Here is a 288358-nt window from a genome sequence, read left to right as displayed (position 1 = left end):
TGAGTGACTACCTATTGCATTAAGTCCCTATGGTAGGGGTTTTTAAGTCCTTATGCTAGGATTCCAGTCTTCACTGAGTTTATAATCTCAGGAATGTTAGTTGCTGAAAGATAGTCATTCAAAAACTAATTATTCAATTACAGTTTGAATTAAAACTACCAAAACTAAGTAACATGTTCTCTATAGCAAATATATTCCTAACTTCAACATCTGATTTCTCCCAAAGAAAATTATGTCCTATATTACTCATGAAAAAGTAAGGTTGAAATGACCATCTTAACAGCTAAATATTAAATATTTTTCCAAAAGTAAATATGATTTATTATACTCTATTTAACTCAAAACTACTTGCTTATAAAATTAATCATTATATCTTAAAGTTCATTTTTTTACTAAAAAATAAGTCAAATGAAAAATTTTTGGCAAACTAATTCTTTATAGCTTTAAGAAATTTTAGCTAATCTCTAAGTAAGAATGTCTCCTTCCTTCAAATTAAGTTGCTATGGTAAAATCTAATCATTCATGTCATCACTTGTATTGCTTCAACACATTAAAACTATAGCTCTCTGACATTGACATCAAGAATCATATGCCTTTCCTTAACACCACATCGTCTCTTTTTGAAGCTGTTACAACATTACTAGAAATGAGTTAGCTTGTCTATGTGACACATTTTCATTAAAAATATCACATCTGGAATAAATCATGATTCAACTGAGGTCTGCAAAAGACAATAACACACACAGTCAATGAGTATTAATATTTTTAATACGTGGTGTTTGACTTTGCAGATAAAATGATTCTGTATATATTAAAGAAAAGGTGCACTGTTATTGGGTTGACCAAAAAGTTCATTCAGGTTTTTCTATAACCTCTTATGGAAAAACCCCAACAAACTTTTTGGCCAACCCAATATTATTTAGTGTTACAAAAATTTTTCATACTTCAAGATGTTAAACATATTTTCATTTTAAAGGAACAAAGAAATTGGCTTCTGTAAGTTTCTTGAATGTTCAAAATAAAATTCTTCTGACTTCAGAAAGAAATGTTTCTACCATTTCTATTTGACAGCATAGCCATATTTGAACATTAATTTAAGATTCAGCAAGTTACAAGAGAGCAGTTTGAGCTTTATAAGGGCATGTGAGGAAAGTACTTTTTCTGTTGTGATGTCACACAAAAATCATACACAATTATTTAATTTCTGCAACAGATACTGAAGATAAACATTTAAAAGAGCTTTCTGTTGTAGTGATTATTAATATGAAATCTTTATCTGCTTAGCAATGAGTTTGTCCAATTAGTTTTTTGGACTCTCAAATTCTGTGCAAATATGATAAAATTTGCTTGTTTCCACCGTGATTTTTTCTGAAGCTCTCTTTCCTGGGCTAATCTCCAGATTGGCAAGCTCCAGCAGATTTTAAAATATCCTTTCCATATACCACCCACTCTTGTCCTGCTTGTGGATAGATTGACGTCTAAGCTCAGAGGGTTGTAACTAAGCTGCTTTTCTAGGCAGAAAAGTTCATTTTCCTTCAGCTGTTGCAGAAATCCCCCTTACCTCCCACTAATGCAGTGTTTTTCAATTGTTCAGCCTGCTTCCAATTGCTCTGGCACACTGTTTGAGGATCACAGTGAAGAATGCCAAGTAAAGGCATCTTTTCCAGAGGGCAGGGCCAAAGTTATTCTTCTCTCTTGACACATTACATAACTTGTCTACATGGATAAGGTATGATAATGTATTTTATTTGTCATCCCAGTTCAGACAGGGAATAGTTGATAGACCGATTTAAGGTTTGTTTTTTAAAATTTAGACACTTAACTTATTATTAAATCCTTTTAATTTAGCTTGTTAAATAATTTAAAAATACTCAAAGAACTATCTCTTCACTGTGTATATATATATATATATTTTTTTTTTTTCTTTTTTCCCTAAGAGCACAGGTTTCTGAAAGAGCATACAGCAGAAAGAAGGGGATATCAAAATGGAAATTAGAAATGGGAATCTCCAATCCAACAGTATCTGTTGCATACAATAAACAACCTAATGAAAGTGAAAGTGTTAGTTGCTTAGTTGTGTCTGACTCTTTGTGAAATCATGGTTTGTAGCCCACCAAGCTCCTCTGTTCATCGAGTTCTCCAGGCAAGAATGCCGGAGTTGGTAGTCATTCCCTTCTCCAGGAGGGTTTTCCCAACCCAAGGATCAAACCTGGGCCTCCTGCATTACAAGCAGATTCTTTACCATATGAGTCACCAGGGAAGCCCTAAGATATTTCATTTGGGCCTAATTTGAATTATTAGCACAGCACTAATGAAGTCTAGGTCACAGAATGTTAGAGTAAACCTAGAGGGAACCTTCAAGTTGATCTAGGTCAAAACTTGAACCTCCTTCCTTTAAAAGAGAGAAAAATGATTCACTACGAGGTAAGTGACTTGGCTAAAGCCAAATGGCAACTTACAAAGCAGAAGTTAAAACCTAGGCCCATTGACTTCTGTGCCATTGTACTTTCTTCTAAGAATGATTATTACAGCTTACACAATCCCTCATTCATTGTAAAATCAACCCCAGGAATATGCCCTTTGAGAGTGGATCAGGATCAGCCTCTTCATTTTCATATTGCAAACTGCATTAGTCAAAAACTGGTCAAGAGTTGTGCTGAAGCACATGATCTTCCATTTGATCACTAAATTACATCCAACAACTGTCCACTGTAATGTTCACAAACAAAACAAAAACAATGAAACAATATCCATAAGTTCAGGGACTTCCCTGGGGGTCCAGTGACACTCCCAATGCAGGGGACCTGGGTTCTATCCCTAGTCAGGGAACTAGATCCCATGTGCCACAGCTAAGATCTAGTGCAGCCAAATATGTGTGTGTGTGTGTGTGTATGTGTATTCATAAGCTTCAGAAAAATGTGTATGAAAATAGTTTAAATGTGTATTCAGATGCTTTAAATAGTAGCTAGGTGTTCAGAGTATATTTGTTCTAAAGAAGAGTAGGATGGTTGAGAAGACAATTTTGTAAGCCAGAATAACTGTGGTCAGATTCCACCATTTTCACATAATGAAGATAGAGGTAATAAAATTTCTGACCTCATGGGACTGTTTGGGGATTAAATATGTTAAGATGCTTGCGCTGTTGATATAGTTGTTGTCACTGCCATCACTATTACTATGTTCTTGAAAGACATGTAACAATAACATATTTTAAAATTCACATCTCTATCTAATTCATAATTATCTATTCTTTATAAAGGATACAGTCTTTTTAATAAAACATTTACTGGAAAATTGCATCTGAGGCATTTTTGAGTTGAATTTAGAGACATGAGCAATAAGATTTCAACATTAAAAATGAATTGTATATAAATGATTTTATACTGAGCTTCAGCTAAAAATAATTGCTGATCAAGGTGTTAAAAATGTAAAGTAAAAAATTATTTTATATATATTATATATATATTCTCTTCTTCAGTTTACTTTTAAGAAGAGAAAGTATGTTGCACAAGAGGATCTCTATGAGATTTCCAGCCTAAAGCTTTATAATTGTAAACTTTGATTCTATCATTTCCAAAAAGGGAGCTGTTGCACTCTCACTACTAAGTAGCCAAGTACCCCAATGTTTGCTAAAAAGTACTTTTTTTTTAGCTTCAAATAATAGATTGATTAGCTTTTGGTCTGTGTATGGTATTTTTGTGTCTTTCAGAATTTGGGGGGAACCTAAGTATTTAAAAGGAATGTTAATTTGGCATTTGAATAGTTTTGTTGAGAGCAAAAGTTAGAGAACCTACATAAAACTTAAGTAAATTTAAAATCCTAAAATTTATCTTAGGATAGACTATGAGCAAAACATAGGAATAAACAAATAGAAAACAGTATTTACTATCAGATAAGTTGAAAGAGTCAAGATTTTTGTTCAAGGGTGTGCTCAAAACTTCACAAGGATTGGCTGGAATACTGGTTAGGAGAGAAAGGCTGGATGGAGATGCTATTTGTATGCAGGTGGTTTCCTAGAAGGGCTTCCAAGGTGGCACTAGTGGTAAAGAATCCACCTACCAAATCAGGAGATTTGAGAGACACAGTTTCGATCCCTGGATCAGGAAGATCCTCTGGAGTAGGGCATGGCAACCCACTCCAGTATTCTTGCCTGGAGAATCCCATGGACAGAGGAATCTGATAGGCCCATGGAGTCCCAGAGTCAGAATGACCGAAGCAACTTAGCATGCATTCATGGTTTCCTAGAATATATAGAGGAGAGCCTATTTGACACAGACACTTAACAAAAACAGGATACCTACTTGTGGAAAATGCTGTTGGTGCTCTCTTAAAATCCCTTGGAGTTACTTTTACTACTTTCTTGGGTGCTTCTGTCAATGTCTCACATTGACTGATAATTTCTGGAGGATTTCATTTATCCTATGGAATTCATCTCTCACTGTATTATGGTTCTCCAGAGAAATGGAATCACTAGTATCTGTCTAATTACATATATCTAGAGAAAATTTTTGTTAAGAATTGGCTTGCCCAATTATGGAGGCTAAAGTCCCAAGAGCTGCAGTTCGCAAGCTGAAGACCCAAATGTGCTGATGACATAGTTCCAGTCTGAGTCTGAAGGGCTGGGAACCAGGAAAGCTGAGTATAGTTCCAGGCCAAAGACTGGCAGGCTTGAGATCCAGGAAGAGTTTATGTTTTATTTCAAGTCTAAAGGGAGGAAAAAAACAATATATCTCTGCTGGAAGGCAGTCATATATAAGAGAAAGCTCCTTCTTACTTGGGAGAGGGTGAGCCTTTTTGTTACTTTCAGGCCAATGGATTGGGTCAGGCCCACCCACATTGGCAAGAACAATCTGCTTTACTCTACTGATTCAAATATTGATCTCATCCATAAACACCTTCACAGACATGCCCAGAAGAATGTTTGACCAAATGGACACCCTAAGGCTCAGTCACAGTGACATTAAGTTAACTACCACACACATTTTCCTAAAAATACTTCAGAATTACTGGAGCACTCTCTGCCTCCAATCACCCTGAATAGTCAATGAAAAAGATCCTGCTTCCTGACCCCAAGTCCTAGCAAGCCATATTGCCATTTATTCTCCAGAGCTCCCAGAGTATTAGAGAGAACCTAGAGTTTATCTAAACCTAAAACTTATGCAGCTCCTTCTTCTTGCTTCCCTCATCTCCTTATTGGTTTATCTTAAACACCCGCTTAATCAATCATTAACATGAAATTTCTCATTGCAGCTCTGCTTCTAGAGAACTAGACACAAATGATAGCCTTAGGGAAACCTTGGGGAAAGCCTAGAAAGTAGATAAAATGTTTATACTTTCCTAAATCTCTTCTCATCTAATCTTCACCTCCCAATTTTTATATTATAAACCTTAATTATATATAGGTATTATCTATAAACAAATTAATGTATATGTAAGTAAATAATGATTACTCATATAACTTAATATCTAGTATTTATGTACTAATTTGCACTTATATATCTCTTCTATGCCTTATTTATAGACTATAAATAACAAACACTAAACATCATTTAAAATTCAAAACCATGTGAACAATATTCAATGTAGAATTAAGTTATGGTATTGGATCTATAGGGAAAGAAATATAATCTGACATTCTTCAAACATTACCACCAAGAATCATCTAAATCTAAAGTCAGCATACCTTTTTTGTGATCTCCTATCTTCTGCTATGTCATAATTAACTCATGCTGCCTCTTATAGCTGATGTCATCTGCTTTGTTTCTTTTTCTCATTTTGCTGAAGTAACTTTTTATTTTCAAATAATATTCTTTATTAGTAAACATTACACAAACATCTCCTTCAACGAATAAAAGGAACACTTTTAGGCTAGCATTACCCTCATACCAAAGCTAGACAAAGGCAACTATAATAAACCTATAGGCTAATACCCTTGATGGACACAGATAGAAAAATTCCCAACAAAATACTAGCAAACTGCATTTGACAGTATATTAAAATGGTCAGAAATCATAACTAAGTGAGATATATCCCTAGGATTCAATGATGTTATAACATATTAAAATCAATTAATATGGTACACCATGTTAATGGAGTGAATGATAAAAACATATGGCCATCTCAAAGAATTCATTTTGATATTTGGCAAAACTAATACAATTATGTAGAATTTAAAAATAAAATAAAATTAGAAAAAAAAAAAGAAAAAGCATTTGACAAAACTCAATACTCTTTTATAACCATAAGTAAAAGGAAATTATCTCTACATAATAAAGGGAATATATTAAAAAACTGATAGCTAATATCATGTAAAATGGTAGAAAACTAAAAACTTTTCTTTTAAGATCAGGATCCAGGCAAGGATGTCCCATTCTGCTACTTTTGCTCAACATAGTGCTGGAAATCCAGCCAGAACAATTAGGCAAGTAAAAGAAGTAAAAAGCATCCAAATCAGAAGGGAAGAAGTGAAATTTCCTTCTTTCTTTATGACATAGAGTTATATAAAGAAAATCCTAAATATTCCACACAAAAAAATTATTAGATATCACAGTAAGAAATCTCAATATAAAATTATGCAACTCAAAATCAAGATGTAAAAGACAGTTGCATTTCTATACACTAAACATGAACTATCTGAAAAGGAAATTAAGGAAATCATCTTGTAATACCTCTAAAAATAATAAAATACTTAGGAACAAATAGAACTAAAGAAGGGAAAGATTTGTACACAAAAACTAAAAACACGGGTAAAAGAAAGGAAAGAATATAAAAAGAAATGGAAAACATTCTGTGTTCATAGATTGGAAGATAATATTGTTAAAATGTCCATGCTACCCAAAGTGATTTACAGATTCAGCCCAATTCAGTTCAGTTCAGTTGTGCAGTTGTGTCCAACTCTTTGCAATCCCAAGGACTGAAGCAGGCCAGGCCTCCCTGTCCATCACCAACTCCCGGAGTCCACACAAACTCATGTCCATCGAGTTGGTGATGCCATCCAGCCATCTCATTCTCTGTCATCCCCTTTTCCTCCTGCCCCCAATCCCTCCCAGCATCAGAGTCTTTTCCAATGAGTCAACTCTTAGCATGAGGTGGCCAAAGTATTGGAGTTTCAGCTTAAGCATCAGTCCTTCCAATGAACACCCAGGATTTATCTCCTTTAGAATGGACTGGCTGGATCTCCTTGCAGTCCAAGGGACTCTAAAGAATCTTCTCCAACACCACAGTTCAAAAGCATCAATTCTTGGGCACTCAGCCTTCTTCACAGTCCAACTCTCACATCCATACATGACCACTGGAAAAACCATAGCCTTGACTAGATGGAGCTTTGTTGACATAGTAATGTCTCTGCTTTTGAATATGCTATCTAGGTTGGTCATAACTTTCCTTCCAAGGAGTAAACGTCTTTTGATTTCATGGCTGTAATCACCATCTGCAGTGATTTTGGAGCCCCCCAAAATAAAGTCTGACACTGTTTCCACTGTTTCCCCATCTATTTCCCATGAAGTGATGGGACCAGATGTCATGATCTTAGTTTTCTGAATGTGGAGCTTTAAGCCAACTTTTTCACTCTCCTCTTTCACATTCATCAAGAGGCTTTTTAGTTCTTCTTCACTTTCTACCATAAGGGTGGTGTCATCTGCATATCTGAGGTTATTGATATTTCTCCCAGCAATCTTGATTCCAGCTTGTGTTTTTCCAGCCCAGCATTTCTCATGATGTGCTCTGCATATCAGTTAAATAAGCAGGGTGACAATATACAGCCTTGACGTACTCCTTTTCCTATTTGGAACCAGTCTGTTGTCCCATGTCCAGTTCTAACTGTTGCTTCCTGACCTGCATATAGGTTTCTCAAGAGGCAGGTCAGGTAGTCTGTTAGTCTCATCTCTTTCAGAATTTTCCAAAATTTATTGTGATCCTCACAGTCAAAGGCTTTGGCATAGTCAATAAAGCAGAAATAGATGTTTTTCTGGAACACTCTTGTTTTTTCGATAATTCAAAGGATGTTGGCCATTTGATGTCTGGTTTCTCTGCCTTTTCTAAAACCGGCTTGAACATCTGGAAGTTCACAGTTCACGTATGCTGAAGACTGGCTTGGAGAATTTTGAGCATTACTTTACTAGTGTGTGAGATGAGTGCAATTGTGTAGTAGTTTGAGTATTCTTTGGAACTGCCTTTCTTTGGGATTGGAATGAAAACTGACCTTTTCCAGTTCTGTGGCTCAATCCCTATTAAAACCCCAATGGTAGTTTTTATAGAAAATAAAACCTATATTACAATTCATATAAGAGCATAGGAGACCCAGAATAGCTAAAATAATCTTGAAAAAGAAGAATAAAAGCTGGAGGTATAATACTTTCTTGTTTTAAAATATATTACAAAGCTACAGTAACTAAAACATTGTAGCTGGGACTTCCTTGATGATGCAGTGGCTAAACTCAGCGTTCCCAAAAGCAGAGGGCCTGAATTTGATCTCTAGTCAGGGAACTAGATTACACATGTCACAACAAAGGACAAAGATTTCAAGTGCCACAACTAAGACCCAACTATTAATAAGACCCAGTGCAGTCAAATAAATAAATAATTAAAAAAAAAAAAAAGACAGTGTAGTACTGGTCTAAAAACAAACATATAAACCAGTGGGACAGAACAGAAAACCTAGAAATAAATCCACTTATGTAAGGTCAACTGTTCTTCAATAAGGATATCAAGAACACATATAGGGAAAGGATATTCTTTTCAACAGATGGTGCTGGAAAAACTGGATATCCAATTGCAAAAGAAGGAGCTTATACCCTATGTTACACCATATGCAAAAATAAATTCAAAACAGATTAAAGACAATGTAAGGACTTCCTGACATCGGTTTAGGCAATAAGCTCATTGGTGAAGCCAAAACCACACACTGCAAAAGCAAAAATAGACAAGCAAGACTTCATCAAACTAAAATGTTTTGCTCAACAAAGGAAAAAATCAACAAAGTGAAAAGGCAATGTACAGAATCGGAGAAAATATTTGCAAACCATACACCAGAATGTGGTTAATATCCAAAATATATGAGAAACTTCTATAATTTAATAGAAAAAAAATAGAAATGCAGGCAAAATAACAAAAACAAACAAAATCCTTGTCTTAAAATGGTCTAATGATTTGAATACAGATTTAATCAGAGACACATAAATGGCCAATAAGTACATAAAAAAATACTCAATGTCACTAACATCAGGGAGATATAAAATCAAATTCACCTCATACCTGTTAGAATTGTTATTACTTAACAAAGCAAACAAACAAAAACACATGTTAGATATAACGTGGAGAAATTATAATCCACAGTGTACTTTTGCTCAAAATGCAAAATGGTACAGCTGCTTTAGAAAACAGTATAGTGATTCTTAAAAAAATAAAAATAGAATTACCATAAAATTCAGTAATTCAGTTTCTGGATATTAATTGCAAAGAATTGAAATCAGGAACTCAAAGAGATACTAGCATATCAATGTTCATTGAAGTACTATTCACAGTAGTCAAGAGATGAAATTACACACTCCCCTTACAGTAAATTCATTGAGCCATAAATTTTCTACTTTCAGTTCATACTTACCACAAAGAATTGGGTATTTCATACAATATATACTGTTTATACATTTTCACAAATGAGCAGTATTTGTGACTCTTAGATAATTATTTAAAATCATAAAAATTTCTCAAATGATAGTAAAATCTGTTGCCTTTAAAAGCCCCGTTTTATTAAAATGTAGGAAGATCAATATGTAATCACAGTTTTTCAGTGATGTCGTACTCATCAGTTTATCAATTTATTTCTGTTATTTATTTCAGTTATCAATTTATTTGACCTTGGACAATTCAGAAAATACATTTATTAAAAGATAACTATCACACTTGATTTATGCATCTTCAGAGTTATTGTTAGGATCATAAAATATAGAAAGACTACTGAAAACTATTTAAAAACATGGCATAAAGAAAAACACATAAAATACTATAGTTTTCACTGTGAAGTATCTTGCTTGCTTAGTTGCTTCAGTGGTGTAGGATGCTTTGCAACCCCATGGACTGTAGCCCACCAAGCTCCTCTGTCCATGAGATTTCCCAGGCAAGAATACTGAAGTGGGTTGTCATTTTGTTAATTTATCATTCACTTTGAAGATAAAATTCACTTACTCAACAAATATTTATAGCTTAGTGCCAATTGTGTGCTAGTTTCTATTCTAGGGGTTTAAGCTAAATCATGGATCAAAACAAATATCCTTGTGAGATTATTATCTTGCTAGATACCTGAGTATAATACCTTCAATGATTCTGGCCAGTCATGAATTTTACCATACTTTTTGCCAACTCCAGAATAAGAAAGGAGTTGCCAGAGAGTTCCTAGTTGGTAAATATATTATTATTATATCAGCTAATTGCTGTATAACTGGTATTATGGAACAAATAAGAGAAAGCACTAGCACGCATGGAAACTATTGCATCAGGCTTATAAATTATGAGATATTAAAAAGTTAAATTTTATTTCTGTGGATAGTTAAAGCCACTCATTAATTCAGCTAATACTTATTGAGTATCCACTATGCTCCTACCATTGTTCTACCTTCTTCAAATCTGTCATTGAAAAAGCAGACAACACTCTATCCCTACTGAAGTTTATAGTCCGATGCAAGATAGATATATATGTGGATCCTATCTCCCTGAGGGGCTTTTGAGAAAGAAATAGGAAAATGAAACTACAGAAACTAATTAACACTTGGCATGAAGTTGATGTTCACTAAATGGTAGACAAAAAATAATCTTCATGTAAATTAAATACGTATTATTATCGAGGAAAATTTATTTACTACAACTACTTGTGTACTGTCAAGATTAATAGTTTTATTGGTCATGAGTTTAAGATAATATTTATTTAAATTTTATTAATGGTATCGGTGCAAAGCAGGGAGATAGCAGGTGAATTCATAAAAAAAACAGATTTCAACATTTTGAAGTTATATGAAACTAAAGTACTTCACCAATTGGGAACCTTGTGAATGGCAGCCTTTTTCTCATTATGCAGTTGGCAGGTGATGACTGAGCAGAATGCATGGTGAGATTGCCAATCAGTAACAATGCAGGCAATGTAACACTATATCCAGTAAGATACCAATTCTGCAAAGCAAATCATTAAGAGAATGTGCTTCTGGTAGAAATTGTGTTTATATTGTCCAGGAGATTGAAAAAGACCACTACACAATTGTAGGCTGCTTAACACCAGCTCTCCATAGGTGAAAGAAAAGCTCTGAATTATAGTATTTGCAAATTCCTTCAGAGCTCTGATTTCATACTGCTAAAATATTATAATGATTTATTTATTCAGCATCGCTAGAAAATAAAGCAAGATTACTGTTGAATCATAGATACACTTAAAATATTTCACATATGAAGAAAGATACAGAATACATAATACAATGAACCAATTCGTGTATTTATATCCCCAAAAGAAAAATGTTAACTTTTTGTCATATTTCCTTCAGATAAGGTTTTAAAAACTGTGTTCTCATAAAATAAATATAAAAATTAGTTAAAGAACATTCAGAATAAACATTAACTGCCCCTGAAAAATTTCTGAAAAGGACAAAAATTTTAAGATTTTTTAATGTAAAAATAATTCAAAACTTTAAAAGAATGAAGCAACACCAGATGATGTTTATCTTTACTTTTGAGTCAAAAGTATTAGAAAAAAGCTACTTTTCACTTTCTACATATATGTGTGTGTGTGTGTGTGTGTGTTGAAATATATCTATAAAATAACTTCTGACATTAGCTGCTTAGAGACTGGCCAAACTTCAAAGTTAAGGACACACTCCTCCAAAAGATGCCCTTGCAAGTGCAGAGATCCCCAAGCCACACTTCTCACTTGCAGGCTGCAATGTCACAAGTTTCCAATATCAGCTCAGATTTGATAATTAACTGGGATGACTCATAGAACTCATGAAAGTGATATGATTACAGGCATCCTCATTCCATGATGCCTCCCTTTATTGCTTGTAAAAGACATTCTTCGTTTTTACAAATTGAGGTTTCAGGCAATCCTGCATCCTGTGTTTACTGGCACCATTTTCCCAGCATTTGCTCACCTCATGTCTCTATGTCATATTTTGGTAATTCTCATAATATTTCATGCTTTTCCATTATTATTGTTAGGGAAACACAATGGCTGAAACCACTCACCCTGGCCAAGCACCACAGTAATCATTCATGTGATTTATTTCATGACAGGAGATCCTGGTAAGGCACACAGAACTAACAAACCACCACCACCTGAAGAATTCTGGAAAGGTCAAAAGGAGATGCTGCATGTCCTACTGACTTCCCAGAATCTGCCTCGTTGGAATTCATTTTGGCTGAGCAATGCATGAGCCACCCAGAGTCAGAATGATTGGCCAGGGACAACCCAGAAACTAATCCAATTGCCGTAAAACCTGAGACTGCCCTGAGACTGCAAGCCACAAGCTAGAAAAGTTCCCTTGGGTTCCCTTACCCTCCTGCTCTCTACCCAGGGGCCCCTTCCCATTAAAATCTCTTGCTTTGTCAACATGTGTGTTGACAAATTCATTTCTGAATGTTAGATAAGAGCCCAATCTTAGGCCCCAGAAGGGGTCCCCTTTCCTGCAACATTATTATATTTGTTATGGTGATATGTGATGAGTGATTTTTGATGTTACTGTTACAACTCACTGAAGGCTCAGATGATGGTCAGCATTTTTTAGAATAAAATATTTTTAATCAAGGTATGTACATTTTTTAGACATAATGCTATTGCTCATTTAATAGACTACAGTATAGTATAAATGCACCTTTTTATATGCACTGGGGAACCAAATAATTTGTGACTCACTTTACTAGGATATTCACTTTATTGCATTGGTCTGAAACTGAACCTACAGTTTTTCTTAGGTAAGCCTGTACAAGAGTATTATAGCAAAAGGATAAATAGCAATATATTGAAAGATCCCAAAAAGGAAACTTCCATTGTCCTCTGCCTGTGGAGTCAGGACTTACTACCTTCCTGGCATGTCCATGCACAACAATATACAGATTATTGCCAACTAGTAAAGCTCACTCAAGCTTTGCTTCTTAGAATTTTTATTGGGGTTTCATTACATAGGCATGATTGATTTAATCATTTTCTGTAAAACTAGGCTCAATCTCTGGCTATCCTCTCCTACCTGGAGAATGGGCTGATATGGTTTGGTTCTTACCTCTGACCTTTTAATATTGTGACTGGTCTTTCTGGCTTGGCTAGTCTCTATCTTGAGTCATCTCATTAGCTCACACCAACTAGGGACCTCCTATTAGTTACTTCCTTAGCATAAGCTTATCATCAGGGCCCACTGTGAATAACAAAAATATTCATATTACTAAAGGAATTCCAAGGCTTTAGAGGTTACCTCTCAGGAATTGGTAACAAAGGGCAGATAAGTTCTTTATCATGTAGGGATTTACTATGATTTTTTTCTTCAGTCAACAAACTGGAGTTCAATACCATGTTAACTATTGTTATTGTGGATTGAGTATTGAGAAAATTAGAAAGACTCTCTTCTACAAAGGCTATTTATAGTATAAAAGCTCTGACTAGGAAGTCTATGGCACCCAATCTGTGCTTCAAGGTGATGGAAAAGAAAGAATGTGATATTCAAGTCAGAGGCTATTGGTTCAAGACTAATTCTGCTCTATACAAATAGGATGAGCACTGTGCTAAGTCCCTTCAGTCATGTCTGACTCTTTGAAAACCTATGAACTATAGCCTGTCAGGCTCCTCTGTCCATGGGGATTCTCCAGGCAAGAACATAGGAGTGGGTTGCCATGCCCTCCTCGAGGGGATCTTCTTGACCCAGAGATCAAACCCATGTCTTTTAAATCTCCTGTATTTGCAGGTGGGTTTTTTTTTTTTTTTTTTTTTTAACCACTAGTGCCACCTGAATAGGGTGGTAACAGGATGGCTTTTCTGGATCTCAACTGACTATAATGAAATAGATATAATAATAATTCCTGCTTTGCTTAAACAACAGATCAGATCAGTCACTCAGTAGAGTCCGACTCTTTGTGACCCCATGAATCGCAGCACGCCAGGCCTCCCTGTCCATCACCGACTCCCAGAGTTCACTCAGACTCATGTCCATCAAGTCAGTGATGCCATCCAGCCATCTCATCCTCTGTTGTCCCCTTCTCCTCTTGCCCCCAATCCCTCCCAGCATCAGAGTCTTTTCCAACAAGTCAACTCTTCACATGAGGTGGCCAAAGTACTGGAGTTTCAGCTTTAGCATCGTTCCTTCCAAAGAAATCCCAGGGCTGATCTCCTTTAGAGTGGACTGGTTGGATCTCCTTGCAGTCCAAGGGACTCTCAAGAGTCTTCTCCAACATCACAGTTCAAAAGCATCAATTCTTTGGCACTCAGCCTTCTTCACAGTCCAACTCTCACATCCATACATGACCACTGGAAAAACCATAGCCTTGACTAGACGGACCTTTGTTGGCAAAGTAATGTCTCTGCTTTTGAATATGCTATCTAAGTTGGTCATAAGTTTCCTTCCAAGGAGTAAGTGTCTTTTAATTTCATGGCTGCAGTCACCATCTGTAGTGATTTTGGAGCCCAGAAAAATAAAGTCTGACACTGTTTCCACTGTTTCCCCATCTATTTCCCATGAAGTGATGGGACCGGATGCCATAAGTTTACATAAAATTGTTCTTTGCCTGGAAAATCCCATAGACAGAGGAGCCTGGTAGGCTGCAGTCCATGGGGTCTCGAAGAGTCAGACACCACTGAGTGACTTCACTTTCACTTTTCACTTTCATGTGTTGGAGAAGGAAAAGGTAACCCACTCTCTTAGGGGAAGCACACTGATTGAAACCGCCCACCCTGGCCAGGCATCACAGTAATCATTTCCATGAGTTGTTTTATGACAGGAAATACTGATAAGGAATACGGAACTAATAAGCCACCACCAACCAGAAGAGTTGGGGAAAGGTCGAAAGGAAAAACACCGCGTGTCTGTCCACTTCCCAGAATCCCTCTCGCTAGCACCCGTCTTGGCTGAGCTATGTGTGCACCACCAGGAAAGACTCTGAATTAGAATGATTGGCCAAAGACCACCCGCAAACTAATCCCATCACCATAAAACCCGAGACTTCAAGCTATGTGGCAGAGCACATTTCCTGGGTTCCCTTACCCTACTGCTGTCCACCTGGGTGCCCTTTCCCAATAAAATCTCTTGCTTTGTCAGCACATTTGTCTCTTTGGACAATTCATTTCCAAGAGTTAGGCAAGAGCCCAGTTTCGGGCCCTGGAAGGGGTGTTCTCCAGTGTTCGGGCCCTGGAAGGGGTGTTCTCCAGTGTTCTTGCCTGGAGAATCCCAGGGATGGCAGAACCTGGTGGGCTGCCATCTATGGGGTCGCACAGAGTCAAACACGACTGAAGCAACTTAGCATCAGCAGCAGCAGCTAATAGAAGTGGAAATAAAATTATAAAACTCTTCATACATGTTATTTCTAAGTCATAGCTCTACTGTGTTTTACCTGTAACTGGATGAAACTTTTAAGGAGTTTAGGAATATGTAGATGCCCTGGCTGTGACAGCACGCAGAGCGTGGACGAGGGGAGCTACTCCACATCCGAGGTCAGGGGTGGCGGCCAAAAGGAGTTACCCCACGTCCAAGGAGCGGTGGCTGCGCTGGCGCCGGAGGGCCTAGAGGAGCTATTCCACATTCAAGGTCACGAGGGGCGGCTGTGAGGAGATACCCCTCGTCCAAGGTAAGGAACAGTAGCTGTGCTTTGCTGGGGCAGCCGTGAAGAGATACCCCACATCCAAGGTAAGAGAAACCCAGGTAAGACGGTAGGTGTTGCAAGAGGGCATCAGTGGGCAGACACACTGAAACCATAATCACAGAAAACTAGTCAATCTAATCACACTAGGACCACAGCCTTGTCTAACTCAGTGAAAATAAGCCATGCCCTGTGGGGCCACCCAAGATGGGCAGGCATGATGGAGAGGTCGGACACAATGTGGTCCACTGGAGAAGGGAATGGCAAACCACTTCAGTATACTTGCCTTGAGAACCCCATGAACAGTATGAAAAGGCAAAATGATAGGATACTGAAAAAGGAACTTCCCAGGTCAGTTGGTTCCCAATATGCTACTGGAGATCAGTGGAGAAATAACTCCACAAAGAAGGAAGGGATGGAGCCAAAGCAAAAACAACACTCAGTTGTGGATGTGACTGGTGATAGAAGCAAGGTCCGATGCTGTAAAGAGCAATAATGCATAGGAATCTGGAATGTCAGGTCCATGAATCAAGGCAAATTGGAACTGCTCAAAGAGGAGATGCCAAGAGTGAATGTCGACATTCTAGGAATCAGTGAACTCAAATGGACTGGAATGGGTGAATTTAAATCAGATAACCATTATATCTACTACTGTGGGCAGGAATCCCTTAGAAAAAATGGAGTAGCCATCATGGTCAACAAAAGAGTCCAAAATGCAGTACTTGGATGCAATCTCAAAAATGACAGAATGATCTCTGTTCATTTCCAAGGCAAACCATTCAATATCACAGTAATCCAAGTCTATGCCCCAACCAGTAATGCAGAAGAAGCTGAAGTTGAATGGTTCTATGAAGACCTACAAGGCCTTTTAGAACTAACACCCAAAAAAGATGTCCTTTTCATTATAGGTGACTGGAATGCAAAAGTAGGAAGTCAAGAAACACCTGGAGTAACAGACAAATTTGGCCTTGGAATATGGAATGAAGCAGGAAAAAGACTAATAGAGTTTTGCCAAGAAAATGCACTGCTCATAGCAAACACCCTCTTCCAACAATACAAGAGAAGACTTTACACATGGACATCACCAGATGGTCAACTCTGAAATCAGATTGCTTATATTTTTGCTGCCAAAGATGGAGAAGCTCTACATAGTCAACAAAAACAAGACCGGGAGCTGACTGTGGCTCAGATCATGAACTCCATATTGCCAAATTCAGACTTAAATTGAAGAAAGTACGGAAAACCACTGGACCATTCAGGTATGACCTAAATCAAATCCCTTATGATTATACAGTGGAAGTGAGAAATAGATTTAAGGGACTAGATCTGACAGAGTGCCTGATGAACTATGGATGGAGGTTTGTGACATTATATAGGAGACAGGGATCAAGATCATCCCCATGGAAAAGAAATGCAAAAAAGCAAAATGGCTGTCTGGGGAGGCCTTACAAATAGCTGTGAAAAGAAGAGAAGTGAAAAGCAAAGGAGAAAAGGAAAGATATAAGCATCTGAATGCAGAGTTCCAAAGAATAGCAAGGAGAGATAAGAAAGCCTTCCTCAGCAATCAGTGCAAAGAAATAGAGGAAAACAACAGAATGGGAAAGACTAGAAATCTCTTCAAGAAAGTTAAAGATACCAAGGGAACACTTCATTCAAAGATGGGCTCGATAAAGGACAGAAATGGTATGGACCTAACAGAAGCAGAAGATATTAAGAAGAGGTGGCAAGAATACAGAGGAACTTTTTGTACAGAGGAACTGTACAAAAAGATCTTCATGACCAAGGTAATCACGATGGTGTGATCACTGACCTAGAGCCAGACATCCTGGAATGTGAAGTCAAGTGGGCTATAGAAGTGTCACTATGAACAAAGCTAGTGGAGGTGATAGAATTCCAGTTGAGCTATTTCAAATCCTGAAAGATGATGCTGTGAAAGTGCTGCACTCAATATGCCAGCAAATTTGGAAAACTCAGCAGTGGCCACAGGACTGGAAAAGGTCAGTTTTCATTCCAATCCCAAAGAAAGGCAATGCCAAAGAATGCTCAAGCTACCACACAATTGCACTCATCTCACATGCTAGTAAAGTAATGCTCAAAATTCTCCAAGCCAGGCTTCAGCAATACATGAACTATGAAATTCCAGATGTTCAAGCTGGTTTTAGAAAAGGCAGAGGAACCAGAGACCAAATTGGCAACATCCAATGGATCATCGAAAAAGCAAGAGAGTTCCAGAAAAATAATCTATTTCTGCTTTATTGACTATGCCAAAGCCTTTGACTGTGTGTATCACAATAAACTGTGGATAATTCTGAAAGAGATGGGCATACCAGACCACCTGACGTGCCTCTTGAGAAAACTGTATGCAGGTCAGGAAGCAACAGTTAGAAATGGACGTGGAACAACAGGCTGGTTCCAAATAGGAAAAGGAGTACGTCAAGACTGTATATTGTCGCCCTGCTTATTTAACTTCTATGCAGAGTATATGAGAAACGCTGGGCTGGAAGAAACACAAGCTGGAATCAAGATTGCCAGGAGAAATATCAATAACCTCAGATATGCAGATGACACCACCCTTATGGCAGAAAGTGAAGAGGAACTCAAAAGCCTCTTGATGAAAGTGAAAGTGGAGAGTGAAAAAGTTGGCTTAAAGCTCAACATTCAGAAAACGAAGATCATGGCATCTGGTCCCATCACTTCATGGGAATTAGATGGGAAAACAGTGGAAACAGTGTCAGACTTTATTTATTTATTTATTTTTTTGTGCTCCAAAATCACTGCAGATGGTGACTGCAGCCATGAAATTAAAAGACGCTTACTCCTTGGTAGGAAACTTATGACCAACCTAGATAGCATATTCAAAAGCAGAGACATTACTTTGCCAACAAAGGTCTGTCTAGTCAAGGCTATGGTTTTCCTGTGGTCATGTATGGATGTGAGAGTTGGACTGTGAAGAAAGCTGAGCGCCGAAGAATTGATGCTTTTGAACTGTGGTGTTGGAGAAGACTCTTGAGAGTCCCTTGGGCTGCAAGGAGATCCAACCAGTCCATTCTGAAGGAGATCAGCCCTGGGATTTCTTTGGAAGGAACGATGCTAAAGCTGAAACTCCAGTACTTTGGTCTCCTCATGCGAAGAATTGATTTGTTGGAAAAGACTCTGATGCTGGGAGGGATAGGGGACAGGAGGAGAAGGGGACGACGGAGGATGAGATGGCTGGATGGCATCAGTGACTCGATGGACGTGAGTCTGGGTGAACTCCGGGAGTTGCTGATGGACAGGGTTGCCTGGCTTGGGATTCATGGGGTCGCAAGGAGTCGGACACGACTGAGCGACTGAACTGAACTGAACTGAACTGAACTGAGATGCCCTGTGACCACAATGTCTGACAGATTTACTTAAATTTACACATTCTTTTAAACAAACCTGACAGGAAATTGTCAGGAAAGATATCTGCATTTTTCCAGTTAAGAAAAGTCAAGAAAGAAAGATTAAGTACTTTATTTGAGTTCACATAAGTGATTATCAGAGCCTATTTAGGTTGTGCTTTTCCAAATGACCTGTCTAAATTGTGGAGTCGAACTATATAATACCTAAAAATCTTTCCAGCGCTACAATTCCATGACTTTTTTTTCGTCATAAGTGGGTTACAGACTGTGTGATCAAAACATACTAGTGGCCAGCTGACCTAAGCAGAATAGAGGGACAATGTGCTGGGAGGATTGGGAAATGATATACTGGTCTGAAAGCAAATAATGTAGTTGCTTTTCATAGGAAGTTGAGAGTACTATTTAAGAAAGTTATTTTAGCTATTAATGGAGGCTGTGTTATGTATGGTTGTTGTTGTTTAGTTGTTCAGTCATGTCCAACTCTTGCAACCCCAGGGACTATAGCCTGCCAGGCTCCTCTGTTCATGGGAATTCCCAGGTAAGAATATTGCAGTGAGTAGCTGTTTTCTTCTCCAGGGGATCCTCCCAATCCAGAAATTTAACCCAAGTCTCCTGCATTTGCAGGCAGATTCTACTTCGGAGCCAGCAGGAAAGATATGTTATGGTAAAAAGGTATATTACAATCTCAATTATTTAACATAACAAAAAATTCATTTTTCATTCATGCTACAAACAGAACAGCAGAAGTCCCACTCATATTTGATACTCAGGAGCACAGATTTTACAGAAGCTTAACCTTGATTCAAGTTTTCATGGAAAGGGAAGGCAGAAAATCGTGAAGTTGCTTGTAAAATTTCTGCTTTGACCATTAGTTTAGTTTCAGAGGAGCAACAACAAATTCTATTGTATGTCCAGAAAAAGGAAACCTGAACATATTTAACTGGACATAAACAGCTGCAATGACTACTACGGTCACCTTCTTTTTGTCTGTATGATACTTTAATCACTTGGTTACACATTACTCTCTTAATAATGACAATAAAAATCTACACTGGTGATGGCTCAGAAATAAGCAGACAACCTAAATATAATTTTCATATAGTGCTTTAAAACCTACCTATTTCCATTTCACTAGTGTCCTCCTAGAACATAAATTAGTTTATCTGATGACATACTCCAAACAGAGACAGACATTTGATGCCTTGACTCAAATAAATTAGCGATATGAGAATTTTGACATTAGGTTTTTACAACCAAAGTAATATTTTGAGACAAAAACTGGTCATATCCATATAGAAGAACCATTTCATTTAAGGTCTAGGAAAGATATGAAAACAGTAAAGAAAAACCATTTCTCTATTCTCTTTCACATACGCACTTATATAAATACAAGTACTAGAAGAGCCATATACTTTATTGCCCAAACCAGGGCTTTTGAAGAGTGAAAGGAAATACAATAAGTTACAATAGGACAACAAGTATAAAGTAGGACTGTTCTATATAAAGTGGAATGTATTATCACCCTAAAAGAAGTTCAGAGAGAAACTATGTCTATCATTGAAAAATGCGTTAGTTTTTCCTTTTCCTTCTAGGCCATAAATATATACATACAGTAGTTCCAGCTGACAATGCACTTGTTCATTTGTTTATTCATTTGTTGATCATTTATGTATATACTTCATGCCAGGCTTTTTTCTACTACTGAAGATATAAGAATTAATTTGGTTTAAATCAAAATTGCAAAATAGAATTACAGGCTCACAAACAATTAACAGTTAAGAAGAATTCACCTGATATGTTTTTGTGATGCCTAAATGTACCAGGTGAAGATGTCATAATTTTGTAGGCAGCTCTAAAAAAATTTCCCAAACCTTGAGGTTAAATTATTTACTTCAGTTTAAAATTTCATTTTCTGTATAGATTTGAATTTAAATATATATGTACATATAATATAAATTTTATGCTTAAAGCTAATATAAATAAGTTAAATTTTCATCTACAACTTTTACTTAGTGATCCAAGTTTCATCAAATGACTTTTCCTCAGAGCTATCTGAGAGGCTGTCTCCAGGGCTCTAGACCTCAGTTGATGTCTGATTATTTTGTGACCCACATAGACTATAGCCCGCTAGACTTCTCTGTTCTTAGAATTTCCAAGGCAAGACTACTGAAGTGGTTGTCGTTGCCTTCTCCAGGAGATCTCAAGCCAGGGATAGAATCTGTTTCTCCTGTGTGGCAGGTGGATTCTTTACCACTGAGCCAACTTGGAAGCCTGAAGATCTCAGTAGGACAAGAATAAAACTCAACTTACAACTCTTAAATTGCACATTTTTATGTGTGTGTTTGTTTGTTGTTTTTGTTACAGTTGACAAAATGTATCACATTTGGACTTGAAATGTAATAACATGAAGTCTTTAAGGTCAACTTTTCCAGCTCTAACAGTCTTAAGTCTATGATATATTTTTGTTTTGTCTTTTTTTCTTTTAGAGAAAATGTAACATTTCTTTTTAAAATATTTCTAATTATTTCTGGACAAATCAGTAAGACCTGGTATTATTTGAGGTAATGAATATTTAAAGCAATATTACTCTTTTAAAAATAAGAAAATCAATTTTTGAAAAAAATTGTGAGATTAAAAAGTTATGTGATTTTAAATTCTAAAATGACATGGTAATTTGGTATACAGAGTTTAGTGTGTTCTGATGGATAAAATATTTTAATCACAAATCAATTTCATTTATGAAGATAATTTAAAAATTATATAAAATATAGTAAAGATAAATCCAAACACAATAACTATATTCTGTGACTCCCTAAAAAATAAATAATATGTATGTTAATAGCTAATCTAAATGACAATGATAGCTTAATTACTCATCCAGGACTTTCTGCACTTAAGAAACTTGAAACCAAGGGACCCAGCAAGTATGTACAAAATTTCTAGCATAAGAGATTCCCACAAATACAGCTTACAGTGCAAGCTAAATGTTAAATAGCACATGAGGAAACACCTCATGAGAGCAGACACAACAGATAATTTTAACTTTTATCTCAAACTATCATTTAATATAAACCTGAGATGTTACAAATATATTTTCTGATAGTCACTAAGGTGCTTTGCAGAGATAAGTAACAGGAGAGATGGTATTTTTTTCCAGCAACAAAGCATTCAAAAAGCTTGACAAGGAACAGAGACACAGGTAAGTCAGAAGTATCTGTGGCATGTTGTCCTTTAGTCACTAAGCCATGTCTGACTCTTTTGTGACCCCATGGACTGAAGCCCACCAGACTCCTCTGTCCATGGGATTTTCCAGTCAAGAATACTGGAGTGGTAGCCATTTCCTTCTTCAAGGGATCTTACAACTCAGGGATCAAACTCTTGTCTCCTGCATTGGCAGGCAAGTTTTTTTTTTACCATCGAGCCACCAGGGAAGCCCATCTATGACACAGAACTGCATAAAATGTCAGACCAAGTAGAGGTCAATGAAATGAGAAAGAAAACAAAGGGACAAAGGGAAGGAAAAAAGATGGTGTTCTGTTCCTTACTGCAAAGAGAAAACAAAAGGAAACTACAGATGTAGAGACTATGAATTCTAAAAAGTACCAAAAGGATATGATAAGAAAGACAGTGGTATGTCTGTCAAAGACAACAAATGCTGCCTCTGAAAGTACTAACACAGATGCAGAGAAGAGTGAATGGGAAAGTGATAAAGACCAAATTCTCTTAAAAAATGCAAGACAAGGTAGGCCACAGAGAAAATTCCAGATGAAGATGAATAGAAACAGAAAAAAGTCACATTTCCTTTATCATTAAAACTTTTTCGGATTGCATCGAACTATCAAATGTTTGCAATTCCTCTTCTTCCTTTATCCCACTTTCACTTTCACAAGCTCTTGAGTCAAATGAGCATTTTATTTTCCCTGGCATCACGTCATCTTCCTTATCCTTTCCTTCTCCTTTCCTTACAACTGTTATTTCTTAAAGAGATTCAGGGCCAGTCAGCATTGCTTTAATGCAGTAAATCTTCAATTTTCTGAGTAAAAATCTGAGAGATATTAAAATGAAAGTGTAAGTTGAAGTATAATATACTAACAGGGAGGCTGTCTTCCATATTTTAACATTAAAGTGAAAGTTGCTCAGTCATATCTGACTCTTTGTGACCCCATGGACTATAAAGTCCATGGAATTTTCTAGGGCAGAATACTGGAGCGGGTAGCTTATCCCTTCTCCAGGGGATTTACTAACCCAGGGACTGAACCCAGATCTCCTGCATTGAAGATGGATTCTTTACCAGCTGAGCCACAAGGGAAGCCCAAGAAGACTGGAGTGGGTAGCCTATCCCTTCTCCAGCAGATCTTCCTGATGCAGGAATTGAACCGGGGTCTCCTGCTTTGCAGGTGGATTCTTTACCAACTGACATGAATACAATCACAAAACAAGCAGAGGCAGACCATTCCAATAGTGTGGCTATTATGACAGATTATGACTGTTTTCTTAGTATTAGAAACAAAATTCAGCTGGTACACATGGATTTGAGCATCATTACATTACATTTGGTGACCTGTCTTATGTAACACTCAAGAGGACATACTCTAACACTTTCTGTGCTCTTAGACTCTGATAAACTGAGAAAAGGAGTATTGGAGGAAATCTACCTAGAATATGTGTGCATATTTTTAAAAATTTACTGAGCTTCCCTGGTGGCTTAGATGGTAGAGTTATTGTAATCATACATAATGGCCTACCTCAGGGAGGCCTGGTCCTCTGCTTGAAGAGATTAACACATCCTTTCCCTGAGGTTGGCCATTCCAGAAGATACGGCCTTTACACACTCAACTTCTCCCCTTCTCTGCTGTATATAAGAATCTGGTATCCATCAGACTTCCCTGAAGGCTCAGATGGTAAAGAATCTCCTGCATTGCAGGAGACCTGGGTTTGATTCCTGGGTTGGGAAGATATCCTGGACATGGAAATGGCAACCCACTCCACTATTCTTGTCTGGAGAGTTCCATGGACAGAGGAGCCTTGTGGGCTATAGTCCACGGGGCGACAGAGTCAGACATAGCTGAGAGTCTTTCACATCCAGACCCCAACAAGTTGGTTATTTTAAAATTATCAGTTTGCCATCTTCTTGCTCATCTGGCTTTCCCAATAAAGTTGTATTCTTTGCCTCAACAAATCGTCTCTTCATTAACTGGCCTGTTGTGCAGCAAGCCGACTGAGCTTGGACTCGGTAACATTTTTTTTTTTTTTTAACAGATAAACATTTATATTTTGTTAATCCTTAGCAAGGATTGTGTTTAGCTCATAGGTGTCTCATTTCAGTGAGCTTAGCCTGTTCCCCTGGAGGCCTGGGGTCTTCTACTGTTGCCTAGAAGTTGCTTTGTAAGAGTTGTTCCATATTTGATGTATTTTTGATGTATTTGTGGGGAGGCTGGTGATCTCTCTGTCTTATTTCTCCACCATCTTCTTCCCCCCTGGACTCAGTAACATTTTTAATAGATTCCTAAATCTCTGCTCAGGGTCTTGTTAAAAGGACAGTAGAGCCTTTTTGTTTTCACTAAAGGTTATCTTCAAAATTTAGATTTACAGAAAACTAATTAGAATTAGTTGTTGGATATTGTGGCTCTTAATATATATCACTATGTGTCCTGTTTCTCTCTGTCTTTTGTGTTGTATTGTACTATATCAAGGACAGAAATCTCAGGGTAGAACACAGGTATAAGTCTTATATATCTGTGAAGGGGTTCAGAGCAAGCTACCCCAAAATGTGACATGTTGGATTACAGGTGAAGATGTTGAAGGCCCAAAAGATACAGGAAGAGCTTTGTATCCCCCCTTCAACTGCCTGAAAGAATTGTGATAGGTGGTCTGGTTCATAAAAAGTTATTGCTAAAGATAACTTTCATCTGAATGACCTATCTGTATGCCAGGGTTAACATCTAATTCCCAAACATGTGTTTATTTCACTGTCTTGTGAATTAGCCTTCCTCCCCTTTGTAGCCCCACAGCCTTATCCCACTCCTTAGCTCAAGAGAGCACATAGGCTCCAACTGCCTGACTTCCATTGTGTCTCATATTTTAATGGGACCTCATATGCAAGTATCTAATTATTTTTCTCCTGTTAATCTGTTTTATGATAAATTGACTATTAGACCACCCAAAGAACCAAGAAGGGCAGAGGAAACACTTTCCTCCCTGAACACCTATTTTTTGAACCTACTCCATAAGTTGATGAGTTTGTGGGTCACCAATAATACTGGCAGAAAGTGAAGAGGAACTAAAAAGTCTCTTGATGAAAGTGAAAGAGGAGAGTGAAAAAGCTGGCTTAAAGCTCAACATTCAGAAATCTAAGATCATGGCATCTGGTCCCATTACTTCATGGGAAATAGATGGGGAAAGAGTGGAAACAGTGTCAGACTTTATTTTTTGGGACTCCAAAATCTCTGCAGATGGTGATTGCAGCCATGAAATTAAAAGATGGTTGCTCCTTGGAAGGAAAGTTATGACCAACCTAGATAGCATATTGAAAAGTAGAGATATTACTTTGCCAACAAAGGTCCATGTAGTCAAGGCTATGGTTTTTCCAGTGGTCATGTATAAATGTGAGAGTTGGACTGTGAAGAAAGCTGAGCGCCGAAGAATTGATGCTTTTGAACTGTGGTGTTGGAGAAGACTCTTGAGAGTCCCTTGGACTGCAAGGAGATCCAACCAGTCCATTCTGAAGGAGATCAGCCCTGGGATTTCTTTGGAAGGACTGATGCCAAAGCTGAAACTCCAGTACTTTGGCCACTTCATGTGAAGAGTTGACTCATTGGAAAAGACTGTGATGCTGGGAGCAATTGGGGGCAGGAGGAGAAGGGGACAACAGAGGATGAGATGGCTGGATGGCATCACCAACTCGATGGACATGAGTTTGAGTGAACTCTGGGAGTTGGTGATGGACAGGGAGGCCTGGTATGCTGCGATTCATGAGGTTGCAAAGAGCCGGACATGACTGAGTGACTGAACTGACTGACTAGTAATACTGGATAACAGCAACAAAGGTCTCCTTCTGGCTCAATTTTGTATTCCAAAAGTTTGGCTTGGATCCAGAAAGAGTGTTCTTTTCAGTTTTTTGTATGCCTGGAGTGGGTTGGAGGGAGACTGTCAGATCTGTGGTTGGAGGTTAGGTTGGGGCCAACAATTTGTAGACAGCTGGGAAGAAATGTGGGAAGCCTGGAAACTCCATTTGTGGCTGTTATCTTACTGATTATTGTCAGCTCTCTGGGATTTCTTTTGAGTAAAAATAAAGGGTCTCAGCCTATAAAGACTCTTATTTCACTTCTGTTGCCTTTGCTTACTTCCTATAGCAGTGTTCTTGTTTTTTTTTTTTTTTTTCCCTTGGCTATTTTTGGGTACAGTGGCTGCATTTTTGGTGTGATTTTGGGAAAAAGTATTAAGTCCAAAAATAATTACTATGTTTTCCATGAACAACTGTGAAATATTGCCTGGTTCTTTAGTGTTCTATTTATCAGGTTTAAGAAATTCTTTTGGGGGGAATTTCCTGATTATCTAATGGCTGGGCCTCCAAGAATGTTCAATCCTAGGTTGGAGAACTAAGATCACACAAGTCATGTGGTGCAGGCAAAAATACTTATTAAAAAAAGGAAACTCCTTTATTCTTTTTCTTGTTACCTATAACTTACAAAAATTTAGTAGATTATAATTTTGTAAACAGAAATGAAACATTTTCTTTTCTTTCTGCCTGATCACTCTAGAATTCAGAAACTCTCATTAAGTATTCTTACATGGCAATATAGTTATTTGCATAAATTCAGTGAGAATCTGTTCTTGTAACAGAACATAATTGGGGAAATGGATCATATTATCAAGGCTTTAACTGCAATGCCATATTTGAGAATGATGTGCATAGAATCAGATGTGACTAGACAGTCTTAAGCAACTCAGATGGATTTTATGAGCCAATGTTTACAAAGACCTCTTGGGGAAAAACTCATCTGATACTTAGCATATAAGGATTCCAGACTTGCAAGTGACCATGGTAACTTCCTGACAGATTCAGGAAACTTAGGATATTTGGAAGTACATTGAGAAGAGAATAACTTATCCAAATCGCTAATTACTGCATGCAAAGTATGATGATGAGTTCTTGGCATGGCTTCTAGAAGTCCAATCTAAGGCTCTCTATAAAAAGTTGCAGTAAAGAAAACTTAAACAGAAGCCTGTTTTCAGTTACAATTCTTGCTCAAAGATGATGATGTGCTCTTGGAGCCTGTGCTCAGTCGTGTTCGACTCCTTCTGACCTGGTGAATCAGAGGTGGCCAGTTTGTCTTTCCATAGGATTCTCCAGGCAAGAATACTGGAGTGAGTTGCCATTTCCTTCTCCAGGGGATCCTTCTGACTCAGGGATCAAACCCTCATCTCTTGCATCTTCTGCATTGGCAAATGGAATCTTTACTGCTGAGCCATTGCACTTACTTAAATATTTAGGACAAATTTAGTAAGACTAGACTTTGTAATAAAAACTTTGTAACAAAAATCATCTTACTTTGATTATCTTTGAATAAATGAGAGTTATAGTAGAGAGAAATTTTGTTTCAATGAAACTATAATCCACCATGTGGCTTATCAGATTTTAGTCCTGTGCACTGTCTTTGAGCTATTTTTCAACTCTTTGTAAATTGGATCCTGCTATTTTGAGCATTTTCCCCAGTAATTTGTCAATAACTCATGTTTCCAGTTTTTCTCCCCCCCTTCCTGTCTTGGTGTCACTGAAAACTAAAAACTGTTCAGATCTTTATGGAGACTCTACATTGTGCAGTCACTGTTACTTTTCCAAAGCCCTGCAAGCTGGACAACTTGACATAATTTCAAAGAACATACATCACAATAGTTTGGAGCAGTTGGTAAGTTCACCAGAATCCCTAAAGTTTTCATTCTTTGTGCCTGAAAATAACTATGATGATGACACTGAGATCTATGCTGTAATGGAGAGCACTCAGACTACAAACTGGGGAATCCACCAGATTGCCATTGCTGTCCTCTCTCCACCATCTACAAACACATTGACCCTACTCTTCTCAACTCTACACTCTGGACTCTGAAACTAGCCTTTATCAACTGCTCCAACCACTGTTCTTTCTTAAAAATCTTTTGTTTCCATAGAAATTCCATTCACTGGTGTTTGACTGCTTCCACCATTTAGAAGCAAAATTTGATGTGTGCTGTGTCTCAACCTGCATCAATGCTTCCTTAAATGAGACACAATCATTTAACTAGATTAATTTACCCATGTCCTGGACTGGTCTATTGGGATATGGATTAGTATCCTTCAGTTCAGTTCAGTCACTCAGTTGTGTCTGACTCCTTGCGACCTCATGGACTGCAGCATGCCAGGCCTCCCTGTCCATCACCAACTCTTGGAGCTTACTCAAACATATGTCCTTTGAGTTGGTGATGCCATACAACCATCTCCTCTTCTGTCGTCCCTTTCTCCTCCTGCCTTCAATCTGTCCCACATCAGGGTCTTTTCAAATGAGTCTGTTCTTCACATCAGGTGGCCAAAGTATTGGCATTTCAGCTTCAGCATCAGTCCTTCCAATGAATATTCAGGACTGATTTCCTTTAGCATGGACTGGTTGGATCTCCTTGTTGTCCAAGAGACTCTCAAGAGTCTTCTCCAACACCACAGTTCAAAAGCATCAATTCTTCAGCACTCAGCTTTCTTTATAGTCCAACTCTCACATCCATATGTGACTACTGGAAAAACCAAAGCTTTGACTAGACAGACCTCTGTTGGCAAAGTAATGTCTCTGCTTTTTAATATGCTGTCTAGATTGGTCATAACTTTTCTCCCAAGGAGCAAGTGTCTTTTAATTTCATGGCTGCAGTCACCATCTGCAGTGATTTTGAAGCTCAAGAAAATGAAGTTTGTCACTGCTTCCATTGTTTCCCCATCTATTTGCCATGAAGTGATGGGACCAGATGTCATGATCTTAGTTTTCTGAATATTGTGTTTTAAGCCAGCTTTTTCATTCTCCTCTTTCACTTTCATCAAGAGACTCTTTAGTTCTTCTTCACTCTCTGCCATAAAGGTGATGTCATCTGCATATCTGAGGTTACTAATATTTCTCCGGCAATATTGATTCCAGCTTATGCTTCTTCCAGCTCAACATTTCTCATGATGTACTCTGCATATAAGTTAAATAAGCAGGGTGGTAATATAGAGCCTTGGTGAACTCCTTTCCCAATTTGGAACCAGTCTGTTCCTTGTCCAGTTCTAAATGTTGCTTCCTGACCTGCATACTGATTTCTAAAGTAGCATCCTTAGGTTTGTTCTTTTCTGCTTATTCATTCTTGTTTTAATCAATGCTCTTTCCCCTTTGGTACATTTCTAACCTCACAGTTTCTAATTGAAATCTCTCTCTACTCCAACCAATATAGATTTTTTCAAAAAATAAAAGTTCTAGGGAAGTTTCAAGTGGGGGAAATGTCAGGACCCATCTGTATTCTAGGAGTTGGAAAGATGATTGTAAAGTGAAAACATCTGAGCTGCAGAAGAGGCAGAAGAATCTTATGTGAACTTCCTTTATCTGACTAAATCAGGGCCTCCTGAAAATGAAGCTGTCATGAACTTCCCTTAGAAGAAATTTCCTGTGAATTTAGCTATCCAGGAAACAGACTGTCCATTGCTATCCACATTAAAATAATAAAGTTTATGAGAACCTTCCGTAATTTCCCATGGAAGTCCTAAATTCCCCCTCTCCAGTTTTTGTTAATTCTTGAATACAAATCTTTATTTCTGGCTATTCAGCGAGTTGCTCATCTCCTGCATGTAAAATGTATAAACATAATTTTCACTTCTGTTAATCTGCTTATTGTCAATTAAGTTGCAAATTCCCAAACACTGGACCCAAGTAGGAATAGGTAAAATTCCCAACACATCTACATATATTTCAATGACCTCTCTTGAAGTGAAAATATTATTACAACAAATGTGTTTGTTAATCAATTGTACCTTTAATAACTTCATTGCAATATAATTTATACAGTCTGCAAGCAAAATAAGTGTTAGGTTATGACAGATTAAATTCAGTTTGAAAATGGAAGACTAATCACAAATGTTTTCTTACCTATCATTCTAAGTTTTGAATTTTAATGGCAAAGTTATTATAAAAATTACACTAATTTAAAACATAATGAAACCAGATAGCAGTGGGGAGAGGAGAAATCCCATTAGATACCTTGAAAGTTTAAAGGCATACATAATTGAATAGAGGAGAAATCATGACAGCAAAATCTAAGAAAAACAAGCTATGTACTGTCCTTTTCAAGAGAACTTAGGTAAACTATAGCCTCAGAATCAGCAAATACACAGCAGGAAGCCGAGGAATAACAGCATTCAGAATAGCTGTTCATTGGGCCTTTCCCCCTTTTCCATTCTTAAACCAACCATCAGGAAGGAATGGACTTTTCCTTAAGGTCTCACACTCTGTAGAAGAAAAGACTCCTGGTTAAAGCTCTGAGACTTGAGAGAAAAGCAAAGCAGAACTAAGCTACTTCATCAACTTGCAGTAAATCCTAACATAAAGGGAAAGCAAAAGGGTCCAGAGAAGAATGATATCAAAGGATACCATCTCACAAATCCATTTTAATTTGGAAATGATGGATGTCACCGATTTAATTGCCCCTTGTTGTCCATGCACTCTACAGGAAGCCCTGAACTTCAAAATGCACAATCCACTTACACAAAATATACAGTCACCACCTGATGCAAAAGTGAAGCTTATAAAGGAGATAACCTCTAATGACACATTAGAGGAACATTGCTAGTTCCTTGTACAAATCAACATATTTTGCCCATTGAATGAAGAATTAAGGATCATAGGACCCTGAAGGTTAAAAATCAATATAATGCATGTGAAGGACAAAAATGAAAAATGGAGTAAGTGACACTAAGGGACACAGAAACACCTCAGGATACAAAGGTAAAATGAAAGTGTTAGTTGCTCAGTCGTGTCTGACTTTTTGTGACCCTGTGTCACCCTTTGTGACCCTACTGTAGCCCACCAGGTTTCTCTGTCCATGGAATTCTCCAGGCAAGAATACTGGAGTGGGTAGCCATTCCCTTCTCCAGGGGATCTTCTTAACCCAGGGATTGAACCTGGGTTTCCTTCATTGCAGGCAGATTCTTTATCATCTGAGCCACCAGGGAAGCCCCAAAGGAAACATAAAGATTTCTAATTATTACCACTCAATAAGATTTAAGATAAATTCATAAAACAAGGAAATGAATAATGGGAAAGGAAAATAAGAAAAATCCTGGTGAAGAAAATGATATAAAACATGGAAATAGACAAGCCAGGTAATACATGGAGAAAGCAATGTGTTCTTCAGTACAGTGCTGGGCTTCATTTTCTAAACTTTCTATACACTAGTCTCCTATAACTCTTAAGGGGTCTGAGATTAATGTGTGGATTTTTGACTAGAAGAAATGCAAGTGATTTTTTTTCTGTTAAAAAGTCTCCCTCAAACTTACAAGTTATGGACAGTTTGGATCTAACTCAGCAATCTAATGTTATCATTGCCCCTAAATCTTAACTTTTTAAATGTTCCTTGATATGGTTTTATTATGGTATTGCTTCCCTCATTAACTACTGGGTAAATAAAATCTTCAACACATGTTTATTTTTATTTGCATGAGAATCATGTTTCTTAAACCTTTAACTGTTGTGGAGGTCACTTACTTTGATGCCCAAGTGGATTTAACCAATGACGTTAAAAAAAAACAAAACGCATTTCCACAAAAGTGTACCTCGTGGGTTGCCTGAATACACGGGCAAGTCTTTTTTGACTCAGAGTAAAGCACAGAACTTTACATTTCCTGACTCTCTAGTTGTGCTTTTACTTTTTTCCTGGTGATTTTGTGTTTTGCTTTTGTGTCTAATTTGTGAGCTGATAAGTTTTTTCCATTGAGACCTGCGGTAATTGGGAATGTGGGTTTATGGTTTGCCCATTTGAAACTCTCTGTCAGATGTATGATGGTGATCTATTTATGTTGGGTGATAGAGGCCAAACATGTTTTGAGAGTTTCCTTATTTGTTTGTTATCTACTTATGAACCCAATCTCTTAAGAATGTTGCACCCCACTGGGAAGGGAAATAGGTTTTTGATATCTACCTGGTGGGTTTTGTGTTTATGGTTTACTTCTGACCTGTGACGGATGTTACAGAACTAAAACTGTAAGTTCTTTAGGAGACTGTAATTCAGAAAAGACTTTACATTTTCTGATGTAAGAGTGACATATTTTCCTATCACCAAAGGGTATTAAAATAAATTAGATGATTAGGTTTCTTAAAGTACCTCTACTCTACTTGTTTAAATAAAGATAAATTTAATGTTCCTAAAACTCACAGAAAATAAGGAAAGTGAGCTTCTAATACCTTAAGGATTCTAGACATCTTAAGAAAAGAATTCTTATGGAAACTGCAATATGAGAAGCATTTAATCATCCAAATGTTAAAACTTTGCCGAAGATCACTGTTTTATAATAATATATATAATATATATATAATATTTATAATAAGATAGTCCATATTATTCAATACCATGTATTGTATTTGACTTTATTTCTGCTAAAATGGTAAATTGTATTAAAGTTACTAACATAATGATTAATGTTACTCTTCACCTTTTCTGTAATTTGTCCACATAGTCATGAGGTTTCATGAGTCTCCAGGATGATTTTCTCTATTTTGTGTTAACTTTTATCATATCTTTGAGTACTTAAAATAATGATAACAATATACAAAAACACAAAAAAACAAACTTTCCCCTTTGTGAAAGACTGCTGCTGCTACTGCTGCTAATTCGCTTCAGTCATGTTTGACTCTGTGCATCCCCATAAAAGGCAGCCCACCAGGCTCCCTCGTCCCTGGGATTCTCCAAGCAAGAACACTGGAGTGGGTTGCCATTTCCTTCTCTAATACATGAAAGCAAAAAGTGAAAGTGAAGTCTCTCAGTCGTGTCCAACTCCTAGCGATCCCATGGACTGCAGCCTACCAGGCTCCTCCGTCCATGGGATTTTCCAGGCAAGAGTACTGGAGTGGGGTGCCATTGCCTTCTCCATTGTGAAAGACTAGAGTTCCTTATAATATTGTATGTAATACTATAAACATTCCATCACTTTGATTAAATAAGTGAATAAATAAAAATTTTTAAGCACTTGTTTCTAACTTTATTAAATGATCAAATTTTTAAAAATAATTTTGATTTTGCCTTCCCAAAATCAGATCCTAAGCTAAAAACTAAAATAAAATAACATTTTCAGGATATATTTCACAGCTAGAACTATCTTTGAGTATTCCTAGTGGACCCAGGAAAAATCACAAAGATTTGTTATTTCTTCTTATAAAATGAGGGTGAGTTCTAGGATGATGATTAGGTTTGTTTAGTAGCCTCCATGAAACATTCATCTTTCCTAGGCTAAGCTTGCTCCTTGGAAGAAAAGTTATGACCAACCTAGACAGCATATTAAAAAGCAGAGATTTTACTTTGCCAATAAAGGTCCATCTAGTCAAAGCTATGGTTTTTTCAGTAGTCATGTATGGATGTGAGAGTTGTACCATAAAGGACTGAGGGCCAAAGAATTGATGCTTCTGAACTTTGATGTTGGAGAAGACTCTTGAGAGTCTCTTGGGCAGCAAGGAGAGCCAACCAGTCCATCCCAAAGTAAATCAGTCCTGAATATTCTTTGGAAGGACTGATACTGAAGCTGAAATTCCAATACTTTGACCACCTGATGTGAAGAACTGAATCATTTGAAAAGACCCTGATGCTGGGAAAGATTGAAGGCAGAAGGAGAAGGAGGACAGAGAATGAGATGGTTGGATGGCATCACCAACTCAAAGGACATGAGCCTGAGTAAACACCAGGAATTGGTGATGGACACGGAAACCTGGCATGCTGCAGTCCTTGGGGTCGCAGAGTCAGACACAACTGAGCACCTGAACTGAACTGAACTATTAAAAAAGGAACCATGCTGATAATTATATAAAGGATTTTTCAATTTTATTCCTTTCATACAATTTCAAGTTAAGTAAAATTAAAAGCAAGCTAATAGGTCAAACAAACTCTTAAAATGTCTTGCATAGGAAGGTGGCACCTTTGGAATGAGGGGCCACTTGCACCTATTATATTATATTTGACCTTAGGAATCTCTGCCTAAACTGAGACAACAGAAAAATGACAGTTAACATGCTGCTACCCTAATACACATTAGAGCTTATCACAAACCAAACATTCCTATGAATACTTTATATGTACAAACTCATTTAATCCTCAAACTACTACTAAATTTAGCTCATTTTATCCTCAATCTTACTTTAAGTTCATTTAGTATTCCTATGTAAATGGAATCAGGTCTTTTTGAATGAAAATAACTGCCATACCATCCCCAGGAAAACTGTGACTGTTAGAAACATGACCAAGTAGCACAACTCCACATGTTTAAGAACACAGAGTGAAGTAAGTCAGAAAGAAAAACACCAATACAGTGTGCTGCTGCTGCTGCTGCTAAGTCACTTCAGTCGTGTCCGACTTTGTGCGACCCCATAGAAGGCTCCCCCATCCCTGGGATTCTCCAGGCAAGAACACTGGAGTGGGTTGCCATTTCCTTCTCCAGTGCATGAAAGTGAAAAGTGAAAGTGAAGTCACTCAATTGTGTCCGACTCTTAGCGATCCCATGGACTGCAGCCTACCAGGCTCCTCCATCCATGGGATTTTCCAGGCAAGAGTACTGGAATGGGGTGTCATTGCTTTCTCTGCCAATACAGTATATTAATGCATATATATGGAATTTAGAAAGATGGTAATGATGACCCTATATGCCAGACAGCAAAAGAGACACAGATGTAAAGAATAGACTTTTGGACTTTGTGGGAGAAGGTGAAGGTGGGATGATTTGAGAGAATAGCATTGAAGCATGTATATTACTATATATGAAATAGATTGCCAGTCCAGGTTGGATGCATGAGACAGGGCATTCAGGGCTGCCGTACTGGGACAACCCTGAAGGATGGGATGGGAAGGGATATAGGAGGGGGGTTCAAGATGGGGGCCACGTGTACACCCACAGCTGATTCATGTCAATATATGGCAAAAATGACTACAATATTGTAATGTAATTAGAATAATTAAAATAAATTAAAATAAATAAAGAATTAAATAAAATAAACAATTAAAATAAATAAATTTAAATAAATAAATTTTAAAAAGAAGAAGAATTTCTTCACATTGAGAGAAATCCCCAGTGATCTTTATGGCACAGTGAAAATACCTGCTGCCCAATATCTGGGAATCTGGCCTGCACTCTAGCCCACTTGGCCAGTCACAGTGTAAGTGGGAATGGTCAAAACCCTGAGAAATCCTGTTTTAAGAAAGAGGTTTCACTTTCTGTACCAAATGTGGAATTTAAAAACTATCACATAATATACTAAAAAATAAAAATGAAAAAATAATAATCAAACTGTGATACAGAGACATAAATTAACATGTCTAAAGTAATGGCAGGGTTTAATTAAAAAGTTTCCCTATACTGAACCTAAGGACAAGGAGGTCATCATATGATTAAAAAAAGAAAAAAACAAGATGAAACTTTCATGATTTCCTGTGGCCTAATAAAATAATCTTAAACACATGTAACACTAAAAAGTAGAAATGTATAGTCCAAAAACATAGTGCAAAATATTTTAATGCATACCTTAGAAACTAATAGACTAGATATATTAAAAATTAGGAGGGATATAAAATATTTGAGACAAATTACATATTATAGTCAATCCAAAGCATGTCTGTTTTTCTTCCTTAACTGTGGTCCAGAAAAATATACTCCAATTACTGGAAAGAACATATATGTGAGAAGAGAGGACAAAGAATGAGATGGAGAGAGCCAGGCTTTAGATATATTTGTAACATTTTATTAAAAAAAAAAAAAAAACAGTCAGAAGTAAATATGATAAAAATCTTAACATATTAAACCTAAGTGATTGATACATTAGTGACTACAACCTTATGCTTTTTCATATTTTTGGCCTTACTATATATTTAAAATATCCATAATTCTGAAAACACGAACAACAAAAAATCTCTTGAGACAGACAGATTATCTTCAGTGTTTCTGACAACTAAGAGAAGTTTCAGTTCTAAAACATACGCTTTTCTTTGACAAAGTGCATCCTATTTTCCTGTTCAGGAGAGTAATTTGCATCAGTTTCTTGCAGTTGTTGCCTCTGCAGTGGTCTCCTCAAGGAGACTAAGTCTTTTACTTTTTTATGCCTAGCCACACAATTCAATTTCAGTGTTTAAGGTCCCAGACTGGCTTCTCAATTTGTTGTCCTTTTTGAAAATACAATGTGTATGCAAGTGTGTCTGTGTGTCTGTGTATGTGTTAGATAGGGAGAGCAGGTGTGCAGGGATAGAAAATAAAATTAATAATTTTTGTGTGATTTTTACGTTATACATATAGTGATATAATAACTAATTTAAAGTAATTGTGGTAAGTTAAAGATGTATGTTTTTAACCCATAGAAATATATGGAAGTCAAATAGATATCAATATCTCAAAAGTTATTGGAGTAGATAGAATGGAATACTAAAGATACTCACTTAGCTCAATTAAGTCCATAAAACAAGGCAAAAGAAATAAATAGAAATGAGAAAAACTTGTGAGTGTTCAGTCATGTTTGACTCTTTCAACCCCATGGACTGTCCCCGCCAGGCTCCTGTATCCATGGAATTTCCCAGGCAAGAGTACTGGAGTGAGTTGCCATTACCTTCTCCAAAATGGAAAGCCATGGTAAGTTTAAACTCATCCATGTCAATAATTACATTAAATTTAAGTGGCCTAAACCTCTGAAAAGCAGAGCTTGACAACTGAATAAAGAGCTAGACCTAACTAAATATTGTTTAGAATATTTAATATTTATTATTAGTATTTAGTATTTATTATATTTAGTATTCTATATCTACATTCAGATAGGTATAGAATAAAAGGATAAAAAAATGTATATTATGCAAGCACTAAGCATAAGAATCCTGCTGCTGCTAAGTCCCATCAGTCGTGTCCGACTCTGTGTGACCCCATAGATGGCAGCCCACCAGGCTCCCCCGTCCCTGGGATTCTCCAGGCAAGAACACTGGAGTGGGTTGCCATTTCCTTCTCCAATGCATGAAAGTGAAAAGTGAAAGTGAAGTCACTCAGTCGTGTCAGACTCTTATCGACCCCATGGACTGCAGCCTACCAGGCTCCTCCACCCAGGGGATTTTCCAGGCAAGAGGACTGGAGTGGGTTGCCATTGCCTTCTCCAATAAGAATCCTAGTGTGGTTAAAATAATATAAAACAAAGGAAAATATTGTTAATGGAGATAGAGTCGTTTTTATAATAATAAAATTTCAATTCACCAAAAATAAATAGCAATTCTGAATGTTTAGTACTTAATTGCAGAACTTTATTTTTTTTAATTGCATAACTTTAAAATACATACAACAAAATTGAACTAAACAGAATTGAAGACAGAAAGAAACAAATTCATAATCTTAGATATTTTTAACAATTTTCTCTCAGTAGATAACACACAAAAAATAAGTAAGGATATTAAAAGTGAAAGTGAAAGTCACTCAGTTGCGTCTGACTCTTTGTGACCCCCATGGACTGTATTCTATGGAATTCTCCAGGCCAGAATACTGGAATGGGTAGTCTTTCCCTTCTCTAGTGGATCTTCCCAACCCAGGGATTGAACCCAGGTCTCTTGCATTGCAGGAAGATTCTTTACCAGCTGAGCCACAAGGGAAGGATATTTAAAATGCAATCAAAACTATCAAATCACTTGACCAAAGTGTTGGAATGATAGTATATAGAATGTTACATCCAATAGCAGAAGAACACATATTCTCTTCAAGTGCAAACAGAATATGCAAAAGAGTGACCATATTGCTAATTTTTTGCTAAGTCACTTCAGTCCTGTCCGACTCTGTGTGACCAGGCTTCCCCGTCTCTGAGATCCTCCAGGCAAGAACACTGGAGTGGGTTGCCATTTCCTTCTCCAATGCATGAAAGTGAAAAGTGAAAGTGAAGTCACTCAGTCGTGTCCAACCCTCAGCGACCCCATGGACTGCAGCCTTCTAGGCTCCTCCATCCATGGGATTTTTGGACCATAAAGTAAGTCTCAATAAATTTCACAGTACTGAAGAATATAGTGTATATTTTCTGATCACAACTGAATTAATAAGAAATCAACAACAATATGATAGGAAATACTTAGTTGTAATTTTGCAATACACTTCTAAATAAAAATAAATCAGAAAGATCAGAAGTAAATTAGAATTTATATTGAACTGAATGATAATGAAAAGGAACATGACAGGAAATATAAAGGCCAGAGTAAAGAAGTAGTAAGTGTGATAGAAAACAAACAGAAAATTAACACATCAAAATGTGGTCTATAAGATTAATAAAACTGGTATATTCATAGAAAAATGAACAAGAAAAGAGAGAAGGAGAGAGGAGAATGAAAAGAGAGACAGTTACTAATATTGAAAGGAAAAAAGAGACTCACCCACATATATTGAAAAAAAAATTTGAGATATCATTTAAAGTTCTTCTAATAAATTCAGGAACTTAGATAAAATGAACAAATACTTTGGAAAATACAGTTGAAAACCAATACAAGGAAAAAAATTGAGATCCCTGTATATGTTGAGGATATTAAAATTGTAATTCAAAACCTTTCTAAAAACAAAACCCTAACCCAGATGGCTTGAGTGATGAATTTTATCAAATGCATAGAGAAATTAGTATCAGTAGTACCCAAATTTTTTTCAGGAAATAGAGGAGGGATTATTTCTTAACTCATTTGTTGAGTCCAGAGTAACTTAGATTTAAATTTATCAAGGATATTTCCACAAAAAGACATTTCATGTCAGTATTTCTCATAAACAAAAATGCAAAAATCCTCAAAAATGTTAATAAATCAAATCCAGCAATACATAAAATAGATAATACACCATGAGAATTTAGGGCTTAATGAAGGGATCAAAGATTGGTTTGAAACTCAGAAAACTAGTGTAACATCACATTATCAGAATAATAATTAAAACAGAAATATGATGATCTAAATAGAAGCAGAAATCTCTTTGACAAAATTCATTCACAATTTTAAGAAATCTTTAGCAATTTAGGAATAGAAACAAACTTCTTCAGCCTAAGGACAGCATTGACAAACCTATAGCCAACATCATTTTTTCTGATAAAATATTTTATACTGTCTCAGAAGATTGGAAAAAAGATAAAATATTCATTCCCACCACTTCTATTCAATATTCAAATGGAGTTCCTAGTCAATGCAACAAGCAAGGAAAGAAAGTGATAACATTTAGAAAGGTAAAAGTAAAACTTTTTATTCAGAGATGATGACATATACGTAGGAAATCCTAGGATAGGTAAAATAAAGTGAATTGAGCAAGGTCTAAGAAGTCAACGTTAATATTAGAAAAACAATTGTATTATTACATATTAACAACACAAAATCGGAATATAAGCATTTAAAAATACTACTTATTAACATCAAAACTATTAAAAAGAAACAAGACTCAATGCAATGATAGTTGGTCAAAGATTCACAATGAAAGCTATAAAACTTTGCTGAGCAAAATTAAGAAAGACTTAAATACATGAACAGATATACCATGCTCATAGATTTCAAGATTTAGTATTGCTAAGATATTAATTATTCCATGGAATAAATGAAATCTCACACCTTAAATCCTAATAGGCTTTTTTATTTTCTTTTTTGGTAAATAATTACTAGCTAATTCTAAAATTTATATGAAGATGCAAAGGCTCTAGAATAGCTGAAACAATCTTGGGAAAACAGAAAAAAGTTGAAGGACTCACATTATCTGACTTCAAAAGCTACATTAAACAGTAAAGAAGATATTTTCATACCAGTGTGGGAATAGACAAATTGACCAATGGAGCAGAATATATATATAGGCAATTTTACAAGGGCTCCAAGATAATTCCATGTTGCAAAAATATTAGTTTCGTTCAATGGAACTCGGACAATTTGATATTTGTTCAGAAAATAAAATGAATATCAGCTTAAAAGAAAAACTCAGCCTGACCTCCTGTTGTGAAGAAAAACCTCCATGTTTCTGTTACCATTCACACAAAACACCTCACTTCTGACACTTCCAGTCACCAAATATGTGGGGTGTTTCCCTTACAACAAGTAAGACTCCAACACTAGCTAGATGTCCAACAATTTAACTTGGTTCTGACACTAATTACCCACCCACAGGTAAGGGCTCAGTCCCACAAGATTATTCCCCTTCTTCTAGTCCCATTCAGATACCAGTCACAAGCCCATGTTGTCACCTGTCCTGACCAACAGACAATAGATCAGAGTTTCCAACAACCCTCCACCTCATATTTGATTAGTTTTCTAGAGAATCTCACAGAACTCAGAGAAACACTTACTTAGGTTACTAGTTTACTGGGGATATGATAAAAGATACAGATGAATATCCAGGTGAAGATATACATAGGACAAGGTTTGGGAGATTCCAGAACACAGGAACTTCTGTCCTCATGGAGTCGGTTGTGTTCAACCCCCTAGTGTGGTTGTATTCACCAGCATGCATGCTCTCCAAAGCTCCTTACTATTGGGATTTTTTTAATTTATGTTTTTAAACTTTTAATCTTATATTGAAGAATAGCTGATTAACAATGTTGTGTTAGTTTCAGATATATAGCAAAGTGATTCAGTTATATATATATATATTCTTTTTCAAAAATGTGTTTCATATTTAGGTGGTTATATAATATTGATCTGAGCTCCCTGTGCTAAACAGTATGTCCCTGTTGGTTATCCAGTCTAAATAGAGCAGTGTACACAGGTGGAGAAAGGATAATTAGGGAGTTTGGGTTTGACATATACAATTGGGATTTTTAAGCCCTCATGTGGGCTTCAGTTCAGTTCAATTTGGTCACTCAGTCGTGTTCGACTCTTTGGGACCCCATGAATCACAGCACGCCAGGCCACCATGTCCATCACCATCTCCCGGAGTTCAGTCAAACTCACGTCCATTGAGTCGGTGATGCCATTCAGACATCTCATCCTCTGTCGTCCCCTTTTCCTCCTGCCCGCAATCCCTCCCAGCATCAGAGTCTTTTCCAATGAGTCAGCTCTTCGTATGAGGTAGCCAAAGTACTGGAGTTTCAGCTTTAGCATCATTCCTTCCAAAGAACACTCAGGGCTGATCTCCTTTAGAACATGTGGGCTTAATCCATTATTAACTCAATTTCTAGCCCTTCTGCCTTTTCTGGAGGATGAGAGCTGAAAATTCCAAGCTCCTAATCATGGTTTGGTCTTTCTAGTTTCCAGCCCCAGTCTGTGAGCCAACCAACAGATAAGGGGACAACAGAGGATGACATGGTTGGATGGCATCACCAACTCGATGGATATGCGTTCGAGCAAGGTCTGGAAGTTGGTGACGGACAGGTAAGCCTGGCGTGCCAAAGTCCATGGAGTTGCAAAGAATTGGACAAGACTGAGTGACTTAACTGTCCTGAAGTGAACTGAATATTTGGTATAATGTAATTTTGTTACGCACTTGTCAAAACTCATCACAGTTTAATGTACAAAGGTAAAACTTACTGAATATACAAAAAAAAAAAAAAAAAACCTCATTTAGGAATTTGGGGATCCCAGAAAGGAAGGCAGAAAGAACCTAACTGTATTTTCTATAAATACATGAAACAACCTCACTAAAGGAGTTGAGGAGAAAATATGCTGGTCTCTGAAAATAATATAAGTCTGTAAAACTAAAGGCATAAAGACTACACCTAAGCCCTGCACTTTAGTTTTCATACAGGTCCTAGTTAATTTTGATACTTTTAAACATATATTTCAATTGAATAATTGAGTGGATAGCAGATTGGAAACCAGGTTTTTCACCTTTGGGTGAGAATTTATAGCTAATCAAGGGAGGGGCTTTCTTGATAGCTTCCCTGATAGCTCAGTTGTAAAAGAATATGCCTGCAATGAGGAGACTCTGGTTGGATTCCTAGGTCAGGAAGATTTGCTGGAGAAGGTATAGTCTACCCACCCCAGTATTCTGGGGCTTCCCTGGTGGCTCAGATGGTAAAGAATCCGCCTGCAATGTGGGATCCCTGGGTTCAATCCATGGGTTGGGAAGATCCCCTGGAGAAAGGAAAGGCTACACACTCCAGTATTTTTGCCTGGAGAAATCCATAGACTGTATAGTCCATGGGGTTGTAAAAAGTCAGACATGAATGAGCAACTTTCACTCACTAAAAGGAGGGGATAGAACATCCTTTTAGTGATGGATTAGAGTTGAAGACATCCATATGAACTCATGTTTAATCAATACAGATACACATGGCAATTTATAAAAATTACATATCATACAGGAGGTAATACATACACATGTATTTTCTCCTTTGTCAGCTGAGAAGGCCTGAAGGCAATAACAGTACCCAAGCAAGAAACACACATACTGCCCAGGTTTTGGTTTCTAATATCATTCCACAATAACAGGAATCAAGACTCTGAAGAAATGGCTGATTCTAGGACTGAAGCTTTAAATATACAAGATGAGGGTAGAGTGTGTTGCAGTGCTAAAAAACCAAGCATTAATGGGGCTATGTCAAAAAGTCACAGGAACCAACTGAAAGAGCTCCCAAATGGCAACGTTTTTCTGAACAATGAAATACAAAAAGTAGTATTGAATTTTCACCCAAAGTACAAAAAAAAAAAAAAGATTCCATACTGATATAAAAGAGTGAATGAATATTTCAAGGGAGAATAATAAATGCATCTCATGTGAACAATTCCAAGTTATTAGTGTAGAAATGACCCCATTGAGAAGGAGGAGCATAATTCTCCATGCTTATGTTTTGGCTGAGCATAGTGGCTTTCCCCCAAAGGCCACAGAAGGGAAAGAGAGTGGGATGGAGGGTGATTTTACAATAGAGAAACCCACAAACTCTACTGTTGATAGGTGATAAACATCAACACTGATAAATGATGCAGGAGCATGTACTCTTGACATGATATGATGAAAATGGTACATTAGATCTAAGGTAGAACAAAGGAAATCTGAAGAAAGCATCACCTTTAAGTAATAATAATATATCAATATTAGTTCATTAATTTTAATAAATGTGCCATAGTAATGTGAGATATTGAAGTGACTTAGCAGCAGTAGGATCCCCTGGAGAAGGAAATGGCAACCCACTCCAGTGTCCTTGCCTGGAGGATCTCATGGACAGAGGAGCCTGGTGGACTGCAGTCCATGGGGTCGCAAAGAGTCAGGCACAACTGAGCGACTAACACTAACACTAATGTGAGATATGAAAATGGAAATCTGGGTACAAGCTATTCAAGAACTAGCTGTACTATCCTTTTAATTTTTCTGTAAATCTAAAACTGTTCCAAAAAATAAAATCCCTTTATAGAAGTGAAAACCTGAAAAAAAAAAATGTCAACTCACATTGCATCCAAAGAGTCAATCTCCTGAATACATAGAAAGAATTCCTGGACATTTATTCTTTTTTAGAAAAAGACCAACAGTCCAATTTCTAAAAATAGACAAAGGTTATGAACAGAAAATACAGGAAATACAAATTGGTCTTGAAAAAGTGAAAAGATGCTCAACCTAATTCTTAGTAAGAAAAATGAATATTAGCACTACAGTGAGTTAGCATTTTTTTTTCCTATTTGGGGATACAATCTTAATGTTTGGCAACATTTCCCCATAGCAGGGCTTTGGGGAAATAAAGACTCTCCTACATTACTGATGAAACTACACATTAAAAATCACTAAAGAGGGTAATTTGGCAGCATCTATCAAAGTTACAAATGTATTTACATTTTACAAAGGCAGATTACATTTTCAGTAATCTGACTTCTAGGAATTTATCCTATAGATATCCTTGCAAATATTTTTTCTGTCCAAGATTATTTACTGCAGAATTGGTTGTTAAAAAAAAAAAGTTTGGAAGCAACATAATTTTGCATTAGTAGAGTACTGGATAAATAAATTACATTAATCTATTGGTAAATCATACGTTGAAAGGCATTACAATATAGAATTTAAGAGCACAAATTGTTGCGGGAGTATCAGGTTCAAATCCATACTTTAGACCTCAATATTGTGAGATTAGAGCAAGATTCATAAATCTTGGCTTCTTCATCCATAAATGGGGATGAAATAAATATATGTTTCCTAGTGTGCTTTTGAAGTATATGCCATCATATAACAGCTAAAACATTTAACATAGTCCCTTGTGCATGCTAATTGCCATAAAATTGTTGACTACTATTATGATTCTGCTGCAAAAAAAAAAAAAAACAAAACAAAACTGAAGACAGTCTCTGTACTTTGACATGGTGTGACATCTAAGATATAATGATGTTAAAAAAATATGTGTAAGACAGTCTGCAGCCATCATTAAAGCATGAAGAGAAAAGGGAATATATGTTAATTTGCACTTGTTGGTATTTACATGAAGAAAATCTAGAAGCAGGCACACACATACACAAATGTGGCTATCTATAGGTAAATGGAAGAAGACTTGTAGAGGCAAAGTGAGAGCATTTTTACTGTATAGCTTTTCATAGGTTTGATTAAAAAAAAAACCAATTTGAATGCATTACCCTATTGAAAATATATTAAATTAAAAATATGCTTGTGTGCTCAGTCCTGTCCAACTCTTTGCAACCCCACAGAATGTAACTTGCCAGGCTCTCTGTCCATGGGATTATTCCATTAAGAACATTGGAGTGGTTTTCCATTTCCTCCTCCAGGGGCTCTTCCCCACCCAGGATCCAACTGCACATCTCCTGTATTGACAGGCAGATGCTTTACCACTGAGCCACCTGGAAATCCCTCAAAATGCAAAATAAAGTGGTTATAAACAAGTCATTATTTATATATAGGTATAACCATTATGGAGAAGGCAATGGCACCCCACTCCAGTACTCCTGCCTAGAAAAATCCCATGGATGGAGGAGCCTGGTAGGCTGCAGTCCATGGGGTCGCTGAGGGTCGGACATGACTGAGCGACTGCACTTTCACTTTTCACTTTCATGCATTGGAGAAGGAAATGGCAACCCACTCCAGTGTTCTTGCCTGGAGAATCCCATGGACGGAGAAGCCTGGTGGGCTGCCGTCTATGGGGTCGCATAGAGTCAGACACGACTGAAGCGACTTAGTATTATTAGTAGTAGTAGCTATCCTCAATACACTGAAAAATCGAGACACAGAGACTTAAGAAATTTTCTAGCTTTACAAAAATAGGTTAGTGTTCAAGTTTAAATCTTTCTGACTTCAAAGTATATGTTCTTAACCACTGTTTTGAAAGGCACATGTATAGCAAATCAGAATGATATGTCAGTCAGTTAGTTTAGACGCTCAGTCGTGTCCAGCTCTTTGCAACCCTAGGGACTGCAGCACGCCAGGCTTCCCTGTCCTTCACCAACTCCTGGAGTTTACTCAAACTCATGTCCATTGAGTCGGTGATGCCATCCAACCATCTCATCCTCTGTTGTCCCCTTATCCTCCCCCCTTCAATCCTTCCCAGCATCAGGGTCTTTCCAATGAGTCAGTTCTTCAGATCAGGTGTCCAAAGTATTGGCGTTTCAGCTTTAACATCAGTCCTTCCAATGAATATTCAGGACTGATTTCCTTTAGGATGGACTGGTTGGATCTCCTTACAGTCAAAGGGACTCACAAGAGTCTTATCCAACACCACAGTTCAAAAGCATCAATTCATTGGCACTCAGCTTTCTTTATAGACTAACTCTCACATCTATACATGACTACTGGAGAAACCATAGCTTTGGCTACAAGGGCCGTAGTTGGCAAAGTAATCTCTGCTTTTTAATATGCTGTCTAGGTTGGTCATAACTTTTCTTCCAAGGAGCAAGCATCTTTTAATTTCATGGCTGTAGTCACCATCTGCAGTGATTTTGGAGCCCTCCAAAAAATAAGTCTCTCACTTTTTCCATCGTTTCCCCATCTATTTGCCATGAAGTGATGGGACTGGATGCCATGATCTTAGTTTTCTGAATGTTGACCTTTAAGCCAGCTTTTTCACTCTCCTCTTTCACTTTCATCAAGAAGCTCTTTGGTTCTTCTTCACTTTCTGCCATAAGGGTGGTATCATCTGTGTATCTGAGCTTATTGATATTTCTTCTGGCAATCTTGATTCCAGCTTGTGCTTCATCCAGCAGGGAATTTCGCATGATGTACTCTGCATATAGGTTAAATAAGCGGGGTGACAGTATACAGCCTTGACATACTCCTGTCCCAATTTGGAACCAGTCTGTTGTTCCATGTCCAGTTCTAACTGTTGCTTCTTGACCTGCATACAGATTTCTCAGGAGACAGGTCAGGTGGCCTGGTATTCCCATCTCTTGAAGAATTTTCCACATTTTGCTGTGATCCACATAGTCAAAGGCTTTGGCATAGTCAGTAAAGCAAAAGTAGATGTTTTTCTGGAACTCTCTTGCTTTTTTGATGATCCAGCAGATGTTGGCAATTTGATCACTGGGTCCACTGCCTTTCCTACATCCTGCTTGAACATCTGGAAGCTCATGGTTCATGTAACTGTTGAAGTCTGACTTGTAGAATTTTGAGCATTATTTTGCTAGTGTGTGAGATGAGTGCAATTGTGCAGTATTTTGAACACTCTTTGGCATTTCCTTTCTTTGGGGTTTGAATGAAAACTGACCTTTTCCAGTCCTGTGGCCACTGCTGAGCCAGATTTGCTGGCATATTGAGTGCAACACTTTCACATCATTATCTTTTATGATTTGAAATACTTCAACTGGAATTCCATCACCTCCATTAGCTTTGTTCATAGTGATGCTTCCCAAGGTCCACTTGACTTTGCATTCCAAGATGTCTGGCTCTAGGTGAGTGATCACAGCAATGTGGTTTTCTGGATCATGATGATCTTTTTTATATAGTTCTTCTGTGTATTCTTGCCACCTCTTCTTAATATCTTCTGCTCGGTTAGGTCCATGCCATTTCTGTTCTTTATGGTGCTCATTTTTGCATGAAATGTTCCCTTGGTATCTCTAATTTTCTTAAAGAGATCTCTAGTCTTTCCCATTCTATTATTTTTCTCTATTTGTTTTCATTGATCACTGAGGAAGGCTTTCTTATCTCTCCTTGTTATTCTTTGGAACTCGGCATACAATTGGGTAAATCTTTCCTTTTATCCCTTGTCTTTAGCTTCTTTTCATTTCTCAGCTATTTGTAAGGCCTCCTCAGATAACCATTTTGCCTTTTTTCATTTATTTTTCCTGGGATGATCTTGATCCCTGCCTCCGGTACAATGTTATGAACCTCTGTCTGTATTTCTTCAGGCACTCTATCAGATCTAATCCCTTGAATCTATTTCTCACTTTCACTGTACAATTGTAAGGGATTTGATTTAGGTCATACCTGAATGGTCTAGTGTTTTTCCCAACTTTCTTCAGTTTAAGTATGAATTTGGGAATAAGAAGTTCATGATCTGAGCCACAGTCAGTTCCCGGTCCTATTTTTGCTGACCTTATAGAGCTTCTTCATCTTTGGCTGCAAAGAATTTATCAATCTGATTTCGGTGTTGAACATCTGGTGATGTCCGTGTGTAGAGTCTACTCTTGTGTTGTTGGAAGAGGGTGCTTGATATGACCAGTGTATACTCTTGGCAAAACTCCTGTTAACCTTTGCCCTGCTTTATTTTGTACTCAAAGGCCAAATTTACCTGTTATTTCAGTTATCTCTTGACTTCCTTCTTTTGCATTCAAGTCCCCTATAAGGAAAAGGACATCTTTTTTGGGTGTTAGTTCTAGAAGGTCTTGTAGGTCTTCATAGAACCATTCAACTTCAGCTTCTACAGCATTACTGGTTGGGGCATAGACTTGGATTACTGTGATATTGAATGGTTTGCCTTGGAAAGGAACAGAGATCATTCTGTCATTTTTGAGATTGCATCCAAGTACTGCATTTTGGACTCTTTTGTTGACTATGATGGCCACTCCATTTCTTCTAAGGGATTCTTGCCCACAGTAGTAGATATAGGGCCATCTGAGTTAAATTCACCCATTTCAGTCCATTTTAGTTCATTGATTTCTAAGATGTTGAAGTTCACTCTTGCCATCTCCTGTTTGACCACTTCCAATTTTCCTTGATTCATGGACCTAACATTCCAGTAGTGTACACAAAAAATTTCCTGGGGTGACATATACTTTCTTAGCTCTGCCCTCCCCCCAGCTTCTCTTTTCTCATCATGATAGTGGAAGTTTTGGAGTAGTGGATCCTTAAGCCGCCTTCTACCCATAATATCTTATAAACTCTGCTATTTTCTTTAAAATAAATTCTTTGGCACAAGTGTTCTTAGGTAGAGTACATGAAACACTAAACTATTTTGGAATATATAATGTCATGATAATGTTAAATATTATTAAATATTAAAATTTAATATTACATTTTATATAATTCTTAATTTTTACTAATTAGATTCTCAATTATCGTTACACAATTAAACTTTTAGTCCATATTTATAAACTGATATGAAAATAGTTACATTTCTTAAAATGATATAATTATCTCAAATTGAATTAAACTTATAATTTCAATTCTAATTAAGATTAATTGCAAATTATCAGTTATTATTAATTGCAACATTCTTGGTAGTTAATTCCAGTTGCTTTCAACTTTCTGTGAAAGTATTTATCTGTAGAATTTATTTATTTTTACTTCTACTTTCTGTAGACTATGAATTTATTCTGAAACATAGGTCACTGTTTCTCATTCAAGATGTACTTTTTAAAAATGTAGGTTCTGAGTTATAACTCTTGAAGATTTTTGTCAATAGGATTGGGGGCAGTATTGAGGAATTTCCTTTAACAAATGACTGATGCTTGTAGTCCTCAGAACAGATTTTGAGAAACACTGCCATAGAATGCCTCAGAAGAGGAATCAAAATCCTTCCCTCAAGCCCAACAAACAATTGATGTAATCTTACTTCAATATATAGATTTACGATTGTAATACATGACATTTTTGCTGATATTGAGGTGTCACAACTAAAAAAACAAAGTATTAATATTAAACTAGACATTAATATTTATCAAACTAATACCCTGGAACATGATTGTCCCTGGCTAGGCTAATATTTGTTTAAAGAAAAGGCTTTCTATTTTTTTTTCTTTTATGAGACGGGAGGCTATATCTGGTTCATTTTTTTTAAGTAACGGTCATTGATTTTTGTTTGGTTGTTATTTTTAAATTGAAAGACATATGAGGAATCATACTGGATTGAGTGCAGTTTCTGTATTCAATAGTGTAATAAATCAGATGAAAAAGACAGAATAAAGATTTCCATTTCTCAGCAGAGATACATATAACTGAGTATTTGAAGGACCATAGTATATCATGTCAAATATAATCCATGAACAATAGTGATCTCCATTCATATTTTCTATCTTGTCTACTATTTACTGTAGCTGGTAGATGGTAAAATGTATCTAATAATGCCAACAACTACTGAGACATTAAAAAGAAAACTTTGTAAAACTGAAATATATCTAGATTCACATGGCTGTCTGCTTTTCTGCTTTAAGATTAGAGTCTTAATCTTTTCCAAGAGTTGCTGAATACCACTGTATACTAACTTTAAACTTTGAATTGTATTCCTAAGAAGAAAAAATGAAATGACTCATATTTTAAAAATGTATTTTCAAGAACTAAATTTAGCTTCCTTGATTTTATACCTACACTCTATTTAGATTTACTAGTATTCTAAATCCTTCCTTTGCCAGCAACTTCAAAATGTGAGTTGAGATTCAGAGTTGTATTAAAGAGCAATCTTAGGTGTTACATAAGGTCCATCTAGTCAAGGCTATGGTTTTTTCAGTGGTCATGTATGAATGTGAGAGTTGGACTGTGAAGAAAGCTGAGTGCTGAAGAATTGATGCTTTTGAACTGTGGTGTTGGAGAAGACTCTTGAGAGACCCTTGGGCTGCAAGGAGATCCAACCAATCCATCCTAAAGGAGATCAGTCCTGGGTGTTCATTGGAAGGACTGATGCTAAAGCTGAAACTCCAATCCTTTGGCCACCTGATGTGAAGAGTTGACTCACTGGAAAAGATCCTGATGCTGGGAGGGACTGGGGGCAGGAGGAGAAGGGAACAACAGAGGATGAGATGGCTGGATGGCATCACCAACTCGATGGACATGAGTTTGAGTAGACTCTGGGAGTTGGTGATGGACAGGGTGGCCTGGCTTGCTGCAATTCATGGGGTCACAAAGAGTCTGACACGACTGAGTGACTGAACTGAACTGAACTGAATGTTGTAAAAAATAACTATGTGAGACATTAGCACTATTAATTTTCAGTTTTTATTTAACTCCTATCAGTTTGTAGATAACTCCTGGCACATAGCATTCTTGAAATAATCATGATGATTTTAGTATTATTTATGATAATAATATTAGGAGTACTACTGTTACAACAAAAATAACACTGCAACAACACAAAGAATTTCAACTAAAATATGACTGAGAGCAACTAAACTCTTTAATGCATTTCCAGAAAAAGCACCAATGGAGTCGTTTTTTAAACTGTACAGCAACACACTATAAAATTCCTTTCTTTTTTTCTTACCCTCATAAGCAGGATGGACTTCCCAGGTGGTGTCATTGGTAAAGAGCCCACCTCCCAATGCAGGAGGTACAAGAGATGCAGGTTCGATCCCTGGGTCGGGAAGATCCTTTGGAGGAGGACATCACAACACACTCTAATATTCCTGCCTGGAGAATCCCATGGACCGAGGAGCCTGGGGGATCACAGTCCATAGGGTCACAAAGAGTCGGACATGACTAAAGAAACTTAGCACTTATAAGCAGGATACTCTCCTAAAATTCTCTTTTCCTCTCAAAAAAAACTCATTAGAGCATTATCCCAACCCACCTTGTTCAGACTCATTTCTCTAGCGCCTTACCCCTTTCTCTGTCTGACTATGGTAAATGGGTTATGATTTTATCTCACTAGTCCAGCTATTACTCTGATGTAGATATGCCCTGGAGCTAATCAAGTAAAGATGCAACTCCCCAGCTCCCCCAGACCAGTCCTTTGTATGGTGGGGCAAGCTAACAGGAGTTCCTAGTGGTAGAGAAATGAAATGATAAAGAAGCCAGATATTCTCCTTTGTGATCATGGGAAGGACTAAAGTATTGAGTACACTTGTAGAAAAATTTTCCTCTGCTTCTTTTCACCAAGTCAAATCTCTGCAGTAGTCCACAAAAAGGGATAAAATGTCAGTGACAGTCAGTGATCCAGATATCCTTAGTCCAACAGCAATTATTTTCCTATTTTTCTTTGTGTAGGGTAGGATTCCGTTCTGATAACCCAGAGGATGATGTGTGACTTTCTTTGGCTGCATGGATCCTCATGAACTTTTCTGTCTAACCTAATCAATTCCCAGGAAGCAAGCACTTGGAAGTTAGTATTCAGTAACTGTCAGTCGTTAAGGTTATGCCTCTAGACAAAGACAAAAGATGGAATATTTGCTACATCCTGTTCTTCATGTGTGAGTTCAACCATAAGGTGTCCCTTAGCTGAAGTCAACCCTTAAATATCCAGCCTGTCAGAAGATTTTTAATTAGTTTAATCTATCCATTTTGGGATCTGCAGTATACCAAAGAACAGCAATTATTTGTGTGACTAACCTTAACAGAATCTCTTCCAGATGATATTTTGTAAATTGGAGTTGTGGGGAAAAGTCATTTAACTGAATCTTGTCCAGCATATTTTAATAAAAGAGGAAATAAAATAGTACAGTGCATGTATTAAGTGTAGAGTTGTTTTGTTGTTTAGTTGGTAAGTCATGTCCAACTCTTCTGCAACCCCGTGTACTATAGCCCACCAGGCTCCTCTGTCCATGGGATTTCCCAGGCAAGAATACTGGAGAGGGTTGCCATTTCCTTCTCCAGGGGATCTTTCAAACCCAGGGATTGAACCCATGTCTTCTATGTCTCCTGCATTAGCATGCAGATTCTTTACCACTGAGCCACCAGGGAAGATGTAGAATTTTTGAGTGAATGTTTTCTTTCAACTGTTTGGTATATGTATAATGAGTGTATATGTACAGTGGATCCCAACAGAAAATGTATTTCTTATGTGGATCATAAGCTAAACAGTATGAAAAAGGTGTAAAGGGTTTCATGACAGGTTTTGAATAATTCATATTTTCCAGTTCAATAGAAATGTATGGCTAACCAATGGGACTTAAAAAAGCTATGACAAAATTTTTCATTTCTGGTTCCCTTGGTCTATTTAGACTTTTTTTTTTTTTTCTTCTGCACTTCAATGGTTGGTTGCTCTCTCTCTCTCACCCTCCTCTCTGCCTCCTTCTCCCTGTCTTCCTCTCTCTTTTTCCATAGACTTTATTTTTTAGAATAGTTTTAGATTCACTGCAAAATTGAGTAGAAAATACAGAAAGTTCCTTTACACCCCTATTCCACACATGCAGAACTTCTCTCACTATCAACATCCCCCACCAGAGTGAAGTTTTTGTTTCAATCAATGAACCTACATTGATACATCATTATCACCCAAAACTCATAGTTTACATTAGCATATACTCTTGGACATTTTATAAGTTTTGACAAATTTATAATGACAGGGATCCTCATTATATTATCATACAGATTAGTTTCATTGACTCAAAAATTCCCTATTCTTTTCTTATTTGAGTTTCTCAGGTGGCACAAGTGGTACATTTTCGCCTGGAGAATCCCATGGGGCAGGGTAAGCAGTGGGGCAGGCTAAGGCCCATAGGGTCGCAAAGAGCCAGATACGACTGAAGCAACTTAGTACACCCGTACTCTCCTTATTCATCCTTTCTTCCCTTACATCCTTGGAAATCACCAGTACTTATACCATCTCCATAGTTTTGGCTTTTCCAGAATTGTATAATTGGATTCACATAGTGTGCACCTGTTCAGATTGACTTCTTCTACTTAGTAATATGCATTTAAGATTCCTCAATGCGTTTACATGAATTTATGGCACTGTGGGACAAGTAGACAATGAAATATTTTGTCCATTCATCTACTGAAGGACATCCTGGTTGCTTCAAAGTTTGGATTTGAATTTGAAATTATGCATAATGCTTCTGTACACATCTGTGTACAGGATTTTGTGTGAACGTGAGTTTTCAACTTATTCAACTCCTTGGTAAATGTCAGGACACACAGCTGTTGGATCATTTGGTAGGTGTATGTTTATTTTGTAAGAAACTTCCAAACTCTCTTTCAAAACGGCTCTACAATTTTGATTCCTGTAGCAATGAATGAGAGTTTCTGTGGCTCTACAGCCTCACCAACATTTGCTGTTGTCAGTATTCTATGTTTTGGCCATTCTTATAGGTGTGTAGTGATATCTCATTTTTTTAAAATTTTATTTTATTATTTAACTTTACAATATTGTATTGGTTTTGCCATGATATCTCATTTTAAGTTGCATTTCCCTGATGGCATATGCTTTGGACTGTCTTTTCATATGCTTACCTGCCATATGTTTATCTTCTTTAGTAAGGTGTCTGTTTAGGTCCATTTCCCAGTTTAAAAATTAGGTTTTTCATTTTCTTTTGTTGAATTTTAAGACTTCTTTGTATATTTCTGATAACAGACCTTTGGCAGATGTGTGTTTTGCATGTTTTCTCCCAGTATGCGAGTTGCCTTATACTCTTGATAGACATCTCTTCCACTTCCCAGCAAAAATGAGTTTCTTATAGAGTAACTTTTCCAGAAACTTCCTAAGTTCTTGAAGTAGCCTAAGGGATTTTTTTCTTTTCCATTTTTTAAAAATTTGTGACTGTAAGTTGTTCAGCATTGGTGTCATTGATGTGCAAATGTTTGTAATTCTTCTAGCTATGCTCTAACCATCTGTCCCTCTCTTGCCAGGTCCTGCACATGCATAGGCCACTATAGAAGGCACTCCTTTCACATTGAATACATATACGAACACTTTCCGTCTTTCTGTTGATGCCTGGTTATGAATTAACATATATACTTCAGGTACTCATCACTGTATTGAGTGACCTTAAGTTAAGAGTCATTAAGCCTCTTCAGTGCTGTTCTTTTGATCATGAACTCCCAGTGAGAGAAAACAAGGAGTAACAATGGGCAGTGAGAAATGAATATATGAAAATTTTATTTCTTGAAAAAGAGGCTTGGGAATTCTGTATGAATTTCATCACATATATTTATTATAACTTAATCTACAGGGAGAAATTTGAATACTTTATCCCATCTGTTCTCAAATTATCCCAGTATATTAAAGGTTTAAACAATATGTCTAAAGTATCTGTTATATTTTTTTCTACTTTAAAAAATTGAGTCAAAATTATCTTTATATATATGTTTTAAAATTATGTCATCTTAAAAGTTTTTTGATAGTAGGCATAGAACAAATATAAAATATATGATGTATTACAAACTAAAGAGGTATTTTTCATTTGATCATTTTTGTTACATATTGGATACTTTTAATTATTTTGGCAAATAGGGTTAACTTTATAATGAAATAATTATGATCAAAATGAATTAACCAATTCCATTAAAAAATATATCCTAAGTAAAGTTATTACTCTCATTGTAACTGATTTGGTCATGTGCAACCTGCATTCAATCATATTTTAACCAATAAAATTAATAAAATATTATTTATAAATTATAATTAATGATGTTTTGAACATATTTAAATACAATGAAAAGTTATGGCAAGTGTGTTTAGAAAAGATAATGGTATGTCAGGATAACATTAATTCACCTATGAATTTATATTTAAACTTTGCTGATTTTTAAATAAGGATATATCATGATAAAAATAAAATGTACTAATAAACACTATAGCCATTGAATGTGCAATAGTTTAAGTAATGTATCCACAATCAGTAATAAAGAGGAAATAATAAACCTAAGACACATTTTCTCAAATGTATTTTCTACCATAGTTGTTTAAAATAATACTGAAAAAGGAACCCAAAGACACAGAAGTGTACTGAAATTGTTTTTATTTCCCATAAAACTGGCATTCTTTAACTGTGATCAGGGAAAGTAAATCCCAGTCTTGTAATGTGCTATATTGATTAAAGTTCTTCCACATTTTGGTCTGGCTCAATTTAACTATTTAGCTGTTAGGAGATAAAAACTTCTGTTCACTTTATATGTTCCTAAGAAATAAAGTTTACTACTTGCTACTGCATAAATAGCAAAAAAGAGATTTACCATGTACTGCACAAGGAATTAGACAGGTTCCATATGTTGGGTACAGTTAGGTATAGTTAACCATACTATACACATGTTAATCAATGCCCTGAAATGTTATTCTGGAGGGTCAAGACTTAAACCAGCATGTAGAATATTTCAATGTATCTTCTAAAACAAATATCCCAGATTTTAATCCTTTAGCTAGTGATTGATTTTATGTCACACAGTGATAGGGGCCATTAAATCAACCAAGAGGAAAGGAGAAATTAAAAAACAAAAACATCTATTTAAAAACTCTTATATAATGACTACCTTGCTTTTTTTCAAATTAAACATAATGACTTTATGCTATCAGTAAATATCTACTTTTTCCTACAATATCAGAGTTATAATGCCAAGACTAACCTGAGAATATCAAGAATTATGTGAAATTTTGATGCTTTTTTCCCATAATTTCAGCTGAATTAAATAAGCTTCTCTTAAAACATCTTAGATGTTTCAGTTATCACTTAAGTGTTTTTTTTCTTTTTTAAAAACATTTATTTATTTTTAATTGATTGATGATAAGTTTACAATATTGGTTCAATTTCTTTCATACATCATCATAAATTAACCATAGGTGTACATATGTCCTATCCCTCTTGAATCTCCCTCTCACCTCCTGGCCATTCCCACCCCTCTAGGTTAGTACAGAGACCCAGTTTGAGCTCCCTGAGTCCTACAGCAAATTCCCATTGGCTGTCAGTTTACATATGGTGGTGTATATGCATTCATGCTACTCTCCATTTGTCTCACCCTCTTCCTCTTCTCCCCTACCCTTGTCCATAAATCTGAACTACAGGAAAGGAGATTCTATTAAACATAATATCTTCCTTTGAGACAAGGATGATAATTTGATGTAAATGCCAAAAGTGATTAGGAAATTGGTGAATAATGATCAATAATGGAATGCTCCTTTTAAAAATATGAATATGACTTCATGGTAGTTAATAACATAATAAATAATAGGCTACAAGACTTGTTACCAATAAAAAGCCTCAAAATAAATAACTGAACTTAAGAAAATATTACAACAAAACAATAAATTAGAGAAATGGGAATAAAAGATAAAAAGATTACTTTATACATGTCATATTCTTTACACATTTATAAAGTGATTTTCTAAATCCACAAATATTAATCAAGGAAAAGCAAAGGGTATCGTGGATACAAATATTTAGGCTACACATTGTGCTATCAGAGAGAATAAAAAGTAAAATATCTGATATTTTTCATTTTCCAGATAAAGAAATGGAGAGCCTAAGAAGGTGATTATCTTCAGAATGATAGTGCATGTGTTTAATAAGGTAGCTTCTATAGTCAAATACGGAGAAGGCAATGGCACCCCACTCCAGTACTCTTGCCTGGAAAATCCCATGGACAGAGGAGCCTGGTGGGCTGCAGTCCATAGGGTTGCTGGGAGTCGGACACGACTGAGCGATTTCACTTTCACTTTTCACTTTCATGCATTGGAGAAGGAAATGGCAACCCACTCCAGTGTTCTTGCCTGGAGAATCCCAGGGACAGGGGAGCCTGGTGCGCTGTCGTCCATGGGGTCGCACAGAGTCGGACACGACTAAAACAGCTTAGCAGCAGCAGCAGCATAGTCAAATAAGCTGCTTTTAAATCCAAGATCCTCAGTTTAGGAGCTGAGAAACTATTGGTAGATTTTTTTTTTAATTTCTTTAAGTTTATTTCCTCATCTGTAAAATGATAGGTAATAATACTATTTTTTTACATTGGAATGCAAAATAAAATAAAATTATTAAGGCCAAATACTTAAGACGATGTCTGGCCAATTTTACTTGTTTAGAAAATGTTAGCTATAGTAATAGTAATTAATATTAAAAATTAATTTATCACTATTATCACTATCAGTACAAGAGTCAAGTTCTCTTTATGCCAAAGCTGTTAAATTGGTAACTCCATTTTAACTTTGGAATTAATCTCAGTGGATACATCCCATGGTTAAAAAAATCAGGGAAGCCTGGTATGCTGCCAGTCCATGGTGTCACAAAGAGTTGGACATGACTGAACAACAGAACTGACTGAACTGATAGTCTCTTCGTATGTTAATAAAATTGCTAAATATTTTTTCACCTTTCTCTGATTCTGGTAAACTGGTTATTTCAAGGGCTCATATTTTAACAATTGTAGCCTCCATTTGAAATGTTGATGCAGTCAACCTGCCTATTTTTATTAGAAAGATCAAGTTGTTTCAATTAAGTAACCCATGCAATAATAACACAACCCAGGATAATCAATGGAGTTCTTCTTCAAGCAAGTTCAAATGTACTTTATTATATTCATATAAAATTCAAGTATATATTATTCTTAAAGAAAAGAATACATCTAATACAGAGAGATGATAGATAAATATATAGGGAGAAAGGGATGGATGGATGGGTATGGATAGATGGACAGATAAGCAGATATTAGATGAATGGATAAAGAAATATAGATGGTCTCCATCCAAATTATGATTTATCCATGTTTACAAGGACAAAGCCACAAATGTTGTTGAAGCTTTCATACCTTCACTAGTGCCACTAAGAGATCATATATATATACAGAAATATCTTAATGGAAGATACTTTTTGAAAGAACCATTATTGTAAACAATAGGGTGTAGAAGAATTTATTTTTAAATAGATAATATAATGGATATTTTTGAATTCTACAATTTATGAGCATGCTGCTGCTAAGTCACTTCAGTCATGTCCAACTCTGTGCGACACCATAGACGGCAGCCCACCAGGCTCCCCCGTCCCTGGGATTCTCCAGGCAAGAACACTGGAGTGGGCTGCCATTTCCTTCTCCAATGCATGAAAGTGAAAAGTGAGAGTGAAGTTGCTCAGTCGTGTTTGACTCTGTGCGACCCCATGGACTGCAGCCTACCAGGCTCCTCCATCCATGGGATTTTCCAGGCAAGAGTACTGGAGTGGGGTGCCATTGCCTTCTCCAATTTATGAGCATAGAGTCTTTTCCAACACCACAATTCAAAAGCATCAATTCTTCTTCACTCAGCTCTCTTTATAGTCCAACTCTAGAAATACCAAAATTTAATAGTAAATGTGTCTAATTTAAATATGTGAAATAAAAGACTGTAATCACAAAATTTAGTCTTTCTTGTTAGAAATTAGGATTTTAAAAAAACCTTTTGTCTAAAATTTTAACATTTATGAGCATAAGGATGTTAAAATTTTAGACAAAAGATTTTTTAAAATCCTAATTTCTAACAAGAAAGACTAAATTTTGTGATTACAGTCTTTTATTTCACATATTTAAATTAGACACATTTACTATTAAATTTTGGTATTTCTAGAGTTGGACTATAAAGAAAGCTGAGTGAAGAAGATTTGATGCTTTTGAATTGTGGTGTTGGAAAAGACTCTTGAGAGTCCCTTGGACTACAAGGAGATCCAACCAGTCCATTCTGAAGGAGATCAGCCCTGGGATTTCGTTGGAAGGAATGATGCTAAAGCTGAAACTCCAGTACTTTGGCCACCTCATGCGAAGAGTTGACTCATTGGAAAAGACTCTGATGCTGGGAAAGATTGAGGGCAGGAGGAGAAGGGGATGGCAGAGGATGAGATGGTTGGATGGCATCACCGACTCAATGGACATGGGTTTGGGTGGACTCCGGGAGTTGGTGATGGACAGGGAGGCCTGGGGTGCTGTGGTTCATGGGGTCACAAAGAGTCAGACACAACTGAGAGACTGAACTGAACTGAAACTCTCAAATTTTAATACAGAATGTAAAGATTCATATATCATTTATATGATGTATTTGAAATTTATATCAACAATTATACAAATGCCTTTTACATGTATATTATGCAACTTTATGCATGCAGTATGATATTTATGGAATATAATAACAATTGATATTTAATCTAAAGATTCATTTATGATAGTCAATAAGGAAGTTATATTTATAGACAATAAATTTATATTGGCTTTTGAATTTCTTAGGAGTAAATTTATATACATTTTTTAGTTAGCAAGTTTTATTGGTACCTTAAAATTTTGTCTGTACACACAAATGTGTGTGTTAGTCACTCAGTTGTGTTCAACTCCCCGCAACCCCATGGATTTTGCCCATCAGGCTCATATGTCCATGGGATTCTCCAGGCAAGAATACTGGAATACTGGAATAAGTTGCCATTCCCTTCTGTAGTATACACATATACATATGTCTATAAATGTTGTGTATATATATATATATATGTATGTACATGTTTATGTGTATATATGTATATGTGTCTGTTTGTATATATCTCCATTAACTTTAATGGGAAAAAGAAGATATTTTCCATCTCAAATAAACAATAATTTTTCAGTAATAAAAATATATCAATTGAACAGTGGAAACATATTTAGCATGAGTAGTAAATAATAGTTTGAAAACAAATAATATAGTTTGTACATAAAATACAATTTACTGAGGAAGGAGAAAAGATTTTATAGGGGGTGGTGGCTGGTGAAGAAGGGTTATAAAGGACTCATCTTTAAAAGGTGATGGAGAGTCAGATGATCGACTTCTAACTATCATTTATTGTCAGAATCAGACGTAATTTATAATAATAGAGATTAAAAACAACATCACTTGTTTCTTCTACTTGTGAAAAATTTATTCATAGTTAAATTTTCAGTTCTCAGCTTCCTGTTAATAGACATTACAGAAAAGCAATGTAAAATATAATTCTAAATAATCACAAAGGCAAACATCTGTCAGGCATGTAAACGACACATTCACCAACATTACTGTGACTGTGTATCAACAATATGCTGGCTATACATTTTGCTTCATTTCTACTATTGTCTTGGGAATAATAGAATAAACCTGATTGTGAATTCAATGCAAAATTTTCCCAAGTAAAGATTATGAAAGAAAAAAGAAAATACAAAGAAAAACTACTGAAACAAAACAAAATATTCATAGCTCCAGGGAGTTTCTGATTCAATACAGATTTCTCGTGGGGAATGGATCACCCAGTGCTTTGCAGTAATAGTTTGACATATGTTCTGGGCAGACTGGTATACAATTTTTAAAATTTTTCATACTGCTATTACACCAATATTGACAGACAAAAGAAAGAAATTTAAATATGTGGTAGTTTAGTATAAAGAATATACTCCATGTGTGGTAATGATACTGAAAGACAAAGGAGGTTTTTGCTGTTTGACATCCTTTCTCTGACCTTAGCAGTACACATAATGAGATGGTTAGCTAGGGGATAATAAAAGGTCTGGAAGAGATAAAGAATCTGCTCCAGGAATAAAGCTCACTTTACTCAAGCAATTTCTTCAACTGGCCAGTATAGGAAAGAAGATGGGTGATGCATAAAACAAAAAAGAATTAAGTAGCTTATTCAAGGTTATATAGCTAATGGAGAGTAAATCTGAAACCTGAAGCCTCCCTTCAGTAAGTTTTCTCCTTTAGAAAAAAAAAAAAAAGGCTGTGGTGTTACGAGGTGGCTCCACTGGTAAAGAATCCACCTGTGATGCAGGAGATTGGGGTTCAATTCCTGGGTCAGGAAAATCCTCTGAAGTAGGAAATGGCAACCAACTTAAGTATTCTTGCCTGGGAAATTCCATGGCAGGCTACAGACCATGGCATGGCAAAAGTCAGATATAACTCAGCAACTAAATCCTACACAAATACACACACCTCAGCTGAACAGTGAAACATATTAACATAAATAGTAAAAAAGTTTAGAAGTAAATTTATATAAATTTTCATCCTACTATTTTACATATTCCTGAGACTAATTAGCAGACACACATCTGAATACAGCTATTTCTAATTCCAAAGCCAATGGCTCATATCGTCCTATATTTCTTTAGACCACAAAAATATAAACAATTGGTGAGCTTATACCTTAAAATCATATTCCTTCATCTAATCAACTATTTTAATATACAAAACTGGAGGTCAGAAGAGTTGTTTTGCTATTCTAAACTTTGTTGATATGTACTTTTCTACTAGTTAGAGTGTCCTTGGAGGCTACAGAGAATTTGACAAGAAAAAGAAGCTGAAAATCAGAAGGAGAGAGATTATTAAATTTATGGAGAAAGCCTCATTCCGCTTCTCCCTATTGATATTCCTTTTCATATCTCAGTGAAAGCATGAACAACTCTAGTTAAGTTTCCCTTCCTCTAACAAAGCTAAAGAATGACATTACAGAAAAGTTAAGAGTTCAAAGTTTATAACAGTGCTAAATCACTTAAATTATTCCTGCTGTGCATAGCACCAAAATCTTTAGAAATTTATTATTTTCATATCCATTTTTTTCCTCCTCATTAAGAGAATTTTAAAACTCAATAGCTTAGAGATGTTTTTCAATTGATTTTATAAACTGCAAAAAGAGAATACAAGGTCATCCACTTACATTTATATTTTTAATGAGTGATTGTTGGAAAAAGATAAAATATTATCTATTTTTTTCCATATGGTTCAAAAGCAAACTTATAAATGTATACCAGTAGATACTGTACAAACTTCATAAGAGGCAATTTATTTGTTTCATAAAAAGTTATAAAAAGAAAGAAAGAGAGCAAGAGGGAAAGTATTTAGCCTAGTGATTTTTCTTACAAGAATTTACCTTCAGGAAGTAATCAGAGAAATTCACAAGAATTTCTAATGATATTTATCACAGTGATATATAATAGTAAAAAGAGAGGAAATTTAGAAATAGTATAAATAACTCAAAATAAGCAAATAGCAAGTTATTGCATATTCATAAAAAGATATACTAATAATGAATGATGCTAAACATAACAGTATATATAATACAAACTATATTTTTGTATAAATAATAAAATAATTGCAGACATGGGATAAAGAAAAAGACATAAAAAAACAGTACTAGAAAATATATGCAAGATGAGGGTCTTTAAAATAAATAAGACACAACAGAGAAAGATTTGCAATTATAATTAAGAAAAATGAGAAAATTAAATAAATGGAATAAAATAGAAAGCCCAGAGATAAATCCACGCACATATGGACACCTTATCTTCGACAAAGGAGGCAAGAATATACAATGGATTAAAGACAATCTCTTTAACAAGTGGTGCTGGGAAATCTGGTCAACCACTTGTAAAAGAATGAAACTGGACCACTTTCTAACACCATACACAAAAATAAACTCAAAATGGATTAAAGATCAAAACGTAAGACCAGAAACTATAAAACTCCTAGAGGAGAACATAGGCAAAACACTCTCCGACATACATCACAGCAGGATCCTCTATGACCCACCTCCCAGAATATTGGAAATAAAAGCAAAAATAAACAGATGGGACCTAATTAACCTTAAAAGCTTCTGCACATCAAAGGAAACTATTAGCAAGGTGAAAAGACAGCCTTCAGAATGGGAGAAAATAATAGCAAATGAAGCAACCGACAACTAATCTCAAAAATATACAAGCAACTCCTACAGCTCAACTCCAGAAAAATAAACGACCCAATCAAAAAATGGGCCAAAGAACTAAATAGACATTTCTCCAAAGAAGACATACAGATGGCTAACAAACACATGAAAAGATGCTCAACATCACTCATTATCAGAGAAATGCAAATCAAAACCACTATGAGGTACCATTTCACACCAGTCAGAATGGCTGCGATCCAAAAGTCTACAAATAATAAATGCTGGAGAGGGTGTGGAGAAAAGGGAACCCTCTTACACTGTTGGTGGGAATGCAAACTAGTACAGCCACTATGGAGAACAGTGTGGAGATTCCTTAAAAAACTGGAAATAGAACTGCCTTATGATCCAGCAACCCCACTGCTGGGCATACACACTGAGGAAACCAGAAGGGAAAGAGACACATGTACCCCAATGTTCATCGCAGCACTGTTTATAATAGCCAAGACATGGAAGCAACCTAGATGTCCATCAGCAGATGAATGGATAAGAAAGCTGTGGTACATATACACAATGGAGTATTACTCAGCCATTAAAAAGAATACATTTGAATCAGTTCTAATGAGGTGGATGAAACTGGAGCCTATTATACAGAGTGAAGTAAGCCAGAAGGAAAAACATAAATACAGTATACTAACGCACATATAGAAAGATGGTAACAATAATCCGGTGTACGAGACAGCAAAAGAGACACTGATGTATAGAACAGTCTTATGGACTCTGTGGGAGAGGGAGAAGGTGGGAAGATTTGGGAGAATGGCAATGAAACATGTAAAATATCATGTAGGAAACGAGTTGCCAGTCCAGGTTCGATGCATGATGCTGGATGCTTGGGGCTGGTGCACTGGGACGGCCCAGAGGGAGGGTATGGGGAGGGAGGAGGGAGGAGGGTTCGGGATGGGGAACATATGTATACCTGTGGCGGATTCATTTTGATATTTGGCAAAACTAATACAATTATGTAAAGTTTAAAAATAAAATAAAATTGGAAGAATAAAAAAAAAAAAGAAATAGACATAGGATCATGAAATATATAAAGGATACTTTTAAGTTATGAAAATACACAATTATAGTAATTTTGAAAATTCAGATGCTACTTAAACTTTTCATGGTATAGAATGCATGAAAACCAGCTCAATCCATTACCAAACATTACAAATACAGGTTTTTTTAAAAAACATTTATGACTCTGCAACAGATTTAAAAAATAGCAAATAGAAAGCTATCAACTGAATTATACATGCATGCTCAGTTGCTCAGTCTTATCCAACTATTTGTGACCATACGGAATATAGCCTGCCAGACTCCTCTGTTCATGGAATTTTCCAGGCAAGAATACTGGAGTGGGTTGTCATTTCCTTCTCTAAGGGATCTTCCCAACCCAAGGATCAAACCCTTGTCTCCTGCATCTCCTGCACTGGCAGGCAGATTCTTTACCACTGAGCTACCTGGGAAGCCCATCAACTGAATTATATAATACTTTAAAAGAGTATTATACACATAAGACTCACAAAATTCATTTTAGAATTAGAAAATATAAAAGAATCTCTTAAGCATGATAATGTCATCATCTCAGTGCTGAATAAGCATTTGAAAAATTTAATACTCATTTCAACTATGCAGTGTTTAAAAATGGTGATTATCAGTAGGTATATAATTATATAACTAGAGAATAGAATTTCACTTTGTTTATAAAGTTTATTCAAAAATCTTATTTAAAATAAATGTAAAAGTATTATGCTTTTTGCATTTTATTTATAGATTATATAATGAGGGGATTATCATTCATGCTAAAAAAAAACACCATAATATAGACAATCATAATAAAAAAAAATTGTTGAAGTTTTAGGTCTCTTGTAGCTACTACATATGTTTAGAAACCCATCTTAAATGGGCTTATCCAGTAAGGAAATGTACTAGCACAAATAACCAGCTGTACAAATGAGAACAGATTTTGAATCAGTTGATTCAGCCTACAGTGGGTTCGCCAATAATCCAGTTAGCTTCTGACTCTGCCTCCTCAGTGTTGCCTTTATCTTCCCTTAATCTTCATGATAATTGCATGCTTTGACAACTCAGTGTACATCAAACACACGGAGAAGATATTTTGTGTAGGTAAAACAGATCTAGACTCTAAGTTCAGTCAGTTAGCATTTGGTACAGCTGTTTATTGTTGGGCACTTGCTTAGGCATTGTAAGAATGTTTAGCACCACTGAACTCCTACACTAACAAAATGACAACAGCTCCCCCACCACGACTGTGACCACTAAAATACATACTTCTCCCACATATCTGTAAAATGATGGATAGAATACTACTGATAGAATACTACTGACACACTGATATAAACAATTTGGATAGCAAAGTTAATAAACTTGATCTAAAGGATGTACTTAGTACATTTTACAGAATAGGTAGAAAGTACATATTTTTAAAAAATAAATATATATTATGCATTCTCAAAACTATTCATGTGAAGAAATGGTTTTAGAAAATTTGAAGAATTTTTTCACTGTTTTGTGTGGTTATGCCTTAGCATTTCCATTAATACAATTTTTGTTAAAATGGTTTGGTTCAAAAAGGAAAGTGTGAGACAAGGGTTTACAAAATAGTTTATTTTGGAAAATGATTTTCAAAGGATTTGAGTAGGGCACTGGGAAAAGTAAAAAGAAAAAGAAGGAAACCCAACCCCAGGATGGTCATTGAGAAAACACCTGGGCTCAGTTCAAATGGGGACTTCTTGAGGAGTCACCTAGGAACTGAATAAGTGTTTACTTACTAGCTGTCCTCTTATCCTTATTGGTCAAGACCCCTTTTTATCCCGAGGAGTGTTAACTCTCTTGTACTTCGAAGTTTGTGCATGCGTTAGAATGGCTGAGCGAGTTTTAGCATCTGACATTCCCCAAATACATTTTGTGTGTTTACATTTGTATGCAGATCCTCAGAGGCTCCTGAGGCCAGCCCCGTAACCTAACGCTTGGGGTGCCTGTGCTTGACCTTGACTCTTCCCACATTCATGCCCAGGGGGCTGAGGGGTCTAGAGGACAGCAGCCATCACTGGGCAGGGCCAAGAAGTGGACAGCCAAGAACTTCTCCAAAGAAGGCAGATGCACATGTCAGTCAAGGCTTTAAGCACCTAGGTCATGCTCCATTGTCCTGTCAGACTTTACACAACACCTGTTCAAAAATAAAATTATTCACGAATTTCAAAATGACAACTGAGCATGAGCACACCTCTGAATATGGTGCTTAGAGTGACTGCACTGGCTGTAACCTCATGGAACAGACTAATCAGTTCTTACACAATTGTGGAAGATGAAGACAACATATATGGAAAAAGGGGGAGGATATACATGAGTGGCAGTAAGGGATATATGGAACATCTCTGTAACCTCTACTCAATTTTGCTGTGAACCTAAATCTTCTCTAAAAAGAATTAACATCTTTTGAAGTATAAAAAAAAAGGTCCATGGAAAGCTGTTACCTTTGCAAATTGCAATGGGATTGAAGTCACTGTACATCTACATGGGTGGCAAATGGAAAGATAATAGGTGGACATGAAGGAGGAGAAAGAGGCTCATCTAGAACTAGGTGGATAAACAGGAACACACAAGGACAATATGGAACCCATCTCTGCCTCTCACCAGTTTCAATCTTGTATAGCAGATATTAGTGCCCTTAGCTGCATGCACCTGGCTCAGGAGTCAGAGAAACTGGAGGAGGATGAAGTACAGACAGTTAAAGAGCAGAGAGCCCAATAAAGTGAGCAAGTTAATCAAGAAAACTACATGCAGGCAGCAATGGTGCTTGCTACTTAATGCTGACCTTGAGCATAATGGTAGATACCAAATCTTCTCTTTTAAAGTCCACACAAATTTTTCCCATGGCCTTCTCTTACATGGAACCAGAAAGGGAAGGGAGTTCTGGGAAATGTAGTTATAGCTTAAATTGACACTATAAAGTTACCACACAACATTATATTAACACTCTCAGAGAACTGGCCAAGAGAGAACACTCCTTGACTTGTTTTCAAACTTAAACAGACATAGTAGAAGAAAAAAAGAATTACAAATGAATCTTACCCATGAATATTGAAGCTTAGTAATATTTTGTGTAGTTTGTACACAAAATATTACTAAGCCAAAGGACAATATATAAAAGATATCATGTTGAATTTGTATCATGAATATAGTCTTGTTTCAATATTAGGAAAGTAGTCAACCATTTAAGCATGGTAAAACAGAAAAAAATACATTTTCCAAAGAATATTTACTCAAAAAAAAAGAAAAAAAGCTTATAACTAAAATGATATATAAATTTATTTAGCCTCAAGTGTATATATTTCTTAAGTGAAATATCAAATGCTTCTGAGTTTTTTGGAATGCTCTATTTTTACTTTGGGAGATTAGTACAAGAATATTCATTTTATTATTATGGCTTAAACTGTAAGTGCAGATATTTTAATCTTCCATATGTATTATAGCAAAAAGAAAAATAAATAAGAGAAAAGAGAAAACTAAAGATGAGGGCCTAGAAGATTGATATAGGAGGCCTAATGTGTGAGTTAATAAAGTTCTAGAAAACATTGGAAAATGGAAAGTGAAAGAAATTATCAAGGAAGTAACAGAATAAACTATCCAAGAAATATCTAGCTTGAAATGTCACACAGTAAGCACATCACATCACTATGTTTCAGAACAGGATTCAGAATGACAGATTTTTCACTAGCCACACTGACTAAAAGCTACTAAAGCTATGAGGGAACAAATAATTTTCAATATCTAACTAAAACTTAAATTTTAAGGTAGAATAAAGGTTTAATAAAAACATAAAATACAATCAGACACAGGAACTCATGAAAATACCCTCCTTAGTGTGGACTTAAAGGTATGCACAGAGGAAATAAGGAATTACCAATCAACTAATCAACCAGTGAATCAAATCAAGATATAGAATTCAAAAAATAATAGATCCCATCAAGGAAAAAGGTGAGATATAAAAGATGGTGAGAGAAGAACCACCTCAGAGTATAGTTAGAAAATGAAAGCAGGAAGGAAAGAGTTTATGAAAAATTAGAGACATTAATGAATAGGTAATCTAATTAAATATTTCAAATAATCAAGTCTATGATTTTATTTAATCAAGTCTATTTAAAGAAATATTATACAAGTGAAACTTGATGCAAGAAACAGTATACAGAAAAAGAAATGCTCTTATAGTAAACTCCTTAGATTGCAGATAGCCTGAACTGGCAGTCATCTGTTGTGAAAACTGATAAATGATTTAATTAATATTGAGAAAATATGGTACACCACTAAATCTGCAGCCATCAGGGCAGTGCATTAATAAAGAATTTTAATCTATGAATTAAAAACAATAGTAAATGCTAACAAAACACATTTATTAAATATATTTAAACACCAGGAAATAAGTAAAAGAATTAAACCCATTGCCTATGAAGGGGAGAATTATTGGGGGAAAGTTAAAACTTAAGACTATACATTTTTAAATTAAGATTTACAATATTGTCAAAATTAAGATTTTTAATATTAAAACAGTTGGATATCACTTTGTTTTTTAAAACAAACCACAAATATATGCTTTAAAAAGATAGAGAAATAAGTTTTAGGTTTAAAATAGCCAAATCAACACATTGAGATGTTTTCATTCTACAATGAAGCAAAATCAAGAAAGTCCTTAAAATGGTTTAATATATAGCTAGCTGCAAAATGTTACCTTGTACTAGAAATAGACATCTCTAGTGGAAGGAATCATCTAGAAAGCCATAAACAAAGCAGAGCTGGATACAAGTTCCCTGCAAGACAAGTGCTGAATCTCAATGGGGAAGAAAGATAAACGGGCCAACCCAAGCACTCAGATTTGCGATATTGTGATTCATGGGGTCGCAAAGAGTCGGACATGACTGAGTGACTGAACTGAACTGAACTGAACTGAATCTTACTCTCAGACATACATCTCTAAGCCTCACATATATGAATTTCACAGTACCCAGAGTACTATAGGGATTAGATATCTTCTGGACTGCAAATATGTTTATTGTATTTCCATACATTAAAGTTTTTATGTATTGCTACAACAAATGCAAACACCTTGGTTAGACATGTCCTGAGCCCTGCCTATGTCTCCAGTCATAGTACTTACCATGACTCCCCTCATGACCTACATTCTGGCCATTGCCAGTAACATACAGTTCTCTAACTGTCACATGGTTTGATTCTTTGTCTTTGTCCATTCTAAGTCCCTTTATTTAGAATGGTATCTCTTCATATTGCTTTTCAATACACCAATCCCTTTCTCTACTGTGCTCACTTATCTTTTAAGACATCTAGTGTTGCTTTCTCTATGAAGTATTTCCTGACCTTATATATAAAACTAATAGCCTTTTCTTTCTAGCCTTTATTGAGTCTTATACTGGTATCTAACAGAAAACAGAAATTAATGGGTGATAATTTGATAAGCTAGTTTTTGTAGTCAGCTTTACTTCTCATTACTGGTCTAGAAGTTCCTTGAAAGCAAATATCATGTCTTGATCTCTTTCTATGTCCATAGCACTACAAACAGCAGCTTATATATAACAGGTACTTATTAACTGTTTAAGTAAATAAATGTGTCATGAGTAAATGAATGAAAAATAAATGACTCTTTAAAATACCTTCTGCAGGTTTGAAATTTGCCAACCTGTCAGTATAATAACACAGGCTGAGATGATCACTATTTTTGACTCAGGATAAAAACTTTCTAAGCACATTTAGGTAAATGAGACTGTTCTATATCTCAACAGGAAAATGACTGAAGGAGTAAACTTAGTAAAAGCGATCATGCTTGATGTAACTGAATTACTGAATCAAAAAAAGGCAACTGCTAAATGTTTAAATGTTTCTTCTACATTAATCCAAGTTCAGTGATAAGTTGATGATAATTTATGAGAAAAACACAAGATAAAATTTCAAACTGAGAATTTATATTCAATATTTTCTCCATTACATATGTATTAATTTTCACTGATTATAAAAATTCATAATTCCCTGCACCATTGGTAAAAGAAGTATGGCTTTTAAGTGAAAACAATTAAAAATCATTTTACTGATATATAAATTCTTAAGCATATAATGAAAATAAATATAATTATCCTATTTTGATTCACTTCCTTTACTTTGGTAGCTGAGTAAGTCTGTGGATATTTCATTTTATTATATTTTCATTGAATTTATTTAAAAATTTTAAAAGTTCAGCCATTAAAATCGCCTGTAACTATTTTAAAACATCAAGTAGAAGGGTTCTAGGAAGATAGAGGAGTAGCAAGTACCAAGAAATAGTGTCTCAATGTAGGCAAAAACTGCACTTGCAAAACCTGTCTAATTTAATGATTTTACAACTCTGTAGTCTACTGAAGGTTTGCAATATCTAGGGAAAATCTTGAGTGTTAAATTGGCTGCTGCTGCTGCTGCTGCTAAGTCGCTTCAGTCGTGTCCGACTCTGTGCAACCCCATAGACGGCAGCCCACCAGGCTTCCCCATCCCTGGGATTCTCCAGACAAGAGCACTGGAGTGGGTTGCCATTTCCTTCTCCAATGCATGAAAGTGAAAAGTGAAAGTGAAGTCGCTCAATCATGTCCGACTCTTAGAGACCCCATGGACTGCAGCCTACTGGCTCCTCCGTCCATGGGATTTTCCAGGCAAGAGTACTGGAGTGGGGTGCCATTGCCTTCTCTGGGTAAACTGGCTAATTTCAGCTAATTTCAACTCTTAGCACAATAGCAGCTAAGGGTACCCTCCCCACCCTCCTCCACACACACACCATGGTAGGTGTTGCTGCTGTGTGTAGTATTGTATAGGTATTGCTGGAGCAGCCTGCACAAATCTTGAAAGAGAGAAAAAAGCACTCTGTCCTTTACATATTGGGGATCTCTGTTCTGGTTGCTGATTGATGCCTTTACCTCAGAGATACAGAAAAAGAGGCAAATGGCCATTGTTGCAGCTCCCCGCATTGTTGTAGTCCCCTCCCAACCTGGCTAAAGTGACTTTCAGGAGGGCACTTTTATTCCCTTTCATTGATTTTTGTTTTTCCTTTTTGAGACCAGTTGTAAAACCTATAGCATTCAAAAGAGACTTCATAAATGGGACAAATTAGAAAGTGACTTTGCATACCTGGAGTAAAGGTACAGGCTCAGAATAGACTTGAGATCTTACTTTTCTCTCTCAGGATGATTCTCATCACAGAGACAGGTTATTAAAAAAAAAAAAAAAGCAAAACCCAGCAAACCCTGAGGTAGAGGAAATATCTGATTTTCAGAGTTACCACATTATCAGATTTAAATGTCCGTTTTTCAACAACAACAAATTACATAGCATACAAAATACATAAAAGTATTTTCCATTCAAAAGAAAAAATATCAATAGAAACTGTCTCTGAAAAAGATTTGGTGGCATATCTACTAGGCAGTGACTTAAAAATAATTATCTTACAAATTTTGAAAGAACAAAGGAACATGGAGAAAAAGTAAAGAAAATGATGCATGAAAAGAAGGAATATCAGTAAGAGACAGAAACCCTAAAGAGTAACCAAAAAGAAATTCTAGAGCTAAAAGGTATAATAATTGAAAAGGAAAATTTACTAGAAGGATTAACATGCAGATTTGAGCAAATGGAAAAAAGAAAAGAATTAGTAAACTTGAAGATAAGACAATAACTTTTTGAGTCTGAGGAATAGAAAGAAAAAAAGAAGTGAAAATAACCTACGCAACCTGTGGGACACCAGCAGATGGAACATCATATACATTGTGGAAGTGCCAGGAAAAGAAGAGAGAAGAACATAAGAGAACCACTGAAGAAGACTTGGTAAAAACATGAATTAAAACATCCAATAAACTCAATAAACTCCAACCAAGCTGAACTCAGTGAGACCCACATCAAGATACATAATGAACTTTCCAAAGATAGAGAGTCCTGAAAGCAACAAGAAAGATGCAACTGGTCACATATGAGGGATCATCAATAAGAATATGAACAGTTTTTCATCAGAAATTTTAAAGGCAAGAAGATTGTGGATCAGTATATTCAAAGTACTAATACAAATAATAATAATAAGTCAAATCCAAAATCCTATTTCTGGCAAACTGTCCCACAGAAGCACATAATTTATAAAGATGTAACTTTGGGACACTGGCAACTAAAAGGAGTAGGAAAGAGCTATTAAGTATCAAAGTTTTGGTATGTTATTGAAATTAGGCTGGTATAAATTCAGATTAAACTGTTGTAACTTTAGAATGTTTAGGGTATATCAAATAGTAACCATAAAGAAAAGAGCCACAGAATAAACATAAAAAAGGAGGAAGAAATTGAGATATTTCAGTACAAAAAAAAAAAAATCAACTAAACACAAAGAAGATGGTAATGCAGGAAACGAGGGACAAAAATGCTTTAGATATACAGATAACAAATAGCAAAATTACAGATTTTAAGTCCTTCTTTTAGTAATTACTTTAAAAGTAAATGGATTAAACTCTCCAGTCAAAACCCAAAGATGACCAGAATGTCTAAAACACATGATCAAACTATATACTGTCTATAAGAAACACAAATTAGATCCAAAGATACAAATAGAATGAAAGTAAAAGGATGGAAAAATATATTCCATTGCAAATAATAACCAAAACAGAAGTGGCTATGCTAATATGAGTTAAGATGAGGTGCATGCTCAGTTTTATCAGACTCTTTGCAATCCCTTGGACTGTAGCCCACCATGCTCTTCTGTCCATGGAACTTTCTAGGCAAGAAATACTGGAATGGGTTGCTATTTCCTCTTCCAGGAGATCTTCCGGACCCAGGGATCAAATCCATGTCTACTGCATCTCTTGCAATTGCCAGGCAGATTCTTTGCCACTGAACTACCTGGTAAGCCTAACATGAGGTAAAGAAGACTTTACACAAGAAAAGGTTACAGGAGACAAAAATGCATAGTATCTATTAACAAAATATTCAATATAGCAAGAAGAAAGAAAAATTATAAACATTTAAACACCCAATAAAAGACCATCAAAATACATGAAGAAAAACTGACAGAACTAAAGAGAGAAATAAACAACTATATAATAATAGAGATTTTAATACTTCACCCTCAATAATGGTTAAAATTCCCAGACAGAAGATGAGTAAGAGATGGAAGACTTAAACAGCACAGTAAACCTAGATAGAATATATATACAGAACAGTCCATCTAACAACAATAGCATGCGTATTCTTCTCAACGGTACATAGAGCAGTTTTCCAAGATAGAACATATGTTAGGACACAGATTAAGTCTCAATAGATTTAAAAAGGCATATAAAATACTTTTTCTGAACACAGTACGATGAAATTAAAAACAAACAAGGGAAGTAAAACTATAAAATTTCAGAAATTTGTATTATAAAAATTAAAACTGTGGAAAGGAAGAGGTATATATTTATATGTGTAAGATCTTATATATAGGAAAATCCTAATGATTCCATTAAACAATTAGAACTAATAAATAAATTCAACAGGATATAAAATCAACCCACAAAAATCATTTGCATTTTTAAATACATTAACAATGAGCAATCTGGAAAAGAAATATTGAAAACAATTAAATTTATAATAGGATCAAAAAGAACACAATACTTGGATGTTAACTTAAGCAAGAAGTGAAAGACTTATAAAATAAAAACTACAAAGCATTGCTGAAAAAAAGTGAAGAAAATATAAACAAATGGAAACATATTAATGGACTAGAAGACAGTAGTTCTGAGATATCAATATTTATCCAAAGCACTCTATAGATTCATACAATTCCTACCAAAATCTCAATAATGTTTTTCTTAAGAAATAGAAAAGTCAATCCTAAAATTCATGTGGAATCTCAAGGGACTCTGAATACTCACAACAATCTTGATAAAGAAGAAAAAACTTGGTATCTAGATCCTGATATCAGAGTCTACAACAAAGTTATAGTAATTAAGACAGTGTTGTACTAGCATAAAGGCAGACATATAAGTCAATAAAACAGAATAAAAAATCCAAAAATTAAACCCTAAAATATATGGCTAAATGATTTTTGATAGGGTCCCAAGACAATTCACTAGCAAAAAGATAGTCTTTTCAACAGTGTTGGGAAAACCAAGTATCCATATGCAAAAATATAAGTTGGACCCTTGTCTAATAATGAATCAAAGACTTAAATGTAAAATGAAAGCTAAAAAATTCTTAGATGATAACAGGACAAAAGCTTCATGCCATGAGATTGGCAATGCTTTCTTGACACCAAAGGCAACAGGCAACAAATGAAAAAATAGACATACTAGATTTCATGAAATACTTTTCATTAAAAGATACTAACAGTAAAAGTGAAACCCACAGAATGAGAGAAAATAATTAATAGTCATATATGAGGGATTTTGTTATTCAGTTATGTCTGACTCTTTGAAACCCCATGAACTGCAGCACGTCAGGCTTCCCTGTCTTTAATATCCAGAATATGTAAAGAACTTTCAAACCTCAACAACAACAAAGAAAAATCAAAAGTGGACAAAGGACTTAAAAAGGCATTTCTCTAAAGATATCAAAAGGCCAGTTACCACATGATAAGCTCAACAACAGTAACTATTCAGTTCAGTTCAGTTCAATCGTGTCCGACTCTTTGCGATCCCATGAATTGCATCACGCCAGGCCTCCCTGTCCATCACCAACTCCTGGAGTTCACCCAGACTCACATCCATCGAGTCAGTGATGCCATCCAGCCATCTCATCCTCTGTCATCCCCTTCTCCTCCTGCCCCCAATCCCTCCCAACATCAGAGTCTTTTCCAATGAGTCAACTCTTCGCATGAGGTGGCCAAAACTAATCATTAGGGACATGAAAATAAAAAATACAATAAGATACTTAATAGCCCATTAAGATGGCTATGATTTGAATTTGAAATCCATACACACTACAATGAGAAATGTAAAATGGAAAAGTCACTGTGAAAAACTATGACAGGTCCTCAAAAAGTTGAAAATAGAATTTATATATGTTCCAGCAATTCCATTTCTGGGTATATGCCCAAAATAACTGAAAGCAGGGTCTTAAGATATTTCATAGCAGTATTATTTACAGTAGCTAAAATATAGCAACGACCCAGGTGTCCATTAATGGATGAATAGATGAGTAAAATGTGGTATATACATACAACTGAATATTGCTCAGCTTTAAAAATGAAGGGAATTCTGAAATATGCCACAGCATGGATGAACTTTGAGGACATTATTCTAAGTGCAGTATATCAGTCACAATATAGACACTGCATGATTCCACTTTTATAAGTTACCCAAAGTAGGGAAACTCTAAGAAACTGAAAGTAGAATGGCAGTTGCCAGGGGATAAGGAAAGGAGTAATAAGAGATTATTGTCTGACGAGTAGAGTTTCAGCTTTTCAAGAAGAAAATAGACATACAGTTGCATTGAACAGTGCTGATGTTTTCACAGCATTGCATACAGATTGTATTTTATACCACTGAAATGTGCACTTAAAATGATTAAGATGGCTAACTTTGTGTTGCGTGTATTTTACCAGAACAACAATAAAAGAGGAGGGGCATCAAGTGAGATTTTCTTAGGGTTTCTTTTTCAAATTGAATAATATCCTCAAAGGGAATATAATAGGCTGTTTTCTCCAATCTTGGATGTTTAGAAGCAAACTTTAACCATAAGGCCATCTGAAGGGTTTGCAAACAGTAGCAAGGGAGCAGAGGTTAATGGGAACACAGGTTACTTCCAGGTGGCATGTCAAAATTATTTTAACAGAAATAAACCAAGAAAACTGTCTTTCCATTCCCTAATTTCTTGTTATGCATTTCCTATGAAGCAATGTGCAAATTTACTTTCCTGATAAAGTCTCCTGCCCCTCTCCTTTGTTAAAACCTTATAATCCCCATAAACCTGTCTCACGTTTAATACATTCTTTACGCTTTGTTAGGGCTTCCCTGGTGGCTCAGTAGTAAAGAATCTGCCTACTAAGCAGGAGACGTGGGTTCAGTCCCTGGACTGGGAAAATCCCATGGAGAAGGAAATGGCAACCCATTCTAGTGTTCTTGCCTGAGAAATCCCACAGACAGAGGAGCCTGGTGGCCTATAGTCCATAGGGTTGCAAAGAGTTTGACACCACTGAGCAACAGATTTTCACTTTTTCACTTTTACTATTCAGTACTCTCTCTTTCATTTAAAATCTCCAAATAAATAAAAAGCAGAACTATATTTCAATAATCCATCACTCTAAATTTTGGAAATATCAAGTATTGCCACTTAGGTAAACCTGATGGCACAGCAGGCTCAGGCTCAGTCTTTTTTTTTTTTTTAATTGGAGGCTAATTACTTTACAATATTGTAGTGGTTTTTGCCATATGTTGATATGAATCAGCCATGAGTGTACATGTGTTCCTCATCCTGAACCCCCCACCCACTTCCCTCCTCTGTCTCAGTCTTAATTCAATATTCTTCACAAAGATACCCATTTCACATTGCTTACTAGTTTCTGCACTTAAATAAATAAAGTTATCCAAAGGTCATGGGATTATGGATTTATTCATGAAATCCAGATAGCTGATATGACCTTTTATATGTAGAATTAATTCAATGAACTACATCATTTCCATCTTTTTACATGAATATTGTCAAGAACTTGAGTGAATCATCAATAAAAACGCAAATTTTTATTAGTATGCCACTTACTGGGCTTCCTTGGTGTCTCAGATGGTAAAGAATCCACCTGCACTGTAGGACACCTGGGTTCAAACCCTGGATTGGGAAGATCCTGGGAGACGGGAATGGCTACCCACTCCAGTAATTTTGCCTGGAAAATCCCATGGACAGAGGACCCTGGTGGGCTACAGTCCATAGGCTCGCAATGAGTTGGACATGACTGAGTGACTAAGCACACACACACACACACACACACCACTTACTAATGAAGACAAATATGTAATGTTTTGTAAATATGATTAAGTCCATGCGTGAAAGACTAAGTCTGTAAAGCTGCAATGACAATGTATATAAGTACTCTTAACATAACCAGCAATTTTGATATTGCTAATATTGGAAGCCTGGCGTGCTGCGATTCACGGGGTCTCAAAGAGTCGGACACGACTGAGTGACTGAACTGAACTGAACTGAATATTGGAAATTGGATTTAAGGTGACTTAATATCAGGGTTTTCTCCTATAGTAGCTCTGTGATCAGATTCTTTTTATTAATGACTCACTCACTTTCCAGCTCTATCACTTACACTTGTGTGACCCTTACCAGATACCAATCTCCTTAAATCCCAGTCTCCTCATCTGTAAAGTGTGTATTACATTTACTTCATTTTTGTGAGAATAAAATTAAACATGATTTAAGGACTTAGCATATTAGCATAATATCTGACCTACAGTTAGTATTTAATAAATGCTGGTTACTATTATTTTAATTAGCCATAGAGAGACATTTTAGTCTATAACTTTCTTATTAAACATAAACATTATGTTGTAGTTCCTGCAAAAAGTATGATATAGTTCATACAAAAATGTGAACTTACGGAGATATACAAGGCAGGAAATACTTCTACAATACTTGTATTTGCCTGGTGTACAGATGAAGATCAATGGAAGTGGCCTTAGGCAAAACTGTGAACTCTCACACTCCCAGTTTTATCTATAAATCTTGTTTTATGGTGTTACCACACAGTTTTAGCCTCAGAGTCATTCTTTTTCTTCTAACCAGTCTTAAAACAACATGGACACCTGTTTATTCTTCTTCAAGTCTATTTCTTTAAAAAATATAATTATAGAAGGGAGGAAACACTAGGTGTTCTATCAAGATCTTTATATTATTTTCTTATCTGGTTTCTTGCATTCATTTCTGACCATCCCTCCTCCCTATCCTCTATTTCTGTTTTAGGAAGTTTTAAATTATAAACTCAATCTATATCCTCTAAGAACATTTGGCAACTTCCTTGGTGGTCCAGTGGTTAAGAATCAGTCTGCCAATGCAGGGCACATGGGTTTTATCCCTAGTCGGGGAAGATTCCACATGCCACAGAGTAATTAAACCCATAAGTCAAAACTACTTAGTCCATTCTCTAGAGACAAAAGCTGCAACTACTGAACCTATGCATCTAGAGCCTGTGGTCTACAGCAACAGAAGCCACAGTAATGAGAAGCCCACACACTGAAACTAAAGAGTAGCTTTCACTTGCCACAACTAGAAAAAGCCCAAGGGCAGCAATGAAGACCCATGTAGCCAAAAACAAACAAATAAATAAATACATATATATATATATATATATATTAATGTTTGATCATCTAACTACATGTGAGTGTGTGCGTGTGTGCTCAGTTGTATCCGACTTTTTTCGACCCCGTGGATTGTCGCCCAGCAGGCTCCTCTGCCCTTGGGATTCTTTTAAGGCAAGAATACTAGAGTGGGTTGCCATTTCCATCTCCAGAGGATCTACCTGACCCAGGGATCAAACCCACATCTCCTGTGTCTTCTGAATTGCAAGTGGATTCTTTATCTGCTGAGCCATCAGGGAAGCCCATCTAACTGCATATGAAGCTCTTTTCCAATATTAAGACAAATACCAGAAAACTGTTTTTCTTCCATTGCCATTCTTTTATTTCCTTTATTTTTTTATACAATATATGGAGTATGGGGTTTCATTCCTTAGCAAACACAATCTGCTTAATAATTTCCAATTTGGAATGGTCTTTGCTAGGGCTAACACTATTAAAAATGATTTTCATAAAATAAAATATATGGTCAATAAACAATTAACCAAGCAACTATATCTCTGTGTTCTTTGCTGGGGTCCAGCCCCAGCAGGATCCAGGGGAACTCTCAGGATGAACGGCGTCGGCGAGAGAGACGACACGGGTCTTATGATGGACTGGGACCTGTTGGTCCGGGGTCAAAAATAAAAATAAAAAACAAATAGAAAGAATAAGGGAGAGAGAAAGAGGCTGATACTCCTTGGTTTACACAGAAAGCCAATAAAGCCCCTGACATGGGACTTGCTCTGTTCACGGAGGCCTCAGTTGCCCTCTCGGTGGGGTGAAGACACAGAGCGCCTTCCTGATTGGGTCTTAGAAGCCCAGGCAAAAAAGTGAACTCAGAGGGCCTCTGTGCTCCAGGGATTCAGCCTGAAAAAAGGGAGAAAGAAAGAGAGACAGAAAGAGAAAGAAAGGAGACCAGAGCTCTGGTGAAGTGGGATCTGCAGCTTTATTTTCAAAAGGAACTTTTATACTCTGAGTTACACATTTCTCAAAGTGAAAGATACAGAGTCAGCTCAACTTTACATCAATTTTACCTTTATCAAAACCAGGACATTTTCTGTACACCTTTTCATAAACAAAGGTCTTATGTTATGTCTGGCCCTGTGGCCTGTTAACATTTCATGACTCTTTTCTGATAAAGGTTGATCAGCCAGAAAACTTGTTTTCCTTTAAAGTATTTTTTCTTTATTTCTCCCAGCCTCAGAAAGTACTAAATAAAGTTACATTCTCACAGAGCAAAGGTGCAGTGGGTCACAACACAGAAAGAACTTATTAGCTCAAAGGTCTGATACGGTTAATACCAAGGCTACTACTTGTTTTCCTTACATTCCAACTACATTAACTAATGCACTCCCAGGTGCACAATGGATAAGGGATATGTGAACTTGGCAGCAAGCATTGGCCCAATAATGAAGCCCTTTACCAATACTATTCTAATAATTTTTCATCTCTCAAAGGGCTCTATGCTCATTAGGACTTTTACAATGCTTGGGCTTCCTGTGCCTTTCACGGTTGGGAAGTTGTGAACAACCATGTGCATTAGTTGTAAGAGTAAGGAAAAACCTGTCAAGCAGGCTAGAATGCCAACAGAGGGGTTAGAATAGAAATATTCCTTTCATGCCCAGGAGACTTATAACTAGAGCCCTAAGTTGATTTTCTTCAGAGAAAGGTGGTCGGGGATGAAAGGTTGTTGTTGAATCACGCGAATACACCGGGATTCTTGGCCCCCGGAGGAGAAGAATTCAATCCGGGGCCAGAGACGAGGCTTGATCGCTCAGAGCTTTTGTGTAGTAAAGTTTTATTAAAGTATAAAGGAGATAGAGAAAGCTTCTGACATAGGCATCAGAAGGGGGCAGAAAGAGTACCCGCTTGCTAGTGTTAATAATGAGGTTATATAATCCAAAGAATGTCTGGAGGTTGTAAAGACCTCCTCCGACCTACTCCCATAATTTACATTTTAAGATAACACTGTCCTCAGGCAAGATACATCCTTGTAAAGACCAGGTATACTCCCATAATTAACTTTTTAAAATAACAGAAGGTTGAATCCAAAGACTGTCCTTAGGCAGGATACATTATTGGTATATAATCCTAAGGAATGTGGAGAAAGAAAAAAAGTTTGTCCTTTTTTCCTCCTTGAGAATTCCAGACCCCTCTCTCTTTGGGGACCCCTAGACTCCCTATCAACCTGCCTAGGAAATGACTCTCTCAGGGATAGCCCCCTATTAATGTCAGAAGTGTTGGTGAAAGGCATAATATAATAAACAGTAGACAGACAGACTTTGGTTTCGGGGTAGATGTTCGAGCAGGTCCAGGGAGTCCCTTGAGTCCTGATCTGCCTTGCCTATCAGATCTGTTCTGCATGACCTTGTCATGGGTAGGACCTCCTGTGCTGGCTCCCAGCACTTCTTCCTACAGGTAATATCAGAAAGCCTGAAGTATAGTGATTTGGGGGAAAGTGATGGCTGACATATTTGTTAATGGACATGGCCATTCCCATAAAAAGAAAAAAATCTCATGCAGATATGAGTACTAAGGACTGAAGATGGTGGGCAACCAAAGTGTGACAGATAGAAGCAACATTACTGGGGAAAAGTATGCCTTTTGAAATAAGGCAGTTAAATTCAAGAATGAGAAACAGAGAGGAGACTATGCCAACATGGTCCAAAACTGGATAGAAATAAGAAAGAATATAGAAGGAATAATGTGTAACTTGACTTGGTTAAAAGAATAGTTTCAAGAAGATCCTGCAAAGTATTAATAAAATACAATGGCATTGACAATGTGACAACTCAATTTTGTAATCCAATTCAGCAAACAAGTCATTGAAAGCCCATTATGTAATATACATAACATTAACAGTATTAAATATTATATTGTGTGCATAAAAATATAAACAATTCTTATCATTCTTACGCTTATTGTCTTTGTCTAACAGAATGAATCAGTAAATTTGTCAAATATGATTTAATTTTAGAAATGTATATCTTCTAAATTAGTGACATGGAGTATGAATTAAGCTAGATGATTTACTGTTTTCATTACCTATGATAAACTGGGTATTATGAGAAAGAGTAAAATGATTCTACATGAATTCAAAATTTGAAATTAATAAGAAAAATATTTAATGATATATTATTTTGAAATAAAAAAAAGATCTTCACAACCAAGATAATCACGACTGTGTGATCACTCACCTAGAACCAGACATGCTGGAATGTGAAGTCAAGTGGGCCTTAGAAAGCATCACTATGAACAAAGCTAGTGGAGGTGATGGAATTCAGGTTGAGCTATTTCAAATCCTTAAAAATGATGCTGTGAAAGTGCTGCACTCAATATGCCAGCAAATTTGGAAAACTCAGCAGTGGCCACAGGACTGGAAAAGTTTTAATTCCAATCCCAAAGAAAGGCAATGCCAAAGAATACTCAAACTATCGCACAATTGTACTCATCTCACATGCTAGTAAACTAATGCTCAAAATTCTCTAAGCCAAGCTTCAGCAGTACATGAACCATGAACTTCCAGATGTTGAAGCTGGTTTTAGAAAAGGCAGAGGAACCAGAGATCAAATTCCAACATCCGCTGGATCATAGAAAGTGCAAGAGAGTTCCAGAAAAACATCTATTTCTGCTTTATTGACTATGTCAAAGCCTTTGACTGTGTGGATCAAAATAAACTGTGGAAAATTCTGAAAGAGATGGGAACACCAGGCCACCTGACCTACTTCTTGAGAAACCTGTATGCAGGTCAGGAAGCAACAGTTAGAACTGGACATGGAACAACAGACTGGTTCCAAATAGGAAAAGGCTGTATATTGTCACCCTGCTTATTTAACTTATATGCAGAATACATCATGAGAAACGCTGGGCTAGAAGAAGCACAAGCTGGAATCAAGATTGCTGGGAGAAATATCAATAACCTCAGATATGCAGATGACACCACGCTTATGGCAGAAGGTGAAAAGGAACTTAAAGCCTCTTGATGAAAGTGAAAAAGGAGAGTGAAAAAGTTGGCTTAAAGCTCAACATTCAGAAAACTAAGATCATGGCATATGGGAAATCACTTCATGGGAAATCACTTCATGGGAAATAGATGGGGAAACCGTGGAAACAGTGTCAGACTTTATTTTTGGGGGCTCCAAAATCACTGCAGATAGTGATTGCAGCCATGAAATTAAAAGACACTTACTCCTTGGAAAGAAAGTTATGACCAACCTAGATAGCATAATCAAAAGCAGAGACATTACTTTGCCAACAAAGGTCCATCTAGTCAAGGCTATGGTTTTTCCAGTAGTCATGTATGGATGTGAGATTTGGACTGTGAAGAAAGCTGAGCACCAAATAATTGATGCTTTTGAACTGTGGTGTTGGAAAAGATTCTTGAGAGTCCCTTGGACTGTAAGGAGGTCCAACCAGTCCATTCTAAAGGAGATCAGCCCTGGGTGTTCTTTGGAAGGAATGATGCTAAAGCTGAAACTCCAGTACTTTGGCCACATTATGCAAAGAGTTGACTCATTGGAAAAGACTCTGATGCTGGGAGGGATTGGGGGCAGGAGGAAAAGGGGACGACAGAGGATGAGATGGCTGGATGGCATCACCAACTCAATAGATGTGAGTTTGAGTGAACTCTGGGAGTTGGTGATGGACAGGGAGGCCTGGCGTGCTGTGATTCATGGGGTCGCAAAGAGTCAAACAGGACTAAGGGACTGAACTGAACTGAACTGAATGACATTCTAAGATTAGAAATATTTGAAGATATCCCAAAGAAAAATGGTGACTAACGTGGTGCACAAAATTAAACCTTTATAATTTTTACCATTTTTCTTACACATTGGTAAGATATCGCAAACAAACATATTTGTCATAAAAATGATAAGTGCTAATTCATTAGTTCAGTTCAGTTTAGTCACTCAGTCGTCTCCAACTCCCTGCGACCTCATGAATCGCAGCACGCCAGGCCTCTCTGTCCATCACCGTCCCTCGGGAGTTCACCCAAACTCAGGCCCATTGAGTTGGTGATGCCAGCCATCCATCTCATCCTCTGTCGTCCCCTTCTCCTCTTGCCCCCAATCCCTCCCAGCATCAGAGTCTTTTCCAGTGAGTCAACTCTTTATATGAGGTGGCCAAAGTACTGGAGTTTCAGCTTTAGCATCATCCTTCCAAAGAACACCCAGGGCTGATCTCCTTTAGAATGGACTGGTTGGATCTCCTTGCAGTCCAAGGGACTCAAGAGTCTTCTCCAATACCACAGTTCAAAAACATCAACATAAACAAGTTTAAAAACATTGCAAAATTTATAATAATGTATCCATAGATATAGTTAATAAATATTCAAAAGACAGTTCACAGAATAGGAAATGAGTGCTAAATATTTAAATTTTCAATCATATAACTAAAGATCAATTTAATTAATAATGATATGTTATTTCTCTTATTGATTTGCCAAAATTTAAAATAAATAGTAAGCTTAAATGATCAAGACTTTAGAAAGAGTAAATAGAAGAGGTAAAAGAAGAAATGTAAATACTGACAATTACATTTTTAAGAAAACAAAAAGGGATTTGAAGTAGAGCTTAGTTAAAGGATATATGCTTTAAAATGCTCTCTTTTCCTCAGACTTTGGGGAAGGATGAAATGATCTCTATAGAGAGACAGTGATTGATTGAAATGAGGTGAAATGAGAGAGCCTGGATCAAGTGTCATGATTTTAGCTAAATGAAATGCAAGATTAACAGCTACAAGTCAAGAAGGATATTGAGAAATCAGAATATGGAAAACTCCAAGCAGTTAATGAAAAGAGGTTTCCAAAGAGCAGCAAGGATGAAAGTCATATTTGGAATTTGTAAATTTTTTCTGGGCCAAGTCTGTTAGTGCATAGAATTTTCTTCTCTCCATTTATATCCAGCCACTACTCTCATTTACTTATGGACTGAATGCTTCAGTGATTAGAGACCAATAGTGTGCCAGGGGAGGGCATCAATAAAATAACTTATCTCAGAGCCCAAGGATAAAAGAGTCCACTGAAGCAAGAGCAATGCTAACATTTGAATTAAAAAAAAAAAAAAAGCATTGAGCTCCAGAAGTTTCTGGGTGTAATGAAATGATTTCTAACAAGAATAGCATAAATTGAGAAGTATGTAGTTGGGAATTCTGAAGGCTGATGTGATGTCATGGCCCTTTTAAGTCACCTTAGTTGTGTGCTAGCATAGTCCTTTGAACACCTTCATTTTGACAGTGAACTAAAACTTGAACTCGTGTTTTCACTGTGTTTTTTTCAGATGTGTGAGATTTGAAGTATAACTAGACTTACATTTCTTACAGGCACTTATCAAAAAATGTAAAGGTCAACACTTACTAGAAATATAGTGGGATGCTAGGAAACCAGTCAAGTTCAAAACTTTGACTAGATAAAAGGCCAACCAATGTCCCATTTCTTCTGAGCTCTCTGGACATGGTGTTTTCCCATAGCTGCCACAAATAGTTTCAAGTACGAACACTTTCATGGCCTGCCTCCTCTTTCTCCAACTCCAGTCACACACAGACTCCTATCATTGAAATTACCCAAATTTTCTCAAGTTGCATATCATGTTTTCCACCCTCATATATTCACCATTCAGTCAGGCTTTAATATTCTAAAAGAACCTACTCACTATTGATAGATCTAAATTTACACTTGATATTTAATATTGCTGTGACCTTGGGGAAATCATTTCATCATTCTGTACCTCAAAAGTTTTGCATTCAAAAATGAATATTATAAATAAATTTTGAATGACATATATGAAGGTACTTGGAGAAGGCAATGGCAACCCACCCCAGTACTCTTGCCTGGAAAATCCCATGGATGGAGGAGCCTGGTAGGCTGCAGTCCATGGGGTCGCTAGGAGTCGGACACGACTGAGTAACTTCACTTTCACTTTTCATTTTCATGCATTGGAGAAGGAAATGGCAACCCACTCCAGTATTCTTGCCTGGAGAGTCCAAGGGATGGAGCAGCCTTGTGGGCTGCCATCTATGGGGTCGCACAGAGTGGGTCACAACTGAAGCGACTTAGCAACAGCAGCAGCATATGAAGGTACATTCTTCCTCTCAAGACTTTACTGGTCAGAACCTCCTAGGTTTTCTCCTCTGACCACTCCTCTCCAACTCTTCTCCAGACCTACAAACAAGTCTCTTCAAATTTCAGACTTCCTTTCTGGGAAGACTTCCACCTACAAGCTTCCCTTGGATCTCTCCCCATCATAAACATTTCCCCTTTTTTCCTCACCACCCTTTCCCCTTTAGAATATGACCTTTAAAAAAACAAAACAAAACTGTCAACTTCCTCAATTATCTTATTTCCTTTCAGTTCTAAGAGTTTGTCCATCAGTCTGTCACTCACCCTGTGAGGCGACTTTTGTGATTTTTTTTGTCAGGGCTGGCAGTGAGTGCCTGTGGCTGTCTGTGGTTTGCTTTAGTTGTCAAGCTCCTAGAATTAGGAGCTGAAGGAAGCTGGAGCAGCATATGGTGGTCAATGATTTTCACATGAATTTCTGTTGATTTGTTGCTGTGAAATGAAAAAAAGCAACAGTAAGCAGTTTGATTCAATATGGACTACAATAAAGTACACCTATAAAATAAAACTAAGCATTTAATTCCCTTGGTATGAAGATTTCAGAAATTATAATTATTTATTTGTAAGAAAATAGCAACTTATCTATAATATCAAGTGATTTAATCTGACACACACACGCACATTCTAGATAACTGCTAATAGAAATGAAATGTTAATTTCACATGCAATTTAAAATTTTCTAATAGCCATCCTGAAAAGGAAGTAAAATTATTCCAAATACATATTTTACTTAATGCAGTATGCCTAAAATGTCATATCAACTTGTAATCAATAAAAAAATGATGAGATGTTTGATGTTACTTTTTTTTTTTTAACAGTTTTCCAAGTTCAGGGGTGATGTTAGAAATAATGAAAAATCTACACAATGAGGATAGATCTGAGTTGTGGTTGGCTGCTTATGCTGCTGCTATTGCTGCTCAGTCGCTTCAGTCATGTCCGACTCTGTGTGACCCCAGAGACGGCAGCCCACCAGGCTCCCCGGTCCCTGGGATTCTCCAGGCAAGAACACTGGAGTGGGTTGCCATTTCCTTCTCCAATACATGAAAGTGAAAAGTGAAAGTGAAGTCACTCAGTCGTGTCCGACTCCTAGCGACCCCATGGTCTGCAGCCTACCAGGCTCCTCCGTCCATAGGATTTTCCAGGCAAGAGTACCAGAGTGGGTTACCATCGCCTTCTCCATGGCTGCTTATAGCACCTCCCCAAATTCCAATGGGGAAAATAAAAAGATGTTCCCATCCTAATCCTTGGAATCTGTAGATGTTACCTTACATATCAACAAAGGATTTTATAGATATATTTAAATTAGAGATCTTGGGATGGGGAATGGGGAGATTTCTTGGTTATCAGCTTTAAATTGCATAAGCTTTAAATACAATCACATGTATCATTATAAGGGGGAAGCAGAAGGAGATTTTACCACAGAGGAAGAAGTGATGTAAACAATGCAATGACAGAAGCAAAGACTAGAGTGATGTGGCCATGTGCCAAGGAATATCAGAAGCCCCCAGAAGAGCCCCTGGAAGAAGAATGCATTCATGTATGCTCAGTCCTGTCAAACTCTTTGTGACCCCATGGACTGTAGCCCACCAGGCTCCTCTGTCCAAGGGATCATCCCAGGCAAGAATACTGGAGTGGGTTTCCATTTCTTTCTCCAGGGGATCTTCCTGACCCAGGAACCTGTGTTCCCTGCATCTCCTGCATTGACAGGTAGATTCTTTAACCCTTGAGCCACCTGGGAAGCCCTGGAAAGGGCAAGGAACAAATTATTTCTTAGAGTCTCAGGAGGAACTGTGGCTATGATAACACCCTGATTTATTCCCAGTGATACTTATTGTGGACTGCTGGCATCCAGAATTGTGAGAGAATAAGCTTCTATTGTTTTAAACCATCGAGTTTCTGGGAAAGTGTTATAGCAGCTACAGGAAACTAGCACACAAGCAATTTAGAGTAATATAATAGCATTGCATTCTCTCCTTTGTTGTAATGTTAACAAAGACCATTGGTCCAATTCCGAAAAAATGCCAATGAAATGTTCTACAAATATTAGTATTGAAAATGTCTTACATAATCTTTCATCTTGCATGGTTTTAGCTACTACCAGTATGCTGAAAACTTTCAGATCTGTGTTTCTATCTTTCACCACTCTCCTGTACTCCAAAGTAATATTTCCAGATATCTTCTGGACATTATCACCCAGATATACTATAGTTATCAACAACTGGTCATACTCAAGTAGAACTCATCATTAAAACTCAAAATTATCTCCTCCTTCCTAGATTAATGGACAGTCATCTATATCTAGAATGACTTTACCTATCTATTAGCTTAAGACAGCACTAGCTTTTCTTGTTGATCCTGTATCCTATTTAATTTAGCTCTTGTCCCACTAAAAAATCAATTTCATTTTTAGGAAGTCTTTGTACTAAAAATTGCCTTAAAATAATTTGAATGTGGTAAATAAATCTCGACTTTTTGCCTTCCAGGTTTGGCCATGGTGTCATCTAGTAGGGTGTGAGAAGTAATTCAGTAAATAGAATATTCCCTTTAGTATGCAAATAACATGGGGGGTGGGAAAGACTAGTTGTAACACTTCTACCTTTTCCTGATCCTTTCCAGAGACAAAGGAACTACACGGGATAGTGCACATATGAAAATACAAAGCATTCTCAGACATAATTAGCACAGACAGGTACCACCTTTTAGTTTCAAGTGGTAGTACAGGAATTATTTGATACTTCACCCTTGTGCCATTTGGTGTTGCAGCTAATTGTCTGTGGCCTGTCCCACAGCTTGTAAGTTTCAAAAAATTGTTAACCTCCATTCAGTGGAGGTCATATGAAATGTGGGAAAGTAAAAGTTAAGTGTACATAAAATATATGGAGGACATACCAGTAGAAGGGTCCTATCATAGTTTATAGTAGCCTTCACACCTTTGCTATAGTCGTTATTGTCATATCAGTTCAGTTCAAGTCAGTTAAGTCACTCAGTCATGTCTGACTCCTTGAGACCCCATAGACTGCAGCGCACCAGGCTTCCCTGACCATCACCAACTCTCCAAGCTTACTCAAACTCATGTCCATCGAGTCAGTGATGCCATCCAACCACTCATTCTCTGTGTCCCTTTCTCCTCCCACCTTCAATCTTTCCCAGAATGAGGGTCTTTTCAAATGAGTAAGTTCTTCACATCAGGTGGCCAAAGTATTGGAGTTTCAGCTTCATCATCAGTCCTTCCAATGAATATTCAGGACTGATTTCCTTTAGGATGGACTGGTTGGAGCTTCTTGCAGTCCAAGGGACTCTCAAGAGTCCTCTCCAACAACACAGTTCAAAAGCATCAACTCTTAGGTGCTCAGCTTTCTTTATAGTCCAACTTTCACATCCATGCATGAGTATTGGAAAAACCATAGCTTTGACTACATGGACCTTTGTCAGAAAAGTAATGTCTCTGCTTTTTAATTTGCTGTCTAGTTTGGTGATAACTTTCCTTCCAAGGAGCGATCGTCTTTTAATTTCATGGCTTCAATCACCGTCTGCAGTGATTTTGGAGCCCCAAAACATAAAGTCTGTCACTGTTTCCATTGTTTCCCCATCTATTTGCCATGAAGTGATGGGACTGGATGCCATGATCTTAGTTTTCTGAATGTTGAGTTTTTAAGCCAACTTTTTCACTCTCCTATTTCACTTTTATCAAGAGACTCTTTAGTTCTTCACTTTCTGCCATAAGGGTGGTGTCATCTGCATATCTGAAGTTATTGATATTTCTCCCGGCAATCTTGATTCCAGCTTGTGTTTCCTCCAGACCAGCATTTCTCATGATGTACTCTGCACTAAGTTAAATAAGCAGAGTGACAATATACAGCCTTGATGCACTCCTTTCCTTATTTGGAACCAGTCTGCTGTTCCATGTTCAATTCTAACTGCACATGCTTCTTGACCTGCATACAGATTTCTCAGAAGGCAGGTTAAGTGGTCTGGTATTCCCACCTCTAAGAATTTTTCATAGTTTGTTGTGATCCACACAGTCAAAGGCTTTGGCAAAGTCAATAAAGCAGAAATAGATGTTTTCCTGGAACTCTCTTGCTTTTTTAATGATCCAACAGATGTTGGCAATTTGATCTCTGGTTCCTCTGCCTTTTCTAAATCCAGCTTGAACATCTGGAAGTTCACAGTTCACTTGCTGTTAAAGCCTGGCTTGGAGAATTTTGAGCATTACTTTGCTAGTGTGTGAGATGAGTGCAATTGTGCAGTAGTTTGAGCATTCTTTGGCATTGCTTTTCTTTGCGATTCGAATGAAAACTTCCCTTTTCCAGTCCTGTCTTATTGGTTATTTTATATATAATATTATGTATATGTAGATCCCAATCTCCCAGCTTATCCCTCCCCTGTCTTCTCCCCTTGGTAGCCTTAAGTTTGTTCTCTACATCTGTGACTGTACTTAGCAATTAGGTTCAACTGTATCATTTTTCTAGATTTCACATACAAGGGATAGTATATGATATTTATTTTTCATTTTGTGACTTATTTCACACTAGGTCCATTTACATCTCTGCAAATGGAAATATTTTATTCCTTTTTATGGCTAAGTGATACTCATTTATATATATATAATGTACAACACCTTCTTTATCCACTCCTTTGTTGACATTTAAATTGCTTCCATGTCCTTGCTATTGTAAATAGTGCTGCAGTGAACATCAAGGTGCATGAATCTTCTCAACTTATGGTTTTCTCTGAATATATGCTTAAGAGTGGGATTTCTGGGTCCTATGGTAGCTTATCTTTTCAATTTTTTAAGGAACTTCTAGATTGCTTTCCATAGCATGGAAACACAAAAGCCCCTGAATAGCTAAACAATCTTGAGAAAGAAGAATGGAGCTGTGGGAATCAGGATCCCAGATTTTTGACTACTATACTGCAAAGCTAGAGTAATCAAAACAGCATTGTCCTGGCACAAAAAGGAATAAAAACATAGATCAATGGAATAGGATAGGAAGTCCAGAGACCCCACACACCTATGGTTACTTAAACTATAACAAAAAAGGCAAAAATATATAGTGGAGAAAAGACAGTCTCTTAATATTACATTTCAGTCATTATTTTTAAATCTTCCTCATTATCTAGACTGTGAGACACCAAGATGTGACATTAGTTTTCTATGTACAATGCTAACTGAACATAGATACTAAGATATCTTTGTTTCCTAAATGAATGAATGAGCAACTGGACTATTCACCAACTATTCAAGCTTAGTATTTTATATTTTAGTACATAATATGTCATGTATGGTTATGCAAAACCACACAATACCAATGTAAGAGTCAGAAAACATGCAGGGCAAACATTAAACTTATAACAAATGATAAAGGATTCAGTTTTATTTGCCAGATGTGTGTAACTTTTTGTTTTGCTGTAAACAATGCTGATTATTGAATCTATCAAAAATACTTTCATTTGTATATTAGAGAATTTCTGAATTTTTTAATGATCTAATTTTATCTTAGATTATCATTGTTCAGCACAAATGGCATAAAGTATATTTTATTTCAAAACTAATTTTTATATTATAATTTATTTTGTATCATTATTCATTTATTATAATAACTCTAGCAAATGTAATTTCTCTGTCAGATTCTATAACTGATATAACAACATTACTTAAAAGATAGTTTGAGGAGTTAAAATTCAGCATAGAGCATTCATTTATTTGTGATTGCCCAAAGCCTTTTCTGTGTTTTCAACTTGGCCATGAAATAGCCTAGAAGCACCTGATAATCTATTTTATGTGAATTAAACATTTTCACCTCCCAAATCTATACTTTCTGTATCTTATTTCATTTTTCCAAGTTAGTTATTTATAAATTTTGGCATGTCCAAGCATAGAATAGGTAGAAAATAGCCAAAATTGTATTTGCTTCTTGATAATATATTAATTCTGAATTCTACTTTTTAACTCAATGAACAGTGGATTCAAATTCATATATATGTTTGTAGTGCGAGGGTTCTGGAATCTTCCACAATAACATTAAATTTGATGATAATCATGATGTAAATTGGTGATGATAAAGGTGACAGTGATGATGATGTAATAATTATTTGCATTTATTTAAAATAATACTATTTCATTGCTAAGTATCATTACAGTTATCAATTAAAGAGTTAAATTGAAGATAAATGATGTGATCTAACACTCTACCTGGAAGAGGCAAGTCACAAATACAGATCAAATTTAATATTATATTTGCTGTATATATAATTAATGAGACTATTTGACTACTCCAAACTTTATAATATGAAAGTATCCTCATACAACTTTTTCCTGGATAATGTATTTATAAGGTTGAAGTAATGTCTTTAGTGTGAAATTCTTCCATGAATGATAAAATGGAAAAAGTCCAGCACTTTTAAAACAGCAGACTGTCCCACTTTATAATATTGCCCATTGAGTACTATCCAATAAAACGACAATAATGTAGATCCAGAGGAGACTATTTATAAATATTACTAATTCTCCTAAACTTAAGAACACATGCTGCATTTTCAGGCACTTGGGCCACTTTGGCCAATTTGGAATTTTAAGAACTATGAACACAAAATTCTTTCCAAATAGCAACATAAACCACAAGACAAGCATGCAGGTGAGAGAGGAGAGTTCTACAACCCATGAACATACAAAGAAAATCACTTACAGTAACATTTATTTTATTAGTGGTCTTATGAATAAACATTTAAAACTGAAAGAATCTTCAGTAAACACTAAGATCAGGCTAATTTGTAACAAAAAAAGTTTGTTATCATTTCAGAATATGGACATCATTCTGATTATTAAAAATGTATAATGAAAATTAGTCCTTAATTAGATATTCTCCCATTTCCATTTGTAGGTGAGATACTATGTAATTTATTAAAACTTCTTCCAAATAGTTTGCTTGTGAGATTGTGTCCTGTAACTGGATACAATCCCCAACCAGTTACCAATGACATCAAAAGAGAGACTGCCTAAGTCATGGGCTCCATTTCTGCATAAACAGCCAATAGTTTTTCAGTGGAAAAACCAACAATTATCATGCAGTTAAATAATAGCTACATACCTGCCAGGTTACTGTGACTTTTGGCATCATTGGCATACATTTTTAATTTGGCCAAATACTATTTTGGTTGCTGCCATGTCATTCCCAGAGGAACAATTCAGCATTCCAAATTGATCTGACATCTGCAGTGCTTCCAGGAATGAGGTTTAAAAATATAACACTGATTCTATGGATATAACTATGATTCTATATAGATACCTTGGAATTCAATAAATATACATTTTCACAATATGTTCTCTATCTATGACAAGCTTTTCTTTAATACATATTTGCTCTTTATCAAGGCTTTAAAGCAAAATATAAATATATGATGAAAGTTAAAAGTAGCACTGTTATGTTGGTAAAATTTTACGCAGCTGAAAATCAGTAGCAATGCAAATGAGATGCATTTTAAAAAGAAATGACAGGATGCACTGATGGGTAAAGTATGAGAGCTGAAAGTCAAATAAATAATGATACTAATAGATTAGTTTCATGAACAGAGTGGATGCGATGCTATATATTCATATGACTAAGATTGAAGGAGGAAGATATATATCTGTGTGTGTGTGTGTGCGTGTGTGTATGCTGTGCTGTGCTTAGTTGCTTACTCATGTCCAACTCTTTGTGACCCCTTGGACTGTAGCCTCCAGGCTCCTCTGTCCAAGGGGATTCTCCCGGCAAGAACACTGAAGTGGGTTTCCATGCCCTTCTCCAGGTGATCTTCCCAACCCAGGGATCGAACCCAGGTCTCCCATATTGCAGCTAGATTCTTTACTATCTGAGCCACCAGGGAAGTCCAAGACTACTGGTGTGGTAACCTATCCCTTCTGCAGGGGAACTACCTGACCCAGGAATCGACCCAGGTTTCCTGCGTTGCAGGCTAATTCTGTACTAGCTGAGCTACCAGGGAAGCCTACACACACTCAGACACACACACACACTAATTTGAAGGCTTCCAGGTTGCCTCAGTAGTAAAGAATCTACCTGCCAATGCAGGAGTTGCAGGAGATGTGGCTTTGATTCCTGGATAGGGAAAATCCGCTGGAGTAGGAAATGGCAACCCACTTCAGTATTCTTGCCTGGAAAATTTAATGGACAGATGAGCCTGGCAGGTTACAGTCTATGGGGTTGCAAAGTGTAGCACATGATTGAGCAATTGAGCATGCACACATATAATATGAAGCTTAGAAGAGAGAGAAAGGATGGAGAGTATGCACTATGGATGATATCAGAAGTTAGGGAATGAAAATTTTACTTACAAATGTAAAGTTGATAAGAAAGAAAGGATGACCAAGGTCAAACCATGGGAGCTACATATATTTAAACATTTTTAAGTTTATAAATTACAAGTTTTTAATTGCCCTGTATCTTGAGAACAATGCATATTTAGGACATTTCTACCCCTATTGACAATTTATAAATCATAGTTCTGGGGAAACAAAAGAACAAAGCTAGCAGATCAGAACAAAACTATACATTAAAATCATGTTCTCAATCAAAAAAGATAACTCTGTAAAGGCAGAAATCTGGTTGCATCATTCAAAAGTACAACTACAATGTTTTCTGCCCCATTATTATTTTCTATAAAGAACTACCATTTAATTTCTAATATATTAAGGCCTAACACTTGATTCTCTGAGAGCCAAACTGAAATATCATTTGTACTGATCCAGGCGAGGAGATTCAGCAAAGTCATTCAGGTCAAGCACTAAGCAAAACTTTACATTAAGAGATCTATTACAACACACACTTCATTGCCTTAGGGAATTTAAGGTCTTTTAAAATGCTGCTGCTATTGAAATGCATATAATATTTGATAAGTTCTAACATGAAAATGGTTCAGCAGTTAAAACAACTGAATAGAAATCCAGTGGATTCACATTAATGAAATTTATCGGCATATAAATATCTACATGTCTATCACCTACTACAATGATATTTTATCCATAATCAACTAGCCAGTTCTTATTTTCCTTCAAATCTGATGTTTAAACAGCTTAAATATCTTCCAAATATTTTCTTTTTTAGATCTTGAAAAAAATATCTTACTAACGTTATTACATTGTTCCCAAGACAACTGAAAAACAACCATAATGAAGTGATTCTATTTAAATAACTGCCTAAATTAGGATAGCTCATGGGGAAACTGAAGATTGTATACAAGAAAATATATCATAAATACTTAGTGTGTCATTAAAAATCTTAGTTACTTAGATACATAATTGGTGTTTTTATATCTATATCTATATATATAGATATAATATACATATATATATATATACACACACATACATGGCTCAGACAATAAAGAACCTGCCTGCAATGCAGGAGACCTGGATTTGATCCCTTGGTTGGGAAGATCCCCTGGAGGAGGAAATGGCAAACCACTCTAGTATTTTTGCCAGGAGAATTTCATGGACACATGCTACAGTCCATTGTGTCACAGACTCAGACATGACTGAGTGACAAACATTTTCACTTTCATAAATACTAATATTTATTTAGTATTTATGAAACAGACATAAATACTAACATTTCAGCAGTTCTCATTTTACAAAATATGTGTAATCACATTCTGGCTTTGCATACTATAGATAGTGATAGACGGCACAGTCATCGCTGTGGAGATTTACAAATGAAGACTAGACTTCTGGCACCAAGGACTTTAAAAATGGCAGCTGACTCATTTACAGTCTAAATCTGCTTTATATTAGATAAACTCAGTTGTGATCATTTTTTTTGAACAATGACCTAATACACTGGTGGAAAAAAGTAATAAAACTGAGACTACAAAGGAAATATCTGAATTATTGGAGGAGGTTGATAAAAAGAAAAGAAAGTATACCCAAAAGCTGGTCACACTTAGTCTGAAGACATCAGTCAGTCATCAGTCAGACTGAACAATAGCTCAGTCATACCTGAGTCTTTGCTACCCCATGGACTACAGCATGCCAGACTTCCCTGTCCATCACTAACTTCAGGAGCTTGCTCAAACTCATGTCCATCGCGTCAGTGATGCCATCTAGCCATCTCATCTTCTATTGACCCCTTCTCCTCCTGCCTTCCATCTTTCCCAGCATCAGGGTCTTTTCCAAAGAGTCAGTTATTCACATCAGGTAGCCAAAGTATTGGAGTTTCAGCATCAGTTCTTCCAGTGAATATTCAGGACTGATTTCCTATAATATGGACTGGTTTGATCTCCTTGCAGTCAAGGTACTCTCAAGAACCTTCTCCAAAACCACAGTTCAAAAGCATCAATTCTTCAGCTCTCAGCTTTCTTCACAGGCCAACTTTCACATCCATCCACAACTGCTAGAAAAACAATAGCTTTGACTAGACAGACCTTTGTTGGCAAAGAAATTTCTCTGATTTTTAATATGCTGTCTAGGTTTATCATAGATTTTATTCCAAGGAACAAGCATCTTTTAATTTCATGGCTGCAGTCACCATCTGCAGTGATTTTGGAGCAAAAAAAAAAAAAAATTAAGTCTGTCACTGTTTCCATTGTTTCCCCATCTATTTGCCATGAAGTGATGGGACTGGATGCCATGATCTTAGTTTTTTCAATGCTGAGTTTTAAGTCAGCTTTTTCACTCTCCTCTTTCACTTTCATCAAGAGGCACTTTAGTTCCTCTTAGCTTTCTGCCATGAGGGTGGTATCATCTGCGTATCTGAGGGTAATGTTATTTCTCCTGGCAATCTTGATTCCAGCTTGTGTTTCATCCAGCCCGACATTTCACATGATGTACTCTGCATAAAGATTAAATAAGTAGGGTGATAATATAGCCTTGACATACCCCTCTCCCAGTGTGGAACCAGTCTGTTGTTCCATGTCCAGCTCTAACTGTTGCTTCTTGATCTGCATACAGGTTTCTCAGGAGATCTTGCAGAATTTTCAACAGTTTGTTTTCATATACACAGTCAAAGGCTTTGGCATAATTAATAAAACAGAAGTAGATGTTTTCTGGAATTTTGCTTTTTTCTGTAATCCAACAGATATTGGCAATTTGATCTCTGGTTCTCTGCCTTTTCTAAATCCAGCTTGAACATCTGGAAATTCAGCGTTCATATACTGTTAAAGCCTGGCTTGGGGAAATTTGAGAATTAGTTTGCTAGCATGTGAAACGAGTGCAATTGTGTAGTAATTTGAACATTTGTTGGCATTGCCCTTCTCTGGGATTGGAATAAAAACTGACCTTTTCTAGTCATGTGGGCACTGCTGACTTTTCCAAATTTGCTGACATATTGACTGGAGCACTTCTACAGCATCTTCTTTTAGGATTTGATATAGCTCAAATGGAATGCCATGACCTCCATTAGATTTACTTGTAGTGATGCTTCCTAAGCCCCACTTGACTTCACATTTCAAGATGTTGGCTCTAGGTGAGTGATCACACCATCGTGATTATCTGGGTCATGAAGATCTTTTTTGTATAGTTCTATGTATTCTTGCCACCTCTTCTTCATATCTTCTGCTTTTGTTCGGGCCATACCATTTCTGTCTTTTAGTGTGCCCAAATCTGCCTGAAATATTCCTTTGGTATTTTTAATTTTCTTTTTTTAATTTTAATTTTTTAAATTTTTTATTGTTTTAATTTTATTTTATTTTTTAACTTTACAATATTGTATTGATTTTGTCATATATCAAAATGAATCCGCCACAGGTATACATGTGTTCCCCATCCGGAACCCTCCTCCCTCCTCCCTTCCCATACCATCCCTCTGGGTCATCCCAGTGCACCAGTCCCAAGCATCCAATATTGTGCATCAAACCTGGACTTGTGACTCATTTCATATATGATATTATACATGTTTCAATGCCATTCTCCCAAATCATTCCACCCTCTTCTAATTTTCTTGAGAGATCTCTAGACTTTCTCACTATTGTTTTCCTCTATTTCTTTGCATTAACCACTGAGGAAGGCTTTCTATTTTCTCCTAGCTATTCTTTGGAACTCTGCATTCAAATGGGTATATCTTTCTTTTTCTCATTTGCCTTTCACTTTTATTATTTTCTCAGCTATTTGTAAGGCCTTGTCAGACAACCATTTGGCCTTTTCGCATTTGTTTTTCTTCATTACTGCCTCCTGTACAATGTCACGAACCTCCATCCATTGTTTTTCGGGCACTCTATCAAGTCTAATCCCTTAAATCTATTTGTCACTTCCACTGTATAGTCGTAAGGGATTTGATTTAGGTCATACCTGAATGGTCAATTGTTTTTCCCTACTTTCTTCGATTTAAGTCTGAATTTGGCAAAAGGAGTTCATGATCTAAGCCGCCATAGTCCACTCACCACAGTCTTTTTTTTTTTTTTTTTTTGCTGATTGTATAGAGCTTCTTCATCTTTGACTGCAAATATAATCAATCTGACTTCAATATTGACCACCTGGTTATGTCCATGTGTAGAATCTTCCCTTGTGTTGTTGGAAGAGTGTGTTTGCTATGAACAATGTGTTCTCTTAGCAAAACTCTGTTAGCCTTTGCCCTGATTCATTTTGTATCTCAAGGCTAAATTTGCCTGTTACTCCAGGTATCTCTTGACCTCCTACTTTTGCATTCCAGTGCCCTATTATGAAAAGGACATATTTTGGGGGTGTTAGTTCTAGAAGGTCTTGTAGGTTTTCATAGAACCGTTCAATTTCAGCTTCTTCAGTGTTACTGGTTGGGGCATAGATTTGGATTACTGTGATATTGAATGGTTTGCCTTGGAAATGAATAGAGATTATTCTGTCATTTTTGAGAATGCCTTCAAGTACTGCATTTCACTCTTTTGTTGACTATGTGGGCTACTCCATTTCTTCTAAGGAATTGTTGCCCACAACAGTAGATATGTCTGAAGGCATAGATCATTTGAAAATCAGTTGTTTTGATCAAAGGAGACTTTTCTACAAAGTTACAAAAAATACAAAGAAACATTTTAATTTTATTAATATTTTAAATAACATAGCACTCCATAATTTTTACCTTTTCACTCTTTCTGTTTTTTTCTTCTTAATGAAATACATATTTATTTACTGTTAGATGTTTTTGATACCCCAATTATGTTAAAAAGTACTTAAAACCTTTATTTTTATTATTTATGAAAAAATATAATTTTAATTCTTGTGTTCATATTTTTTTAATCTTAATTAACTTTAGTCTAGTATTTATAAAGGAAATTAGATGAACACATTTTGAAGATTTTATTAGGCATAGCATCATTTGAGATTATTCAGGTTTTAGGAATAATATGCAATGTTCCTGTCCTCAAGCAGTTTGAAACTTCATTGAGAAAACAAATTAAAATTAGGTGAAAATCTAATTTCAACAGAATAGGAATTATATTACAGAATAAATAAATATTTTTTAAAATATCAATAAATATCTAGTCATCAATAAAATATGAAAGGCATAGAAAATTTCAGAGTGACATCAGTAAAATAATGGAATAGGAGGTTCTAGTCCTCAACTCTCCACAAAAATACTGATTTCGATAATTACTCACAAACAAGAGTTACTTTATGGGAGCCCAGGAGTTTAGTTGAGAGGTTTAAATGCCTCATTAGAGCAAAACATCCAAGAATAGATGCTGGAAGAAGGAAAGAGAAGTTTCACTTTATCTGTGTCACTCATTGCCCAAAGTGATGCAATCCAGTGCTAAGAGACTCACTAGGCCAGAGTCTCTTTCCTTGACGGAAAGTCAGAGTCTAAGTGAGTATCTGACTTCTCCAGCCTTGTGAGGCACTGCCCAGGAGGCCCTTTACCGTCTTGTCCCACTTACCATATTGAAAGAATCAGAACAGGAGATAAGCCCTGGGATTTCTTTGGAAGGAATGATGCTAAAGCTGAAACTCCAGTACTTTGGCTACATCATGCAAAGAGTTGACTCATTAGAAAAGACTCTGATGCTGGGAGGGATTGGGGGCAGGAGGAGAAGGGGACGACAGAGGATGAGATGGCTGGATGGTATCACTGACTTGATGGACGTGAGTCTGGGTGAACTCCAGGAGTTGGTAATGGATAGGGAGGCATGGCGTGCTGCGATTCACGGGGTTACAATTAGTCGGACATGACTGAGCGACTGAACTGAGGAACAGCAAAAAGAAAAGAGTCCTTGCAGCAGTTGGGAAAGAAGGGGACATTCCCAAACTCATTTTATGAAAGTAGCATTATCATGATATCAAAACCAGAAAAGGACACCATTAAAAAAAAGAGAGAGAGAGAAAATTACAGAGCAGTAATCCTGATAAGGCTTACCAGGTAGTTCAGCAGTTAAGAATTCCCTGCTAACAAAGGAGACGGAGGAGATGTGGTTTGATCACTGAGTTGGGAAGATTCCCTGAAGGAATGAAATGACAGCCCACTCCAGTATTCTTGCCTGGAAAATCCCATGGACAGAGGACTCTGGTAGACTGCATTCCATGTGGTTGCAAAGAGTTGGATACAACTAAAAAATGACGGAACACACACAGCTCACTCAACCCTGATAAACATAGATGCAAAAATCCTTAACAAAATCCTAGCAAACTGAATTCCACAGCACATTAAAATTATTGTATAATTCGATCAAGTGGGATTTATCCTTGAAATGCAAGGATGGTTCATCACTTGCAAATCAGTAAATATGATACATCATATTAATAGAATGTGGACAAAAATCATATAATCATCTGTAAGAGATGTAGAAAAAAAATTTCACAAAATTTAATATTTGTTCTTGATAAAAACTCTCAACAAATTAAGTATGGAAGGAATGTACCTCAACATAATAAAGGAAAAAATATTTATGACAAGCTAACAGCTAACATCATATCCAATGGGGAAAAGCAGAAAATGTTCTCTAAAATCATGGACAAGACAGGGATAGCCACTACTATTTGGCATAGCACTAGAGGTTCTATGGAACTTCTTTCTGTGGAAAAGACCCTGATGTTGGGAAAGATTGAAGGCAGGAGGAGAAGGGGTGACAGAGGAGATGAGATGGCTGGATGGCATCACTGACTTCATGGCAATGGGTTTGAGCAATTTCTGGGTTTGGTGATGAACAGGGAAGCCTGCCATGCTGCAGTCCATGGGGTCATAAAGAATTGTACACGACTGAGTGAGTGAACTAAACTGAACTGAGAGGTTCTAACCAGAACCATTAGACAAGAAAAGGAAATATAAATTATCTAAATCAGAAAAGTAGAAGTAAAATTGTCTGGAGATGATATGACTTTATACATACAGAACTCTATAGACTCCTCCAAAAAACTGTCAGAACTAATAAACAAATTTAGTAAAGTTACTGGATACAAAATTAGCATACAGAAATCATTCACATTTCTATACATCAAAAATAAATGTCTGAAAAAAATTAATAAAACAATCCCATTTAAAATAAAATTTTAAATAATTAAATATTCAAGAATAAATTTAAGTAAAATTTGTACAATGAAAACTATCAACCATTGATAACAGAATTTGAAGATACAAATATATGGAAAGGTAACTCATGTTCATGGATTGGAAGAATTAATGTCACTATAATTTCATACTAGCCAAAGTGACCTAGAGATTCAATTCAATCCCTATCAAAATTTCAATGACATTTTTCATAGAAATAGAAAAAACAATCCTACAATTCATATGAAGCCTCAAAGGAATACAAACAACAAAAGCAATATTGAGAAAGAATAACAAAACTGAAAGCATCATGTTCCCTGATTTCAAACCATATTACAAAGCTATAGTAATCCAACCAGAACTGTGCTGGCTTTAAAACAGACTTATAAACCATGTTATGAGTGGAACAGACAGAGATCACAGAAAAACAACACCAAAAACAACATAGCTACAGCTAACTGTACAGTTCTTCTACAAGGGATCTATGAATACAAAATGGGAAAGTATAGTCTCTTCAGTAAACAGTATTGGAAAAACTGTATATCTATATGGAAAGCAATGAAATTGTACCCTCTTTTTACCATGTACAAATTTCAACTCAAAATGGATTAAAGCTTTATATGCAGTCCTGAAATAGTGAAATTTTAAGAAGAAAACATAGAGAAAATGCACCTTGACACTAATCCACAAAGAGATATCACCTTATACATTTTAAAATGGCTATTGTTAAAAAAAATGATAACAAGTGTTGGTGAGGATGTGGATAAAAGAGAATCTTGCACACTATTGTTGGGAATGTGAATTTGTGCAGACATTATGTAAAACAGTATGGAGGTTTAAAAATATAAACATAAATAGTTCTATTTAAAAATAGAACTACCATATGATCTAGCAATCCAACTTGTGGGTATTTTATCCAAATGAACTGAAATTTGGAGAAATATCTGTATTCCCAAGTTCATTGTAGCATATCCAAAATAACCAAGATATGGAAATAACCTATTTAAATATATATAATGGAATATATACTTGGAAAATATATATCCTAAATATATATAATGAAATATATGTTAATTTATATAATAAAATATTATTAGCCTTAAAGAAGAAAATCTTCCCATTTTAATGACATGAATGGACCTGGAGGATAATTATGCTAAGTGAAACAAGCCAGACACAGAAAGACAAGCACTAAATGATCTAATTTATAAGTGGAACGAAAAGTAGTCAAACTAGAGAAGCAGAGCACAGGATAGTGATTATCATGAGTCATGTGGAGGAGGAAATGAGCAGGTGATGGTCAAAGGGTACAGTGTTTCCATTACTCAAAACAAATTAATTCTGGAGATCTACTATGGAGTTTAGTGAGTATAACTAATAATCCTGTATTGTATACTTAAAAGAGGGTAGAACTTGTGTTCTTACCACAAACACACAAACACATGCAAATACACACACAAATAATTAAAATAATAATGGGGGAGATAGAAAAGTTTGAAGGATGATGGGATACATCTATGGCCTTGTGGTGAAAGTTCCAAGTGTATATTTGTATGTGTGTGTGTGCTCAGTCTTGTCCAACTCTTGTGAGTCCACCAGAGTCCTCTGTCCATAGAATTATCCAGGCAAGAATATTGAAGTGGGTTGGTTGCCATTTTCTCCTCCAGGGTATCTTCCTGACCCAGGGATATGCATTTCCTGTGTCTCCTACATTGTCATGCAGATTCTTTACCACTGAGCCACCTGGGAAGCCCAGGTAAGTATATATACACACCCCTGAAGCATCAAGTTGTATACATTAAATGAATGGCTTTTTACATATCAAAATTAAACCTCAATTAAGTGGTAGAAAAGGAAAGGAAAAATTCTGACATATTTCATTCATGCAGAAATGTTTAGGTGGAAAATAGCTATATGAAAGAATTCTGTTTTCATCTACAGGGCTGTCAAAAGTTCTAATACTTTTGTTATCAATGTTTCTGGTTTTCCTTTCTTATAACACATCATACTGAAGTAGATGAAGAAAAAGAAAATCCTGAGAAGATTTTTAACAAATCCACTCCAATTCAACTGATAGAAGTATAAATAGATGGGGAAACAGTGGAAACAGTGTCAGACTTTATTTTTTTGGGCTCCAAAATCACTGCAGATGGTGACTGCAGCCATGAAATTAAAAGATGCTTACTCCTCGAAAGGAAAGTTATGACCAACCTAGACAGCAAATTAAAAAGCAGAGACATTACTTTGCCAACAAAGGTTCATCTAGTCAAGGCTATGGCTTTTCCAGTGATCATGTATGGATGTGAGAGTTGGACTGTGAAGAAGGCTGAGCGCCAAAGAATTGGTGCTTTTGAACTGTGGTGTTGGAGAAGACTCTTGAGAGTCCCTTGGACTGCAAGGAGATCCAACCAGTCCATTCTGAAGGAGATCAGCCCTGGGATTTCTTTGGAAGGAATGATGCTAAAGCTGAAACTCCAATACTTTGGCCATCTCATGCGAAGAGTTGACTCATTGGAAAAGACTCTGATGCTGGGAGGGATTGGGAGCAGGAGGAGAAGGGGATGACAGAGGATGAGATGGCTGAATGGCATCACTGACTCGATGGCCTGAGTCTGAGTGAACTCCGGGAGTTGGTGATGGACAGGGAGGCCTGGTGTACTGCGATTCATGGGGTCACAAAGAGTCAGACACGACTGAGCAACTGAACTGAACTGAATTGATACAATAAACTAATTCAACAATCATGCATTTGTGTCTAACACATACAAAACACAATACTAGAGATTATTTTAAATGAGGTTCTGAGTGCTTTTTTTTACTTTACTAACTTACAGGATCAACCAAATATAGACTGTACAAACTGAAAGTAGCAGGCTGCCAGACTGAATTCACAAAGTTATTATATTTGTTACTATGAGAATGTTCAGGCTATTTTGCATACCAAACAGATCTGAGTTAGAAAGACATTAATTCCATAGAAACGAGGTTAAAATGTGAACATAATACAAATTGAAGATCACCACCATTTTCTATGAAGGTTTACAGAGACAGTGGCTGTAGTTTACAAATTAGGCACTTGAAGGCTTAAGATTTTTTACCTGAAAAAATAAAAAAATGTGTGAGAATAATTGATTTTGTATAGAAAGAGCCAAAATCTTGCACTCCTCTTTTTGCACTTTCTTATACCAAAATATTTATGAAAATGAACACTTCATCTTCATATTTGAAACAACAGTGTAAAGTCATTAAGAATATTTCTATTTTTCCTGAATATATGTCTGTAATCTGCCCTGTCTAAAATGGTAGGAGCTTGTCATACGTAGCTATTCAGGTTGAAAAAATGGTTAGTCCAAAGTGAAATGTGCTTTGGACTAAGTAAAAAATATGTACCATATTTCAAGGACTACTAACATTAATTTTTCCTTTTCTTTCTTACTTTTATAATATGGCTACAATGTTTATTGCTTCCTGTTCTTATTGAATTATTTAATGAGAATAAATTGAAATTTATTTATATTTATATATATAGAATATATATATATTCTATATATATTCTATATATATATTGGAGACGGCAATGGCACACCACTCCAGAACTCTTGTCTGGAAAATCCCATGGATGGAGGAGCCTAGTAGGCTGCGGTCCATGGGGTCGCTAAGAGTTGGACACAACTGAGCGACTTCACTTTCACTTTTCACTTTCATGCACCGGAGAAGGAAATGGAAACCCCTCCAGTGTTCTTTCCTGGAGAATCCCAGGGATGGGGGAGCCTGGTGGGCTGCCATCTATGGGGTTGCACAGATTTGGACATGACTGAAGTGACTTAGCAGTAGCAGCATATAGAAATATATAAAGCTAAAGTCACAGATATTATTATAGGTCTTATTATACATACATATATTGCATTTTATGAAAGAGTTATATACATTTATAGTGCCAACAGCAATAAATCAGTATACCAGATCCACAAAAACTATTCTGGAATTAGTTGTTATATATCTAAAAATATTGTTACTTTAATGGTTATAAAATGATCTCTCAACGTTAATATAATTTACACATAGTTTTTACAGAAAATGAATACTGTATTTCAAAATTTATTAATGTATCTTCTGTAAATTTTCTTTTCTTTTGCTTATTTATTTGAATTTTTATATATTTTTGAAGAAATCTGAAGAAAATGTTTCCATTTCAGTAAAAGTACTGTCTAGTAACTTTACATGTTTATTTTACATTCAATGTTCACGTTAACCTTAGACGTAGGTATTACTAGTCACAATCAAGTAGCTGAAATACAGCTTCAATAAGTTCAGTGAGAATCACAACTGTAGCATACTAGTGTTAGTCGTTTAGTCGTGTCGGACTCTTTACCATGGACTGTGGCCCACTGGGCTCCTCTGTCCAAGGGATTCTCCAGGCAAGAATACTGGAATGGATTGTCATTCTCTTCTCCAAAGGATCTTCCTGAATCAGGTATCGAATCCAGGTCTCTTGCACTGCAGGCAGATTCTTTTCCATCTGAGCTACAGGGAAAATCCAGAAGGTAAGAAAAAGAAGATACAGGGAAGAAAAAGCCCAGGCAGATTGTTTTCAAAGCCTGTGCTTTTTTCCACTATATAACTTTATCCTCTATAATATTTTATATAAATATTTTCCACACATTTGCTGCCATTTTATTAAATATTCATTTTGCTATTTTAATCTTCCTGACCCAGGGATAAAAACCAGGTCTTCTTCATTGCAGGCAGATTCTTCAGGATCCGAGACACCAGGGAAGCCCCCAGATAACACAGGCAAACAATTTAAAAACCTTCTCTTATAACAAATGGGCTTTCAAGGTGGCGCTAGTGGTAAAGAATCCACTGCCAATGCAGGAGACACAAGAGAGGTTCAGTTCCGGGGTCCCAAAGATCCCATGGAGTAGGAAATGGCAACCCACTCATTATTCTTGCCTGGAAATTGCATTGAGAGAGGAGCCTGGCAGGTTACAGTCCATGGGGCCACAAAGAGTCGGACATGACTGACCGACAGAGCACATATAACTGAGGTACTATCTTTCCAAAAACTTTTTAATTTGGTAAAAATTTTGAGGAAAATTAGAAAATAGAGATTAAAATATCTAGATTTGGGGAAGAGACCAGGAGAAAAAATGAAAGTTACATTTAATTTGGGCAAAATTCTGACATGTAGGTATTTGTAGAAAGATCATACTGTATTCATTCAGCAAATATTTACTGAGTATATAAATAATCTAGGTGCCAAGTTAATGAGACACAGGGATTCCTTACCTAAGTGAGTTATTCAAATGACAAAGAATTGTAATAAAAAAAAAGAGTTGTAATAAATCACACAAATGCTACCTAAATGTCACAGAATAATTCACAAAAGTATACATACATATATATATATATGTATATATGTATGTGTGTGTGTGTGTAAAAATATCTCTATAAACATGGAATAATGTATTTAGTAATGAAGGCAGAAATGATATTCCATGTAGAGCCAGTGGCATAAACTAGACATATTTGGAAAATGCTGAAAATCTCAGATCTATTGATGCTTAGATTACTGGGTTGAAAAGAAAGGGAAGTGTTAGACCTTAATTACCACTTATTGAATACCTCCTATGTTGCCAAAGCTGTGGTAGGGGTTTTGTATATATTTTCTCTAATTCTCACATCTTTATGATTCTATATAGAATCAGATGAGGATTCTATGCTTCAAAGAAATAAAACTTGTTTAAATTCAGAAACAACTAGTAATATTGACTGCCTCAGATGCTAACCCAAGTCTCTCTGACTACAGGGTCCCATCCTTTAAGTGTCGTATTTCTAGATTTGTAACAGGGCCTCTCAGGTATTGTGATGTATTTGGGGGGCAAATTACACTTAAAATTCATATTTTAAGAAGACAAACCAAATTAATGATGATTCTTGTAACTTGAAGACTTGGAAAATAAATAGCCATTTAGGAAGCTATGGTTGGAGATCAGACAAGAATCAAGGCGAAAACCAACCAAGGCACTGGAAATCAGACTTAGGACAAATAAAATTTGGAGACTATCTACTTTAAGGCAAGGAAGGAGAGAGAGAGAAATTAAGAGTACTTACTATTTTTCCCTGGTGGCTCAGATGGTGAAGCGTCTGCCTGCAATGCGGGAGACCTGGGTTCCATTCCTGGGTTGGGAAGATCCCCTGGAGAAGGAAATGGCAATCCACTCCAGCACTCTTGCCTGGAAAATCCCATGGACAGAGGAGCCCGATAAGCTACAGTCCATGGGGTCGCAAAGAGTCGGACATGACTGAGCGACTTCACTTCACTCTTCACTATTTTTCTAGCCTGAAAAAAATAGTTGATGATAATTATGCTGTTGAAGTTATAAAGAAAGAAAAAAGTAAAATAGACTCATTTGTTTTTGTTTGAATTTGTTGAGCCTTGAGAATATAAATCTGGAGACATAGAAAATTAGTTTAAGATATAGGCCTGGTACTTAAATGAGAGAAAAGGGCTGAAAAATGCCCATTCAGTCATTGACGTGAGATTGTCAATAAAAGCACTGGAAGAGACCAAACATTCAGCTGAATGGGACCACAATGAAAATATTACAGGAGAGAAGACTCTGGAAGTACTACACAAGGCTCTGGCAGGCAGGGGTATGAAGATGGTACAGGAGACTGAGAAGGGATGGTAGGGGCCGGGGTAAGCAGTAGAACAAGGGGAAATGGGACATCAAGAAGCCACTGCTGCTGCTGCTAAGTCACATCAGTAGTGTCCGACTCTGTGCGACCCCATAGATGGCAGCCCACCAGGCTCCCCCGTCCCTGGGATTCTCCAGGAAAGAACACTGGAGTGGGTTGCCATTTCCTTCTCCAATGCATGAAAGTGAAAAGTGAAAGTGAAGTCACTCAATCATGTCTGACCTTCAGCGACTCCATGGACTGCAGCCTTCCAGGCTCCTTCATCCATGGGATTTTCCAGGCAAGCGTATTGAAGTGGGGTGCCATTGCCTTCTCCTCAAGAAGCCACTACAGAAGTTTAAAGAAGCAAATAAACTCCTAGCTGTAAGATAAATAAGATCTGGGAATCTAATGTACAGCACGGTGACTATTATTAACATAACCATATTATAAACTTGAAGTTGTTAAGACAGTAAACCATAAATGTTATCACCAAAACAATAAATAATTAAAATAATTGTGATTACATGAGGCGATAGAGGCATTGATTAACCTTACTGTGGCAATCATTGTGCAATTATATTGCACCCTTTAAATTTGTATATGTTATATGTCAATAATATCTCAGTAAAGCTGGGAAAAATGTTTTTGAATGGAAGTAAATAAAGATCAAATGCCATAAAGAAATTTGGTAGATTGTTACATTAAAGAAGCTATGCAATTTAATAATCAAGAAGTAGCCTTGATAACCTGAAGGAAAATATGCCAAATGTCTTTATGGTAAAAATTAACATTTAAGTTATATTTCTATAAGTTGTATTTCTGTATAAAACAGGAATGATAACAATAATAAGAACATAATTAGCATGCTATTTTACAAATTCTAAATATAGTTTCTCCTATATTTCCTTGTGTGAAGAAAAGTCATTCTTTTTCTGTGAAAATTTCAGTCAGAAAAATTAGATCTAAGCCTCAAAGAAGCCAGATCCTTTAACTCCAAACCCCATACTCCTTCAGATTTATCACAGGATGCCTCTCTTTTTCAATGGAGCTCCAGTTTTTTGAAGAGTGCGGCAGGTACTAATGTTCAGTAGAATAAATCCAGAGTTTGGCATTTGAGTTTGGATAAATCCTGGGTCTGACATGCACAGACTGTGTGAGCCTCTGAACCAGAATATAATATTGAATGTGGCTGTAGAAACTTGAAAGCAAGTGAGAAACATGTGATAAGGAGCTGCCACTAAATAAATGTTTTCCTCTTTAAGTTCTATAAAAGAAATACAGTGTGCTTATTTTAAAATATGACAAGTTATTAGTAATAATTACATATTTTAAATTAGCTAAACAAGTGAAATAAATACTGCTAAAACATTGGGATTTTTAAAAATAAATCAAAGGAATGGGGCCATGTTCACAATCAGAAAAGCATCCTGTTTTGCAGTCTCTGTAATTGCCTTACAGATTCCATGTATAAGATTGGCTATTTCACATTTTAAATCTCATTTTTAAAGTAATTTCAGGTCTAAAATAAGTTGCTGTTGTTGTTAAATATTTAATAATATTTTGTTAAAAGCTCTCAATATTTTTTCTCCATAGTTAGAGGTATATAAACATTTTGTAAGAAAATCTGTAAACATTTTCCGTTGGATAGATATTATTACATTTTCTGTATCTTTTATAAAAAAAAAAAAAAACTTCTGAAGCAATGATTATATACAAATATTTAAAATTTTTAGTAGTAATGGTACCTAGTAGAAGTAGAAAGAACTAAAATCACTATTGTATTTCTAGTTTTGCTCTCAAATAGCTATGTGCTTCTGACAAGCCACCAAATTTTCCTTCAGAGGTTTTCCTCAGATGAAAATAATAACTAAAAGTGTGAAGTATTATGGACTCCCCTGGTGTCTCAAATAGTAAAGAATCCACCTGCAATGCAAGAGACCTGGATTCAATACCTGGGTTGGAAAGATCACCTAGAGAAGGGAATGGCTATCGACTCCAGTATTCTTGCTGGAGAATTCCATTGACAGAGGAACTGGTGGGCTACAATCCATGGGGTTACACAACATTAAATAGTATGTCCTAGTCACACACATATGAGGGCTTCCCTCATAGCTCAGTTGGTAATCCACCAGCAATGCAGGAGACCCCGGTTCAATTACTGGGTTGGGATGATCTGCTGGAGAAGGGATAGGCTACCCAATCCAGTTTTCTTGGGCTTCTCTGGTAGGTCAGCCAGTAAAGAATCTGCCTGCAATGAGGGAAACCTGGATTTGTTCCCTGGGTTGGGAAGATCCCCTGGAGAAGGGAAAGATTACCCACTCCAGTATTCTGGCCTGGAGTTGCAAAGGGTCGGACCCTACTGAGCAACTTTCACTTTCACATATATATGTTCATATATTGAGTCATTTAATCCTCTCAAGAAACATATGAGGAGGAAACATCTTGTGGAAAAGAAAACTGAACGTTTGTTTAATTCATATTGCTAATAAGTAATAAGTCAGGATTAAATGAAAACCAAGGAATTCTGACACTAGAGTTTATGACTTTAACCACTGCTGTCCTGCCCTCTGAGATAGCTGAAGCCATAGAAGTCTAGGAATGGAAGAGAATTTAAAGAACACATCAGCTACCCCCTCCATTTAACATATGAGGGCAATGAGACATGGAAAGCTTACCTAATGTGTCAGATTAGATCAGTTATATCAGGACTATGGCCCAACTCCACCAACTTTCTAATACCTGTTTTCCTATACTACCTCTCCTCTAAGCATAAAATCATGATTTTATAAAACAAGTTTAATAGGGGTTAGTCTTGTAACTGTAGTTTCTAAGGACACAAATATTATTATGTACCTTGACATATGGGGCTTCTCTGGTGGCTCAGTGGAAAAGAACCCAGCTGCCAATGCAGAAGATGTGGGTATCAATGTGGGTCAGAAAGATCCCCTGGAGAAGGAAAATACAAACCCATTCCAGTATTCTTGTCTGGGAAATCCCATGGACAGAGGAGCCTGATGGGTTACAGTCCATGGGGTTGCAAAAAGTGTCAACACAACTTAGTGACTAAACCATAACTAACAATCCTGGAATCAATCTCACAGATTTTCTAATCCAAAAATGCTCCTGTTATCTTAATAGTAAAATTTTTATAGGTTTCATCAGATTTCAAAATTTCGCAAGATAATTCAAAGAGAGACTGGGGCAGAAACTGTTTCCATGTGCTCCTCTAGATTTTCTAGTCATCCTTGCAATTATGTTGGTCATATGACTGTGCACATAATACAGATAGAACAGATGCAAAAATTCACTGCTCTAGCAATTTAAAACACCTCTCAAGCTTTCTCACCCCTTGTTCTATCATGGTTACCTTGAAAGCCATATTCTTCAAGAGCATGACTGAAAAAAACAGAAATGATTTAAACCCATGAGTCAATACTTGGAGGAGAGACACCTAGCATGACACCTGGTGTGAATCAGATGATGCTTGAGTTAGAAGTAAACATTTAAAGTATTAGCCATTAGCATTTAAGATTTTATTTGATTCTTCAGAATATTTTAACTGGTCCTGAGTAATATACATACTTCTTTGGAAATGGAGTATGGTGATAGTTAAAAACCTACAGTTTGTGCCAAATAGTGCAGCAAATAGGTGGCAACCAGTTAGGAAAATATCAGAGGCTGAAGAGACAGATACACATTTTGCAGTAGTGAAACCTTTAGCATTACATGTCTGCGGTAACTCGAAAAGCTGTCCTTATCTTACCAAATTCTCTTTGTCAGACTCCTCAACTCCAACATCTCAATCATTTATACTACAGGAAGTCAGTGTGGAGTTTTCACTTGGACACATAATTAAATTCTGAAAAGCATGTATAATCTCCATGAAAATGGGGATTATTAAAGTTATTTCTCAAAGTTGAACAGGACAGATACAGAGTGTATTTGAAAGCGCTTCACACTAGTTAATATTTAGGCGGTTCTGAGCAACTTGAGTCAAAATAAAGAGAAAATGGTGAGACGTGAACTCTAAAATAATATTTAATTCTAGAAAGTATGATAACTCTAAAATTTTAAGTTTTAATACAAAATTAGCTAATGGAACCTGTGTCAATTTCTAAAATTAATGTGAAAAGGCAAAGTATCCAAAACCTATCTTGAGCATTTAACTGTTTATTCATTTAATATGCATAATTAAATACATTGTTATTTGTTAAAAGCATAAATTTTGGAGTCCAAAAGATCTAAGTTTAAGGTAGCTTATTGAATAATTACACTATGTAACTTAACCCTCTGAAGATTTAATTGTATCCAGAAAATGCAGATAAGAAAATTGCTTCAGTTGTTGGTAGCATAAATTGGTAAAATATATTAATTACTTTGTAGAATGATAATCATGAAAGAGAGATTGCATCTAGGGTGGTTGACACATTTGGGTTCTGAGACTGTAAGGTGAGTAGCCAGACCCCACCTGTGATGGATACAACCATATGAAGGAAAGTATCAGTGAAAGAGAAGGCCAGTTTTTCCTGGTATCACCTCTACAATACATTTCATCCATCTTGAAATCTCTAAAATTACTACTGAAAATCAAATATTTCCACCACAGTAACTAAATATTTCCACCACAGTAGAAATATTGTCATTAATATAAAGTTCTATCAAATGTATATTTCCATATTTAAGTATCTATGGTCCCAGAGTAGATTTCTCAGAACAGAACACACCAAATTCTGGGCAAGTTGAAGACTGGTACGGTACCATGATCAACCAGAATTTTATTTATATGAACACCTGTGAGTCCCATGGGAAAGGTAGTAAGCAAAATTCTATAAATGTTGAAGCACATGAGTAAAAATTCAAAAAAAAAAAAAATCAATGACTTTCATCTACTACGGCATAAAAAGTTTGGGAGAAAACCCTGACTCAAGTTAGAGAATCCAGGTGCATAGTCTGAAGATGCTGGTGGGTACCAGGGAGAAGGAATGATTTTGAGAGGAGAAGTAGGTAAGCATAAAATCTATGATCTGACATTCTCAGTTTCCTAGAACCAAAGGAACTGTGATTAAAGAACCAATGAAATGAAAATGCTCTTTGAATCAAGACCATTCTACTATTCTCTACATTCTATTCACAAACTAGGGTTTTCATGTTGTGGGTAAATACCTGTTACTCAGGCTTCCCAGGTGGTGCCAGTGGTAAAGAATCTGTCTGTCAATGCAGGAGACAAAAGAACCACAGGTTCAGTCCCTAGGTCAGGAAGACCCCCTGAAAAAGGGCATGGCAGCCCACTCCAGTATTGCCTGGAGAATCCTACAGACAAGAGAAGCCTGGAGGGTTATAGTCCATGGGATCACAAAGAGTTGGACATGACTGAAGCAACTTAGCATGCTCCCATGCACTTTTAGTAAATGTTTTCTATATAAATACACACACACACACACACATAGACATATAATACATATAATATAAATACACATTTGTACATGTATATAATATATAAGCTTGTGTAGCTACAAGTTCTCTTAAACTGAAAGTACTAGAAGCTCAAAAAGTGATCTTATGAGCCTGAAGATGATTATCTTTCTATAGTCCTGAGCATTCTCAGTAGACAGTGAAAAATAAACTATGGTACTGTCAATAGAAGCAATAGTTAGATTGAAGGTAAAGGCTTTCAGCTTAGTGGGCAGCTCTCAGGACCTGAAAGGAGAGGGAGATGAGGGATTTGTAGTATCCTACTTTGGATATAAATATGATTTATTTGGCTCTTGGTTCTTCAAGTAACTATGTGATTTTCGTCAAGCAACCCTGTCGTGAACATAGAGATGCTCTGCTCAGATGCACTGTCAAAGAGGGACTTATTGCTTAGCTATTGGCAGTGTTGTTGGCCAAAAGCCTGCAGCTGTCAGTCCTTAAGGGATTGTTTGAGCTGAGACTTATTTCTTCCAAGGTCACACTCTTCCTGGAGGCTACATGTATTGAGGACAGGGCTATAAACTTGGAACCATTTCAATTTCAGTCCAACCTGGGACAATTTTGACAGGTCAATTTTAGTTCCAGAATTCCTGTAAAGTCTGCTGAGGCTTTCAGACTGCATCAAAGCTGGACCTTCTCCTCTAATCTTGCTTCTTTCTCCTCCCTTTCACAGATATCAATTTCAAGGGCCATTACTAATAAATTTCTTGCACCCTAACCTTCATCTCAAGAAGTTTAGGTTCCTCATCTGAAGAACTCAAACTGTGATATATCTCACAGAGAGTATCCCTTGTTTTTCTCATTTGAAAATGAATATCGGTAACAATATCAATCTCATAATTAGGAGTTTTATGTTTTGTTAACAATTTCAAGCAAGAGATAGTATTCTGATATTATTTTATTCATATTTTGCTACTGCCTGCCAGGCTAGTTAACTCTGAGAACATGTACAAAGTAGATTACACAAACAAAAATCAATCTAGTATCATAGGAGTAAATTGTTCACTGTTTAACCTGACATCATGGCATCCTGGTATAATATCAAATGTTTGCATTTGCTTTGCTTTAATAATCTCAAACAATATTAAGATTACTTTTATTTATATTGACATTTATAATAGAAATTTTTTCAAGGTTATGCTACAATAATATAAATTATCACTAAATTTTTCTTCCAGAAATTTTTTTCTTAAATGAAAACAACTCTTTGATGCAAGGATTGCCAGTAACTATTATAGAACCACTATTTACTCAAATACAATTGATACTCTAGATGTTTTAAAATTTACATTATATAATTAGATTACAATTGTTTATGAATTCTCTAATCAGAACACATTCTCCTTTTTGAAACATTCTTTGAATTAATTTGATATTCGTGTGATCAAAATACTTAAAATACTTCTGTTTGTTGGAGGAGACAAAGTTCTTTGAAATCATTTAAAAGTGGTAGTACAGATTATGTGAGGCAAACTACAATTACTGTCATTGTTACTATAACTCAAATATCACACAGAAATTATAAATATTTAAAGGTAAATTCACCAGTGAGTTGATATAAATATGATTAAAAAAAAAGATTTTCTCTAGTGTATTTAAAACCTCATTTTTCTAGGGTATCAATTCAGTTCAGTCACTCAGTCATGTCTGACTCTTTGCGACCCCCATGGACTGCAGCACACAAGGCTTCCCTGTCCATCACCAACTCATGAAGCTTGCTGAAACTTGTGTCCATCGAATCAGTGATGCCACTGAGGTATGGAGACAAATAAAGAAAATGAATGACACTACGTTAATATGTTCAGAATATATGGTACAACTGAAAGATGATATAGTTGAATAAATTAAAAGGAGACATAGGATCAAATAAAAAACTATAGTCACTATTATAGCAAATCTTCAAACAAATATGGGAGTTTATTATCTATAAAACTTGATGTAAGGCAATTCAGAGAATATAAAGATGAATAAATTTACCATTTCATATGCAAGAAATAAAAAGTATAAAAAAGTCAGGGTATATTTTAAGTATGAGAAATGAAGAATATGTTAAGTATAAAAATACTAACAAATACTAGAAAGTGTGAATGAAAAATATTGGCTGTCATATCAGTAAACAAAGGATGTTGCAGTCATCAAGCCATCACATCACAGCCTCCCTGACAATGAGTCCTGAGAGAACTCGAGATGGACACAGGATGCCTGCCCCCAGCCTGCACTCCCCCTGCCCTTGTAGCAGTCAACCACTGCAGCCACCACAATAGTGCACCTGAGGAAACTCAGGATGAGAAAACACAGGATACTGAGGATACAGAGTATACAGAGGCTCCAGATGGTAAGGTGCATATCAAATGAATGATTTCAGAGAGGCCAGACATTTGCATCTTCATATACACCAAAAAGCCCTAAATTCCTTAGTTTGAGGTGTGTGTGTGTGTGTGTGTGTGTGTGTGTGCATGTGTTTTCAGTTAACAGGAATCTTTGGATGAGATCATGGCATCTGGTCCCATCACATGGCAAATATATGGGGAAACAGTGGAAACAGTGGCTGACTTTATTTTGGGGGCCTCCAAAATCACTGCAGATGGTGATTGCAGCCATGAAATTAAAAGACACTTACTTCTTGGAAGGAAAGTTATGACCAACCTAGACAGCATATTAAAAAGCAGAGACATTACTTTGTCAACAAAGGTCTGTCTAGTCAAGGCTATGGTTTTTCAAGTAGTCATGTAAAGAAAGCAGAGAGTGGAAGAATTGATGCTTTTGAACTGTGGTGTTGGGGAAGACTCTTGAGAGTCCCTTGAACTGTAAGGAGATCCAACCAGTCCATCCTAAAGGAGATCAGTCCTGGGTGTTCATTGGAAGGACTGATGTTGAAGCTGAAACTCCAATACTTTGGCCACCTGTTGCAAAGAGCTGACTCATTGAAAAGACCCTGATGCTGGGAAAGATTGAGGGCAGGAGGAGAAGGGGATGCCAGAGGATGAGATGGTTGGATGGCATCACTGACTCAATGGACATGGGTTTGGGTGAACTTTGGGAGTTGGTGATGGACAGGAAGGCCTGGCGTGCTGTGGTTCATGGGGTCACAGAGAGTCAGACACGACTGAGAGACTGTACTGATACTGAACTGATCGGATATTCTGACTTCATGACTTTTGTTGCAAAAACTCTTATGTATCCTGGCTCCCCCCTTGCCTCTTTAAAGCCACCCCTCAGAGTGACCTGAGATTCCTGTCTCGAGGGTTTGAAGCCCTCAGAATGTCTATCAAATAATACATACATCTCAACTTTTAGGTTGCGTGTTTTTTTCCAGTAGAGCCAGGGATTAAGATAGTTATACATCACATGAATTTGGCTAAAGAGTTTAGAAGAGAATGGAGAAGGGATTCCTTTGAGGTCCAGTTAGGAGGTTTCTCAGGTGGTGCAGTTGATAAAGAATCCATCTGCCAAAGTAGGAGACACAGGAGATAGGGGTTTCATCCCTGGCTGGGGAAGATCCTCTGGAGTAGAGAATGGCAACCAACTCCACTATTCTTGCTTGGAAAATTCCATGGACATTGGAGTCAGGTGCGATTGAACATAAACATGTCAGTGATCAGGACTCCACATTTCCACTGCAGTGGGCACAAGTTTGATCCCTGGTCTGGGAACTAAGATCCTGTTTGCCACATGGTACAGGCAAAAAAAGAGTTCAGAATTCAGGGTATGTTTAAAGAAGTAGGTGGAGGTGTACATAGAAAGTTAATTAGGTGGTAAATTATTATTGAATAAAAATATACATTTAAAATATATATTCTATATTTAACATTGTATCCTTTAAAAGTGTGTATATATTGGCCTAATTTTATACATGAAGAGAAGTGAAGTTGCTCAGTTATGTCTGACTCTTTGCAACCCCATGGACTGTAGCCTACCAGGCTTCTCCATCCATGGGATTCTCCAGGCAAGAATACTGGAGTGGGTTGCCTTTTCCTTATCCAGGGGATCTTCCCAACCCAGGGATTGAACCCCAGTCTCCTGCATTGTAGGCAGATGCTTTTACTGTCTGAGCCACCAGGGAAGTTCTAATTTTATACATAGACATCCTTAGAACAAGAGAACATGAAATGTAAAATGATAAAAAAATTAAAAAAAAAAATCATCTCTGCACAGGCTTCCAATATCAATTAGGAGATATATTGCTAAAGGGGATAAGGATAAAAAGGTGGATTCCCAAGTAACAAAACAGTAACTTCACATTCATCCTGTCTGTCTCATCCTATTTAAACCTTGCTTACTTGTGAATGTGTTCATTTTCAACTTTAAAAGTTCAGCCTTCTCCTGATACTTTTAAGTCAAACCAGGCTGTTTAGGATCCTTTTAGAGGTTGTGTAACACTGTCATCTACTAAACACAAGAGATCCCTCCAAAATGTGACTTCAGCTAAAACAAAATGGAACCTGGATCATTTTTGTTGTTTTTCCGTGCTCCCAATCATCCTTTCAATCTCATATTTCCTATTGCCAATCCATGATCTATTTAGTAACTTCTTAACATCTGTTATGTTTTTCAAGCCCCACATCATATTCTCATCAGCTTGAACATCACACAGAACCTCTCCACCTCCAAGATCTTATATTAGATGCTTTCTCTTATTATAAACCTCTTATCTTTTCTTTCTTTCAGGTTCACTAAACTTATTCTTTGTATTTTTATCATAAACTCCAATTGCTTCCCTCAAAACTCAGTTGGTAAAGAATCCATCTGCAATTCAGGAGACCACGGTTTGATTCCTGGGTCTGGAAGATCCCCTGGAGAAGAGATGGGCTACCCAATTCAGTTTTCTTGGGCTTCCCTTGTGGCTCAGCTGGTAAAAAATCTGTCTGCAATGAGTGAGACCTGGGTTCAATCCCTGGGTTTGGAAGATTCCCCTGGAGAAGGGAAAAGCTACCCACTCCAGTATTCTGGCCTAGAGAATTCCATGGGGTCACAAAGAGTCAGACATGACTAAGTGACTTTCACTTTCCTATCACTCACCTCTGCCAATTTACTCAGCTCTTTAATCTCTAACTGTAATTGATTCCAGAATGCATCATGATCTTTATTTCTACCACCGCACCCATCCAAAGCTCAGATTTCCCCAGAGTTTATTCCCTTTCTCTACATCTAGGCCATATATTAACCTAGATAGCATATTGAAAAGCAGAGACATTACTTTTCCAACAAATATCCATCTAGTCAAGGCTATGGTTTTTCCATATATGGTTTTTCATGTATGGATGTGAGAGCTGGACTGTGAAGAAAGCTGAGTGCCAAAAAATTGATGCTTTTGAACTGTGGTGTTGGAGACGACTATTGAGAGTCCTTTGGACTGCAAGGAGATCCAACCAGTCCATTCTGAAGGAGATCAGCCCTGGGATTTCTTTGGAAGGAATGATGCTAAAGCTGAAACTCTAGTACTTTGGCCACCTCATGAGAAGAGTTGACTCATTGGAAAAGACTCTGATGCTGGGAGGGATTGGGGGCAGGAGAAGAAGGGGACGACAGAGGATGAGATGGCTGGATGGCATCACTGACTCTATGGACATGAATCTGCGTGAACTCTGGGAGTTGGTGATGGACAGGGAGGCCTGGTGTGCTGCGATTCATGGGGTCGCAAAGAGTCGGACACGACTGAGCGACTGAACTGAAGTGAACTGAACTGAGGCCATATATTATTGCTGATTAAAGATTTAAATACATGAAGTCATGTATATGTGCCATGAGCTCAGTTGTATCAGACTCTTTGTGACCCCATGAACTATATAACCCGTCCGGCTCCTATGTCCATGGAATTTTCAAGGCAAGAATACTGGAGTGGCATGCCGTTTCCTCCTCCAGGGGATCTTTCCAACCCAGGGACTGAATTCATGTCTCCTGTGTCTTCTGCATTGCAGGCAGATTATTTGCCTGCTGAGCCATCTGGCAAATGCTCCTTCAAAAAAAAAAATGACATTCATTTTTTTAGTGGGACTCACTATTGCAAAATATATTTAGTTCACACATTTTTTCTCATTGCCTAACATACTTCCAAGAAAGAAATACTAAAATTTACACATCACCATATCACTATAAGAGGGCTTTCCTGGTAGCTCAAGTGGTTATGAATCTGCCTGCAATGCAGGAGACAAAGGTTCAATGCCTGGGCCAGGAAGATCCCCTGGAGAAAGGAATGGCAACTCACGTCAGCATTCTTGACTGGGAAATCCCATGTACAGAGGAGCCTGGCCGGCTATAGTCCACAGGGTTGCAAAGAATTGTACACAGCTGAGCAACTAACATATCACTTTAAATCCCCAATTTACACACACTTTAATAAAAACTCCCAATAAGAACTTCCTCAGGTAATATCCTCCCAAACTCAGCAAATTTCTTTTACCATATTTATCTCTTATTCTATCATCTGGTCTCAGAAAAAGATGTATCTCTCTTCCCAACATTTATATTTTAAAATGCTTGCTTTACCATATACTTAGCCCCTTCCTTGCTAATGTCTATTATCCAATACTAAATATCCACCTGAGTGTTCCACTACAAACCTTCATTAAGACAAAAATTTAATTCATCACCTTGCTCTCCTCTTTTTTCATATACTTAACATAGTGAACCAGCCTCAACTTTTAAACCATTTTTTTTTCACATTGTTGTCAAGTTTTTTAAAATCAGCTTGCACAGTTTACATATGATTATACTGTCCTCCACCTCTTTTTATTTCTGCTGCCACCAGGACTGAAAAAACAGAACTTGTGAGATATCGTAACTTCACTGTTGCAAAAACCTCTTCACTACTTTGATTCTGCTCTGATTTCTCTTTCATATATTATTGCCAAATTAATCTTCTGAAAAAAATACACTATTATATTGTTTGTTTCCTTGACAGTACATCATTTGCCAAACGGTCTCAATTCATTAGTCTGATGCTTAACACTCTCCTGAATTTGAATTTCTCAGTTCTATATTTAGAATTTTACACTCTTCCACAAAATGAGTTTTATACTTCACCCAAACAGAAATGATATCATAGTACACAGTGTCAAAGAGCTTTTTTAGCTACCTAGCACTTTCAGAACACACTTCATATGTTGAAAGGAGTTTCCTTCTTTATGATTTCAGCTTCCATTACTGCCAAGAAACAGGCATGGTCCCCAAATTAGACACACTGACTTGAAAAAAAAAAAAAGAAGAGAAATATAAGAAAAGAAAGGTACTGTGTGAACAACTTTATACAAGAGGGCTGATGAGATTTTCAGCAGTCAAAGGCAAAAATAGAAATCTTTGCCCATAAAATTCTCAATTTAGTGTTCTGTGCCAATTATCTTTATTTTATTGTAATTTCTTCTTCTTCTTAATATTCTCAATTTGATTTACTTACCCAAAGCAAGATTTCCCTGGTGGCTCAGTGGTAAAGAATCTGCCTGCAATTCAGGAGTTGCAGGAGAAGTATGGCAGACTTCTGGGGAAAATCTCCTGGAGGAAGAAATGGGAATGCACTCAGTATTGTTGTCTGGAAAATTCCATGAACAGAGGGGCCTGGCGGGCTACAGACCATGAGGTTGCAAAGAGTTGGACACAGCTGAGCATGCAATCATATACATATTGCCATATATAAATATGCACTTTAAATCTCAAATTACTTTCCTACTACATAATAAAATGTACTCTTTTAGCTTTAGTTTTTATAAATTTTACTGAAGTATGTGTCACTTCTAACCAACTCTGCATCCTTGAAAAAGATCTTTTCGCCTAAAGTCATTTCTTTTACCAGTCATACCTTTCAGAACTTTTACATTCTCTCCTCACTAACTTCCTGTCGAGACCAGCACGACAAGCAGAGTTTTTGAGAGTGTGATACGGTTAGAGAATGAGAGACGAGACACAAGAATTTAGAGAAAAGCGAGGATCAGGGGACCAACACTGGTCTAAGGTGAAGGTGCCGAAACGGAGTCCAAGCAGCTTTATTATACTTTCAGCCGTGAAGGAAAGAATATGTGGGGAGTTAAACTATAGCTCATGTGGCCTTCAAGGCCAAAGAACAAAATGATCATTAACCATTGAGTAATTAGGAACCAGTAATCAGTAACAAATCAGTAGCTAAGAATAATATTCTTATCTATAGATTTTCCACGTAAAACATGTGACTTTGAGACGCCAGTTGAGAAACAGTCTGGGGTCGGTTTTCCCACCCCAGGGTCATATCTTGTTTTCAAGATTATGAACTGTTCCCTCTGGACTTGTTCCAAGAGCCTCATGCCTTATAGCATCCAGTTTATCAATAATTATAAATTTCTTTTGCAGCCCTTGTCAGGGCCTGCTTTTCTTTTATTCTTCCTGTCTCCTACAACTTCCCAAATGTGGATATTCCCTTTAGTTTAAAGAGAAAGGGCTTTTCTTGCTCTACGTTTCTTTTCATGTTTTTTTTAATACTCATTAATGACTATGTATTGATAAGACTAAAAATATACTTATCTGACTTCTGAATTTTTGTCATATGTCTCCAATATACTTTAAGATATTAGTGCTAAATATCACACTATATTTCTATATATATAAAATTCTATATATATATAGAATTCTATATATCTATATATATATATAAATATATATATATATATATATATAAATTCTATAAATTTCCTATATCTGGAATTTAATTTAAAGAAGCCTTCCATACCACCTTTCTGGTTTTTGTCAGCATCACAATTACTCTTTCCATAGCACTACCTTGAAATATCTCTCCTTTAGGACTCTCTGTAGAAGGCAGTGAAAGTCATTCAGTTGTGTCCAATTCTTTGAGACCACATGGACTATACAGCCCATGGAATTCTCCAGGCCAAAAGACTGGAGTGGGTAGTTGTTCCCTTCTCCAGGGGATCTCCCAACCCAGGGATTCTTTATCAACTGAGCTATCAGGGAAGCTCATATAAGGCAGAGTCATAACTAAACTGGAATATGAATTCCATGAAATAGTCACAATTTCTTCAAGGAACTGAAGAGCAAGCTAATGGACCACCCAGAATTCTTCTCTCAATCATAATTGCAGGAAGCTGAGGAAAGAGTGGTAAAAACACTTTAATATCAAAAAAAGAGAGTGCAATAATTATATGCAGTGTGAAAGAGGGGAAAACATCCTTGCAAATTTAACAAAATCATTATTTAAAGCATCTTTTACTGTTATGAAACAAAATAAGATTGCAAACAATAAGAAATATGGTACTTTATTGATTTTTTTACATATCTAAGATACATAAGCCTTGTAAACCAACTTTCTTAATCCTCACAATATAAAATTTCAGACTTGTTTTCAAATTACCTTCAGTAAGGACATATAGATGAATGCAATGATAGCTCCATTCACGTCAGGCTTATAATAATTTTTACAATATGCTTTGATTTGGAGATTGTAGGGTTGTATAGCATAAAATATATTATGTAAAAGTATCTGTTTCCACATCTGATACTGACATTCAAAATTCAACATCAGAGCAAGCAGAGGAGATAAAAATGGAGGATTTTTTAAAAGACACTATGAGTTGTTTGGAAAAAGACACGAGGCCTCTTGGGGGGATGTTAGGAATTTAAGGAGGAAGGTAGAGATGGAACAATAGTTATAAGAGAGTAGAGACTGAAGCGACTTAGCAGTAACAGTAGTCGTAGCAGTAGAGAGCCTATCAAAGTATGACGTATGTTTAGAAAGAAGACACAAGCAAATTTAGGAATAAAAGAATAAAGATAAGAGAAGGCTTGGGAGTTTGGGGTTAGCCAATGCAAACTGCTATATATAGAATAAACAACAAGGTCCTATTTTGAATAGCACAGGGAACTATATTCAATATTCTGTGTTCTGTAAGCTCTATGATTGACACACAGCTTATGCCAAGCCACAGTGAGTTAGGTCTTTTAGTAAACTGCCTTATCTCTTAATACTGTGCATCCTTTGGTTTCTGAGGTTATATTTTCAAGTTCAAAATCTCCCTTTAAATGATATATGGCAAAGTGCCAGAGAAGTAACTATACTGGCTTTTGGGTAGATAGACTAAACTTTAGTCTTCTAAAGTTTTCATATTTTCTATTATGGGCCTATATGACTTTTGTAATTGAAAAAAAATTGCTAAAACATGCCAGTCTCTTAAAATCAACAGGTTCTGTTATTCATTAAGTCAATCAGGGAATGAGTCCTGATTTTATTTCATGAATGAGTATCAAAGAAATAAATATAATATATTCACCCGTAAGTCCAGTTCAGTTCAGTTGCTCAGTCATGTCCGACCCTTTGCAATCCCAAGAATCACAGCATGCCAGGCCTCCCTGTCCATCACCAACTCCCGGAGTTCACTCAGACTCACATCCATCGAGTCAGTGATGCCATCCAGCCATCTCATCCTCTGTAGTCCCCTTCTCCTCCTGCCCCCAATCCCTCCCAGCATCAGAGTCTTTTCCAATGAGTCAACTCTTTGCATGAGGTGGCCAAAGTACTGGAGTTTCAGCTTTAGCATCATTCCTTCCAAAGAAATCCCAAGGCTGATCTCCTTTAGAATGGACTGGTTGGATCTCCTTGCAGTTCAAGGTACTCTCAGGAGTCTTCTCCAACACCACAGTTCAAAAGCATCAATTCTTTGGCAATCATCTTTCTTTACAGTCCAACTCTCACATCCATATATGACCACTGGAAAAACCATAGCCTTGACTAGATGGACCTTTGTTGGCAAAGTAATGTCTCTGCTTTTGAATATGCTACCTAGGTTGGTCATAACTTTTCTTCCAAGGAGTAAGCATCTTTTAATTTCATGCTGCAGTCACCATCTGCAGTGATTTTGGAGCCCCCCAAAATAAAGTCTGACACTGTTTCCACTGTTTCCCCATCTATTTCCCATGAAGCGATGGGGCAAGATGCCATGATCTTCATTTTCTGAATGTTGAGCTTTAAGCCAACTTTCTCACTCTCTCTTTCACTTTCATCAAGAGGCTTTTGAGTTCCTCTTCACTTTCTGCCATAAGGGTGGTGTCATCTGCATATTCACCCATAATGGTATTTAAATATGAATCTTTTTTCACTAGCTTAAGCTCCAAAAAACAGATAGGATTTCATAGATTATGTTCCAAAATTAAGTAATGGGAATGAGGGCAGAATGGTGATCATAAGATTGCTTGGCCTCCTCAGTGACCAAGATTCATATTCTCTCTCTCTGTCTCACTTAATAATTATGCTATATTTCAAAGCAAAGCTGCACTCCAAGATTTCAGAAGGATCTCATACTTCTACACTGTGAAAATTCTTTTAACTAGAATGCTGTTAGCTAGGAAAACATTCTGACATCATAGTTTATGATCATGGAGAACCTGTCTCTAAAACCTACTAACTGATTGGAGTTTAATGTGACTATATTGATAGAAGCAATCTCTCAGGCCATGTCTTCTCCTGCTATAGCTCTGGAATCATGAAAATCCTGGTTATTCACTTAGCTTGACTCGGCCACCAAGGCCATTTCTGACCTTAACCCAGGAAGGATGTAAGTAGTTTAGTTCAACTGAATGAAAATCAGTATAAAATCATCTTTGTGCTAGTTATTCATTATCTTATTAAACAACAATGTATACTGGAATGATTGTGCACCCAAGACTACTCATGCTCAGTTGCTTAAGTCATGTCCTCTTTGCAACCTCATGGACTGTAGCCCACCCAGCTCGTCTGTTCATGGGATTTTCCAGGTAAGAATACTGGAATGGGTAACCATTTCCTTCTCCAGAGCATCTTCCCAATTTAGGGATCGAACCTGTGTCACCTGTGTCTCCTGCATTGGCGGACAGATTCGTTACCACTGAGACATTTGGGAAGCCATTTGTCTTACACTGTTTCATTAAAAAATTAAAGCTACCTTCCAAATACAACATTAGAGCTAAGGGAAAAGGCAAACTGGGTGAAAACTAGACCAGTTTTGTACAGGTCATTAGGTTTATTAAATATTAAAGAGTTGCAATGTTCAAATATTATATATGGTAGTCAAAGCAAAAACAAATGGAACATGATCTGCCTCTCAGTTTAAAATGTCTCAAAATATATAAACAGTGCTGTGATGAACATTGGGGTACACGTGTCTCTTTCAATTCTGGTTTCCTCGGTGTGTATGCCCAGCAGTGGGATTGCTGGATCATAAGGCAGTTCTATTTCCAGGTTTTTAAGGAATCTCCACACTGTTCTCCATAGTGGCTGTACTAGTTTGCATTCCCACCAACAGTGTAAGAGGGTTCCCTTTTTTCCACACCCTCTCCAGCATTTATTGCTTGTAGACTTTGGATCGCAGCCATTCTGACTGGCGTGAAATGGTACTTCATAGTGGTTTTGATTTGCATTTCTCTGATAATGAGTGATGTTGAGCGTCTTTTCATGTGTTTGTTAGCCATCTGTATGTCTTCTTTGGAGAAATGTCTATTTAGTTCTTTGGCCCATTTTTTGATTGGGTCATTTATTTTTCTGGAATTGAGCTGTAGGAGTTGCTTGTATATTTTTGAGATAAGTTGTTTGTCAGTTGCTTCATTTGCTATTATTTTATCCCATTCTGAAGGCTGTACCCCAATGTTCATTGCAACACTGTTTATAATAGCCAGGACATGGAAGCAACCTAGATGTCCATCAGCAGATGAATGAATAAGAAAGCTGTGGTACATATACACAATGGAGTATTACTCAGCCATTAAAAAGAATACATTTGAATCTGTTCTAATGAGGTGGATGAAACTGGAGCCTATTATACAGAGTGAAGTAAGCCAGAAAGAAAAACACCAATACAGTATACTAACGCATATATATGGAATTTAGAAAGATGGTAACAAAAACCCTGTATACAAGACAGCAAAAGAGACACTGATGTATAGAACAGTCTTTTGGACTCTATGGGAGAGGGAGAGGGTGGGATGATTTGGGAGAATGGCATTGAAATACGTATAATATCATATATGAAACGAGTCGCCAGTCCAGGTTTGATGCAGGATACTGGATCCTTGGGGCTGGTGCACTGGGACGACCCAGAGGGATGGTGTGGGGAGAGAGGAGGGAGGAGGGTTCAGGATGGTGAACACATGTATACCTGTGGTGGATTCATTTCGATATTTGGCAAAACCAATACAATATTGTAAAATTTAAAAATAAAATAAAATTTTAAAAAATTTAAAAAATAAAATGTCTACAAAATATAAACATATTAATTGCTTGATGAAAGCAATAGATTTGTTGTCACTTAGGACAGGAACATCTCTCTTTAAGAGATGGTAAAAGATGTGATGCATCCCAACAACCTCTTTATAATAAATGTAACACTGAATTTCAGAAAATAGAATCACATTGGAAAGGAGAAAGAACAGTAAAAGGGAGGTGTGCTTCATCTGGGAAGAACCTAATAGTGGGAGATCAATTTTTAACAATCTTTCTCCATTTTTCACCCCCTGAGACTAAAATGCTCACTATGAGACTATTCTCTGCGGTATGCACTATCCAATCCAAATAGTGTATACTCCAGGAGTATAAAACTACAGAAAAGGGCAAAAAAATAAAATGACAACACTGGTATTGAGATATAGGAAGAGGCCATAGCTTTTAAACACCACCTCCCTTCCTGCCACACATACATATATAAGCATATATACTCACAATTTTAGCTGTACATTTGATAAAAATGAAATGGCACATAGTTCAAGATCATTTATGTGAGGTAGAATTAGACCTGCCCCAGAGTCTATCTAACTTTGATCTTGGGCAAATTAACCAATCCTTTCATCATTAAATAGGGATAATACTGGTACCTACTTAATAAAATTTTGAGTAAGATTAAATAAATCAATTTTTATAAAAGGCTTAGAAAACTACCAGCATGTAATATCCACTATTTGTTTATTTAAAAAATAACAAGAAATGTCTATAAAGATTTGGAAGATCAACATTCTACATTGCTCAATCATTTGTTTATTTAAAAAATGTTCATTGTATATCTATTGTGTCAAGCCCTGAATTTAAGATACATTATGGCAGCTGTGACTATGATAGATCTTCTGCCTTCAAGCCCTAATATCCTAATAACTATTTTACTTTTAAATCTAACAACTGATTTCTGTCTCTTTCTCACTTTTTTTTAATTTCTCTTTTTATTTATTTAAAAAATTATCTCACTAGTTAACAGTTCAATAAAATATTGTACATAAAACATAGTTTAGAAAGCTGGTCTAGTCATATTGCTTGGATGTAATACTTTACAGATTAAAGTGACTGTAGAGTTAAATTTTTGTGAGAGTAAATTGAAGATCCAAATATAAAGTCCACCTTTATTTTAAGATGGGCTTTTAACTAGTGAGTACTGTCTGGAGATGTGGACCTAACCATACAGTGTACAGCTAAATATGCTCAATTATAAAGGAAGTTTAGCTCTAGGCTCAAGTTTGCTCCATATTATTCTTCTTTATTATAAACATGGTAACATACAACCACTGACAGCTCCAACAGATACAAACACAACGTATATTCTTGGTAAGGCTTGATTGTGACCAAAACTAATGCTTTATTTCAATAGAAACAAGACACATGTACTTAAGTATGCATAGTTTGAAATCAAGGTGTGGTATTTAAAATGTCTTATGTTAACATGTATATTTGTTGGGTTCTTGATTTAAATTACCTATATTTGCATATTTATGCATATAATTTATGCATATCCTGAATGCATATCAGGAAGCTAAAGTTTAAATATTTTATTTTAATTTCTTGGCAGAAAAGTTGATTATAATGTAAATTTTCTTCTAAATTATTTGTGACATTGTTTTCTCCACTAAAGAATGAAAGCACAAAAACACTTTATAAATTAATTATATCTTTATTTTTCCTAATGGAAAACACTCATATTAATGTCAATATTAAAGCCTCATAGGAAAATATATTTATGTTTTAAGTAAATGAAATATTTTAGGATATGTATGTAAATCATTTTAATGGTTTGGAAAAAAAAATCATTTAGTTTACTAAGGGGAAGTTTTCCAAGTTAAATTTGAATTAAAAGAAATTACATTTATATTGCTCAGATGAACGGTTAACTGAAATTACCTGAAATTAAAAGTTCAAGATTAAAATTTTTGTTGTGAGCTAATATTTATGACAGAAAAGTAAATATTTTAACATATATTAAGTTATAAATAATTACTCTATAAGAATTATAAAATTTTTACATGATACATATTAATAACAAATATTACAGAAGATTATCTTTTAATTTTGTTGGCTCTAAAATGTTCATTAAAATATATCCATATATTAGATTTAAGAAATATCTTTTGGAATATAGTGTTTCAATATTTCAATATTGAAAAGTATTTAAAATGTATATGTAGACTTCTGTTTTATTTATATCTTTAATACCAATGAATATGGCAACATAATAGTTATATGTTTAAAGTAATCATGATTATTTGATAGACTGACTAAACAAATAAACCAAGTTTTCCAAGAGTCTATTTCCTCTTTGCAAGATACTCAAGAAAGCAAGCATGAAAATACCTTACTTATAGAATATCTTATTACTGAAATTCTATTATTTTCAGTAATATAAAATTAATTTGAGTTAAATATTAATGTATTGTAATATATTACCATAAAGTAGCAAAAATAAGCTGGGATAAATATTTGAGAAAAACTATTGGAAAAAAAGAAAAAAACAGGCTGTAAAATTTCTAGTAGTTTTAACTAGAAGACATATACAAAATTTTCCCCAGAGTGAAACTCTAAACTTAAATTTTTTTTATAATTTTTACTTATAAAAAGTAGTAATACTGGAATAAAAAAATATATATACATATATAAAGTATATAATTTATGGTATCAGGTGTAAAATCACTGATAATGGAACATATACATCTAACTGTACATAAAGTAGAACAATAAATATCACGTCCTCAACAAATGCTGTGAAATAAGTGGTGTTAAAATAAAAGTTTATTAATAAAAATAATTTTATTTGTTTTTCTATAATATTTTGATATAGACCAAGAATTGGCAAACTTCTGTCCACAAACCATATCTGCTCCACCAGCTGTTTTGTATATAAAGTTTTATTTAAACAAAATAGAGCCATTCCTTTATGTATGGTCTATGGCTGCTTTTGTTCTACCATACACTTAAACAGTTATGATAGAGACCATATAGCTTACAAGACCTAAATTATTTACTACCTGGTTCTTTATAGGAAAAGTTTGCTCAACCCAAAATAGATCATTGTTATAAATAATCTATTATTACTAGTTAGGTGATTTGAAGTGGTATTTCAAATGCTTCTTGGTTTCAAATGCATATTTTCAAAAGAATATATCATATTACTATAAGGACTTTTTATTTCCTTAATGCTCCAGTATTTTAACAGTAAAGATAAAAGTTATACTTCATAATTTTCTCTGACATGTTAAAACTTCTAAAATTAAATAGGTTTTTAAAGTACCATTATAATGAAGCATTGGATTTAATTAATTTTATATATCTGAATTACCACAAGGGAATTCAAACTCTACAACTGTTCTTTGTGAAATGAACTTGGCACATTTATGGACCTATGCAAAAAATAAAATAGTATATGCATAACTGCTTAGTTTTATCCATTTAGCTTATCACCAGGTAATTTTTTAAATTTAAAATTTATAACAAAATGTTTTTCTCATGTATGTGCAATTACCAGCACATTTTATATTTATTGGGCTCCCCTGATAGCTCAGTTGGTAAAGAATCCACCTGTAATGCAGGCGACCCTGGTTTGATTCCTGAATGGGGAAGATCCACCGGAGGAGGGATAGACCAACCACTCCAGTATTCTTGGGCTTCTCTTGTGACTCAGCTGATAAAGAATCTGTCTGCAATGCAGGAAACCTGGGTTCTATACCTGGTTGGGAAGATCAAATGGAGAAGGGAAAGGTTACCCATTCCAGCGTTCTGGTCTGGGGAGACCTGGGTTCTATCCCTGATTTGGGAAGATGCCCTCGAGAAGGGAAAGGCTACCCATTCCAGTATTCTGGCCTGGAGAATTCCATGGACTGTATAGTCTATGGGGTCACAAAGAGTTGGACATGACTCAGCAACTTTCACTTTCACTTTATATTTATTTAAACAGATGTGCACACATTTGCACGTTTTTTAAAAAAAAAATGCTATGATTAGAGTATGCTATGATTTTATAAACCCATCTTGATAATCCATAATTTTTTTTCTGATTTTTCTAAATCAGCAATTCTTAGTGACTGGCAAGCCAATAAACAGTTTTCATTTCAAGAATGTCACTTTCTGCTCTGCCTCAGAGGTATCTTTGTAAAGAGCATGATTTCTGCTAATATGTAGATTAACACATGTAAGAGTCACTCAATAATAATAGAGTTATTATTCAATTTAAATATAACTTCTGCATAATTGCATCATAATGCAGCTTCCATTCAGCTGGTTAATATTCTTGACATCATATAATCTCAAATCGCTAACCTAAGAGCAACCTCTGCTGGCAAACAGAGGCTGAGCTGCAAACATTTTAACCATAGTTTTACAATGTCATTTGACCATGTCAGACTAAAAAGTGTTTGAGGGAAGGTTTTAACATTTTTGTTGTATACGGCTGAGTGACAAATTGTACACTTTTAATATAAAATGAAGGTAAGTATGGTATATTTGTTTTAGGACTAAAAAAAATTCATAAGATTTCTGTTAAATGCTTGATTCTCAGTTCTCAGTTTTGTGGCCTGAGGATCACTTAGGAAGAAAAGTTAAAGATAAGAGCTTTGATTTCAGAGGATCTTAATAGTATTGAAATAAAAGGATGATGTATCAAAAAGTTTACTGCAAAATACAAAGTTTTATATAAACAAGCCTATTCTGAATTTTAAGAATGTTTCTAGTACAATGAACCTAATAGATATGAATACCTTAGTGAATTTTTCTTTCCAGATAAATATTGCAAATGAGACCATACAGAAGGATTCAGATAATACTTTTCTATTAGAAGCATATAAAATAAATGCCATCTCGATATAATTTCCAAATATTACATCTACTAAGGATATAACCACACTTTTGGGGTCTATGTTATGGAAATATACACCAAGTTTAACTATAAAATATGTCTTGTGTAGTAGCAAATAATTGTTAAGTAAGTATATATAATATTTTGTCTTTTAGACTGAGTTACATGGAGGATACACATTGTATAAAGGCATGTACATCTAGTCTAACAAAACTATCCACACAGAAAGATTATACTTGAACAATAGTGAACAACTCAAACCCATCAACACTGAGTGGAATATATAGTTATATGTCCTAAATCCACTTGACACTGCTGTCCATTTTTTGAATAAAATTATTCCTCTGTGCTTCATGGAGACATCCTGATAAATTGTAAAAAAACAAATAAAAATTTAGGTCCTTTTTTAAAAAAAAATGTTTAATACAGACAGTTCTTTATAAAACGAACTCTCTACAACTGAGAGTTGTACAACTGGCTCTTACTTCTCCCAGGTGTATTTCTCATAGGAATATGTCATTCATATTTCTCCTCTCTGCTAATTCTTTGCACAAACCTTGGCTCTTCTTTCATAATAATAATACTATCCATCATGAATTGGAGAAGGCAGTGGCACCCCACTCCAGCACTCTTGCCTGGAAAATCCCATGGACCGAGGAGCCTGGTGGTGGGCTGCAGTCCATGGGGTCGCTAAGAGTCGGACACGACTGAGCGACTTTACTTTCACTTTTCACTTTCATGCATTGAAGAAGGAAATGGCAACCCACTCCAGTGTTCTTGCCTGGAGAATCCCAGGGACGGGGGAGCCTGGTGGGCTTCCATCTATGGGGTCGCACAGAGTCGGACACTACTGAAGCGACTTAGCAGCAGCAGCAGCTATCATGAATGTCTGGTACAGTGGTTCTCAAAGTGTGGTCAAGGATCTTGGAGGTCTCTAAGGCACTTGCACTGAGTTCATGAAGTCAAATCTATTTTTGTAATACTAAAATGTCATTTGCCATTTTCACTTTGTTGACATTTGCACTGAAGGTGCAAAAGCAATGGTGGAGAAAACTGCTACTGTCTCACTAAAAATCAGGGCACTGGTACCAAACTGAATCCTTTACCATCATACACAGTTAAAAAATAAAATAAAAAAAAAATCAAATTCACTTAAGAATAACCACAATGCAAAAAGATTAATTTTACTAAATCACGACTCATAAATATGTCTTTTTTACTCCTCCCTGTGATAAAATAGAAAATTTATATATGCACTTCTGCTATATATTAAAGTAAGATGGTCATCTCCAGGAAAATCAGATGTGCGATTATTTTTGAGTGGTACTAATTGCGCTTTTGAAGAAGGCAATGGCACCCCACTCCAGTACTTTTGCCTAGAAAATCCCATGGACAGAGGAGCCTGGTGGGCTGCAGTCCATGGGGTCTCGAAGAGTCGGACATGACTGAGCGACTTCACTTTCACTTTTCACTTTCATGCATTGGAGAAGGAAATGGCAACCCACTCCAGTGTTCTTGCCTGGAGAATCCCAGGGATGGGGAAGCTGTCGCACAGAGTCGGAAACTACTGAAGCGACTTAGCAGCAGCAGCAGCAGTTGTGCTTTACATAGAAAAGAATTTTTACTTGAAGGAACAACTGACAGACAATCTACAATTTTCTGGAAGATTATCTGGCAGAAATTTTGACAGAAAGGAATACAGTAAGTTTATACTTCAAGGAAAAAAATTATTTGTTAATAATAAAATTCAGAATTTTAAGCAAAATTAAGACGTATAAAAAACTTGCATCTATCATGATAGGCTTAGGAACTTCCCAATAAATAAAGATTTTTCTAATATGATTGGTGGTGACATTAAATGTCACCAAAAATCATGAATGTGATTTTTGGATGTTGCATAATGAAATGTGGCAACATTTGGGAGATAGCATAATCAGTTAACCAACATTTTTCAAGTGACCAATGCATGATATTATGAGACTATGCATCATAAAAGATCCATTCCAAGTATATAACAGATCAATGGGATTTAATGTAAAAGAGCTCTAAAAGTTCATTGATATAGTTTTAAATCCCACATTGCAACAAAGCTTTAGAAAACTATCATTTGTCAAGATTTGATGTTCTACCAAAGAATATCCACAATTATCAGAAAAGCTTTTAAAAGTATTTCTCCATTTTCCAACTACATATCTATTTATGAGCAGATTCTCTTCATATACTTCCACAAAAACAACATATCAAAACAGATTGCATACAGAAAAAGATATGGTAACTCATCTGTTTTATTATGGCAAAGAGTACAAACTCACAAAAATTTAACAATGTAACAAAGCCATTCTTTTAACTAAATTTTTGGTCTGGAAAATATAGTTACTTTTCCTTAAAAATATTATTTATTTTAGCTTATAAAGTATACATTGCTATAATTTTTAGTTAATTAGAAAATTATTTTAAAATCCTATTATGGCAAGCATTAATAACTATAGCCCACATACACATTCATTAGAGTACACAACAGTTTCTAAGTTTGTAGGAGGGTCCTTAGTTCATTTAAGTCGCTCAGTCGTGTCTGACTCTTTCCGACCCCATGAATTGCAGCACACCAGGCCTCCCTGTCCATCACCAACTCCTGGAGTCCACCCAAACCCATGTCCGTTGAGTCGGTGATGCCATCCAGCCATCTCATCCTCTGTCATCCCCTTCTCCTCCTGCCCCAAATCCCTCCCAGCATCAGTGTCTTTTCTAATGAGTCAACTCTTTGCATTAGGTGGCCAAAGTACTGGAGTTTCAGCTTTAGCATCATTCCTTCCAAAGAAATCCCAGGGCTGATCTCCTTCAGAATGGACTGGTTGGACCTCCTTGAAGTCCAAGGGACTCTCAAAAGAGTCTTCTCCAAAGGCATGAATTCTTCAGCGCTCAGCTTTCTTCACTGTCCAACTCTCACATCCATACATGACCACTGGAAAAACCATAGCCTTGACTAGATGGACCTTTGTTGGCAAAGTAATATCTCTGCTTTTCAATATGCTATCTGCAGCAGCTGCTGCTGCTAAGTCTCTTCAGTCGTGTCTGAATCTGTTTCTTCTCCAAATATGCTATCTAGGTTGGTCATAACCCTCCTTCCAAGGAGTAAGCGTCTTTTAATTTCATGGCTGCAGTCACCATCTGCAGTGATTTTGGAGCCCCAAAAAATAAAGTCTGACACTGTTTCCACTGTTTCCCCATTTATTTCCCATGAAGTGATGGGACACGATGCCATGATCTTCGTTTTCTGAAATGTTGAGCTTTAAGCCAACTTTTTCACTCTCCTCTTTCACTTTCGTCAAGAGGCTTTTTAGTTCCTCTTCACTTTCTGCCATAAGGGTGGTGTCATCTGCATATTTGAGGTTATTGATATTTCTCCCTGCAATCTTGATTCCAGTTTGTGCTTCTTCCAGCCCAGCATTTCTCATGATGTACTCTGTGTGTAAGTTAAATAAGCAGGGTGACAATATACAGCCTTGACGTACTCCTTTTCCTATTTGGAACCAGTCTGTTGTTCTGTGTCCAGTTCTAACTGTTGCTTCCTGACCTGCATATAGGTTTCTCAAGAGGCAGGTCAGGTGGCCTGGTATTCCCATCTCTTGAAGAATTTTCTACAGTTTATTGTGATCCACACAGTCAAAGGCTTTGGCATAGTCAATAAAGTGTCCGAGGTCAGGGGCGGCGGCTGAGAGTGCCAGGCTGCAATGGCACAGGAGCAGCAGAGAGGAGCTACCCTACATCTGAGGTCTGGGGTGGTGGCAGGGAGGAGGTACCCACCTCCGGAGGCCAGGAGCGGCGGCAGAGAGGAGCAACCCCATGTCCAAGGAGCGGTAGCTTCGCGGGCGCAGGAGGGCCGAGAGGAGCTACTCTACATTCAAGACGGGTCCTAAAACCCCGAATTTGAGAACTATTGACTTGATACAGTTAGATAGTAGCTTATTGACTGCAGGTATTACTTCATCAGTCCTCAAAGCAATCATATGAGCAATATTATTTTAACGATTTATAGATGGAACTTCAGAAATTTGCCAGAGGTCACATAACTAAAGTGGAATAAAGCCAGGATTTGAACACCAGGTCCCATACTGTTTACTGTTATACTACTGCCATGATTTTGGTGATAAAGTCTCTTCCAGAGAGTTTATCTGATAGTCGAAGTTTTCCACTGAGGAGCACTGTATTACAAAAAGAATCAGTGACAAAACAACATACCTGAATTTGATTCCTAACTCTACCATAAATTCCTTGAGGTTCAATAGCTTAAACACTGGGCAAATTAATAATGTGCATGGTTCTTGTAATGAGCAAATTAAATAACTCATATAAAATTTCTGTACAAATGTAATGCATACTAAAGTTATTACTGCCTTTGCTTACATTCTAAAACATTAAAAAAACATAAAAAAATCCAATTAATTCAAAATAATCACTTTTTTTTAAATTTTATTTTATTTTTAAACTTTACATAATTGTATTAGTTTTGCCAAATATCAAATGAATCCACCACAGGTCTACATTGTCTCAGCTACTTCTAAATAACATCAGACCTCCTTCACTGGAACATTTGTTTGTTCATCTTCAGTTCACTGATATATCAGGGTGTCGTTTTTGATAAAATATCAGCTCATATACTACACAAAATAAAATTATTTTGTGTAATTTAATGACATACCTCTTTCCTTTTATGAGTTCAGAAAGTATCTCATTAGCAGTTTCACAAATTACCACAATAACTTATGCTGACATGCTCATTTATTCTCATTTATGGATAAATCTGGTTGACAAGCCTAATGAAATATTACAGGAATTCCAAGCCTATGATATGGATCAGGCATCATTAGTGAATTTCAAAATGAGGACTACTTGACACAGGGTGGAGGGAAGCTCATTGGTGGGGCCACGAGCTGAGTGCACTTAGTCACTCTCCCCCATGTTCCTTGAGAAGGTCTGAGACTAGGGCCAAGAACAGGCAGTAACAGGGCCTCCCTGAGCTTCCCAGAGGTGAGTTCCCAGAGAATGTGATTCCATGTGCGAGGGCAGACAGGACAGGAGATGCCATGGACCCCACTTTTGTGGAGGGGCCTGGAAGATGCCTCGTTAGCCAGAGCATGGAACAGCCTCACGCCTGCCAGGACTACTTGATGCAAACACTTCACTATAAAATGGAATATTGGGCTTCTACCAAATTTTACAATAAAAATGTACTTGTTTGTGGACACTTATCCTTAGTACAATGTGGAGCTGTTCTTACTTCCCACTCATCAAGAACCACAGTGATCTCAACCATCTGCCTGATACTTCATGAGAGAAAAGAATTCTGCAACTCAGAGTTTTTCTTTGTGTTTAGAATACTATTTTGTATTTTTTGCTTGATAAGTATGATAGTGAAGAAAAAGTATGTTAGTGGCTCAGTCATGTCTGGACTCTTTGTAACCACATAGACTGTGGCCCGCCAGGCTCTCTGTCAATGGAATTCTACATGCACGCATATGGGAGTGGGTAGCCTTTGCCTTCTTCAGAGGATCTTCCCAATCCAGGGATCAAACCTGGGTCTACTGCATTTCAAGCAGATTTTTTACCATTTGAACCACCAGTGAAGAACTAATCATTATAACACACTCTCAATGATCATTTCTAGAAATGAAAAGAATTTAGTATACAAAATTATTTGGAGTTGATACAAACACATTTTATTTAAAAAAGTAAAATTATTTAAAGTCGCTATAAAGAGACTAATGAACAAAAAGTTATTTTCAATCTTTGAGGTTCTTAAAAAATATCTTAATTGTTTAAGGAATTATAAGTGAACTTTTAGAGGCTTCCCTGGTGGCTCAAATGGTAAAGAATCTGCCCACAATGCAGGAGACCCAGGTTCAAATCCCTGGCTCGGGAAGGTACCCTGGAGAAGGAAAGGGCAACCCACTCCATTATTCTTGCCTGGGAAATCCCATGGAGAGAAAAGCGTGGCAGGCTCATGGGGTTGCAAAGAGTTGGACAAAACTGAGTGACTAACAGTTTCAGTTTTCAAGTGAACTTTTAAAGTATAATTTGGAATATATATTTTTAATTAAACATCTGTGTAAAATACACTAATTAAATATCATACAAGGATTAAAAAAAATAGTTCCTATATATATATATATATATAATTTCTTTAAGAAATTATAGTCTAATGTATTTTGCATATATCTATACAAAGATTTATATTCACAAATTGCCCAATTTTATTCTTCATTTAAATGTATCTCTTTCTTCAACATAAAAATTTAAATCATTATTTCTTTTCACACTATTATTGTCAAATTCAAACTTAAATTGAAGAAAGTGGGGAAAACCAAGACACAATTCAGGTATGACCTAAATCAAATCCCTTATGACTATACAGTGGAAATAAGAAATAGATTTAAGGGACTACATATGATAGAGTGCTTGATGAAATATGGACGGAGGTGCGTGACATTGTATGGGAGACAGGGATCAAGAATATCTCCAAGAAAAAGAAATGCAAAAAAGCAAAATGGCTGTCTGGGGAGGCCTTAAAAATAGCTGTGAAAAGAAGAGAAGCAAAAAGCAAAGGAGGAAAGGAAAGATATACCCATTGGGATGCAGAGTTCCAAAGAACAGAAAGGAGAGATAAGAAAGCCTTCCTCAGTGATCAACGGAAAGAAATAGAGGAAAACAAGGGAATGGGAAAGACTAGGGATATCTTCAAGAAAGTTAAAGATACCAAAGGAACATTTCATGGAAAGATGGGCTCAATAATGGACAGAAATGATATGGACCTAACAGAAGCAGAAGGTATTAAGAAGAGGTGACTGTATAAAAAAGATCTTCATAACCCAGATAATCACAAAGGTGTGATCACTCACACTCACCTAGAGCCAGACATCCTGGAATGTGAAGTCAAGTGGGTCTTAGGAAGCATCACTATGAACAACAACAACAAAAAAAGCTAGTGCAGGTGATGATATTCCAGTTGAGCTATTTCAAATCCTGAAAAATGATACTATGAAAGTGCGGCACTCAATATGCCAGCAAATTTGGAAAACTCAGCACTGGCCACAGGACTGGAAAAGGTCAGTTGTCATTCTAATCCCAAAGAAAGGCAATGCCAAAGAATGCTCAAACTACTGCACAATTTCACTCATCTCACGTGCTAGTAAAGTAATGCTCAAAATTCTCCAAGCCAGGCTTCAGCAATACATGAACTGTGATCTTCCAGATGTTCAAGTTGGTTTTAGAAAAGGTAGAGGAACCAGAGATCAAATTGCCAACATCTGCTGGATCATCGAAAAAGCAAGAGAGTTCCAGAAAAAAAACATCTACTTCTGCTTTATTGACTATACCAAAGCCTTTGACTGTGTGGATCACAATAAACTGTGGAAAATTCTTCAAGAGATGGGCATACCACACCACCAGACCTGCCTCTTGAGACACCTGTATGCAGGTCAGGAAGCAACAGTTAGAACTGGACATGGAAAAACAGGCTGGTTCCAAATAGGAAAAAGAGTACGTTGAGGCTATATATTGTCATCCTGCTTATTTAACATATATGAAGAGTACATCATGAGAAACGCTGGGCTGGAAGAAGCATAAGTTGGAATCAAGATTGCAGGGAGAAATATCAATAACCTCAGATATGCAGATAACACCAATCTTATGGCAGAAAGTGAAGAAGAACTAAAGAACCTCTTAATGAAAGTGAAAGAGGAGAGAGAAAAAGTTGGCTTAAAGCTCAACATTCAGAAAACTAAGATCATGGCATCTGGTCCTATCACTTCATGGCAAATAGAAGGGGAAGCAGTGGAAACAGTGGCTGACTGTATTTTTCTGGGCTCCAAATTCACTGCAGATGGTGACGGAAGCCATGAAATTAAAAGATGCTTACTCTTTGGAAGGAAAGTTATGACCAACCTAGACAGCATATTAAAAAGCAGAGACAGTATTTTACCAACAAAGGTCCATCTAGTCAAGGCTATGGTTTTTCCAGTGGTCATGTATGGATGCGAGAGTTGAGCACTGAAGAGTTGATGCTTTTAACTATGGTGTTGGAGAAGACTCTTGAGAGTCCCTTGGACTGCAAGCAGATCCAACCAGTCTATCCTAAAGGAGATCAGTCCTGAGTGTTCATTGGAAATACTGATGTTGAAGCTGAAACTCCAATACTTTGGCCACCTGATGCTAAGAGCTGACTCATTTGAAAAGACCCTAATGCTGGGAAAGATTGAGGGCAGGAGGAGAAGGGGACAACAGAGGATGAGATGTTTGGATGGCATCACCAACTCAATGGACATGGGTTTGGGTGGACTCCGGGAGTTGGTGATGGACAGGGGGTCCTGGCGTGCTGTGGTTCATGGGGTCTCAAAGAGTCAGACACAACTGAGCGACTGAACTGAACTTACACACTATTTCATAATACAGAAAAAGAGAGACCTTATGACTGTGTACGTGCTTAGACACTCAGTTGTGTCTGACTCTTTCCAAATCCATGGACTGTAGTCTACCAGGTTCCTCTGACAATCGAATTCTCCCATTATGAATACTGAAATGGGTTGCCATTTTCTCCTCTAGTGCATCTTCCTGACTGAGGGATTGAACCCGCATTTTTATCACTAGTTCTACCTGGGAAGCCCCCATGACTATCTATACTAACATTATTTTTAATAGCTTCATACACATTTTTCATATTTATGGTATGAAAAGTTTATCACAGTCTGAAATTAACTTTTTTGTCCACTTATCTGCAGGCTCCTCCTCTAAAATTAAAAAAAAAAAAGGAACAAAGGAAGGAAGGAAGGGAGATACAAAAAAAAAAAATAGAAAGAAACAAAGAAATAATAAACAGAACATGAAAACCTAGTCTTCGTTACTTTTGTTCATCAGCATTCTTTCACACAATGGTACCTGACTTCTAGCATGTCTTAGCAAAATATTTATTGAATAAATAAATGAACGAATTTTTGTTCTGGAGTCTAAAAGCATATTCTTTAGAGTAAAGAACATATTATTAAATAAAATGTTAATAAAAGCATTCAGTGTTATAGCAAGCATTTTGTTTTTGTTGTTGTTAATGCCATAGGAATGTAAAGAGGAAACAGTGTTCTGCTATTGGAAACTTAGACAAGCTTTGCAGAGGCATTAAATGTATAAGCTGTACTTCAATAGATGGATCATTACAGAATTTTTCATTCATACCAGAATACATTAAAGAGCAAAAGGCAGACAACAGGCATAAACTGGAAAATAGCAGATTGGGAGTGTGTGTGGAGGAAGACAGGAAGACTAAAAAGGGGGATATTTTGGCATAACATGATGTCAAATTAAAAAGTGCACACAAAAGAAATAGATTTTTATCCTACAAGCAATAGTTTCTATTAAAGGTAGGGTATGGCAAGATGACATTTGTGTTTTGAAGATACAGCTCAAATATTCAATGTCTTTGTAAAACTTACCTAAATTCCCATAAACCCACTTGAGCATGGGAAGAATGTAGCTGAGTAGAAAGGAGGATAAAGAGTTGAGAAATGAGATAAGGATGTGCTAGTGATATTATCCTTCTGTACAACAAAACCTTGCTACCTCCAAAAGTCTCTGGATTGCATGCAGAGCCAAGGGAGTTACAACAAAAACCTGGAATTTCAGAGTTGAATGGGAGGGAATGCAAAGAAGAAAGCCTTGGAGTTTAAATGAATGAGATAACACTGAAGACATCTTAAAAAAAAAAAAGAATAATAAGATGCAAAAAGAACCTATTTCAGCACAAAATAAGAAAGAGAACACATGGAAAACCACTCCATGCTAATCTGTTTAAGATTTTCTCTGACAACAGTTAAACTTATTGCATGCATTGACATAAGAAGTATTCAACATATTTTTATGTAAGAATTAATAAATAATTTTATTGGCCATTTCCAATATGGAACAAGATAACAAAAAAAACAAGCAAAACCGAAAGTAAAATTCCTGCATTTTCAGTTACATTGATGAAACAATTGTAAATTCAATTTACAGCTTTGTTAATTTCATAATCTAGTTTAAACTAGTTTTTATTTAGACTTTCACTAGAATTGGTAAATAAAGATAGATATTTCTGTTAGGATTTAGGATAGCTAAACAAGATAATAATATAAATAGAATGTAGTATTATATTTATATTATTAATATAATAATATAAAAAATATAAAGAACATGTTGGGCTGTGTTATTAAGTTGGGAAAGCAGAACTCTATATCATTTCATACCACTAAAGAATGCTAGACTCTTTACAGAATGGGTATAAAGTGGTCCTTTTCCCTCTGTTAAAATGCAGAGTTGTTCTTTTCTGCTGAAACCACTTTTTATGATAATGGCTTTAGAAGTGGAAGTGAGGAATAATTCATCTAACTTAAACTTAAAACACTATCGATAGGCAGAAAGTAATTACCTATGATACAAACTACCCAAGCTCCTAGGAATAACATCCATATCTTTATGAAAAGTGTTATGAAATTATTCAAAACCATGAGCATCACGGGACATTCATTTACATCTTATCTTCCCCTCTCAGAGTTCTATGGGATGCTTAAATTGAAGCAGAGTAAATAAGAACAGCAAGGTAATCCTCCTATTATATTCAGCACTGGTGAGATCCCACTGTGTCTAGTTGCACACCTTGGAACTGAAGAGATTTCAGGATAAAGGAAGAAAAATAACTGAAGGGTTAGAATATGGGAATCCCAAGAAAGATAAGAAAGATTTATATTATTTAGTTTAGAGAAGAGCTGGTTGAAAGGCCCTTATTAATAGTTTTCACTGAAGAGCTATTCCACAGATTGTGGTGACCAGCTCTTTTCATTTTTGTTGAAAACAAAATAGATAAAAATTAATTTTAATACCAAAACAAGGAAAGAAAGAAAGAAGCTTTTGGATGTTGGACATTAAATCAGCTTCTAAGATATTTCAGAATTTTGTAATTGTGGGAATTTTTTAAAAATAAAATTTTAAATATTTGAGGCTTTTAGGTCAAGGGAAGGACAAGATGACCTTTTAAGATGATTTCCATGACTTCAATTAAAAGGCTACAAAAGAAGACAGGACATCCATTATTTACCAAGACGGATTGTGTAGATAGGAGAAGCAAAAATAAGTACAAAAGGCAGACAAATGTGGCATCTCTTCTTGAAGTTATTTACTAATTTATATAAATGCTTTCTTCATGTGACAATGAAGGAAGTGCTTTTTCTCTCTATTTGACACACACATACTTATGCCTAAATAAGTAGATACATACACACTTCAAAGAAATGAGAAAATAATTCTTTCCCCTAATAAGAATTTTTCTTCTTAAGACAAGTTCCTTACTGATTCATATGAGATGGAATCTCCCACCCTATATTAACACAGAAATAAAAAAGAAAACCTTAGAGCTGATGACTTAACCCTTCAGTGGCACTGTGGGAAAGACTGAGATTGAGAATATAGAAAAAATTTTTTAACTTTAGTGTGCATAGAAACTACCCACAGGTTTGTTAAGTGTGTACATCCATGGCTCAAGCCCTCAGAGATTCTGATTTAGATGGACCCAGGGATCTGTATTTCTAGCAACAGTTCAGGTAATTGTGATGCTGGTTTCTGAGGACTACAATGGTAGGAACAATGGCCTAGAAATTTTGGTTCTGGTTCATTTATACATTTATTCAATATATTTTCTAGTAACTGTATATAGTTAAGTTAGAGATTAATTAAGTTATAAAATCACCATGGGACTAAGAATTTGAAGATGGTGGAGGAATAAGATGGGGAGACCACTTTTCCCCCCACAAATTCATCAAAAGAACATTTGAATGCTGAGTAAATTCCACAAAACAACTTCTGAATGTTGGCAGAGGACATCAGGCACCCAGAAAAGCAGCCCATTGTCTTTGAAAGGAGGTATGAAAAAATATAAAAGATAAAAAGAAAGACAAAAGAGATAGGGACAGAGCTCCGTCCCAGGAAGGGAGTCTTAAAAAAGAGATAAGTTTCCAAACACCAGGAAACACTCTCACTGCCAAGTCTGTGGCGAGCCTTGGAACCACAGAGGGCAACATAACTGGGAGGACAAATAAATAAATAATTAAAACCCACAGATTATGTGTCCAATGGTAACTCCCAGAGGAAAAGCAGCCCAGATGCTTGCATCTGCCACTAGCAAGCGGGGACTGGGCAGGGAGGCGCGGGCTGCATTACTTAAAGTAAGGACCAGGCCTGAATGTCCCGAGAGCAATCTGAGGGAACTAACTTGGGCTAGCAAACCAGACTGTGGGACAGCTACCACACGAAAAGCCCTAACCTAAGACACCACAGGCCCACTCACAGAACAAAGGGCTAAGCAGAGCTAGCCAGCTGCAGACCAGCCCATCACCCGCCTCCTGTGACAGGCAGGCGAGGGTAGCCAGAGCTGGAAGGGGTTAGTTGCGGCCCCAGAGAAGCATCATGTACCAAACTGCAAGCAGGCTTCATTGCTAACCAAGACTTCTTGGGATTTTGGACAGTCAACATCCGCCTGAGAAGGTGCGCTGGTTGTACACTCAGAAAACCGAGCGGCAGGGACAGGGGAGGAGATGAGTCGTAGCGACCATGCTCGCCAAACACCTGGTCACCTGAGCTTCTTGGACCTGGGAAGGACACAAACGCAGGCCCAACCAAGGCTGTGCCTCTGAGGACTAGCCAAGTACCTGCACCTGGGCAGCTTAGACCTGGGAAATGCATACAACCCAGGGCTGGCCTCAGACAGTTCCCAGCAGAGCAACCTAGAGCCTAAGCAGGGTAGACAGGGAAAGCACACATGCCGTGAGCAGGGGCAAACCCAGTGTGGCTGAGACACTGCAAGCACACACCAGTGTTATTTATTTGCAGTGTCCCTCCCTCCCCATAGCATGATCGAACAAGTGAGCCTAAAAAAAGTGTCCACCACCGCCCTTTTGTGTCAGGGCAGAAATTAGACACTGAAGAGACCAGCAAACAGAAGAAGCTAAAACAGAGGGAACCTCCTTGGAAGTGACAGGTGCAATAGATTAAAACCCTGTAGTTAGTACCGACTACATAGGAAGGGGCCTATAGATCTTGAGAAATATAAACCGGATCAAGGAACTATTCGAAAATGAACTGACCCCACACTGCCCACAACACCACCAGAGAAAATCCTAGATACATTGTTACTATCATTCTTTAATTTTTTTAAATTTTTGTTTTATTTTTAAGTCCTCTATTACTCCTTTCATTCTCATTTTTATAACCTACTATACTTTGCAAAAAAAAAAAAGAGAGAGAGAGAGTCCCTATTTTTTAAAGCAAACTTCATATATATGTATTTTTAAATAATTTTTGTGACTTTTTTTCTTTAATATTGTATTTTTTAAAATCCAACCTCTACTATAGAGTTTTAATCTTTGCTTTTTGGTATTTGTTATTGATTTTGTACCTTTAAGAACCCAATCATCAGTATCCATAAAAAAGGGTAATGAAGTAAAAACTTGGGAGTGAGATTACTAGCTTGACTGCTGTCTCCCCCTTTGGACACTCCCTTTTCTCCACCAGGTCACCTGTATCTCCTCCCTCCCCCTTTTCTTCTCTACCCAACTCTGTGAATCTCTTTGTGTGTTCTGGACGGTGGAGAACACTTAGGGAATTGATTACTGGCTGGATATGTCTCCCTCCTTTTGATTCCCCCTTTATCCTCCTGGCTACCTCTGTCTCCTTCCTTCCTCTTCTCTTCTCTGTGTAACTCCGTGAACATCTCTGAGTGGTCCAGATGGTGGAGTGCACATAAGGAAGTGATTACTGACTAGCTTGCTCTCTCCTCTTTTGATTCCACCTCATCTCATCCTGGTCATCTCTATCTCCTCCCTCCCTCTTCTGTTCTCCGTGTAACTCTGTGAACCTCTCTGGGTGTCCCTCACTGTGGAGAAACTTTTCATCTTTAACCTAGATGTTTTATCAACAGTGTTGCATAGATGGAGAAGTCTTGAGGCTACTGTAAAAATAAGACTGAAGACCAGAAGCAGGAGGCTTAAGTACAAATTCTGAGAACACCAGAGAACTCCTGACTCCAGGGAACATTAATTGACAGGAGCTCATCAAATGCCTCCATACCTACACTGAAACCAAGCACCACCCAAGGCCAAAAAGTTCCAGAGCAAGACATACCACGCAAATTCTCCAGCAACACAGGAACACAGACCTGAGCTTCAATATACAGGCTGCCCAAAGTCACTCCAAACCCATTGACATCTCATAACTCATTACTGGACACTTCATTGCACTCCAGAGAGAAGAAATCCAGCTCCACCCACCAGAACACTGACACAAGCTTCCCTAAACAGGTAACCTTGACAAGCCACCCATACAACCCCCACCCACAGCGAGGAAACTCTACAATAAAGAGAACTCCACAAACTGCCAGAATATGGAAAGGCCACCCCAAACACAGCACTATAAAGAAGATGAAGAGACAGAGGAATACCCAGCAGGTAAAGGAACAGGATAAATGCCCACCAAACCAAACAAAAGAGGAAGAGATAGGGAATCTACCTGATAAAGAATTCAGAATAATGATAGTGAAAATGATCCAAAATCTTGAAAACAAAATGGAATCACAGATAAATAGCCTGGAGACAAGGACTGAAAATATGCAAGAAAGGTTTAACAAGGACCTAGAATAAATAAAAAGAGTCAATATACAATAAATAATGTAATAAATGAGATCAAAAACACTCTGGAGGGAACAAATGGTAGAATAATGGAGGCAGAAGATAGGATTAGTGAGGTAGAAGATAGAATGGTAGAAATAAATGAATCAGAGAGGAAAAAAAGAGAAATGAATTAAAAGAAATGAGGACAATATCAGAGACCTCTGGGACAATGTTAGATGCCCCAACATTCGAATCATAGGAGTCCCAGAAGAATAAGACAAAAAGAAAGACCATAAGAAAATAGTTAGGAGATAATACTTGAAAACTTCCCTAAAATGGGGAAGGAAATAATTACCCAAGTCCAAGAAACCCAGAGAGTCCCAAACAGGATAAACCCAAGGTGAAACACCCGAAGACACATATTAATCAAATTAATAAAGATCAAACACAAAGAACAAATATTAAAAGCAGCAAGGGAAAAAACAAATAACACACAAGAGGATTCCCATAAGGATAACAGCTGATCTTTCAGTAGAAACTCTTCAAGCCAGGAGGGAATGGCAAGACATACTTAAAGTGATGAAAGAAAATAACCTACAGCCCAGATTACTATACCCAGAAAGGATCTCATTCAAATATGAAGGAGAAATCAAAAGCTTTACAGACAAGCCATAGCTGAGAGAATTCAGCATCACAAAACCAGCTCTCCAACAAATGCTAAAGGATCTTCTCTAGACAGGAAACACAAAAAGGGTGTATAAACTTGAACCCAAAACAATAAAGTAAATGGCAACGAGATCATACTTATCAATAATTACCTTAAACGTAAATGGGTTGAATGTCCCAACCAAAAGACAAACACTGGCTGAATGGATAAAAAAACAAGACCCCAATATATGTCATCTACAAGAGACCCACCTCAAAACAAGGGACTCATACAGACTGAAAGTGAAGGGCTGGAAAAAGATATTCCATGCAAATAGAGACCAAAAGAAAGCAGGATTAGCAATACTCATATCAGATAAAACAGAGTTTAAAACAAAGGTTGTGAAAAGAGACAAAGAAGGACACTACATAATGATCAAAGGATCAATCCAAGAAGAAGATATAAAAATTATAAATATATAGGCACCCAATATAGGAGCACCACAATATGTAAGACAAATGCTAACAAATATGAAAGGGGAAATTAACAATAACACAATAATAGTGGGAGACTTTAATACCCCAACACACATATGGATTGATCAACTAAACAGAAAATTAACAGGAAAACACAAACTTTAAATGATAAAATAGACCAGTTAGACCTAATTGATATCTATAGGACATTTCATCTCAAAATAATGAATTTCACTTTTTTCTCAAGTGCACACAGAACCTTCTCCAGGATAAATCACATCCTGGGCCACAAATCTAGCCTTGGTAAATTCAAAAAATTGAAATCATTCCAAGCATCTTTTCTGATCACAATGCAGTAAGGGTAGATCTCAATTACAGGAGAAAAACTATTAAAAATTCCAACATATGGAGGCTGAACAATACGCTGCTGAATAACCAACAAATCACAGAAGAAATCAAAAAAGAAATCAAAATATGCATAGAAACGAATGAAAATGAAAACACAACAACCCAAAACCTGTAGGACACTGTAAAAGCAGTGCTAAGGGGAAGGTTCATAGCAATAGAGGCATACTTCAAGAAACAAGAAAAAAGTCAAATAAATAACCTAACTCTACAACTAAATCAACTAGAAAAGGAAGAAATGAAGAACCTCAAGGTTAGTAGAAGGAAAGAAGTCTTTAAAATTAAGGCAGAAATAAATGCAAAAGAAACAAAAGAGACTATAGCTGAAATCAACAAAGCCAAAAGCTGGTTCTTTGAAAGGATAAATAAAATTGGCAAACTATTAGCCAGACTCATCAAGAAACAGGGAGAAAAATCAAATCAATAAAACTAGAAATGGAAATGGAGGGATCATACAGACAACACAGAAATACAAAGGATCATAAGAGACTACTATCAGTAATTACATGCCAATAAAATGGACAACTTCGAAGAAATGGTCAAATTCTTAGACAAGTAAAACTTTCCAAAACTGAACCAGGAAGAAATAGAAAATCTTAACAGCCCCATCCCAAGCATGGAAATTGAAACTGTAATCAGAAATCTTCCAGCAAACAAAAGCCCAGGTCCAGACGGCTTCACAGCTGAATTCTACCAAAAATTTAGAGAAGAGCTAACATCTATCCTACTCAAACTCTTCCAGAAAATTGCAGAGGAAGGTAAACTTCCAAACTCATTTATGAGGCCACCATCACCCTAATACCAAAACCTGACATAGATGCCACAAATAAGTAAAACTACAGGCCAATATCACTGATGAACATAGATGAAAAAATTCTTAATAAAATTCTAGCAATCAGAATCCAACAACACATTAAACGGATGATACATCATGACCAAGTTGGCTTTATCCCAGGGATGCAAGGATTCTTTAATATCCACAAATCAATCAATGTAATACACCACATTAACAAATTGAAAAATAAAAACCATATGATTATCTCAACAGATACAGAGAAAGACTTTGACAAAATTCAGCATCTATTTATGATAAAAACCCTCCAGAAAGCAAGAATAGAAGGAACATACCGCAACATAATATAATAAAAGCTATATATGACAAACCCACAGCAAACATTATCCTCAATGGTGAAAAATTGAAAGCATTTCCCCTATAGTCAGGAACAAGACAAGGGTGCCCACTTTCACCACTACTATTCAACATAGTTTCCGAAGTTTTGGCCACAGCAATCAGAGCAGAAAAAGAGATAAAAGGAATCCAAATTGGAAAAGAAGTAAAACTCACTGTTTGCAGATTACATGATCCTCTACATAGAAAACCCTAAAATCTCCACCAGAAAATTACTAGAGCTAATCAGTGAATATAGTAAAGTGGCAGGATATAAAATCAACACACAGAAATCCCTTGCATTCCTATATACTAATAATGAGAAAATAGAGAAATTAAGGAAACAATTCCATTCACCATTGCAACGAAAAGAATAAAATACTCAGGAATATATCTACCTATAGAAACAAAAGACCTATTTATAGAAAACTATAAAACACTGGTGAAAGAAATCAAAGAGGACACTAATAGATGAAGAAGTATACCGTGTTCCTGGATTGGAAGAATCAATATAGTGAAAATGAGTATACTACCCAAAGCAATCCATAGATTCAATGCAAACCCTATCAAGCTACCAACGGTATTTTTCACAGAGCTAGGACAAATAATTTCACAACTTGTATGGAAATACAAAATACCTTGAATAGCCAAAGCAATCTTAAGAAAGAAGAATGGAACTGGAAGAATCAACCTGCCTGACTTCAGGCTCTACTACAAAGCCTCAGTTATCAAGACAATATGGTACTGGCACAAAGACAGAAATATAGATCAATGGAACAAAATAGAAAGCCCAGAGATAAATCCACGCACCTATGGACACCTTATCTTTGACAAAGCAGGCAAGAATATACAATGGAGAAAAGACAATCTCCTTAACAAGTGGTGCTGGGAAAACTGGTCAACCACTTGTAAAAGAATGAAACTAGAAAACTTTCTAACACCATACACAAAAATAAACTCAAAATGGATTAAAGATCTAAATGTAAGACCAGAAACTATAAAACGCCTAGAGGAGAACATAGGCAAAACACTCTCCGACATACATCACAGCAGGATCCTCTATGACCCACCTTCCAAAATATTGGAAATAAAAGCAAAAATAAACAAATAGGACCTAATTAAACTTAAAAGCTTCTGCACAACAAAGGAAACTATAAGCAAGGTTAAAAGACAGCTTTCAGAATGGGAGAAAATGATAGCAAATGAAGCAACTGACAAAGAATTAGTATCAAAAATATACAAGCAACTCCTACAACTCAATTCCAGAAAAATAATCCAATCAAAAAATGGGCCAAAGAACTAAACAGACATTTCTCCAAAGTAGACATACAGATGGCTAACAAACACATGAAAAGATGCTCAACATCACTCATTATCAGAGAAATGCAAATCAAAACCACTATGAGGTACCATTTCACACCAGTCTGAATGGCTGCTATCCAAAAGTCTACAAGCAATAAATGCTGGAGAGGGTGTGGAGAAAAGGGAACCCTCTTACACTGTTGGTGGGAATGCAAACTAGTACAGCCAATATGGAGAACAGTGTGGAGATTCCTTAAAAAACTGGAAATAGAACTGCCTTATGATCCAGCAATCCCACTGCTGGGCATACACACCGAGGAAACAAGAATTGAAAGAAACATGTACCCCAATGTTCATTGCAGCAGTGTTTATGATAGCCAGGACATGGAAGCAACCTAAATGTCCATCAGCTGATGAATGGATAAGAAAGCTGTGGTACATATACACAATGGAGTATTACTCAGCCATTAAAAAGAATGCATTTGAATCAGTTCTAATGAGGTAGATGAAACTGGAGCCTATTATACAGAGTGAAGTAAGCCAGAAAGAAAAACACCAATACAGTATATTAACGCATATATATGGAATTTAGAAAGATGGTAACGATAACCCTGTAGGCGAGACAGCAAGAGACTCAGATGTATAGAATAGACTTTTGGACTCTATGGGAGAGGGAGAGGGTAATGGCATTGAAACATGTATATTATCATATGTGGAACGAATCGCCAGTCCAGGTTTGATGTATGATGCATGATGCATGACACATCCCCAGTTCTCAGGGCTGATGCACTGGGATGACCCAGAGGGATGGTGGGGAGGGAGGTGGGAGAGGAGTTCAGGACTGGGAACACATGTACACCCGTGGTGGATTCATGTTGATGTATGGCAAAACCAATACAATATTGTAAAGTAAAGGTATTGTATTGGTCATTTTACAAATATTGTAAAGGTCAAAGAAAAAAAAAATCACCATGGAAAAACCATGTGTAATCAAAATTGTCCCTGAAACTCCCAAACATCACCTGTAAATTAGAGTGTGATGTGTATACTAATATAAAAACACACTATGGTCTAAGAAATGTTTAGATAGTCCTAGATACATTTAAGCAAAATCAGTTCAGTTTGCCAAAGCACAACTATTCGCAGCAAACCACCATTAAGCTATAATAATTAATTTCTAACTGTAAATATGTAATCAATAGTTGATTCTAAAATTAATATGCTTATCAATGTTTTAATATTAGCCCTATGTAACAGGGAGGCCTGGCGTGCTGCAGTTCATGGGGTCGCAAAGAGTTCAACATGACTGAGTGACTGAACTGAACTGAACCATATATGTTAATAGTTCTAAATGTGGTTGTGAAGGTTAAATGAGGTAATAAATGTGGCAATATCAAATACAAGGTTGGATGTCCAATGCTTTCTAAATTTCAAATTAGACTTTGCCTAATCACTACCACAACACCTTTTTTTTTCTTTGAAAACTATGTAGAAGAACATGATGAACAAATTCTCAAAACTCAAAATCTGTGCTCCCAAACATAATCTCCCTTTCTCCATTAGCTCTTTAATGCAATAAGAGATTTGTTTCATGACACTTTAGGTACAGAGTTAGACGATAAAAGCAGCTGATGAATTAAATGCAGTATGGCAGAAAGCAACAAAACATTTTAAAGCAATTTTCCTCCAATTATAAAATAAATTAAAAAATAGATAAGTAAATGTGGCTTGATACGACTTGCCTGTCACAACAATCTGTGGAAAATTCCTCAAGAGATGGGCATACTAGACCACCCAATCTGTCTCCTGAGAAACCTGTATGTGGATCAAGAAGCAACAGTTATAGTAGGACAAGGAATAACTCATTGGTTCAAAATTGGGAAAGGAGTACAACAAGCCTATGTATTGTCACCCTGCTCATTTAAATTCTATGCAGAATACATCATGCAAAATTCCAGGCTGGATGAGTCACAAACTGGAATCAAGATTTCCAGGAGAAATATCAATATCCTCAGGTATGCACATGATACCATTCTAATGGCAGAAATTGAAGAGGAACTAAAGAGACTCTTGATAAGAGTGAAAGAGGAGAGCAAAAAAACTGGCACAAAACTCAACATTCAAAAAAACTAAGATCATGGCATCTGGTCACATCACTTTATGGTAAATAGAAGGGGGAAAAGTGGAAGCAGTAACAGATTTTATTTTCTTGGTTTCCAAAATCACTGATGGTTATTGCAGCCATGAAATTGAAAGACGCTTGCTCCATAGTAGAAAAGCCATGACAAACCTAAACAGTGTATTAAAAAGCAGACACATCACTCTGCCAAAAACTGTCCACATAGTCAAAGCTTTGGTTTTTCTAGCAATCATATAAGGATGTGAGAGTTGGGCTATAAAGAAGGCTGAGCACTGAAGAACTGATGCTTTCAAATTGTGGTGCTGGAGAAGGTCTTGAGAGTCCCTTGGATTGCAAGAAGATCAAATCAGTCAACCCTAAAGGAAATTAACCCTGAATATTCATTGGAATGGCTCTTGCTGAAGCTGAAGCTCCAAAACTTTTGGTTACCTGATGTGAAGAGCCGACTCATTGTAAAGACCCTGATGCTCGGAAAGGTTGAAGGCAAAAGGAGAAAGGGCTGACAGAGAATGAGATGGTTAGATAGCATCAATGACTCAATGGACAGGAATCTGAGAAAACTCCAAGAGTTAGGGTGCTGGGGTCCATGGGGTTGCAAAGAGTTGGACATGACTTAGTGACTGAACAATGAGTGACAAAAACATGATCTGCCTGTATCGCCATTTGGCTATTAGGAGTTGAGTTTTCTCAGGGGTTTGGACTATATAAACTCAACATATGCATTACCATACGTAAAATAGATAACCAGTGGGAATTTGCTGTATGATTCAGGGAAAACAAAGCTGGTTTTCTGTGACAACCTAGAGGGAAGGGATGGAAAATCAAGTGGGAGAGAGAATTAAGAGGGAGGGAACATGAGTATGCCTGTGGATGATTGTGTTGATATATGGCAGAAACCATTACAATATTGTAAAGTAATTCTCCTTCAATTAAAAATGAAATAAAATTAAAATAAATAAATAAACTCAAATTTTTGCCCCCAGCTTTAAATTTTCATGCTTCTATATAGTTTTAGGCTTCCCTGGTGGCTCAGATGGTAAAGAATCTGTCTGCAATGCAGGTTCAATCCCTGGATCAGGAAGATCTCCTGGAATAGAGCATGGCAGCCTACTCCAGTATTCTTGTCTAGAGAATCCCATGGACAGAGGAGCCTTGTTGGCTACAGTTCATGGGTTGCAAAGAGTCAACACAACTGAGTGACTAACACATATGATTTTTGCATTCCTTTTTGTTTTGTCTTATCCCAGGTTACAAACATCAGCTGACCATTTATAGTACCCCTTCAAGTAATTCATTTCATCATTCTGAACCAGATATCACAAGATAATACAGAAAATTGATTAAACTCATATTTATGAAAATCATTCACACCTGGATTTAAAACTGGCTCTGACCTTTAGTAACTGTACAAGCATTTATTAAACTTTCTAAAGTTATTTTTCTCAATTTAAATGAGTAAAATATTAAACACCCCTCATAAGCTATGAAGAAATCAAATACTGTATATAAAGAACTTAGTATGATATCTAGCATAAAGCAAGCACTGACAAAGTCACAGATGTGATTTCAGTTGTCCTCATACTGAAATGATCATTGTTACCCCTCCTAAAGCTACCTTATAATTTTTGTTTATATAAAACTCAGAAACAAGTCATAAAAAACTGCAAAAGTGGATTGTCAGCAATTCATTAATTAGACTCCTGTTCATACTTGTTAACAACAAAGCTTGTCTAGTTAAGCAAAAGCCTCTCAACTATTCAGATAAATTATATTTATATATTAAAGATATTTAAATTGCACATACCACATTTTTCATATAAGAAGCATGTTTTAGAGAAACATTCCTTTTTTATTAATAAGTGATTATTTCTCTTTAAGTAATTTCACATAAGAAATACATCTAATAATAGTCTGCCCTAAAAAAATGCATTAATTTATTAGCATTAATAATGACATGGCTTTAATTGCATAAACTATGATGGAACTCAAACAGAGAATATAAGACAGTGGCGCTATGAATTGTCTTTTCAGGCCCATTAAGTAAGGTTTTTTTTTTCTTTTTTTTTTGACATTTTAAAGTTTATTACAGAAGAAGATATTCTCCCAAGTATATAAGACCAAAATATTTTCACAAGTTAAAGTTTCAAAGATTGTTTTTACAACAAAGAAAATTGAAGAAAATACTTCAGAATTACCTTACTAAATTACTTAATTTCTAATGCTTATTTGGCATGAGCAGTGAAAAGTGAACTCTATTATTCATTCTTATTTTAAAAAGGGGGGTTTACAATGTTCATATAGTCTGGTTGCTCTAGAGTTTGCATATATGTACCTTGCCTATTTTCATAAAATTAGCATATATCAGTATCCACTAAATCTAATTTGAGTGCAACTTAATCATTAAAGATTTAGAAAGCAACTCTTGATATTTTAGTGCTCTGGGTTATCATTTAAAAATCAGTAATCATTATAACTAGAAATTTCTATTTAATAGACTCTTAACAAGCATTGTTCCTAAGTCTAGTTTTTCATTTTTACTTAGTTCTCTCTCTCTCTCTCTTTTTTTTTTTCCCCATCATTATTCTAAACTCATTAATTCCCATGGTCTCAGGAAACCCAGTTCTGAATTCTTCGGTTTTTAACATTTCCATCAGGCTTTATTCAAGGGTTCCTTTCATTCCTACTATAAGCACATTAAAGAGTTCTTCAGTTTTGAACAAATCAAAGAGGAAAGAAAAGCTTTTAATTTTCTTTCTCTTCTACTGCTCACTGGTTTTTGAGCAGTGACAAAACACTCCTGGATATGATATATGCCCATTACTTCTCCACACCATCAACCCATCTATTATCTTTTCAATATGTGATACCTGTTTGCTTTTCCAGAATCTTCTTTCTCAAAAGTTTCTATTCTTATCACTGCTTTTATCTGCCAAAAGCACTGCTATTGTTTCCTGTTCAATAATCTGCAATTCCCTATTGCCCACTACATCAAGTGCAAACTTTTCTGTCTAGCTTTCAAGACCTGCCATGATCTAATTGAACCTATTCTATCAAGGATGAAGAAGCAGTCACTCTCGAAAATACACACACAGTTACAGTCAAGCAAGTATTTTCAACATCCACTCTGCACATAATGTTTCTTTCTTAAATTGTCCCTTTCTTAATATTCTTTCTTTCCCGGATTGTTGTTGTTGCTTTGTCACTAAGTTGTGTCTGGCTCTTTTGCAACCCCATGGACTGTAGCCCACCAGGCTCCTCTGTCTATGGGATTTTCCAGGCAAGAATACTAGAGTGAGTTGCCATTCCCTTCTCTAGAGGATCTTCCCAACCCAGGATAAAAACTGCATCCCTTCCATTACCAGGCAAAGTCTTTACCACCGAGCCACCTGGGAAGCCTATTTCTTATCAATTTATATCTAGATTACCTTCTTGGCCAGGATGACACATTATCTTCAAGGGCACCATCTTTTATTCAAGTTCTCAATTACATTTTATTCTCTTGAATTTATTTAGTTGTTTTCTACTTGTTTTTATACCAATGAACTTCTAATCTTTTTTAACCAAATGGTGTAAATAATGACTTTTATCCATTCTTCATTCTTCCTTTCATCTACAAGAACCCTGGGGTCCACGTGGTTAGAGTGACAAATTTGTTAGTTCCACAGGCTATATACACTAGAGTCATCATTTATATGGATAAAAATATGAAGGTGACTACCTAGATTGTTGAGGAGAGAAGCCCACACTATAATAAAAATGGCCCTATAATCACAGAAGATGAATATTTATTGGAAGGACTGTTATTGAAGCCGAAGCTCCAGTACTTTGGCCAAATGATGTGTAGAGCTGACTCATTGGAAAAGACCCTGATGCTGGCAAAGATTGAAAACAAAAGGAGAAGCGGGTGGCAGAGGATGAGATAGGTAGATAGCATCACATACTCACTGGACATGAATTTGAGCAAACTCCAGGAGATAGTGGAGGACAGAGGAGCCTGGTGGCTCCAGTTCATGGGGTCACAAAGAGTTGGACAGGATTTAGCAACTGAACAACAACAACAGTAATAATCATAGATTTCTCTCAATACATGTTTCTTACTTAAAAAAAATGTTCTGTATTTGGGTCAAAGTACATTATAGATGAAACTTTGCTATATAAGGCTTTCCTGGTTGCTCAGGGGTAAAGAATCCACCTGCCAATGCCTGCAATGCAGGAGACATGGGTTTGATTCCTGTGTCAGGAAGATACCATAGAGAAGAAAATGGCAACTCATTCCAGTACTCTGGCCTGGGAAATCTCACGGGCAGAGGAGCCTGGCAAGTTATAACCCTTGGGGTCACAAAGAGTCAGACACGACTTAGCAACTAAACAACAACAAATTGCTATATAATTACAAATATTCAAATATATAAAAATATCTATATGCACACACGTCTCTGTACGTGTTTCTGTTTCAATATCCATTGGTCCAAAACTTAGAAACGTAAATAATATACTAAATTAAAGATCCTTCAACACTGAATCTTAAGAATTTGTAAATTTTGAGCTTAGGTCAGTAGCTAAGGCAACCTCTGCTCCCAAAATAGTCATTCATACTATAAAGATGATCTGAGGAAAAATTACTCTCATATTTCTTCTTTGCAGATTGAAGTCATTTCTATCAGGAAAATATAGGAGATCCTCAATTTATTCTTCCTATTCAACTCATCTCAGGTTCAGAAATAGTACTATGGGTATCTATCTGCAATCAGTGATTTAGAAGAAATTTTAAAATATACCAAAGTCTTGGGAGCCTTGTACTATAAGAGATTCTAGTGATCTAAGAGAATTGATGGTTTCCTAGGTGAGCAATTTTCTGCCAAAAAGTATCTTAAGCATAAAAAGAAATAAATTCCATTGGTTATAATAATAAATCACCCACACAATTTTAAAGTACTTATCTCTCTAAAAAAATATATACTTGTTTTTTGCCAACTATTTGGAAATATAAACTACAAATGTCTCTGGACTTGGGTTCATTTTCTTAAAACAGAATTTGGCATCAATTTTTACATTTTCTGGTAAAGCAATGTAGGTTTAAATTAGCATTTCCAACTCTAATAATATGAATACATTATATTGATAGTGCTATTAGAATACAGACAGGAAAATGGTAGTCTCATTATAACTATTCATAAAGATAATGCATATCATTTTCTAGTATTTGAGGGAGTATCTTTTGATATATGCATTTGAATTCAAGGAGATTTATGTCTGTATAAGGATTATATCACAACCTTTTTTATGTTTTGTTCTATTGTATGAATTTTATTGAAGATATTATTTTATGGATTATAATTCTTTTCATAATGCATTAACATTTCAAATAAGGAACACATTGTGACTCTTCATGGGACTCAGTCTATTTCTTTACAGGAAAAAGAAAAAGAATGGAGGAAAACTTTCTATCTTATGTTAATCCAGAAACGTCAAAAGAAAAATAGAATCTTTAACTTGTTCCTGAAAAGAAAATTCTGTTTCTGGGAGGGTCTGGTTCAGGGATAAATAAGGACATTCTTGTTCTGGGAGGCAGGCTGTTCCCTCTCAGATATAAGTGATCCAATGAGTATAAAGGAGATGATTAAAGGGAAAAAATTTTGGCCTGTCATGAGGCTAAAGTAATGGCTCAGACCTCCTGCTATTTAGAGCCTGCATTTATGCTCTGATGTTGAGTGTCTGTCAGTAGGGTTTGGGCAGGTGGGAAAGAAGGAGACAATCTGAGGAAACAGAAATTCAGGGATGCTTCAGAGCAGAAAATGATCTGCCTTCTACACATGCACAAAAAAAGGGAAGATTGCTTTTAAATTAATATGATCTTTTCTGTAGCAACTCTTTCTCCAATTCGTAAGCTCTTAATCGCTTATTTTTCCCCTTTGGCTAGTTGAGTTTTCTCCAGTTTTGCACGGTACAAAAATAAAAACAAGCCTAGGCATTCATGTAGTATTCATCTCTTGAAAATAAATGAGCATCACCTAATGATATGCCTTCTAATGAATTCATCAATTTAGCATATATTTCTATTGGAAATTACAACATGTCACTATGAAAAATGCCATTTATTTACAAAGCAAATGGTTTATATTACAAACAGACTTATTAGAGAAAGTAAAGATATTCCACCACTTGGAATTTCATAAAGTGAGTGACCCACCAGAACTTGGTAGTATGGAAACAAACTGCAACCAATTTTGCAGAAGCTTTATATTCAAATGCAGCTAAAGTGTCAGACCTTAGCTTCAGGCCAACTTTAATGTAGCGTTTATTAATAATAATAAAACACACAATAACCTGAATAAATAGCATGCATTTTCTTCCTAGGATCTCAAAGTGCTTCTCCTAAATTATCTAATTTATTCTCATAACACATTTCTTTAAGGAAAAGAAGGCAAAAACTGTAGGTAATCTTAATGTACACTTTACCAAACAACCTCGAGAGGATCTTGGGACATTCTGGCACTGAAACCTGAAGGCTTATAGCCAACTGGCTACATGCCTGGTGGTCCTGTAGCTGGGCTTTCTAATGGACATCTTGGGGCTGGGGAAGGGTTGGCTTTATAGGGAGGGTGGAGTAGGTGATTACCCAAGAGATGTTACTTAAGAGATGTGTACTTAAGAGATGCTTGGAATATAAGTTGAGGTTTGGCAACAATACCCTACTTAAGTGTAATACTACCTTACAGTTTACATTTTCACTTAGGAATATCTATAAAAATCTTAGCATACATTATTTTACCAGTACTTTTATTAATTGTGAGTTTACAGTGGAAGAAAAAATACATCAATTAGGTTTGGATAAGGAATATAAAGTTAGTATTTTCATAAGAATTTCCTAATTAGAGTGTTAATTACAGTTCTAACACTGTAATAGATCTGACAGAGAAAGAATAAAAAGTATCAAGTATATTTAGGCATAGACAGAACTTCAGGATTCCAAAGAGGTAGCAGGAAATCCAGGAAGGAGTACAGAAGTAAAGGGAAGATTTATCAAAAGGAAAAGTGATGGAGACAAACTGAGATATCTTTCATAATACTGCGTATCATTAGAGCTAAAAATGACAGGCCCAAAGCTCTGGGTTTTGTAAATTGTTCTAGATTTTATTATTTAGTACTAAATGATTTGTGTGCATGCTTAGTTGCTCAGTTGTGTCTGACTCTTTGTGACTCCGAGGACTGTAGCCCACCAGGCTTCTCTGTCCATGGGATTTGCCAGGCAAGAATACTGGATTGGGTTGCCATTTCCTCTTCCAGGGAATCTTCCTGATCTAGGAATTGAACCAGCACCTCTTGCATCTCCTGCACTGGCAGGTGGATTCTTTACTGAGCCACCTGGGAAGTACACTAGACTACTTATCTACAGTTGTTATAGGGACTTGCTGTTTTAAGAGAGAACCAAATATATAAGAAAATTCAGGCATCTCCAAACAGTTCTAGTTTACCCTCTGGGCCCAAAAGCAACCTTTTGGAAGTTTGCCAGAGAGTGACACTACTAGAGAACAGAGAAAACAGCCTGTGGTACCCACCAGTCAAGAGGAATTAACCTTATAAATAAATATATACATGTAACTAGATTACCCCAACTATTACAAGATTATTTTAGGTGTTGTAAAAAATTAAACCTGTAATCGTAGCCTTATTTAAACTATAGGGAGTCAACATGTGGAAGGTTAAATATAACTAAAACCAAGTCAACCTTTCCAATTAGTACAAGAAGTTTCATATTGCTATACCCTTTTTACAAAGAGGGCTGGACACCTATCCAGGAGAAAGATGTAACTTTTTTCTTATATGTCAGAAGTTAGTTTATTTCTTAGCCCAGTGAATACACTCTGATTTGTTATTTTTTGCTATGTTTATGGAAAGAGCATTTCTTCTCATGCTGTCAAGACTTCCTCACACTTAATTTCCTTCAACCCCTTCCCTAAAATATTCCCCTTCTACGATTATCTGTTTTTAATTTCCAAAGAAATTGATGCAAATTAAGCCAGAATTGGAGAAGGCAATGGCACCCCACTCCAGTATTCTTGACTGGGAAATGCTATGGACGGAGGAGCCTGGTAAGCTTAAGTCCACGGGGTTGGAAAGAGTGGACATGACTGAACGACTTCACTTTCACTTTTCACTTTCATGCACTGGAGAAGAAAATGGCAGCTCACTCCAGTGTTCTTGCCTGGAGAATCCTAGGGACAGGGAGCCTGATAGGCTGCCATCTATGGGGTTGCACAGAGTCGGACACGACTGAAGCGACTTACTAGCAGCAGCAGCAGCAGCAAGCCAGAAATCTCTTTAAGCATACACCTTTGACATTCAGTAGAGCCTTTCTCCCCGGAGAAAGCAATGGCACCCCACTACAGTACTCTTGCCTGGAAAATCCCATGGATGGAGGAGCCTGGTAGGCTTCAGTCCATGGGGTCGCTAGGAGTCGGACACGACTGAGTAACTTCCCTTTCACTTTTCACTTTCATGCATTGGAGAAGGAAACGGCAACCGACTCCAGTGTTCTTGCCTGGAGAATCCCAGGGATGGGGGAGCCTGGTGGGCTGTCATCTATGGGGTTACACAGAGTAGGACACTACTGAAGAGACTTAGCAGCAGCAGCAGCAGCAGAGCCTTCCAAATGGTTTAGTGGTAAAAAATCTTCCTGCCAATGCAGGAGACAGTGGTTTAATCCCTAGGTCAGGAAGATTCCCTGGAGGAGAAAATGGCTACCCACTGCAGTATTCTTGCTAGGACTATCCCATGGACAGAGGAGCCTGGTGGGCTACCATCCATGGGGTCACAAACAGTCAGACACCACTTAGTGACTGAGTGCACAAACGTGCGCACACACACACACACACACACCACAGGCTTTCTCCCAACCCCATAATAATATAACAGACTATTAGGTAGCCATAGGTTTGCATTCTCCACCATTTCATTGTTAGTTTTGTCACACAGAGTAAACCATTTATGGTTTCTGAATATAAGTTAGCACACACACTGAAATGAAGGAAATCAGGGTTTTATGATTATTGAAGATTTAAGTTTAAAAAGAAGAAAATGGAACTTAAGTACTAGTTATATTACTTAGGAACTGTTGACCTCAATCAAACCATTTAAAATCAGTGAGCTTCAGTATTTTTTCCCCCTGTAATACATGATAATATGTTTTGTTTTCACTATGAGACTATTAGAAGAGAAAAGCATATAAATGTATATCAGAGCATTTTTAAACATGACACTTTATCAATATGAGCTTATCACATATTGATTACTCTGCTAGGCATTTCCTAAGCTATGAAACTATAGAAAGAATAGGCTCATCAAAAAAGGAGATTTAGTGAGACAAAGAAGTTAAACTGAAAATGTTAACTAACTTATGAACTTTGATCTCAGTACAATGTTCAGCTAGGGTCATCTCTAGTATATAAACTCTATCACAAAAGTGCATTAAGAGTTATCATAAAATTGCAAATCCCTGCAGATTTTTAAAATGACATTCTCATAACATACCCCTTATATATGTCTGTAGTTCCTGTGCAAAGGCTTTTTTCCCCTAGTTACATAAAAATCTAAAAGTGATCTTTCTCACTTGGATATCTGGCTGTGAGTTTCTTGGACTAACTGTGCTGGAACACTATCTCAGGCCATCAAAAACATTTCCAGGTTTTCAGCATTTATCATTCCTGACATCTGTTGAGGATATCTCCTTTACTTGCTTTCAGCTACTGTCTATTAAACTACCCAACATTCATTTATTAGTAGCTAATTTAACTGCTTATTTAACTTATATGCAGAGTACGTCATGAAAAACTCTGGAAAGAAGCACAAGCTGGAATCAAGATTGCCAGAAGAAATACCAATAACCTCAGTTATGCAGATGACACCATCCTTATGGCAGAAAGTGAAGAGGAACTAAAAAGCCTCTTGATGAAAGTGAAAGAGGAGAGTGAAAACATTGGCTTAAAGCTCAGTATTCAGAAAATGAAGATCATGGCATCTGGTCCCATCACTTCATGGGAAATAGATGGGGAAACAGTGTACACAGTGTCAGACTTATTTTGGGGGCTCCAAAATCACTGCAGATGGTGACTGCAGCCATGAAATTAAAAGACGCTTACTCCTTGGAAGGAAAGTTATGACCAACCTAGATAGCATATTCAAAAGCAGAGACGTTACTTTGCCAACAAACGTCCGTCTAGTCAAGGCTATGGTTTTTCCAGTGGTCACCTATGGATGTGAGAGTTGGACTGTGAAGAAAGCTGAGGGCCAAAGAATTGATGCTTTTGAACTGTGGTGTTGGAAAAGACTCTTGAGAGTCCCTTGGACTGCAAGGAGATCCAACCAGTCCATTCTGAAGGAGATCAGCCCTGGGATTTCTTTGGAAGGAATGATGCTAAAGCTGAAACTCCACTACTTTGGCCACCTCATGTGAAGAGTTGACCCATTGGAAAAGACTCTGATGCTGGGAGGGATTGGGGGCAGGAGAAGAAGGGGACGACAGAGGATGAGATGGCTGGATGGCATCACTGACTCGATGGACATGAGTCTGAGTGAACTCCGGGAGTCGGTAATGGCCAGGGAGGCCTGGTGTGCTGCGATTCATGGGGTCGCCAAGAGTCGGACACGACTGAGTGACTGAACTAAACTGAACTGAAACCAGGATTAGTGAGATTCTGCAGATATCATACGAGCAGCATTCATTTAAGCATCTATGTTGAGTTTTTGCCACAGGGTCTTGTGATTATTAGCTGGGATAAATCCCAAAGTAGTATATTCTTCAAGGAGAACCAAAACATGGCTTTGAACCCAGAGTAACTGAGATAGCAGAGCTTTGCAAAAAGATGCATGCATTCATTTTTAGAAAGAAGACCATTCTTAGTTTCCTTTTTTTAAAGTAAATCTTTAGGAAGAATTAAGCTTAAACTCATTGGTTTTTCTAAGTTAAATATGTTTGTTTATTTTGTTTGGCAAATTTTCTCTAACTTTTTTATAGTATATTTGTCCATTCTATTTACACTATCTTCCAAGGGACTCTCAAGAGTCTTCTCCAACACCACAGTTCAAAAGCATCAATTCTTCGGCATGCAGCTTTCTTCCTAGTCCAACTCTCACATCCATACATGACTACTGGAAAAAAACATAGCTTTAACTCGATGGACCTTTGTTGACAATGTCTCTACTTTTTAATATGTTATTTAGGTTGGTCATAGCTTTTCTTCCAAGGAGCAGATGTCTTTTAATTTCATGGCTGCAGTTACCATCTGCAGTGATTTTGGAGCCCAAGAAAATAAAGTCTACCATTGTTTCCCCATCTATTTGCCATGAAGTGATGGGACCGGAGGCTATGATCTTAGTTTTTTGAATGTTGACTTTAAAACCAGCTTTTTCACCCTCCTCTTTCACTTTCATCAAAAGACTCTTTAGTTTGTCTTCACTTTCTGCCATAAGGGTGGTATCATCTGCATATCTGAGGTTATTGATATATCTCCTGACAACTTTGATTCCAGCTTGTGCTTCATTCAGGCTGGCATTTCACATGATATACTATGCATATAAGTTAAATAAGCAGGGTGACAATATACTGGGTCTGGGTTTCTCTTACTACTTGTGGTCACAGGAAATCGAGGTCAATCTGATTAGCTTTAATCTAAAGTGACTGTTATCTAACTACCTCAGAGACCAATGACCTAAAGCAGAATAACAACAACAAAATTCAGAATTAATGAATGTGTGAGGAAATATGCTCAATAAATCACTATAATTTATTTACTTTTACAATTCAGTAAACTGTTACAAACCTGACCTTCTTATCTATATAAATAAAGTGATAATCTGTCACGATACCTAGGAGAGATTATTTTTAAATTTTCCTACTGAAGTGATAAATTAGCAGGTAATATTATCCATCAGGTTTTATGAAAGCACAGCTAGGAAAGCTTAGTTGATGTAGAATTTAAGGACATCAATGCATACCTGTCTCATAATAGATGAAACATGTAATACTGAGATTCCTCACTAAATTTTAACAGCTATAGGTTAGGGAAGAGAGGTGAAGTGAGATGTATCATTTATTCCTTCTCTCAATAAGAAAGATGTCATCTTTTATTTCTATTGTTAGATCTTTTATCTCCACAAAACACACACACATGCATACACAAACATTTGATTTAACTTGTATTAGTACAACAGGATTTAGATAGACCAGATGACACCACCTTTATGGCAGAAAATGAAGAAGAACTAAAAAGTCTCTTGATGAAAGTGAAAGAGGAGAGTGAAAAAGTTAGCTTAAAGCTCAACATTCAGAAAACGAAGATCATGGCATCTAGTCCCATCACTTCATGGCATCTAGTCCCATCACTTCATGGCAAATAGATTGGGAAACAGTGGAAACAGTACCAGACTTTATTTTTCTGGGCTGTAAAATCACTGCAGCCATGAAATTAAAAGATGCTTACTCCTTGGAAGGAAAGTTGTGACCAACCTGGATAGCATATTAAAAGGCAGAGATATTACTTTGCCAACAAAGGTCCATCTAGTCAAACTATGGTTTTTCCAGTGGTCACATATGGATGTGAGAGTTGGACTGTGAAGAAAGCTGAGCACCAGAGAATTGATTCTTTTGAATTGTGGTGTTGGAGAAGACTCTTGAGAGTCCCTTGGACTTCAAGGAGGTCCAACCAGTCCAGCCTAAAGGAGATCAGTCCTAGGTGTTCATTGGAAGGACTGATGCTGAAGCTGAAACTCCAATACTTTGGCCACCTCATGCAAAGAGTTGACTCATTGGAAAAGACCCTGATGCTGGGAGGGATTGAGGGCAGAAGGAGAAGGGGACGACAGAGGATGGGATGGTTGGATGGCATCACCGACTCGATGGACATGAGTTTGAGTGAACACAGGGAGTTGGTGATGGACAGGGAGGCCTAGCATGCTGCGATTCATGGGGTCGCAAAGAATTGGACACGACTGAGCAACTGAACTGAACTGATGACTTCCAAACATTTGAATTTATTTCTTTAGCTACGGTTCCAAATTAATTTTGCAATCTCTAAATCAGGCACATCTGAAATATTTCAATACTATGTTCTATTTTTAGACTTTTCCACATCTCAAGAGAAATTGACAACTCATGAAGTAGTGAGTTTTCTTTTACTGTAGTTAAATATATGTTCTCCCACATTCATCTTGTTCTTACCAGCCCTAGTCTATGATTAGTAGGGATGTGACCAAGCAGAATTGTATCCCTAGGCTACACTAAAGGAACTGCTACTCCTTACTACATCACTACACTGTTCCTATTTTAAGATAGGATCATCAACACTTCCATTTCATTACCACTGATTTACTTCATGTTTTGCTGACACTGCTAAATAAAAAAGAGCTTTGGTATTTATAGCAATGCAAAAAATTATCTTTATCACTTCAGTTATTAAAACTGCTATATTAAAATAAAAATCCTACACAAAAAGTTCTTCCTCTTTCATAAAATAATTTTAGTATAAAATGCAAAATCCTTGTGTTTTAATCCCCTTAAATATATCTTTCTTTAAAAAAAAAAAAAGACCACAGATTAAATGCATATTTAACTAAAATTACATTCAGACATTCTTAAAAGACACAGCACCACAACCATCCCAAGATGCCCCCATGTTCGATTTTGTGAGTTAATAAGTCATACATTTAACACTACAGAAACATGAGGCTGCAAAGAACCACTATATGTCAACAACCCAACCATCCAACCATACCACCACATATATTCAGAAACTGCATCTTGTATAAAAGGAAATTTAATTTACTAGGGAATACATATGTGAAAGCAAGTACTTTAAATTACATTAATTTTAAAGAGATAAAAAAAATTGTGCAAAATTGTTTATTAAGAAACATTTTTCCAAAGTTACAGAAGCCTATAAGCAAGCAGTCCTATCTTTGCCTACATCTGTCAGCACTATTCATAACTCAAAGTTCTGATTCAAACTGAAAGCAAGCATCTGAGATACATAAGTAGATAAATTTTATCCATGTATTTTCTGTCGCATCCTATTATGGTGCTTCTGCTACTACGCAGATTCTACCATGTATCATGTAAAGTAACAAGATATCTCAAAAGTAACAATGCTACAGAACTAAATAGTATAGTTCATTCACTGTGACAATACTTGCTTTTAGCACAGTTACCCCAAGGTTGTATTTTCTATTTATATGACACAAATATATTGGCTTTTGTTGTAACGTTCCTTTCTCTCTATAGTGTTGTAATAATCTGTGTTATATTGCTTCCTTTCATGTCATACTATATACAGATAATATTATTTATATTTGGTATAGATTTGTATCAAACTCTTCATTATGGATTTATTTTCATGATGACATGGAAACTATTTCAAATAAATATCCAAAGCTATTACTTATTTGGAATTTTGAAATCTTCTAGGATCCTGAAACATTTTCAAATATGAGAATATGTCCCATTAACTATCACACAGTTGCACTTATATCACACGCTAGTAAAGTAATGCTTAAAATTCTCCAAGCCAGACTTCAGCAATACATGAACTGTGAACTTACAGATGTTCAAGTTGGTTTTAGAAAAGGCAGAGGAACCAGAGATCAAATTACCAACATCCTCTAGATCATCGAAAAAGCAAGAGATTTCCAGAAAAGCATCTACTTCTGCTTTACTGACTATGCCAAAGCCTTTAACTCTGTGGATCACAATAAACTGTAGAAAATTCTACAAGAGACAGGAATACCAGACCACCTGACCTGCCTTTTGAGAAACCTGTATGAAGGTAAGGAAGCAACAGTTAGAACTGGACATAGATTAACAGACTGGTTCCAAATAGGAAAAGGAATACATCAAGGCTGTATATTGTCACCCTGCTTATTTAATTGATATGCAGAGCACATCATGAGAAATGCTGGACTGGAAGAAACACAAGCTGGAATCAAGATTGCAGGGAGAAATATCAATAACCTCAGATATGCAGATGATACCACCCTTATGGCAGAAAGTGAAGAAGAACTAAAGAGCCTCTTGATGAAAGAAGAGTGGCAGATTCATGTCGATGTATGGCAAAACCAATACAATATTGTAAAGTAATTAACCTCCAATTAAAATTTATCAGAGAAATGCAAATCAAAACCACAATGAGGTACCATTTCACACCAGTCAGAATGGCTGCTATCCAAAAGTCTACACTCAATAAATGCTGGAGAGGGTGTGGAGAAAATGGAACCCTCTTACACTGTTGGTGGGAATGCAAACTAGTACAGCCACTATGGAGAACAGTGTGGAGATTCCTTAAAAAACTGGAAATAGAACTGCTATACAACCCAGCAATCCCACTGCTGGTCATACACACTGAGGAAACCAGAATTGAAAGAGACACGTGTACCCCAATGTTCATCGCAACACTGTTTATAATAGCCAGGACATGGAAGCAACCTAGATGTCCATCAGCAGATGAATGGATAAGAAAGATGTGGTACATATACACAATGGAGTATTACTCAGCCATTAAAAAGAATACATTTGAATCAGTTCTAATGAGGTGGATGAAACTGGAGCCTATTATACAGAGTGAAGTAAGCCAGAAAGAAAAACACCAATACAGTATACTAATGCATATATATGGAATTTAGAAAGATGGTAAAGACAACCCTGTATGCAAGACAGCAAAAGAGACACAGACGTATAGAACAGTCTTTTGGACTCTGTGGGAGAGGGAGGGTGGGATGATTTGGGAGAATGGCATTAAACATGTATAATATCATGTAAGAAATGAATCGCCAGTCCAGGTTCGATGCAGGATACAGGAAGCTTGGGGCTGGTGCACTTGGATGACCCAGAGGGATGGTATGGGGAAGGAGGTGGGAGGGGGGTTCAGGATGGGGAACAAGTGTACACCTGTGGCAGATGCATGTTGATGTATGGCAAAACCAATACAATATTGTAAAGTAAAAAAAAAAAAAAAAGAAAAAAAGAAAGTATAAAATAAATAAATTTATATTAAAAAAAAAGACAGTGAAAAAATTGGCTTAAAGCTCAACATTCAGAAAACTATCATGGCATCTGGTCCCATCACTTCATGGCAAATAGATGGGGAAACAGTGGACACAGTGGCTGACTTTATTTTTCTGGGCTCCAAAGTCACTGCAGATGGTGATTGCAACCATGAAATTAAAAGACTCTTGCTCCTTGGAAGGAAAGTTATGACCAACCTACACAGCATATTAAAAAGCAGAGACATTACTTTGCCAACAAAGGTCCATCTAGTCAAGGCTATGGTTTTTCCAGTGGTCATGTATGGATGTGAGAGTTGGACTATAAAGAAAGCTAAGCACCAAAGAATTTATGCTTTTGAACTGTGGTGTTGGAGAAGACTTTTAAGAGTCCCTTGGACTGCAAGGAGATCCAACCAGTTCATCCTTAATGAGATTGGTCCTGGGTGTTCATTGGAGTGACTGATGTTGAAAGTGAAACTCCAATACTTTGGCCATCTGATGAGAAGAGCTGAATCATTTGAAAAGACCCTGATGCTGGGAAAGATTGAGGGCTGGAGGAGACGGGGATAACAGAGGATGAGATGGTTGGATGGCATCACCGACTCAATGGACATGCGTTTGGGTGGACTCCAGGAGTTAGTGATGGACAGGGAGGCCTAGCGTGCTGTGGTTCATGGGGTCGCAAAGTGTCAGACACGACTGAGGGACCAAACTGAACTGAACTATTATTATAACATAATTAAATTTAATTTTGGATTTGACATATCCAAATAAACATGCACAACTAAATCAATACCCTCTTAGAGCTCACATTCTAGAATTTCATTAATTGAATGTAATCACTACATGTAAAGAAATATTTTAAGATTTTTCTAATCCTCAATTTAGAATTAATTAATACTTATCTTATACTTTAAATGCTCTGGAATAACAAATCATGTGTTAATGTGAATATTTATTCCAGGAAATACATGTCTTAAAGCACAACTTAATACGCTGGAGTAATAGAGCTTAGTATTCGAATTTGAGGATCTATGGGCTTTCCAGAAGCATTCCAAGGGCATAATAATGCCAATAATTCTATATATGGGAACTGGAACCTGGGAATTCTAAGTCACTTAGTTGCTTTGCTTTAAACTTGGTCAAGAAATGGCTTACATCAATAGCATGGCTCGAGTGAGACAAAGTAGTCAGCACGTACTAGTTTTCAGTGAAAGTGTTAATCGCTCAGTCGTGTTCCACTCTTTGCAACCCTATGGACTGTAGCCCACCAGGCTCTTCTGTCCATGGAATTCTCCAGGCAAGATTATTGAAGTGTGTAGCCATTCCCTTCTCCAGGGTGTCTTCCCAACCCAGGGATGGAACCTGAGTTTCCTGCATTGCAGGCAGATTTTTACCATCTGAGCTGCTAGGGAAGCATTTAGGTCAAGGCATGTTTCAAATAATGATCATGGTAGTACCTTAATTTAAATGTGATGCTAGCATGTCATGCACAATTATGCTTCATAAGAACATTCCAAGCCCAATGAGATAAACAGTAAGAGATAAATGCTTTTTAAAAAAGTAAATGAATAGCTAGATGGGAGCATTCAATCCATCAATCCATTCTAGAAGATATGAGATATACTTATTTAGCAAATGCCTTTCTTCTGACTATTTCAAAAATATTGTTAGTACTCAGGTTTCTGATTAAGCTCTCTGCATTTTACTCATCTATATAATCTCCCTTGGGCAACCAATTCATCCACATTCACTCTAAATCTATGCACTTAGATTTTCTCAGACTGCAGTTGCTGAAGAAACTATTAGTAGCAGTGACTTCTGTGGAAGTCAAATTAAAGTGGGAAATTCTGTGGAAATTAAAGCCCTGGTAAATTAGTACTTCTTTACAAGGATATTCACTAAAGTCTTAAAAGTGTTATTCTATCTATATTTCTACCTAATGTTATAGAACTCCAAAACCAGTACATAATTGTTACAAGCTTTTTCTGCTTCTAGGACTGTACTCTCCCTAAGCTTGATGCATATTTTTGCTTCAATAATTTACTATTTAATTTGGATTGAACAGTCTAGATTATTGTTTCTAGATGAAGTATCCCAACAAAGCTAGGAAATTATATTTTCTCTTTTGTTGTTATTGAAGGACCGGCCTCGAAAGACAATTTGTTCATTCAACAAGGGTTTAATGAAGATCAGCAAATATATCCATTTACAAAGTAGTTATAAGTGAAAATGTACTAATGAGTTCTCAGACTAGTGGTTCATGCATCTGTATGTGCTAAGTCGCTTCAGTCGTGCCTGACTCTTTGTGACCTTATGGACCATAGCCTGCCAGGCTTCACTGTCCATGGGATTCTCCAGGTGAGAATACTGGAGTGGGTTGCCATGTCCTCCTCCAGAGACTAATGGTAAAGACTGGGATATAAACAGATTAGTTACAGTATAAATGATGCTTACTCTGACAGAGGTGTACATTTAGTGCTTCAAATCATCCACCTCTGTGTGAGTCAAAGAAGCCTCACAGTAGATAATGGCACTTAAGATGACACTCAAAGGCAGTCTGCCAGGTAGAGAGGGGGATTGAATCTAAAAGGCACAGTTTAAGAAAATGACCATTTGTTAATGGGTAAAAAAGGTATAATGGCATAATGTATACAGGGGAGAAGACAAGGATATGACAGAGGGCAATGCACTGGAGAAAGATAAAGATCACCAGACTGGGAAGAGGTCTATTTGCCAGATTCAGGAATTTTTGTTTACTTTTTTAAGCTACTGGAGACGATGTTATCCTTCTAAAAGCACCTAAAGTGGGAGATGGTTAACACAGGGAAACACCAGAGGCAACACCAGAAGTCCAAAAGATAAACAATATTAGGTAGGACAAGGTTAGAAGGGAAGAAGAGTGTTACTCTTTGTGACCCCATGGACTGTACCTCACCAAGTTCCTCTGTCCATGGAATTCTTCAGGCAAGAATACCAGAGTGGGTAGCCATTCCTTTCTCCAGGAAATCTTCCCAGTCCAGGGATCAAATCCTACTCTCCTGCATTGCAAGCAGATTCTTTACCATCTGAGCCACCAGGGAAGTGCAGACCAAATGGGGTGTGTGTGTTAGTAACTCAGTCATGTCTGATTCTTTGCCACCCCATGGTCCATAGCCCGCCAGGCTCCTCTGTCCGTAGGATTCTCCAGGCAAGAATACTGGAATGGGTTGCCATTTCTTTCTCCAGGGGATCTTCATGACCCAGGGATTGAACCCACGTCTCCTATATTGCAGGCAGAGTCTTCACTGTCTGAGCCACCAGGGAAGCCCAGACCAAAGGGTAACAAAAGCCCAGTTAGTTCAACTCTGGCAGTGATGCTGAAAGTGGAAAGGTGCAGAGGCTGAGAGAAAGTGGAGAAGTGCAGAGCCTGAGAGACTCTGCTGAGTTACAGCTAGTCAAGGACAGGGTAAAGAGCAGTGTCAGCCCTCTTGCATGTTTCTATAGCTCAAATATCTGAAGAGCCACCTAATATGACCTGTATAAGATTATGAAGCACTGTTATTTGGAAATATAAGACCTTCACTTTGAACCATATTATCAGTCTTGCTTTTCCTGCTGGGTACTCTACTTAACTAACAGCCATCACAGTTAGCAGAAGCAATTTCCCATCTTTAGAGAAATCCCAGTTAATCGAGATTGTGTCTCTCTATTACATTATCCTTGGCAACTGTAGGAGATAATTTTCTTTCTCTCAATGAGAATAAGACTAGGTCACTTTAACATATAGTCTCCTGCCAAAATTCCAAAAAGGATGAAAAATGTAGGGTCCTTCCATTCAGGAATTCTTAAGCAGCCAGGAGAGTATAATAAGAATCCAGACTTGAATGCAAAGTAATACTTAGTTAAATAATTAGTCTAGTAAACAGATATTCTGGTTTTGTGGAGGGCAACTGCCATAGAAAACACCCTGCAAAGTTGAAGGCCAATGTGAGTTTATAGCAAGTTTGGTGCACAGACCAGATATGTGTACCAGACAAGAAACACATTTTTCCAGTGTTGAATCACTTTCCTCAAAATGAACTCATGCAGAAGCTAATTCATTCCATCAACACATTTTTAACTAACTGCTTCCTCTTCATGTTCACTGGGCTAAAAATTTGAACAGAGTATACACGGCTCTTGGCTCTTCTGGAAACCACATCCCACTAGGGAGAACAGACACAAAACAAGCAAAACAACAAATACAACTATTACAGCTTGTGAAAAGGCTGTGAATACAAAAAGGAAGATCCATTTGACCACATTTTAGCACAGAGGATAGAGAGGTGAGGACACAGACAACAAAATCTCAAGTGATCTGGTCTCTGCCTGTCTGGCAATTCATCTTTTCCAAGACATTGAGTCCATCCAGAGGAAAACTAATTTTATTTATTCAGTCAACAAATCTTTGTTGAATTCTTCTTAATCATCAAGTTCTTAACATTGGGAAACCTGACACCAATCAATCTCACATACTAGATAGGGCATCCAATTGTGCTAATTCCTCTTCTTTGATGCAATCCTTAATATAAATGCAACAATTATATAATTCATTTTAAAAGTTTCATTTTCCTTGTGACAGATGAAAAAGAAAAAGGGAATAAAACATTCACTTAAGTGCAAGGTCACCAGTAAAAGTGTAATTTAAAAGCATATCAAACAAGATAAGATACAGGACAACACATTTTTCCCACCTTATTTAGCAGGAGGTAAAAGATTCATTGTTATGAGAGAACAAGTGGCCACAGTTTAACATAGCCAGAACTAGAAAATCTCTTATTTAAATATACTTCAGGGAATTCCCTGGAAGTCCAGTGGTTGGGACTCTCTGTGTCCACTGGAAGAAGCACAGGTTCATTTCTGGTCAGGGAACTGAGATCCCTCAAGCCTTGCGCCATCACTAAAATAAATAAACAAATATATAAACTTCAGGTTTATCAACTTTAAAAATAAAATCATCACAGCACTGTTTATAATAGCCAGGACATGGAAGCAACCTAAATGTCCATCAGCAGATGAATGGATAAGAAAGCTATGGTACATATACACAATGGAGTATTACTCAGCCATTAAAAAGAATACATTTGAATCAGTTCTAATGAGGTGGATGAAACTGGAGCCCATTATACAGAGTGAAGTAAGCCAGAAGGAAAAACACCAATACAGTATACTAACGCATATATATGGAATTTAGAAAGATGGTAACAATAACCCTGTGTAAGAGACAGCAAAAGAGACACTGATGTATAGAACAGTCTTATGGACTCTGTGGGAGAGGGAGAGGGTTGGAAGATTTTGGAGAATGGCATTGAAACATGTAAAATATCATGTATGAAACGAGATGCCAGTCCAGGTTCGATGCACGATACTGGATGCCTGGGGCTAGAGCACTGGGACGACCCAGAGGGATGGTGTGGGGAGAGAGGAGGGAGGAGGGTTCAGGATGGGGAACACATGTATACCTGTGGCGAATTCATTTTGATATTTGGCAAAACTAATACAATTATGTAAAGTTTAAAAATAAAATAAAATTAAAAAAAATAAAATAAAATCAAAATTCAAAGTAATAACTAAGGCAAATAAAGAGTATTTTCAAATGTAATAAAATAGTTTTCATTCTTTTTTTGAATATTCTATTTAATTAATTTACTTATTTGTGATTGTGCTGGGTCTTCATTCATGCAGGTAGGTCTTCTCTAGTTGCAGGGAGCAGGAGCTTCTTATTGTGATGGTTTCTCTTGTTGTGGAGCCTGGGCTCAGTAGTATAATTCGAGAATTACACTTTTCACATAGGAGAAGTACAAAAATAAAAGAAGATAAATTAACTCTTGTTGCTGTTTTAGTTGCTAAGCAGCCTGCCACTCTTTTGCAACTTCATGGATTGGAGCCCTCCAGGCTCCTTGTGACCTGGAATTTCCCAAGCAAGAATACTGGAGTGGGTTTTCATTTTCTTCTCCAGGGGATCTTCCTGACTCTGGGATTGAACTCCTGTCTCCTGCACTGGCAGGTGGATTCTTTACCATTGCAGCACCCGGGAAGCCCATAAAGTAACTCTAGCTATTAAGGAAAATATAATTTTAGAATGAGTAGTTATTTCCTCGAGATTTCAGTCTTAAAATCTGTCCTTAAAATGTGAGGAGCTAAATGAAGTCAAAGTGAACAGAAGCATGGCTACCTGAATTCACGAGTCTTAAAGTCTGTCCTTAAAACGTGAGGAGCTAAATGAAGTCAAAGTGAACAGAAGCATGGCTACCTGAATTCACTCAAGGAAAGAGAAGTTAGGTTTAGATGACTCAAAGCCAACTTGCGTTTTCCATTGGAGTGTGCCTCCTGGGATGGACTATGGTCATAATTGCCACACTATAAAAGAGGTAGCACTAATGGTGAGTTTCAGGAGATGGTGTTTTGGTTCTTGTTATAAGAAAGGTCTAAGCGAAAACTCTAAACTCTAATGTTTCAAAATGTTGTAACTTTTACCAAATTATTTAAGCTCTGGTCATTAGTTTCATGAGGCTTCCCAGGTGGCTCTAGTCGTAAAGAACCCACCTGCCAATGCAGGAGACATAAGAGATGCAGGTTCAATCCCTGGGTCAGGAAGATCCCCTGGAGAGTGCATGGCACTCCAGTATTCTTGCCTGGAGAGTCCTCATGTTCAGAGGAGTCTGGCAGGCTATGGTCCGTAGAGTCACACAGAGTCGGACATGGCTGAAGCTACTTAGCACACATGCACACATTAGTTTCATGATATGCAAACAGGGCTAAAGCATACTTTATAGGGTTTTATGAAGATTAAAATATAATGTAGCTAAAGGTCTTAGTATATTCTCAGAAATCAGTTGAAAGTAAATAAACACATTAGCTAATACTCTAAAAAAATATTAGAATGGTACTAGTCTCACATATAGTACACACATAAAATAATAGTTCACTCTTTTAGTGAATTAATAATTTATACTAAGTAAGAGAAAGACTATACATTGTTGTGCTGTTTTAAAGAACCTGGCTAGATAAGGATAAGAAGGCCAAAGGAGAAACTAATGACAAAGGAGCAGAAACCATCTAGATGTTAATCACAGGCTTCAAATTGGGCCAGGGCATGTCAAAGGATAATGACAGTCCGGTAGCAGCATTCACATTAAATGCTAATTCAATACTCTTAGGCAATTCCTTGACAAAAATATTATGGAATAGTTGAATGTGTGTGGTAGGCAGTTACTTTATAAAACAAAACAAACATGGTTACCAGGGGATGTGGACCAGGGAAGGGATAAACTGAGAGACTGGAATTCACATATACATACTATTTTATATAAATATAAATGAGATTATTTATATTTTAATATAAAATAATAGATGATTATATATGATTATAATAATAGAATATATATAAAATATAGATGATTAATAAAGACCTACTGTATAGCACAAGGAACTCTAGTCAACACTCTGTAATGACCTATATGGGAAAAGAATCTTAAAAAGAGTGGATATATGTACGTGTATAACTGATTCACTTTGCTGTACACCTGAAACTAACACAATACTGTAAATCTATTATAGTCCTATAAATTTTTTTAAAAGACTATATTCTAGAATTTAGTTGATTCTTGGGTTTTCAGTTCAGTTCAGTACAGTCACTCAGTCGTGTCCGACTATTTGTGACCCCATGAATCGCAGCACGCCAGGCCTCCCTGTCTATCACCAAATCCTGGAGTTCACTCAGATTCACGTCCATCCAGTCAGTGATGCCATCCAGGCATCTCATCCTTTATCATCCCCTTCTCCTCCTGCCCCCAATCCCTCCCAGCATCAGAGTCTTTTCCAATGAGTCAACTCTTCGCATGAGGTGGCCAAAGTACTGGAGTTTCAGCTTTAGCATCATTCCTTCCAAAGAAATCCCAGAGCTGATCTCCTTCAGAATAGACTGGTTGGATCTCCTCCAAGTCCAAGGGACTCTCAAGAGTCTTCTCCAACACCACAGTTCAAAAGCATCAATTCTTCGGCGCTCAGCCTTCTTCACAGTCCAACTCTCACATCCATACATGACCACAGGAAAAACCATAGCCTTGACTAGACGGACCTTTGTTGGCAAAGTAATGTCTCTGCTTTTGAATATGCTATCTAGGTTGGTCATAACTTCCCTTTCAAGGAGTAAGCGTTTTTTAATTTCATGGCTGCGGAGCCCAAAAAAATAAAGTCTGACACTGTTTCCACTGTTTCCCCATTTATTTCCCATGAAGTGATGGGACCTGATGCCATGATCTTCGATTTCTGAATGTTGAGCTTTAAGCCAACTTTTCACTCTCCACTTTCACTTTCATCAAGAGGCTTTTGAGTTCCTCTTCACTTTCTGCCATAAGGGTGGTGTCATCTGCATATCTGAGGTTATTGATATTTCTCCAGGAAATCTTGATTCCAGCTTGTGTTTCTTCCAGTCCAGCGTTTCTCATGATGTACTCTGCATAGAAGTTAAATAAGCCGGGTGACAATATACAGCCTTGATGTACTCCTTTTCCTATTTGGAACCAGTCTGTTGTTCCATGTCCAGTTCTAACTGTTGCTTCCTAACCTGCATACAGATTTCTCAAGAGGCAGATCAGGTTGTCTGATATTCCCATCTCTTTCAGAATTTTCCACAGTTGATTGTGATCCACACAGTCAAAGGCTTTGGCATAGTCAATAAAGCAGAAATAGATGTTTTTCTGGAACTCTCTTGCTTTTTCTATGATCCAGCAGATGTTGGCAATTTTATCTCTGGTTCCTCTACCTTTTCTAAAACCAGCTTGAACATCAGGAAGTTCATTGTTCACATATTGCTGAAGCCTGGCTTGGAGAATTTTGAGCATTACTTTATGAATATGTTAATATAAACAGAGATACAAAGAGCATAATAATGAACATAAAGATATGTCAAACAGTTGTATAACTTTTATTATGCATGCCACGACATGATGGACATGCTATTGCAGAAAATAAACAAAAGCTAATGTGCCATTTCTATAAAAATGCCTCTATCTCTGGACACCTCAATTTTTATGACTGTAAGGTGATCACTACCTGGAGAAAGATTACCAAAACTCACATATTAGCATCAAGCTGTACTAGAATCTCAAATTTCCCCCAAAGCAGCCTTCAGCAATTGTTAGATAAATGCCAAATGTTCTGACAGTCAGTATTTGGAATGCCTTGTCAACTGTAACTGTGGTCCTTAGTGCAATCTCTTCAAGAAGCTCCTGGGTAAGTTAGGATGTCTGGGCTTGGATAAAACAGACTTAAAATCCAGTTTTTACTGGCCAAACCTGAGGTTGTTTTGCAGATTCTGCTATAGGGTATCCAGGCCTACTACAGAAATGCCCTTTGAACAAGTAAGTAAGATGTCTAAGCCTCAATATAAGTTGTCCATTCAACTGATATTAAGTATTCAATTTATAGCAGCACTCAGCCATACATATACATGTATCCATTCTCCCCTAAACTCCCTTCCTATCCAGGCAACCACATAGCACTGAGCAGATTTCCCTGATCTATACAGTAGGTCCTTGTTGGTTACCCATTTTAAGTATAGCAGTGTGCACATGACCATCCCAAACTCTCTAGCTATCTTTCTGCTGTGGCAACTATAAATTTGTCCTCTATGTCCAACTACAGTCATTTTTAAGATTTTTTTACATTTGTTTAAAAGTGCTACTCCTTACCTCCACACCAGTAAATTTAATGTAGCAGTATAATAATAATAACAAAGTTAGATATACAAATCTTCTAAACAAACTTTAAACCTTAGAACTAGCATTTAACCACTGCTTCACATACACAGAGAAACCAATCCTTTTGGAATTTGATTGCACTTGCTTCATCTCATAGATTAAATTGAGGAAGTCAAATTTGTTAAATTAATTGGGGAAGAAGGGATAACTGTAACTGTCACAGGCTAGGTTCACAGGGAAAGAGACTTGGAGGCCAAGATAGCACACACAATATTCTCAAGAGAAAAAAGTAATTAGTAATGGTCAGAAGGAGGAGCCAAGACACTGTAGGTCCAGCAGCAGCCTCAGTCAACCTAATTGGGAGCTCTGGAATTAGAATGAGATTTCCAAATTTGGCAAAAATAGCCCAATTCTTTTACTGATCAGTCATTAGGAATGAAAGACCAGGGAAGGGCTATGACCCTTGGCAAGGTGGCGCTAGTTAGCTGAGACAATTTATTAAGGGGAGGACAGCTGAATACTGTCTGTCAATAACACTCTTAATAGTTATGGGAACAATTCTCTCATCAGAGAAGAATCTAGATGGTGTATCACACCATCACCACAACTTCACTGTATTGATTCATTTTACCTTGATGTTCATTTCCATTTATTCTGGTCTTTAATTATAAATAGCAGTAAAGAAATTATATTTTTATTCCTACAGCTCTTGAAGATTATGGTTTATATAGATATTGGAAAGGCTCTCTTTTTAAATTTTTTAATCATAATGTTTTCTTTCATAAGAAAAAGAAAGCTGTTGGTTTCTAAATACATATCCAGTACCTTCATTCAGTTCATTCATTCTTCTCTCTCTAGCTTTTTACTCTTGTTGTTGAGTGCTTGGTTTACTTATTTTTAGTCTTTCTGCTATAATGAGCATTCTGAAAGATAATTTTCTCTTGAACTCAGATCCTACTAACACTATGGGTTTTAATTAGCTTCATTTAAACATATTTTCATTTAAAATATTCCGCAACTTCAATTTTATCTTTTTCTTAATTCAAGAATATTTCAGAAGACTACGTTTTTTGAAATTGGTTTAATATTTTTGCAGTTATTTTGCTAATAAATTACATTTGACTGAAGACTATCTCTTATATGAATTCTACTTTGGGGACTAATTTAAGTTAATGTATGAAAATTACCACACAAAAAAAAACAAATTCTGCTTGGGAAAATACTTTGATTCAATTTTCCAGATGACTAATTTGTTCATTTCATGTTTTTACTTCCTTATCTAGCCCTTACATTAGTTGTTTATTTTAGCACTTGTATGTTAATTCACACTGACTTTTAATGTTTTTCAATATTTACTATAGGTACCTTCTTATTTTACAAATGTGACTCTAACTTCTGAAGATAGGAAAATTTCATCTCCTCCATTAACACTTTTTAAATCTGACCTTGTTTCTCTGTTCATTTTGGAGTATTTCTTGCTATGCATTAGAGAATTTCTCATTGAGAAAGAATGAAAAAAAAAGTATAAATAAGAAAAGCAAAAACATGAAAGAAAAAAAAAAACTAAAATTCTATTTATGGAGTGAAGATAGAAATGACTATGTTTCTATAAAATACCTTTCATGACCAAAACAGATTTGCAGTAACATTTAGAGCAAAACTCCAAGGTCTATATGATTTCTTTCCTATAATCATTACTACATCTATTAAATATATGAAGATGCTATTGAAATAAACCCTGAGTATTAGCTGGAAGGACTGATGTTGAAGCTGAAGCTCCAATACTTTGGCCACCTAATGCGAAGAACCGACTCATTGGAAAAGATCGTAATGCCGGGAAAGATTGAGAGCAGGAAAAGAATGGGGTGACAGAGGATAAGATGGTTAGATAGCACCACTGACTCAATTGAAATGAGTTTGAGCAAACTCTGGGAGATAGTGAAGGACCAGGAAGCCTGTGCTGCAGTCCACTGGGTCTCAAAGAGTCAACACCACTTAGGGTCTGAACAAATTTGTAATACTTAAAGAACAATTTTATGTTTCTTTAAGTTTGGGATGGGACAGATTTAGATTTGTTAACAGGAATATTTAGTTTTTTTTTTTTTTTAAATATTAAGTACTTCATACCCACACTGCTGTGGTGTTTGATTCAAGCCTTCATTAGAAAGCACAAGGACTGTGACATTGTGAACCCAATACCACAATTCTCCATTTAAAAAAATGCCAAAGCATTCCATGCATTTGTTATAACCGGTATGGATAATTTCATGTAAACAACTGTAGTTTCTCTCATGACAAGATTAAGGGGATGAAATATCTACTATGGGATAATTTGCTAGATGTTAATGGAGAAGACGTGAGTCTGATCCAAAGAGGAAAGGAAAGTTTCTGATTTTCCAAGGCCAAAAGGTGAAAGAGTGGTGATATTTTCCATATATCTACTAAAGAGAGAGGGAAAATAATTATAAATAGATACTTGGATCCTAAGGAAAATAAACCTTGTCTGATTAAAATAAAGTCAAAGCAGTAATAAAAGACCATGTCCAGTGGATAGCAGGAACTATCCTTTTATTTATGACAAGACTCCAATAGGAAAGCACAATATTGAGCTGCTTGTGATCAACCTTCACACACATGTGTAGACTGATACCCTAGATTACAATCCTTTCCATTTATGCATGGAAGAAATGTGCTAATGTGCTATATTAAATATAATATAAGCTTAATTGGTCTAGTGACTAATAGGATGATACTAGAAAAGATGTCATCAGCCATAGAAAGGGTATGAAATCCATAAGTCTCTATTTTGCCTCTAAAATGTTGAATAAGTGTACCTTAGTAAGTTATATAACATTTGTTTTCAAATATAACTGTCTTTAAACCATCAAAAATAATTTAAAACAAGAAAGAAAGTCGCTGTTTTAATAAAAATAATTAGATTTTGTGCTATGACTGAGGAGACAGAGGTGAATAAGACCAGATCTTTGAACTCATAAACACAGCATTATACCTTTTATGACTATTATATTCTGTTTTATACCTAAGCATTTTTCTTACATCCTCTACTAAACTGTAAACTCATCTGCTCATAGGCCATATGATCAATTGTTGAGGCTATTACTGTTTTTACCATGATCTTTTACATGAAATCATATATTTAGTAGATACTTTGTAAATATTTACTAATGAATTAATGTATATGAAAGTGAATGAATGGATAGTATTTTAACATAATAATTCTATATAATATATATTGGAAATTATGTTTTATCTTCTACAAAGATGACTAAAATCCTCAAATGTTTGCTATTCAAAGGAAAGAAAAATTTATGATTCATTTAAAGGAAACCAATACAAATACATATTCATTTACTATCAAACTCATGTGAGAAGCTTTTTAAAATGTTACATAGAATTACTTAATACAAGACCTAGCAACTATACACAAGGCATTGGGAATAAACAGTGCAATTACTTAAATCTAAATCAATGAATCAGTATTTCTTACAAAGAGCTTCTTGATGAGGGTGAATGAGGAGAGTAAAAGAGCCAGCTTAAGACTAAATATCAAAAAACCTAAGATCACGGCATCTTGCCTGATTACTGCATGGCAAATAGAAGGGGAAAGGGTGGAAGTAGTGACAGATTTCCTCTTCTTGGGCTCTAAAATCACTGCGGATGGTGACTGCAGCCATGAAATCAGAAGATGATTGCTTTTCGGCAGGAAAGCTATGAGAAACCTAGACAGTGTGTTGAATAGCAGAGACATTACTCTGGCAACAAAGGTCCATGTAGTCAAGGCTATGGTCTTCCCAGTGGTCACATACAGTTGTGAGAGCTGGACCACAAAGGAGGCAGACTGCCAAAGAATTGATGCCTTTGAACTGTGGTGCTGGAGAAGACTCCTGCAAGTCCCTTGGACAGCAAGGAGATCTTAAGGGAAACTAGTCAATCTTAAGAAAAATCCTAAGCAGTCATTGGAAAGACTGATGCTGAAGCTGAAGCTCCAGTATTTCGGTCATCTGATGCGAACAGTCAACTCATTGGAAAAGTCCTTGATGCTGGGAAAGATTGAGGGAAGAAGGAGAAGACAGCGTCAGAGGATGAGATGGCTGGATGGCATAACTGATGCAATGGATATGAACTTGGGCAAACTTCAGGAGACGGTGAGGGACAGAGAGGCCTGGCACGCTGCAGTCCATGGGGTCGCAGAGAGTTGAACAAGACTGAGTGACTGAACAACAACAACATACTGTTGTTACATTCCACATGCTGTTGTTTTATTCTACATATTGTGACTGAGCTATGGGGAAATAATTCAGCTATAAGGTCCAGTACTTGTGGAATCAAACAAGCTCTCCTAACTGTAAGAGCAGGGGTTCCAGGTTATAATTCAGGAAAGTAGAGCAGTATGGAGAAGTGAAGAGTTATTATTCTGGGGCATCTGGTCTCAGTCAGCATCGGGAACCAATCAAGCATGCCAATGAATAGAATTATGCAGAGTACTCAAGTTTCAACTGGATGAATTGGGAAAGAAGAGAAAAATACACTGACTCATTTTTTTTTTCTTTTAATCACTGGATAGACATATAATGAATATCTATTATAAGCCAAACACTGTGCTTTGTGCTGAATTTTCAAACATGGTCCCTGCTTTCATGGAGTTTATAGTCTAGCTATTCGAAGAAACAGATAACCTAAAAGGAGTATGCAATGGCATAATTGCTAGGTAATTGTGATATTGGAAGAAAACTTTGAATTGACCCCAAAAAGAGTTAATATATACTGTGACCATACAGCAGTCTGTATAAAATTTGGGCTTGGGAGTTTAAGTTGAAAAATTTATAGAAATTTATATAGATTCTTAAAAATGAGGAGCATTATCATTCTATATGAAGGGATATAATTCTTTGATTAAAATTAATTTGTATAATTTGCCAGATTATAAGAAAATGGTACTTATAATTAATGCAACAAATATTAGATGGGTTTTTATTGCAACAATCAGGAATTGTCTTTTTAATGCTGACATAAACTGCCTTACAGTAATAATACCCAGGAAAGAGTATGTCAAGACATCATTAATATACTTTTATTAATAATACCTGGGAATATTACATTTGCTTAATATAATACAACTATATTACATATAAAATCACTTTTAGAATTATTATAAAAGTGTTTCTGCACAAAGTAAAACATTTTAAGACTTGAACTGCGTAACTTTTTTTTTCGTATAGACCCTTTAGGTATACAGAAGTAGAGTTCTCAGAAGAAACTTTTCACCCTATTCCAGTCCCTTTTCACATAATCAGCAAAATACATGCCAACTGTCACATGAATGTACCCTGAAAAACTTTTTCTGGTGTCTATATGCTACTTTGGAAATTTCTCAAACATTTTTACTATTTACTTTATCTGTTACTACTCATTACTCAATTATGTTGATTCTATTTCCCATGTTTAACTACATTCCTGGGCTCCCAGACTTTTTCTAGGTAAAAATTAGTATTGACTGTATGAGTTTTAAATGTTTGCAATACCTAAAGAAAAGATCTCAGTATCTCCCATTCATTTCCATGAAGCTTCATATGAGTGCTCCTGACCTTCTCATTCCCAAAGACTGCTCCTAATGGTTTTCTGCATGAAGGAGAGAGAACTAAGCAGAACCCTTTACTTCTTTAAATATTATAAAATATTTCTCATTTAGAACATATATAAAATGCATAATGATTACAGGAAATATTTTTGTAATTAATTATTCAAAGTTGTCCTGTAGCTGTCCATCACTTGTCCTATAGCTACCACTTATGAACTACTAACCTAGAGTAGCTATGATGTAGCAACTGGTTACAAATAGCAGGGTTTTAAAAATGGCCATTAGATCAAACACCATCCAAAGAGATATTCTCAAAATCTTAACATCTTACGCTCTTAAAAAAAAGTTCAAAATAAAAATTTAAAAAGAATTTAAAATTTCAAATGTAAAAGCAAGATTTTAAACCAACATCTGATGTTGAAGCTGAAACTCCAATATTTTGGCCACCTGATGCGAAGAGCTGACTCATTTGAAGAGACCCTGACGCAGGGAAAGATTGAGGGCAGGAGGAGAAGGAGACGACAGAGGATGAGATGGTTGGATGGCATCACTGACTCAATGGACATGGGTTTGGGTGGACTCCAGGAGTTGGTGATGGACAGGGAGGCCTGGCGTGCTGCCGTTCATGGGGTCACAAAGAGTCAGACACAACTGAGGGACTGAACTGAACTGAACTGAAACCAACATCAGCTTACTCTATAGAAAATAACTAATGACCCCACTGAAAGAATAAAGGGAATATATTCCCAAAACTCTATTAGACTTATTTACAATTTGTTACAATGAAATGAATTTAACAAAAGTGTATTTTTTGAACTATTAAAATATACCCATTTAAACTTTGAGAAAGAGCTTATGGTTGCTGAGGGAAGTTCGAGGGGAAGGGATAGTTAGGGACTTGGGGATGGATATGCACACACTGCTATATTTAAAACGAATAACCAACAAGGACCTGCTGTATGTCACAGGGAACTCTGTTCAATGTTATGTTGCAGCCTGGATGGGAGGAGGGCTTGGGGAAGAATGGATACATGAATACATATGGCTGAGTCCCTTTGCTGTTCATCTGAAATTATCACAAAATATTTTGCTAATCAGCTATACTCCAATACAAAATAAAAAGTTAAAATATATATACATATATATGTATATATATATCCATTGAAGAGCCAAAGTTGTATTTCTTTAATAATCTTTGATGATATCTTTATACAAACATTATAAATGTCACTGTTTTTGAAAAATAATTGTCATTATAAGCCTCAAATATTATCACAAGAAAATATAAAGATTCTTCATTTGGCATTAAGGCAGGTATGTAAGAATGATTTTCTTGGGTTAATGGCCTCAGATCAGTAAGCTTTTTGCTCTAGTGTTTATATTTTATAGTTCTCTCTCCCATCCCTTACTATCAGACTGTCACTGTATTACTATCATTTTACTTTGATTTCAAGTAAAATAATAATTTTTCTTGAAATATTAATGCGACATACATTTTAATTGTTTGGGGGCCATCTCCCACACTTTTCTGGGGTTTTAGACAAGCAAGTTAGCCAAAAAAAAAAGCTTCCTGATAAATGAAGTGTCACTGTAATTAATTAATGTTACCAAGCCCCATCTGGTTGATTCTATAAGAGATATAAAAAAATAGAAGAATGAAATGTTTTGCTTCTACCTTGACTATATTTAAAAATCAATTTCATAAATATAATGAAAATTATACATTATCTAAATATGTAGTTTTGTCTTAATGTTAAAATTGAAATACTGGAACCCTTGGTTTCACAAGTTAACATCATTTTGACATCATTATTTCAGCTCAGATGTAGTTCTACTTTATTTGTTTCTGTTATTAAAATAAGCCATAAGCCAGTCCTAGGTTCCTTCATTCTTTTGATTAATTTGGGTTTCTCATATTTCCTATCAGTAAATCTCTTTGGCCTGATTCAATGCAGCATTATCCTTCATTAGGGAGTCGGATTTCATGCTATCAGAGAACACTGTGGTAGAAAGAGACCTTAGAGATCATTTGCCCAGTCCTTTCATTTTAGAGATTAAAAAGGGATTTTAGAAAGATGCTGCTTTTTGAAAAACCTCTTTTGTTCTGATTAAAGTTTATCCTTTTCTGGTACACTTAAATAATTTTCTTATATCTTCTTTACATAAACAATCTCACTATTATATAAGGCCAGCTAACTGGTGTTGTACTTCAATCAGGCATTACAAGGTTGAGAAAAGAAAGAAAATAACATTTTTTGTTGTTTTAAGTTTCACACACTATAATACATAAATTACACCTACATGTTATAGTTTTACCCTAAAATTCTCAATTATGACCAAATAATTCCTATCACATCTTATCTCTTCTTTGTCCATTTTATATTTTATGTTATGTAGAGGGGAGAAAGATACCTGGGAAAAGTCATTTTAGTGGCATTGCTGAGAATAAAAGGACATTTCAGCATTTTTTCTGATCATTAAAAATAATGCAAAATATCAGGAATAAAAGAATATAACAAAATAATAGTGACTCATTATGTCACCATCCAGAGGTTGAATATCTTGAAGCATTTCTGTTTTGTCTTTTTGCTGTACATTTTTCTCCACATGCATAGATGTATGTATGTATGTATTTCAATTTGGGAGCCTGGATGCTTTCTTAAAAGACAATTTACCATTTTTTTTTTGTTCGGATGTAACACACCAAGGATAAGCTGGCAACTAAAATCTCAATAATTTCTACTTCTGTGTCTATCATTAATTCATAGCTCAACTCAAGCAGAAGGGAAGTTACTTAGAAAAAGTAAAAGAAAACTACACCCCATTTTGATCCTGGAAAAACTGTAGAAATTAGGAGAAATGCTTTGCTGAAAAAAGCAGCAACAGTAGGAATTTCTCCCCTGACTACTTATTCAATCACTGGTAAAGGGTAATGCAAGGCATGTTGTAAATAATCTAGAGTTAAATGTGATAGAAAGGAGAGAACCTTTGAAATTTAGCTTTCTAAATTTTTGACTTTAAAAATTTAAAGTTTTTTTACTTTAAAAACACCCCCATCCCAGGACATCTGCCTTGGTGTGGCCAGGTGATACCTGTCACACCATGGGCTAATAGCAGCGGCTGACCTCTAGAGAGTGCTGAATAGAAGAGGAGTCAGCAAAAGGCAGATGGCTGAGAAGTCTTCAGTACCCCATCCAAAATAATTCAAATTCACCTACAGGATGTGTGCAGAGCAAGAAGAAAAATTATTGCCCTTTATACTTCCAAAGACTAACACAAAGTTCCTTTATCCTCAAGTCTGTGAAAAAAAAAAAAAACAACCTCCACCCTCCTGTTCATATGGGATGATGATAATTTTAAGGGTGGGAAGATAATTTGAGAAACTGAAAAGTTTATCCCCAAATAAACAGTAAATGACACTTCAAATAATTGGACTGTTCTTGACAGTCACTTTGGTAGTCACGCCCCTTACCCTCTGCCAGATACATATTGCTCAAAAATTGGGATTCAGGAGAAATATTCACAACTTATTAATAGATATAGAAAAAACAAAGCAGCTACTTTTTCTTTATGTAAGTACATTATAGAATGAGTTAAAATTCAAATTCCCCATTTGTACATGTTTCTGTGGATAATGTGTATTTTAGGCTGCCACATATTAAATTTGTTACATTATTGTACTATAAGTGATTAGTTCAGCTCAGTCACTCAGTCGTGTCTGACTCTGACCCTAAAGACTGAAGCATGCTAGGCTTCCATGTCCATCACCAATTCTCAGAGCTTACTCAAACTCATGCTCATCGAGTCAATGATGCCATCCAGCCATCTCATCCTCTGTCCTCCCCTTCTCCTCCTGCCTTCAATCTTCCCCAGCATCAGGGTCTTTTCCAATGAGGCAGTTCTTTGCATCAGGTGACCAAACTGTTGGAGCTTCATCTTCATCATCAGTTCTTCCAATTAATATTCAGGACTGACTTCCTTTAGGATTGACTGGTTGTATATTCTTGCTGTCCAAGGGACTCTCAAGAGTCTTCTCCAACACCACAGTTCAAAAGCATCAATTCTTCAGTGCTCAGCTTTCTTTATGGTCCAACTCTCACATCCATACATGACTACTGGAAAGAACATAGCTTTGACTAGACAGACTTTGTTGGCAAAATAATGTCTCTGCTTTTCAATATGCTGTCTAGGTCATAACTTTTCTTCCAAGGAGTAGCGTCTTTAATTTCATGGCTGCAGTTACCATCTGCAGTGATTTTGGGCCCCCCCAAAATAAAGTCTGTCACTGTTTCCACTGTTTTCCCATCTATTTGCCATGAAGTGAAGGGATCAGATGCCATGATCTTAGTTTTCTGAATGTTGAATTTTAAGCCAAAATTTTCACTCTGCTCTTTAGTGATAGGATCAGAGATTTAATCCCAATGTCAACCAGTTTAACATTTGGCTATTTAGATTTGAACAGTTCCTAAAAGCCATTAAGAAAAAGCAACCCACTGTACAAAATATAATAGAAAAATAGTGTGATGATAGCAAATAGAGTTTTTATATCAACCTTTTACATGAAAGGTAGTGAAGCCACAAATCATTGTCATGGCTTAAATTTTGTTTATTTATTTCTAGTTAAAATATAAACCCTTATGTACAGAATAGCTATTAAACAGATGATATGACTAAAGAAAAGAAACTGCATCAGTGAAAATGTGCTATATTTTTCTATAGCACTTTCTTTTTATTAAAGGAATTATGCACTGAAGACTCCTGATTTTGAATACAGCCCATCTACTAATCACTTTGTTAACTGTAATTAGTTGCTACAGGTTGATACCCCAGGATACACTCCTGTCTTTCAAAAGAGATCAGAGATGTTACAGTAATTAAAACACATATAGTTTAGAATTTATAATTTGAAGTCTTAAAAAAACCTTAAAAAGGGAAATTTAAAAGAAGGTATGGAGAATTATCTTAAATATTTAAAAATTAAAAGAACAATTATTTCATTACTTTGCTTATCTGAGTTGTTCTGCAAGTAAGCAGATATATTTTTAGAAATATATATATTTTAGAATCTTTGTAGGTATAAATTTTCTATAATTTTAGATCCAAATTTAGAAAATGGAAAGCCATGGAATAAAGTAATGATATGCCTGGTATGGAAAGAGTAGATAATTTAACATGACACCTGGAATTTTGATTTAAGAAATTATGACATTGAATTTAGTTCAAGGCATTTAAAAACATAAATGCTAATGACAATTAAATAAAAATAGTCTTATAAAATTTTCAGTTCAGTTCAGTCACTCAGTCATGTCCAACTCTTTGCAACCCCATGGATTGCAGCAATCCAGGCTTCCCTGTCCATCACCAACTCCCGAAGTTTCAACTCATGTCCATTGAGTCGGTGATGATATCTAACCATCTCATCCTCTGTCATCCCCTTCTCCTCCTGCCCTCAATCTTTCCTAGCATCAGGGTATTTTAAAATGAGGCAGTTCTTCGCATCAGGTGGCCAAAGTATTGGAGTTTCAGCTTCAACATCAGTCCTTCCAATGAATATTCAGGACTGTTTTCCTTTAGGATGGACTGGTTGAATTTCCTTGCAGTCCAAGGGACTCTCAAGAGTCTTCTCCAATACCACAGTTCAAAAGCATCAATTCTTCAGCACTCAGCATTCTTTAAAGTCCAACTCTCACATACATACATGACTACTGGAAAAACTATAGCCTTGACTAGACAGACCTTTGTTGGCAAAATAATGTCTCTGTTTTTTAATATGCTGTCTAGGTTGATCATAGCTTTTCTTCCAAGGAGAAGCATGTTTTAACTTCATGGCTGCAATCAGCATCTGCAGTGATTTTGGAGCCCTAGTAAATAAAGTCTGTCACTGTTTCCACTGTTTTCCCATCTATTTGCCATGAAGTGATGGGACCAGATACCATGACCTTAGTTTTCTGAATGTTGAGCTGTAAGCCATTTTCACTCTCCTCTTTCACTTTCATCAGGAGGTCTTTAGTTCTTCTTTGCTTTCTTCCATAAGGGTCATGCCATCTACTTATCTGAGGTTGTAGGTATTTCTCCTGGCAATCTTGATTCCAGCTTGTGCTTCATCCACTACAGCATTTCTCATGATGTACTCTGCATAGAAGATGAATAAGCAGGGTGACAATAAACAGCTTGACGTACTCCTTTCTCTATTTGGAACCAGTCTGTTGTTCCATGTCCAGTTCTAACTGTTGCTTCCTGACCTGCATACATATTTCTCAAGAGGCAGGTCAGGTGGTCTGGTATTCCCATCTCTTCAGAATTTTCCACAGTTTATTGTGATCCACACAGTCAGAGACTTTGGCATAGTCAATAAAGTGGAAATAGATGCTTTTCTGGAACTCTCTTGTTTGTCAATAATCCAATGGATGTTGGCAATTGATCTCTGATTCCTCTGCCTTTCCTAAAACCAGCATGAACATCTGGAAGTTCACGGTTCACACATTTTTGAAGCCTGGCTTGGAGAATTTTGAGCATTACTTTACTACCATATGAGATGAGTGCAATTGTGCGGTAGTTTGAGCATTCTTTGACATTGCCTTTCTTTGGGATTGGAATGAAAACTGACCTTTTCCAGTCCTGTGGCCACTGCTGAATTTTCCAAATTTGCTGGCATGATGGGTGCAGCACTTTCACAACATCATCTTTTAGGATTTGAAATAGCTCAACTGGATTCCATCACCTCCACTAGCTTTGTTTGTAGTGATGTTTCCTAAGACCCACTTGACTTCACATTCTAGGATGTCTGGTTCTAGGTGAGTGATCATACCATCATGATTATCTGGGTCATGAAGATCGTTTTTGTAGAGTTTTCTGTGTATTCTTGCCACCTCCTCTTAATATCTTCTGCTTCTGTTAGGTCCATACTATTTCTGTCCTTTATCGAGCCCATCTTTGCATGAAATATTCCCTTGGTATCTCTAATTTTCTTTTTTTTTAATTTTATTTTATTTTTAAACTTTACATAATTGTATTAGTTTTGCCAAATATCAAAAAGAATCCGCTACAGGTATACAAAATTTTCTTGAAGAGATCTCTAGTCTTTCCCATTCTATTGCTTTCCTCTATTTCTTTGCATTGATCGCTGAGGAAGGCTTTCTTATCTCTCCTTGCTATTCTTTCGAACTCTTCATTCAAATGGGTCTATCTTTCCTTTTTTCCTTTTCTTTTTGCTTCTCTTCTTTTCACAGCTATTTATAAGGCCTCCTCAGACAGCCATTTTGCTTTTTTGCATTTCTTTTTCTTGTAGATGTTCTTGATCCCTGCCTCCTGTACAATGTCATGAACCTCCATCCATAGTTCATCAGGCACTCTGTCTATCAGATTCAATCCTTTGAATATATTTCTCACTTCCACTGTATAATCATAAGGGATTTGTTTTAGGTCATACCTGAATGGTCTGGTGTTTTTCCCTACTTTCTTCAATTTAAGCCTGAATTTGGCAATAAGGAGTTCATGATCAGAGCCACAGTCAGCTCCTGGTCTTGTTTTTGCTGACTGTATAGAGCTTCTCCATCTTTGGCTGAAAGAATATAATCAGTTTGATATCGGTATTGACCATCTGGTGATGTCCATGTGTAGAGTCTTCTCTTGTGTTCTTGGAAGAAGGCATTTGCTATGACTAGATATAAAATTTTACTATCTACAAAATGCTTTCACAATTTCTAAAAGAAAAAGCAACATAAATATCCTGAATCTTACTTCTTCATAATAAATAGCAATTATTGCATATTTAGTTGATCTTATTTTAGTCTCCTATGTAGAAACAATGGCTTAGCATTAATATTTAACTTGCTCTTAGTTAGTTTTGGGCTTCCCTGTTACTCAGCAGCTGGTAAAGAATCTGCCTGCAATGCAGGGACACCAGTTTGATTGCTGGGAGTCAGGAATGATCCCCTAAGAAGGGCATGTCAACTCACTCCAATATTCTTGCCTGGAGAATATTCTTGGACAGAGGAGCCTGGCAGGCCCCAGTCCATGGTGTCACAAGGAGTCAGACACAACTGAGTGACTAAGCACACAGCAACTCTAGCTATGCTTTGAACAGCTCTTGGGAGAAATATCAATAACCTCAGACATGCAGATGACACCACCCTTATGGCAGAAAGTGAAGAGGAACTCAAAAGCCTCTTGATGAAAGTGAAAGAGGAGAGTGAAAAAGTTGGCTTAAAGCTCAATATTCAGAAAACAAAGATCATGGCATCTGGTCCCATCACTTCATGGGAAATAGATGGGGAAACAGTGGAAACAGTGTCAGACTTTATTTTTCTGGGCTCCAAAATCACTGCAGATGGTGACTGCAGCCATGAAATTAAAAGACGCTTACTCCTTGGAAGGAAAGTTATGACCAACCTAGATAGCATATTCAAAAGCAGAGACATTACTTTGCCAACAAAGATACATCTATTCAAGGCTATGGTTTTTCCAGTGGTCATGTATGGATGTGAGAGTTGGACTGTGAAGAAAGCTGAGCACCAAAGAATTGATGCTTTTGAACTGTGGTGTTGGAGAAGACTCTTGAGAGTCCCTTGGACTGCAAGGAGTTCCAACCAGTCCATTCTGAAGGAGATCAGCCCTGGGATTTCTTTGGAAGGAATGATGCTAAAGCTGAAACTCCAGTACTTTGGCCACCTCATGTGAAGAGTTGACTCATTGGAAAAGACTCTGATGCTGGGAGGGATTGGGGGCAGGAGGAGAAGGGGACGACAAAGGATGAGATGGCTGGATGGCATCACCGACTCGATGGACCTGAGTTTGAGTGAACTCTGGGAGTTGGTGATGGACAGGGAGGCCTGGCGTGCTGCAACTCATGGGGTTTCAAAGAGTCAGACATGACTGAGCAACTGAACTCAACTGGCATATAGTGTAAATAGTGTAAGCTAGTTTTAGCTTATAAATATTAATGTCAAGAATCAAACTAAAGGCTTAAAGTGGGTAATAACTGAATTTAAAACTGAGAAGAATTTCAAATGTGTTTATTAATTCATTAAAAATAACAAAAATAAACTCTGTACATGTTAACCTGAAAACATTTATAAAAACAAAATTGTGATTTCCATAACAAAAACATTGAGAACCATGATAATATTTTACACTTTTGCAAACTTCTTTATTGGCTTAATAGAAGGCAGTGGAGCATATCTGTGGCATTCAGTCAGATAGCCTCTGTTAAATTTCACTACATATTCAAGTGAGAATGAAAGTATAAAGGAAATAAAACCTTAAATTATTTTTAAAAAATTGGTTTTGATCTTGAAGTATCCCTAAAAGAACCTCAGGTCTGTCTAGATTGCAGATTGTGGCCCACCAGGCTCCTCTGCTCACAGGATTTCCCAGGCAAGAATACTGGAATGAGTTGCTACACCCTCCTCCAGGGGATCTTACTGATCCAGGGATTGAACCCACATCTCCTACATTGGTAAGCAGACTCTTTACTGCTAAGCCATCAGGGAAGCCCCATGGCAAAGCAGCAAAGAATCCACCTGTAATGCAGGAGATATGGGTTTGACATGGGTTTGACCCCTGGGTCAGGAAGATCCCTTGGAGAAGGAAATGACAACCCACTCTGGTGATCTTGCCTGGGAAATCTCATGTACAGAAGGAACTGGCAGGCTACAGTCCATGAGGTTGCAAAAAGTCAGAAAGGACTGAGCAAGCATGCATGGTGGTTCTGAGTAGACCTCCACAGTTATTTTAAATTCTATAATCCTAAATCTTAATTTGTGAGTTACATCTTTGAAATTGGGCTTTTACTGCTTTGTAGGTATGACCATATTTTTATTTATTTATTTATTTTTAAGTATTTTGACTTAGCATTGAATAAGAGAGCCTAATAAGGGGACAAAGAAAATTCAGAAAACTACAGTAATAAGCAATACTCAATAGTGATAATAAGTGGGCAGAGTAGAACAGACTCAAAGCCAATCTAAATAGAATCAGGCCCATGGTTGAAACTGAACTGAATACAGCTGGCATAAATGCATGACTGGATATTGATTAGCTCAAAGTCACCAACAAGAGGCTGACAGATGATTAAATATTTGCCAATGTAAGTCCAGTTCTGTGACATCCAACTAAATGTGGACCCCAATTACCACTGTCTTGCTATTAGAACAGTCTGCCCAATTTTCTCAGAAGATATGCTAAAATAATTGAAAATGAAGGGAAAGTCATGATTCTAAAAATGATATATTTGCCAAACATCTTTCATCCAGAATGCGATAATAAGTTTTAGTACAAAATTCCTTGAAGAGGGGACCAAAGTTCCATTTCCTTTAATAACTACCCAAGAGATAGAGGTAAGTAGCTTAATCTCTCTGTCCCTCAGTAATTCTAAATGAAGGAGATAAACAAAATGGTATCTAACACTTTCCAAAGTCCAATACATAATGTAACAAACAGTAGAGAGAGCAAAAGACATTATGAAACCTCTGATTAGCATTACTAAAGTTAAGGAACAAAATATATTTGATATCCTCATTTTGTTGGGAAAGGCTCAGGTTATTTTATAATTATTATTGGTGTAGCTTCAAAATCTGTTCAAAATACATATTGAAGAATGTTTAAAAACTGTTTGGTTTTCTTTTAGGAATGGAGAGTGAGAGGGAAGTAACAAGTTTAGAAATAACACCAGTGAGAATTAGAAGAGTATAAAATAAGACACATGTTCCAGGTAACAGAAAGAATGTAAAAATGTCTCAAGAGGTCTAAATCAATCCCTGTAGTCAGAAACCAAGTCTAAGCAGCCAGAGAAAGAGAAAGTAGATTCTACGTGTGTTAAGTCACTTCAGTCGTGTCCGACTCTTTGCAACCCTATGGACTGTAGCCCACCAGGCTACTCTGTCCATGGGATTTTCCAGGCAAGAATACTGAAGTGAGTTGCCATGCTCTCCCCTAGGGGAACTTCACCACCCAACGACTGAACCTGTGTGTCTGTGACTCCTGCATTGCAGGCAGATTCTTTACCTCTGAGCCATCAGAGAAGCCCAGATTCTATGAGGACCTGAGAAATTAACTAGTAAGGAGATCACACAAGAACTTGCATCTCCCATGCCCTAGAGCAAGGAAAATCAAGAGAGAACATGGAAGATGTTTCCAAGAAGGAAATGAAATAAACTAAGGCAGAAACAATAAACTATATCATAAATTAACCATAAAAGTACTTTAGATTAAAGAGAACTGAGAATGCAGATCCAAACCATTACAACCTTCTAAAGAAAAATAAAGAATAGAAGACTTTAACCTAATATAGCTTGTGCTGTGCTCAGTCACTTCAGTTGTGTCCAACTCTTGGCAACCCCATAGATCCTACAAAGCCCACTAAGCTCCTTTGTCCATGGGATTCCCCAGGCAAGAATACTGGAGTAGATTGCTATTTCCACCTCCATGGGATCTTTCTGACCCAGGGACCAAACCCATGTCTATTAAGCCTCCTGCATTTGCATGAGGGTTCTTTACCACTAATGCCACCTGGGAAGCCCCTAGCAAATTTTTAACTTATAAAGAAATAAATCTGAGAGTCATTCATAAAGAAAAAGAAGTAAATAACTTGTTTCAGAACACTTCTCGGCAGAAAATATGGAGTAATATGATAGATTTTAAAATAAAATGTTAAGAATAAGAAATATTATGCTCTTTCATTTCCCATTCATGCAGAAAATTAAAAGACTTACCCAGATATGTATGGGCTCAGAAACAAATGGCACTAACTGTTATTCAGCCACTAAGTTGTTTCTGACTCTTTGGGATGCCATGGACTGGAGCACACCAGGCTTCTCTTTCTTTCACTCTCTCTCAGAGTTTGTTCAAACTCATGTCCATTGAGTCAATGATGTTATCTAACCATCTCATCATGTGTCACCCCCTTCGCCTCTTGCCCTCAATCTTTCCCAGGATGAGGGTCTTTTCCAGTGAGTCGGCTCTTTGCATTAGGTGGCCAAGGCATTGTAGCTTCAGTTTCAGCATCAGTCCTTCCAATGAATATTCAAAGTTGATTTTCTTTAGGATTGACTAGTTTTATCTCCTGGCTGTATAAGGAACTCTCAAGAGTCTGTTCCAGTACCACAGTTCAAAAGCATCAATTCTTTGGCCCTCAGCCTTCTTTATGGTCCAACTCTCACATGCATATATGACTACCGGAAAAACTATAGCTTTGACTACATGGACCTTTGTCAGCAAAGCAATATCTCTGCTTTTTAATATCTAGCTTTGAAATAGCTTAATGTCTAGCTTTGTAGTAGCTTTTCTTCCAAGGAGAAAGCATCATTTTATTTTGTGGCTGCAGTCACCATCCACAGTGATCTTAATAATAAATCTTAAACATAAAAATGTTTTGAGTGTAAGTCCAAAAAAAATCAGGAAGTAGATAACAATTTACAATTTAAAATGAAAAAATATGGTATTGATAGATTAACAAAACTAACTGCTTATTCTGTTTAGAGTCTAAAGACAAAAATAAATCCTACAGCTTAAAATGTGAAGCTTAATGCTATGGTACTACCTTTATCCGTTTCTTTGTTTTTCCTTCCCCTATATCAGCGAATATCTCTTAAGCTTACTCCTTTTGTCAAGAGTACAGATGAAGTGTTTTTCCCTGAATTGATAGAAGCTTAAAAATGAAACAGTGCTTTATTCTTTAGGCACTTGCTAATAATATGGAAACTATACAGTTGAGCTACTAGGCTCAGTGCATTATTAAACCAAAAGTTTTTGTTTTGTCTCTCTCAGTTATTGGTTTCCTTAGGAAAATAAATAAAAGCCATCTTAATAGCCAATAAACTTAACTAATGATTTTCTTGATAATTAAAACTCATATTGAATTACATGATCCACTGTGTTGCTTCTATTTTAATTGAGAAATAATAGTAAATCACTTAAGATGTGATATTATCTGACATATAGCCCCCTTTTCATACTCTTTTGAATCTCGGACCAATGATGTTCTTTCAGTAACTAATATTCAGTATACAAATACATATGCTCATATAATACTATAATATAAAATAAATATACCAAAAACATTGAGTTGTTATTTATGACTTGTAGAATTCTAGACAATTATAGTATGTTAATGTATACATTTTTCAAAGTGTTTTTTTAAATTTTCATATATAGGAAATAAGACAAAAAGGTCAATCTTTTAAACTATAACTAAACTACAAAATGCATCTAAACCACTGATGGTAGTTTTCTCAAGATGTTAGCATTCTGGATAATTTAATTTGTAAAATTGTATTCTTTCCTATATTTGTCACATTTTCCACAATGAATATTCATTTTCATGATACAAGAAATGCACTAGTGAATATAGTGTATTTTGTCACATTAGTCTACTTTTGCATCCTGACTAGCATAATTGGTATTTTTACCAACTTACCAAATTGGTAAAATTTTACCAATTTACCAAAACATGCTTTTAGAATACTGCACAGGTAATGGCTTGGGTGAGTTATGTATATATTTCTCCTCAACTAAACTGCAGTCTCCTAAAAGACCAAATCTGGCCTGGTCCTGATATCAACAGGCCCTGAAATATGAATAGAAATGCAGGCCTACCTATCATATGTCTTGATATTTAAAATGATAAACAAACTGAAAAATAATAAATGTTTTAGCCTCTTACCTTAGCAAATATACCTTTCTAAGGACAAAAGAAAAAAATATGTGTCAAGCTCTCATTTTCAAGTTGGTAAATATCAAAGATGAATAAATGTAACTATCACTACACATGCTTGTATGCTGTGTGGATAAGCTGCTGATGTTAGGTGCATAAATACATATGCACACACAAACTACATATATATATATAGATATTTCATAAATTATTACACACTTACTTCATATTTTTCTTGCCTTCATTTCAACAAAATCTCTAATCATAGTAATAATCAAGATTTTCACATAATGATTTAAAATAATTAATAAAATACAATTATTCTAAAGGATTTGGAAGTTAAATACATCTTAAACAAATAGGTAATTAAAGTTAAATGCAAAAATTAAAAAGTATTCTCACATATATTTATTTTTCTAAAATATTTAAAAAATTATCATTAATGAATGTCAAAATTTTTTTAATTTTATACATATTAATTTGATGTTATGAAATTTTATGAAATGCTTATTTAAAATAATTATTTTTATGAATAGAAATAAAAGTAGAACTATCCACAATTCTGTCATTCAGTGTCCATCTAGTAACCCATGTAAAGTACTGGTATCAAGCTTCATGCACATTACATCTAGATCTACATTTAGTCAAAATTATGAGTAATATGAATTTTTAAATATTGAAAAATTCCTCAGACAAATGTGCAACAGTTATAAAAAATATTCTTATTTCTAAGAACTTTTAGGACTGCAAACTGGAGAACAAAGAGAGGCAAGTAAATGAACACTCAGCCTTCCCAGGATAAGTGCTTCATTATGTAAGAATCTAACACATTCATGTTATAGCCGAAAGAAAGGATTTTCAAAATTAACTAGTCTATATTTTTTAAAGATCTCTACCTTTCAAACTTTTTCTTCACTCTGAAGAAGTAAGTCAGTCTTTGACACTGAAAACACTTTGACACTGTGGGGTACAGCCCACAAATCTTCAAAACTTTCAAATACAATCTTTTTTTGCTTTAAGAACAAGTGCCCAGATATGCAGTGAAGCTTTTCCTGGATCTCAGTGGTGTTAATCATGACAGCAAGTGTTTAAGATTATGTGTTGTGCTGAGCAGAAACCACCATGTGTTCTTTAATAAGTTTAGTTATATTCATGGTCCTCTGACTTGTTGAGTTCTTCTGCACTGATCTAAAGGCCATATTGGTGGGACTCATGTCCTATCCAACTTGCTCACACAGTCATTCACAGAGCGTCATATATAATATAAAATGTAAAAACTGCAGAATTTGTTGAATTAACTTGAAATGTAATAAGAAAATTCTAAAGACATATATGGGAAAAGGTCTTAAATCTGTATTATGATACTTTTTGGAATTCAACAAAAGAATGACTAAACTGACATAAAAAATGTAGTTAAGGGTTTAAGATTCAATAACAGAGTAAAACAAAAGGGGACATTGTGGGGACTACCTGCAATATTCCCTTCCTTCTTTTGAGTATAGCCTATATATCTGAAAATCCCTAGCCCTAAAAATAATAAAATAAATAATCAAAATAATATCATTACAAATAATAAGATAAATATTGATAGCTCTTTTCAAAACCCAGACCATCTTCTGAAAGGGAATCTGTTTACACTAAATGTGTAAAGTATGCATGCTTGGTCATAAAGCTTATATCCTTCTTATACTAGAAATATCTCAATTTTTATAAGCATGGAACATTATTTAACATAATTGTGCTACTAGGAGAAATTATAAAATGTAGCCTAGTTATTTAGTAAGAAAAAAATGTATTTTTAACTGTCAATTTGTTGAAGCAAGTATCAGACAATGTCACTCTACTGTAGTCCTATCTCAAAATATCTCTATTTTTACTCCAAAATAAGAAACACTCTGTAATGTATTTCTGTATCTCAAAATGATTTCACTGAAACCAGTGCAGGTTTTCAATAAGGTAATCAAATCCTTCAGAGACTTTTCTAAATATAATTCTTAACCTGCAAGGTATTTTATATTCTCTTTAAAAGAATACTGACAGAAATAAAATATGAAAGGATTTCCTCCTTAGTCCCCATAGACATGGAGTGGATCTGATTCTTTTTCAGCCTAAGTCAACAAAAGGTATTAATGGAAATACTACACCTCACTATGGTCCACACTGCTAAAGTTGACAAAAATAGTCAAAGGGTTTAAAAAAAAAAAAAAAAAAGCTAGAAACGTTTAAATTTTAGTAGCTCATTGTGAACCATGGAAAAAGTCATTAAGTCTGTATATTGATGATACATTCTTTGAAAAAATATATATATGAGAAGTAAACCATTCTCAATGTATTACTGTTTATATCCCTAGTTAAATGTTTCCAAAAATTACTTCCCTTAGGAATAAGATTATATATATATATATATATATATATATATAGCTTTTAGTGCCATATACTAAAATATTATTTTTCCCTTGCTGTATACATTCACCTCAAATTCTAGTTAAGTGATTTGTAAAATGCCATTCTGTTAATCTTTCTCAATAACTAGAACATAATTTTGCTCTTCTAAAAATTCTAAAGCTGATAGGAACCTAAACTTTTAGAACCAGGGAAGAGTTTTCAACTAATTTAAATTTGACTTATGGCTTGTTCTGAAAGATAGAGTCTTTCTGGTACAATGCGTTTTTTCTAAAAGTGGTTTAATCATACACAACGGATAAATAAGAGAAAGTGCCAGTATATGATATTTAAATTAATTGGTTCATACATGATATTCCTTAGCACTTTAGTGCTTGGTGCCAAGTATCTGCTGAATGCAGCAAGCCATGAAGGAATATAGTGTTTTATGTGGTATCCACTAATGCCTCAATCAAACCTGTTACTTGTGATACCTATGTATTAGGTGAAATGGTAGCTGCCAAAGATAGGTCCACATCCTAGTTCCTATAACCTGTGATATTGTCTTCTTTGGGAAAAAGGTCTTTGCAAATAATAATAATTAAGGGTCTTAAGATGAAGATATCATCCTGGATTATCTGGATGGACTCTAAATCCAATAATATATGTCCTTAGAAGAGGAAGCAGAAGTAGATTTGAGACAGACAGAAGAAGAGAACGGCAGAGGACAAGGCCATATAAAAAAAAAAAAAAAATGAAGGCAGAGATTGGAGTAATGCAAACACAAGCTACAAGAGGCAAAAAACAGAATTTCCTCTAGAGCCTCAAGAGAGAGTGATACCCTGCCAATAGCTTGATTTTAGTCTTAGGGCTTCCGGGACTGAATAAATAAATGAATAAATGTTGTTTTAAGTTATTAGTTTGTGGTAATCTGTAAAGACATCCTGAAAAATATAATATATCTTATAATTTTTTTATTTTTGTCTCCATAAGAGAGCAACCAGACTCAAATCTTCCTTATTCCTCATTCCAGGGCTAACTTTTTTACCTCTTTTTTGTAAATAAAGTCCTATTGTACTGTAATAGTCGTATTTATTAGAGATTTCAAATCTTTTTTTATCTGCACTAATATATTTATAAGGAATGCCACTATTTGTTTATGTTTATGTGCCAATTGCAAAGTTTTACAGATTTTGAGTGGTCTTGCCTCTCCTTGATTTCACTAAAAAGCCCTGACATTACTAATGTGTGATTTTGCAAAAGAGCTAAAATTTTATTTAGGAATTACTATTTTGTGAGATGATAGAAATGCCTATATTTTATGTGAATAGATGTCCCCATTAAAAAACTTAATTCTATGTAAGAACTGGCAGCATAAAATGTCAATGATAATTTATAATTTTCAATTCAGTTCAGTTCAGTTGCTCAGTCGTGCACTACTCTTTGTGACCGCATGGACTGCAGCATGTCAGGCCTCCCTGTCCATCGTCAACTCCCAGAATTTACCCAAACTCATGTCCTTTGAGTCAGTGATGCCACCCAAGCATCTCACCCTCTGTCATCCCCTTTCTCCTCCCACCTTCAATCTTTACCAGCAACAGGGTCTTTTCAAATGAATCAGCTCTTCATATCAGGTGGCCAAAGTATTGGAGTTTCAGCTTCAATATCAGTCCTTTCAATGAACACTCAGGACTGATCTCCTTTAGGATGGACTGGTTGGATCTCCTTGCAGTCCAAGGGATTCTCAAGAGTCTTCTCCAACACCACAGTTCAAAAGCATCAATTCATTTGTGCTCAGCTTTTTTATAGTCCAACTCTCACATGCATAAATGACTACTGGAAAAACCAGTAGTTTTTTTTGACTAGACAGACCTTTGTCAGCAAAGTAAAATCACAGAAGCAGAGAATTGGATGTTATCTTTTTGACAAGTTTATTAAACTTTGAGACTAGAAAAGGCAACTTCCCTATATTTGTTAGAATGTTATCCAATACTAATTGATGATTTCTACTGAAGAAACACTCAAAACTTTAAAACACAGCCCTTTCAAATTGAATTCTTATAACCATTTATGGTTTCTAAATTTTTTGAAATATATTTAAGCCTCACTTTTTAATTTTTACTTTCATGTATACTTATATTTTTCTCTGAATTTGTATATTAAAATAGATTCAAAATATTTTTAATTAGGTAAAATAAAACTTGATGGAGTAAGAGTTTGGTACAGTGAAAATATAGAGATATAGCACCAATAAACTTCTCTAAGGAAATAATGGAAAATAAAAATCTGAAATAGATAAAGCAACCCAAATGTTTGTCATCTGACAAATGGTAAACACAACATGGTATATCCATATAATGAAATATTATTCCACAATATAAGAAATGGTACAATATGCGTAAGTCTTGAAAACATTATGCCAAGTGAAAGAAGTCAATTATAACACACATACAAACACACATACATACATACAAACAAACATATTATGACTCTACTTTATGAAGTGCCTGATATAGGCAAATTTATGGAGCAGAAACAGTGGAAATAGTGTCAGACTTTATTTTGGGGGGCTCCAAAATAACTACTGATGCTGATTGCAGCCATGAAATTAAAAGATGTTTACTCCTTGGAAGGAAAGTTATAACCAACCTAGACAGCATATTAAAAAGCAGAGACATTACTTTGCCAACCAAGGTCCATCTAGTCAGAGCTGTGGTTTTCCCAGTGGTCATGTATGGATGTGAGAGTTGTACTATAAAGAAAGCTGAGCAGTGAAGAATTGATGCCTTTGAACTGCAGTGTTGGAGAAGACTCTTGAGAGTCCCTTGGACTGCAAGGAGATCCAACCAGTCCATCCTAAAAGAGATCAGTCCTGGGTGTTCATTGGAAAGATTGATGTTGAAGCTGAAACTCCAATACTTTGGCCACCTGATGCGAAGAGTTGACTCATTGGAAAAGACCCTGGTGCTGGGAAAGATTGAAGGCAGGAGGAGAAGGGGACGACAGAGGATGAAATGGTTGGATGGCATCACCAACTCAATGGACATGGGTTTGGGTAAACTCCAGCAGCTGGTGATGGACAGGGAGGCCTGGCATGCTGCAGTTCATGGGGTTGTAAGAGTTGTACACGACTGAGTGACTGAACTGAACTGAACTGATGGAGTAGATAGTAGACTAGTGGCTGTCAAGGACTATAAGTAAGATGTAATGTACAGTGACTGTCAGTGGATTTCTTTTTAAGGTGATAAAACTTTCATATTAGATATTTATGACTGCACACCTCTATGAGTGAGTGAGTGAAGTCGCTCAGTCGTGTCCAACTCTTTGCAACCCCATAGACTGTAGCCTACCAGGCTCTTCCATCCATGGGATTTTCCAGGCAAGAGTACTGGACTGGGTTGCCATTTCCTTCTCCAGGGGATCTTCCTAACCCAGGGATCGAACCTGGTGATGCACACCTCTACAGTATACTAAAAACTACTGAATGGTACATTTTAAAACATGCATTTTGTGATACATAAATTACATCTCAATAGGTAGCACATTTTAAAACATGCATTTTGTGATACATAAATTACATCTCAATAGGTAGCACAGTAAAGAATCTTACTGCAATGCAGGAGACCTGGGTTTGATCCCTGGGTAGGGATCCCCTGGGGAAGAGAATGGCAACCCACTCCAATATTTTTGTCTAGAGAATTCCATGGACAGAGGAGCCTGGTGGACTATAGTCCATGGGGTCACAAAGAGTCAGACATGATTGAATGACTAACACTACTGCTACTAAAACTTATAAAACACAGACACAACACAAAAGCAGGCAAAAAGCAAAACAAGATCCATGGGTATCAGCAGCCATGAGAAAGGAAGTAGGGGGATGGCAAAAGAATTTAAATAGACTTGAGAGCCTGAGAATTGCACATCCTCTACAGACAGATAATACTCTTTAAAATCTTGACAAGGTAATCACAGTACAGCAGCCAAAACTGGGCTAGGGCTGTACACACTCTGATTCAAAGGCATCTGTAAGAAAACTGTCTAAATTCTGTTGTGGAAGACTCTGGACCCTATGGATCCTTGAGACCCACTAACTCGATATCCTCTCCAGAACAGTTCAACATTGACAGAAGCTACAGTATATAGAATCTAAACTGAGAAGGTTCAGAAAGAATCGTGAAAGAAAAAGAGAGCCAACAGATTTTTAAAATACATGGATATATATATTTTAACATCTATAAAAATAACAACAGAAGTTCTAGAGCCATTAAGTTAGGTATGTTTTCTTGATATGTTCTCTTTAAGAGAACAGAAACGAAGACTTAATTCATTGTACATGAGCAATGTAAAGGACTGTAGTAAATCCCATGCAAATATATTATAAATTAAATACAAAAAAAATAAATAAATAAACAAATAAAGTTAGAACTGGACATGGAACAACAGACTGGTTCCAAATAGGAAAAGGAGTACCTCAGTGCTGTATATTGTCACTCTGCTTATTTAACTTGAATGCAGAGTACATTATGAGAAACGCTGGGCTAGATGAAGCACAAGCTGGAATCCCACAAGATTGCTGGGAGAAATATCAATAACCTCAGATATGCAGATGACACCACCCTTAAGGCAGAAAGTGAAGAGGAGCTAAAAAGCCTCTTGATGAAAGTAAAAGAGGAGAATGAAAAAGTTGGCTTAAAGCTCAACATTCAGAAAACTAAGATCATGGTATCCAGCCCCATCACTTCATGATAAATAGATGGGGAAACCGTTTTCTCTCTGTTTTCATATATGTTTGAAATTATTCATAATAAGAATGCTAATAAAAGAGGTAACTTTGAAGTTTGCAGTTTACAGAGTCGTGCAAAAAAGCAAATGAGAGACAATGAAGACTGGAAACATGTTAGTAAAGAGAGGAATAGAAAGGAGAGAATGGATGTATTATTGGATAGAACTGGCAGAAATCTGTGACCTGTGGAGATAAAAAGGGTAGAGGTGCCAAAGATGACTCCAAGGTTCTGGCTGAGAGGACTTAGTACATGTGAATAACTTGAGACATAAGCCACATGAGGAAGTGATGCAATTAACTTAGAGGAAAGCACAGAAGAATATGTTTTGCATAGAAGATGATGAGCTATATCTGGAGAGATTAAATTTTCCAAAAATGTTAAGGTAAAATTGTATAATTAGGTACCATAATGATTGGAACTCTATGCCCAATTAACAATAAAATCTATCAAATGACTTCAGAATTGACTCACTCTCTCTCTTATTTCCTGTCTACTTTGGTTTGTGAAGTTCTTTCCTCTGTTAATTCATCTTTCCTGCTTTCTCTTCTGTTCTTTCATTTTAAGAATGCAATAGAAAAGAATTGGCCTGCCAATGCAGGAGACAAGGATTCAACCCCAGGAAAATCTCCTGGAGAAGGAAATGGCAACCCACTCCAGTATTGTTGCTGGGGATAATCCCATGAACAGAGGAGCCTGGTGGGCTACAGTCCATGGGATGGCAAAAAAGTTGATCATGAGCTAGTGACTAAATAACAACTAAGATATTTAAATTTTTCTGGAAAATGACCTGTCCTGGTTTTAAAATTTCAAATAACAAGGGGAAATGTTAAATGTTGTTTAAAGAAAAATAAACAACTGCCTCCTAATTCTGCTCCCCAGAATTTGGAGACATGAAGCTCTTTTAATTGTTTACCCTGGCACTTATTTTTCTGTTTTGAAATTATAGGCAAATTTTATGAACTCTGAATTTATCAATTAATAAATTACTTATTGTTTCCCATTTAGATAAATGTTTAGTTCTTATACTCACTTATCCTATAATCAGAATACAGTTATGTCACATTAATATTATATCAGCATACGGTGCTTTCATTATAAGCAGTTAAACTTGGTTACCCTTGACCCAGTTAACACACTCAAGTTACATTTTGTTCTTTTTAAACAATGTTGCTTTGTTTTTCATGAAGTTTGTAATTATTACCTCTTTTCTCCATATTTTTAGTTTCCTGTGGTCCTTTATAATGTGCCTTCTCACATAGCCCAGAACTCCTTCAATTAAATTTTTTATTTATATGTTTCTTTAATTGAAGTAAAACAGTGAACTAAATTAACTGTAAGATCAAGCATCACACGTTCTATCAGTTTTCCTTAGCCACCAAAAGACCTGGGTAGGTACTTGGCTTTCAAAGGATTCTGATGGCCTCAAACACCCCAATATCATAATTCTGAGAACTTACTTCCTGATATTGCATAAAGAGAGGCATGTTGTAGGGTTTATAAGCATAGATTCTGAAGTTAAGTCTAACCAATTCAAATCCTATTCCTTGGGGGGTGTTACAGGATATAAATGAATAATATGAATAAAGTATCCAAAGTAGTTAATTTACAAAGGGAAAGACAGAGTATTTTTTAAATAAAAAATTTTCTTCCTTCATCATATTCAGGGTATCTTCTTTCTTGGTTCCCTCTACTGTTTTGGAGGAACAGACATTTCAAGAGCTTTTTGAGAAAGGATGGGAGATAATTTGTTGAGATGTTGCATGTTGAAAATGTACTTCTTCTACTCTTACACTTGCTAAAAATTCTAGTTTAAAAATACTTCAATCATACCATTAAATTAATTTAAATTGCAATAAATCATGATTAAATTCAATGCAATTGCACAACTAATTAAAGTTGTTTTTTTTTTTTATTTCAACAAAATATCTTTAGGATTCCCTGCATCAAAAATTCTGACACTGAAGATTTTCAGTGATTAATGAGAACAGAGAAACAGAACAGTGGACCCAAGTATGTTATGAGCTACATTATTGCAAAGGATATGGAACCTCATACACAGAAAATGAACTACCTATATTCCTTAAGGCTTTCTGGTAATTTAACTGTTTCTCAACCACTGAAACTAAGTCTCCAGGAGTAATAACCTACATTAATTACTAAGGGTCCTCCCTGTTGATGATAGCTTATAGGTAATGTACTTGAAAGTCAATTTGGATGTAAATAAAATACTTCACTTTCACTTTGCTGAGAAAACACAGTCTAGCTACCAGCTATCAATATGGTTCAAATTGAATCCTTTTCCTTAAAATAGAGTGTAAAATATGGAGACATCAAATATTTCATAATAACAATAACATTAAAGGAAGTTTTTAACCAAAGTAAAAACAACAAGCAAAACCATCAGCATCAACAATTAAAAAAAAAATAACAATTAACCAGATTACAAGAGATGAAGCTAATGAAAATAATAAAATTTAATAGAAGAAAAAGACTAAAATATTAAAATAAGTGAATAGGTAAAATATTAAAATAATTTTATCTTACACTAAGCTTACATTTTACTATTAAAATGAGTGAAATATAAAATAATATTTAAAGTAAATAAATAAATAAGCAAGTAGAATATTAAATGAGTAAAATTTTTAAAATATGATAAAATTTTAAACCAAAAATAAGAAAAATAGAATATTTTTTAAAACTCAACTAATAGAGCTCAAAATCTAGTCTCCCACACACAAAATGAAAAAATAACATAACTTGATTCTTTTTTTTTTTTTAATAAGTTGACTAACACTGCGCCTCACAGGACAAAGCATGACTGTGAGGGAGATAGTATGGCGCTGGACACTGGCCTCTCGGGCAGCAGTCCCGGAGGCTGCCAGTCAGTGACTCTCACTCAGGAGGGTTCAAAGGCCAGGCGGCTCTGTGTCCTGGCTCAGCTCTGGGCTGTGTAATGCCTCGACCCATGACTGTCTTTGCACGCTGACCCTAGGCGAGGTCTGAGACACCTGCGACCTAACTTGATTCTTAATATATACTCTAAAGAGTAAATGAGATAGAATTATATAGAAAAATAAACTGGAGAAAACAGCAAAATATTTAAAAATAGAAATTACATGCTAAGAAATATGGCATATGCAGCCACACTCCATTGACAAGATTATATTACATCCATTAAGTATACATTCTATTACAAAAGAATGGATAGGATGGAGGGGGAAAATAATCTAAGAAATAGTGTGAGAAAATACCTGTGACCTGAAGAAAAAAAAAAAGTCTTTAGATTGAAAATTATTACCAAATGGCAGAAGAAAAAAAAAAAAAAATCACCTGAAAAACATATAAATGTAAACATGTTGAATAGAAAGATAGAAAGAAAATTGCAAATTTTCAGAAAAAATACACACAAAGGAATAGACAATTTCTTATAATATCTTAATTACCAAATTTGATTAAGAATATAAAAATACCTGAATAGAATTGAAAATTTAGATAAAATTGGAAAGGTAATAAAAAAGTTTCAACTTTTAAATAAATATTTGATTAAATTCAGCACCTATCTATGATATTATATTGTCATCTAACATAATCCACAAATGATAAATTAAAATAATTTGAGATTCCAAGGTAAAAAGCAAGTTTACAATGCTTATATGTTTCACCTAGCATACTGGCAACAATGTTTTTTAACTGAGATCCTAGAGAAATGGGACTAGCATACCGTATAAGTTTTAGCATATATTGGTACACAATTTTAGGACAGTTTTAAATATGCATATTGTTTCTCCAAGAAAAGAATCTTACAGAAATACATATATATATATATATATATATAATATCGACATATATATATATATGTATGTATAACATTCCACTATATATCTTATATATATATATATATGTGTATATATGTGTGTGTGTGTGTATATATATATTCATCAGAGGATGAAATGGTTGGATGGCATCACCGACATGATGGACATGAGTTTAAGAAGGCTCTGGGAGTTGGACAGGGAATCCTGGAGTGCTGTGGTCCATGGGATGGCAAAGCATTAGACATGACTGAGCAACTGAACTGAACTGATGCATATATATATATATATATATATACACACAATGTATGTTATTCACAGTATTGTAAGAATGAAAAAATGCTACATGTCCATCAATGACAAATGATTAAATAAAATATAATATGTTTATCTTAAAAACAATCTGACAGTTTAAAAAAGTAAGTATTTTACTTATAAGTTTGTCTGACATATTTAAATTTTGGTACTAGGCATGGACAGAGGAGCCTGGCAAGCTATAGTCCATAGGGTTGCAAAGTCTCAGACACAGCTGAGCACACACACACTACTACTACATTCATCTATGCAATATATAGGAGAGATACATCAAAAAAGGACTTACACATTTTTCTCTATAATCCTTTCATTTATGTATGCATTTATTTTCATACTAAGCATATATTTACTGTTTATTTTGGTTAAAATCCTTAAAAATATGTAAAGACGCATGATAAATGTAGTTTCCAATTTCTTATTATCTTTGATGCTTTATCTTGTAGTATTGTAATTATCCTGTTTTACTGCCTATTAGCTGCTCTAGTGCCAATTACTTTGGTACTGCTTTACTAGGTAAACAGAGTGAAATAAAGTTCAGTAATGGTTAGTAATATGATGTAAAAAGTTTAGAAGTGATGAAATGAGCAATATCACTAAACTGCTGAAACAGTGCCGAGATTCACTAAGTGCTATACAAAAGAAAGCAAACAAACAAGAATTCATTACACAGTTGACTAAGCTCTGCAACTGATGGGCAATCTTCATTGCCATGTGACATTCAGGCTCTCATTAGTGATTTCAGGCCAGCAGAGGAGACAGTAAAATTTGATATAAGCTATCAAGGTGAAGTTTTAAGAGTTATGATTCTGAATTTATTGTTAAGAGTCATATAAGACCAATACATGACAAACAGATTTAGAAATGTCTTTACACAAGAAATTTGGGGATCCAGTCCTAAATCCAAAAATCTTAACATCTTTAAAAAAAAAAAAAAAAAAAAACACAGAGAAACACACAAAAAATGCTATATTAATCCAACTTATATTTTTAGAATTTTTTGTATAAAAAATAATGATAATCAATGAATAACGGTAATGCCTATAATTCTCCATTATTTTCTTATAAATTTGACTTTAAGAAAATCTAGCTATTTCTAGGAATAAGATATATAAACAAAATCTCTACAGGTACCTGCAAATAAAATAAAACCTTTAATAACATCTCTTGGACTGGAATGCAATCAAAATCTAAATTTGTATATCACCATGAAATAATTACTTCCTGGGCTAGGGAAGCAAATAATAGGTCATATTTTTAATCTTTTAGCATGGGGAGAGAGCTTTGTAAAACCAAACAGATTGTCTGGCAAAGGTTTCTGAACTTGGTTTTTTTTTTTTTTTTTTTTGTAATCACAGAGATCTGCCAGCTATCAATAGAAAATCTCAACCAAAGGATTCATAGAGCTTAGTCTACTAGATTAAACAGAGATGTAGTTAACAAGCCTCTTTCAGTCTAAGAGAAGTATAATAATATGTTAGAGGTGTTAGTAAAATTTCTAAAACTTACTGTTGGCTTTCTAAAGTTGTGGTTAATATTTTAGCTTCTAGCAATAATTTTATCATGGTCCTATTTACTTACCTTTATGAAAAATAAAATTTATCATTATATGATACATAATATAAAGTTCTTTGTTAATTAAAAAAAATCTAAGTAAACTATACCTTTTTCTTGAGAATTTTACTTCCTGTAAATTGCAATAATTATAAAAGCATATCATGAGATAGTAATTTTAATAATGAAACAAAAAGATTGTAAATGTTGTACTACTAAATGTATTACTTACATTCTCAAATAACTAAGCAATCAAAAATTATAAGATAAAGTACATGTATTTATTAACTATATAACATCAAACATTTTTTCACAAAAGAATCTGTTTTTAAAAATGTGGTTTTCACATAGACATCTCATAACTCATTACTGGACACTTCATGCACTCTAGAGAGAAGAAATCCAGCTCAACCCACCAGAACACCGACACAAGCTTCCCTAACCAAGAAACCTTGACAAGCCACCTGTACAAACCCATACATAGCAAGGAAACTCCACAATAAAGAGAACTCCACAAATTGCCAGAATACAGAAAGGACACCCCAATCTTAGCAATATAAACAAGATGAAGAGGCAGAGGAATACACAGCAGGTAAAGGAACAGGATAAATGCCCGCCAAACCAAACAAAAGAGGAAGAGATAGGGAATCTACCTGATAAAGAATTCCGAATAATGATAGTGAAATTGATCCAAAATCTTGAAATCAAAATGGAATCACAGATAAATAGCCTGGAGACAAGGATTGAGAAGATACAAGAAAGGTTTAACAAGGACCTAGAAGAAATAAAAAAGAGTCAATATATAATGAATAATGCAATAAATGAGATCAAAAACACTCTGGAGGCAACAAATAGTAGATAACAGAGGCAGAAGATAGGATTAGTGAATTAGAAGATAGAATGGTAGAAATAAATGAATCAGAAAGGAAAAAAGAAAAATGAATTAAAAGAAATGAGGACAATCTCAGAGACCTCCAGGACAATATTAATCGCCCCAACATTTGAATCATAGGAGTCCCAGAAGAAGACAAAAAGAAAGACCATGAGAAAATACTTGAGGAGATGATAGTTGAAAACTTCCCTAAAATGGGGAAGGAAATAATCACCCAAGTCCAAGAAACCCAGAGTGTCCCAAACAGGATAAACCCAAGGCGAAACACCCCAAGACATATATTAATCAAATTAACAAAGATCAAACACAAAGAACAAATATTAAAAGCAGCAAAGGAAAAACAACAAATAACACACAAGGGAATTCCCATAAGGATAACAGCTGATCTTTCAATAGAAACTCTTCAAGCCAGGAGGGAATGGCAGGACATACTTAAAGTGATGAAAGAAAATACCCTACAGTCCAGATTATTGTACCCAGCAAGGATCTCATTCAAATATGAAGGAGAAATCAAAAGCTTTACAGACAACCAAAAGCTGAGAGAATTCAGCACCACCAAACCAGCTCTCCAACAAATACTAAAGGATATTCTCTAGACAGGAAACAGAAAAAGGGTGTATAAATTCAAACCCAAAACAATAAAGTAAATGGCAACGGGATCATACTTATCAATAATTACCTTAAACATAAATGGGTTGAATGCCCCAACCAAAAGACAAAGACTGGCTGAATGGATACAAAAACAAGACCCCGACATATGTTGTCTACAAGAGACCCACCTCAAAACAGGGGATACATACAGACTGAAAGTGAAGGGCTGTAAAAAGATATTCCATGCAAATAGAGATCAAAAGAAAGCAGGAGTAGCACTACTCATATCAGATAAAATAGACTTTAAAACAAAGGCTGTGAAAAGAGACAAAGATGGTCACTACATAATGGCCAAAGGATCAACCCAAGAAGAAGATATAACAATTATAAATATATATGCACCCAACATAGGAGCACCGCAATATGTAAGACAAATGCTAACAAGTATGAAAGGAGAAATTAACAATAACACAATAATAGTGGGAGACTTTTTAATACCCCACTCACACCTATGGATAGATGAACTAAACAGAAAATTAACAAGGAAACACAAACTTTAAATGATACAATAGACCAGTTAGACCTAATTGATATCTATAGGACATTTCATCCCAAAACAATGAATTTCACCTATTTCTCAAGTGCACACGGAAGCTTCTCCAGGGTAGATCACATCCCTGGGCCATAAATCTAGCCTTGGGAAATTCAAAAAATTGAAATCATTCCAAGCATCTTTTCTGACCACAATGCAGTAAGATTAGATCTCAATTACAGGAGAAAAACTATTAAAAATTCCAACATATGGAGGCTGAACAACACGCTGCTGAATAACCAACAAATCACAGAAGACATCAAAAAAGAAATCAAAATTTGCATAGAAACGAATGAAAATGAAAACACAACAACCCAAAACCTGTGGGACACTGTAAAAGAAGTCCTAAGGGGAAAGTTCATAGCAATACAGGCGTATCTCAAGAAATAAGAAAAAAGTCAAATAAATAACCTAACCCTACACCTAAAGCAACTAGAAAAGAAAGAAATGAAGAACCCCAGGGTTAGTAGAAGGAAAGAAATCTTAAAAATTAGGGCAGAAATAAATGCAAAAGAAACAAAAGAGACCATAGCAAAAATCAACAAAGGCAAAAGCTGGTTCTTTGAAAGGATAAATAAAATTGACAAACCATTAGCCAGACTCATCAAGAAACAAAGGGAGAAAAATCAAATCAATAAAATTAGAAATGAAAATGGAGAGATCACAACAGACAACATAGAAATACAAAGGATCATAAGAGACTACTATCAGCAATTATATGCCAATAAAATGGACAACGTGGAAGAAATGGACAAATTCTTAGAAAAGTACAACTTTCCAAAACTGGACCAGGAAGAAATAGAAAATCTTAACAGACCCATCACAAGCACAGAAATTGAAACTGTAATCACAAATCTTCCAGCAAACAAAAGCCCAGGTCCAGAAGCTTCACAGCTGAATTCTACCAACAATTTAGAGAAGAGCTAACACCTATCCTACTCAAACTCTTCCAGAAAATTGCAGAGGAAGGTAAACTTCCAAACTCATTCTATGAGGCCACCATCACCCTAGTACCAAACCTGACAAAGATGCCACAAAAAAAGAAAACAACAGGCCAATATCACTGATGAACATAGATGCAAACATCCTTAACAAAAGTCTAGCAATCAGAATGCAACAACACATTAAAAAGATCATACACCATGACCAAGTTGGCTTTACCCCAGGGATGCAAGGATTCTTCAATATCTGCAAATCAATCAATGTAATACACCACATTAACAAATTGAAAAACAAAAACCATATGATTATCTCAATAGATGCAGAGAAAGCCTTTGACAAAATTCAACATCCATTTATGATAAAAACTCTCCAGAAAGCAGGAATAGAAGGAACATACCTCAACATAATAAAAGCTATATATGATAAACCCACAGCAAATATTATCCTCAATGGTAAAAAATTGAAAGCATTTCCTCTAAAGTCAGGAATAAGACAAGGGTGCCCACTTTCACCATTACTATTCAACATAGTTTTGGAAGTTTTGGCCACAGCAATCAGAGCAGAAAAAGAAATAAAAGGAATCCAAATTGGAAAAGAAGTAAAATTCTCACTGTTTGCAGATGACATGATCCTCTACATAGAAAACCCTAAAGACTCCACCAGAAAATTAATAGAACTAATTAATTAATATAGTAATGTTGCAGGATATAAAATCAACACACAGAAATCCCTTGCATTCCTATACACTAATAATGAGAAAATAGAAAGAAAAATTAAGGAAACAATTCCATTCACCATTGCAATGAAAAGAATAAAATACTTAGGAATATATCTACCTAAAGAAACTAAAGACCTATATATAGAAAACTATAAAACACTGGTGAAAGAAATCAAAGATGACACTAATAGATGGAGAAATATACCATGTTCATGGATTGGAAGAATCAATATAGTGAAAATGAGTATAATACCCAAAGCAATTTATAGATTCATTGCAATCCCTATCAAGCTACCAATGGTATTCTTCACAGAGCTAGAACAAATAATTTCACAATTTGTATGGAAATACAAAAAACCTCGAATAGCCAAAGCAATCTTGAGAAAGAAGAATGGACCTAGAAGAATCAACCTGCCTGACTTCAGGCTCTACTATAAAGCCACAGTTTAAGACAGTACAGTACTGGCACAAAGACAGAAATGTAGATCAATGGAACAAAATAGAAAGCCCAGAGATAAATCCACGCACCTATGGACACCTTATCTTTGACAAAGGAGGCAAGAATATACAATGGATTAAAGACAATCTCTTTAACAAGAGGTGCTGGGAAAACTGTTCAACCACTTGTAAAAGAATGAAACTAGAACACTTTCTAACACCATACACAAAAATAAACTCAAAATGGATTAAAGATCTAAACGTAAGGCCAGAAACTATAAAACTCCCAGAGGAGAACACAGGCAAAACACTCTCCAACATACATCACAGCAGGATCCTCTATAACCCACCTCCCAGAATATTGGAAATAAAAGCAAAAATAAACAAATAGGACCTAATTAAACTTAAAAGCTTCTGCACAACAAAGGAAACTATAAGCAAGGTGAAAAGGCAGCCTTCAGAAAGGGAGAAAATAATAGCAAATGAAGCAACTGACAAAGAACTAATCTCAAAAATATACAAGCAACTCCTACAGCTCAATTCCAGAAAAATAAATGACCCAATCAAAAAATGGGCCAAAGAACTAAATAGACATTTCTCCAAAGAAGACATACAGATGGCTAACAAACACATGAAAAGATGCTCAACATCACTCATTATCAGAGAAATGCAAATCAAAATCACTATAAGGTACCATTTCACGGCAGTCAGAATGGCTGCGATCCAAAAGTCTACAAGCAATAAATGCTGGAGAGGGTGTGGAGAAAAGGGAACCCCCTTACACTGTTGGTGGGAATGCAAACTAGTACAGCCACTATGGAGAACAGTGTGGAGATTCCTTAAAAAACTGGAAATAGAACTGCCTTATGATCCAGCAATCCCACTGCTGGGCATACACACTGAGGAAACTAGAATTGAAAGAGACACGTGTACCCCAATGTTCATCGCAACACTGTTTATAATAGCCAGGACATGGAAGCAACCTAGATGTCCATCAGCAGATGAATGGATAAGAAAGCTGTGGTACATATACACAATGGAGTATTACTCAGCCATTAAAAAGAATGCATTTGAATCAGTTCTAATGAGGTGGATGAAACTGGAGCCTATTATACACAGTGAAGTAAGCCAGAAAGAAAAACACCAATACAGTATACTAACGCATATATATGGAATTTAGAAAGATGGTAACAATAACCCTGTATGCGAGACAGCAAAAGAGACACAGATGTATAGAACAGTCTTTTGGACTCTGTGGGAGAGGGACAGGGTGGGATGATTTGGGAGAATGGCATTGAAACATGTATAATATCATATATGAAACGAGTCACAGGTCCAGGTTTGATGTACGATACTGGCTGCTTGGGGCTGGTGCACTGAGATGACCTGGGGGGATGGTATGGGGAGGGAGGAGGGAGGAGGGTTCGGGATGGGGAACACATGTATACCTGTGGCGGATTCATTTTGATGCATGGCAAAACCAATACAGTATTGTAAAGTTAAAAAATAAAATAAAAAGAAAAAAAAAAGAATAAGAAAAAAAAATGTGGTTTTCAGTTTACTTTAGTATATTAAGTGCCTTACACTAAGCAAGAATCATTTGAAAAAAATTAAAGATATGGAAAGTGTAAATGCCTAGAGAAGACTAATTTTAAATTAAGAAGACAGGCCCAGTAAGATTAAATAATATTTATAAAGTCACATTTAGAAGAGAAGGTAGATCTAGAGTCTATGGTCTCCTGACTACCACTGTGTGTTTCCACTCTATTATTATGGACTATCATTTTCAATTAAATGTTAACTATGTTAAAACTTTGTGGGCTTCCCAGGTGGCGCTAGTGGTAAAGAACTCATCTGCCAATGCAGGAGACCTAAGAGATGCTGGTTCAATCCCTGGGTTGAGAAGGTACCCTGGAAGAGGGCTTGGCAACCCACTCTAGTATTCTTGCCTGGAGAAGTCCATGGACAGAGGAGCCTGGTGGACTATGGTCCATAGAGTCGCAAAGATTGTGGTGAGTTAGCATGCACAGATGCATGCATGCTAAAACTTTACATAATTGTAAAGTTAGAGAAATTAGAAACAAACTATTGAATATCTTATAAACTGTGTTTATCATTGTTAGTAATCTCATAAATCTTCAATAAGAAGAACATTTATATTCACAAGTTTATCAGATATCCTGAACTTTAATGAACCGCATCATGGGACAGAAAAGCATAAATAAAGTAGACACATAAAGCAAAACTTTAAACTGTTAAGTCTAAAAAGCAAGCTTCATATTATGTAAGCCTCATATTTTAAAATTTTCCAGGCATTATGAACTATTATTCAAGATACCTAAATTTGTTGAGATGAGTGGTATTGTTCATCAGTCTTAAAATTCAATACTCTATGTGTAATCTATTTATATCTACTCATTCTATTAAATAATTAGCTCTGGAACCCTAAAGAAAATTACCCTAAAGATAAATATGCACTGAGGCAGAAAGACTGCTTTTTACTCTTTTAAAATCACATGTAACTTATACCTTTCTTATATGAGTTAGGACTGAGCACATTCAAAAGTTACTGAATAAGGAACCGTTCACATCATTCAACAAAGAACCTCTTTCACTCATCTAGCTGGTTGTCTCTTCTCAAGGCCAGCCCCTACCAACCTTAGTCATAAACTATTGTAAGTACAGTTCTTTGAGATATTGATAGAAGGTGATTATGTTCTCAAATTCAAAGCAGTTCAGTTCATTGAAAAGGCTGACTCAGAGCAATGTATGTTTCAGCACTAGACTCTTCACTAGCAATGAAAACTGTGCTGCTGCCTTTTGTAGATCAAGGTCAGCGATTTACAGGTAAATAGCTCCCTCCACTGGCCCAACCATCATTCTATGCTATGAAGTCTAAAATCCAAGTCCCCTACTACCAAGTTTGCAAACGGAACACAGAATGCTAGAGCAGCTTGAAAATTTAGAAACACTGAATTTATAGATGGGTCAGCCAGTAACTAAGAGGTGGCAACCCTTTGAGTACTAAGATCTAAATGGAAACTTAACGAGTTGAAGGAATACATATCAATGCCTATAAATATTAAAAGACCTATGACGGTGAGACTGGAAAACACATTCTAAAAAGCAGTTTGCAGTTTTGAGAGGATATAATGATAACAAAAGGAATGCCAATGATCTCTAAACTACCATATAGTAGATATAGTGGGTCTAGTTGGGCTTTTGTTTTGCTGATTGGGTATTAAAGTTTAAGGATTACTCAGTTTGCTTGGGTCAGAGTTGTTGTTAAAACCTGCCTTCTCCTAAAGAATATATATGCTTTCAATTTGAGAGGATACTCATCATTAGCCTATCATATGGTGATAGGTGTATATATATACATGGTGTATATATTTGGTGAATATATATATATATGGTGTATATATTTCTTTTTCATGATATTGTGCAGCCCAACTTCTTTATCTTACAAGTGATGAGGTTAGAAAACATGAACTAGTTTACTAAAAATGTCCTTATCTAAGCTCTAGCCAGATCACCTGACACTTATTTTGGTATTCTATATAGGAGAAGAGTGTTTCTTGCAATGTGTAGTCCCTGGACCAACAGCAACATCATCATACCTGAGACTTGCTAAGAATGCAAATAACAGGCCCATTTCCCAGATCTATCAAGTCAGAAACTTGGGGCAGATGAAAGAAATCTGGGTTTAAGCAAGTCTTCCATATGATTATGATATGCATTAGAGTTTGAAGCTTTACTTGACATATATAATTACTTTAAATTATTTAATAACATTAATGAATATAATTTAAGTTTAAATTAAATTTTAAATTCATGTACTAAATTTTACTGCATAAAATCAACTTATGAGTTATGTTCAAAGTGATCCTCTTCAGTCAAAACTGGATAAATTGTTCCCATCAATACTGACTGAATCACTTCCAATGTTCCATTCTATTTTGTCCCCAAATACTGTTCATTCTTCTAGTTCACTGAAAGGACAATTCCTGTGTGTGTTTTTTTCTTCTATAACTCAACTAAGTTGCAGATCAAACTGGTCTTTTCCTATTACTATTTGGTAGAAAGGTATTACTATTATATTCTATACAATTGTATTCTATACAATTACTATTACTATTCTATACAATTGGGCTTCCCTGGTGGCTCAGAGGGTAAAGCATCTGCCTGTGATGCAGGACACCGGATTCAATCCCCGGGTTGGGAAGATCCCCTGGAGAAGGAAATGGCAACCCACTCCAATACTCTTGCTTGGAAAATTCCATGGGCTGAGGAGCCTGGTAGGCTACAGTCCATGGGGATCTCAAAGAGTTGGACACTACTAAGCAACTTCACTACTATTCTGTACAATTACTATTTGGTAGAAAATTGCATACTTCTACCAAAGCAATTTTAACACTTCACCTATTCATTTATAATAACTGATTTCCATTATAAGATTCTAAATGTTTGACAGGCCAAAAAGTGTTGATATGCCACAAAATTTGGAGAACTCAGCAGTGGCCACAAGACTGGAAAAGGTCAGTTTTCATTCTGATCACCAAAAAAGGCAATGCCAAGGAATGTTCAAACTATCACACAATTGCACTCATTTCATATGATAGCAAGATAAGGCTCAAAATCCAAGCTAGGCTTCAACATAATGTAAATTGAGAACTTCCAGATATATAAGCTAGATGTAAAAAAGTCAGAGGAACCAGAGATCAAATTGCCAATATCCCTTGGATCATAGACAAAGCAAGGGAATTCCAAAAAATATCTAATTCATTGAGTACACTAAAGCCTTTGATTGTGTGGATCACCAATTCTTAAAGAGATGGGAATTTCAGACCACCTTACCTGTCTCCTGAGAAATCTGTATATAGGGCAAGAAGCAACAGTTAGAACCAGACATAGAAGAATGGACTGGTTCCAAATTGGGAAAGGAGTACATCAAAGCTGTATATTGTCACCCTGCTTATTTAATTTATATGCAAAGTACATCATGCAAATTGTCGGTTGGATGAATCACAAGCTGGAATCAATAAACAATATTGTTGGAGAAATATCAACAGTCTCAAGTATGCAAATGATACTACCCTAATGCAAGAAAGTGAAGAGGAACTAAAGACCCTCTTGATGGGGTGAAAGAATATAGTGAAAAAGCTAGCTTAAAATTTAACATTCAAAAAACTAAGATCATGGCATACGACTCCCATCACTTCATTGCAAATATATGGGGAAACAATGGAAACAGTGGCAGATTTTATTTTCTAGGGCTCCAAAATCATAGCAGATGATGACTGCAGCCATGAAATTAAAAGGTACTTGCTCCTCAGAAAGAAAGCTATGACAAACCCAGACAGCATATTAAAAAGCAGAGAGATATCACTTTGATGACAAGTTCAGTTCAGTCCAGTTCAGTCGTTCAGTCATGTCCAACTCTTTGTGATCCCATGGACTGCAGCATGCCAGGCTGTCCATCATCAACACCTGGAGCTTGCTCAAACTCATGTCCATTGAGTCAGTGATACCATACAACTATCTCATCCACTGTAGTCCCCTTCTCTGCCTACAAAGGTCTGTCTAATCAAAGCTGTGGTTATTTTCTCCAGTAGTCATGTATGTTTGTGAGAGTTGGACCATAAAGGTTGAGAGCCAAAGAATTGATGTTTCTGAACTGTGGTGCTAGAGAAGACTTTTGAGAGTCCTTTGAACTGCAAGGAGCTCAAACAAGTCAATCCTAAAGGAAATCAATCCTGAATATTCTTTGGAAGGACTGATGCTGAAGCTCCAGTACTTTGGCCACCTGATGCAAAGAGCTGACTCACTGCAAAAGACCCTGATGCTGGGAAAGATTAAAAGCAAGAGAAGTGTACAACAAAGGATGAGACAGTCAGATGGCATCACAGACTCAATGGACATGAGTTTGAGCAAACTCTAGGAGACAGTCAAGGACAGAAAAGCTTGGAATGCTGCAGTTTATAGGGTCACAAAGAGTTGAACACATTTTAGTGACTGAACAACAATACCACTCCTCCTCCTCCCAAGCAGACTAGCCAGTACAGACTAAGCATTTAGTACATGTTATTACATGAATGACTGGATTAATGAAACTTATCTGGTCTCCATACTTTTTAAGATTCATATTACAACCATCTTACTGGATAACTCTAGTCACTAAAGAAAGCTGAGAGCCGAAGAATTGATGCTGTTGAACTGTGGTGTTGGAGAAGACTCTTGAGAGTCCCTTGGACTGCAAGGAGATCCAACCAGTCCATCCTAAAGGAGATCAGTCCTGGGTGTTCATTGGAAGGACTGATGTTGAAGCTGAAACTCCAATACTTTGGTGACCTGATGTAAAGAGATGACTCATTGGAAAAGACCCTGATGCTGGGAAAGATTGAGAGCAGGAGGAGAAGTGGATGACAAAGGATGAGATGGTAGGATGATATCACTGACTCAATGGACATGGGTTTGGGTGGACTCTGGGAGCTGGTGATGGACAGGGACGCCTGACGTGCTGTGGTTCATGGGGTCGCAAAGAGTCGGACATGACTGAGTGATTGAACTAAAGTCACTAATAATTCTCTGCTCAATTAAAGAGGTTAAAAATTACTGATGTCTCCATCCCTCCCATACCCTACCAAAAGACTTTGTTCTAATTGTTATTGAATGTGGTCAAGGCATCAGGATTTTTAAAAAAATTCCTCAGGTGATTTTTAATGTGAAGTCAAAGCTAAGAACTATGACCTAGAATGATCTCTAAGTCAATATTAAGATTTATTTTAAAATAACAGTAATCAGACTTTGTTTTAAAATAACAAAATGACAATATCAGGAATTTGTTTTAAAACAACAGGAATAACAGGAGGAGAAGGGGATGACAGAGGATGAGATGGTTGGATGGCATCACTGACTCAATGGACATGAGTTTGAGTAAACTCCAGGTGTTGGTGATGGACAGGGAGGCCTGGCGTGCTGTGATTCATGGTGTCGCAAAGAGTCAGATACAGCTGAGCTACTGAAATGAACTGAACTAAACAGGAATAAGGCTGTACTACCACCTCTACAGGAAACTGGTAAAAAATATCTCTGGTTTAGGTCTACTGAACTGGCTGACTGCGATTACCATTTCCATATAGAAAGAAGAGAAATATGCTTACAAAAGTCAGTGTTTATAAAGCAGAGACAAGGGCAAACATTTCTATTAATCAGAATACACACTAATTTCCCCTAATATCTTACTTAGATCCTTCCCCAGTTCCACAAATGACATAATGAAGTACCATTTTTATAGATGAAAATCTCACAAGCCTCTGTCTCAGTTAACAATAGTATTTTGGGATTCCATACAAGATTTATTTGCTTGGCTGGACAGTTTCTCAGAACCACATTCTGGTTCTTTAATGAAAATGCTATTCCTGGCATATCAATCCTTAGTGCCAACTATTTGAATAGATTTCTAATGGACTTATAATATAATGTTAATACATTCTCACTTAGCACCCTTTTTGAAAAATGTCAAACACTTTGATCATCTGGTCCAGAAATTTCAAACCAGTGCTCTCAGATATATAGAATGCACTATATTCAAAAAGGAGAAAAGACACTAACAACAACAACAACAAAAACACAGAAAGTCAGTTTCCTTTGAGAGATTTCATCTAAAACATGAACTTATTTATGTATTTTTTAAATAAACTGGAATGTTTAGCAACACTGGACATCAACTTTTCATGCTATATGAAAATGAAAGCCACAAGTTCTATCTCCAACATTTACTGTTTATACTCTTACTCTTGAGTCTACTACAGTCCCTATGAGGATTGTTCATGCATTTATTAAATGTCTGGCTCTTGATATCTTATATTTAGCTGGACCTCAGTTTTCATTGATGAGGGTATTAATGCTAAGTGGAAATATGGTGATAGGGTGAAAATTCAAAGTTAAATTCCGTTGAGGAAAGTAAAGAGATTTCTCCCTATGAAGTCAACCTAATAATCTCATCTTTTTTAAACCCAGTTCTACAAATATGATGAGGGTCCCATGAAAGGACCAATCTTACAGTAATTGTACAGAGCCAAAACATTATAAAAAAGGATGAGGGACAACATGTCTGGGAAAAAAAATGAAAACAAAAAAAATCTGGAGAAATGGAATTTTAATTTAGAAAAAATTTTCCAGAGTGTAGAGATGGCTTAAAAATTCCAAAAGTCAAAATATGTCTTATAATTCAGAAATGACTAAATAAGTCAATTAATACACACATATGTACATCAGTCAGTTCAGTCACTCAGTAGTGTCTGACTCTTTTCGACCCCATGAATAGCAGCATGCCAAGCCTCCCTGTCCATCACCAACTCCTGGAGTTCACTCAAACTCATGTCCATCGAGTCAGTGATGCCATCTAGCCATCTCATTCTCTGTTGTCCCCTTCTCCTCCTGCCCCCAATCCCTCCCAGCATCAGAGTATTTTCCAATGAGTCAACTCTTCACATCAGGTGGCCAAAAGATTGGAGTTTCAGCTTTAGCATCAGTCCTTCTAATGAACACCCAGGACTGATCTCCATTAGAATGGACTGGTTGGATCTCCTTGCAGTCCAAGGGACTCTCAAGAGTCTTCTCCAACACCACAGTTCAAAAGCATCAATTCTTAAGCGCTCAGCTTTCTTCACAGTCCAACTCTCACATCCATACATGACCACTAGAAAAACCATAGCCTTGACTAGATGGACCTTTGTTGGCAAAGTAATGTCTCTGCTTTTGAATATGCTATCTAGGTTGGTCATAACTTTCCTTCCAAGGAGTAAGAGTCTTTTAATTTCATGGCTGCAATCACCATCTGCCATGATTTTGGAGCCCAAAAACATAAAGTCTGACACTGTTTCCCCATCGATTTCCCATGAAATGATGGGACCAGATGCCATGATCTTCATTTTCTGAATGTTGAGCTTTAAGCCAACTTTTTCACTCTCCTCTTTCACTTTTATCAAGAGGCTTTTTAGTTCCTTTTCACTTTCTGCCATAAGGGTGGTGTCATCTGCATATCTGAGGTTATTGATATTTCTCCCAGCAATCTTGATTCCAGCCTGTGCTTCTTCCAGCCCAGCATTTCTCATGATGTACTCTGCATATAAGTTAAATAAGCAGGGTGACAATATACAGCCTTGACATACTCCTTTTCCTATTTGGAACCAGTCTGTTGTTCCATGTCCCATTCTAACTGTTGCTTCCTGACCTGCATACAGATTTCTCAAGAGACAGGTCAGGTGGTCTGATATTCCCATCTCTTGAAGAATTTCCCACAGTTTATTGTGATCCACACAGTCAAAGGCTTTGGCATAGTCGATAAAGCAGAAATAGATGTTTTTTCTGGAACTCTCTTGCTTTTTCCATGATCCAGTGAATGTTGGCAACCTGACCTCTGGTTCCTCTGCCTTTTCTAAAACCAGCTTGAACATCTGGAATTTCACAGTTCACATATTGCTGAAGCCTGGCTTGGAGAATTTTGAGCATCACTTTATTAGCATGTGAGATGAGTGCAATTGTGTGGTAGTTTGAGCATTCTTTGGCATTGCCTTTCTTTGGGATTAGAATGAAAACTGACCTTTTCCAGTCCTGTGGCCACTGCTGAGTTTTCCAAATTTGCTGGCACATTGAATGCAGCACTTTCACAGCATCATCTTTCAGGATTTGAAATAGCTCAACTGGAATTCCATCACCTCCACTAGCTTTGTTCATAGTGATGCTTTCTAAGGCACACTTGACTTCACATTCCAGGATGTCTGGCTCTAGGTCAGTGATCACACCATCGTGATTATCTGGGTCGTGAGGCTCTTTTTTGTACAGTTCTTCTGTGTATTCTTGCCACCTCTTCTTAATATCTTCTGCTTCTGTTAGGTCCATACCATTTCTGTCCTTTATCGAGCCCATCTTTGCATGAAATATTCCCTTGGTATCTCTAATTTTCTTGAAGAGATCTCTAGTCTTTCCCATTCTGTTGTTTTCCTCTATTTCTTTGCATTGATCCCTGAGGAAGGCTTTCTTATGTCTTTTGGCTATTCTTTGGAACTCTGCATTCAGGTGCTTATATCTTTCCTTTTCTCCTTTGCTTTCACTTCTCTTCTTTTCACAGCTATTTGTAAGGCCTCCCCAGACGGCCATTTTGCTTTTTTACATTTCTTTTCCATGGATATGGTCTTGATCCCTGTCTCTTGTACAATGTCATGAACCTCCATCCATAGTTCATCAGTCACTCAGTCTATCAGATCTAGTCCCTTAAATCTATTTCTCACTTCCACTGTATTGTCATAAGGGATTTAAGTCATACCTGAATGGTCTAGTGTTTTCCCTACATTCTTCAATTTACATCTGAATTTAGCAATAAGGAGTTCATGATCTGAGCCATAGTCAGCTTCAGGTCTTGTTTTTGCTCACTGTATAGAGCTTCTCCATCTTTGGCTGCAAAGAATATAATCAATCTGATGTGCATACATTGTAGCAATTATTTCCTCATATTGCAATCTTTTCTTTGATCTTGCTTAAATTTCAAATGACTGACACTTCCAGTGGCTTTGTTTTGTGTATTATGTCTTTACAAATGCTCTGATCTGAACGACTACAACTTTTGAAATATATTCCTTGTTATAATCCAAAATATGTCAGATATAGGAATCTAGCCATTCTAATTTTCTTTTGAGCTAACTCTTACTTCACTAACTATATTTTCTTTGACCTTCTTTGATAACTTCTTCTGGCATTTACTATCTACCTTGTCTCCCATTTAAAACTGAGATGTTCTCTTTGGGTAATTAACATTCTATGTCTAGGAATAGCTAAGGTAAGAAAGAAAATAAGCTCTCTCTCTCTTTCCCTCTCATTCTACCAAGGGAAGAGTATTTATGAGAAACATTTACAGACATAAATTTCAGTCTTTTTCTCTTTTCATTGCTTTCCTCAACACTGACAAAGGGTCAAAGATTCAAACCGAATAATTTCTAGAACTTTAGGATTTAGCTTTGTACTATATCAGCTTTATCTCATTATCAATTTTTTGACGCTGTTGTTTTGGGCTGATATCAGAGTCAAAGTCACTTCTTTGTCTATTCTAGGTAGAACTAGAGAATATATACTTCATGGAAGAATAACTGGCAACCAATATCAAGGTGTTCTCAGAGAGTATGGTGACAGAGCTGTCATAGCTTTTCTAGTCAGTAAAAGGAGAGGAAGGGCTCAGGATTTCCAGGGAATCACAAAAACATCGATCCACTGTTGTTGTGCTAAGTTGCCTCAGTCATGTCTGTCTCTTTGAGACCCTATGGACTATAGCAAGCCAGGCTCCTCAGTCCATGGGTTTTTCAAGCAAGAATACTGGAGTGGGTTGCCTTGTTCTTCTTCAAGGGATCAACCCAGAGATAAAACCTGAGTCTCTTATTCCTCCTGCATTGGCAGGCAAGTTCTTTACAAATAGTGCCAGCTTGGAAGCCATTTATATGCACTATCCAGCTATCAATGCACATGAATACATACTCACTCCATCCATATATTAACTTATTTAGTCCAGATACTCAAAATGTAAGCATTATTGATATTGTGGGCCAAATAATTCTTTTTCTTGAGGGACTCTTCTGTGCACTGTAAGATGTTTAACAACATATCAAGCCTTTACCCACTTTATGCCAGTAGCACCTCCAAAGTCATATGTTGATAATCAAGAATGCTTCCAGACACTGTCAAATGTCGCTTGGGGGGCAAAATCACCCCTATTGAGAACCACTAATTTAGTCTGTTTTAAATGAATATGGTTACAGATTTCAAAGAAACAGATTCTGGAAATGAACTTTAATGAAAGTTTTTGAAAGAGTATTAATATCTAGTAATATTTTTTAAGATTTATTTATGGATGTGCTGGGTCCTCATTATTGTGGGTGAGAGCCACTTTCTAGTTGCATTGTGGAGGCTTCTTACTGCAATGGTTTCTCTTGTTATGGAGCAGAGGCGCTAGGCATGTAGAATTCAATAGTCATGGTTCCTGGGCTCTACAGGGAAAGCTCAGTAGCTGTGGTGCACACACTTTGTTGTTACACAGCATGTGGGATATTCCTAGACCAGATATCCAACCTGTGTCCCCTGCATTGGAAGGCGGATTCTTTATCACTGAGCCACCAGGGAAATCCAATATCCAGACATACTGTTTGAGCTAAATTGTAAATCACTATCGACATCATAAGTAAATAGTTACAGAGCACCAATATTCAAATTCTATTTTTTTTGGTCCTATTAAAATTAGATACAGGATCAGACTTAAATAATGGCTTAAACATGCATGACAAGTTTTTAGGGAGTTGGAAAGTTAATGTTAAACCAAAAAATGTTTATCTACTGATTAAAATTTGCACTGCTTTTAAATTGCTTAATTTCTAAAAGTAAAGATATTTGGCTTAGCAAGTTTTTTATATTTCAAAATATAAAGGTCAAGGTAATGATAAATGTTTTGATTCATTCTCAGTTTTACCTGTATTTGTATGTTCTGATTTGTGTTTTTACTACTACTGTAGCTAAGATACACATGGTAATAACATATCATTTTGACAGAGTGAGAAGATAATTAAAGATTAAAATTTACTCCTATATGTTTCTGCTTTATTGATTATGCCAAAGCCTTTGACTGTGTGGATCACAATAAACTGTGGAAAATTCTGAAAGAGATGAGAATACCAGACCACCTGACCTGCCTCTTGAGAAACCTGTATGCAGGTCAGGAAGCAACAGATAAAACTGGACATGGAACAACAGACTGATTCCAAATAGGAAAAGGAGTATGTCAAGGCTGTATATTGTCACCCTGCTTATTTAACTTATATGCAGAGTACATCATGAGAAATGCTGGGCTGGAAGAAGCACAGACTGGAATCAAGATTGCTGGGAGAAATACCAATAACCTCAGATATGCAGATGACACCAATGGCAGAAAGTGAAGAAGAACTAAAGAGCCTCTTGATAAAAGTGAAAGAGGAGAGTGAAAAAGTTGGCTTAGAGTTCAACATTCAGAAAACTATCATGGCATCCGGTCGCATCAGATAAGATCAGGTCAGATCAGTCGCTCAGTCGTGTCCGACTCTTTGCGACCCCATGAATCGCAGCACACCAGGCCTCCCTGTCCATCACCAACTCCTGGAGTTCACACAGACTCACATCCATCGAGTCAGTGATGCCATCCAGCCATCTCATCCTCTGTCGTCCCCTTCTCCTCCTGCCCCCAATCCTTCCCAGCATCAGAGTCTTTTCCAATGAGGCAACTCTTCGCATGAGGTGGCCAAAGTACTGGAGTTTCAGCTTTAGCATCATTCCTTCCAAAGAAATCCCAGGGCTGATCTCCTTCAGAATGGACTGGTTGGATCTCCTTGCAGTCCAAGGGACTCTCAAGAGTCTTCTCCAACACCACAGTTCAAAAGCATCAATTCTTTGGTGCTCAGCCTTCTTCACAGTCCAACTCTCACATCCATACATGACCATAGGAAAAATCATAGCCTTGACTAGACGAACCTTTTTTGGCAAAGTAATGTCTCTGCTTTTGAATATGCTATCTAGGTTGGTCATAACTTTCCTTCCAAGGAGTAAGAGTCTTTTAATTTCGTAGATGCAGTCACCATCTGTAGTGATTTTGGAGCCCAGAAAAATAAAGTCTGACACTGTTTCCACTGTTTCCCCATCTATTTCCCATGAAGTGGTGGGACCGGATGCCATGATCTTCGATTTCTGAATGTTGAGCTTTAAGCCAACTTTTTCACTTTCATCAAGAGGCTTTTGAGTTCCTCTTCACTTTCTGCCATAAGGATGGTGTCATCTGCATATCTGATGTTATTGATATTTCTCCCAGCAATCTTGATTCCAGTTTGTGTTTCTTCCAGTCCAGTCACACCACTTCATGGCAAATAGAAAGGGAAACAGTGGCTGACTTTATTTTTCTGGGCTCCAAGATCATTGCAGATGGTGATTGCAGCCATGAAATTAAAAGCCGCTTACTCCATGGAAGGAAAGTTTTGTCCAACCTAGACAGCATACTAAAAAGCAGAAACATCATTTTGCCCACCAAGGTCCATCTAGTCAAGGCTATGGTTTTCCAGTGGTCATGTATAGATGTGAGAGTTGGACTATAAAGAAGACTGAGCACTGAAGAATTGATGCTTTTGAACTGTGGTGTTAGAGAATACTCTTGAGAGTCCCTTGGACTGCAAGGAGATCCAACCAATCCATCCTAAAGGAGATCAGTCCTGGGTGTTCATTGGAAGGACTGATGTTGAAGCTGAAACTCCAATACTTTGGCTACCTGATTTGAAGAGCTGATTCATTTGGAAAGACCCTGCTGCTGGGAAAGATTGAGGGCAGGAGGAGAAGGGGACGACAGAGGATGAGATGGTTGGATGGCATCACTGACTCAATGGACATGTGTTTGGGTGAACTCCAGGAGTTGGTGATGGACAGGGAGACCTGGCATGCTGTGGTTCCTGGGTGCAAAGAGTTGGACATGACTGAGGGATTGAACTGAACTGTCCTTTAAAGGAAAGAAGATTGTAATGATAATGTTGAACTTTAGTTAAGACCTGTGCTCCCAGAAAACAGAAAAGGTAGACACTGCCCAACCATTTGTGTTCAGAGAAATAGCAGACCATATTGCCTATGCACATTCTAAGATGAAATCCATCTCCATCCTTTTACAATCACTCCTCTGCTTTATGAAACCACTAGTTGTTTTCTTGTTTGAGATGTTCACCAGTGATGAACATTCTCCCTACTGTAAAAGCCAGAATAAAATCACATCTTTAATTGATTGGTACATTCTTGTCCTTCACAGTGCCTTTTCACTTTTTTCTTTGTTTGTATAGCTTTTTGTTAATTCATTTTATTTTTATGTACTTGTATTTAGGTGGAGTGAATGGAAGAGTCCAGCAATCTCTAAAGATAATGAGACAATCTCACAAACTATGTTTGAACAATCATTTGTCATTTAACAAGATTCCCAGATTATTCATACGCACATTCAAATTTGAATTGCAGTATCTAAAACTTTTCCTAGGCATTCCTTCTAGCAATATATAAATTGTTGCATTTTCTATCTTTCCTAGATTTTACTTATATCTTTGATATTAGAATTCAAAGTGGATAAAATTTTACTTGAACCACAGTGGATATCATCATTTCTATACCATATCCGGTTCTTTCATATTAGCCTTTATGTATGTTTTTCAGCCTAAAATGATTTCCTCTCTTATCAAATTTTCTACTCATCATTATACATATCTTTTTCCACTAGATCATGAACATACTGGAATCTGAGTCTATGTTTTCTTTATCTTATCACTAACACTTAGGAAAACAATTGGAACATAGTGCATGCTCAGTATATGTTTAGTCACCTAAAATGAATTTAAAAGGCATAAAAAAAAGAGAGGTATTGTTTTATAAATAATTATGAAGGTCTCAGTTCCATAGCAGATACTGTCTGGTGATTGGATAGGAGTCCAAGACAAGCAAGATATAGAAGGTTTTGACCCACAATTAGCAATTTCACATCATGATATATACTTTGAAATAATAATAATCATGAAGTTGATAAAATTGATATTTTAGAAAGTGTCTGGTTTACATACAAGAAAGCCCCTTTATAGACAGGTTATTTGAGCTAAGACTGACAAGGGGCAGATACACATATATGGAGAGGCAAGTGACAGTGTATCATAAGCAGAGGGAAGAAGGGCTAAGACTCAGAAGAAAGTGTAGTATTTTCAGCTTACAAAAAGGAGGCAAGTATGGTTGAATCATGAAAGGTTGATGAAGATAAAAGAGAAGACTGAAAAAAAGCTGGCTTGAAATTCAACATTAAAAAATCTAAGATTATGGCATCCAGAGTCATTGCTTCATGGCGAATAGATGACGGAAAAGTGGAAGCAGTAACAGATTTTCTTTTCTTGGCCTCCAGAATCACTGTAGATGGTGACTGCAACCACAAAATTAAAATACGCTTGTTCCTTGGAAGAAAAGCTATGACCAACCTAGACAGCATTAAAATGCAGAGACATTAGTTTGCTGACAAAGTTCCATATACACAAAGCTATGGTTTTTCCAGTAGTCATGTACAGATGTGAGAGTTGGACTATAAAGAAGGCTGAGTACCAAATAATTGATATTTTTGAACAATGGTGCTAGAGAAGGCTCTTGAGAATCCCTTGGACAGTAAGGAGATCAAACCAGTCAATCCTAAAGACAATCAATATTCATTGGAAGAACTGATACTTAAACTGAAGTTCCAATATTTGGCCAACTGATGCAAAGAGCAACTCATTGGAAAAGACCCTGATGCTGGGAAAGATTGAGGGCAAGAGGAGAAGGGTGTGACAGAGGATGAGATGATAAGATAGCACCATTGACTCAGTGGACATGAATTTGAGCAAACTCTGGAGGACAGTGGAGGACAAGGGAGCCTATCATGCAGCAGACCATGGGGTCACAAGGAGTTGGACACGACTTAGTGACAGAACAATAACAACAACAATGGGAGTAATATGAACTAAGAATGGAAAGGGAGATTTAAATTTAAAACATTACTATTACTGCTATATGCAGAAAGGAGGGGAGACAAGAGTAAAAGCAGGAAAAAGTAAGATAGAATATAGAAAAGATCAATTTTACCTGATTTGAAATTTTTCTTGAATCAGTAGTGCAAAAGGATAAAATGACATTCCAAAACAAAAGCATTCACTGGACAGAGGGAAAAGCAGGCATAGTCAAGAGAAGACATCTCTTGTCACCTTGTCATCTCTTGTCTCTTGTTAAGACATCTCACATGTCACCAGGAGTTTGTCTGCCAGAGACTAAGAATAAGGTCTTTTACTTTATTTTTTATTTTTATTTTTGTTGGCAGAGTAATGTCTCTGTTTTTATTTTTTTTTAATTAATTAATTTTTTTTTTTTTTTTACTTTACAATATTGTATTGGTTTTGCCATACATCAACATGCATCCGCTACGGGTGTACACGTGTGGTCTTTTAGACTGGTACTTCTCACATATCAATGTGCATTGGATCATCAGGCAATCTTGTTAAAATGCAGATTCTGATTCAATAAGCCTGAAGTAGGGCCCCAGGCTCTTCACTGTTAACTAGCTTTCTGTTGATATTAATGCTGGTGTTCTGCAGACACATTTGCAGCAACAAGGTTTTAGATGATGGCCAAACCAAGGTAAAAAGGTATAATATGCTATGAAAAGGAACAAAAGATTAAGGGGTTTTGAAAACAAAATTGAATACTACCAGGAGCCAGCGTGAGGACCTCCGCCCATGGCAAAGGTCATGAGGAAGGAGGCTCGACATACGCAAAGGCGGGATTGAGGCTCAGGAGTCCCCCTGGAAATTCTCGAGCATCTACCCACAAAACCAGAGCCTGCCTACTTTACTACTTTGTGCTCTCACCTACACTTCTGACTTTACGGGGGGCTGTCCCCCACCACCTCTTTCAGAGAAGGAGTTAACTTAGAGCTCCAGTTAATAATAATTCCTGGGCGTGACAGGAGTGTTCCAAACTTACAAACTCCTCTGAAGGTTCTCTAGCCTGCCTGACAGGCCTGTCCGGCCACATATGATTGCTCACAGCCTCCCAACTGTGAGAGGCACGAGATGCTTTAAAGCTTCTAAAAACACGTTCTTTAGAGAAGTTAGAAAATTATTAGTATAAGTATAGTGGGCTGATTAAAAATTGTATTGGTGAAGGATTTTTCATTTGTTGAGCCAATGTTTACTGCTAAGCCTCCACATCCCCTGCCCTTATACACATTAAGGAATATATAGAAGAAATAAGTATTAACCTTTGATATTAATCACATTAGACCTTAGGCTAAGCAAATTCTTTCCTTAATTAAAACCCCCTACACCCTCACCCTATAGGAATGTAACTTTATCTGGTGCCTTCGGAAGGTGGTGTCTGTTTTAAGAATAATCACCCCTGGAAAAATAAGTGTCCTGGTTGACTGACCGCTGTCACAAGGAGAGGGTCATAAGTTGTTAGCAGGCCCCCTGGCCACAAGATGATGTAACACCCCTAAGACCTCTGTATACATTTGTATGAAGCACCTGACCTTAATAAAAGTCAGGACTGCTGACCCCACATGACTTTTGTATAACATCTCAGTGTATAAAAACAGACTCTGGAAAAATAAAAATGGGATCAGTTCCTAGAAAGACTGGTCTCCCCATGTCGTTCTCTCACCTTCTGGCTGAATTATCTGGAACATGGAGGCTCGTTAAGCCTACTAATTATGCCTGGGCTTCTAAGATCTAACTGGGGAGGCCTTAGTGTCTCCTCTCCTTTGGGAGAATGGGAGGACGCCTGCGGCCTATGTAGGTGATGTAAATTCCTTGCCTTGGAATTTTATTAGCTTTCCACGTAAACCAAGTTATTCAGCCTCTTTTCTCCGCTGAATTGTCCTACTGAGCTATCCTTATTCTATTACTCTTTACATCTCTAATTAATATTTAATTAAAGCTATCGTATCCTGATGGCCAAAGCCGTCTCTCCTTCAAATTTTCCTGGATCCACCAGGGCTGGACCCCGGCAAATGGCGTACTGATATAACAAAGTAATCAGGCACCAGGGCTTGAACAAATTTTGTTCTGATTTATGTAAGCTACTGTTAGAGATGGAGAAGGAAATGGCAACCCACTCCAGTACTCTTGTCTGGAAAATTCCCTGGATGGAGAAGCCTGGTAGGCTACAGTCCATGGGGTCGCAAAGAACTGGATACGACTCAGTGACTTCACTTTCTTTCTTTCTGTAGTTCCTTTTGAAGAAGGAAATGGCAACCCACTCCAATGTTCTTGCCTGGAGAATCCCATGGATGGAGGGGCCTGGTAGACTACAGTCTATGGGGTTTCAAAGAGTTGGACACAACTAAGCAACTAACACACACACACACACACACACACACACACACACACACACACACTGTTAAGAGAGTGATCAATTTTTTCTTCTGTCCCTATTCTGATATCTTTAAAAGAGACATGGAGTCTCAAAACCACTGTAAGACTTACAGGTTTTTCAGTTCCTATAGTCAGTCTTGTTTTGTGAAATCACCTCATAAAACATTAGTGTAGCTATTTCCTTGACCCCTCGGGTGGGCCAAAGAGATAGATATTCTATTTTCTAGCACTCTGTGGTGGGGCTCAGTGATTCTTAAAACCACTTCCTCCTTAAAAGAATCATTTATCTACTAATTTGTTGTTGCTAGAACACTGACAAAACTGGGAAAATACACTGGCATGAATAAAGATAAACACTCACTTTTACTAAGATGTATTTTTTAAAAATTCGTTTTACATCACATATTTTTATACAGAATGAGGAAAGTAATGAAGTGGACCTTAGAAGCAATAAAGACTGACATTCTGACTTTATAGGTTAATTTATTGATTTGGACAAATATAAGGCATCACAATAAACTGTGGAAAATTCTTCAAGAGATGGGAATACCAGACCACCTGACCTGCCTCTTGAGAAATTTGTATGCAGGTCAGGAAGCAACAGTTAAAACTGGACATGGAACAAAAGACTGGTTCAAAATAGGAAAAGAAGTGCATCAAGGCTGTATATTGTCACCCTGCTTATTTAACTTACATGCAGAGTACATCATGAGAAACACTGGACTGGAAGAAGCACAAGCTGGAATCAAGATTGCCAGGAGAAATATCAATAACTTCGGATATGCATATGACACCACCCTTATGGCAGAAAGTGAAGAGGAACTAAAAAGCCTCTTGATGGAAGTGAAAGAGGAGAGTGAAAAAGTTGGCTTAAAGCTCAACATTCAGAACGAAGATCATGGCATCTGGTCCCATCACTTCATGGGAAATAGATAGGCAAAGAGTGGAAACAGTGTCAGACTTTATTTTTCTGGGCTCCAAAATCACTGCAGATGGTGACTGCAGCCATGAAATTAAAAGACACTTACTCCTTGGAAGGAAAGTTATGACCAACCTAGATAGCATATTCAAAAGCAGAGACATTACTTTGCCAACAAAGGTCCGTCTAATCAAAGCTATGGTTTTTCCAGTAGTCAGGTATGGATGTGAGGGTTGGACTGTGAAGAAGGCTGAGCGCTGAAGAATTGATGCTTTTTTTTTTTTTTTTTGGCTTAACCAATGGACATTTGTTCTCTCAAATAACAAGAAGTCCAGAAGCAGAATTAGTTTAGCTTCTCAGTAAAGTCAGGGCTTTCTATTAGCTTTCCTATTGTTTTTATTTTTTGGCAGTGTCTTTCAGTATACAGAGTCTTAGCTCCTCAACCAGGGATCAAACCCATGCCTGTTGCAGTGGAAATGCAAAGTCTTAACCACTGGACTGCCAGGGATGTCCCCTTATTATTTTTTTTTTTTCTGATTTTTTTTAAATTTTATTTTATTTTTAAACTTTACAAAGTTGTATTAGTTTTGCCAAATTTTGAACTGTGGTGTTGGATAAGACTCTTGCGAGTCCCTTGGACTGCAAGGAGATCCAACCAGTCCATTCTAAAGGAGATCAGCCCTGGGATTTCTTTGGAAGGAATGATGCTAACGCTGAAACTCCAGTACTTTGGCCACCTCATGTAAAGAGTTGACTCACTGGAAAAGACTCTGATGCTGGGAGGGATTGGGGGCGGGAGGAGAAGGGGACGACAGAGGATGAGATGGCTGGATGGCATCACTGACTTGATGGACGTGAATCTGAGTGAACTCCAGGAGTTGGTGTTGGACAGGGAGGCCTGGTGTGCTGTGATTCATGGGGTCGCAAAGAGTCGGACATGACTGAGCGACTGAACTGAACTGAACTGAACTGAACTGAAGGCACCACAATATTAAAAAAAAAATGGACAATCAAGTTAAGGAATTAGTCACATTAATTTTAACATTTACTTTCTACTAATTGAAGATAATGATTAAATGAATGGCTTCTAATTTCTCTCATGGTGTCTTGAGTTTTGTAGTATATATTTCAAAGACTATTCTAAAACAGATGCTATTTTTATGATTAATATACTTTCAAGCTACAGACATTATCACAATGTTTTATATTATACATTCCTAGGTTTCTCTCCGTAAAACTGTCAAAATAGCACACTGGAGATTAACAGATTTTCTATATTTTCTAACACATTTGGGAATATAATGCAGTTATAGGTAAGAAATCCTTATTTTCAATATTACACAAGCAAAGAGATCACAATTCAGAACAAATTGCAGTGAATGCCAAGATTTAGGATTTTGCAATTCTAACAAAAGCACATCATGATTTTTTTTAAAAAAGGTTAATACACAGTATTATATCTTGAAATTCATACATCCATCTTCATCTAACTTTATAAAAACGAACATCAAATATCAAAGTCATACCTTCTGTTTGGCAAAATTACAATTCATTGTTTCTGGAAGTTTTAATTTATTAATACTACTCATCCATTTTCCTTTCTGAAATATTTTCAAACTTAAAATTTCTTTGTTCATTTTTTTACAAAGTATCCAGTGTTTCACTTCTCATTCACCACAGTGAATGATACCAGAGTGAGTACAAAGTTAAGCACACTAAATTTCAACTCAGAACTTTCTTTAAATTCAATATACAGGTCAAACAGAAAGACCTCCTGGTCATCTGAAAACTTTTCAGAGACAGTCAAATGTTTAAAAATATATATAGAGAGAGACTAATTTTACTACAATAATGTGGACCATCCCTTGATATCAATGCCTGTTCAGTTCAGTTCAGTTCAGTCACTCAGTCGTGTCCGACTCCTTGCGACCCCATGAATTGCAGCATGCCAGGCCTCCCTGTCCGTCACCAACTCCCGGAGTTCACTCAGACTCACGTCCATCAAGTCAGTGATGCCATCCAGCCATCTCATCCTCTGTCGTCCCCTTCTCCTCTTGCCCCCAATCCCTCCCAGCATCAGTCTTTTGCAATGAGTCAACTCTGCATGAGGTGGCCAAAGTACTGGAGTTTCAGCTTTAGCATCATTCCTTCCTAAGAAATCCCAGGGCTGATCTTCAGAATGGATTGGTTGGATCTCCTTGCAGTCCAAGGGAATCTCAAGAGTCTTCTCCAACACCACAGTTCAAAAGCATCGATGCTTCGGTGCTCAGTCTTCTTCACAGTCCAACTCTCACATCCATACATGACTACTGGAAAAACCATAGCCTTGACTAGACGGACCTTTGTTGGCAAAGTAATGTCTCTGCTTTTGAATATGCTATCTAGGTTGGTCATAACTTTCCTTCCAAGGAGTAAGAGCCTTTTAATTTCATGGCTGCAGTCACCATCTGCAGTGATTTTGGAGCCCAGAAAAATAAAGTCTGACACTGTTTCCACTCTTTCCCCATCTATTTCCCATGAAGTGATGGGACCAGATGCCATGATCTTTGTTTTCAGAATGTTGAGCTTTAAGCCAACTTTTTCACTCTCCTCTTTCACTTTCATCAAGAGGCTTTTTAGTTCCTCTTCACTTTCTGCCATAAGGGTGGTGTTATCTGCATATCTGAGGTTATTGATATTTCTCCCGGCAATCTTGATTCCAGCTTGTGCTTCTTCCAGTCCAGCGTTTCTTATGATGTACTCTACATATAAGTTAAATAAGCAGGGTGACAATGTACAGCCTTGACGTACTCCTTTTCCTATTTGGAACCAATCTGTTGTTCCATGTCCAGTTCTTACTGTGCTTCCTGAGTTGCATACAAATTTCTCAAGAGGCAGGTCAGGTGGTCTGGTACTCCCATCTCTTTCAGAATTTCCCACAGTTTATTGTGATCCACACAGTCAAAGGCTTTGGCATGGTCAGTAAACCAGAAATATATATTTTTCTGGAACTCTCTTGCTTTTTCCATGATCCAGCGGATGTTGGCAATTTGATCTCTGGTTCCTCTGCCTTTTCTGAAACCAGCTTGAACATCAGGAAGTTCATGGTTCACATATGGCTGAAGCCCGGCTTGGAGAATTTTGAGCATCACTTTATTAGCATGTGAGATGAGTGCAATTGTGCGGTAGTTTGAGCATTTTTTGGCATTGCCTTTCTTTGGGATTAGAATGAAAACTGACCTTTTCCAGTCCTGTGGCCACTGCTGAGTTTTCCAAATTTGCTGGCATATTGAGTGCCTCACTTTCACAGCATCATCTTTCAGGATTTGAAATAGCTCAACTGGAATTCCATCACCTCCACTAGCTTTGTTGGTAGTGATGCTTTCTAAGGCTCACTTGACTTCACATTCCAGGATGTCTGGCTCTAGGTCAGTGATCTCACCATCGTGATTATCTGGGTCGTGATCTTTTTTGTACAGTTTTTCTGTGTATTCTTGCCACCTCTTCTTAATATCTTCTGCTTCTATTAAGTCCATACCATTTCTGTCCTTTATCGAGCACATCTTTGCATGAAATATTCCCTTTGTATCTCTAATTTTCTTAAAGGAAATTAGAGGCAAAGACTAATAGAGTTTTGCCAAGAAAATGCACTGGTCATAACAAACACCATCTTCCAACAACACAAAAGAAGACTCTACACATGGACATCACCAGATGGTCAACATGGAAATCAGATTGATTGTATTCTTTGCAGCCAAAGATGTAGAAGCTCTATACAGTCAACAAAAACAAGACTGGGAGCTGACTATGGCTCAGATCATGAACTCCTATTGCCAAATTCAGACTTAAATTGAAGAAAGTAGGGAAAACCATTTGTCCATTCAGGTATGACCTAAATCAAATCCTTTATGATTATACAGTGGAAGTGAGAAATAGATTTAAGGGCCTAGATCTGACAAATAGAGTGCCTGATGAACTATGGACTGAGGTTTGTGACATTGTACAGGAGACAGGGATCAAGACCATCCCCATGGAAAAGAAATGCCAAAAAGTAAAATGGCTGTCTGGAGAGGCCTTACAAATAGCTGTGAAAAGAAGAGAAGCGAAAGCAAAGGAGAAAAGCAAAGATATATGCATCTGAATGCAGAGTTCCAAAGAATAGCAAGGAGAGATAAGAAAGTCTTCCTCAGTGATCATTGCAAAGAAATAGAGGAAAACAACAGAATGGGAAAGACTAGAGATCTCTTCAGTGCCTGTTACTGACACACATTCATCTAATTCACCTCAGGCCTTTCAACCAACTGCTTCTAGTCTCTTTTCTTATAATTTATTGATGGGTTCAGTTAATAAAGGTAGGTTAATCTTATGGCTGACAGTTAAAATGGATTTAAAATGATCTTCATACAGCCTTTTAGGAATAGATCTAAAGCTGTGATTTGAATACAGGAGAAAATAACAAAATGGGAAGCCTCAAAAAAGAAAGAAAATGGCCCAAGAAACAGGAGGAATTGAGTATAGAATAGGCACTGTTATGTCATGTTAAACTTTGGAAATGCTGTTTGAAATTATAATTTGTATTTTCTTTAAGAGTATATAATGTCAAAGAAGTAAATATCAATTTTGATTCTATTAGAATATATTTACAACATATTTTCTAGTTTTCCCAATGTTGACATGATTGGCTCAAAGAATTCTTGAGACTTCCCAGATATACAATAGGGATTTAAAAGGCCAGCCTTAGGATTTCTGTTACTTATGAAAATCAAAGCATAAAACATCTCTTAATTTTCAAGGCCTATCGTATTGAAGATTATATAACTTTTACATGTAACACAGAGTACTCATGGCCCATATTCATGTTTGAGATTCACTGCCTTGTTAAATTTCTTTAGTGTGGGTATTCCTTTTCCTAACTTTGAATAACAAGCCATGCAGGTTCCTAAAAGTTTTCAATTCACTCTCAAATGATACAAATGATACAAAGTAGCTTGGAGTCACAAAATGTTTAATAATTGAAAGTCTATATTTAATAATTAAATTAAACTTTAATTTCATTTTGAACTTTTGAATGTTCCTTTTGGTCAAGACAGAGTAAGAGAAACCTAATTCACCTTCCCACCTGAACCAAACAATTGGGTTTCATATACAATGTTTTTTAAGACAATGGAAATAAGACAATGAAGGACAGTAATATTTGAGAGAAAAGACCAAATGAGGTAAGAGAAAAAAAATAAGCTTCAATTCAGATTAACTGCTTACACAAAAATTGACTCAGATTGGATCATGATTTAAATGTGAAAATTAAAACTGCAAAATTTCTGGAAAAAAAATAGATAAAAATCTTTGTGCCCTTGGATGAGACAAAGATTTCTTAGATACAATACCAAAACCAAGATCAAAGAAATATCAAGTTGATGATTTGAACTTTATCACAATTTAAAAACTTCTGTTCTTAAAAGACACTGGTAAAAGAGTGAGAAGACAAGCAGAGACAGACAGAGGGACAATACCTGTAAATCATACATCTGATAAAGGACTTGGGTATAGAATATATAAAGTACTCAAAAATCAATAAGAAAACAAGCAACTTAAATTAGTGAAGATTTGAACATACATTAACTTTGCCATTGAAGATACACAAATGGTAAATATAGTTATGAAAAAGATTATGACAAAGAAGATTTGTGAATAGAGGCTAGGCTCATGAAAAGGTAGTCAACATGTGTCACTACGGAAACTATACACATATTTGAGCAGATAACATTTAAAAGACAGACCATAACAAGTGTGATGAATGAGGTGGAACAACTGGAATTCTCACACACTACTAGTAGGAATGTAAATTGGTAAAACTACACTGGAAAATGGCAATAAAAAGTTTGGCAGTTTCCTAAAAACGTTTCCTAAACATAAACATTCCTTATGGTCCAGCCATTTCACTTAGATATCTTCCCAAGAAACATGCCAGTGCAATGACTTGTACATGGATATTCAGGATATTTTTATTTATAATAGACCCCAAATGCAAACAATCTAAATATCCATCAATAAGCTCATGTATGAACAAAGTGTAGTATAGCTATATAATGGAATACTGCTGCTACTGCTGCTAAGTCACTTCAGTCGTGTCCGACTCTGTGCGACCCCATACACAGCAGCCCACCAGGCTCCCTCGTCCCTGGGATTCTCCAGGCAAGAACACTGGAGTGGGCTGCCATTTCCTTCTTCAGTGCATGAAAGTGGAAAGTGAAAGTGAAGTTTCTCAGTCGTGTCTGACCCTCAGCGACCCCATGGACTGCAGCCTTCCAGGCTCCTCCATCTATGGGATTTTCCAGGCAAGAGTACGGGAGTGGGAATGGAATAGTACTTAGCAGCAAATGGAATGAATTGTTGATACACGCAATAATATGGTTAAGTCTCAAAATACTCAAACTATTAAGTCTCAAAATACTCAAACTGGGTGTAGAATACTAAGAGTTCATAACATATTATTCCATTTACATAAAATTCTAGAAAATGCAAACTAAAGTGACCAAAAGCAGAACAGTGTTCACCTGAAACAGAGAAGGAAAAGAGTAGAAAAAGGGAGGGATAAAAATAAGACATGAGAAAACTTTGGGGAGTAATGAATACACTCAATATCATGAGTGTACTAATGGTTCATGGGTATGTGCATATGGTAAATTAATAAATTGCATCCTTTTTACATATACAGTTGACTGGATGTCAATTATATCCCAATAAGATTGTTGAAACAAAAAGTGATCATTTTATGTTTCTGGTTTCATTCATTATATTCTAAATAGTCCATTTCTTTCAACCATATTTGACCCTTTTATTTTTATTTAAGGAAATATACTTCAATCTTGCAACAAATAGTTAGGGCTGATAGCCTTTGAGGAAGGGAATATAGGAGGCTTCTTTTTTCTCACTCAATAGCTAATGTTTTTGACCCTTGGGATAGGACTGAGAATAAATAAGAGGTGTAAAATGTTCTGATTTGATTGCCAATATCATGTAATGGATTAGCAGCCTCTGGGTCTGGCAGAAATTTAAAGCTTTTTCTCTCAAGGACACTTCTGTAGCTTCTCTAAAGTTGAAATGTCCAGTATGGTGGAATCTGCCTATTTGAAGCCACTAAGCACTTGAACTATGGTTTGAAATGTGATTACTATAGGGGTAAATTGCACACCAATTTCAATAGAAGGAAAACAAATGCAAAGTATCTCATTGATACTTTTCATTTTGACTATAATCTTGAAATAAAAATATATTAAATACTTATATTTCCAATTAGAAAAATAGAAAATTTAAATTAATAAATGTCTTTAAAATAATTTCACTTATTTCTTTTCCATTTTTAAAAATGTGGCTACTAGAAAGTTTAAAATTACATATGTGGTTCACATTATAATGGACAGCACTGCTCCAGTTAATCCCTTCTTATGCATCCTCATATAATTGTCTTGGCATTGGCAGTGCTCTTTCTTTAGCTGCTTACTTCAAAGACACCCTTGGCTTATGCCCCACTGATACACCCCATTATACTTCCTCCCAGAGTCTCTTCACATTGGAAGGCATAAACTCTAGGCTGACATTCCCTCTGTGGTTTCCTGAACTAGAACTTGGGATTTTTTGATGGAAACTATGATGCACAGTCCAGATTACCCTTCAAGAAGGAAAGATTTAATCCCCAACTTAGTGGGAGGGTTCCTCTATCAGCCCTCTTTGAGGATGTCTTACCTGTGGTAACACTTCCTTCCATGGAAAACCAGTGTCCAAAGACTGGTTAACAAGGGTATATAAAGGACCGGCCCTCTAGTACTATTTCAGGTAAACTCTGAAGAGACATTCAGCCTCACAGCTCAACTGCTTCCTCAGCCCAAAATTTCCACAGATATTGATCCCAATAGTACTCAATAGTAAAAGCATTTTTCACAATCTACCCAATCTCTGTTCCAGAATTTGCTTCCTGGGAAGGCAACATTCAACACTGGCACATTAACTCAAGAAAAACAAGTATAGATTCTTTCCACAAAAAAATGGGTTCACTCCATTGACATTAGTCTCTTTAACCTAGTTTGTCTTGTCTCAAGCACCAGCCCATTAAACCTCTCAGTTACCAAGGAAACACATCAAGCTCTTAGAGAAATCTCACTGAAATCCTTCTCATTTAGACTTGAGGCTAAGCACAGACATTCTTCTTCCAACTTAATGGGAAGGTGGAATTTATAGCACAACTCTCTCTAAATGAATTCTCTTCAAAAATTCTCTCCTTATATTACACTCTTCTGTCAGTTATACTCCTGTGAATCAGTCACAGGTTCTTGGCTATGGCAATACAGCATGGTTCTTTTTCTTTATGCCTCAATATAAATTGAGGCAAGAAAGTATACAGGAAGATAATTAAACATTCAGTTGCTTGTATACAGTCTGATAGTTTCATGTTTCCTCTTTTATAAAAATACCAGAATGATACAAACACAGTAAAAATATCACAAGACCAAGTGCTCATCAAAGAAAGTTTGTGCGGATTCAAATTACAGTTTTAAATGACTTTTCAATATCACAAACATATAGTTATTATTTAAAATACTTCAAATTTTCTTTTTAGAATGTAGGTATTCTTAAATTTATAAAATGAATATGCAGAAACAAATCTGTATAAGGTTAGAAGAAAAGACAAAGAGCCAACCTAAGTCATATCCTCAGTTCAGTTTATTCACTCAGTGGTGTCTGACTCTTTATGACCTCCATGGACTGAAGCATGCCAGGTTTCCCTGTCCATCACCAACTCCCGGATCTTGCTCAAACTCGTGTCCATCGAGTCAATGATGCCATCCTACCATATCATCCTCTGTCATCCCCTTCTCCTCCTGCCTTCAATCCTTCCCAGCATCAGGGTCTTTTCAAATAGGTCAGTTCTTTGCATCAGGTGGCCAAAGTATTGGAGTTTCAGCTTCAGCATCATTCCTTCCAATGAATATTCAGGACTGATTTCCTTTAGGATGGACTAGTTGGATCTCCTTGCAGGCCAGGAGACTGTCAAGAGTCTTCTCCAACACCCCAGTTCAAAATCATCAATTCTTTGGTGCTCAGCTTTCTTTACATTCCAACTCTCACATCCCTACGTGACTACTGGAAAAACCATAGCTTTGACTGGACAGAACTTTGTTGGTAAAGTAATGTTTCTGCTTTTTAATATGCTGTCTAGTTTGGGCTTCCATGAAAACTCAGTTGGTAAAGAATCCGCCTGTGATGCAGGAGACCCTGGTTTGATTCCTGGGTCGGAAAGATCCCGTGGAGAAGGGATAGATTACCCACTCCAGTCTTCTTGGGCTTCCCTTGTGATTCAGCTGGTAACAAATCGCTGGCGATGTGGGAGACCTGGGTTCAGTCACTGGGTTGGAAAGATCCCATGGAGAAGGGAATGGCTACCCAGTCCAGTATTCTGGCCTAGAGAATTCCATAGACTAAGTCCATGGGGTCACAAAGAGTCAGACACAACTGAGTGACTTTCAGTCACTCACTCACTAGTTTGGTCATAGCTTTTCTTCCAAGGAGCAAGCATCTTTTAATTTCATGGCAACAGTCACCATCTGCAGTGATTTTGGAGCCCCCCCAAAATAACATATCTCACTGTTTCAATTGTATCCCAGCTATTTGCCACAAAGTGATGGGACTGGATGACATGATCTTAGTTTTCTGAATATTGACTTTTAAGCCAACTTTTTCACGCTCCCCTTTCACTTTCATCAAGAGGCTATTTAGTTCTTCACTTTCTGCCATAAGGGTGGTGTCATCTGCATATCTGAGGTTATTGATATTTCTCCTGGCAATCTTGATTAAAGCTTGTGCTTCTTCCAGCCTGGCATTTTGCATGATGTACTCTGCATGTAAGTTAAATAAGCAGGGTGACATACACAGCCTTGACATACTCCTTTTCTGATTTAGAACCCATCTGTTGTTCCATGTCCAGTTTTAACTGTTGCTTCCTGACCTGCATATAGGTTTCTCAATAGGCAGGTCAGGTAGTCTGGTATTCCCATCTCTTTCAGAATTTTCCACAGTTTATTGTCACCCACACAGTCAAAGGCTTTGGCATAGTCAATAAAGCAGAAACAGATGTTTTTCTGGAAATCTCTTGCTTTTTTGATGATCCAGAGGATGTTAGCAATATGATCCCTGGTTCCTCTGCCTTTTCTAAAACCAGCTTGAACATCTGGAAGTTCAGGGTTCAGTTACTGTTGAAGCCTGTAGTATGTTAATGTGACACAATTTAACCCCTAGATTCTTTTGAAATCCAACTAAAAGGAAAAGCTGTAATCAGTTATAATCAAATTCTAAAGTATTACACTAGTTTTCAATGTAGTATAAAAGGTAGAAATTCTACCATCTACTTTAATACTGTGTTTTATTTGCAAATTAACTTTTATACTATTTGTATTAGTTTTTTATCCACAAGATCCTGCAAAGTATACAAGACAAGTGTTACTTCCTTTAGAGGCCTCAGAAGGTTAACCAACTTGCTTAAGGTTGCAGAATCTGTAAGTGGAAGATGAATTTAGAATTCAGGTCTTTTCATTTACATATCACTAATCGTTTCATTCCTTATTTGTGACTAAACTTGTTTTTCTTATAAAGGATTATCTCTTCTCTCAATTCCAGCTACATAATTTTATCAAAGAATTTAGCACTTGATTCTAACAGTAATTGTTTTCTAATTATTATTGTTTAGTTTTTTTTTTTTTGTAAACAGATATGTTATTTTCCTGTTTTCTTCATTGTGAAAAAGCTTAGCAAATTTAATAAACTCTCTGGAATATTTTGTACATATTTTATGTCTATACAGTTGTGTACCTACAATAATGGGTTTTAAAAAGCTACTTTGCATTTCCTATTATTCAGTATCAACTCTGTGTATGTGTTAGTCACTTAGTCATGTCCGACTCTTTGTGACCCCATGGACTGTAGCCCGCCAGGTTCCTCTGTCCATGGGATTCTCCAGGCAAGAATACTGGAGTGGACTGCCACATCCTTCTCCAAGGAGTATCAACTCTATAAAATTATTAAATCAAGATGAAGAATGGAATATGCTTACTACAATATTATTGCATCTACCTTAAAATATTTTTTAAATATTTTTCAAAATTGGATTTTATATGGAGTAACATTTTGAAAATTAGTATCATTAAGCCTTGTCTTTCAATTTTAATACCACTACAAACTTTTATGACATATATCTCTGTTTTTCCTCAATATACAAAACATAGATTTTTTTTTTAGGTGTGAATTTTTAAATTTCTGTTCTTAATTAAAAGATCACATTAATTTAAATTTCATTATGTTCTATCTAAATAAATTACAGTTTGAAATAACAGGTCCCTTGGATAAGTGTTCCAAGGTGAGAAGCAGAAGATAAGCCCTACTGCTAGAAAGAAGATTTATAACAAAGCTACTTAAGGATAGTCTTTGATATATTCTTTGGTATTAATTTTAAAAGCTATACTTCCTTATATGGTAAGCCAAGAAAGAATGTTAAAGTTACAACCCAAGTTGAATTTATATATAACATTATTTGTAAGACAAACCATAAAAACACTGCTGACTTTCCAGTGCAAAGATGACATTTTCTGACCCACTACCAGGAATGTATGCACTTTACATTCTTTTAAGACTAATGATGATGGATTTGCAGTAACTGATCTATATTCTTTCATGGGTCTGGGTCAATGTCTATGAAAGAAGAGGAAGCTGACAGAATTAAATATCCACTATTGGCCTCAAGATTATGTTTCAAATAAGTGAATCATCAGTCTCAGAAACCATATTAGAATTTTTATATTAGTAATGCTAGTAATACTAATTTTACTATTTGGTGTACAAGTAAATCAAACAAGTTCCTAGTTCCATGATGCAGTCCATTCTTTTATTTAATAAATCTTTACTGGGTTATTATATTAAACTCCATGAGAGAAATAAGTAATATGGACCCTGTTCTCCAGAAACTTAAAATTCCATTATTAAACAACACTTGAAAAGAAATAATTTCAAACAGTAATTAAACAGTAGTGATGTTTTTGTAACCATATTTATGATTTCTGATTTCATTGATCTACTTCCACTGACCATAATGGAATAATACCCAAATCCTTAAGAAATACTTACTATACAACAAGTCATAAAGCTATTGATCAATAAACTTTCACCCCATACTCATTCTCATTACATCTTTTGGGGATGAAATGCACTTTCTTACCTCCAGGATTCCTACTTATCTCACAGAATTTATTTACACATGACCTCTATTGAAATCATCCCCAAATCCTCTAAGCAGAATTAATTAAAATTTGAGCTTTGCTTCAGCAACTACAGAGAGGCACCATAATGAAAAAGGAAAAGCACAGGCTTTGGTGTTGGATTGTTCTTATTGATTTAATACTTTCATGATATTCAACCTTAAGACAGTCATTTACCCACATAAGCCTCAGCTTCCTCTTATATAAAATGGAATCATTCACATGTGAAATCTAAAAATATGATACAAATGAGTGCACATGCAAAACAGAAACAGACTTAGATACAAAAACAACTTGAAGTTACCAAAGGGCAGATGAAAGGGAGAAGGGACAAATTAAGACTATGAGAGTAAACAGGTACAAATTACTATGCATAAAACAAACAATAGTATATATTGTACATCACAGGTAATTATAGCCATTATCTCATAAAAACTTATAGTGAATTATAATCTGCAAAAATAATAAATCACTATGCTGTATACCTGATAATATAATATTATAAAACAACTACCCTTCAATTAAAAAATAGAATTGGTAATATCCATCTTAGTTACTGAACAAATATACATAATACATAGTGCCTAGTACATGAAAAAGTACACAATAACATAAAATATCATTATATAATTATACTATATGTAAAATACCTAGGATACATTAGAGGGACAGTAACACTATTTAATAATAGAAATAATACCAACAGCATTTAGGTCTCTATTTCCTTTATTAGCTTTTATTGGGATTTTATTACCCTTTCATTAACAGAATTAAAGGCAAAAATTGTATCTTATTTTATTTCCTTGGTTCAGATAAGTCTCTCACTTTTAGTAGGTATTTAATGAATATCTGTGAAATTAATGGGCTAACAAATGAATGGCACAAAAGCTGAAATGATATGTTTTGGTATACCAGGTTGACTTGCCAAAAGGTAATACAGTAAGAATATGCTGAAGAGTAATGGATGGGGAACAGGGATAGAGGAAGAATTAGTAGTATTAGATTATGGAGACTCTGGTGGCATGGGGAGAGAATATAAGTTTCATTATGGGACAATAGTGGTCAGATTGCTTTCCTTGCTCTTAGTATTTTGGTGACTGTATCTGTTTTATTCACCACTGTGTAATAGACTCTTGCAATATTTGTTCTAAATAAAAATTTAGATGTGTTGTACAAGAGGCATTTAGGTACTGTTAGGGTATGGCACTCCACTCCAGTACCCTGGCCTGGAAAACCCCATGGACGGAGGAGCCTGGTAGGCTGCAGTCTATGGGGTTGCTGAGGGTCGGACACGACTGAGACACTTCATCTTCACTTTTCACTTTCATGCATTGGAGAAGGCAATGGCAACCCACTCCAGTGTTCTTGCCTGGAGAATCCCAGGGACGGGGGAGCCTGGTGGGCTGCCATCTATGGGGTCGCACAGAGTTGGACAGGACTGAAGTGACTCAGCAGCAGCAGCAGCTACAGCAGGGTAATAAGGCAGTATGGGATAGTAGATACCCCTGAGGCTACAAGAAATACATACATCTAATACTTGCCAAAAATGAAGCAACCACTAAAATTAAGTCTCACTAACAACCTCAGAAGTACAAGACTAGGGGCAGCGGCCGGGAGGAGCAACCCCACATCCAAGGAGCGCTGGCTGCACGGGTGCAGGTGGGCCTAGAGGAGCTATCCCAAGTTGAAGGTCAGGAAGGGCGGCAGTGAGGAGATACCCCTCTTCCAAGGTAAGGAGCAGTGGCTGTACTTTGCTGGAACAGCCGTGAAGAGATACCCCACACCCAAAATAAGAGAAACCTAAGAAAGACGGTAGGTGCTGCAAGAGGGCATCAGAGGGCAGACACATTGACCATAATCACAGAAAACTAGTCAATCTAATCACATTAGGACCACAGCCCTGTCTAACTCAATGAAACTAAGCCATGCCCATGGGGCAACACAAGACGGGCGGGTCATGGTGGAGAGATCTGACAGAATGTGGTCCACTGGAGAAGGGACTGGCAAACCACTTCAGTATTCTTGCCTTGAGAACCCCATGAACAGTATGAAAAGGCAAAATGATAGGATACTGAAAGAGGAACTCCCCAGGTCAGTAGGGGCCCAATATGCTACTGGAGATCAGTAGAGAAATAACTCGAGAAAAATGAAGGGATGGAGCCAAAGCAAAAAGAATACCCAGCTGTGGATGTGACTGGTGATAGAAGCAAGGTCCGATGCTGTAAAGAGCAATATTGCATAGGAACCTGGAATGTCAGGTCCATGAATCAAGGCAAATTGGAAGTGGTCAAACAAGAGATGGCAAGAGTGAATGTCGACATTCTAGGAATCAGTGAACTCAAATGGACTGGAATGGGTGAATTTAACTCAGATGATCATTACATCTACTACTGTGGGCAGGAATCCCTCAGAAGAAATGGAGTAGCCAGCATGGTCAACAAAAGAGTCTGAAATGCAGTACTTGGATGCAATCTCAAAAATGACAGAATGATCTCTGTTCGTTTCCAAGGCAAACCATCCAATATCACAGTAATCCAAGTCTATGCCCCAACCAGTAATGCTGAAGAAGCTGAAGTTGAACGGTTCTCTGAAGACCTACAAGACCTTTTAGATCTAACACCCCCCCAAAAATGTCCTTTTCATGATAGGGGACTGGAATGCAAAAGTAGGAAGTCAAGAAACACCTGGAGTAACAGGCAAATTTGGCCTTGGAATACGGAATGAAGCAGGGCAAAGACTAATAGAGTTTTGCCAAGAAAATGCACTGGTCATAACAAACACCCTCTTCCAAAAACACAAGAGAAGACTCTATACATGGACATCACCAGATGGTAAACACCGAAATCAGATTGATTATATTCTTTGCAGCCAAGGATGGAGAAGCTCTATACAGTCAACAAAAACAAGACCAGGAGCTGACTGTGACTCAGAGCGTGAACTCCTTATTACCAAATTCAGACTTAAATTGAAGAAAGTAGGGAAAACCACTAGACCAATCAGGTATGACCTAAATCAAATCCTTTATGATTATACAGTGGAAGTGGGAAATAGATTTAAGGGCCTAGATCGGATAGATAGAGTGCCTGATGAACTATGGAATGAGGTTCATGACATTGTACAGGAGACAGGGATCAAGACCATCCCCATGGAAAAGAAATGCAAAAAAGGAAAATGGCTGTCTGGGGAGGCCTTACAAACAGCTGTGAAAACAAGAGAAGCAAAAAGCAATGGAGAAAAGGAAAGATATAAGCATCTGAATGCAGAGTTTCAACGAATAGCCAAAAGACACAAGAAAGCCTTCCTCAGTGATCGATGCAAAGAAATAGAGGAAAACAACAATATGGGAAAGACTAGAGATCTCTTCAAGAAAATCAGAGATACCAAGGGAACATTTCATGCAAAGATGGGCTCGATAAAGGACAGAAATGGTATGGACCTAACAGAAGCAGAAGATATTAAGAAGAGATGGCAAGAATACACAGGAGAACTGTACAAAAAAGATCTTCACGACCCAGATAATCACGATGGTGTGATCACTCATCTAGAGCCAGACATCCTGGAATGTGAAGTCAAGTGTGCCTTAGAAAGCATCACTACGAACAAAGCTAGTGGAAGTGATGGAATTCCAGTTGAGCTATTTCAAATCCTGAAAAATTATGCTGTGAAAGTGCTGCACTCAATATGCCAGCAAATTTGGAAAACTCAGCAGTGGCCACAGGACTGGAAAAGGTCAGTTTTCATTCCAATCCCAAAGAATACTCAAACTACTGCACAATTGCACTCATCTAACATGCTAGTAAAGTAATTCTCAAAATTCTCCAAGCCAGGCTTCAGCAATATGTGAACCGTGAACTTCCTGATGTTCAAGCTGGTTTTAGAAAAGGCAGAGGAATCAGAGATTAAATTGTCAACATCCGCTGTATCATGGAAAAAGCAAGAGAGTTCCAGAAGAACATTTATTTCTGCCTTTTTGGCTATGCCAAAGCCTTTGACTGTGTGGATCACAATAAACTGTGGGAAATTCTGAAAGAGATGGGAATACCAGACCACCTGATCTGCCTCTTGAGAAATTTGTATGCAGGTCAGGAAGCAACAGATAAAACTGGACATGGAACAACAGACTGGTTCCAAATAGGAAAAGGAGTATGTCAAGGCTGTATATTGTCACCCTGCTTATGTAACTTATATGCAGAGTACATCATGAGAAACGCTGGGCTGGAAGAAGCACAAGCTGTTATCAAGATTGCCGGGAGAAATATCAATAACCTCAGATATGCAGATGAAACCACCCTTATGGCAGAAAGTGAAAAGGAACTAAAAAGCCTCTTGATGAAAATGAAAGAGGGGAGTGAAAAAATGGGCTAAAGCTCAACATTCAGAAAACAAAGATCATGACATCTGGTCCCATCACTTCATGGGAAATCGATGCGGAAACAGTGGAAACAGTGTCAGACTTTATTTTTGGGGGCTCCAAAATCACTGCAGATGGTGACTGCAGCCATGAAATTAAAAGACACTTACTCCTTGGAAGGAAAGTTATGACTAACCTAGATAGCATATTCAAAAGCAGAGACATTATTTTGCCAACAAAGTTCCATCTAGTCAAGGCTATGGTTTTTCCTGTGGTCATGTATGGGTGTGAGAGTTGGACTGTGAAGAAGGCTGAGCACTGAAGAATTGATGCTTTTGAACTGTGGTGTTGGAGAAGATTCTTGAGAGTCCCTTGGACTGCAAGGAGATCCAACCAGTCCATTCTGAAGGAGATCAGCCCTGGGATTTCTTTGGAAGGAATGATGCTAAAGCTGAAACTCCAGTACTTTGGCCACCTCATGCAAAGAGTGGGAGGGATTGGGGGCTGGAGGAGAAGGGGATGACAGAGGATGAGATGGCTGGATGGCATCACTGATTCGATGGACGTGAGTCTGAGTGAACTCCGGGAGTTGGTGATGGACAGGAAGGCCTGGTGTGCTGCGATTCATGGGGTCACAAAGAGTCAGACATGACTGAATGACTGAATTGAACTGAACTGAATAACCTCAGATATGCAGATGACACCACCCTTATGGCAGAAAGTGAAGAGGAACTAAAAATTCTCTTGATGAAGGTGAAAGAGGAAAGGGGAAAATTTGGCTTAAAATTCAACATTCAGAAAACGAAGATCATGGCATCTGGTTCCATCACTTCATGGCAAATAGACGGGGAAACAGTGTCAGACTTTATTTTGGGGGGCTCGAAAATCACTGCAGATGGTGACTGCACCCATGCAATTAAAAGAGGTTACTTCTTGGAAGAAAAGTTATGACCAAACTGGATATCATATTGAAAATCAGAGACATTACTTTGCCAACAAATGTCCATCTAGTCAAGGCTATGGTTTTTCCTGTGGTCATGTATGGATGTAAGATTTGGACTTTGAAGAAAGCTGAGGGCCAAAGAATTGATGCTTTAGAACTGTGGTGTTGGAGATGACTCTTGAGAGTCCCTTGGACTGCAAGGAGATCCAGCCCAGTCCATTCTGAAGGAGATCAGCCCTGGGATTTCTTTGGAAGGAATGCTTCTAAAGCTGAAACTCCAGCATCTTGGCCACCTCATGCAAAGAGTTGACTCATTGGAAAATACTCTGATGCTGGGAGGGATTGGGGGAAGGAGGAGAAGGGAACGACAGAGGATGAGATGGCTGGATGGTATCACTGACTCAATGGAAGTGCGTCTGAGTGAACTTCGGGTTGGTGATGAACAAGGAGGCCTAGCGTGCTGCGATTCGTGGGGTCGCAAAGAGTCAGACACGACTGAGTGACTGAACTGAACTGAATGCTGTTTTCCCCACTGTTGCCTCTTTCCAACTTTGATTAGATAAGAGAGGACTCCAGTTCCTGGCCACCCACAGGAGCAATCTGACCACTGTTTCCCATAATTGTCCCATAACTATCTAAGAGGATCTGGATGTATATGTGTATGTGTGTGTGGGCTTCCCTGGTAGTTCAGCTAGTAAAGAATCCTTCTACAATGCAGGAGACACCAGCTTGACTCTTAAGTCAGGAAGATCCCCTGGAGAAGGGATAGACTACTCACTCCAGTATTCGTGGGCTTCCCTGGTGTCTCAGACGGCAAAGAATCCACCTGCATTGTGGGAGACCTGGGTTCAGTTCCTGGGGTTGGGAAAATCCCATGGAGGAGGGCATGGAAACCCACTCCACTATTCTTGCCTGCAGAATCCTCATGGACAGAGGAGCCTGATGGGCTACAGTTTATGGGGTCACAAAGAGTCAGACATGACTGAGCAACTAAGCATAGCACAGTGTATGTGTGTGTGTGTGTGTGTGTGTGTGTGTGTGTGTGTGTGTGTATTAATGCTCAGTTATGTCTGACTCTGCAACACTATGGAATGTAGCCCACCGGGCTCCTCTGTCCATGGAATTCTCTAGCCAAGAATAGTGGAGTGGATTGCTATTCTCTTCTTCAGGGGATCTTCCTGACACAATGATAGAACTCAGGTCTCCTGCATAGCAGGTGGATTCATTACCATCTTAGCCACCAGGGAAAACCCCCATAGATATTTCATGTATTATTGTTTATATGGACTTTCTGAATCTATGACTATCTAATATCAGGCAACTTATTTTCTGCCTAATTTTTCTCATCTGTATAGTGGGGATAATAACATTTCTGACCTTGTAGGATTAATGTGAAGATTAAAGGAGGTCCACTGTACAAGACACTTAACACTCAAGCATTTAGTACACAGTAAGCATTGAAATACTACCTACAACCAAAATTAGTAAAGATACATTCATGTATAAGAACAAGATCCTGTTTTATTTCTAGCTCTACAACTGGAAAGTTTGTAATTAATCTTATAACTACACTGAATCAGAAATCAGGGTATAGGACTTCTACTCTGCTCCAGTCACTAACTTGTTAATAAGTCTTGATTAGGTCATTTCATTTAGCTTCTCTAGGTCAGGAGTTGCTTATCTGTAAACTAAATACTTCAACGAAATGGTTTCTGCAGTCTATTCTCACACTGTTTATAACCTGATGTACTGTTAAGGGTGATATGTGAAGTCACTCCTGTCAATGCAAGGTGCTGACCTTTTCTGAGATCAGTGGTCTATAGAGAGGTGGGATAGAAATGAGGGTGCAAGAATTTAAGAAAGGGAAGATACAAAGTGGAAGTAGAAGCATCAAACAGTTTGACCCTATATGAATGAGCTAGAAAGACTTCAAGGCAAGGGATAGCAAGTCAAAATAAAAAATTATAATGCAGAGGACACATATCTATGTTTGAAGACAAAAGGAAGATATTGTATTTTAAAAGGGTTAAAATGCATAACTTTCATATCTGTCAATTTTCTAAAATTAGTCTATTACTTATTTTTCTATCATTTTCAACAGCTAAAGATTTTTTTTTTTGTCTCTACTAATCAATGTTTTCAGTACTTTTCTCACTTTGATTTACTATTCCAGAATCCCAATCAACAAGCAGTGAATATTGTTGCAAACCTAAGAAAGTTAACTTAAAACTAAAGGCAAAATTTAACAGTTTTCAGTGACATTTATTTTGCTCCATAGAGGCATAATACAACCATAAGAATTTTATAAAATAAAGTTAAAATAACCTACGATCTTCTTACTCTCTGTACTGCTCTGTACTTTAAACATAATGATAACCTGCTCATTTTAGCTGAACTAAAGATGCTGTCATTACTGAGGCATAAGATAAGAAAGGGAATGAGAATGAGTCAAAGGAAGGAAAATAGAGTTAAGAGTTTAGAAATGAGAATACATATACAACCATACTCTGGCTGAGAAACAAAAGTAATTTAAGTAAGGGGAAAAATTTGAAAAAGAATTGGTAAGATTGGAAACCAATATTTTACCATTATAGGTAGGTTCAGAATCTCTAACAAAACAAACACTTGGTATATAATAATACCTTTAAGACATTTAAAACCATTAGAAAATAAATATAAAGGGGCATGTTCCAACTATATGAAAATATATTGTCCCGGAACACCAATTTTACAGATATAATTTTATGACAGAACATTGATGGTTGCTAACATTTATATTTGGAGAAAGGCATGGCAAACCACTCCAGTATTCTGGCCTGGAGAATCCCAATGGACAGAGAAGCCTGGTGGGCTATAGTCCCTGGGGTCACAAGGAGTAGGACACGACTGAGCGACTAAGCACGACATTTATATTGAATACTATATTGAAGGTAAGATTGAACTTACTTTCATGTGCACTCTGCTTAGTCGCATTCAACTCTTTGTGAACCCTTGGACTGTAGTGCACCAGGGGCTCTGCCATGGAGATTCTCAGGCAAGAATACTGGAGTGGGTTGCCATGCCCTCCTCCAGGGACCCAGGGATAGAACCCAGGTCTCCTGCAATGCAGGCGGATTCTTTACTGATTGAGCCACCAGGGAAGCCCAAGATTACTGGAGTGGGTAGCCTACCCCTTCTGCAGGGGATCTTCCCAACCTAGGAATAGAACCAGGGTCTCCTGCATTGCAGGCAGATTCTTTAACAGCTGAGCTTCCCTTTACCAAGGAAACCTGAACTTACTTTCATATATCATCACATATCAAAAGAGGTAGATTATAGACGGATAGATTACAGGAAACTTAGTATATGGCAGGCACTACACTAATTGAAAAATAAAAAGTATCATTTAATTCTCATTAAAAATTTACAAAGTAATATTATCTTTATTTTCTTTGGGATTGGAATGAAAACTGACTTTTTCCAGTCCTGTGGCCACTGCTGAGTTTTCCAAATTTGCTGGCATATTGAGTGCAGCACTTTCACAGCATAATTTTTCAGGATTTGAAATAGCTCAACTGGAATTCCATCACCTCCACTAGCTTTGTTCATAGTGATGCTTTCTAAGGCACACTTGACTTCACATTCCAGGATGTCTGGCTCTAGATGAGTGATCACACCATCGTGATTATCTGGGTCGTGAAGATCTTTTTTGTACAGTTCTCCTGTGTATTCTTGCCACCTCTTCTTAATATCTTCTGCTTCTGTTAGGTCCATACCGTTTCTGTCCTTTATCGAGCCCATCTTTGCATGAAATGTTCCCTTGGTATCTCTGATTTTCTTGAAGAGATCTCTAGTCTTTCCCATTCTGTTGTTTTCCTCTATTTCTTTGCATCGGTCACTGAGGAAGGCTTTCTTATGTCTTTTGGCTATTCGTTGGAACTCTGCATTCAGATGCTTATATCTTTCCTTTTCTCCATTGCTTTTTGCTTCTCTTGTTTTCACAGCTATTTTTAAGGCCTCCCCAGACAGCCATTTTCCTTTTTTGCATTTCTTTTCCATGGGGATGGTCTTGATCCCTGTCTCCTGTACAATGTCATGAACCTCATTCCATAGTTCATCAGGCACTCTATCCGATCTAGGCCCTTAAATCTATTTCCCACTTCCACTGTATAATCATAAGGGATTTGATTTAGGTCATACCTGATTGGTCTAGTGGTTTTCCCTACTTTCTTCAATTTAAGTCTGAATTTGGTAATAAGGAGTTCACGCTCTGAGTCACAGTCAGCTCCTGGTCTTGTTTTTGTTGACTGTATAGAGCTTCTCCATCCTTGGCTGCAAAGAATATAATCAATCTGATTTCGGTGTTTACCATCTGGTGATGTCCATGTGTAGAGTTTTCTCTTGTGTTTTTGGAAGAGGGTGTTTGTTATGACCAGTGCATTTTCTTGGCAAAACTCTATTAGTCTTTGCCCTGCTTCATTCCGTATTCCAAGGCCAAATTTGCCTGTTACTCCAGGTGTTTCTTGACTTCCTACTTTTGCATTCCAGTCCCCTATCATGAAAAGGACATTTTTGGGGGGGTGTTAGATCTAAAAGGTCTTGTAGGTCTTCAGAGAACCGTTCAACTTCAGCTTCTTCAGCATTACTGGTTGGGGCATAGACTTGGATTACTGTGATATTGAATGGTTTGCCTTGGAAATGAACAGAGATCATTCTGTCATTTTTGAGATTGCATCCAAGTACTGCATTTCAGACTCTTTTGTTGACCATGCTGGCTACTCCATTTCTTCTGAGGGATTCCTGCCCACAGTAGTAGATGTAATGGTCATCTGAGTTAAATTCACCCATTCCAGTCCATTTTAGTTTGCTGTTTCCTAGAATGTCGACATTCACTCTTGCCATCTCTTGTTTGACCACTTCCAATTTGCCTTGATTCATGGACCTGACATTCCAGGTTCCTATGCAATATTGCTCTTTACAGCATCGGACCTTGCTTCTATCACCAGTCACATCCACAGCTGGGTATTCTTTTTGCTTTGGCTCCATCCCTTCATTTTTCTCGAGTTATTTCTCTACTGATCTCCAGTAGCATATTGGGCCCCTACTGACCTGGGGAGTTCCTCTTTCAGTATCCTATCATTTTGCCTTTTCATACTGTTCATGGGGTTCTCAAGGCAAGAATACTGAAGTGGTTTGCCAGTCCCTTCTCCAGTGGACCACATTCTGTCAGATCTCTCCACCATGACCCGCCCGTCTTGTGTTGCCCCATGGGCATGGCTTAGTTTCATTGAGTTAGACAGGGCTGTGGTCCTAGTGTGATTAGATTGACTAGATTTCTGTAAGTATGGTTTCAGTGTGTCTGCCCTCTGATGCCCTCTTGCAACACCTACCATCTTACTTGGGTTTCGCTTATTTTGGGAATAATCTCTTCACAGCTGTTTCAGCAAAGCACAGCTGCTGCTCCTTACCTTGGATGAGGGGTATCTCCTCACCGCCGCCGTTTTCCAAAGAAAGGCAATGCCAAAGAATGCTCAAACTACCACACAATTGCAGTCATCTCACATGCTAGTAAAGTAATGCTCAAAATTCTACAAGCCAGACTTCAGCAATACGTGAACAATGAACTTCCTGATGTTCAAGCTGGTTTTAGAAAAGGCAGAGGAGCCAGAGATCAAATTGCCAACATCCTCTGGATCATGGAAAAAGTAAGAGAGTTCCAGAAAAACACCTATCTCCTTTATTGACTATGCCAAAGCCTTTGACTGTGTGGATGACAATAAGCTGTGGGAAATTCTTCAAGAGATGGGTATACCAGACCACCTGACCGGCCTCTTGAGAAATTTGTATGCAGGTCAGGAAGCAACAGTTAGAACTGGACATGGAACAACAGACTGGTTCCAAATAGGAAAAGGAGTACGTTAAGGCTGTATATTGTCACCCTGCTTATTTAACTTATATACAGAGTACATCATGAGAAACGCTGGACTGGAAGAAGCACAAGCTGGAATTAAGATGGCCAGGAGAAATATCAATAACCTCAGATATGCAGATGACACCACCCTTATGGCAGAAAGTGAAAAGGAACTAAAAAGCCTCTTGATGAAAGTGAAAGTGGAGAGTGAAAAAGTTGGCTTATAACTCAACATTCAGAAAATGAACATCATGGCATCCTGTCCCATCACTTCATGGGAAATCGATGGGGACACAGTGGAAACACTGTCAGACTTTATTTTTGGGGGCTCCAAAATCACTGCAGATGGTGACTGCAGCCATGATTAAAAGATGCTTACTCCTTGGAAGGAAAGTTATGACCAACCTAGATAGCATATTCAAAAGCAGAGACATTACTTTGCCAACAAAGGTCCGTCTAGTCAAGGCTATGGTTTTTCCTGTGGTCATGTATGGATGTGAGAGTTGGACTGTGAAGAAAGCTGAGCACCAAAGAATTGATGCTTTAGAACTGTGGTGTTGGAGAAGACTCTTGAGAGTCCCTTGGACTGCAAGGAGATCCAACCAGTACATTCTGAAGGAGATCAGCCCTGGGATTTCTTTGGAAGGAATGATGCTAAAGCTGAAACTCCAGTACTTTGGCCACCTCATGCATTTGATTCTACAAACTAGAGGCTCTCAAATTTTAGCTGCGGCAGAATTAAAAAGAAGATTGTTAAAAGAGACTGATGAACCTCTCCCCAAGAGGTTCAAGGATAGTGCCTCTTGGAAAGGGGTCTGAGAATTTGCATTTCAAAAAAGTTTCCAGGTTATGCTCATATTGCTGGTACAGGCACATCAGTTTGAGAAACTACTGTGTAAGTTATTAAATCTGGAATGTCCACTTAAAATAGGATACTTAAAAGCTCCATGACATCACACACAGCAGAAGTGATTTTATAAAATAATTCAATAAAGTTTATAAACAATAAAAATATATAGAATTTCTTAAATAATGAAACGCTCTGAAACCTCACTTTCTTACATAAATTTGTTCAAAATGTCATTTCTGTAATTTATTTTTAAAGTTGAAATACCAAGCAAAGTAAAGGATGTAGGATCACACGGCAGAATTTTCTCTCTTTTAATTTACCTTCCATAAATAGACTCAAGCACTAAAGAGAAATGATGATGCTCACTGATCACAAGGATTCAGAAGAAATACTTTACATGAGAAAACAGAAATCATTCATCAATGGAAACACAACTGCCACTCATTAGAGCCATAAGGAAGTAATCTTTTATATAGAAAATTAAATTACTCTGCTTTAATACCTTCATGCTGCTGCTGCAAGTCGCTTCAGACGTGTCTGACTCTGTGGGACCCCATAGACTTCAGCCCACCAGGCTCCCCAGTCTCTGGGATTCTCCAGGCAAGAACACTGGAGTGGGTTGCCATTTCCTCCTCCAATGCATGAAAGTGAAAAGTGAAAGTGAAGTCACTCAGTCGTGTCCGACTCTTAGCGACCCCATGGACTGCAGCCTACCAGGCTCCTCCATCCATGGGATTTTCCAGGCAAGAGTACTGGACTAGGGTGCCATTGCCTTCTCCGAAATACCTTCATATAATCACATAAATTATAAAATGTGTGGTTTAGTTCATGTCTGTTGAGGCCAACTTTAAAAGGAAAAAAAAAAAAGCCTTAACAAAAACAATTTTAAAAGAATATGAAACATATAATGTTGGCTCACAGGCCACAATGTAGTTAAACTAGAAATCAGTAACAGAAAGATAACTAGAGAATTCCAACATATGTAGAGATCACACAACACAATTCTCAGTAACACATGGCTCAAATAACCATCAAGGAAAAACTTTTAAATATGTTACACTAAATACAAATGAAAATATACCATCAAAATGTGTGGAATGCAGGGAAAGCAGTGCTTACAGAGAAATTTAGAGTATCAAATGCATACATTAGAAAGGAATAAAGATTTGAAATCACCAATCTAAGTTTTAATATTAGAAACTAGAAAAAGAAGAGTGAATTAAATGCAAAGAAGCAGAAGAAAAGAAATAACAAGAATTAGAGAAAAAAAAAAATCAATGAAATTGAAAACAGGAAATCAAGAGAAAAATCAACAAAACCAAAACCTGATTCTTTGAAAGGATCAATAAAATCAGACTTTAGTCAGACTAACTATGAAAAAAAGACAGAGGGCACAAATTTCTCATATCACAAATGGAGCAGTGATAATATCATTGCTGATACCATGCAAAATAAACACTTTGCACAACCTCATGCCCACAAATTTGATCATCTAGATGAATCAATTCCTTGAAGTCAAAAGTTGCCAAAACTCACATGAGAAGAAATAAACAATCTCAGTACCTCATATCTATTAAAATAATGGAATAAATAAGTAACGCTTTTCCAAAACAAAAAGCTCTTGGCCTAGATAGGTGCACTGGTGAGTTTCACCAAACATTTAGAGACAGCATACCAATTCCTCATAACCTATTTCAGAGGATGAAAGCAGAGGGGGAAAAAAATCATTCTGTAAGGCAAGCATTACTCAAATGCCAGTCTCAGATAAATATAAGAAAACTACAGATCAATATTTTTTATGAGCATAAATGTAAAAATCCTCAACAAAATATTAACAAATCAAATCTAAAATGTGTACAAAGAATTATAAACATAACCAAATGTAATTTATCCCAATATACATAAGCTGGTTCCAATATTTGAAATCAATTAATGTAATTCATCACATCAGACTAAAAAAGAAAAATCAGGTAATCATATTAATAGATGCAAAAAAGCATTTGAAAAATCTAACACCCATTTATAATAAAGTTTCTAGCTAATGCATTCAAACAAGGAAAGGAAATAAAAGGGGTACATATTAGGAAGAAAGAAATAAAATAGTTTTTACAGACAACATGATCATCTATGTAGAAATTTTTTTAATGGAAAAAAAATACTCCTAGAACTAACAAGTGATTATAAAAAGTTTGCAGAATACAAAGTAAATATACAAAAGTCAATCATTTTCCTAAATACTGACAATGAACAAATGAAATTTGGAATTAAAAATACAATTTAGAGTGAAAGAAAATGAAAGTCAAAGTGTTAGTTGCTCAGTCGTGTGTGACTGCAACTCCATTGACTGTGGCCCACCAGGTTCCTCTGTCCATGGTATTCTCCAGGTAAGAATACTGGAGTGGGTAGCCATTCCATTCTCCAGGGGATCTTCCCTACCCAGGGGTCAAACCCCAGTCTCTTACAATGCAGGTGGATTCTTTACCATCTGAGCTACCAGGGAAGCCCAATTTATATTAGTGCTCCCTAAAATGAAATACATAGGTATAAATGCAACAAAATATGTATAAGATCTATGAGGAAAACTACAACAATCTTGATAAACAAAGTCAAAGAAAAACTAAAAAAAAAAAAAAAAAGATATTCAACATTCACAGACAGTAATACTCAATACTGTCAAGATATCAATTCCTCCCTATGGATCTACAAATTTAATAGAATCCAAATAAAAATCCCAGCAAGTTATTTGTGGATATCAACAGGATGATTGTAAAGTTTATAAGAAGAGATGAAAGACAGTACACCGAACCCTGCAGTATTCTTGCCTGGGAAATTCTGTTTACAGAAGAGCCTGGCAGTCTACAGTCCATGGGGTCACAAAAAGTCAGACACCACTTAGTCACTGGGCAGACAAACGATCCAAATTATACAAAGACCTCTTCCTTGGTGGCTCAGTCAGCAATGAATCTGCCTGCAATGTGGGAGACCTGGGCTTGATCCCTGGGTTGGAAAGATCCCCTTGGGGAGGGCATGGCAATCTACTCCAGTATTCTTACCTGGAAAATCCCTATGAACAGAGGAGCCTGGTGGGCTACAGTCCATGGGGTCGCAAAGAGTCAGACACGACTCTGAGTGACTAAGCACTCTTAAAACTAAAGAATAAGAAAATCAACCCAGTTAAAAATGGTTCAAAACCCCTCCAACACATATCATCAAAGACCAAAGATGATATACAGATGGCAAATAAGCATACGAAAAGATGCTCTAGATCATATGTCACCAGGAAAGTGCAAATTGAAACAGCAACAAGCTACCACTACATGCCTATTGCTGCTAAGTCATTTCAGTTGTGTCCAACTCTTTGCGACCCCATAGACGGCAGCCCACCAGGCTCCCCCGTCCCTGGGATTCTCCAGGCAAGAGCACTGGAGTGGGTTGCCATGTCCTTCTCCAATGCATGAAAGTGAAAAGTGAAAGTGAAGTCACTCAGTCGTGTCCTACTCTTAGCAACCCCATGGACTACAGCCTACCAGGCTCCTCTGTCCATGGGATTTTCCAGGCAAGAGTACTGGAGTGGGGTGCCATTGCCTTCTCCGACATGCCTATTAGGGGGGTCAAAATCAGAACACTGACAACACCAAATGCTGGTGAGGATGTGGAGCAATAGGAATGCCCATTCATTGTTGGTGCAAAAGCAAAACTGTATACTTTGGAAGTTTGTACAGTTTGGCAGTTTCTCAGGAAACTAAACATAGTCTTACCATACAATGCACTAATTGCACTCCTTAGTATTTATTTGAAGGAGTTGAAAATTCATGTCCACACAAAAACCTGGCACATGGACGCTTACAGCAGCTTTACTCATAATTGCCAAAATTTGTATGCAACCAAGACACCCCTCAGTAGGGGAATGAATAAACTATGGTACCTAAAGACAACAGAATATTAGCACTAAAAAGAAGTGAAATATTAAGACATGAAAAGACACAGAGGAATCTTAAGTGAGTATTACTAAGTAAAAGAAGCTAATCTGAAAAAGTTATAAGCTACAAATTCCAACTACATGATATTCTGGAAAAGGCAAAACTCTGAGGACAGTAAAACAATCAATAGTTGCCAGGGATTGAGACTTGGAAGAATAGCAGAACGTGGAAAATTTTGAAAGCAATGAAACTACTCTCTATGGTAATGTAATGATGGATTTATGTCATTATTTATTTGCTGCTAACCACAGAATGTACTATACCAAGAGAGAGCCTAAGGTAAACTATGGATTTGGGGTGACTGTGTCAATGTAGGTTTATTAATTGTAACAAATGAGCCACTTGAGTGGGGGATATTTGATGATGGAGGAGGCTAAAATCTCCACCTTCTGCTCAACTTTTCTGTGAACCTAAAATACATCTTAAAAAATCTTTTTTAAAAAGTAAAATTAAGAAAAAAAAAGGACAAGGAGGAAGGAGAAGGAAAAATTAAGGTACTGAAGTTGTCTCATATTTTCAAAAATGTGTTAGCAGGTTCTAGTGGTCTCTGCTCAGGTGTGTGAAAGTCGCTCAGTTGTGTCCGACTCTTTGCAACCCCATGGACTTCCCATGGAATTCTCCAGGCCAGAATAATGGAGTGGGAAGCCTTTCCCTTCTCCAGGGGATCTTCCCAACCTAGGGATCAAACCCAAGTGTCCTGCATTGCAGGCAGATTCTTTAGCAGCTGAGCCCTCTACTCAGGAAACTTTTTCTATTTCTAAAAGAACCATCACATTTTTATCCTGCCTATCCCTGCTCTGTGGCTCACTCCTTCATCTTATACTTATCAACTATTAAGTGAAAGTGAAGTCGCTCAGTCGTGTCCGACCCTCAGCGATCCCATGGACTGCAGCCTGCCAAGCTCCTTCATCCATGGGGTTTTCCAGGCAAGAGTACTGGAGTGGGTGCCATTGCCTTCTCCATATGAACTATTAAGATAGTTAATAATCTCCACTATAAAAGTCCAATCCTCTTCTGGCATTTTCTCTCAACACTTCAAGGTTATCAAGACAAAATTTGCAATTATGAAAGTTAAGAGAATAAATCCTAAGAGTTCTCATAATAAGAAAAATATTTTTTCATTTTCTTTTATTTTGTGTCTATATGAGATGATGTATGCTCACTAACCTTACTGCGGTAATCACTTCATGATATATGTAAGTCAAATCATTATTCTGTACACTTTAAACTTGTACTTTGCTGAATGATTTCAAATTTCAGAAGAGTGACCAGCTCTATGGGAGAAAGCATAGGAGGTTATCAGGGTAGGAACACATCAAGGTTCTCTGCTTCTTCAGGTGGTGTGTTCAAAGATGTTCAATTTATCACTAATCTTTGAACTGAACATATATATATATATATATATATATACTGTGTATGCTTTGTATATGTAATATATTTCACAATAAAATGCTTTTAAGCAAAAAACAAAAATAAAACAAAATAAAATTTTAATCAGGCTAATTTTGATTTGTTGAAATTTCATAAATGGGCTTTGGGATAACTGAAACAACTAAATCAAGGAGGCTTCCCTTCAACTCTTATCCCTGTGCAGACCAAAGATAATTTCTTGTTTGATGATTTCATCTCAGGTTTACAAAAAAACTCTTTCTTTATGAACTATGATTGGGGTTTTCTGTCTGTTCCTGTTTCTTCACTCCTGAGGAAATAAATGGTCTTGGGGAGAATATGAGCTATTTTCTAACTAAAGGTGGACTGTTAGTTGAAGTAGCTTTAAATCTACATTGTCATCTTTAAATGTGCAAATTATGTATTTAGGGCTTGAAGGGCTTATACTCAAAACCATTCCTGGATCATACCTTGATAAAGTTTAGTTCTCAAAGAGTAGAGAAGTAGGTCGAAGGATTTAATGGTGTAAGAAAGCAATAATTTTTCACTCTGTATTACGAGATATTAGTAGGCATCTTAACTCCCTCAAGAAAACTGAGACCACAGCACTGGGTGGCTAGAATATTGTAAAACCAAAGTCTCTGGTTCCCAGAATCTGATTTTTTGACTAACTGAAGAACAAGTCTAGAAAAATTTCAAAAACATCTCTAAATGAAATGCTTAAAATCATCTACCACACTAATATCTGCTTTGGATAAGAATTATAAAACAGCTTTTCATTTGCAACAAGATACCTAATGGTTAGCATTATCTATCTCCTTCATCTCCCAAATTACAAAGAAAATGTCTTTGGTAATTTTCCATTTACTTTTTTTAAAAAGAAAGTGTGCTTTTACATTTAATATGTGATTCAGCCTACTTAAAATATAATTAGAAATACATAGATAGATGATTTAATAGCATTAGCTCTTTGGGCTTTTAAAGACAGTAATTTGAATTCAAATATTAATCCCTGAATTATATTTGAAGGTCTGCAGGCTTCATTACAAAAATAAAAAGACATCTTTTTTTCTTTTATCAACCTTTTATTTGGGCATACTTAATAGTGGGAAAACTGTTTAAACGTCCATAAACTGCTTTTTTCTCCTTTAAATGTGATGTGTGACATGAAATTAATGTATTTGGATGAATTAAAAACTTAGTTTTCTGCTAATTTACTGCTTCAAAACCTTCTGTATCACTTAGTGCTAAGTCTTCATCCCATTCAGACCAGCATAATCACTACTCAACCTGTCTCTGACTCACCACTTCTTGCTATAGAGCCATCCAACATACTTCTCTGTTTTTAATTTTGTGATTCAAAGTTACATAATGTAGAGACATATTTTACTATTTATGCTCTGTGTATAAAGGTGATATATTCATTACATAGCATTTGAGACTATAAATATTGATAAGAAAAAAAATCAATCATAACTGTCACATTAGAGGGAATTCTTTAGATTCTGGTGTATTCTGTATCTAGCACCACATCTATATTTGTATGTATCTACCTCTGTCTATAAATGGTGATGTCATATTTTGTATTCAAATTTGTACCCTGCTTTTATCACTTAACACTACCTTATCACTTAATAAAAATCATTTTCCCCATGATGGTATTTCATCCCATTTTATAAATGAAACATATTTTATCTTAACCATTTTGTATAGGAGGATTACATTTGGAAGTTTTGTCTGGGGAAAAAAAAGCTGACCATAATGTCTATCCATATGAGTCTTGTTTCTATAGTACTCCATAAAAATAAAAAGACCTTTAAGTAAAAAAGTAGCTGGAAAATCACTGAAGAGAAAATCCATAGCACTATGTAGTCACATTAACTCTGGACTAAAATCATGGCATCCGGTCCCATCACTTCATGGGAAATAGATGGGGACACAGTGGAAACAGTGTCAGACTTTTTTTGGGGGGGGGCTCCAAAATCACTGCAGATGGTGACTGCAGCCATGAAATTAAAAGACGCTTACTCCTTGGAAGGAAAGTTATGACTAACCTAGATAGCACATTCAAAAGCAGAGACATTACTTTGCCAACAAAGGTTCATCTAGTCAAGGCTATGGTTTTTCCTGTGGTCATGTATGGATGTGAGAGTTGGACTGTGAAGAAGGCTGAGTGCTGAAGAATTGATGCTTTTGAACTGTGGTGTTGGAGAAGACTCTTGAGAGTCCCTTGGACTGCAAGGAGATCCAACCAGTCCATTCTGAAGGAGATCAGCCCTGGGATTTCTTTGGAAGCAATGATGCTAAAGCTGAAACTCCAGTACTTTGGCCACCTCATGCGAAGAGTTGACTCATTGGAAAAGACTCTGATGCTGGGAGGGATTGGGGACGGGAGGAGAAGGGGACGACAGAGGATGAGATGGCTGGATGGCATCACTGACTTGATGGATGTGAGTCTCAGTGAACTCTGGGAGTTGGTGATGGACAGGGAGGCCTGGCATGCTGCGATTCATGGGGTCGCAAAGAGTTGGACATGACTGAGCGACTGATCTGATCTGAAACTTACTCACATTTTTATTAATGTCTTGAGCGAATATGTCTGTGGGGTAGGCAGGTCAGCTATGCAGATGGCATGAAACTGGGAGAAATTAAAATCATGCTGGATGATGAAATCATAATTCAAAATGAACAGGCAGGTGGAAATGGTGAAAAGGAGAGTGTATTTTTAAAAGGATGAATATAAAGTTCCATGCCTGAGTTAGAAACAAACAAAAATTTAGTGGTATATAATATGGAATATGACTTAACAGTAAGTTCATACAAAATAAAAGAGACAGTGATATAATGCTGCTGACAAAAAAGCTAATGCACTTTTGAGATATTTGAATAAAAATATGATCACTAAACCCAGGAAACTGAAGGTTTCTTTTCTCTAAATTGGAAGGAAAGTTATGACCAACCTAGATAGCATATTCAAAAGCAGAGACATTACTTTGCCAACAAAGGTCCATCTAGTCAAGGCTATGGTTTTTCCTGTGGTCATGTATGGATGTGAGAGTTGGACTGTGAAGAAGGCTGAGGGCTGAAGAATTGATGCTTTTGAACTGTGGTGTTGGAGAAGATTCTTGGGAGTCCCTTGGACTGCAAGGAGATCCAACCAGTCCATCCTAAAGGAGATCAGTCCTGGGTGTTCATTGGAAGGACAGATGCTGAAGCTGAAACTCCAATACTTTGGCCACGTGATGCAAAGAGCTGACTCCTTGGAAAAGACCCTGATGCTGGGAAAGATTGAGGACAGGAGGAGAAGGGGATGACAGAGGATGAGATGGTTGGCATCACCAACTCAATGGACATGGGTTTGGTTGGACTCCGAGAGTTGGTGATGGACAGGGAGGCCTGGGCGCTGCGGTTCATGGGTTTGCAAAGAGTCAGACACAAAGGAGCGATTGAACGGAACTGAACTGAAACTGGACAGGACAACACGGTGTTTGCTCAGTTCTCTGGTTTATACCTTACGAAGGATATTTCAAATGGTCACCATCTAATAATGATCATGTTGTAAAAGTCTCACAATATAACATATAAAGATAAATTGAAAACATTAAGGATATTTAGCAGGACAAAATAATAGTGAATTACACTATAAATCAATTCAATAGCTATATTAAAATATGTGAAGGGATTTAGGGACAGTAATTTGACTTACACTATTAGATTTATTTTGTGTCCCATGAAAACAAAATTAATACCTAAACAGGTTCTGATACCATTTCCAATGCATGTGGGGACAGGGAGATTCTTTACACCAACAAACAAATCTCAGGATACCAACAGGGTACCTTACAATTCAACTCAATTTGACATTATCTCCCTGGAGATCATATTCTATAGGTTAAGGGCTCAGTCCCACTAGGCCACCCTCCACTTCAGAGACCAACTGCAAGTACAGGTTGTCTGTACTTCTGACCCTGCCAGATACAAACTGTAGCTTCCAATGACCACTCCAAATCAGGATGCCAACTGCAAGTCCAGGCTCTTATCTGTACTTCCGACAGACTGGTTATAAATCAGAGGTTTTTAGGACTCCCATCCTGGATTTGATTAATTTGCTAGAATGACTCAAAGAACTTAGGAAATCTATTTACTGACTAAGAAAGTGAAAGTTAAAGTGTTAGTCACTCAGTCATGTCCGACTCTTTGTGACCCCATGGACTGTAGAACGCCAGGCTCCTCCATCCAAGGGATTCCCCAGGCAAGCATACTGGAGTGGGTTGTCGTGCCCTCCTCCAGTGGATCTTCCCAACCCAGGAATCGAACCCACATCTCTTATGTCTCCTGCATTGGGAGGTGGGTTCTTTATCACTAATGCCACCTGGAAAGCTCCTTAAATTACCAATTAATCACCAAAGATATTAAATAATAGGAATCAACAATCAGATGAAGAGGTGCATAGGATCTTGTTTCCTTGTGGAGCTTGGGGCCTGGCACTGTGGCATGTCAAGGTGTTCTGGTTCCCCAACCTGGAAGTTCTCACAAACACCTTCCCTTTTGGGTTTTTATGGAAACTTTATCATGTAGGCATAATTGATTAACTCACTGGCCACTGATGGTTGATTCTACCTTTAGCCCCTCGCCCTTCCTGGAAATCAAGAAGGGACAATGAAAGTTCCAGCCCTTTACTCCATGGCTGGTTCCCCTGGTAACCAGCCCTTATCTCTAAGTGCCCTCCAAAACCTCCTTTCATTAACATAAACCCACTGTTGGTGAAAGGGCTTGTTACATATAACAAGACACTCATCTCACCCTTATGACTCTGAAGTCTTTTCAGGAACTGAGGACTAAAAACCAAATATAATAAAAAATGATCTTAGTGCTCTACTGCTCAGGAAATTCCAAGGATTTTGGGGATTTGTAAGCCAGGAACTCTGGACAAAGACCAAATATGCATGAGAAATATATTTTCATAATCTGAATGACCATGTATATGTAAATCACAGTATCACAGGACCAAAGGATGAAAGTATAAAAAGAATAGTTTTGGCTCAACATGGTTCAATATGTAAAAATGCATAACAGTAATAATAGAAAGCATTTGAAGTATCTAGAAATAGAATGGGCTGCCTCAGTCTATCTCATGAATTTAGGAATTTTCAGTCTCTGGAGTTGTTCAAGCAAAAAACAGATAACAATATAGTCATCTATATTCTTCCCCTGCACAGTCTCATCTTCTCACATTGTGTAAATTGCTATTATTGATGATTCTAAATATTGATTTCAAGTTTCATCTGTATCCTAAATCCCAGTCACACAATTGCACCAACCTCCTGTTGTCTGTATTTCAGTGGCTCTCAACTGAGGACAATTTTGTCCGTGCCTCAGAGAATTCTTGGAAAAGTCTAGAGCCATTTTAGGTTGGCACTAGTGAGAGGAGTGTTGCTTGTAACTATTCGGTAGAGGCCAAGGATTTTGCTAAACATTCTACAATGCACAAGGCAGCTCCCCACAATAAAGAATTATCCTACCCAAAATGTTTACAGTACCCATAGCTAAGAAACACTGCTTTACATGTATTTCCACAGGTAACAAACTCAGAATGACCAATTCAAAACTCATTATCTCCATCCTATTATCCCATCTTCACCTTAAAATCTCAAAGTGTTAGTCGCTCAGTTGTGTCTGACTCTTTGCAACCCCATGGACTGTAGCCTTCCAGGCCTCTCTGTCCATAGAATTCTTCAGGCAAGAATACTGGAGTTGGTTGCTATTTCCCTCTCCAGGGGATCTTCCTGACCCAGGGACTGAACCAGGTCTCTCACATTGGAGGCACATTTCTTTACCATCTGAATCAAAGGGAAGCCTGAGGAAAATCTGAAGTCTCCTCTGAAACAATCTTAGTTGCCATTCCCTATTATGATTAACAGCATCATTAGCTACCCAGTCACATGAGCTAGAAATCTCAGAGTCATCCTTAACTCTTTATTTTCCCTTGTCTGTTAACCTACTTCTCATATGTATTTCTAAATATTTTCCCTTCTTTCCATCATTACTGCCACTGATTTAGCTTGGTTTCTCATTTTCTCCCAATAAGACTATTTTTTTCCAATTCATCCTTCACCTTGTTTCCAGGATTATCTTTCTGAAACACAAAAGCAGTAACACTATTAAATCATGCAGAAACCACAGGTAAGCCTTCAGTGTCCAATGAATAAAAGCTCAAACTTTGAATCGACATGAGAGGTGCTAAATAATCTGGTCCCAAGTTCTCTTTTCATCCCATAATACTACCTCCTTCCCTAGATGCTAGACTGTAATACTTTTAATGTCCTTTTAAATACAAAGGTTCCATAGCTCTAATATTTTTCACCTATGGTTGAGAAAGATAGCAGAATTCACATTAAATATGCCCCACTACATTATTTTTATGTGAGAATCCATTATCTTGTTTCTGCTGAGGTTTCAATTTTGAGTAGATATTCCCAGAAAGAAAGACATCAAGAACAGGAAATGTACAATGGTCTCTTCCCTACTATAGTGATTATAACTGTTTTATATGTTTGGTAGTCAAAAGAGGATGAAATAGTTGGATAGCATCACTGACTCAATGGACATGAGTTTAAGCAAACTCTGGAAAATGAAGGACAGGGAAGCCTGGCATGCTGCAGTCTATAGGGTTGCAAACTGAACAACAACAGTCAAAAGTAAGATGCTAGCAGATATTTATGTCTTGCTTTGTCATATTCTTAAATATTTAGATTTTACAAATACATACTTCCAAAGATCAGGGATCCATAATGCCAGCACATATTATCTTCTCCCACTGGAAGATTGAGAGGATCACTATGTATGGTACATTTTCTTTTTATGAAGTGCTAAAATTTCTTCAGGGAAGGTTAAAAATGTAACAGTCCTTTGAGGGTAGCCCTGAAAGGAAAACAAATATTTCATTATCTAATGTGTGTAACCAGGGTGAAGTAACTGAACATACAGATGGATGAATGTTTTGCATGAAGCTAAGAAAGACCTTGTGAAATATATTTGAGTATGTACTACATTGAAATACCTTAAAGGTACACCCACCTCAAAATGTCTTTTTAAAAGGTAAAAAAAGAGGCATGTTTGGGGAAGCACAAATCAGTGCACCCAAACCCTCTATATTTGCCTTTGGAATCTGGATTCATTTACACTTTCACACACATGTACTCAAACAGCCTTTTCCTCTTTGTTGAAGCTGAATCCTTCCTAAGGAGACCCTGTACTACTGGCAGCCAAGAACAGTTAGGTGTTCCAGAGAAGCAAGTCTGGGGTTACAGCCAAACCTCTGTAAAGCAGAGAGTTATCTAAATAATAAAGAGTTGACTCTGAAGGCAAAAGGCTTCTTGCAGGTGCAGATGTATGTATTTTGAAATGTAGGTTAACTCTTTCAGTTGCTTCTCCTATCCCACCTGTGTAAGCATGCTTAGGAGCTCAGTTGTGTCTGACTCTTTTGAGACCTCATAGACTGTAGCCTGCCAGGCTCCTCTATCCATGGGATTCTCCAGGCAAGAATACTGGAGTGGGTTACCAATTCCTCCTCCAGGGGATCTTTTGGACCCAGGGATCAAACTCAGGTCTCCTATATCTCCTGCATGGCAAGTGGATTGTTTATCTGCTGAGCCACGGGGGAAGCCCTATTCCACCAGCACTACCTTATTTTCACAGTGTTCTAAAATTACTGTTCAAGGTGTGGGATGGAGAAGGAAAGCAGTGAAGACAAAGGAAGGTGATGTACAGAAAGAAAAGCAAAATAAATTAAGAATGGGGTGGGGGTAAAGACCTTTCTGCTATTTCCCAGGCCTTATCCTAACCTTTATGCAATATAATTTGAAGTATTCTATTCAGTTTTAATACATAAAAACAGCCTTCATGCACACTTTGCTGGCATTTGAAAGTAGTAAATCAGTAGTCTACCCTATCAAAATGAAGCCCCAGATGTCAAGTAAGATACCTGCATCATCACTGCCATTTTTTAAAGAAAGCATATTTCCTGGTATTTTATTAGATAAAATTATTTTATTCATATTAATCTCCACTTCACATTCATCTTTGTAATAAATTAGTTTTGATATCATTTAATTTTTTAAATCAGATCCTAGGAAACTACTGAAAATAACAATTTTGGAACACTTCATTCCCTACCTGGCATACAAAAAACTTCCTCCTCAACAATGTTTCTTAATAAAAAAACACAAATGGCAATTTAATTTGGTTAAGTAGAATTGTAGGCAAAATTAAACAGAGCAATTTCTCAAGCTCTACAGTTTGCTTACTAGAGGTAAATAAAAGTTAAAAATAAAGAAAGCAATCCACAAAGCATCATTTTCTGATATTTAGCCTAATAGTTATACAAACCTAGTTTTTCTTGTTTTTCTCAATGTGATGAAGTGAAGTGAAATGAAAGTTGCTCATTCGTGTCTGACTTTGCAACGTCATAGACTATACAGTCCATGGATTTCTCCAGGCCAGAATATTGGAGTGGGTAGCCTTTCACTTCTCCAGGACATCTTCCCTAACCATGGACTGAACCCAGGTCTCCCTCATTGCAGGTGGATTCTTTAGCATTTAAACCCAAGAATACTGGAGTAAGTAGCCTGTCCCTTCTCCAGGGGATCTTCCCGACCCAAGAATCAAACCAGGATCTCCTGCATTGCAGGTGGATTCTTTACCAGCTGAGCTATCAGTGAAGCCCCTCTCAATGTGATATGTATCATCAAATCAGGCAAAAAAATACCCTTACCTTATTGATGAGGATTTTCTTGCTCACAAACTCAGTACTGTATCTCCTTGGCCATTTGTAATTTGCCCATTTTCATAGTACTGGCTAAGGCTAGGGTGACTACTTTTATTTTCCAGGAATATTCTAACACAGAACAGTGAAAAAAATCTATCTGCAAAGCTGACAAATATTTATTCCAAAAAATGGAACAATACATATGTAAAGTGCCTCTGAAACTGACTTATGAAATCATGCAGATAGTTCAGAATAACTGATTGCAGTGAACTAGACCCAATTTTAATAAACAGGCATAAATTTGACAAAGCTAATCTATAATGAATCTAATTTCCCATATGTGACATATCTACATAATAAGCTCCATTTGACATTGACTAGAAGATTCAGTGTAGAAAGTGTTAATGAAACCTTAACAACTTTACCAAACTGAAAAATCTGTGCACATGTCAGAAGAGAAGGTACCTTACAAAATGAGAAGAATGAGAAAAATCATGGACATTTTGGTAACTAGAACTAGGTAGGACAAAACTATGGTGCAATAACTGATGAGTACACTCTAAAGGAACAGAAACATCAGGTCAAATTTCTAAGCTGAAACATAGGTCTTTACTTCTACAAAAAGTTATTACTCAGGAAGCAGATGAAATGATCAACATGACCATGATGGGGAGCAGATTATGCCACCCCAAAACATGCCATTTTAGCATTGGATTATTTTGAGCTGAAGGCAAACAAGACCCAGCAGACCCAGGAAAATCTTTTGCCTCTCCCTTAACTGCTAACGGAGAAGGCAATGGCACCCCACTCCAGTACTCTTGCCTGGAAAATCCATGGACAGAGGAGCCTGGTAGGCTGCAGTCCATGGGTCGCTAAGAATTGGGCACGACTGAACGACTTCACTTTCATTTTTCACTTTCATGCATTGGAGAAGGAAATGGCAACCCACTCCAGTGTTCTTGCCTGGAGAATCCCAGGATCGGAGAAGTCTGGTGGGCTGCTGTCTATGGGGTCACACAGAGTCGGACATGACTGAAGCGACTTAGCAGCAGCAGCAGCAACTGCCTAAAAGAATTTAAATAGAGGGATTGGGCCAGAAAGAGAGCTATTACAAAATATAACTTTTTAAACTTCTGATATCAAATACCTGTTCTTCTCATTTTGCTGTGAATTGTCTTCTTCCTCTTTGAAGCCCTGGGACCCTATTTCTTTTTTTAGCTCAGGATAGCATATAAGCCTCAACTGTCTGATTCCTCTTGGGTCCCATATTTTTATGGGACTCTCATATGAAAATAAATTTATTCTGTTCTTATTAATCTAAATTATGTCAACTTACTTACTAGATCAGCTAAAGAACCTAGAAGGGCAGAAAGAAAATTTTTCTGCCCTGACAATCATTTAGGCAGACAATTTTAGTTTTGTTCTTTTTTTCCCCCAGTGTATTCATAATATTACCTATCACCAATATCGTTATCAAGATTCAATATACAGCAAGTGAATGGTAATGTTATTGCTACTGTCACATATATACCTCAAGGGCAAGGTTTACTCTTTTGCATTATTTATAACCCCATTTAATGTTTGGGATAATGCTCTGCATATGAATACTGTATGCCTAAAGGACAATGATGATAGGTGTCTCTGAAATTTACATATAAAATCATGAGTATATGAAATCATACTCAAAGTGATTCTTTTTTAAAAGATTCAGCTGCCATTTTTTTGTTTTTGATTGTGGCTGGGCAAGAGTGGAAAGGCAAGAAGTGACAACTAATAAAGAGTTTAGATAAAGCTAAACCAGGGAAACTCATTTTTAAAACTTAGAAATAAGAATAAGGAGGCCTGGAAAAGCCCCTCTTGTAGTTACCTTGTGAAGCATGCAGCACCCTGCTCTGGATTCTCTGCAGAAGGAAATAGTCAGAAGAGCACAGGTGATGTAGGTCATTTGTCTGAATTACTTGCTAAGGCAGACTTTGATAATAACTTTCTAATATTTAAATGACACATATTAAAAGAACCATTTGATTCTAGTGATATTCTAAGTCTCTACTAAGATCAAGCAAAAGGATGTGGGCCTGTGTAGCAGCAAGAGAGACTTCAGAAAGAGTTTAGGTAAGAATTTCACAACAATGCAAGTAGCTATACATGGTGATGAATAAGCAAGGGAAGTTATAGCATAGTTTCTTTGAAAGTGTTTTGAAATTGAAGAGATTCTGATATCATCCTGAAAATCACTTCTTAAGCTTTTCTTTAGCCCTCTAAGATTTTAAGATTATATGTTAAGGGCCAATTCAAAAACACAACTATAGAGAACTGGTTATTTTAAACCAGAAAAAGTCTATTGGTAAACTAAGAATATCACTTCTTATGAGTCAAATATCTAGCCTTCATTCAGGTTTTTATTTGGTAATATACCAATAAAATTGCTTGGAACAACTGAAAATTTTTCTTTAGCTGAAGGTACAACAAAGAATTTAATACTTTCAATAACAATTTTTAAAGAAACTGTCAGGCAGTTTACTAATTCCTGAGGAAAAAACCCACAATTTTAAAGAACACTGGTGTTACATATAACATCAATACACAAAATAAATAGAAAAAAACAAATGTCCTAAAATCTTTGGTATCATTTCAAAGAGTTAGTAATATATGTGTCCCATAAAAATATGTTTTAAAAGTTAAAAAATATTTCAATCTGGTATTAAAGATAATGACAATATGGGTTAAAAAGTAACTCATTCAAGAACTTTTTCTTACAAACCCTCATTGAATGAATCGAGAACCCTGTCTTCCAGGAGCTCCTCATGTAGCTGCTGCTAAGTCACTTCAGTTGAGTACGACTCTGTGCGACCCCATAGACGGCAGCCCACCAGGCTCCCTCGTCCCTGGGATTCTCCAGGAGAAAACATTGGAGAGGGTTGCCATTTCCTTCTCCAATGCATGAAAGTAAAAAGTGAAAGTGCAGTCGCTCAGTCGTGTCCGACTCTTAGCGACCCCATGGACTGCAGCCTACCAGGCTCCTCCGTCCATGGGCTTTTGCAGGCAAGAGTACTGGAGTGGGGTGCCATTGCCTTTTCCCCTCATGTGGCAGGCAAGACCAATTTTATCAATTACTACTCAATATGAAAGGCTGGAAAAACTCCAATGGATATGCAGAGAAGGTAAAATCTAATCTTAAAATACCACATTTTCTATAAGTCAAATCAAAAAATCAAATTAGATTTTTCAGTTTAGGTAGTGTATGTCTGATTATGATACATAGACATCAAAGATCCAATGCATTTACTTTAAAAATCAACATTCTTTAAAGCATATCCCACCAACCTCAATAAAACTTTACTGTCTACCATTTCTGTTAGTCAAACTGAGTTTTATTTTTGCTTTTGATTTCAGGCTCCTTTACTGTGTTTTGTATTTCAAATGACCTACCTAGGAAAATGAGGCCTTCAAGCCCTGAGCTGGTTTTATATCCTGACAGTTTCCAGACATGCTATGCTCTCCCTGGGGGCTGAACGATCTCAGGAGAAGGCTCCATCTATTTTCAACTAATATCTGACAACTGTCAAATTTCTGTGTCTCATTTTAAACTTTTCATCCTCCCTTCAGCCTCATTTTTCTAGTTGCCTATATCTCTCCTTGCCACTTAATAAAATATCATCAAAATCACCAAGGGAACTTGTTAAAAACAAAAACAGTGACCCATAACAGACTGAATCTCCTGGATTCATGCGTGGGAATTTGGATTAACAAGCCTTTTGCCAGCCCCTCAATTCCCAGGGGATTACCAAGTTCTATCAGTGTGAAAGAGTACTTTATGACATATCAGTCTCATTGCTAACACTGAGCCTCAGGACATATATTTTAAGATCTCAGTTCCATATAATTTTCAAACTAATCATCACAATAATTCTATGCAGTGAGAATCATTGCTTCTATGTTACACAAAATGAAACAGAGGCTCAAAGAAATTAAGTATTATGTGGAGCTATGAACATTGCCAGCATGCTGTGTAGACTGTATGGTAGGATGAAAAAGATAAAGGGCCGAAAAGTGAGCCTTATATTTGAATCCTGGCAATGATACTACCCAGAGGGCTTCCCAGGTGGCACTGGTGGTAAAGAACCCGCTTGCCAGTGCAGGAAACTAAAGAGACATGGGTTCAATCCCTGGGTGGGGAAGATCTCCTGGAGAGGAGCATGGCAACCCATTTCAGTATCCTTGCCTGGAGAATACCATGGACAGAGAAGAATGGAGAGCTACAGTTCACGGGGCCGCCAAGAGTCGGACGTGACTGAGCGACTTAGCACGCACACGCGTAATGATACTACAGCAGCCTGATCTTGTCATTCGACCTTGTTGAGCCCAGGTAAATCACAGGAAAGTGGTGATTACAATACTGACCTTTATAACTTATAGCATACCAAGATTTTAGAAACGTTAATGCATTTCCATCTACAATTCCATTTTTTTCCTTTTTCAATCTCCTTAAGCATGAGCCCATTTTAAAAGTCTTCTTTTAGCTTCTTTACTTATGAGTAGAAATGCATTACCACTTTTTAACAACCTTATGTTAATGAGTCATCTAAATATGATTATTTGGGAGGTACATCTGTTATGTAAACCACCATAACAAGCCTGTTTAAATAGGCTAAAATTGGAAACAATAGAATTTCCAAAATTAGGAGACTATCAAAGAAAGAGAAATTATTAATTAAAATTATAAGCTGAGCCACACAGTTTAATAATATACAAGCACTAAATATTATAATTTTTAGAGAACTGCTGTCAAAATAATAGGCATAAAATAAGATGTGAATTATATTACATTATTTCATTTGAAACTGTATGTACACATGCATGTGTATACATAAACATATATATTGGCACTTTTCTCAAAAGATAGGAAATATATCAATGTAGTAATAATAGTTATCTTTGGGTTTAGTAATTATGTATTACTTTTGTTTTCTTCTTTGTATTTGTAGCTTTTCTGATTTTACACATTTTCTATAAAATATGTGTACATTTTACAGAGAGAAAAAGTAAACATTATTAAAATAAAATTTATAGGTAAGTTCAGTTCAGTCACTCAGTCATGTCTGATTCTTTGTGACCCCACAGACTGAAGCATGCCGGGCTTCCCTGTCCATCAACAACTTTATTTATTTATAAATAAAACAAAAAATGCTTCAAAATATTAGAATAGGCCATGCAATCACTTGCTTCTTTTTATCCTGGCATCCACAACAAAAATACATTTCTTACAAGGGTTTCTTTAGTTTCTGTTATACCCAATACTGTAAAATACTTAATAAAAGATAAGGATCTTCTCTCAGATTATACACATTAATTTTCCTCTGACCATATTTGGCTTCCATGAGAATTCTACAAATAAAATATCTGCAACAGAAGGCTCTGAAATCAGGGAACAAACTGTTCTTAACTGTGTGGGATAATTTTTCATTTACATGAGAATCAGCCTTCCCAAAATAAAATGGCAGTATTCGCTCTCTTCTGGGCACTGTTCTTTTCCTTTTTTTTTTTTAATTATCCTCTCTGTGACCTTAGGCAAGTAATTTAACCTTTCTGTGTCTCTATTTCTTATATAGAATAGAATGATAATAGTATCAACTTGATAAGCCTTTTCATTTGAGGATTAAATCAGTTAATGTTTAGAAAGCCCAGAAGAAAATGATCATAACATAATAATGATAATAATAATAATACCAGATACTATTTTTAACCTTAACAACCACCTTTAAGAGGCAGGTATACCACTGCCCTAGATAGTACATGAGGATTTGGAGACTAAGAAGCTGAGTTACTCCTCACCTTACACGTGACACTGAGAGTCAGATGCAACATTTACTGACATCGAAGCCTACACATGGTCATTAAACCATCAGGCAACAGACAATATTCATAAATATTAACCAGCCTATTGTAAGCCAGACACAGACACTGAGCAATACTGCTCAAGGCTCAGCTCTTGCCTTTAGTCTAATAAGAAGGGCTATCAGGTCTTTGAGCATGAAGTGTGATGTCAACCATGAGGATATGAGCCCATAATAACAGCGAGAACGGTGTTAAGTGTAATCTAGAGAGGTCAGACAAAGCAAACTGGAGGAAGCAGCCCTTCAGTAGAGATCTGAAGGATGAGCTAGAGTTAGCCAGCAAGCTGGTGAGGAACAACAATCAGCTGGCATTTGCTCCCTGGCGTTCTGTGCTGGAACTCTGGAGATGCCAGCGTTAACTTTATGCCAGGTGAAAAATGATCTGAGTGCCCACAGCTGCAGCTGCTGCTTTATACCCTATCCCTCCTACTTCCATCGTTAATGAGCCTGAGACCAGAAAAAATGCATCTTAGTAACTAAGGGCTCTTCTGTTAGTCTTTGTTCCAGAGACAGAAGAGAAGTTCTTCACTTCTGTTAATGAAACAGCCACAGATCTTTTGTTACTTTGCTTTAGCACTTTCTAAAATAGAAGTTTGATGCTACTAACTCTCATTTTTATACATCTTGGTGGCAGGTTGCTGTATGCTCATAAATATACTGATTATAAAAGCACATGATTTTTTTTTCCCCCAGGAATGGTTCTAAAGCATGTCAAAACTTCTAAGGTTCCATAAGGTTAATTTCTGCTGTTAGGAACTCTTCTGATTTGCTTGAACTTTTAGCAATTCTGACTACTTGTAGTTACACAACATCCCAGAGACACAGGCATGCCAGAAGGTATCTATTCCAGATATAAATAACTTTACTGAGTCAAGGTAAGTTTGAGGCCTTTATAGATATCTTCATATTTCAAATATTATTTTTTAAAAAGATGTCTCATTTCAAAGTTTTATTTGAGGAGAAGGAACTTTCTTTTTCTGCTGTGGTGTGTCAGATATAGCCCCAGTATACAGAGTCTAGAAAGATTTCCATTTTGCCTTTTAGAAGTCACTTCTATATGACTACAATCACTTATTTGAATTTGTACAAAAAAAAGAATTTCATCTTTACTTAATCATCAAGTAAACAAACTTCAGTGCTGTTTGTGGCTGGTAGTGTAAAATAGGAAGATTCAAAGGAAACACAGGATTTATTTCCTTTCTTTAAGGAGTTTGCATTATGGTTGGAAAAGCTAAAAATCATCTTAAAATGATTTGGGGCACTGACCACAGAAAAGAGTAATATCAGGACACCAGAGGAAGAAAACTTTTCTCTACACTAAGAAAGAGGAGCATAACATGGGATCCAGTAGCACAGTTTTCTATTATTTATATATATTTTGTATCTGTGTTTTTTGAATCCCTAGTTTTCCAAATAAAGGAAAGCATCTAGTATATTTTTCAAGGCAACGTATCTTTCAAAATGATCACTTAAATAAATTAAAAAAAATGTGCTCTCCTGAAATAAGTTTTTAAAAATGTATGTTAGAGAATCTTCACCAAACTATTTCCAATATGCCAAGAAAAGTATATTTCAATTGTTACAAGAAACAGCAGCTTTAATTCAACCACTAGGGGGGAAATCCTGCAGTACTCACTGCAGTATATTTCTCTGAAGCTGAATTTTTAGCTTTATTTGAACAAGGTATGCTTCCTCTAAGCCGTTAGTCTCTAGCCGAGCCAAGCTCCAAGGCTTAAAATAAGGTGAAAGTCTTGGGTCACTATATCTTACTACTTCTTCTCATATGGATTAAAAATAAAACAGTAACAGCGGATCCAACTCCAAGGAATGGTGTGGAAATGTGTCTTTCTGACACTGAAGAGAGAAGGCGCCTGACTCTGTGCAGATTAGCTCACAGAGAAATTCTGCTTCCTCACTTCAACTGACACTTAAAAAATTCCAACAATTTTTTAGTTGAAGAATTACACTCTTGCATAATTTTGGAGACATTATATAAAATCAAATTAAAACAAAAATATCATCATCACAGAAGACAGGTCTGTCTTGGACAAAAGGGGAAATTCCAGGTCTTTGTATAATTTTTAATGCTGTGGATTCAGTGACATTGTTTTTTAGCCTCTTTATTTGTAAGACACTATACATCTATCTATAATTTAAGTAGATAACATTTATAAGTTTCTTTAAAATGTTTATTTTCATTTAGTGTCATCTTTTCAAATGACACAAGTTTTTCTTTACATATGCCTATCACTCTCCATACAAGGTATAGATATCATTACACAAAGACAAAAAAAAGGACAGCCTGTGTGTGAAGGCTGGGACCCCAAGAATGTTACCTCAGTGCTCCCCAAAACTATGTAAGCAAATACCTAAGGATCTCCCAAGAAATTACTTTGGACTCCTACAATTGTAAAAGAGCTGTAGAGAGTATGACCTAAACTATGTTATGGACAACCAAATATTTGATCTTCGTGTAAGAAGAGAAGCTTTTATTATAGGATGCAAAAAAACAGTCCTCAAACTCTTCAACTGTTTCCTTAAATTTATTGCTTTAACATGTATTATATATCTACTCTATCTCTACTGAAGAGATATAAAGATAAGCTGGTGAATTCTGCCTGAATAATTATACAGTTTATAACTGTCTTAATAACACTTTTAAAACCATAAAGGCAGGACTATTCGTGTAAGAGGTTAAAGACAGAGTAAGATTAAACATCAACAGTGGCTATCCTAGCCACTATTCTAACTTGCTCTGCCTTACTTGAGCCATAAAAGCAATCAACTAGAACAACAGCTCCAAAGAGCTTGGTAAATTTTGAGGTTGTTAATCATTGTTGAGTGTTAGGAAATCTACATGTAAATAATAAATAAACCTGGCCTTGTCTTCCTTCTACCATTCATTTATTATGGTAGATAAACACTTTTCAAGAAATTTCTAGGTTCTCTGGATATAATATTGAAAGACTTTGTGTTTTGGAACTTATATTCCCATATGGTAGATACACAATAAGTTAATTACAAAATTACTGTAAAAATCTCATATTGGCTCTCACTGTTATGCACAGCCCTCAATGTTTCTAGAAGAGTACTGAATGCCTATATTGTCAGTGGCACTGGGCACAAACTAGTGATAAAATCCAAAATTTTCAGCCCAATGTTCAAGGCCATCTCCAATACTGCCTCACCCGCCTGTATGATATGATCTCTTACTGCTCACATCTAAGACCAATGGAGAAGGCAGAGCCCAACACAAATGAAATGTGTGGTAGGACATTATCATTTTCACCCACCAAAATTGCTCTTTCTGTCCATGCCTTGAGAGGAGAGCCTTCCAATGTGGTCTCTACTAAACCCCTAAGTCCAATTTTTCCCTCCACTTAAATGCTATAAACCTTGTGCATACTGTTCTCTAGTAGCATTTATTTTGATTTGTAATTTACTGGGTACTCATATTCATATATATGCCCATCCTGGTCATTTGACTGACCACTTTTTGAGGGCAGGAACTGCCTCTAACTTTTCTTGGCATCTCAGGCTTTTCTTTTTTAGCATATTATCTTACATAGTTAACTCAATTCATTTTTTTATGTTGAATTGTGTTATATTTGCAATGGCAGCACATAAAATTCAGTATCTGATTCACTTTACACATCTGTTACAAGGGAATACATACAAGTTTATAAGTGGTCTAACATTAGTTTTAGAGTATTAATACTAACAGTAAAACCTCAGCAACTCAGCGTCTGATATTTCCAAATTAATTCTGAACTTTTGAATCATTCATTTTCTGGCTAGTTTCTAATATGAACTCTTAGTTAGAACTCTAAAGTTTTCAGAGTTTTTGTGCATTTTGGCCATCTCAACTCTAGGGAACCTGAATTTATATATCTATGTATCCTCTTTTCATATAATCATGTCAGCCAATATTTCCTGTTCAAAATATAAAAAAACATTTCCCCAAAGTTTAAAAGCACAAAAAACTAAGCACACAACTGAATGAAACAGTGAAACAAGTACATTCTTTAAATTTAATATTTTTCAATAGATAATCTTCATACTAAGTTATCTAGCTAGAAATTGGTGTGTGTATGTGAAGGTGCAAAAATCCATCTAATATCCAACATATTCTTTTTTATAACTGTGCAATATTTCTGCAACAGAGTCACATATGCATGCCACTGACTACACATACACAACACACATTTACATGGCATATTAGACTACACAAAATTACACACAAAACACATATTTTCCATCTTCATTGTTTTCATAGTTACACAACATTCTTTCTGGCACACAGATGTGAAAATCACTCATATTTTACAGGTGTGTTTATGCCTACACCTACAGGTAAAAGTGATTTAATATTTAATCCCTGGTAGTTAAATATAAATATTTTTTGGTTTTTAGAAGTCGATCTGGTAAAATTACATGGTAATATGGTTTAGGTTTACTTTCTTCTTCTTTTTCCCCTCTAACAAAGAAATATAAAAGTATTTTTGTGCCACTGTCATGTGTTTCTTGAGACCATGATTCGGGTCATATTTTATCAATAAACAATGTTCTGTAAAGCTTTTATTATATCATGTTGGAAAAATTAAAGATTGTTATCCCAAGCCCCCATGATCCAGGTGAAAATGAAATGAGGGTATACACATAAGCACAATTCAGGACAGAGAACGTTTGGTACACAAAGAATAATCAGATGGGTTCCTACCCAGCACAATTCCATTCAGTAGTTTCTCTTGCACGTACCAGCTCAGCTGCCCACGATCCATGCTGCTTTTAGATACTACAAAGCAATTTTCACTCCAATTGCCGCTCGCTCAAGTTCTTCCTTTTGCACTCAGAAACGGATATGCCTGGACAGTGAGTGATGCCCTGTTGCAGCTGCCTCCCGGAATCCTTCAGCAACCCATCTCAGAGCTTCGCCGGTTTAAGCCCTGCCGCCAGCTCCAAGCTCGTTTTCCCTGGCAGCTGGTGGTATTCCGTCGGCCACTGGGCGGAGAGAACGAGCACTAGGGCGCCATCTGGAGGCGTCTTTAGGCAGCCACAGCAAGCTTAAAACAACTAGGTGTAACAAAAATGACAGCAAATTCTTTGTTAAATAAGCATACCGTTCTATACACTTTCCTGCGAACATTTTTTTAAAAGACAGAAAAATGTAGGAGAGTCTCATTCTGTTCCCTATGAGCATTCTCTCTTTCTTTTACACATCACAATAAAGTGAAAACTTCTATTTCTTTTAGGTACAAATATCAAGAGATGCCAAATTAATTGCTTCTTCTTGTCTCATCTCAAAAGAAAATAATCAACACTGGCTACTATCAGAAATTTTCAATATTTTAGTAGCTAACTCAAAGGCAGCTTTTCAAAAGAGAAATATATGCCTCTGAACTAACATAATGTAAGCATGTTAAACATGCTGTGCTACTTTAAAAATTACAAAACTTACCTCTGGAAATGTTTAGTGTGTTCCTTATCAATGCAATATACTGACTTGAGAATGATAACAAGGAAAACCAGTTTCAGTTCAAGCACATGTGATAAGGTGTTCATATGACTTTAATATTTCAACAAAAGCTCTTTGAATTAATTTCCCTCTAAATATCTCCCTAAGCTTCTTTCCCTTAAAGAGGATAATTTGTATACCTGAATGAGATATAAGCTTAATTAATTAATTGAATGGAGCACTTAAAGTCTTATCTACTGTGATATGCATTTAGAAATGTGATTATTGGATGTTTCATTACTCCCTACAGATCAAAATGAATATGCATCACCATCCACAATCCCCATTCAACCACTAGTCCTACTTCCACTAAGCATCATGATTTGGTATTTCACTTTTCCTTTAAAATTAAAATTTGACTTTTAAACTATTTAGTAATAGACACATCTACAGTGATTTATAGTTTTTCAAGCAAATGTGGACTAGAGCTTGATTATATACTCTGTGAGACCCCTGTGGGAAATAGAAATTCTTAACACTTCAATTTCAAATCAGTGTTTGAGAATTTCTGTCAGGGTAAACAGAGAATAAATTTGTTTCATCAATAGTTCATCTTAATTTTTATTTATGTATGTATGATAAATGAACGTACTGGCTTTTCAAAGGCATGCCATTAAACATATTCTTAAGAAACATTAGATTTTTTTTTCTTTTAAATAGAGCATGTACCAAATAATCAAGCCATAATTTCTGTGGGTTTGTAAAGTCTCTAAAAATTTATGTGCTGATGAGATTAAAAAAGAATGTTAACTCTTCATGTCTGTATATCCTCAACTCCTACTATTGTGGAATATGAAAACATATTAGTTAACTGATTACTAAATTACATGACTTACATGTTGCACTATGGTTAGTGTTGCACCAGAACTTCTTAGATGACAAGACACTGAAATATATAGTTTAAGACAACAAACAGAAAAATAAGGCTTGGAAATTTACAAATAATAAAGTAATAAGCACTGACCAAATACAGATATGCCTAACTTTTACCAAGTAAAATTTTATACATGAAAATGTAAATGTAAGAAAGAGATAAATTAGAGGATAAAGTTTCCCCTGATAAATATTTTGAACTTACAAAATCATTCTTTATGTAAAAAATCCCCAAAATCTCAAGAATGTCTTCATTAAAATATAAATTTACATGCATAAATAGAAAAAAAGAGATATTAATGAGAAGAGTAGATGTATGAATTTCATAGCCAGAGTTACTCTGCCTATCTACATCATCACCAAAAGCTAAAAATGATAGAAAATGGATGCTGCATGCAAAAGAGAAGATTATGTGGCTAGAAGGAGAAAAAAAGTATTATAATCATGTGCTGTCCCCTGAAAGAAGGTCTAAAATTAATCTCAAGACACTGAGACAAGAGAAAAATATAGGGAAAGACTAAGTCCCCAAATAGAAGTATACTAAGGAAGTCAATTATTTCAATTTAGCATGTAAAACTTATAGAAAGCAAAAAGGTCCAAGTCAAAGTCACACACTGGAGTCTAAAAATGAAAGCAACATGTGGAGTCTAAACATCTGTCTTTTACAATGAATTAAGATAAAAGGCCTGTGTTAGTGTTCTATGTAACAACAACAACAAATTAAATGTATTACCTGTCAGGTTTTGTAGGGCAGCCATCCACAGACAAAACTTTGATGAGTACCCAGCTCAGAGTCTCACAGGCTGCATGCAGGTATCAACTGGACCATATTCTTGTCTAGAGACATGATTGGGGAAGAATGTTTCTAAATTAAATCAGGTTACTGGCAGAATTCATTTCCTTGACTTCTTCAAGGCCACCAGGAAAACACGTCTTCATTTCAGGGAAGCAGCAGTCTCTCTTTTAGACTTTCACCTGAGTTAAGTCTGACTGACTCAGAATAATCTCCCTTTCAATGAATTCAAGATCAACTAATTTGTGACTTTAATTACATCTACAAATATCTTTCTTTTTTTTTTTTTTTTTTTAATTGGGTAGAAGCAAGTCATAGGTTCTAGTTATACCAAAGAAGAGGGAGTTATGTAAGGGTATTTACACACTGAGGGTCACCTTAGGGTGTGTCTACGATAGGTTCTATGTAGACACACTTGAGTTTTATTGCTTATTGTCCAAAAACATGAGTGGAACGGCCTGATAGGCATGGGAGTTCATTTTGTTGCCTTTAGGATCAGGGCAGAAACATATCATAGAGGTTTTATAGATGCATGGTTATATCTAACAAAAAAATATTACAGCAACAACAACAAAAATACCTAGAACAGTCATTTGATCAAGGACACGGGGCAGAACATAGGAGCCTTGAACTGAAGAGTGATATGAGACACATGAGCAAGACTTGGGACAGGGAAGAGCACTGTTGCTGATGTAGTTGTAATGGTTATTTGTACTAGACATATTTGTGTTGCCTGGTTGCCTGCCCACATCTCCTCACATCTAGTCATCCATACTCAGCCTTATTAGACCAGGAATATATGCCTGAAGAAAGAAGACATCCAGAGATGGGCCAGAAACTTATGGGAAAAATAGAAACCTGTCCAATTAGATTTTGAGGAATTTGAACTAAAGTAAAAGGGAGAAGCTGCCAGTTGGTGGAGAACACTGCAGCTGAAAGGCCACACAGCAATTAAGAACCATGTGTTAGCTGATGTAGAGAAAGAAGCTTAGCATAAGGGAAAAAAACACGGTGCAGACTCAAAAACAAGTAGAGATTAGAGAAACCATTCGTTCTCTTAATTCCTCTAATACATTCATATGGAGTTCCCATTGTGTACTAGGCACTGTTCTAGGTGCTAGGAATACCACAATAACTAAAACAAAGTCCCTGTTCTTGCGAAGCTTGTTCTTGTAGTGGGAGATGGTAAATATGTACCAGCATATAAATTATATTTCATTAGTTGAAAAAACTGTAGAAGCAAAAACAAAGCAGGGAATGCAGTTTAAAAGTAATGGGGGAAATGCTACCTGGGGAAATGGGCAGGGATATTTGATCATGTGCCTTTTGAATGGAAACTTGTATGCCAATGATGGTGCCAGCCATGCTGATATTTGTGGAAAAGGGATATTGGACAGAGTGCAAGGCAGGTACAAAAGCTCTGAAACAAATGTGTGCTTGATGAATCAAAGCAACAGCAAAGGGGGAAAACTGCCTTGTATAGTGAAAGCAAGAGAGCTGGCAATAGGATCTGAAGTCAGATACGGAGAGAGTGAGAAGATCACACAGGGCTTGTGAACTTGTGTCAGAATGCTAGCTTTTACCTAGAGAGGTGAGGCTTACCAGAAGATGATATCAGGCTTACATTTTTAAGAATTATTCTGGCTACTGTACAGAACAGATGGGAAGTGAGGTAGGTAACTGGAAGGCCATTTGGACCCTGAGACAGATGAAGTCTGGCCTAATTTCCAATTATGTTTCCCATGAGGTCTATATATTTGTTTGAGTCTTTGAATTTCCATGAGCCAACACTATATCTTTTTCTTCCAGAAAAAGAAGAAAAACCCTTTTCTTAAACTACATTGCTAAAGACTCTAAGGAATGTTAAAAGTATTCCAGACTTGGATATTTTGAATTTTTATATGTTTTGGCATAAGAGCTAAAAGATACTAGTACTTTAAAATCATGATACCCTTTTTTTTGGTTTGTTTTATAAATGATAGAAAGTACTTGCACATGGGCAGGTGATGTCAACCTATTGTTGAACAGAGTTATTTTTCCAGGGCATTGGCTTAAGCCAGAGAAAGATCAGTTCCTAAAAATTATCTTCTGATCCTTTGTGGCATGAGTGTTTCAAGAGTTTTCAAAACCATGAATATTATCATCCAATATCAATAAAAGAGAATTTAAGATATATGTCTGAATTTTAATATTTTATGGATAACTATTTTGTTTGTTATACTATGTGTATGCTAAGTTGCTTCAGTTGTGTTTGACTCTTTGTGACCCTATGGACTGTTGTGCACCAATCCCCTCTGTCCATGGGATTCTCCAGGCAAGAATACTGGAGTAGGTTGCCATGCCCTCCTCTAGGGGGTCTTCCCAATCCAGGGATTGAACCCATATCTTTTACGTCTCCTGCATTGGCAAGTGGGTTCTTTACCAGTACTGCCACCTGGGAAGCCCTTGTTATATTATAGTTTTAAAATTAGGTATGCCTTCCCTTTTAGAAATAAGATAATTTTAGAGACAAAACAATTCAAATATTTTATAAAGAATCCATTAATTTCCAATTTTATATCCTAATTCACACAAATACAGAAACACATACAGATGTGGGTCATTTGTACATGTGTAGACATATTTTGTGTACTTTTCATGGCATTTCAAATGAAATTTTACAAAATCAGTCATAAAGTATTTCAAAATGAGAGGGAGTTGGGACAGTTAGCAAACACTCTGTCACTGTGTTAACCATAAGAGACATCTCATCACTACCTTTTCAATAAAAATATCCAATCAAATCAAGAAATAAGAAAATTAGTGTTTGTTCAGATTATCCTTTGAAAATATTAAGTGCACATCACATTAAAATACATGCTTAAATATACAAAATCCTTATCTTTTATTTATATTTTTGGTGAAGATTTCTAGAAGGTATTTAATTATATTTTTAGAGGGGAGTAAATTTATAGCATCATCAGTTCCACATTGTTTGATAATCTTGTCATCATT

At 36.6% G+C, this 288358-nt stretch overlaps 1 long non-coding RNA gene and 1 other non-coding gene across 3 annotated transcripts; one reads left to right on the top strand and one right to left on the bottom strand.

The window, feature by feature from the left end:
* Positions 1-50950: 50950 nt before the first annotated feature.
* LOC147379469 (uncharacterized) lies at positions 50951-283235 on the bottom strand. Of its 2 annotated transcripts, none has more exons than XR_015133202.1 (4): positions 282942-283235; positions 120456-120550; positions 85737-85901; positions 50951-51116 (listed from the first exon to the last, which is right to left on the bottom strand). It is a non-coding gene; the product is annotated as an uncharacterized LOC147379469 (long non-coding RNA). The 2 variants fall into 2 exon arrangements; XR_015133198.1 differs by lacking the exon at positions 282942-283235 and adding an exon at positions 270292-270438.
* LOC147379470 (Nuclear RNase P) lies at positions 136009-136424 on the top strand. Its single transcript, XR_015135249.1, has one exon.
* Positions 283236-288358: the final 5123 nt, after the last annotated feature.

This window comes from Bos grunniens, chromosome 1, assembly GCF_055505025.1.
Source record: "Bos grunniens cultivar Pamir isolate PY7600 chromosome 1, Bosgru_T2T1.0, whole genome shotgun sequence".
Lineage (NCBI taxonomy): Eukaryota > Metazoa > Chordata > Mammalia > Artiodactyla > Bovidae > Bos > Bos grunniens.
The sequence above is the reverse complement of the archived record's forward strand: the minus strand, read 5'-3'. Positions and strand labels throughout refer to the sequence as shown.